The sequence below is a fragment of the Saccopteryx bilineata genome, chromosome 2, assembly GCF_036850765.1.
Source record: "Saccopteryx bilineata isolate mSacBil1 chromosome 2, mSacBil1_pri_phased_curated, whole genome shotgun sequence".
NCBI classification, from domain to species: domain Eukaryota; kingdom Metazoa; phylum Chordata; class Mammalia; order Chiroptera; family Emballonuridae; genus Saccopteryx; species Saccopteryx bilineata.
In genome coordinates, this window is record NC_089491.1 from 264,552,428 (window position 1) to 264,840,785 (window position 288,358).

At 47.3% G+C, this 288,358-nt stretch overlaps 2 protein-coding genes across 2 annotated transcripts; both read right to left on the reverse strand.

Annotated features, from left to right (window-relative positions):
- Window positions 1-14,166: 14,166 nt before the first annotated feature.
- Window positions 14,167-26,374, reverse strand: HSPB8 (heat shock protein family B (small) member 8). Its single transcript, XM_066260465.1, has 3 exons — window positions 25,511-26,374; window positions 18,971-19,034; window positions 14,167-15,213 (listed from the first exon to the last, which is right to left on the reverse strand). Exons 1-3 carry the CDS (start codon window positions 25,875-25,877, stop codon window positions 15,054-15,056), a joined length of 591 nt encoding a protein of 196 aa, XP_066116562.1. The 5' UTR covers window positions 25,878-26,374; the 3' UTR covers window positions 14,167-15,053.
- Window positions 26,375-36,396: 10,022 nt separating this feature from the next.
- SRRM4 (serine/arginine repetitive matrix 4) lies at window positions 36,397-181,256 on the reverse strand. Its single transcript, XM_066260462.1, has 13 exons — window positions 180,758-181,256; window positions 75,502-75,648; window positions 69,915-70,001; window positions 68,133-68,204; window positions 65,729-65,755; window positions 63,993-64,043; window positions 60,954-61,052; window positions 57,714-57,870; window positions 43,652-43,953; window positions 40,752-40,955; window positions 40,510-40,620; window positions 39,760-39,900; window positions 36,397-38,011 (listed from the first exon to the last, which is right to left on the reverse strand). The coding sequence occupies exons 1-13, from the start codon at window positions 180,886-180,888 to the stop codon at window positions 37,720-37,722; spliced, it is 1,821 nt and encodes a 606-aa protein (XP_066116559.1). The 5' UTR covers window positions 180,889-181,256; the 3' UTR covers window positions 36,397-37,719.
- Between the last annotated feature and the right edge of the window lie 107,102 nt (window positions 181,257-288,358).

Sequence of the window (288,358 nt, forward strand, 5' to 3'; positions counted from 1 at the left end):
GATCCCTCTCCTCAGTGGAGAGGGGAGGTGCTGGGCTGAAGCCTCTGGACGTCAGCACTCCCTGCCCCCACCCCACCCCACCCCACCCCACCCCACATCCTGGGCTTCCACCACCAAGCATGCTCTGGGCCCTGCCCAGCCAGGCCAGCTCCAAATTGGCAGCTCCACCTCTGTTTGTTGCATCACTCTGGTTGCTGGGAGATGAGTTCCAAGGTCATGAGCACAGATTAGGAACTGGGTGGGGCAAAGTGGAACAGATGAGCTCATGGACAACACTGTTGCTGTTTGCACCCTGAACCTTAGTGACCAGCAGGAGAGAGACTAGCCTACATGCAGGGTTCCCCAAACTTTTTACACAGGGGGCCAGTTCACTGTCCCTCAGACCGTTGGAGGGCCACCACATACAGTGTTCTTCTCACTGACCACCAACGAAAGAGATTCCCCTTCTGGAAGTGCGACGGGGACTGGATAAATGGCCTCAAGGGGCTGCAGTTTGGGGATGCCTGATAGAGCCTCCTGAATTCAGGCATCATGGACAGAGGGAGTCCTGGAGGATCCTGTATAGGCCAGGGGCTCAGACAGGCCTGGGTTCAAATCTCAACTCTGCCTCCTCCTTCCTGTATGACCTTGGACGGTTGGCTTCCCTTTTCTGATTTCCCCATTTCCTTCCATTGGGATGATACCATCCACCTCCTGGACTTGTTGGGAGGGTTAAGTGATAAACGGATGAAGGGATGTTGTAGAGTGACAGTTGCTAAACCAGTGATGGGCAATCTTTTGAGCTTGGTGTGTCAAAATTCACCAAAAAAACCGAGCATAACTCGGGTAGTGTGTCACTCGAGAAAAAAACCCCATAATTTCACGATATTTATAGTTTAAATAACAAAAATGTATAATTGTAATATATAACTGTATTTAATAAACCAAAAACTAATTATTTAACTTACCTGCTTAGTGACTTCTTTGTTCATCTGTCAGTCGGTTTCTTTTGTTGGTCTTGATATTATTTAACTTGTGTGGGGTGCTGTGAACTAAGATAAGTGAGGGGAAGGGGGAATTCTTTAACTAACCTGCCTATTAGTGACTTTTTTGTTGCTGAATTTCATTGGCTAAATCTTCAATTGAAGGTTGGTATTTTGTACACTTCAAGCCCAAGCAAGCACTACTAACTTCATCTGTCAATCTGTTTCTTTTGATGGTTTTGATATTATTTAATGCTGAGAATAAGGTCTCACAAAAGTACGTAGAGGGAAAAATTGTGTGTAAAGCCATTGCTATATTTTTCAGGGTGCTAAAAGTGTCTGGTAATCGGTTCCAGGCACTCCAAATTTCCTGTTCATAGTGGCACTCCTCTTGATTCTCCAAGCAGCACCTTTCCAGACTCTCAAGCTTTGACCTCAAGTTGACAAACACCTGAGCCCAGATGCTGTCTTGAAATTCTGCAAGTTGCATCTTATGTAAATTAAGATGGCTGCTACTATTTCTAATGGCAGTAAATGGCACCCGTAGCACAAGCCCTCACCTCTCCCAGCCTCCCCCTCACTTATCTCAGTAATGATGGTCAGTTAGAAATCCACAACACCACAGAACAGTAGATTGGATGATGGTTGCTGTGGTTATCTGGTTGCTGGTAATGGCAATCACAGGACCCCCAGAAATGCTTCCCCCGCGGTATTCTGTTGCTCCCTGTTCCGCCGGCCGGAAGTGAGGTCAAAGATCCCTTAAGGGCCTAACTGGAAGTCCCAGAACTAGTTGCTCTGTGCCAGAGTTCTGTTGTTTTGGCCTACACACCTCTGGCACAGAGTGTCCACACTACAGCAATTGTTTTATCCTCGGCTACTGCACCTGGCCGTGCAGGAGCCAAGGATGAAACGTCCTTCTCGGCATGCGGCCCCATACTTCTCTGGTATGTGGCTGCATGCGGCCACGTGTCATCAAAAATGGCTACGCGTATCAGTGCTGACACGCGTGTCATAGGTTCGCCATCACGGTGCTAGACAAACATATGACAGAGGACAGCAGAGAGTATGGAGGGTGGCTGGTTGCAGGTTGAGGAGGAGAGAGAGAGATCTAGGAGTCTGGGTTTTCTTGGGGATGGGTGTGTGTTGACACCATGCACTACAGTGGGGGAAGGGGATAGCTTGCAGGGGGAGAGATTGAATTCTGTTTTGCATGTGTGGAATTTAAGGAGCCCTTGACTGGAAATGTCTAGGCAGTATTCAGAGCTCAGGAGAACTGATCTGGACGGGAAAGAGGAACCCGCCGTGTTTGCTTAGAGATGGGTACTGGAGCCGTGTGGACTGTGCGTCATGGTCCTAGCGGAAGCCTGGGGGATCAGACAGGGCCCAGCACCACTGTACCTATGGGACGGGTCCGGGAGACAGGGACAAAGGGAGCGGCGAGAGGACTTGCCCAGGGTCACGGGAGGAGTCACTGGGTGAGCTAGACTAGGACTCAGGTGTCACTTGAGAGGTGGCATGGGAGTTGCTGTCAAATTCTCTCTCTCTCTCTCTCTTTCTTTCTCTCCCTCTCTCTCTCTCCCCCCCCTCCCTCCCTTTCTCCCTCTCTCCCTCTCATTCCCCTCTCTTCCCCCCCTGTTGGGCAAATAAGTTTATAAAATCTGTATTTTCTGGTTTTGCTCACTTTTATTGTTAAAAATGGCCGCTGCCCAGGTGAAAGGGCTAATTACCTTCCTGCTTGGGAAGGGCCATTGCTATGCTAATGTTTACTGGAAAGGAGATTCTCCCCCACCACTGAGAGGTGCAGAAGGATTTCTTTTTCTCCCCTCCCTGATACCTTGCCCTCCATGGGAAAATCAGGTTTTCTGCTTTTCCCTTGGCTTCTCTTGTGGCTTGCCTGTCTTGGTGAGACACCAATAAACAGAATGGCCCACCATCCTCCGAATCCACCATTTCTTTACCATCTGCCCGAATTCAATGAGAACCTGCATGTGAATGGCCACGATGGAGGCCCCTAGCCATACAACCCTCTCCCCTTTGTGTTCTTTGTGAAAGGAATAAACTCTACCTAATTTAAGCAGAGAAGAATGTGGGGTAGCTCATATCATTGGCAGGAGAGCTAAGCACTGGAGCCCAGGAAGGACAGGAGTGGAGCTGCTCTGGGGGTCTGAGGGAGAGGACAATGACAATAGACAGCTCTTCAGGGCACTGTCACTGGGATGAATCAGCCCCAGCTGTTTCCACCCTCAAGTCTCTCTACGAAAGGTTCACATTCCCATGGGAGAGGCCCTGATTGGCTTAGCACGGGACAGGTGCCCAACGTTGGTGAAGGAAGACCAAGGCCCTTTGATGGAAATTCCCAGGGAAACTGCACATTATGGCGAGGACAACCCAAGGAGATATTGACAGGCTATGACCAGAGAAAAGGGACAAGGATGCTACCAGGTAAAAGCCACCGGTGTGCACCCCCAGGCCTGCACAGGGCTCTCTGGAGAATCTGACACTGGGTTGGAAGGCATTCCCTGGAGGAGTAGGTAAGACTTGACCATGAGTGAACGCAGCTGGGCAGCCGGATTAATTCATCACTACCCGCTTATACCTAGCAGGGTCCCGAGGGATGCAACAGCAGCGGAACTGGGCAGCTTTAAGGAGAGGAGGGAGAACAAGACAGGACCTCAGCCATTCCCACTAATTAGGGAGGAGGGCAGGGTGGAGGAAGGTAGGTCTTCACTGTCAACGTGCTTTTGGTATGCCGGCAATTGCTCTAAGTATTTTACAGGTCTTAACTTGTTTATTCCTCACTACAAACCTGCAGGGCACTCTATCATTACCCCTGTGTTATTCAGGGAGACTGAGACCCAGAGAAGTTAGGAAATTTGCCCAGGAGCACCCAGCTAATAATGATGGAGGAGGATTCAAACCAGGGCAGGCCAGTTCTCTGGTGCGTGCATAGCCGTGACCTTACCCAGCCTCACAAATGCTGTGTCGTGGAGCGGGGGAGGGGCTGTGATTTGCATCAAGTAATACATTACATCTAGCATCCCTTATGAGACTCTTAAGATTTGACAACTGGGTTGATTTTTCTTGTCTTAAAGTAGCAAAAACAGTCTCTAGGCGGCATATCTGAAAAAAAACAAAAATGCACCAAGAAAAAAAAAAGGTGGCCCCTTGTAACAACTAAAACATAAATGTGAATTGATAGTCCTTTTAAATGGGTTAGGCTCCATATTAATTATTCGAGGCCAGCTTTTCCCATGTGCTCTTTCTGTGACAATAAGTCATCTTCCGGGGCACGGTAGTTAAGGGCTGCATATTTTTTCTTCCATTGTATGGATGGACCATCATTTGTCCCAGTAAGCCCCTATAACTGAGTCATTTTGTCATTTGCAATGACCAGTGAGTAGAGATGCAGCAGCCCCAGTCCCTGGGCTGCTCAGGTTCCATCTTACCAGTGCTGCGCATGCCTTCTGGGCTTCTGGGTCCTCCCATTTCCAGGGGTTTGCACCTGTGACTCTTCTTTTCAGGACTACTCAGGGAGCTCCTGGGGCCGTTTTGCTCACAGGGTGGAAGAGCTTGGCCATCTCAGGGGGGACTTGGTATCCCCCAGTTCTGTCCCTTGGGCAGACCTTAGCCCACGAGGGTTGGTGTGGGAGTACTCGAGCCCAGCGCCCTTGCCTCAGAGTAAATTCTGACCTACTCTAGGTTCCCTGATAGCAATGATGCCCGGTGGCAGATAGCAAAAGGATGTCACGCTATTTCCAAGGATGGGTCACTAAAGACATTTTGTCCGCCTTGTGCTCTGTTGGGCAGATAAAATATATTATGTTCACTTTGTTAAAGATGGCACTGCCCACATGGAAGCCTGTGGCCCAGGTGATAATGTGTGTTGGGGGCGGGCTGTGGGCAGGCAGGATCCTTGTAGCCTGGGGCTTGGTTTTAGGACTAAGCCTTTCCCACCCTTTTTGATGTGGGGTGGTACAATCCAATCATGCCTCAGATAAGTGACTTTGTATTAGAGACTTCCCTATTTTGTATATTGGATTAAAGGTTTTGACTTCTGCACTATAAAGTTGGGCAGACCGGGAGCTTGCGCTCTCGGTTCCTGAGATTAACAGCAGAGAGGAGAGCAGAGAGAGGCCACGTGGAGAAGAACAGGAGAAGCAGCCAAGATGGTGGAGTGCTAAAGGAGAAGTCAGTTTGTGCAGGGAGAAGGAAGGAGATGGGGAACAGAGGTGAATAAGTCTGGTGAGCTAGAAACCTTTGATTCTAGGAAACTCGGATAAGTCAGTAGCTTTGTGAGCACTGAATGTGAGTGGGTTTTGGAGCCCAGAGTGTGTTTGTACTTGCCCTCCGGGTGCAAGCTAGGATTAAAGATGATGGCCCACCAGTTTTTGGCTCCGTTGTTTCTTTACCAACTGTCCAAATCCAATGCGAACCAGGATGGGTCAGGCTGCTGTGATGGTGGCCGTGGCTACTGGCTTTACACGCTCTCTCTTGGATCACCGCTCTGAGGGAGGACAGCTGCCACACCATGAGGACACCCAAGCAGCCCTCTGGGGAGGCCCACATGAGGAACTGAGGCCTCCAGAGTGAGTTTAGAAGCAGATCCTCTAGTAGTCCTAGACTCTCCAGATCCTCCAGTCAAACCTTCAGATGAGTGCAGCTCTCACTGACATCTTCACTTGACTTAGACACCCAGACCAGAACCACCCAGCTAGGCCACAGCTGCGTTCCTGAACCCCAGGAACTGTGCCATAACAACTGCTCGTCGTGACATCAGATATACCAGCATCTTTGTTGGTCAAATAAGTTTGTAAATTGATATATATGTTTACTCGCTTATAGTTTGCATTGTGTGTAGGGGACAGGCTGGCTGGGTCGTTATAGCCTGAGACCTAGTTTTAAGACTAAGCTTTTCCCCACTCCCTTGACTGATTGTACAATGTGGGGTGGTGCGCTCTCACGAGGAATCCCATTATGCCTCAGATAAGTGACTTTGTATCAGAGACTTCCTTGTTTGTATATTGGATTAAAGGTTTGAATTTCTACACTATAAAGTCGGGCAGACTGGGAGCTTGCTCGCTTGGTTCCTGAAATAAGTATAGAGAGAGGAGAGCAGAGAAAGGCCACGTGGAGGAGACCAGGAGAAGCAGCCAAGATGACAGAGTGTTGAGTGAGAAGCCAGTTTGTGCAGAGTTTGTGCAGGGAGAAGGAAGGAGATGGGGAGCAGAGGTGAATAAGTCTGGTGAGCTAGAAACCTTTGATTCTAGGAAACTCGGATAAGTCAGTGGCTTTGGGAGCCCTGAATGGAAAGGGAAGTGTTTTCCCACTGTGTTGTTTTTACTTACCTGCCAGGTGCAGCTAGGATTAAAGATGATGGCCCACCAGTTCTTGGCTCTGTTGTTTCATTACTGTCTGAATCTAACGCGAACCTGCATGTGAATGGCCACGATGGCGGTTCCTGGCCTTACAGTCTCCCGTGTTGCTGTATTTATTGTTAGCCACTAGATCTCAGGCTCCTCCATTATGCAACCAGGGCCCCCAGGGGTATCTTCCTCTCAGAGGTTCGCAATGCACACCACCAGACCGAAGAAGAATTTTTCGGTTTGTCTCATCCAGCATGTCCCCAAATTATTTGGCTGCCCAGTGAACCCAGCCCACTCCATTTTTGTTTGATGGCACTCCCTTTGGGAGCAGCTGATCCGGCGTGAAATCTTGGGCACACCCAGAGATGCTCAGTCTCTGTCACTCCTGCTGAGACCTTCTTTGTCCCCTGACAACCGTGTCGGTGCTGGCTTGGATCTCAGGCTCGCTGAGGGCGGGTGTGTGGGTGCCCGTGCCGCTACCGGCAGTCAGCGCTGTCATCCTGTCTGCTGTAGATTTTAGAAGCTGTCACTCTCGGAGCCTGAACAAGCCGGTCTGTCGTGCAGCTCTGAGGGAACACAGACAGGCAGAGGAAAAACGAAATCATCCCCTGATATCAGGTCACCAGGCAACGCTTCCAAGACAGCTAGCTGGTCTTGCCTTTCCTCTGCCCTCGTGGCTGGGATGGTGACAATAACTAAACAATAGTCCCGTTGAGTTTACCAGCTCTTCTGCTCATCTTCCCAGCCACCCTCTGGGGGAGAGATATTCAGGGTGGCAGTGAATTATTCCCATTTTACAGATGAAGAAACTGAGGCTCTGGGTGAGGATTAGGATTAAGGGTTTTTGTTTGTTTGTTTGTTTTTTAAACACATACATCTACTGAACCTATGAGTTATTCAGTTTGCCAGGAACTCCTATTAACCTTTCCTACCACCCACTGCTCTCTGCTTTGCAAGCACAGTGGTCGGGGAGCAGGCTGCTTGAGTCTGTAACAGGCTCAGCTATCTGCTGCTTCCCGGCTGTGGGAACTCGGGCACCTTTTTGGATCTTTGCGGGTTGGCCACAGATTCGATGGAAAAATGAATGTAGACAGCGCCTCGTAGCTAATAAACATTTAATAATGTCACTGTTATTAACACTCATCCTCTGGGTATCCACGTTGATGTCATTTCTTCCTAGTAGCGATGGGTAACGGCTCCCGCCCCACCAGGCTGGGTCCCAGCCTCCTCTGGGCTCTTCCTGGGCAGCCCCCGTCCCAGCGCCCAATTTGGGCTTTCTTAACTCTGGCTACAGATTAGAAACCTCTGGGGAGATTTACAAAAAAAATGTCCATGCCGCGGCCTTGCCTCACCCCAGACCAATTACATCAGGGTCTCCAGAAGTATTTATTTCTAGAGCATGAGCGAGGCTGGGCATTCCCCCATATCTTTCCCGTACCTCAGTGAGAGGTGCTGGCGGCTGGGTGTCGGGCTCCAGTCAGGATGGGAGTCTCACCACCTCCATTTGGGATCTGTCAGGGGAAGGCATAAGCCCAGCCGAGCAGCAAGCTGCATTGCACAGGACGTGCCCAGTCCTCCAGGAAGACGTGCTGCCGTCTGCCGCCGGCCCCTGCTCCGGCCTTCGCCCTCTGCCCTCTGCCCTCTGCCCTCCGCCCTCTGCCCTCCGCCCTCCGTCCTGTTCTCTTTCAGAATGAACTCTTTACACGGTTCTGTGGGATAACCAACAATAACAACGGTGATGGGGGCTGCTGATACTCTGAATGCTTGCTGTGTTTTAAGACTGTGCTCACTGCTAAGAGGCGGACGGCGTTCTCTTCTCTCATTTAAAATAAAAAAGGTAACCGTTCAGATCCCAAAGTTGTATTTGCAGGTTTCTCCTGATTTACAAGAACAGCTTTATTCTTGGGGCATGGTGGTGGCGGTAGTGGGGGTTTGTCCATGAAAATGTGATGTCAGGGTCACCTCTAGACCTCTGGCAATAGAAATAAATCCCTTCAGTGCCCCCCCACACACACATGGAGACCGGATTGGGAGGCAGGTGCAGGGAGGATGTCAGCTCCAGGGGCCCTTGGCTCAATGGGAGACCTGGGGTCAGCCTTTCAGGTGGAGCCGGGCTGAGGCCACCCACTGCCACCGCCTCTGCGGACTTCCTCTGCATTGGTTCCTGTGGGCCGAGCACTTCACACACATGTGTTTAATCCTTAGCCCTGCATCACCATCACCCGTTTCTGTGGGTGAGGAGGCACATGCTTGCAGAGGTCAAGTGACAAGGTCACACACAGCAGGGAGCAGCAGAGCTGGACCGGAACCCAGATCCCTATGGGCTCTGTGCTCCCTGATCTCACAGGCCGCACTCAGGGTTGCATTGTCTCCTGCCATTTTCTTTGCTTGCTCGCTGATTGCCCAAGACCCCCGTCACACCTACGAGGGAAGAGACTACCATCTTTCTTGTTCTCCAGGGCCCAGCGCTGTACCTGAAAGGGATCAGGCCAGGGCACTGACTAGTCAGCATGGCCCCTGTCCACAGGTAGCTGCTGGTTCTTAGAAAGACTAGGGCTGGTGGCGGGGAGGTGGGGTGAGGGGTGGGTAGGTGTCTATGCGGTAAAACAGGGGTCGGGAACCTTTTTGGCTGAGAGAGCCATGTACGCCACATATTTTAAAATGTAATTCCATGAAAGCCATACAACGACCCGTGTACATTACGCATTATCCAATAAAAATTTGGTGTTGTCCCAGAGGACAGCTGTGATTGGCCCCAGCCACCCGCAACCATGAACATGAGCGGTAGGAAATGAATGGATTATAATACATGAGAATGTTTTATATTTTTAACATTATTTTTTTTTTATTAAAGATTTGTCTGTGAGCCAGATGCAGCCATCAAAAGAGCCACATCTGGCTCACGAGCCATAGGTTCCCGACCCCTGCTTTAAAATGTGGGGTTTGTTCTTTTATCCAGGTAAGGCAAGGATAAAAGATCAGGGGGTGATTGCCATTAAAAGGTAGCTTGTGACACTTAGATCCCAAGACAGGGGGCTTGCCACGCCATGGGGTCCACACAGGGAAGCACTTCAAGGAGGCACAGGGAATGGGGGCGAATATGAGTGAGAACCTTTACTGTGGCTTCTGTGGGAAGGAACAGGTGAGGCAGGGTGGGCAGGTTTAGGATTGGCTGGTTTGACAATTTGAGCAGGCGCTGGGGCGCAGGGCATGATGGGGGCCTAGAGACAGCGGCTCAGAGTGCAGCCGTGTGACGAGGAATGGGGTGGGGTGTGAGATCTGGATTGGCTGGTTTTCATATCAGAAGTATTCTCACTAGTGAGTCCTTTACTGTTGCTGGGAATTAGCCAAGGTTGAGAGGGACCCTCCCTCCAGAGTCTGCAAGGCCCCAGGTGTCAAAGCGTCAGACTAAAAAGACATGCATAATACAGGCTAGGACACTGGGGCACCTCTGAGGCTCAGGCAGGGCAGTGCATCTAGTGATCCCGAGGTACTTCCATACCTGGATACCTGGCACCATCGTTCCTGGACATACCTTTGAATCAGTGCCCAGCACAGTAATAGACTCTTGAGTTGCTGAATTGGGGGGGAGGGGCGCTGGCCTTGGAGTCTCCTCCCTACATCTCAGTCATCCGTGGAGAATGGCCACGGCAATGCTGTTCCACGGCAATGCTGTTCCACATGGCTGTCCTTCCCTTTCCCACCAGGTAGCCCGCATCTGCTCACACCCAGGGGGGCTTGGAGCTGGATTGGGTGGGTTGACCTCGCTACAGATGGGGTGGGTCAGCCAGCCCTCCGCAGCAGAGCGGAGCCCGCAGCAGGTCCCTAGCTCTGAGCCCCCAGCACGTTGGGCGGGAGGCGACCCACCAGCAGTCCCACATGCTGCCAGCCCCAGGTGTTGGCTCATTTAAAAGACAGTATTGATTTTCACATTATGATGCACAACTTGTGAGGCACCTAGAGGGGGGGGTGGAAGAGGAGAAGCCAGCCACTGATTCCCGGAATTTATTTTGAGACACATTAATTTGTTTCTTCCCTTCAAGGTCAAATCAAGTCATCTCCATATATCACCACTGGCAGTTGCTGGCTGGCAGGCAGCTGGGAGAAGGTGGAGGTGGGCTGCAAATGAGACTTCCAGGGAGCTGGTCAAGGGGCCGGGGTGGGGAGGCAGGCTCTGCTGTCCCATCTCGGCTTCACCATCAAGGTGAGAGCCCAGGAACAGCATTCCTCTGCCGTTTCACTGGGGGTCTCCCGGGAAGGGCCAAGCCATCTGTCTTGATGACACAGCTTGTGTCTTTAAGCTGGAAGCTCTCTGAACTGAGATGAGCTGGGTTTCTCGGGTTTGAGATCATGCCTTTGGCTTAATTTCCTAGGGTGACTCACACTTGCCATTCATTCATTCATTCATTCATTCATTCATTCATCTATCCATCCATTCATTCAACACGAGCTTTTATCATGTGATGCATGAAACATCGCACTTTGCATAGAAGATACAGTGGTGGGCAAGACAGAAAAAGAAAGCCCCTTCTCTTTTAGGGTTTACATTCTAGTGTGGATCTATGGATACGATGTGTGTTGAGGGCAGCTGATATGCACGTGAGTTTTCAACCAAGCAGGCACAATCCTGAGAAGTTCTTTGGAGTCAATACTACTCTGTGATATATTTGACAGTCATTGATCAGATGGAGGCTATTGTGCAGCAGCTCTGGGGAGTGGAGTTTGAGGGGTATCTTGGGGGCAGAGTATTCATGACTAAAGCAATGGAAAGTGCAAAGGCCCTGTGGTGAGTATGAGCATGGTATGGTTGAGGGACAGAAAGGAGGCCTGTGTGTCATGAGCAAGAGCAGGAGCCGCAGAGTCTCAGCATTCAGTGGCCCAAAGCTGGCAAAATAACAGCTTTGTTTTCTTCCTTCTCTCATCAGGTTCTCTGAGCTGAAAGAAACTGTCACCCGACACCCAGCACCGTACCTTGTACAGGTAAGTGCCCCAGTCAGTGTTTGTCAAACAAACATCAAATAAGGAAAGTTTCCCCTTGGCCTGAATGAGGCCTCCTCCCATCCTTAAGAGCAGAGCAGGTAGGATCAGTCTGGGTTTTTACGCCTGTTATTATTATTTATTCTGCTGCACAATTACCCAGGCTATTAGGGGGTATTCTGTGCTAGGATAGGGGCCAGGCAGAGGCTCTAGACAGTCTAGTGGGGTTCCCAACTGAGACCCATGGATGAGAATGGAGTTTTACGGAAAGTAACCTCACAGGGTGATCTTATTGTAAACAACGAACTGGGCAGATCTTGGTGGGTCATCACACCCCAGGCCTATAACTTTTATAGTAAAAGATTTATCTTGGCCTTAAGCAGGCCCCATCTGTTGTTTTCCTGAGTCTCAGTGAAAACACCTTTGAAATAAGCGTACCACCCTCCAGAAAGCACATGATCTTAATTAATTGTTACACAATCTAGTCCCCGCAAGCTTCCTCCCACTTCCACATAATCATCCTCACACTCCCTCCCTAATTGCAGATGCACAAGAAAAACTGCACACCCGTCATTCTGGGGAACATTTGAGATCTTGCTCCAAGGCCTATGTCCTCAGTTTGGGCTCAAATAACGCTTACAAAAGTGCTCTACAGGGTTGGGCGTTCTTCTGTTGACAGACCCTAGAGAAGTAGCCAATGGTGTGGGTAAGGAAGCAACACTTAGGGAAGGAGAACTGTGTATTCAGAGTTTCCATAACAAGAGAGGGCTTGTGTGGTTGCAGGAACTGAGGGAGCTCAGGTGGGGCTGCAGGGCGAGGGTGGGGTAGGGGTAGGGGAGCGTGGAGAGGGGAAACCTGAGAACCATCTGGAATGCTTTGTAAGTCTTGCAAAGAAGCATGCACTCAATCTTTTAAACAATGGGGAACCATCAAGGGTTGTAACAGGGACATACCTTTCCCTGGGCTCATGTGTTTTCTTCTGCCTCTGAGGCTCCTCCCTACCCCATCCCTGTTTGCCCAAGGCCTACAACCCTGCACAGGAGTGACTCCTTTGTAACCCATCCCTGACCCCTCAACCTCCTGCAGAGCCCCCGCTGGAAATAGGACCTCTCTCCTCTTCCCATACCTTGGATGGACTCACATAAGGAACACTTAAATTTTGCTTTGTTGGGAGAAATTCATAATTTATAGTGAAGGGCCTGAGGTCAGACTGCCTGGGCTGGTGGCTTACCAGAACTGTGATTTGGGCCACAACACTTAATCCTTCCTTGTCTGTGTTACCTTATCTGTAAAATCGAGCTAAGCATTGAACCTATCTTCTAGATTTGCAGGGCATTGAGCCCATTAAGCACATCAAGCCCTTAGTTGGTGCCTGGCGCACAGTAAGGGTTTGGTGAGGGCCCCCTATTCCTTTATCTACCTTCCTCTGGTCTGTGAGCTTCTTGTGGGCAGGGATGGTGGCTCCTTAGTCGCTATATCTTGGCCCCCATCACAGGACCTAGCAGACAGAGTAGGTGCTCAGGAAATAGTGACTTCTGTTATCTCTTGGGGGGCTTAGAGCAGCTAGCCCTGAAGCTCTTCATGAACTTTTCCAAAAGCCAATGCCTAGGTTCGAGCTCTGTTGCCACCACAGGATTTACGTAACCAAGCCACCTCTCTTCTCTAAGCCTCAGCGTCTTCACTGTCAAATTAATAGCCACTTCCTAGGGTGTTGTGGGATTAAATGGGATTGACTCCAAGGATGGAGCGTGTGACTCAGGCCTGGCCAATCAAAGCACTGATTTCATGGGTTGTAGCTCAGTGATGGTCAGGTGACTCCAGCTGGTCCAATCGGAATGACTTTGGGAATATGACCAAAGCTATGGGTAAAGACTATTCCCCCTGGAGACTGGAATGTGGAAGGATGTGGGGTTGTAGCAACTGCGTTATCTTGTGACTACATGAAAGGACATGGGGGCACGGAGGACAAGGAGCAGGGGAGGCAGGGGACAACAGGGAGACTGGGAATGGAGCCAACACCTCAGGACCAAGAGATGGAGAGAAACTGAGCTCTGTTGACTTCATCAGGAGCCTGAAAGAAATTTTATCTTGGACTTCTCAGCCATGTGTACTAATAGATACCCATCTGTGCTTGAATCAGTTTGAGTAGGGTTTCCCGGTACCTAGCATAGAGTTCTGACTGATGCACTGTGCGGGCAGGCTGCCCCCGCCACCCCATGTCCAGGGTTCTGTGCCCGTAGTAGCATCTGTTTGTGACAGTCATTGCCCTGTTTGACTCCCCTTACAGCTGCTATGCCCCTTTCCTCCTTCCTGACAGAATCTTGTTTTGTTCAGGCAGCAGTGTTCCTGGCCTCAGAGGACAAATCAAGATTGATCTAAGCCCATCATGGCCATCCCTTTCCCTTTTGCCAGGGATTGGCTTCAGGATAGACACATGACTCGGTTTTGGTCAATGAGATGAGATTAGTCTGCTGAGAGGTCCTGGAAGAAACCTTGAACTGATAAAGGAGAACGCCCAATGAGAAGACCCTTTTACCCCTGCCTTCTCTCCCTATACATTGCCACATGAGGATGAGATGCTCGGGGCTGCTGCAGCCATCTTGCAAACATGAGGATAGACTTTGTAGACTTGTCAGAGATGGCAGGGAGAAAAGAAGGAAATACTTCATGTTTTTGGTGGTATAACAGCTGAAAAAATAATTGTGAAATCATTTATATCTGGATTTCTTGTAAAGTTAGACCATAGATGTGTTATGTCATTATTTGTTGGGTGTTATCATTTGCAGCCACAAGCATTCCTGATTGATATTGAAAATCTAAGTGGTACAGCATTTAATTCCTCAATCAAAAGATGCACACAAGGGTAAGAACATCAGTTCCTTTATTATTATTATTATTTACTGTTTTTATTTTCCTCTAAAGAACAGCACAATTCAAATAACAACAATACACACTTCCCACCCATATACACAATAAACTATCCTGCCTGCCAGGCTGTCTAGCCTTTGCTTGGTTCCTGGTGGAGCTGTCTGGAGATAGCCCCCTCTATAACAATCCCAACGAGGACATAGTAGGCACAAGAAAGGGGGGAGTTTAGCCAGAAGATAAACTGAGGGGTTTCCAAAGTCCTCAGGGATTGCCGGCTTTGGAACGTGCTGTGGATGCCTGGTGGAGGGCAGAAGGCACTGTTTGTTTTCGTGTGGCTGTTGGATAAATCCCACTGGGGGATGTAAGACCGGTTGATCACCCTTTGTAGGCCAGGCTACAGAAACACAATAGGGTGAGCTCACGGGCTCCATCAACCAACCAGGGGGCAGGCACGGACATTGGGAGCCCAGAGTAGGAATCTGAGTAATGTGAGGTCCCCAGAGAAAAGCAACCAACACTTGCATTAGGTGCAAGGTAAGTTACAATGTGAAATGTTATGTCCCCTTTTATACACTTTGCAACTGTTGAATGTACTGCCCTTTTTTTTTTTTTTTTTTTTTTTTTAAATCAAGATTGGAAAAGTAAAGAAAGAAAAACTCCCAGCATTTTGGACTAACGCAACCAAGCATGACTTGCCAATTGCGTCCTCTAGTGCAAAAACCTAGTACTACGCTATCTAGGGACTGGGCAGATTACCAGGACCCCCAACATTTTAGTCACACTAAATAATCTATGAGTTCAGCTAAAGCAGTGTATATTGTACCCTGGAATCAGAGAAGCCCTGGGGGCTGGGGGGTAACAAGGATGCGCCAAGACTGGGGTCTCAAGTACAGGTGACTTCCTGGCTGTCTTGGGGAAGCTCGTTGTTGAAGCTGCTCTCTCCAAATGGTGAATAAGGGGGGACCTGGGGAGCCTCGATGATCAGCAGGCCCTCTGGGGAGAGTGAGGCAAATACTGTTGCCGGATCCACCTCTGCAGGGAGCCTAGGGGAAGCACAAGATTTTATCTATTACTCATTATTTATTTATTGTTATTCATTTATTCAGTTATTATTCTACTACAGCCCAGGCACTCTTTGATTCCCTGGAAAGAAAACATTTTTTATAAGAGTTTAGGCTTTGGGGACCTGCAGTGCTGTGTTTGAATCCTGGCCCTGCCCCTTTCTAGTTCTGTGTGTGATCTTGGACAGTCACTCAGGTACTCTGAGCTTGTTTCCTCTTCTGCAGAACGGATATCATTATGTTACACTTGTACCATATCTGAAGCTTTGGAGACTCTTCGCAAAGGACCTGAACATGCTCTGCCAATGGTAAAGCGCTGCTCTCACAGCAACTCGCAAGGGAGCCGTGGCCCCGTGTCAGACCCTAGGTGGAGGTCTCCACCTAGCGCCCACGACTCACCAGCTGTTGGCCGAAATGGCCACCCCTACCATCCCTGTATAGAGCATAAGTAAAGCGTGACTCACAGCAGGTGACACATTCCCATTTGCCATGTGGATTGGTGGCATTAATAGGGGTCAGGCTGGCTACATGGCTAGACTTCAGATACCGATGAGCCGACTTGGGGCACACATTCAGTATTTTGCAGTAGTTGATAATCGTTTTGTTTCCCCAGTTCTGAAGCTATTTTTATGATTTTTGGATTATTCTGTGTGAATGAGGCTGTCTGGGACAACAAACTATTGGAGTCATGAGAAGATGTAATGCCTTCTTTGGGACGCCATTATTAATACAAATAACAAAACCTAGGACCTCTGAGCACTTTCCGTGTGCCAGGCACTCCGCCTGAATCCTCTCAGTCAGCTGTTAACGTTAATCCCACCAGGCGAGTTCTAGTCCTATCCCTAATTTACAGATGGGGAGGCCGAGATCAGAGAGGTGAAAGGGTCTGCCCAAGGTCACGCAGTTGATGAGCGCCAGATGGGAACGGAATTGGAGTCCTGGTGTCTGAACACAGAGTGTGGACTGTGCTGCTCTACTGCCTCTTTGGCACCAGACTTTTGAAAAAAAGGGCCGTGGGTATAAGGGGGGGGGAGGGCAAGAAGCTTCAATCACCACTGAGCTTTCCTGGCTCTGCCCATTATAAAAGCAAAGTTACAATCGTGAAGAAAGAACCAAGTGAGGTAAGCGCATTCCTGGTCATGGGCAGGACCCTTCCTGGAGGGGCTGGGGGGTGTTTTGCTGTGAACAGCAAACTGAACCTGCATTCCCATGAATCTCCTCTCCCCAGGAGACGCCTGCCAGTTCAGAGCGACGGACATTAACAAGGGGCCTGCTGGGAAGGAGGGGAGAGACAGGGGGAGCTTGGGCAGCAGCCAAGTCAAGCATCTGAAGAAGAGACAAGGCCAAGGGTTTGGGCCTCCCCCTGGCTGTTGGGGGTGGGCCAACTCTTGCTAATGCCGATTCTTCCTCATTGTGTGACCTTGAGCTAGGGATCTTGCCTCCCTGAACCTATTTCCGTATAGGAAAAGGGGGTAATAAAAGTACCTGTCTCTTAGGGTGATGTGAGAATTAACGCGTCTGGCACACAGGAAGTGCTTGACAGGTGTTAGCGTCTACGTTGTCATTGTGGTCACGGGCCCTACCAGTACACACCCTGACAGCTGTGAATACTCAAGCACAGATTGCAGCCTCATTGGACCACAGACTGGCAGAGCCCCAGAGAATCTTCGTGATTGTCCCGGACAATGCTCTCACTTTACCCATGGGGGCGCTGAGGCCCCGTGGTGGGAATGGGCTTGGTCGAGGTCTCTGACCAGGTGACCTGGTTTGGAGGTTTTAATGAGGTTAGTTCCCAGGGACTGAGCCCTGAGTCTATGCCCCACACATTGTCTGGTTCCCCGTCATGACCTGTCCTGAGAAAATGTGGGAACATAAGCGGCTTTAGGAGGAGCCAGGACGCCTAACACCCGGGGGTGATGAACATTCTTAGCAACAGGCAGCTGGACGCTGACCAACCAGAATGGATGGGTTCATGCCATGGTGACGCAGGAGGGTCCTGGAGATACTGTAGTTACTGGGACATGGGGAGCTTTGGGAGGTCCCAGGACAGGGTCAGGATGGCTGGTTGGCTAAAGAGGGCACTTGGGGGGCTCAGGGCAATGGCTAGTCCAATATTGTAACAAGCAGCCCAATCCAGCTGAATAGCAGCCCTGCCCGGAGCCGCTTGAGACATTTCTATCAGGTCAAGTGACTTCCAGCAAACTGTTTTCCCTGAGGCCTCACAGATGGTGAAATCCATGAAAATGGCCATCTTTGTAAGATGATGAATCCGCGGACTTCTCCCTGGCTCTGTCCCTTTCACCACTTTGCCCTGCCTGTGACTCCATCCGGCGACCTTCTTTGAGCCTCTTGAAAGCAACATCAGCTCCCCCTCTCTCCTCTCTCCCATTCTTCCCCCTCTTAGCAATGTTTGATCTGTCAAGCTGGCCCACGCAGGGGAGGTGTGAGTCTTGGGGGTGGCAGGCGAGCCAGTGAAGGGAAACGCAAAGAAAAACACTTTGGCGTTTGCCTTATTGGGAAGTGTCCACCGCTTCCGAGAACCGGGAGGCACCAGGCGGGTCAGGAACGGGCACGTGGGGAGAGATACAGGACTGAGCCTTGGAATCCAGCTAATGCCATCTCTCCCGACATGGGTGGGCTACGAGGGCCTGGGCTGGTGTGGAATCAAGATGCAATAACAACAACGCTAACAGCAATAACAAGTCGCCGCTTAGGAGGAACTGCTGGGTGTAGATCACTGCGCCACGATCTCATTTTATATATTTTCAGTCAGTGAGTCCTTGAGGCCAGGATAGCCATTTGTCCTTCTCACTGACCAGGAAAGGGTGTTCTTTGCTCTAAGAGTGAGCACTAAACTCAGAACTCAGGGAGCTATTTGGGGCTGTCCTAACTGTAAGGACCTTGGGTGTGTCCTTTGACCTGTGCGAGACTCAGTTTCCCCATAATACAGGGAGGGTAATGTCTCTTCTTCCCCCTGCACTGCTTTGCTGCCAGCAAAGGCAGAATGCAACCATGACTGGACAAAGACTATGGGGCTGGAAGTACACATAGTGGGGTGACACTGATGAGAAGAGGCGTGTCCCTGAAGCCTTAGTACCTTACTGTCCCTTCTTCCTACAGGAATGGCCAGTAGGGCCTCAGGGTGGCTTTGCCTCATTGGGTCCGCCTGGTGGTCTTCCCCCACTCGCACGAGCCCTTTGCTGTGACATATTTTCCCCCTTCAAAGTGAGGGTTCATGTCCCTGCCCTGGGGGCATCCCACAGCAGAGACCCTCAAGAGAGTATAGACCCCAGGCCCTGACTGGTTAGCTTAGCAGTAGAGCATTGGCCTGGCGTGTGGAAGTCCCGGGTTCAATTCCCGGCCAGGGCACACGGGAGAAGCGCCCATCTGTTTCTCCACCCTTCTCCCTCTCCTTCCTCTCTGTCTCTTCCCCTCCCACAGCCAAGACTCCATTGGTGCAAAGTTGGTCCGGGCGCTGAGGACGGCTCCTTGGCCTCCACCTCAGGCACTATAATGGTTCTGGTTGCAGCCAAGCAACCAGATGGGCAGAGCATCGCCCCCTAGTGGGCATGCCCGGTGGATCCTGGTTGGGCCCATGCAGGAGTCTGTCTGCTTCTCCCTGCTTCTCACGTCAGGGGCGGGGGTTGGGAAAGAGGGTACAGATCCCAGATCTCAGGTCCCAGGCACCTTGCTCACCCTCCATTCTCACACAGAACCCCCCCACTGCCAAGCTACTTACTGGATTTTCTTTGTGAAGTTCTTGGAAACGATGCCTCCCTCTTGCTGCTTCTCTTCATGTTTGCCTGAAGGGAGGGGAAAGCCACAGGTCAGTATCTAAGTCCCTGGGGAGGACTCAGGCTTGTGTCCTAGTCCTCCACGGCTTCATTGCACCGCTCCAGGTGTCTGAGCCTCAGGTCCCTCACCTGAACCCACTTCCCAGGCTGCTGAGAAGATGAAATTAGACAATGGACAGGGCAGGAGGCCTTGACCACAGTTTGTGACAATTGTGTGTTCGTCTTAGAAAATGACAGAACTGGGCCACATGGTGCATGTTGCGTTGTGTCTTCTAAGTCTTGCACTTGACACCGATCAGTCCCCTAACCGGCGGCCAGAACCCTGAGGCTGCGTCCCAGAATGATGGTAATGAAGCAGGAGGGCTAGTTTGCCGCCCGGCTGTCTTTCACAGCTCATAGAGCCCTTATCCCACGCGAGGATGGGTGTCTTTCTCCCTTGGTTACCGATGTTAACTGAGGCCGGCAGGTGCATGGCAGCCCCAGCCTCTGAGCCAGCTTTCTCTGAGTCCGAGCCAAGTGCTGGGGTCGGAGGCCTCTCTGCCTGTCCCAGCTTCCAGCTAGTTCTCTGAGTCACAGCACCTGTACCACCTGGAAATGCTTCCAGCTGCTAACCGCCCAGACTCTCCACAGGGGGCCTACGTAAGAAATGACGTTAGGCACCATGGATGTGGAATTCCACCTGCCCCACAGGGTGCAGGGGAGAGTCTCTCCTCTTTTCTTTCCTGAGGAAGGAAAAAGATGAAATTACAGGAGGCCTGGGCCTAAACCAGCTATGACCTTGCAATTTATATAACAAATTTGGAACCTCATGGCCTTTCTGCATTCTTATTTTTATAAATGGAGAGAGTGCCTCTAATTTCTCTTTAAACAAAAATTAGTGCCCAGCGGAGCCATTCACCTCCTCATTCCTGGGTCACATTCCAGGGCTATGAACCCTTCTGAGGGGTGTGGGAATCTAGACTGTAAATAACCTGTAGGATATAGTGTTTTTTCTACAGTCTAGATTTTGAAAAACTGACAAATTTATAGGTGATTATATTATTCATTGCTTAAAAAAATATATATATATATATATATTTTTGTTTAAGTGAGAGGAGGGGAGATAGTGAGACAGACTCCCACATGTGCCCTGATCAGGATTCACCAGACAACCCCGTCTGGGGCTGATGCTTGGACCAGCTGAGCTATCCTCAGTGCCCAGAGCCAATGCTTGAACCAACCGAGCCACTGGCTAGGAGAGGGGAAGAGAGAGAGAAGGGGGAGAAGGAGGGGAGGAGAAGCAGATGGTCACTTCTCCTGTGTGCCCCGATCAGGGATCAAACCTGAGACTTCCACACGCCGGGCCAACGCCCTATTCACTGAGCCAACTGGCCGGGGCCATTAATGGCTTTTTAAAAATTATTATTCATTACCCCTTTCTTAATGTATTTTTCCTGATTATAAGATAATGCATGCATATGTTAGAAAACAGAGAAAATGAAGGGAAAAAATCATTTGAAACAACCCATAATCCCATTGCCCTGAGAAAAACCAGACATTTTTTTAATATATTTCAGACTTTTCTTTCTGCAACTTAGAAATGTCTAAATCAGGCGTCCCCAAACTACGGCCCGCGGGCCGCATGCAGCCCCCGGAGGCCATTTATCCGGCCCCCCACCGCACTTCCGGAAGGGCCACCTCTTTCATTGGTGGTCAGTGAGAGGAGCACTGTATGTGGCGGCCCTCCAACGGTCTGAGGGACAGTGAACTGGCCCTCTGTGTAAAAAGTTTGGGGACCTCTGGGTATAGATGTGTATCATAGTTTATCAAATGGGATCATAGTGTGCATTACACTTAAAACCTGCTTTTATGTCTCGCTAACACATTATAATTATTTTTTGGTATTATGGCAAATATTCTCCAACATGGCTTTTAATGGCTGCATTGTGAATACAGTCACTGCGAAGATATATAAGGTCATGCAGCCTGTTCCTAGCTTTTGGGCACTGAGACAGTTCCTGAGATTGGCAAAAATCTCACTGCACTGAACATTCTTGTAGCTAGATCTTCCCACCCAGCCTGATGACATCTTTAGGATAAGCTCCAAGTTCTAGAATGTCTAGGGTTTGATCTGTGCTGCTACATCACCCCTAGGAAAGGCTACAGCCATTTATTTCTTCCACCAGCTGGGCAGAAAGGGGTACCTTTATCGGAATTTGAAAATGGAACGTTGAGCTAACGAGAACATGCTATTCCGTGAATGTGCTGATGCTTTGAGAGTCTGTTCTGACTGCCAAGTCCGTGACCAGCAACTGCCCAGCTCCGACACGGGCCTGTGGCCAGAGGAGCTCTGTCTGTTCTCTGGTAGCACCCTCCTCAAAGCCTGTGCCTCTGGAGGCCTGTTCTCCTTGGGGACAGGCCAGAGCCTCTGACTCAGCCCTTTGCACACTTGGTATCCTGGGGATAATGAAGGAGGAGGAAGAGGTGGAAGAGGAGGAGAAGAAGAGCAAACTCATATAGCCCTCTGTTGGTGTCAGCCACAGTTCTAAGCACCTTACCTATATCACTTCTTTTAATTCTCCCAACAACCTTAGAGAAGCAGGTACTTTTCTCGCTACTGTTTCTTAGCTAGAGAACAGTTCAGAGAGGTTAAGTGATGCACCCGAGGTCACCCAGCTTGGAAGAGCCAGAGCAAAGGTTCAAAGATGGGTATGTGGGTTGGGACTTGAGTCCCTGCTGTGACATAGGCTGGCATGGTTCTGCTGCTCCCGGAGCTTCAGTTTCCTGTTCTTTAAAATGGGGATGCCAATGATGTTTTAATTATTGGGTTACTGTGAGGAGCTCATGAGGGTGAGTCACAGAATCACTTTGTTAAGTTGTAAAAATACTGTGTGATGGTGAACGCTTGCAGTTTATTTTGATGTTTGGGGACAGGGCTGCTCCTCACAGGCGCACCCTCCCGGTCTGTGCTGGAGTTAAGGAGGACAGGCCCTCTGAGCGAGGTCCACTCCATGGTTTCTACATGGCGGGGCCTGGACCAGGTTGATTTGGTTGAAAGAAGGTGTTGGAAGGAGTTGTATCTTGGAAGCATAATTTGCATATTATGTGAATGTCTATTTATTAGGGGCAGTTTAAGGATGATGAATGATTTTTAATTTCTTATTTTGCTTTCCCGTTTATATTTTCTACATGACAGTATTTGACTTTTGTAAATAGAGAAAAGTAATTATTATGATTAAAGAAAAGAAAAAAGAACTCATCTGAAGGCTGGGAAGCCACAGGCCCTGGTAGCCACCATTTTCTCCACAGGCTCAGAGAAATGCAGGCATCGGCCCCTCGGGGATGCCACCAGCCCGCTAATGAGAGAAGACCCTGTTGCCAGGGGAGACAGAGTCTCAGGGGCTTTCCAGTCCCTTCCTTGGCCAGGGCCTGGCCCAGTGGCCCATGAAGGGAACACTTCTTGGCCGTGGCTGCAGGGTGAGGTAGGCGTGTGTGTGAGGCATGATGGGAATCTTCTAGTTTAGTGCTGTCCAAACACTGGGCTGGAATTGGACGCTCATACGTGGTCAGATAACACGGGGCCATCTCTCAGAGACTCATAAGCTACGTGAGCACACGCAAGGCTCTGGTGAGCCCCACAGCAAGGAGACCTGGTTATACTCTGGTTTCCTCTGGCACCTTCTAGAATTCTGGATGCCCTCCTCCGCTAGTGACGTCTTAAAGCACACAGTGTGGACAGTACTGAGCTAGTCCACCTTCTCACAAGACCAGTAGAAAGCCGAGGGTAGGAGCTGGTAGGTAGGCTTTGCCCAGGGCCACACTGCCAGAAGCAGACCCAGCCGTCCTGACTGGGCACTAAGTAGGCCTGGTTTTGAATTTCAGACATTGCCATGGAGAAGCAGGTGATCTTAAGTGAGCTTCTTTCTCTGGGCCTCAGTTCCCTCATCTGTAAAATGGGTGTAATGAGCCTACCCATATTTCTTTAGAAGTCCCTGTGAGGAACCAGGGAGCCAGCCTATGGGGGTAATTCGCACAGTGCCCGCCCCGCAGTGCTGTGCTAGGGGAAGAATAGGCCTGTCTTTATGCGATGCAGGATTGGAGGCTGTCTTGAGCTTCTGACTTCCCTTTAAAGCTGCTATTTAAATGGAGACTGTGATATTGATCTGATTTTTTTAAACTTTTATGAGAGTCTCTGTATGTACTGTCAGGGGGTCTGGATTCGGGCAAGCTGAGGTTGCTAAGTGTACACCTGTCAGAACTTTACAGCCTAAAAAGGCTTTGTCTATCTCTGCCTTATTTAAGTTCCTCAGTGACCTCATTTTACAGATGTGCAAACTGAGGCTCCATAACTCATTCAAAGCCTCTTGGTTAGTAAGGTACTTGAGTGGGGTTCCAGCATGGAGCATTCAGAAACCACCTGTTAAGAAGCACCTTCAGGCCTGGCCAGGTGGCTCAGCTGATTAGAGCATCGTCCCAATATGTCCAGGTTGCCGGTTCGATCCCCAGTCAGGGCTCATACAGGTATCAACTAATGAATGCATAAGGGAGTGGAACAACAAATCAATGTTTCTCTGTCTCTTGCCCTTCCTTCTCTCTCTCTTAAAAAAAAGGAAAGTGCACCTAGAAACAAAGATAGAGGTGGAACAAAGCTCCCCAGGCTGGATAGATGTCTCCTGGAAGGGCCACAGGGCATGGAGACCCTCCTAGCTGGGATGGAAAACTCTGGAACACCAATTAAAACAAAGACGTAGAGTGGCAATGATCACCCTGTTTAGAGAGCGCCAGGCAGGCATCACCATTAGCTCCATTTTACAGAGACTCTGCATTTACATATTGTCCACATAGACTTCATCTTCCCCACAGCCTTACAGAATAGGTATTGCTGTGATCCCCATTCCGCAGATGAGGAAACTGAGGCTCAGAGCGGTGAAAAGACTTTCTTGTCCATACCCATCCAGAGAGTCAACACTGGAGTCAGGATTCAAATCCAGGTCTCAAAGACCATCTACCATTTATGATTTATCAGGACTTACCCTATGGCCAGCATTTTAACAACGTCAACTTCAATAACAATACTGACCCACCATGTTTCGGGCACCACACAGACACAGACACACTGCACTCATCACCTCATTAATACAATAAGCCTGATGCCATGTAGCCCTTTGAACCCTAATTTCCAGGTTGGGATACAAAGCAGAGAAAAGTTAACTAATTTGCACATCCTGCTGGTTAATGGTGGGGCCAGTTCCCCAGCCAACTCTGAGAGCCCTGGCTGACCCACCTCCATCAGCACGTGGCCCCTGCCTGTCTCCTGACCCACCACACCCGCCAGAACCTCTGATGTTTACAATTCTGATCTGCCAGGCTTTGAAACTCCCCCTGCATGCAGCCCTGCCCTGCCGGGCTTCTCACGGCCCAGCCTGTTTGCAATGGTTTTTATTGATTTTTGGCCGGCCGAGCCTGCTGGGGAACATGCTCTTTTTAATAGAGCTTTAATTGGAAGGGAAGCAACAGAAAGCTTCTCTATAGAGGAGCTGAGATTCCAGCCTCCTCTCTTCTTTAGCCCGGAGCATTCCCTCTACCCGGCTGGGACCTGGTGGTGACAAGGGCCTTGTGCCTGGAATCGTGGGCAGGCCCAGACTCTTTCTGCTGCTGACTCACACCGTGACCTTGGGCGAATCTTGCCTGGGTCTCAGCCTCAGCTGCAAAATGGCACTAGACACCTCTGCTTTACAGGGCTGAGTGAGGGTTCTTTGGGAGCAGGACTATGATGAGTTTTAGCCGGTCCTTTGCCCCTAGTAGGTGCTTAAATTACCAATTTAATGGGTGTCTGGGAATGGGTCAGCCTCCCATTCCCAGACACTCAGGGTTTGATTCTCCTGTGGCCTTTGGACAGTTAATTTAGTCTCTCTGTGCCTCAGTTTCCACCATGTCCTCTGGTTGTATTAACTGAGATGCTACAGATAAAGCACTTGATACCTAGCAGGCAGTAAGTCAAGGTCACCGATTAGTATCACTAAAATGTCCACTAAGCCTCAGTTTCCTTATCTGGGACAGGGAAGCATTTCCCTGGAAACCTGAGCTGGTTATTAACACAGTCAGCACTTGGCATCAAACGCACCCTGCTAGACTCTGTTGTGATGATGGGGTGCAAGGAACCCCATGTCTTCTGTGCCTTTTTATTCTATATCTTTCACTTCTTTCTATGACATTTTCTGTCAAACTGTCCGACGTGGTTTCGATTTTCCTGCCTGTGGGCGAGTGGATACAGCGCCTCAAGGCCCTCCGCAGCTGGGGGAGGCTAAGATTTCTCCCCGGAGCCAGGAGAGGAGAGTCTTTCCTCAAGATAACTCCTGTGGGCTGCATTCCTGAACCCTGAAGTCACCTGTGACATGCCGTCACAGCTTCCCCTTTAAGGATCAGTCCTCTATTCCCAGGGCTGAGGCCTACAAGCCACCTCACCCCCAACCCCGGCTTTCTCTCTCCCTCTGATCCCCACTCACCGGACACCTCCACATATCTGTCCTTGGTCTTCACCATCAGCTCCTCTGGCTTGAAGCTGTGCACGTTAACACACACTTTCCAGGGCTCTCCAGGGAAGGGTGGCGGGCTCCTGCCGTCAACAGGGACCCCAAACCTGGATGTGGGGATGGGCACCCGGGGCATGGTGCCAGCCCTCAGGGACCCTGGCCAGGCCGAAGAGAGTCGAGGCAGGGTCCAGTCCGGCCAAGCTGCAGTCAAGTCGTCGGGGAAGGGGTCCATGCCGAAGCCATCATCCAGCAGGCGGGAGGAGAGGGGTGAGTCTCGGAAGGGGTCTCGGCGCAGGCGGCTTGGGTAGTGGCAGGGGAAGGGCATCTGACCGTCGGCCATGGCGGATGCTGAGCTGGAGAACAAACGGAGGCTCAGAGAGAGGGAGCCACCTGCCCAAGGTCACACAGCGCGGTGATGTGGGTGGGCTAGCCTTCCACGCTTATTCTTCAGCCTCAGAAATTGCTGAACCATCCACTGCCAAGGGCGGAGGCACACACCAGGCTGGGGTCCCAGCCCCCAAAGGCGACCCCTGGCTGGTCCGGCAGAATCGCAGAGAGCCCCTCTGCACACCGCCTCACCAGAGATCCGCCAGACTCTGTCCTCCCAGGCCGCCTAGGCTCGCAGCCAGAGCCGCTATGGTCTAGAGTGGAGCCAGGAGCTTAATAAACCCTGGGACGCCGGCCTAGAAACTTCTCCGGGCTTCTGGGCTGAGAGCCTTTTATCTACTGCTGCTGGGGGCTGGAGGCGGGTTTTGCAAGCGCCTCCTGTCTGTCACAGGAGTATTCGGAGGTGATGAACTAGCCCCGGAGAATCCGTGGAGGTACCAGCGGGGCTCCCACGGGGCTGGCTGGGAGGGGCCTTCGCGTCCAGTTCAGCAAGCTCTTGGAACAGTCTCCGCCCCCAGCCGGGCAAGGCCCCGCCCTACCCTCCCGCCCCCAAAGCGGGGCACTTAGACCTGGCTATTAATAACCCTCTGCCTGGCTGAAGGCTCAGGTCACCCTCTGCAAATACTTTCCCCAGAGCTTGCTGCATCCTGCCTCCCCGCTGAGGACCTGCAAAAGGGGATGAGAGGTCAGGAAGCCCAGTGACCTTGGGTTGCAATCTGCCCCTGCAAACTGTCAGAGTTTGCCTTCAGTGTCTGCTGAAGGCAGTCCCATGGTTCCCGGGCATCTTTGAGCCCTCAGTTTTTCCATCTGTAAAATGGACCTAATAGTGTGAGGAATGCACGAGGCTATCCTCCTCACGCACTCAGCAGACTGATATTCCTGTATTGTCAGTGGTGAATTCTCATACAACTCTCACTGTACCCATTCCTGTTCTAAGTGCTCCACAAATAACTCATTTGCTTCATTCTCACTGACAGTCCCTCCTGTGACCTAAGGGTACTAACCTTATCCCCCTTTCCAGATGAGAAAACAGTTGTAGGACATGTTAATTAATGGTAACTTCTATCCTTATGATTGTGAACAGTGCTACTTGTCAACAGGTGCGGTACCCAGGCAGGGGGGCCGGGCTGAACCATGAAGCCCAGAAAGGGCCTGTTCTCTCAGCTTCCCTGCCTCTCCCACGTGGCTTGGAGAATGACTTCACAAATCATCCTTGTACAGGAAGGCTCCTTAAGCTTGGTTCCAGTCTTTGATGGGTCCTCAACAGGTGGGCAATCTGAGGCATGCCATTCTCCTCTCAGCCCTTCCTTCCCCATGGGGTGGGGTGGGGTGGGGGTGCTAAGGAATTCAATGAGTCATTGGCTGAGAAATCAGTTTGATGCTAAGCAGTGCCTGCATGAGGCAGTTTGCTAAAAATAATATGGAGAATAAAAACAATCACCATCTTTTCAAGCCTTCTGTGCACCTGCCACTGCGGTGAGCAACTGAACACCTTATCTCACGAGGCCCTCACAACAACAAGGCAGTGTACCACCACCCCCGTTCTGCAGGTGAGGAAACAGAGGCGCAGAGTTTGGCCCGTGCACGCAGCTATGGGGCGGCAGGGCCTGGGAGAGGACCCCGGTTGTTCTGTGTCTCTGATCCTGCTGAGCTGACTGACTCAGACCCCCACCTGCCTCGCCCTCCAACCAAGAGGGAGACTGAGCCCGCCCACGCCCCTCCACCACATTTGAGTGACTGAGTCTGCACTTGACTTGGGGTGAGATCATCAGGCTAGAAGCTTCAGGCTGACGTCACAGCTGGGCACAGAAGCCTGGGCTCGCTCTGTAATGACTTCTGGGGCGAGGCTGGCTGGGTTGAGAGCCAGGATGGCAAGGTTTACTGCATGAGGCAGAGGGGACCTGGGCTGGGCTGGAGGGAGGACTCTGTGTGGGCAGCCAGGGCCCACGGGGCTTGTGTGTGGAGTTGAGTGGGTGCTGAGTTTATGTTGGAACTGTGTTTGTTTAGGGGCCAGTCTGCAGGTGGGTTACTTTGGAAGGCCCTCCCTCTCCTCCCTCTGCAGGCCTCCCACCCACAGCCCCGGAGCCCACGGAGGAAGTGGGGAGCACAGCCTCAGTGGCCTCACCCACCTTCTCATTTCAGGAGGCTTGCAGCACTGAGGCCCTGGGGAGGGGAGGGGCCAGTAGAAAACAGACACGTGCAGCTTTAGCATTTACCTGGCACTGGCCACGTGCTGGGTTCTATTCTGGGCCCTTTCAGTTTATGTATGTTAACTCACCTAATCCTCCCCACAACCCTACAAGGAAGGGACAACTATTTCTTTCCATTTTACAGATGAGAAACCGAGGCACAGTGAGATAATGTGACTTGCCCATGTCTCTGTTAAGTAGCAGAGCTGGGATTTGAACCAGGGCAGATTGACTTCTTGACCTCATCGCTGTACCACCGCCTCTTACAATCATGGTCACCGCTCACATGTACTGAGCACTGACTGTGTACCAGGTGCTGTGCTCAGCACTTGGATTTATGACCTCATTGGATTCTCACAGTTCAGAGAGGTAAAGCCACTTGCCCTGGGCCACACAACTAGTTGAGGATTGGCACCTGAGCCAATAATAGGTCATGGAACCCACAGTAGAAACCAGAATGAGACTCTATTGCCCAGGACTTGTCCGATGACCCTGCCACATGCCTGCTGTCCCGTTCCCCACTCGCTGCATTTTGGGGTCAGGCCAGCCTTCTGTTTTGGGAAGCTGAGCAGGGAGGCAGCTGCTCATCCTGCTGAGCCAGCCACCTGGAGAGAAGTCAGCTAACACAGGAGAACGGTCAGTAAACTCCATGGGCTGTCACTGGGTGACAATCCCGGGAGGGGAGGGAGCCCCCAGGGAGAGTGTGGAGGAGGTGTCTCTGTTCATTCATTCACTCACTCATTCATTCATTACATATTCATTAACTCTTATATGCAAAGCAGTAGCTGAGGGGCTAGAGACAGAGCAGTGGGTGAATAGGACAAACATGTTTGCCTTCCTGTCTGTCAGTAAAAAATAATCAAACCAACGACAAAAGCAACGTTAGGTAAAGTTTTGTAAAGAAAATAAAGGCCCTGGCTGCCTTTCTGATCCGACTTCTGGCTACCATCTGCCCTTTGCTCACCCTGCTGAGTCCCCGTGTCCTTTCTGTCCCTCAAACAGAAGAAGCACACATATTCCTGGAGACCTCCCACCACCCTCTGCTGTCACCACTGCCTGTGACCTGTCCCCCAGATTTCCATGTGTTTCCCTTCATTTGTGACTCTACTTAAATGTCACCTACTCAAGAGAAACCTCCAACCACTCAATCTGGAGTCACGTTCTCTCACATCAATGGCTTCCTTTTCTTCACGGCACTTGCCCCTCATTGACAGTTACATGTTACGCCTCCCTCATTTTTTATCTGCTTCTTCTGTTTGCATGTAAGGTCCACGAGGGCTGAGGGCAGGGACTGAGGGAAAGTCCGTTGATACCTAGCATGAAACTGGGTGTATATATTGGGATTCAGTCAAGTTCTGGGCAGATGATAGGTAGCAATGCATTTCCTGTCACCACTGTAATTATGAGGAGACATGCAACCGATTTTGGACAATGAGTTGTGAGCAAAAGTGATGTGTGTCACTACCAGTTCAAAGCATTTAATACAGTAGCCCATGGAGGACCCTGGCCCCAGGAGGGCGGGACCCTGGGTGATTTCCATCTGTGCTGCAGTCACTAACATCACTAATGAGTCGGGCGCCCCTGCTGGCCCATAGTGGACATGGAGGAGAAGTGAACCTTTGTTCTGTGAAGGCTCTGAAATGTCAGACTTATTTGGAACTGTGGCGTAACCTAGACTATTCTGAGGAACTGTCCCCCTAACTCTCCTTTTGTGCTTGTTGGTATTGCTTCAAGAGAACGGCCCTCACATTGCTGTCATTCTGAGGCGCAAATCATTTGTCTCCTTCTCGACTGAGAGAGCTGGCTGGGGAAGTGGTGGCCATTCCTCACAGTCTGGGACATTTATGTGACATGATGAGATGTGTAGGCAGAGGGCGGCTCTGAGACCTCTGGGGGAGGGAGAGCTGGAATGCATGTAATCTCGATGGTCCCTTTCCCAGGTGTCTCTGAGGTCAGAGCAGAGCTGGTTCGACTCGTTAGTGGCCATGGCACCAACAACAGCTTTGGAAACAGGGTTTTGTTTGTTGTTTGTTTTTAGGTCTGAGAATGACAGCTTGCTGTTAGGCGCAGCCTGAGAGGGTTCTCGTGGTTTGCGCTGGAAGGAGGAGGAAGGGCGGAGGAGCTGGGGAGGATGGATAGAGATGGACAAGGAGAGATATAAATGAACACAACATCCCATTTTGGAGACTGCCTTAGTTTCACCCTGAATGTGAGATTAGCTTTAGCTGTGAATAGCAGACAGTCAAAACAGCAATGGCTGAAACAAGAGAGAAGTTTCTTTCTCCCTCATGGTAAAGTCTGGAGACATGCTGTCTGGTGCTGGCACGGGCTCCTGCTCTGCTAGGTCCAGAGACTGAGACCATCCCCTTGTATTGTCTCATCTCTATGGGGACCATTCCCAGAGCCACCTCATGGACGAGAGAGTCACTTGAGTTCCAGCCATCATATCCACATTCCTTCCAGCAAGAAACAGGAAGGAAAAAAGGGATGGAGGCCCTTGCCAGGTTAGTTAGGACATTATCCCAATATGCCAAGGTTGTGGGTTCGAGCCCCAGTCAGGGCACATATAGGAATCAAATGGTGAATGTGTGAATAAGTGAAACAAGTAGATATCTCTTTCTCTCTCTCAAATCAATAATATTACTTTTAATAAGAAGAAAAAATCCCACACAAAAAATATCTTCTATAAAAATTTCCATAAGCTACCACACAAAACTTCTGCCTATAGCTTATTGGCCAACATCAGTCACATGGCCACACCTAGTAGCAAGGGATGCTGGGAAATGCAGTCTTTATTCCGGGTACGAATGAACCCCGTTAAAATCTGAAGGGTTTTATTGCTATGGATGAAAAGGCAATGGAAAGGCTGTTTTCATGAGACCACTTCCGTACATCAGTCTTGGTTTAGGTGACATGTGGTCATCGTGCTCATGTTCACTGACTGTTCCAGGCACTGATTTTTTTTTTTCTTTAGCCACCATTCCAATTAGTTCCCACAGAAGCTCAGGGAGGTAACTGTTGCTGTCCCCATCTACAGATGAGCAAACCAAGTCCCAACAAGGTGTCATCCCTGCTCTGTGTCACACAAATAGTAATGGCAGTGTCCAGATTTAGATCTGGTCTTTGGACTCCCAGATCTGTGCTCTACACTGAACTCCCTCTTGACCGTGAAGGCCTTGGAGAAAAACAAATCTAGCCCTGGCCAGGCTGCTCAGTTGGTTAAAGCATTGTCCCAATACACCGAGGTTGTGGGTTCACTAGCTGGTCAGGGCACAGACAAGAATCGACCAGTGAAGGCACAATAAGTGGAACAACAAATCAGTGTTTCTCTCTTTCTCAAAGTCAATTAAAAAAAACACAACAAACACAATTCTACCAAAGAGAACTGGTTATTTGTTGCATAAGCTGAGGTGCTATGTAGCAGAGTGGTAAGCGGCCTGGGGTCTGAGTTAGTCTGCCTGGATCCTGTCCTCGAGTCCATGGCCTTGGGCAAGTGACTTTGCTTTTCTGGGCCCTAGTTTCCTTCTCTGAAGGAGGGAGACCCTAATACTTCATAGGGTTGTGGTGCCGGCTAATATAATGCATGCAAAATGCTTGGAAAGAGGCTTCCTAAGGCACTCCATGGACACTACTATAGTTTATGAAACAAATACCTAGAAGTTTGCTTTGCAGGTTAGAGAAATGAGCAAGGTTACAATGTGTGGCACACGTTAGAGCTTCTCTGGCTCCCTGTCCCCTCCCTCCCTCCCTCCCTCCCTCCCTCCCTCCCTCCCTCCCTCTGCCTCATCCTGTTATAGACAGAGGATGCTGGGCCATGTATGAGAACACCATACCATGGGACTTTTTATTAGAACAGACACGTTTTGTACAGGCTGTAAAATCGGAAACCTTGGGAAGGTTATGCTTAGCTGTGAACACCAGAAATCAAACAAGCCATGGCCACTGTGTCACTGAATAAGAGGACAGGGTCCCAAGATGCTGGAGGTCACAAGAGCCTCTCCCCTCCGATGTGGGTGTTCCAGGCAGAGGCTGGCTGTTCAGGCTGAGCTGGGCTGGTGGTGGGTCCCCTGGTTTGGGGTTTTCCAGATGAGGGTTCCAGTCCCCGAGGTGGAGAAATGCCCTGCGGTTCAGCAAGACCCCTGGGCTGATGGTGTGCTGGATTCTGCCAGGTCCTCGGCCAATGTCTGCTTGAGGGAACAGCTGAGAACTGGGGCAGAGAAGATACAGCACGAACAGAAGTCCTCATAGCACAGGCTCGGCCAGAAAAAGCTCCAGAGAGAGCGTGGGGCAGGGGGTCGACGGATTTGAGCCCACGGGGGCTTGCGCGTCAGTTCCCCCTCCCCGGGCCTCAGTGTTCTCATCTGAGAAACGGCACTATGGCCTATCTCACTGGTTTGTTTGAACAGTTGTACAAAATATGGCCGACACAATAAACAGGGGCACAGTGAGGCCATTCTGGTCTTTTCTTTGATGACTCTGGATGGCTAGGTTTGGAGAGAAGTTCAAGCTAAACGCAGAGGGCTTTAACCCAGGCCATGTGGGTTATCAAGGTGGCAGCACCTGGACGGCCCCCTTATGTAACTGCCGGGCTCTACTGTGACCTCACCCTGCAAATGAAGTCCATGCCATTTTTTTATTTCCTTCTGTGGGAGACACCCTTCAACCTACAGTCCATATATTTGACAGTCTGGAGCTCAAAGCATCAGAGTTAGAACACCCTTTCTACCACCCTGCCAAGAACATGTAGGCCAAACCCCATTCTACAGATGGTAAGGCTGAGGCCTGAGACCCACTCCAATTGGTTCAGACAGAAACACACAGGGGCAAGAGACCCACAAAGCAATGCTGTTCTAGTGTCTTTGGCTCAGCTCATTAGAAGGAGAGGCATAGCTTTTCTTGGCCAGAGAAGAGGGATAACAACCTTCTTTCTCTCATTTTTTTTCCAAGGACCTGTGACTTTTTAATAGAAGTTGGTTTGTGTGCAGGCATTTTATTCCTCAATTAATTTCCATCTAAATGAGGTTTTCCCAGAGTTAACCAGTATTTTAGTTCCATTTGAGCTTAATTTGTATGACTGAAGCCTCCGTTTCTGCCAATTCGGATTTGCTCGGTGATTGTAGCTCTCATTACCTGGACAATCACGCCCCCGCCGCAGACAGCTACACAGAGCTGGGAGAGGGACCTGTTTCCAATAGCAATGCAGGGAAGGGGGATAGTCCCTCTCCTCTCCCAATACCACTCAATAAATAGGAAATAAATTATTAAGTAAGCCATGTTCTGATGAGGGATCCCATCATGGTATTTACAATGCAAAACAACCACCACTGGGGTGGAGTGGGGGGGAAGAGACCTCAGAAAATAAAAACAAACAAAAACAACAGCCACAGACAGGGTAGAGGACAACTCCTTGGCGCGCTGGTGCAGGAGTGAGGATGAAGAGGTCGTAATGAAGCATTGCTTGGTAACACTTGATTCCACAGGGGCTCTGCGGTACTCAGGTGGCCAATGCGGGAGGGGCATGTTCTGAGGAATCCTCTAAATTTAAACAAAATTTTTTTATGAGACACACTATTATATTCTGCTGGAGAGAAAAGCCAGATACAGGCACATGAGACCACTCTGGATACTTGGGGGAAAGAGTATGGCAGAAGAAGAGATAGAAGTGGGACTTGAGAAGAAAAAACAAGGTGCTGTCACACGTTTGGGAGCACCCTGACTTTTGGCCTCTGCAAGCAAAGCCCTTGGGAAAGAAGACAGGTCTGAGACAGAGACCCCTGGTCATTAAAACATCGTAATTTTGTTTTGCTTCTGAAAGGCGGACTTTCTTCCAAGGAGAGGGAAGAGATAGAGGCATGTGCTCAAACCTGGATGAACTAGAAGGTGCCTGGGTCAGAGCTTTGAATTACTAGCTTTTTCTCACCAAATTCAAGGGAATTCACGTACCGCTTACAGGTGTAACGCTCATGATGGAACACCTCCTAAAAATGTTCGAGGGTGTTTTCCTTTGTTCTCTGAGTCTCGGCGCACTCACTCTGTCTGGGAAGAACTGCCCAGGCCTCCGGTGAACCTTTTGGATTGTATCTCAAAAACTCCTCCACTTCTCCCAGCTGGAAACTCTGGCCCAGAGAAAGGGAGCAGTTTGCCTGGATTCACTCATTTCAGTGACGACCCATAGCAGGAAGGTCAAAGGGCTGCGTGTGCTTGACCTCAAGCCGGACAACCCTCTGTTTCCACCCTGGTTTTTAAAGTAAGTTCTCGACATGAGCAGGTTTCAGGCCACTTGTCTCATTCCCTGGAAGCAGAACGGAATGAGGGAAGGCAGGAAAATAGCAATGCTAGGGTGTGGGGGTTCTGGTAGACACCAATAAGAGTTTTATTTTTGGAGGGAGAAAAAGAAAACATAAAGGAAATTAGATATAAATGCACCACGCAAAAAGGAGGGATGAAGATATCCCCCAGGAGGCATTTCAGCAGCCTTCTTGCAAACTTTCCCCAAGCAAGGCAGGGTAAAGTCACATTGCCAGGGAAACAACCAGGGCCGTTGCAAAAGACCCACCAAACCCAAAGCCGGACCAGGCAAACTGGTCATTTCAAGGCTAGGAAGGGTGGCCGTCTCCTGCCACCAACCTCTGCTAGCCTATCAGAGAGGCCAGACTGGTAAAGGCCTCTGGGTTCTGGTTCCCAAGATGGGTCCAAAATGACCTTCTTGGGGGTGGGGGACCTCTAGCTGCTCCTTTGACCTTTATTATTTCCCCTCCTAATTTCAGGAATAGCTTTGTTCTCTCTCCTGATAGAACAGCAAGAGATTACAGAGTAAGGCTGTGGTTTTGGGTTTGTGTCTCTCTCCCAGGCCGACTCATACCTCATCGCAAGGCAGTGTGGACCCACTGGAGGAACAACAGAGCAGCATCTCAGTGGATGGGAGTCAGGGGCCTGAGTAACTTCCATGAGACCAACCAGCTATGCTCAGAAAAGCAGGTGAGTGATGCTGCCTGCTGATATATGCCCCGGAGTAGGGGTGAGATCAAGCTCTGCCTCTTCCCTTTCCTCTGTCACAATCCCTGCCTTATTCTCATGATTTCAGCACCTCGTCATATTCAAGTGCGGTCCTAGGGTTCAACCACGTGTCATCCCAAACACAGGCAGCTACTTCAATAAGTTCTGACAGAAGCCCCATCAGTCCACCTTGGCTCATAAGCTTCTTGGCCATTCTCATTTTTCTAATACCTCGGGGGTCGGCAGGTGGGCAGAGCGCTGGGGCAAGGCCTGACCCTCACTCACTGATGGCGGGCTGGGCAGTGAGCCTTGCTGAAGTGCTTCCGGGTCACCGTACCGTCAGGGCAAAGGCCGACATCCTCCCCCACACGTGGCCGCTCAAATCCTCGCATCCACAGAGACACAAGGGGGGGAAAAAGAGAGATGCACAGATAATAATCTAGAAAAAACCCCTCCTTGCCAAACACATACAAACACACACCAACCTCTCCATATAAATAAATAAATAAATAGTTGAATACTGCTAATGGTGACAGAGAAATCTCCTCACATAAATAAATAAATAAATAGATCAACATAAATACATAAATAAAAGGCTTGCTAGCAGCTCTAGGTGAACTGGTCCCCTACAGTTGCTTGGATGAAGGCAGTCTGAAGGGGAGGCTCTCGAGCCTCTCACCTCTGTCCTGCAGGGGAGGTTCCGGGGCTCCAGGAAGCCACTGTCTCCGTGATGGGAGATGGGAGTCCAGCTGGGGCGCCCGGGCAGGGGAGAGGGTTATTTACATTGGCTGTACATGCCCTCTGGCCTTCTGCAGTGGCAGCATTGGCATCGGAAATCTTGGCGGGTGGGGCCCAGGTCCAGGCCAGAGGGCATCATGGGAAGGCCAGTTCCTCCACTGCTGCCTGGCCAGCATTGCTCTGCTCTCCTGGTGCAGGAAGGACTTTTGGGGTCGTTTCAGGACAGCTTCTGGCCCCAGAGGCTGATATGATGGGAAAGATTGCAGAGGGAGGGTCACTGTCTCCAGAAAGAAAAAAAGATTTTTTTCCCTGGAATGTTTTCCCTTTGGTTTGAGGGATAAAGAGTGTTTGGTCCCTGCTTCCCCAGAGCCCTAGTATCCAGAGCTGGGAACTGTCCCCTCTCGTTCTCTCTCTGTCTTGTCCTGCTGCTGTTGCCACCACAAACTGGGAACTCATCGACGAGGCTCTGGAAAGCCGGTCAGCTGGTGAGGGGGATGCCCAGGCGTTTATTTTAAGGATCTGCTCTCTCACACCCCTGTTCTCAGCGCCTTCTGCGGGTGAAGCAGCTGCCGGTATTTGTGTGTTGGAGATCAACTTACCCTTACGGCCCAGCCGGCGCACGGGAAGGTGGGCTGGGGGCAGAGGAAAGGGCAGGGCTTGCCCACGCTGACAAGGAACTTCAGAAGCCAGTGGGAGTCCAAGCCATAAAGCATTCAAGGCCCCCAGACTCTCTGGATTTGGGGCTCCCCTGCCCCCCAAACCTGAGCTGCTGTGTCCCATCCTGGCAAGATTCCTGAGAGGCAAAGGGGATGGCCTAGGCTGAGGGTGGGTGGGTGGATGCTCAGCTGCACTGGGTAGGGTGTGGCAGTCTGGGCGGTGGGAAGGGGGCAGGCAGGCGCCAACCGGAGGGTAAGGCCAGACGGGCTGGCGCTGGGGCTGGCAGCTGGCCATGGCACTGGGGAATGCTCAGCAGATGGTCCCGTGAAATTAAGTTGGTGCTAGCTAGTGGGGCCGAGACAAATTTAAGAAGTGGGGCTGTAGACCATGCTGTCCCGACTGTCCACCGTGTCCTTTCTCAGTGAGTGTGCGGGGTCCCTGTGAACAGCCAGGAGGCGTTTTGGGTAAGCCCTGCTGTGGCCTCTCCATCGCTAGAACTGCCCCTCTTCCTGCCCACACTGGAGTGCTGGGAGCAGCGGACTGACCACTTCCTCTGTGTTTCCACATTCATGATGAGGGGATCCCACTACCAACCAAAATGTCCACGTCCCTTACTCATGTGTACCCTCTTCTAGGACTCAAGAGCCTTCTAGCTTTTGCTCTGGCCTGATTGGGGAGGTGAAAGATCTGACCCCCTCTTCTGAAGCCGAACTGCCCTTGGTCTCTTTTCATCACCCCAACCCCAATATCCCCGCAAGGGATCCATAAACGTGCAGCCAGCCAGAGACGAATGAGGGGAGGGCGAGGGCAGGTGTGATGAGTTAGCACTGGCCTTCCATCTGCATCCTGGGAGCTGTGTGTTAGCAGGAACCATCTCTACATTTTCCTGGCCACGCCCAAATGTTGGAGGCATGGACCTATCCCTTCTAACAAAACCTTGAGGTTTCTTGTGCCAGCAGAAGGTGGCTTTCTCCATATGTCCTGGCCTGATTGAGCCCCAGGGTGGTGCTGGTGGAGGCTCCTAGCAGCTAGACATAGAGGCCAAAGCACCCCCTACCCTCTCTTCCTCCTCCCGGGGAGCTCAGGAAGGACAGGGTCCGGGAGTCCTCAATGTCTGTCAACAAGGAGAAGGCAGGGTGGGCCGGGAGCCAGGTAGGCTGGCCGAGTGAGAGGGCCCCGCCCCCGCAGGCAGCTGGCTCAAAGGAGGGCCCTTTCTTAGCGCCTCGTGCTGGAGTAGCTGTCCTCTGAGCTGTAGCTTCGACTCCGACTCCTGCTCCGGCTGCGGCTTGGGCTCCGGCTCCGGGAGCCCAGGCTGGGGCTACGGGAGCTGGAGCTGCTGCTTGTGCGGGTCCTGCTCCGGCTACGACTCCTGCTACGACTTCGGCTGCGGGAGTAGCTGCGGCTGGCGGAGCGGCTGCTGCTGCTGCTGTACCAGGAGGAGGTGCTGCTGAGGCCGCTGGATGAAGAGGGACTGGGCCGATAGTAGGGGATGGGGCGTTTCCGGGCGCTGCAGAGACCGGAGGGAGCACCCATGAGGGCCAGGCTCCTCCCAGCGCCCAGCGTGCGGGGAGCCTCAGCCGTGTCCCAGGGGAAGGAAGGTAGGGGCCTTTCATTTACCAGTCTTTTAGATTCTAAGGCTTAGAGGACTCTTCCCTTGAAGTTCTGGGAACAGCAGGGAGATGAATCTAGAGTTGACAAGTCTTGAAAAGTAATTATTTCACTTTTTAACACAGCGGGCCTGGGGCTGCAGCTGGCCATGGAATCTACATTAAACTTGAACCCTCGTTTTGTTATTTTTACTTTCACTAGAACCGTCTATTTATGGCAAGGGAGGCAGATTTTCCATTTACTATAGTGATCAAGTTTCCTTTTGAAATAAACGTATGGACCTCTAAAAAAGGGCACATCTATTTAAAGAAAATTAAGTACACGCTAGTGCACTAAGAAGCAGACAAGGAAAAAGTGACCGGTGGTTGAAGTTTGGGAAATGCTGAATGAGGTCAACTATTTGAGGTTGACCAAGGAAGCCAGAGAGCCTTTTGGAAGTGCCATTCTCTTTGTCTCAGCCTTCCTCCAAGTCTACCCCAGGACACCTTTGGTTAAGGCAGTAGCTTAGGAGTCACTTCCTGTGCACCAGGGAGAAGGCGATGCCATCACCCCGTCTTATTGTTTGGGGCACAAGTTCTTTTTCTTCCTCCTGGCCATCTCCAGGGAGAAGGCATCTGGCAGCCGGGAACCCTCTCCCCTCCCCTCCCTTCCTTTCCCTGTGAGTCTGTGGGCAGAGTGGAAAAGCCCATCTGATTGTCAGGAGCCAATTTTAGGGCAGCATTCAGCCGTTCTCCCAGTTTTCAAGGCCTGAGAAATTTTTGTCCACTCAGACCCCAGGCTTTTCTTCTAGGACTTGTCTAAGACCTGACCTGTTACAGAAAACCTTGTCCACCTAGTCCGGCCATTCAATCCATAACAATGGCGCACAGTGGGTTCTAATGTTCTGCGTTTAAATTTACCAAGGGCATTCATCTCTCTTTGTCTCCTGTCATTTCAACCTCGTAATACTGCTGGGAGTTATTTCCTCCAGTATTTCATGGGTGAGAACTGAGGCTCTGGGAGGTGAAAAGACTTTCCCGGTTCATCTGGAAAGTGGCATGGCCAGGATTCCACTGCAGATCCAGCACTTTCCACCTTATCCACTTCCAAGCACCTTTGGAACTTAATCCCGTCTGCCCTCTGCACACATGGTTCAGGGTATAATTACGGATGGGTCTAAGCGTAGATTCTGAGCATGTGGGTCTGAGCCTGAAGGTCTGTCTCCACTGCCCAACCCTATCCCCAGGCAAAGGCTCTGTCCCATTGCTTTGGCCCCCATTCCCAGGCCTGATCTCACTCTTTTTGCCCCAGCCTCGCCTCCAGGCCCTAGCTCCAAGTCAAAACTCTAGCTACACCCCTTGGCCACACCCAATTCCTCATGCTGGCCCCACCCCTTACTCCAGCCACCCACCTAGCCCCGCCCCACCCCGCCTCCACTGCTCCGCCCTTTGCAACCCCGGCAGGTAACGCTAGGGTGCTGACTTGGCCTCGAGGTTTGGAACAGAAACGTAATTTCAGTGGTTTGGGAAGTTTTTTTGGGGGAGGGGCATCCCTGAGCTCCCACAATTCTGAAATCCAGCCCCAGGGAGGCATGGAGAGAGCCCGAGGCCAGAATGGGTAGGGAATGGTGTGAGTGTGAAGGTGGGCACCCCGGGCCCTGCATCTCACCTGGTTATTCTCCGCGCCTCCAGATGGCTCGGGGAGTCTCTCCGGCGCTTCCGCATGGGCGAGTAGGACCTACGTCTCCGACGCGCTCGCTCGCGCTCCCGCTGCTGCGAGTCCTTCTCACTGTACTTGGGGTCCCGCTCCCTGAAGGGATGCGGGGCATTACTGGGGACCTGGGAGTGGCCTTGTTTATCGTGCAAGGGGGCGGGAGAGGGGCACTCACTTCCTGTCCCGATGCCCTCCCTCCCACTGGGGCAGGCGAGAGGGTGTGCACGGGCCCCAGATGACAGGGCTGTGGAGAGTCTGCATGGGTGAGTACAGTGGGGTGGGCCGGGCGTGTACAGGGTGCCAGCCTTGAGGGTGGGCATTACAAGACTGCAGGTGCTGCAGGGGTACGGATGTGAAGGTTACATGGACCCTGGCGTGTGAGAAATGATTGGGGGCTCAATATAGGAACGAGAAGTAGTATGGGGTGTATGAACGGTAGGGATGTGAATTCTGGAGTGCGGCCGTAGGAACATTTGGGGTGGGGGTACATTAGGCCACAAGAATATATTTGGGACCTCACTTGCTACTCCAGGTAAGTCAGTGGGAACTACAATAATGTTTAATCATCATCCTATTCCTACTCTGGCAGGGCTTGACCGAAGGGGAATGAGGGGCTGGGCTTGGGGCGGGGCCAGAGAGGTGGATCCTAGTATGGGCGAGGACTAGTCTAATGGACGGGGCCAGTGCCTGGCCGCAGGCCTGTACCTGCTGGGGCTGTAGCGAGAGTAGCTGGGGCTGCGGCGGGACCGAGAGCTCCGGCTAGGCGGGCTCCTCTTGCCAGACTTGGAGGAATAGCTGGGAGAGCGCGAGTACGACCTGGAGGAGAGAAGACAGCCCCTCAGAAGCCTGCTGTGCTCCGCCAGGGTTGCCCTCAGCGTCTAGTGCTTCCTGCAGCTCGCCTCCCTAAGGAGGAAATGCTGCAGAGCCAGGGTCAGAACCGCACTCACCTTTTCCCAGAGGAGGTGGACCGGCTCCCGGTGTACCTGGGGGAAGCCCTGGCGTGTGGGGAGCGGGAGGAGTGGCTGGAGGAGCGGGTGCTGGCGTAGGAGGAGCTGCGGGAGCACCCTCTCACTGGGGAGCTCTGGGCTGTGGATGGGACCAAGCTGGACTTCTTCACTTCGACGCACTCCAGACATGGCGACTGAAATCCTCTGTGGGAGGGAGGACAAGCTGGCCTGCCTGCTGGCCTGGCTGCGGCCAACGCTGTTGCTCACTTCCCTGCCTCGGCCTGGGTGGGCTGCTCTCTGAAGCCTGCCCACCTCTGGGAAGTCTCTCCAGGCCACAGACGTTAGAGAAGTAGAGACAGTGGGACACTCCCCTCCTGTGGGGCACTTCAGAGTATTTTGGGTGACTAGGCAGGGGCACCATAATAAATAACATCAAATCACTTTGTTTTACTCCTTTTTGAGTCTTGTCCAGCTCTTTGATTACATTAACGAGAGAGGCGGGTTTGGCTGCTACTGGCATTTTTACTACCTCTCAAATCTTTGCAGTTTCCCAAAGAGAGAAGCAGGTCAGGGCTCAGAGCCCTGGGCAGGCAACTGTAACTAACTAGAAATAAATACACTATTTAATCATATGGATTTTTATAAGTGCCTTCTATTTAGGACAAGTGATACTAATTTTCTCTTTAAGATAGTAGGGTAAATTTCCTTATTTAAAAAGTGAGCTTATTACAGTAATGGTACCAAAGGTAGGATAAAAATCATGAAGGTGATGTAGTTGGATTAAGTTTGGGAAACTGTAGTGTAGCCATTTTGCACATGGGAGAATTGAGACCCAAAGGGTAGAGGCTTGTGCAAATTCACCCAAAGTGTCCTGTCTTGTATTCTCACCCCGCCTAGAGCCACGCTGGACTCCTGATGGGTTCTCAGTCAGGACATGCTCATTGGGCCAAAGGTCAAGTTCAGATCATGTTAGTGTGGTTTCCAGGTTCATCATGACCTGGCCCCCGTTCACCCCTCAGCTCTTGGCACACTCCTCTCTTGACTCTGGTCCCTGTGGACTGTTTGTTCCTCCTGCAAGGTCCCTGTTCCCTCCCTTGTGTCCAGGCCTTAGAACATTCCCCCTACCTGGAACTCTCCTCCCCTCTTCACCTGAAAATTCCTACCCACGGTTCAAACTTCAGTTTGCCCTCACCTTTTCAGGGAAGCCTTCCTTGACAACCCCCACCCCCAATTTGGGGGGGGGGGTGGTGACCTCCAATGTATTACCCCAACCCCGAGCCCTATGCCTTCCTTAGCCCAATAAGACCTCACTTGGTCTCATAATTATTTCTTCCTCCTGCAGATGTGAGTTCCTTGGGGACAAGACTCAAGTCTCTCTAGACACTATCCCGGCACCTAGGATGAAGCCTGATGTATGTGTCCTAGGCCATCGATACATAGCCGTGGAATAAACACTGAGACTCCTGGTGTCCCAGGCACTTCACAAGCATCATCTCATTTAGTTCTCCCATGGGCCCCGGGCAGCTGCACTGTTATTACCCCCAGTTTACAGAGGACTCAGAAGGGTTAGTTACCTGCTCAAAGCCACCCAGCCTCCCAAACCGGGACCTGTCCGGCTCCGAAGCCCGCGCCCCTGCCACATCGCCAGCCCCCTACCTTCACCAACTGTGGTCCCTGATTTAGAGCTGATGCCTCTTCCTCTGCTCAGAGCTGACATGACATAAATAGCCATGGATTTAAAGATCATTTCTATTTCAAAGTGAAAGGCTGGGGCTGAATTATGTGGTTTGGCTGTCCACGTAGATCAAATTAAGCAGGTGACTGCTCAATGCTGCTCGGAGCTTAGCTGCAGTTCTGAGGACAGATCAGTGAATCTGGTGCTGGCCCTCATTAACCAAGTTTCTTAACTACTCTGAGCCTCAGTTTCTCCATTAGCTAAAATGGGGTTGTAATAGTCCCTATCCCGTAAAGATTTTAGGAGGAGATAAGATGATTGGCAGGACATACTTGGTCTGTAGTACCTAGCCTATAGTTAAGGGCTCCATTACTATTATTGCTCTTCTTGTTGTTATTGCTATTTTCAGTTTTTCTTGCGTAATAGCAATAAGTCAGTAGACACGTGTCCTCGCTCTCCCATCTGGGAATGACACTGCCTGTTCCGGGACACAGTGACATTTGCTCTGGCCCAGCCCTGGCCCCAGCCAAGCTTGGGTGTGAATGAGGCCAGGGATGTCCCGAGACAGGCACACTGGAGGCCAGGTCCATGCGTGGAGGCCAAGCTGTTTGTCCAGGACGGCAGTGGCTATGGGTTGGGGACAAACGGTGCTCTGACCTTGGAGATTAATTCACTGCCAAGGCTTTGGCTATCTTTCTGAAACCTTGGCTACTGTGAATGAAAGCAGACTCGCCCCCCGAGGAAGGAAGACCCGGCCTATGGCAGAGGGCAAGCCATCTCTTCTCACCCCTCCCGCACCTCTGCATCTGCCCTATTCATTATGCACTCCCCTGGGGGGAGCACCACCCCGTCTTTGTGCGGCCCACATAGAAACCAGTGTCCGGCATACAGGAGGCGCCGGGTAGCTAGCTCAGGGATACGGTCCTGAATGGATGGTACAGGGTACATGATCAGCGAACCGCAGCAGCTGTTATTGTGACACTGTCCTCACTGGGGAGAATTTCACTGTCGTTTACTTGAGTAAGAGTAAGGAGGTGATGACACAGAATCACAACTGTCTCGTGTGGCTGTGTGGAAGCGTTTTCTGCAGTGTTCTTCCTCTTGCGAATAAAACACTCCCTGGTCAGAGCCCGGTGGGTGGTGCAGGGCAGGCAAGACTGAGAGGGCAGAGGGCAGAGACGGAGAGGCTAAGGTGAGACCATCCCTCCTGCCCAGGTGCACTGACCTTGACTCTCTGCCCCTGCTGGTGGGGGAGAGATTCTCCAGGGTGGTCCCCTTGTTCTGGGGGGAGGAGGTGGTGAAGGAATTCCCTGAATCCGACGTGTTGCCGCTGTTGAGGTCCCGGCTCTTGCTGAGTCCCCCACTGGGGCTCCCCTTCTGCGCCCGCGACCTGGCCGAGCTGATTTGCGTGGAGGGTGGCGAGGAGGTGTCGTTGCCTGAGTCATACTCTTGGGAGCATCCTCGGCCGGTGGTGAGCAGGCCGGCTGTTTTGGTAAAGAGGTCAGCGGCAGACCCCGACCCAGTGATCTGAAAGCAAAAACACCCGTTGGACACTGCTGAGCGCTGGGCCTGCGGCTGTGTCTAAATAACCTAGAAATGTTTACCGTCATGATGCACTGTAACGAAAGGAAAGAGAGAGAGGAGAGGAAAGAAGAGACGCCAAAAAACAAAAGCACAAATTCCTGAAAGAATACCACAGAAAGGAGATTTTGTTTTTACCCCCTGCTAGGATAACTGGAAGATTTAGGTATCATGCAGAGAAAAAGCATGCGATCCAGATTAAACAAAAGAAAAAGGAAATTATACAAAAGTTAATTTCTAATGAATTAACTTAAACCAAAGAGGCAACTGAATAGAAAGGGGAGGGGTGTGAACACCCTTAACCTAAAACAATAATTCAAAAAATAAAGGGAAAGGGGAAAAGGAAATGGGGCCATGGGCCTGGAAAAAATATGTATCTTGGAACTTAAAAAAAATAAAAATAAAAGGAGATAAAGCCAAAATTGTAAACTTCAACCAAATTCTCAATGAATTGGAATTTTTTTTTTTTAAATAAAAAGTTGCCTGAATAGAACCCTAAACAAATATCACACGGGGAAAAGAAATGAAATAAAGATGAGTTTTTAAAATATAAAGTCAAGGTCACAAAATGACATTTTGGTCGTTTTCAATTAAAGGAGAAAAGAAAGGGGGTGGGGACAAAAAAAATGGAAGTCAAATAGTCTGACTGAAAACAAACAAAAAGCTGTCTATAGATATATCTGTGTGCGTCCTTTTCCCCCTGGAGAAGGTAGCTAAGGCTCTCGAGTGGCTTCTAATAAATTCTCTCATGTCTTTGCGGATTTTATCCACTTACCAAGCAAGAACTCCTCCTTTAGTAGGTAGGTAAGGTGTAAGAGAAAGGGAAGAGCGGGCAACGTGAGTCCATCATTAGAGTCGCAAATGACAAGAAAAAACACACACCTTTCCGCACATCCTCACACTTGGCCCTGAACTTTGAGTTTTGGTTTTTCAGTGTTCTGGACGGGCAGGCTTGGGGGAATGGGGGTGGGGGGAGGGGCAGGGCGGGCATCCGTTTTGTTTAGTTTTCTCAGTAAAGGGGACCTCAAGCCATCAACACTAACCTTGTGTCAGTCCCTTCATGCCCAAGTTGGATCAAGAAACCCTTGCTGAAAATGCAAACGAGGGCGAGACGTTGCATCTGTCTAGGTGTCGAGGTCAAGGTGACACAGGGAGGGTGTGCTTGCAACCAAGGGCTTTGAGGGGGGGGGCTTGGAGCTTTGGCTCTGGGATGGCTGGGAGTGTGTGTGGGGGTCCCAGAATCCTGCTGGGGTTGACCTAGGACAGATAAAGGAGGGAAGGAGGTGACGGAGAGCCTGCCTTTGGGAAGGTGGTGATATGTTTAGAAGCGCAGTGAATGGTTTTCTTTAAATGTTCAGATGAGTCTCACGGCTGGGACCACACCGGGGTTGGTTCTGGCCCCTGCCAACAATCCCATGCTTATTTAGCCGTAGCAAGAGGAGCCCCTGTCCTGGGCCTCCTCCAGCGATAACCATCTCCATTGAGCAAAAAAAAATCTGTGGGATCAAGAGGGCACTACCTGGAAACCACTACCTGAGACTACTCTCTGGGTCCCTGAGATCCCAGAATTCTGTTTAAATGGCCCCTGAGCCCCCTCAGGTCTCTGCAGGCTCATCCCTGGATCGCTTCTCCCAGGAATAGACCATGCAAAGGCACACACTCGGCCCGAGGGGGGCTCTTTGGACAGAACTTGGATGTCCAGGCTGAAGTTTATGTGCATGCATGGGAGGCCCATCACAGCGTCGGCTGGCGTAAAAGGTGGGATGAGAAAGGAAGAGGCCAGGTCCTCAGAGCAGGCCCCCCCACCCCCGCACTGCCATGTTGTGACCTGAAGGGTCGGAGAATTCTAAACTTAACTCTGACTTTACAGATAATTTTGAAGGTATGCTTGCCGAGATATGAAAATATATTTTGTTTTAGTCTGCAGCTTGACTTAAAAATATCTAGACGTATATATATAGTATATGGGCTGCCTTTAGATGCTTGCCCTGGGCCTCACAAATATTAGTGTAGGTCTCACCATCACAGGACTGCTTCCTCCCCAGGTTATCTCAGGCCGAAAAAAGGGGGACTTTTGGCTTTCTTAAGCAACAGTTGTGCCTTCTCAGCAGCTGGTCATGAAGGTGAGGCAGAAACACGGGAACAGGGAGAATGACAGAGATAACTCCAACGGCTCAGGATGGCAGCTCCTGGACCGGGAGGCAGGACTTCTGTGGGGATTCTCCCAGGAGGCTTTGCGCCCAGAGGGATGGTCCAGCTTTACCGTGTTCTCTCCCTCACAGCGGCTGCTTTCCCTGTTTGGGGTTCTGTCTAGCTTTGCTCTGGGAGAAGGGACTTCCAAATAAGGCTGCTCAGGTGGAATTTTCTAGACTGAGACTTTAAAAAAATAAAGGTCCTGTTCCATTTCAGCTCCTTCATTTTGTCTTCCTGTTTGCAATTTGGATGTCATATCTTTCCCACCTCTGGGAGTGGGAAAGGTAACGTGTATTCCACCACCGCTGTCAGGAATAAGAAAGCACCATGCCAGGCAGCTAGACCCTGCGACCTGAGCTGTCAGGCTGGGGCTTGGTCCAGGGATGAGCTCAGAGCATCTGCTTCAGTCATGATGAGTGTTTGGTGGCCAGGATATCACAAAAGAATCAGGCAAGTCCTTCTTGGAGGGAACCAGGCTCAAATGAGAGGGCCAGTGAGAACAATGGTTTCCTTTGTCTCGTGGCTTGCTACCTGGGGGCATACAGGCTGGGCCTCTCCCCAGGTACCTGTTCCCTACCTTGACTACTGATCTCAAATTATTTGCCCTGCTGTATCATGGGTGCCCACGGGCAAAGATTTTGTAAGTGTGCGGGCCCTCAGGGCTTGTGGACATAGAAGGGGACTTTTCCATTTCCATCTCCTAACCCCACATCCTGACCTCATGAGACACTTTCAGAGGGTCCCTACCTGACCATAACCGGTATCCACATGCAACTTGAGTGTTTAGAACTGAGAATTCTATACGGCATCCTGCTTTTCCATCATCACGGAAGACAGAGATAAAAGGGGCTGCTGAAATGTTCTCATTGAGCTCACCCTGATGCCTGAAAATACCGACCTCTCCTGTCTGTTTAAAAGTCCCACTTCTCAGGATGAATCTAAAATTTTTTGGCAAGGATGACACTGTCCTTTACAACCTCACCCTGTGTACTTCACAAAGCCTTATCTTTTCCTCACACTCCCTACTCCGGCCCCAACAACCTTAGGCTGACTGGTTAGAGAGTTTTCTTGGTTTTGCCTCCACAACTTGCTTTCTCAACCCCAGGACATTTGCACATGCCATTTCCTCTGCCTAGAACACCATCTCCCTCTTTCTCGCTTCACATGGTTAAATTTATTCATTCTCCAGATTACATATCATCTACTCTAGAAAGCCTTCTCTGACCCCAAGGCCAGCATAGCACAAAACTCTCTACTTCATTCATTCATTCATTCTCATTCAAAAATGACTTTTGAGTATCACAGCACTGTTAGTGGGATAAATGCTTGTTTTACTGCCTATCTCTCCATCTGGGTGGAAGCTTGTTGAAGACAGAGGCCATACACGACTGGTTCAGTGTTATACCCATGTACCCACTAGTACTTGGTATAGAGCAGGTGCTCAGTAAACAGTAAATCTTGCTAAATGAATAAGGCAGCTGCATAGTCCCTTGGGAGCCTAAGCTTCGATGCCTGGGCTCCTCCTAACTAAATTCAATGGTAAATATGGCTTGGTGATCAGGCCCTGGTGGGGTCCAACTGGGTGACTGCCAGCTTTGGGAATTAGATTTTTTTTGTGTGACAGAGACAGAGGGGACAGATAGAGACAGACAGACAGAAAGGGAGAGAAATGAGAAGCATCAATTCTTCACTGCGGCTCCTTAGTCTCTAGTTGTTCATTGATTGCCTTCTCATATATGCCTTGATCGGGGGGCTGCAGCAGAGTGAGTGACCCCTTGCTCAAGCCAGAGACCTTGGGCTCAAGCCAGTGACCTTGGGCTTCAGGCCAGCGACCATGGAGTCATATCTATGATCCAATGCTGAAGCCAGAGACCCTGCACTCAAGCTGGTAAGCCTGTGCTTAAGCCGGCAACCTCGGGGTTTCAAACCTGGGTCCTTTGTGTCCCAGTCCAATGCTCTATCCACTGTGCCATCGCCTAGGCAGGGGGGAATTAGATTTTAAAGGAAAGATTGGCTTCCATCATACTCAAAATAGTCCTTGGAAAGTAGATGGGCCCTTGGTTGAAGAATGGGGTCTTGAGCTAGAGAGAGCCTTTAAATCAGGTGTTAGGTCCAGGCCTGCGGCAGAGAGCAGGAATGGTTCCTGCTCTTCTTTCTGGCCATCCTCAGACCCAGGACCCTGAGAGAAAGCACCGAGGGGCTCGATCTCCAGATTCCCAGCAGCGTACATTCCAGGTTAAGGGGAGAAGCCTTCCAGACGAGACAAGCTGTGCGGGTCTCCTGACTGCCGTTTCTGCCCTCTGCTCCTCTGAAGGCCAGGTTAGAAGGCGAGCTGAGTCTGACCCTGTGCACACAGCAGGGTTGCTGGGCCTGCACAGTGACTGGATACAGACAGGTGCTCCCCTAGGTCAGAAATTATAAGATGGCACCCCCTCTGGCTAGACAAATTAAAAACCTCTCCCTTCCTCTGGGCTGAAGCATCATCCCCAGGTGGCTTGGAGAACAGAGGATAAGTGGGCTCTAACTGCAAAGCACGGGGCACACCAGCGTAACATAGTATCCCTGGCAGGTACTGAACATCCAGTTCTCTGTCCGACCCGCTTAGATTAGACCATGACCTAGGCGAGGGGTGGAGATTGAGGAGGGAGGAGGTGGTTCCCTGCAGGCATTCATTCCTGCTTTGTCCAGCTGAAAACTATTTGGTTTCGTCTTTACACGTTTTGATGGGTTCTATCTACATTTCCAGGGGACAGGAGCATTTTAATAAACTCATTAGAGATGTCTGGATAGTTTAATGGCCTCTTAGCCTCAGACTCCACCTTCTCTAGGGCTTCCCATTCACCCCACAGAGGAGGAAAGATACAATTACAGGGAGCTGGAGACAGAATGTGTGTGTTTGATTGGGGGTGGGTGGGAGTGTGGGGGGGTCGTGGTGGTGGTGGGGAGGTGACAGCCATGATGGTGCACAGGAGACCTTCAAGTCATGGAAGTCGTGACAGGCAGACAACAGAGGCCTCCATCTCTTGTGTCTGCCCTCCCATCCCTGAGGGAGATACCCACTCCAGCACATAACATGCAAACAGTGGCCCATTCAACACTGACATGATGGGACGCACCCTCCCCCCCACCCCCACTCCTCCCTGTCTCCTCATTTAGATAATAGGCCTCTTAGAATCCACCTTCTTCATTTTATTTCTCTTCTAGGCATGTAAATGCCCTCTGCCCCTCTATTCCCAGCTTGCCTGCAAAATGATCCTCAAGATATTTGCTAGGAGTCACCTAGACACACTGTTGCCCAGTAACAGTGCCCTCGTGATACCTGAGACCCCCATTTAAGACCAGGAACCTTCATACCAAGGCTCTCTTCTGCGGTCCACTCTGACCCCTTCCTCCATCTCAGCCTTTCCTTTCCCATCTTCACAAAGGCCTTCCTTCTGGTCTTGGCATAAAAATTCAGCTCCTGTAAGAGCCACTTAACCATCCGGTCAAATAGCATCGGTCTTACTATGAATTCTTCCAGAAACCGGGACAGAAATCTGAGTGCTAGTAGTCTATTTCAGAAAGCATGTCTCCAGAGCAGTGGGGAGATGAGATGAGGGACAGAGGACCCAATGGAAGGCCTGTTACCAGACCAGCTGCCACAGCGGGCAGCTGGAGGACACTGGAGCCAGCACAGAACCGGCCCCGGGGTTCACCTCCACCTGGGAAGGAGCTGCGGTATTTACACACCAGTTCCCACCACTCAGGGGCTGAAGCCTGCGCCCCAGGGCTGTCAGGTCTCGAGAATGTCCAGACTGCCTCACAGCCAAGCCACATGGTCTTTGGTGGCCAGAGAACATCGTCTGGAAGCCAGAAGTTTACTGTGAGCCATGAAGTGGGGAGGGGAGAGGGATGTAAACAGAATCAGCTTCAACCCCCAAATTGCCACTGGACATTTAGGCTTTGTTTTAGATATGCCTAGTTCAGCCCACTTGGTATGTTGGACAGTCAGTTTGAATGAACTGCCAACATTGTAGAACAGGGTGATTTCACATAGCAACCCCATCTCCACTGGTGTTGACAAAAATAAAATCTTGCTACATTGGGTCCACATTCCTGCCCGGCGTTAACCAACTTCAGAGTAATGGCAGCTGCCCCCTTTCGACGGGGCACGTGCTCTCCTGGCCCTGAGCCCCACAAGGTCCCTGTTGCCTATATCTATTATCTGTCTGGCCCCTGACACATCTAAGTTTGTGACCCTCTGTTTCTAAGTGTTGGCGTTACCCCAATCATTCCGAAAGCAACAGAGACACAGGCCATCCTGCATGGGTCATCTCTCCCTTCCAGAACTAGAGCGAATTGCTCCAACTTCCACATCTCAACCCCTTTAATCCCTCTAGGTTTTTGTCAATGAAAGGAACCAGCAGACCAGAGCCATTGAGTCCTATCCAGACTCCAGGACTATTAGAAGCTCTTCCTTTTGGGTCAGGATCACCAATGTCAGATTTTATTTTTAAGGACAAACTGCATTTCACACACTCATGATCGTTGGGAGAAAGCCAATAGGCATTTCCCCTTCACCCCTTTTACTCCCTCCAAGGCAAAGCTCCAATTCTGCTTCTTTTGCACTCATAAACTTGCCTCATCTCCTTGTTCCTTAATATACTCAGTGCTAACACTTGAGGTTTTCTAATAAGTAATCAACACCCCCCACCACCACCACCACGAATTCCCGCTCCTGGCGTTTCCCTGGGAGTCTCTCTTAGCCCTCTGGGGAAGCTGGCACTGTTATATATTGTTTTTGGCCTAAATCATTATTTAATCAAGAACAGGGAGAAAAAAAAAAAAAAGAACCTCTCACACTTTAAAATTTAATTTCAGCTGAATTCTGAGATCAAGAGGCAACACAGCCTAATAGGTTACAAAAATACAATCAAGAAGAGAATTCCAATTAAACTGAACAAGTCCATTTACTGAGCTTCAAATGGTCCCATGGAGAGAGAGGGCTATAAATTTTTTTTTTTTCCTTCCCTGCCATACGGGGGACCGGAAATTCTCATGTGAATATAGAACCGGTGGCAGAGCTTTTAGCTCGAGGGTTCTGGTTATTTCTTTTCTTTTCTTTTTTTTAAATCCTTTTGTTTCACAAAGACATTAAGTTTATTTTGCTTGCTGCTGTTCATCTTCCTTTGCGAACTAATTAGGAAGACAGCGAAAGAATGGGTTCGTTGACCTGTTGGGAGTTCACTGGGGAGGAGCAGGGGGTGGAGAAAGAGAGGCAGACCTGCCGGGGATTGTGGGAAAATGACAAAGTCCTTCAAGGCTGGAGCCATCCCACGGGGCCTTGTACTGCATTTGCTCTTGGGCTCAGGGAGGTCGCCGGCCTCCTCCTGTGTCTCTCCCTCCGGCAGGACGCTCAGTATCTCCCTTTCTCTGCAGCCCCCAGCCCACCTGTTCTGGAAAATCTCTACATAGATCTTGTTAGACACATTTTTCACCAGCCCACACTGAAAGGAGAGAAATCAGTTCAATGTGAGGAGTTTTTGTCCAGCGAAATGCGTTTGGTTGAAAGGCTCATCCTTCCTCCCGAGGCCTGCCAGTCCTGCCTGTTCTGGTGCTAAGGTGTCACTTTCATGAGAGAAAATAGTGGGGTTTGTTTTCTGTCCTGACTTGGCAAAAGTAAAAGTTGAGACTATCATGCCACTTTCCATTAAAAATAAATAAAAGCCCGCCTCCGCCGGCCCCACAGGCCCCCACGTCCTGCGGTGCCCTTCTGCACTGTGGCCCCTCTCTCCTCTCAGCCGCAATGGACGGCGTTGGATGTTTAGCCTTCCCGATGAGGGAGAGCTTGGAGGCTTTTGCAAAATTTCTGAAAGCCTGGGTCAGGGGTCTGCAGGCCAGGGCCACCCATATGCTGTCCCTTGGCCTCGATCTCCCTGTTTATCAATAGGAAGCACATCGCCATCTGCCTTTCTGCTCGGGTTGTTCTGAAGTCCACCAGACATCTGGGATATGATGAAACTTTTGGAAGCAGGAGATACTGCAAACACGGCATGTCTGGGTTTACGTGGCGTAAGCTGAATAAAGACACTAAAGTGACAAATAATAACCCTGGCAACTATTGTACATGGAGCATCGTGTCCTGAGCCCTGGGCTGCTTGTCACACAGGACTGAAGAGGCACGAGGGCAGGGACCTTGTCTTTCTTGTTCGCTGCTGTTCGCCCAGTGCCTGGCACACAGTAGGAGCTTAATGCATATATTTTTTACATGAATGGATACCTTCTCTCATTCCATCTACACGGCGACCCTGTGAGTCATAGGTATGATTATGAGCCCAAGGTGCAGATGAGGACACAGGCCCAGCGAAGTGAAGTGACGCAAGGAAGGTCATGTGATTCCTCACACGGTCTCTGAGGTCAGACTCCCTGGGTTTGAATCTTCACTTTCCATTTACTTAATTTTTCTAGGCTATAGTTTCCTTGTTGTAAAAAAGGAGCATTGGCAGAATCTCCCTTGAAGGACTGTTGTAAGAAATACATTGTACGGACATGTACAGAATTCAGCCTAGCACCTGGCACATAGTAGGTGCTCAGTTAGCAAAATTATTGCTGTTACCCAGGGTCTCACAGGGGGACAAGGACAAGAACTCCAGAGTACCCAGGTCTGCACCAAAGTCTCCATCACTACCCTCTACTGCCTTCTCCTGTAGATAAACGGCACGAGACCCTTTTTTCATGGTCCCAAAGGTCCACCTTTTTTTCTTTTCTTTCTTTTTATTTATTTTTTTGTGGCTTCTGTGCAAGTTTTTGTTGGCAAGGAATTTGTGGTGACTGTTGGCCCAAGGTGGAGGTGGAAGGAGAAACAGAGCCTTCTCCTTGGTCTAGCTTCAGTCTTGGTCAGCCCCGTCCAGACACCCTCTCCAGTCACATGCAACAGGGAAGGGGCTTGGCCAGACCCTGGGGCCACCAACCTCTCTGTCATTCCCTTAGTCCTCTAGCTATCAGTGTAAGCTTCTGAGACACAAGCCATTCATACCAGCTCCCCTTCCTCCAAAATGGGCTACCTGCCTAGTCACTTTACTTCTCTGAGCCTCTGTTTTTCCATCAGAAAAACAGTGATAACTGCATCTTCCTTAAAGGACTATTCTGTGGATCAAATGAGAAAATAAAAACTGTGTGAAGTATGTGACAGTGCCTGGCACATAGTGGTATTTCCCCCTCCCTCTATCCTCATCCATCTAGATTGGGTGAGCTCCTATGCATCCTTCAAAACCCAGCTCAAATGTTTGTGTGTGACAGAGACAGAGAGAGACAGAGAGAGGGATAGATAGGGACAGACAGACAGGAAGGGAGAGAGATGAGAAGTATCAATTCTTCATTGCGGCACCTTAGTTGTTCATTGATTGCTTTCTCATATGTGCCTTCACTGGGGGGCTAAAGCAGACTGAGTGACCCCTTGCTCAAGCCAGCGACCTTGGGCTCAAACTGGTGAGCCTTGTTCAAACCAGATGAGCCTGCGCTCAAGTGGGTGAGCTAGGGGTTTCGAACATGGGTCCTCCGTGTCCCAGTTTGATGCTCTATCCACTGTGCCACCGCCTGGTCAGGCTCTAATGTTTCTTTATTTGTAAAGCCCTCTGGACATGAAGACAGCATTGTCTGGTTGTTCTTCTGTGGTCCTACTACACATTGCATCTGCTTCCATCACCATCAAAGGTGACAGTCAAAATATTCAACAATTGGTTGAGCATGGGAACAGCCACTTCCAGAGGTAGCTAGCCTTGGTGCTGAAGGGATGTCAGGTATCACTCTCCAGTTGCTAGACTGTGAGAAGGTCCAGAAGGTACCGGGGAAGGAAAGAGATGGCTTTGTTGACTGGAGGATGGGGTGGTGATAAGGTCTATTAACTAATGTGCAAGTATTTGAAGTATTGTTTCCCAGAGAGAGGCAGGGAGAGAGAGAGAGAGAGACAGGAACATCGATCTGTTCCTGCATGCACCCTGACCAGGGATTGAACTGGCAACCTCTGCACTTCGAGATGATGCTCCAATCAAGCGAGCAATCTGGCCAGAGCTAAGTATTTGAATATTCTATCATCTGAGGAGGTACTGGTGCCCACCGACTCAATCTCGGCCCTAAGTACAACACTTATCTCACTGTGTTGCTGCATCCTGTTGACTACCAGACTGTGAGTTCTGGAGTTCAGGAGGAGTCTTTCATTCATCTGTCTCCTGAATGCCTTGAACAGAGATGGTCGAGTGGAGATAATGAGCATGAGGGAGGCTGTGAAAGGTCCCTAAATCGTTTCCTTGGGACCCTCCATTTGGAATTGGGCTCAGACCCAGCAAGAGGGCTTCAGGCTATCTTTAGCTCACCAAGTAGGATTTCAAGAAGACACAACCCCAGATTTACATATTCATACATGCAAATATGCTCCTTGATGTGATGGTCCTGTTCTTGATTTTTTAAAGAGCCATGCATATGAAATGCTTGTGGTGGAGTGTGGCATAGAAGACCCTTCATGCTCAGGTTCCCGTTCTCTCTCCAGACCCCCATCTCTTGTCCTGGAATTCTGTCTCCATCCCAGACTCCATTATTTCCTGCTTCCTTGGCTAACACCCTCTCACCGTTAGTTTCTCGGTTAGTGTGGCCCCCTCAGCCCTAACCTAACCCTCTCCCTGATCCTGTTTCTGCCCGCTCACCCTCAACCCCATCTCAGTGTCATTGTGTATGGTCTCACACACTTTTTACCTGTCCCTCTCCCTCTTGAGAAGCCCGACTGTTTCTCATTCACCGGATCCTGAGACCAATGTCACAGCTGACCCTTATAGAGGCTCAGTAGATAACTGGTCGATCGGAACAAATGACTGAACGGGTGATCAATGACAGTGATTTTGCTGTTCTCTTTAGCAGGGAGCTCAGGAGAATCTTGGGGCCAGGACTCTTGGAAGACCTTTGGTCCCACCTGGCACCAGAGTGGGAGATGAAAGAGTCCGTTGTAGAGGGCACTCAGAGGACCAGCATAGGGGGTCCCCAGAAGTCAGGCAGCCAGGAGTGGGGCGGTAGGGCCAGCCATATGGGCTGCAGTCACCATCCAGGATGGAAGAGAACTGAGAGCAGGGGAAGCAGGGGCCTGGGCGCTATGTCCCCACTCACCCACTGTCCAGTCTGGGCCCGGGACCACACTGCTGTTACTATTCCTGCCATTGCTGCTACTACTGTTGTACAGCTGTTTCTGTTTCCTTCGTTAATACTACTGCTGCCACTGTTGTTAGCGTCAACCGTCACAGCACTTACACTTGCCTATAGCAGTCTACAGTGTTTGCTTATACTGCAACACTGAGTCCTCGTAACACACCTCTTATGAGGTAGTCTCATTATTATCCATGTTTTGCAGATTTAGAGGAAACTGAGACACTGCAAGTTTAGGTAACCAGCTCAACGTTCCCCAGTTGGTAAGGGCAGAGCCAGAATCTGGATTGTCATTATAACACCCACTAATACTTGCTGAGTTCCGCCCCTGTGCCAAGCACCGGGATCGATGGTTTACAAGGTTGCTTTTGTCCCAACAATGAGGCTTTTGAAGAAGAGACTTATTTTTTTTTATTAATTTTTATTTATTTATTCATTTTTAGAGAGGAGAGAGAGAGAGAGAAAAACAGCGAGAGAGAAGGGGGGGAGGAGCTGGAAGCATCAACTCCCATATGTGCCTTGACCAGGCAAGCCCAGGGTTTCGAACCGGCGACCTCAGCATTTCCAGGTCGACGCTTTATCCACTGCGCCACCACAGGTCAGGCAAGAAGAGACTTATTATCTTTATTTTTTTGTTAACAGATGAGGAAACTATGTTTCAGAAAGGTTTAAGTAGCTATCCCTAGCTCAGAGACATTTTGACAGACCTGCCTGTTAGGAAACCATCCCAGGCAGGTGAGAAAACATCATAATGAGGGTCAGTTGTTGGGGCCACTGAGTGGGCTGCCACAAATCCCATGACCAGGGAGACTGGGTGGCTTTCACTGACTTAAAGGCATTTTCCCACCTCTTATTGTTTGTATTTTAAATTTATTTCTACCTTTGCAACAAATGAGCTAATCATACCCATTTTCCAGGTGGGAAAGCTGAGGCTGGTAGGAATAAAAGGAATTGTCCGACTAAGCCAAGACTTGAACCTAGTCCCCGAATCTCTCCACACTGGGAGGAGCTCCTCCAGGGTGTTTGGGGGGGGGCGAGGGTGCAGGTAGGCCACCTGCACCCCCTCGGCACCACAGGACCCTCCACAAAGGAGGGGCCCGGGAGAGCGGGGATGGTCCCAGTGAGGCAGCGGATCTGGGCGGCATTGGACCTTGGTGATTTAGGGTACGGTGACGGGTAACGAGTTTCAGCGTGCACGGCGCATCACAACTACTGTGTCAACCCGGCCCAGCCAGGGTTTATCAACACCTTCTCTTCCTTGACCTCCCCGCAAGCACCTCTGAGCATCCCCTTCCTTCCACCTTATCCTCTCCCGGGGAGCAGCTCTCTGCAGTTTTCAGGTTGGCCCGTAGCTACAGGGCAAACAGGAGACAGGTCCCATCCTCGCGGACAGCCACAGTCGCAGGCTACACCATGCTGCACCTCCTAGTTTGGCCGTCAGTTCCTTTAGTGTCGACAAAAGGCCGTCATATACTTTATCTTATTGTACATCCCAACTGGCCTAGATGGAGGTGGTATTATTTCAAGTTCACCAATGAGAAAACTGAATTTCCATGAGGTCAAGTGACTCTCCCAAAGCCACACAGTTAGGCGTGGGCAAAGCTGGGGCCTGAGTTCAGGTCCGACCCCAAGTCCCTCGCCCAGGAGACCTCACGGTGTCAACTGTCTGAAGTCATGCGCCAGTTCCTCGTAGCTGACCCGAGGGAGTGTGGCGTGAGTCCGTTTGCCTTTGCTTTGCTCTGTGGTTTTTACACAGACCTTAACCTCTCTGAGCCTTGGTGTTTCTGTCCCGCCTGTGGAAGGGACTAGTGAGACAGCCGCTGTGCCCCGGAAGCCCTGAGACCTTGGTGGACACAGGCGAGGACACAGGCCCTGTACGTTTGAGGCTGTGTTTATATGGGTGCAGTCACATCCCAGCTGGCTGCAGGCTGGTTGGCATCAAAGGTGTGGAAATCATTACAAAGCTAGAGTCCTCTGGTACCTCTCAGAACCCCTCTTTTCCTTCGTCCCCCAAGAAACCACCTACAGTGCCTCATGCATGTGCCCCTGAAGGTGTCCCCCTGGAGACCAATGTGTATTTGTCAACATCCCCGACAGAAAGCCATTTGTCTAACCATCCACCCCCAGCCCTGAACCCGCAAGCCGAGTGCTGCCAAAGGCAGGTGAATGACCGTCTGGTTAATCAATAATGAGGTCTGAAACCAGTGGGATATTTGCCCAAAACTGAATTAAAATGTGTCGTACACTGCCCTGAACTTGTGCCTGTACCAACCCCTTGGCCCCCGCCCCCACCCCTGAGGAGCCGCGGCCGAGGCTGGCCGGGGGAGGCCGTGCGAAATACTTACTACACCCCTGGACGGCAGGAGGCTGAGCATCTGGAGGGGCTGGCTGGGTGGGCAGCTGGACCGGGCCTCGGGGCTGGCCTTGCCCAGGGTCTTGGAGCAGCGGCGGGAGTTCCTTTGGCGAGACTTCCACCCTTCCTCGCGGGACCGGCCACGGTGCCTGGGGTCACAGGAGAGACACCTGAGGGTCTGCTGTAGGGGAGCCTGGCAGAGAGGTGGTTGAGGGGACCTGAGGACTGGAGAGTGTTTGGGTGTGTTTGTACGAACGACAAGTGCATCCGTCCATCTGCCCACCCACTGCCATTCATTCATTCATTCATTCATTCAATCACTCATTCATTCATTCAATCATCCAATCATTCATTCAATCATCCAATCATTCATTCATTCATTCAATCACTCATTCATCCAATCATCCATTCATTCATTCATTCAATCATCCAATCATTCATTCATTCATTCAGTCATCCATTCATTCATTCGTTCATTCATTCAATCATTCTCTCATTCTCTCATTGTTTCATTTGTTCATCTAGTGTTATGTTTATTCATACACTTGGCACTGTTTTAACAACTGGGGGCGCAGCTATGAAGACCCTGATTTGGCTTAGCGTCCTTCACACATGCGTGGTTGTGTCTCTGTCTATGTCTATATGTGACTGTGTGTATGTCTGGGTGTGTCCATCTGTGTTTTCATGTGTTTGTCTATAAATATAACTGTAAATTTCTGTGTGTATGTGACTTCACCATCTGTGAAACAGAGGCATCTTATTGACAGTCACCCAAAACTTTCAGGGAAAAAAAGAATTAGCTGACAGAGATGACAAAGATGCCTTCTGAAAGCCTGTCACATCTAGAGCTGGCTTCCTGGTCCGCAGTGGAAGCCAGAGGATGCGCTGACTCTTCAGAAGGGTAGGGCTGGGCTCTGCATAGCCCCGCAGCTCCGAGCCACAGCAGGGATAAAAACAAACCTTGCTGGTTTGCACACCCTGGTAAAACCCTCTCAAGGTGCCTTCACAGTCTTCTCTGAAACCTGAAGACCTGGGCAGGGCGGATATTACTGTCTTATTTTACAGATGAGGAAGCGGAGGCTCAGAGATGTTTAGGGACCTACCCGAGGTCACACAGCATCCAAGTGGCAGAACCAGTAGGAACTGATGTCTCTGGTTCTTGCTCTGGAGTGCCCCTCTCTGCTCTGGAGTGCCCCTCTCTGCTCTGGGTGACCTGTGCCGTGTCTGTCTCCTGTGCCGCGCGGCACTGTGAGCGTCTGCAGGCCAGGACGGCTGGCCAAGGGACAGCTCTCAGGTTGCTTCTGTGACTGCTGGACTTTCCCTCAGCTCAACAGGCACTGGGGAGGACCAGCAGAGGTGACAGCAAGGAGGGCTGAGGCTGGGGTCAGCAGTGTTAGCTATTTATTTCCCTGAGAGGTGAGCTGGGAGAAGGTCATGCCCCGGTGCCTGCCGGCACGGCTTCCCTGCTGAGAGCTCATTCAATCTGGGCAGGGTGTGGAAGGCTCGCTGAGTCACACAGACCCAGGTCCCTGTCCCAGCTCTGCCAGGCACTGCGACCTTGCACCGATCCCATTGCCTATTAAGACGCAGCCTCCTCAGCTGTAACATCATTAATGCAGGTGAGCTCTGCGCCAATGCCTTGCAGACAGAGGCCGCCTGGAGCATGCCCATGGCTGAACAAGCATGTTCCCTGCTCCTTGCAGGAGGAGACCGCACACCCCAGGGGGGCAGAGGGCATCTCTGTACGACTGCCAGAAAGAACCCACCATGGGTATGTGGTGGCTGACTTTAGGGAGCTGGGGCCTTGCTGGGGGTCAGATGCTGTCAGAAAATGGAGGGAATTCTCTGATTGGGTATGTCCGCAAATCTTATCGGGAGAAAGGGAGAGGAGACTGAGGTCAAGGCTACCGTTGCTGAAGCAGCGGCCACCGCACAGTAGTCAGGATGGAGAGGAGCACGCCCCCTGTGGGCTTCGGGCACAGTGCCTGTTTCGTCCGGGCTCGGGCCTGAATCCCAAGGGGTCTTGCTCCTGTCTTGACCACTCAGGGTCACAGAGCAGCCTCGTCTGACATCCCGCTCTGCGAGACTGTTGATGTCCAGCGGGGACACCAAGGCTTGCCGGTGACCGTGGTGGATGTCAGGAGCTGCTTTTCTCTCAAATATGTCCCCCACTGGGCTCCACGTTCGCATCACTCGGGGAGACTGGAATGTTTCTGCCCCGGCCCGCCTCATCGGAGCTACATCAGACCATCGTGGGTGGGATCCGGGCACTGGTATTTCTAAAAACTTCCAAGGTGATCACGAAGTGCAGCCAAGTGGAGAGGGCCTGGTCTGGCCTGGCCCAGAGTAGCATCTAGATAAATATTCCTCCTCCACCTCCTCGCTCTAGTCCTGATTTAACAGGGATGTCATGGGACCAGAACAGGGAGATTTTAAAATCTCCCTGAGTGATGTGAACACGTAGCCACGTGTGAGAAGCATTAAAAACAACAGCAACAACAAAAATAAAGCAGTCTCTGACATCCCGAAGCCGGCCTGGGTGTTCCCACTGGACAGGGACAATTTCAAACAGGCTCATCAACACAGCGCCACCCCTCTGAGCTTCTCTTCCACAGGACAACCCTCCGTCCCCTCCTCAGGGCGGGACAGCCAACAGTCAGCCCAGAAAGGGTCCAGGCTAGGAGAAGCCCGGCCTAGAGGGGCCCCAGAACGAGATACTTTGTGCTGTGTGGCCTTTCATGTGTTGCTTAGTATGTCTGTGCGTTGAGCAGCCCTCGGCGAGAGTGCCGCGTTCCAAGTCAGACGCCCCAGTTCGATCTTAGTTCTGTCACTTGGCAGCTACGTGACGAGCAAGCTCCTCAACCTCTCTGTGCCTCCGAGTCCTCACCTTTAAAAGGGGGGTAACAATAGCACCCACTTCCTACGCTTGTGGAGGCGATTATGAGGGTGAAGGAGGGAGAGCGCCAGGCGCCCAGGGAGGTCTTCCAGGCCCCGCGGAGGCACGCGTGTTAGCAGGCAGTCACCGCGGTCCCTGTGAGCAGAGGCAGGGAGCCCCTTCCGTCTGCGTCCTTTCTCCCCAGGGAGGTGATAACCACGCAGGGTAGGGGCCCGTCCCTCTGCTGGGAAAGTGCCTCTCCGACGACAGCAACAGCTGGAGGCAGAGCTGACCATAACTGAGCCTGGGCTCTGGGCAGTGGCTGGGGCGAGGGGGCTCTCTGGGGCGAGGGGTTACCTGCTCTTACAGCTGGAGGACCGGGACTCCGAGCTCTGGGATCGCGAGGGCTGGTGGCGGTGGCGGTGGCGGTGAGACTTGCGGGGCCGGCTGCGCGATCTTGGGGTGGGGTGGGGGTGGTGTGGAGGAGAGAGCCAGAGAGAGAGACGGAGAGATTGATTTGGATCTGTGACACACATTGTCCTCTGTCACTGGCCCTCCCAAAGTGAAGCGTCCCCCTCTCCCCCCACACAGGTGCCTGGGTCCCTCACCAGCTGTACTGAACACAGTGAGCAGAAAGGGGGGGGGCTCTGGAGGAGACGGCTTGGGTGACTCAGCCCCCCACCCTGCTGGGAACAGACTGCTGCAGACCACGCCCCGGACAGCGACGTCACCGCCACGCGTCACCTCTCCCTCACCTAATTCTGGAGTCAAGTTCAGAGAGCTTTGAGTGCCAGTTGGGTACCATGACAGGTGAATCAGTCAGGCACTAAAAAAATATCAGCTGAAGGGCATGGGCTAAAGAAAAGGATGGCTTTGCCTCCGAAGACTGGGTGGCGCTGGGCCTTTTAATTTCTCAAGTGAATGAAGAAATACAGATTTCTATGTAAGAGATTCCTACTTCAAATGGAAGCTCTTTTTTTTTTTTTAATGACACTGGGGCAAATAAAACACATTTGCAGAGTAGATTAGGTCTTTGGGCTGCCAATTTGTAACCTCAGAGCTGGAAAATTAAGTCTAGATGTTTAGCATAGAACCAAAAGCCCACATTCAGAATGAGTTACAAACAACAACAACAAAAATTACAATAATTACGACCACTACTACTGAAATTGGTATCTTTACCACTTAAATAATAATCATGACTACGCAGAAGCAGTGGTCACTGAGGATGTCCGAGGAGTGACAATGGCCTGGGCCCAGCCAGGAAGACGGGGAGCTAGAGATGACCCTATCGGGAGGCAGTCCCAACAGAGGACTCAGAGATTCTTATAGTGTGATGATCAGACCATTGCCCTCATGTCAAGTCCAAACTCTGACCTTGAACCCCAAGCACCTGCAGGAGGCACCCCTGTCTAGTGCTCCAGCCTCCTAGCATGAGATCTCCTGGCCTGGCAGGCTCAAGCAACTCCAGAATGCCTGTCTTCTGGCTCACGTGTCTCCCGGTTCGTGATGTCCTTGCAGTGATGACAGGGAGTACCGGTGACCCGTACCTAACGTGTGCTGCGTGCCGGGCATTGTGTTCTATCTAAGCATTTGCCTTAAATGGATTCATCCATTCCTGGCAACAAACTATGGGGTAGGCTCTCTATCATCCCCATTTCACGGACGAAGAAACCAAGGTACAGACAGTTTAAAGCGCTTGCCTAACCTGCAACCTAGAAGAATTCCCCTCCATCCTCACACCCAACCCAGACAGCCCCTCCTGCAGGGACCCCCCCCACCCCCACCCCCCGCCATGCCCTTCTAGCACGGGCTCCTCCTGCGCCTGGGCCTCTCTCAGCCACGCTGTGCGGTGACCTGTGCTGTGTGGCACTGTGAGCGTCTGCAGGCCAGGACGGCTGGCCAACCTCTGTCCAGGGCCCGGCCCAGGGCCTGCCATGTGCTAGGGCCTCACAAAGGGATGAGGAATGAGAGGCAGCTCACTCACTCCTGAGGTCCCTTGTGCAAAGGTAGCCGCCTGCTATTGCAGGGGCACCGTGCTCTGCCCGCTCTCGGCTTTGGCTTTTACAAACTTCCTGCGAGCGATTTCTGGGACCCATCCAGTGACTGGGGAGGGCAGCCACTACGCTGCCCCCAGGCAGTCAGTCCTGGTCTCAGCGATGATCCCTCCAGCGCTTAAGGTGAGGGCCCAGCCCCTGGCTCTGGGGGTATCTATACTGCAGCCCCACTGGACAAGTGACGCTGAGGACTCGGAGACTGTGCACTCTGTCTGGGCTTGGCGTGAAAACCACATGCAGTACCGATGACCAATAATTCCCTCTTGACTTGAACAACAAGCTCTACAATTGGGAAGTTCCACCCTGAGCTAACTCAAAGCTCTCCTGCTTCCTCTTGAGCCCCTCCACCGCCCACCGTGGTGGTGGCTGACATGCCCTCCTTTGCACTGACCTTGGGTGAAGTGACCCTTTGGAGCAGCAGAGCCGAGCGCCCTCGCTCTGTGCTCCCCCATTCCCCCCCCCCGCAGCTAACTTTCACCCCACTGCCTTTGATCCTTGCTTCAGATGCTTCTTGGCAGGAGATAAAATATTTGTTGATTGGAAAACGCACGCACTAACATTTGCAGGGTATGAAAGTAGGTGGGTTGTAACCAGATCTACTTTTCATTTGGCTGGGAACTGAACTCCGCAGGCAGCGCTGGCTGATTTGAATTTCTACTCCCAACTATAAACCCTGGACCAGCTGGGAGCCTGGGATCCTGGCAGGGAGCTTCATCCGCAGCCTTGGGCCCTACGCTCAGCAGCCAGGACTCCAACTCCTAGGCACACTCATGCATGTGCATGCACGTGATCATGCCCCCTTAATCCCTCATGCACACACAGCACACGCATGTGCACTGGTAAAAACCACCCCTTGCCCTCCAAATGCCCACAGACACACAAACAGTGCACGCTCAGAGAGCATACACGTCATGCGCGATGGCAGACAGCACACGTGCATGCACCCTGAACACATTCATGCTCACAGAAGCATGAGCATGTAATGCATTTGTGTGAGTACAAATACATACCACATGCACACTACTGGTACACACAGTTCACAGAAATGTTTGCATGATGGAAAACTGCGTAGACGTGGACAATGTACACGCTATACATGTACACACGGGACACCAGGCACACAGATGCACACCCTTCACTTTCACGCACACTCACACAGCATATACACAACCCCATGCACCCACCCTACCGGAACCCACAGAGCAAGTCCACACCCAGTCCTGTCCTGTGCCCTCCCTCTCCCTGTTCCTGTCCTTAGGCAGCTCTAACACCCTGGCTGCAGAGGGCAGGGCCCCCTGCCGCCCGGCTAGGGAGGACATTCCCGGACATCGCTACTCACTGTTTTTTGTGTCTCTTCTCTTCCTTTCTCTTGCTCTTCGGGCTGGAGGAGCTAAACGAGAAATAGCAGATTAACTGAAAGATGCAAAGTTCCAGTTAAAGGTAAACATAAATAAGTCGTTATGATGCCTAACATCTAGTGGCCACTAGATCCGGGCTGTTAGGGACAGACACCGATCGCCTCCAAGACCAGAGCAGTCGGTGCCGACTTTTTCCACCAGCACATTCAGCTCGGGACACGGGCCCACGCACACAGGCTGGGATGGGGTGCGGAAGAGGCCAGGGCCAGCTTTGGTAGCTTAATAACAACAGGAGTAATAAAGGTACTAATACCTGCCAGTTTTTGAGGCTTTATTATAGAGGGGGTATTATGCTAAAGGCTTTTGGGTAATAATCCCATTTTATCCCCCTGACAACCAATGAGTGGGGGCACAATTTAATAAGGACTCATTTCACAGATGTGTAAACTGAGCCTCACATGAGCCAAAAACACTTGCCCAGGATCACATGCCCAGGATCACTCTGGGCCATTTGTCCCCAGAGCCTATGCTCTGGACTGCTGTTCAATCAGCTTATAAGAGAAGAGAATGGGATATTCAAGGAGAAGCCTCATAAAGCTTGGCAGACTCCGAAATGTTCTGCCTGTGAATATTCAAGTATCTGGGGTTTATTTTATTTATTTATTTTTAAGTCAGAGGACTTAGAATATGAATAGAAAAGACCATGATGACTTGAGGTCCCAGCATAATGAAACTGAGGTTCCAGAGGGTGGGCGCCATTTGGCAGTTCAAGTCAGGCTGGCATGTCGGGATCGCCAAAAACGCATTAAGTGGCCTAGGTCCTGGGAACAGGCAGCTTGGTTTCATCCAACTGAAATCAAACCTTGACGTTAGCCACAGGGTCTGCCTCCATGTTTGAGGCCCAGCCTGGGCAGCGGAAGAGCCTAGGACCTCACTGAGAGATCCCGTTCTCCCCAGTGCATAGCTGCTGTGTGACATCAGGCAAGTCGCCTGTCTTCTCGGAGACTCAATGTCCCTGACAGCAAACCTGGGCCATTGCTCAGGCTGTTGGGCCGAGAGAACGGACGGTGTTGACAGTCAGGGTCTACTTGTTACTGAATGAATGGATTTGCGCTCTGCCAACCGCTCTCGATGGGGCTATTGTTTAACATGCCTGTTATATCACCTGAGTCTCAGTTTCTTTATCTGTAAAATGGGAATAATAAACATACCCACAGCCCAGGTTGTGATGAAGATTAATGGGGATTAAATCCGCACTCACGGGTAAAGGGTTTAGTGTAGGGTCTGGTGTATAGGGAGAGCCTGTATCTTTATCTGGGCTCACCCAGTGTTTTCAGTACAGTAGGACGTGGCCTCTGTCGTGTGGCTGGGATCTGGGAGGGCTCTGGTGGGGTAGCTGGGGCTGGTGTTTCTCTACACGCCCCAACCCAAGGCTTCCATCAGTGCTAAAGCAGACAGACTCCAGCAAGGGGAGGGAGACTTTCCAGAGAGGGCACCTGTAGGGGCTGGTCCAGAAGCAACCCTCCTGCCTGATGGATGCTGAAAGCTAACTTAGGACTACCAGGGAAACCAAGCCAGGCCTTCTCTTTGGAGGAAACTGACAACAGGAAGGTGACAGGGGTGTGGCCCAGAACACAGAGGTGGGGACTGTGAGCTGTGCTAGAAGCTGCCCAGTTAAGAAAGCAGAAAGCTGAGCCCATGGCCAGAGGTGACTTACCTGTGCCTTCTCTTCTTGGAGAATGACCTGATTAAAGGGAAAAAAGGGAGGGAGGGAAAGGAAAGTTGGGGGGGGGGGGGCGGGAGAGGGAAGAAAATAAATGAAAATAAATATAGGTAAATTTGAAGTTTCTTTTCCTGGGATGAAAGTATTCATGTACTTGTGATCATATGACACAGGGTTGGGACACCTAGTGAATCCTCCTCTCCTTAGATTTCGAAGACGATGAAGACCACACTGTAGATACTGGTCTGCAGTTTGAACTCCCAGGTCCAAATTACCAGGGTTTCAGTCCTCACCCAGAATGGTCAGTAAGCCCTCTGTGGTGGGGGTGGGTGGGGTAATGGAAGGGTCCTCTGCCTCCTCCCCCAGCCTCAGTCTCACTTTCACCTCTCTCTCCCTAGTTGTGGACTCATCATTGTCGTCATCATCATCGTCACTTGATCACGATGGGACAACCAGCTTCCGTATGCGGAACTCTTACTGAGCGCCAGGCCCCGTGCCAAGCATTGCTCACACTCAGTCTCATTCAGTTTTTCCCCCAATCCCCGGAAAGTACTATTAACAACCTTTTTACAAAGACATGGAAGCTCAGAGAAGTTAGTTAAGTTTCCCAAGGTCACACAGCTTTCACTGGCATAACTCCTTAGGAACTGCTATCAAATCTCATCTTCTCCTTGTTGTATTTCCCGAGGGCCCCCACCCCCGGCTGCTGGGCTGCCCCCTCTCTGCATCCACAAGCTCCGAGAGAGCATCTGAGCTTAGTCTTATACTACAGTCCCACCCTCTGCATGTTATAACCGCCCATTTCCCCGACTGCAACGTGAGTGACTTGAGGCCAGGGGCTGTGTTTTGGTCACTGTTCTGTTCCCGGGGACCCAGAATCCTCATGCATGACACATAATAGGTAGTCAATAAACAGATGTAAAACATGGAATTTCTTTTTTAAACCATGAAGCATTTTTAACTGAGAGGAGAAAAAAAAAATCTCACTGTATCCTCTATCCCTAGCTCCTCCCTCTCCAAAATTCAACGATCCTTAACCACATATTGTGAGAACTTGGAGAAGCTGGACCAGCAGTACGTGATTCTCAGGTGTCAGTAGCATTTCCTGAGCTCCCATTTCGGGGCCCGCCTTCCCACCAAGCCTCCGGTCCCTGGGCTGCCAGCAGCGGCAGCAAAAGCCTGTTTCCAACCCGGCACAGTCTCTTTCCATAAGAAGAAACCCTTGAGTGAGAAACTACTGAGTTTCCAGGACCCAGATGTGACAAAGTCCCCCGAACTGGGACAGCTTATTCACTGGCGGTGACAAGATGGGTCTATGGCCGTGGGCAGGCCGTTGTCTCCCTCTACCGAGGACTCCACGCTGGCAGAGGGTTCTTGACACCAGATTAACATCACTTCACTGGTCGGTTTGCCTGGGTCTGGTTCAGTTGGCAATGTGGTTTTGAACTTCACAGGTCCACTTGCACATGGATTTTTTTTCAATAAATGGGCACAGCCCTATAAATGTATTTTCTTTTTCTTATGGTGTTCTTAATTACATTTTATTTTCTCTAGCTTACTTTATTGTAAGAATACTACACACAACATGCAAAAGATGCTCTAATCAGTTATATTATCGATAAAGCTCTCAGCCATCAGTAGACTGTTAGCAGTTAAGTTTTGGGGGAGTTAAAACATGAATTTTGAACTCTGTGTATGCAGGGTCGGGGGTTCAGTGCCCCAACCCCATATTGTTCAAGGCACAACTGTATTAAACACAAACTCAGCATCAGCCAGAGTGTCTGGGCAGGTGGAGGACACAATCGGTGAAAGCAAACTGAGTTGAGACCATTCTGGCAACAGGGCTGAGATGTGACCAGACCCCTCGAGCGTGGGAAAGCCACTTTGGGGCAACTTTGAATCAGGAGTGAGATGCTGGGGGTGGGGAACCCAAATGAACTCTTACCTTTTGTTCTGTTGTGACTAATTGCCCAAGTAATCCACCACTGATGTAGGAAAATTGGGAGATGCAGATAAGCAAAAAGAAAATGAAACTATGTTTTTCCTACCATCCACAATCGACCACAGCCAGTAACTCATGCAGGGAGCTGCAACTCCCTGCCCCCAGGTGCCAAGCAGGCCTTGTAAATGCGTGTGAGGTGTGAAAGGGGGGGGGGGCCTGGAAGCGGGCCTGTGGCCAGGCAAGCCCCTGCCTGTGCTCCATGCACACACTACAGCAGCTCCTGGGCGCTGGCTGACGGCCGCTTGGGGAAAGCTGAGACCGAGCTTTGGACGGCTCAGAGGACAGGAGAGCCTGGCTGCTATGTTGCAGAATCTCCCAGTTATACGGTGTTGGCTTGGCCCAGGAGCCACAGTTTTGCATCCCTGATGGCGAGGAGGGGGGGGGGGACGACAATACCTGTGTCGCTTATGTTTCTTGGAACTTTTCTTCTTCTTTTTCTTGACAGGTGAGGGGCTGTATGATGGAGACCTGCGGGGGAGGGAGATGCTCTTCAGAGGGGGGTTCACGAAGAGCCTTCTGCCCCTACTGCCCCCCCCCCCGCCACAGGTCTCCGCTCTTCCAGGGACACACGCAGGACAATACCCTGACCGATCTGAGCTTGTATTTGTTTGAAACGTCAGACGATGGTTCAGGTGACCCTAGTTCCAATCTTGACTTTACTACCAATTCATGAAGTCACCTTGGGTAGGTCACTGCTCTCCCTATTTCCCTGCTGACAAAATACCAAGGTTGAAAAAGATTAGGTGTTCCAAATCCGATGCCCACAGACTGCTCTCAGCATAAATGGATGCAGCAGCCCAGGTGTAGGACAGCAGGGAGTGGTGGGGACTGTGGTCCACCAGTGAGCACCTGCCCAAAGGGATGCTTCTCAGATCAGCTGAGGGTCCCATGTGGGAACGTGGGCCCAGACTTCCAGAAAACCTCCTTTTTTCAGTAGAAGTCACCAGAAACACATCTTTTTATATGAAATCTCAGCTTTTAAATGTTGCCCACCAATTGAAAAGACAAAAATCAAACAAACAAACAAAAAACAACAAAAATACTTTGTAAGTCCAACAAAGCATGTCTGCAGGGGAAAAGCAGGGTTTAGAACAACCACACTCCTAGAGAGTCTCAGTGCCTGTTTCCAGACACATGCTCAGTGGACCATTATCGAATTAAAGACTGCATCAGTGGAGCCTGGCACCTGTGGCTTTCTTCACTGAAGTGTTCTCACACCCACTTCTAAGACCAGGAGGCGTAAGCCACTTGCCCCCGTTCCACCCCTCCCCTACAGGGGCTGAAACTCAGGGTCTTCACCCACATTCCCGTTTGGGTCCTCTGAGAACTAGGCTAAGTGGGTATCCTGGGAACAAGGTCCCAGAAAACCTGGAAGAGAGACCTGTCATTCAGACACTCCTCTCTGCTGCCCCCTGCAGGCTTCTTCAAATACTGCCTCGCAGGTTTGGTGTATTTTTCAACTCGCCCATTTAAGGTCTCTGCTCTGGCACTCTGGGTCCGGGGCACTGGATAAACTTTTAGTCTAGTGAGTGGCAGCTTAGAAGAAAACCTTGAAATCTTTTTAAAGACAAAAAAAATTTTTTTAAAGGAATTGTACATAGAAGAAACCCTTAGGGTACAAAAGGGTCAAGAGCTGGCAAAAAAATATATAAGATCCATTTTCCATGGCATTAAACTTGCTAGGTGTGTGTGGTGGAATCATTGGCAGCCTTCAGACAAGTCCCTGTAGGTTCTGTTGCCCCCTCTCTGTGCCTTTCTTTTCTCATCTCTAAAATGGGGACAGTAATGCTTGCCTGGGAGACTGTGGTCAAGGGGAAAGAGATCACAGAGAACACAGTGCTTGGCACAGAGACAGTTCTCAAAAGAAATCAATATTCAGGGTCACAACTATGCTTCCAATTCATTGGTCATTTATAACTACATGTCTAACACCGTGACAGCTCCTTCCACATCTGTGTCTTCATCTAATTGATACAAAAACCCCAAGAGGTAGGCATTATCTCCATTTTATAGAAATGGAAACAGAGACGTTAAGTGACTTGCCTGAGGTCACACAGCTAATTAAAAGGCAGAGAGAGGAAGGGAACCCAGAGGGGTCACTGTTTGACTCTGAAACCTATTTTACCCTCTTCTGTCCCTACCCCCCTTAAAGGTGTCGCCTTCCCTGGGGGCCCTCACCTCCTTCTCTTCTTCCGGGTGGACTTCTTCTTTTTCTTCTTCCCCCTGGAGGAAGGTGGTGGTGTCAAGTCTTTGTCGCGAGAGGCACTGTGGGGAGCACAAAGTCTGGCGTTAGAGGACTCTGGGTCCTCCAAGCCCCCAGCCTGGGCTATCGCAGCCAGGAAAGAGGGACCTGGTTCCTTGGAGGATGAAGGACCCACCGCGAACACCTAATTACCACCTCATGGCGGAATCGGTCACACTTCAGATTAAGTGCTTCAAATAAGGAGTTAATGCCGACCTAATGAGACACATACTGCACGTTCTCCAAACACCAATTGATTATTTAAAACAGAATTAGAGAGGTTAACTGCTCCTTAATAGATTTATTATTGAATTTGCAAATAGTTCACCTTGGTAAATAAATCACTTTTTAAATAATTAATCGGCAGTCCAGCCCCTCTCCCTCCCCCATACCTCTTGTCTGTAGTTCTTGCTGGAAATGTAATAGGAGGCAGATATGTGAAGGAGCAGCTGATTATTAAAAGTATATTTGCCGAGGTCTAATGTAATGAGATACGTATCTTACATTTCCTCACAGAACCTCAAAAACCTCCGCTCTTCAGGAATAATTATTTCCCATTCAATTAAATTCAAATGCTCAGGCTGCAGTTAAATGAAGTCAAGTTATCTCCTTTTATAATTGGGGCAGGCTCTAGGGTTTTTTTTGTTTTGTTTTGTTTTTTTAAAAAAATGCACTATCCTGTGGCATTTTTTTTAAAAAGGAGATGGTTGGGGATGAAAACTGCTTGGAAATTGAAACATGCCCACCCGTTGACCACAGTGGGAAGATATAATAGTAATAAGAATATTATTGCCATTATTAGTAATAACATGACTACCATGTATTCACTCATTTCGTGCCAAGCATTTTACAGACTTGGATACTCAGAAAACACGTTGAGGGTGGTCTGATTTTTACTGCCTCCTTTGGGAGAATTTAAGGCTCAGAAAGCTGAAAGGGCTGGCCCAGGGCTGCACCGCTGGGAAGTGTCTGAGTCCAGGCCTGTGTGATTCCCATCCTGAGGGCTTCCCCTCAAAACCAGCTGCCTTCTCGAATTGTGTGTGTGTGTGTGTGTGTGTGTGTGTGTGTGTGTGTGGCCCCGCTTTTGGAAATTACCTAACTCTTTACAGAACATTCTAACATGCTGCCACATTGAATTCCATTTCGAGAATCTGGATCCTTTTGGTTTGTAGAAAGAAATGAGAAAGAAGTTACAATATGTGCCAGGGTCTCAGCACGGCCAGTATAAAAATCATATAGCTATGTCTAGAACATTCTCCAGAGAGTCACATTTAGCAGGTGAAACACAAACACGAGAGAGTAAGGCCTCAGCTACTTCACGACACTTTTATGTTCTAAAGCACAGAGGACACTCACTCCCCATGTCCAGGAAGCGAGCAGGCTGCCTGTGGAAATGGGGTAGGCCACTTCCAGATTTTTCCTTCAACGAGGTCCTGACACAGAATAAATATTTGGTGAGTGACCAAATGAGGGATGCATGGATGAAATAATTTAGCCATTTGTTAAATCATCTTGTTTCATAGAAACATTTCCCTTCTGCAAAGAATTTGAGAGAACAAAGCCAAAAACATTTAAGGGAGAGATACTTAAGGGGGGGAACCTTTTTAATGGTGTATTGCATAAAACAGAGAAAGATCTCATTATTTCAGTCAATTACTCTCACTTGTTTCTGGGACCCAGCAGACCCAGGGGAAGCAAGGTTTGGGAACCACAATCCGAGACTCAGGTTTAAATGATGGAGTAAAATCAAGAAAACCCTTGACTTTAGATAGATCCGAGGCTCGGGAAGGGGTGAAATAATCACCCCCTTCCATAAGCCCCCATGACTTCGCCCAGATAGGTCTGCATTTTCTCTGCCCCTTTCTTTCCAGGGCACTATTTCTTCAAGGTGTGACCTCACAGGGGGTAAAGGGGCCGGAATAGGGGTTAAGTACACTGCAGGTAAGCACGCAGGGATCACCGACGCTAGTGGCTCAGTACGTGAGGGTTACATCTACAGAGATGCAGTACACAGTGGTCAGATAAGGATGAAGCACTCAAGAATGTTGGCTCTACAAGCTGTGGAAGCAGCCGAGTGCCCGTCACTAGGCGAGTAGATAAAAAAGCTGTGGTGCGTATACACAATGGAATGCTACTTGGTCATAAAAAAAGAACGAACTCATCATTTACAACAGCATGGATGGACCCTAGAGGGTGTTGTGCTACGTGAAATTAACTCAGACAGAGAAAGACAAATACCATGTGATCTCACTTACATGCAGAATCTAAAGAATATAAGCAAAAGAGAAACAGACTCATAGAGAATAGACTGATGGCTGCCTCAGGGGAGGGGGACTGGGGGGCTGGGTGGAAAGGTGAAGGGACTGAGAAGGACAGACTGGCTGTTACAGAACAGCCACGGGGATGTCAGGTCCAGCACAGGGAATATGGTCGATTGTAATAACTATGTATGGCGCCAGGTGGGCACTGGAAGTGTCAGGGGACCACTCTGTAAAGTGTGTGATTGTCTAACCACCATGCTGTACACCTGAAACTAATACAGAACAATACTGAATGTAAACTGTAATGGAAAAACAAATGTTTTTAAATCATGCTGGCTCTAGAAACGAACACACCTGGATATAAATCCCTGCTCTATTACCTCCTAGCTCAGCTGAGAATCATCTACATCATTCGTAAGATGGGAATAAAACAGGAGACCCTTTTCCAGAGTTTGCTGCATGGAGTAAAGGCGCTCTTGTGCCACGTGCCTGGCCCAGAGCAAGTTCTCAGTAAATGTACTTTCTATTAATATCATGGTTATGACTTATTATCACGATTAATATTCTTACCACCATTACTGTGGTTTCAGTCATGTTGGAGAGGGGGTCACAGATAGGAGAGGGGAGAGGGAGGCCCAGACGCTCCACAGTCAGACTGAGGACAAAATCACTTTTCAGGTTTTCAGGTCCAGAACCTGCTTTCCGGGCTCTGTAAGCCTCCAACTGCGGTTTTAAGCACCTGTGGTATCCGAGGCCACCGCCAGGTCTGCGCGTGCCTGATCTGATTTAATCCTCACCCGACCGTGAGAATTAAATCTTAATATCCCTGTTTTATATTTGCAAAAACTGAGGCCCATGGAGGAAAACTAAGTTGCCAAAGGTCACTCCATTAGTAAGTGGTAGCTAACTCCCCTTTGACCACCTGCGAGACAATGTTTTGCAACTCCGGAAATTCCCTTCCTCCCCCTTCTCTCTCCATCTCCTGTCTCTTATGGAAACAACCTTTATCCTGTTCCCGGAATGTAATTCCCCAGATCTGCTGTTGAACTTCACTTCTCCAGGCTGACAGGACTGAACTGTTTCTCTCTCAATGAAATCGCAGCCTAACAAAGCCTGTGGCCGAGATGGCGACCCGGGTGGGGAGCAGACTCCGTCTACAGATGCCTCTGGCTGCCCAGACCGCTTCTTAATAATTTAGGTTCTTAACCAGAGGTTCCTGTTCATCAGTCTCAGGGGTCTACACATTCTTTAAAATGGTACTCAGATGGCCCTGGCCTTTGGCTCAGCGGTAGAGGGTCGGCTTGGTGTGTGGATGTCCCGGGTTCAATTCCCGGGCAGGGTACACAGGAGATGTGCCCATCTGCTTCTCAATCCCTTCTCACTTCTCTCTCCCTCTCTTTCTCTCTTCTCTCCGCCTCCTGCAGCCAGGGCTCTATTGGAGTGAGTTGGCCCCAGGCAGAGGATGGTTCCATGGCCTCCGCCTTAGGAGCTAGAATGACTCCAGTTACAACGGACCAACACCCCAGATGGGCAGAGCATTGCCCCCTACTGGGCTTATCAGGTGGATCATGGTCAGGCACACGAGGGAGTTGGTCTCTGCCTCCCCTCCTCTCACTAAATTAAAAAAATCTGATGAACAATATAAACTGAAGAGTGGAATAGAGACAGAGGCGGGATCAGAGGATCCAGAAGGAAAGCAAACAGAGGGAAAGGGATGATAGGGTGATTAGGATGGGACGAGAGCAGAAAAGCAAATCCTGGAAGAAAGGGGGGGGCGTTATGGGGAGGGAGACAGGGGGGATGTACTGAACACAGGTGACATTAGAATCTATGTAAACACAATAAATTAATAATAAAAAAAAGATACCCAGATTTGGGGTGTATTCTCGGGGCACATTTTTCCTGGGGGCAGCCCTCATCACTTCCGCCTGACCAGATGGGGGCCCAATATGGCTTCAAACCTCTACCTTAGTAGCCCAAGAACTCCAGGATAGAGAATCTGGACTAGGTCAGGGGTCCTCGGGCTAATCTTGGCTGTAAAATGTAATCTGTAAAATGGCGTTGACACCCTCTGACTGAGCAGGAGGCAAAGGTCGTATCTGGAGAGCGTTGCTGACAAGGACACTAACTTCGTTTTCCATCTGCCATGGGGGGGGGGGGGGCAGATTCAGGCCCAGGCAGTGAGAGAGGGGTGAGTTAGGTAGAGGAGTAGGAACAAAGCCTGGGCCAGCTGGTGAGGCCAGACCACAGGACACTGTCAGAGGCAGACTCACTTTCCCAGAGGCTGAAGGTGGGACTTTGTAAATGTGCATGGTACAAAAACTTAAAACAGACGGCAGGAGACAGATTGGCTGTTTCATTAACATCAAAGTATAATGTGCTAGGTTTAAGTCCGGGACGTAAGATCAGAGAGGCTGAAGTTCAAAACTTCACTCGGTGTAAGTATCGCACAGAGAACAGTCAGTAATATTGCAATGACCATGTACGGTGCCAGGTGGGTACTGGAGATATCCGGGAACACTGTGTAAAGTATATGCCTGTCTAACCTCTGAGCTGTACCCCCCAAACCAACACAAAATAAAACCGAAAAGAAAAAAATAAAAAGCTATGACTGGTAATTGGTGCCCAAAGTAAAACAAACAAACAAACAAACAAACAAACAAACAAAAAACTCCACTCTGCCATTTACGGGCTGCTGTGTTTGAGGCAAGTCACTCACCTCTTTAAGCCTCAGGAAGATGCCATATCCCCGAGGGCGGCACAGTGCCTGTCCCGTGGTCGGTGCTTGTGACATATGGGTTGAACAACTGAATTAAGAAACGAATGCAAGGAGCTGGGACTCGGGAGGCAGATCTGGGCCCAAGTCACAGTTTGGGAGTCAGCGGCTCAGAGAGCCATTGGAATGGAGAGAAACTAACCCTATCACTTAAGGCAGGAACAAACAACAGTGGCTCAAGGGTCCAATCAGGCCTATCTCCTTTTTTTTGCACAAATAAAGTTTTATTGGACACAGCTGTGCCCGTTTGATTATGTGCTACTGTCTGCAGCTGTTCTATGCTACCATGCCGGGTTGAGTAGCCACGGCAGAGGCCACAAACCCCAAATATGTTCTGTCTGGATAACAGTTTGCTGATCCCTGATTGGAGGGTCTAAGAGAAGAGCTTGCAGAAGAAGGAACGGCCAGAGGGACAAACTTCCTTTCTGCATCTGGAACTTGAACTGTCTCACTGGACTGGGGTGGGGGTGGGGGTCGCAATCTCACCTGCGTGCTCTGGCGGGACTGAGCTCCCGGCAGGCCTTGTCTCTCCCCCAGCTGTTGGTGCCCAAGGCCTCAGCAGACAGATGCTGGCTCAGCTTCTCAGAGGGTCCCTCCTGAGCTGGAGCCATGGGGCTGCTCTGCAGTTCTGTTCTACAGGGGCAGAGGTAAGGAAGTAAAAGCATTAGGGTACGACAGAGACTCTCAGTGTTCACCACAGCCTCACAGATGTCCTAATGTTTCCCAACTTCCCGTGCGGGTAGGTAGGGGCCGCGAGATTCCCTCTGGCCAATGCTGTGTGGGCGGGCCAGCTTGTCACAGGAAGATCTGTGCACCTTCTCCAGCTCTTCCTCTGTCACAGAGACTTCGGAGGCCACATGTCCTGAAAGAGGAAGTGAAGACCTGGAAAGAGAAGCTCTCTGAGGGAGCAGGGATGCTGGAGCCACATCGGACTCTGCATAATAGAAGGAAACCTTTGTCAGGTTAAGCCGTTGAGATGGGGTGTATTTGTTACTGCAGTGTAGCCTACCCTACCCCGACTAAATCACAGGGAGGGGCTGGAGGCCAGTATTGCATGTCCTTCCTCAAGACATGGAGGCCAGACATGATTAGTTCCAAATTCTCTTTGCCATTTTGATTCCAATTTTTCTGCCTCACATCTGTAGGGGAAGAGAGGCCTGAATTCAAATACCACTTTCCCCATTGAGTAATAGGACCTGGCCAGCCACTCAACCTCCCTGAGTCACAGTTTTCTCAATTATAAAATAGTAAGGTGACCAATCATCCTCCTTGAGGGAGGACAGTCCTTCTTTTGTAAGTTCCGTCTTCCCTCGAAAAATGTCCTCCTACATGTCCTTCTTTCTGATATTGGAAGACTAATCTGTAAATGTCCGTATTCAATCGATGCATTCAATCCATTGCGTGTGATGTGACATACTGTATTTGTATCTAAGTTAGTACTTTTTTCTTACAATTATTAAAAATTAATAGGCATGTAAGCATAATTACAATATAAAATATTACAAATGTTTTTATAATGCATTTATCATATTATAGTGTATATCGTTGCAATGAATAAAATGTTTCTTTTATTTAAGATATTGTTTTCTTCAATTTATTTTTGTCCTCCTTTTCATTGTAAAAAAGTTGGTCACCTTATAAATAGGGAAGAGTATCATATCAGCACATATAGTATTGAGTTGTGAAGACAAACAAACAGGAAGACCTAACGTGTCAGTTCCCTTTCTCTCTACTTCCTTGTGAACCAAACCTCCCAGTCAGTGTCTGTAGCAGGCCTCCTCTTGAGCCACACTCAGTTCCTACAAAGGCCCCACGTTCCCTCTTCTGCCTCTAAGGGGAGCTCCAAACAACACGGGGAAATTACCCAAGTTCCCCCACTCCTTCTCTGAGTCCCAGGGAGAGAAAAGAAGCTGCCTCATTACCCAGTCTTCGGAGAGAGGCTCACTCAAGCCCGTGGGCGCCTAACCGGGTGGAGTCAGGAGCCCCGCCCCCTCTTCCCGCCTGCAGAGTCTGTCCAGGTCCAGCATCGATTAGAAACGTCAGCGTTTCTCACGCACCGAGCTCCTGCAGCCAGTGCATCAAGACTGGGTGTATGACCTGGGATGAATGCATCTGATAAGCCCCCTGCTCCCTGGGGCTGCTGGGAGCGCAGGCCAAGCCCAGTCAATATTGAAGGAAGGACAGCAGAACACATCCGTCTGTCAGTTGCTTACTGTGCATCTTTGGAAGCAGAGCTGAGAGATGCTGCAAGCCCGGGGTGGGGGTTGGGGGATGAACACTGGAGTTAGGGCTTCCCAGCCTTCCTCACTGCCCACGCCGTGCTCCCCTCCATCCTACCCGGTTTCAGTTCCCCCTGCACCTCCCTGCCCCCCTTCTCCTACTCCGAGGATTCTGTTTTCTCACCTTTGCCCAGGTCAGTCTGTCCGTGGGGAATGCTGTCCCGGCCCTTTTCAGACAACTCAAGGTTTGCAATTTCTGTCCAGCCCCCTGCAAGGGGCTCCTCCCACGCTTGTCCAGGCCTAGGTTAACCAGCATTCGCGAGCCCCAATGCCTCAGGTGTCTGCAATGTGCCCTTGCCAGCTCTAAGCGTGGGGCGCAGTGAACAAGACAGAAATGTCGCCTGTGATCATGGAGCTTACATTCTAGATGGAGCTTACATTCTAGATGGAGAAGCAGGTAATAAGCACATAAGCAAGTCATAATAAAGCTTATTGGATGGTAATAAATTGAGAGAATAAGTCAGAATAACAGGACCAGGAAACGGGAGAGGAGGTATGGAGTAATAGAAGGAGACCTTTGGGAGATCTAACCCCTGCTCTTCCCCCCCCCCCCACAGTGGCTCTTAATCACATGTGTTACTACTATTTACCGTCTCCTCACACTAAACTATGAGCTCCCTGAGCGTAGGGTCCTGTCTTCCTGCCCCCGAGCCTGCTGCTTAGTAAATACTCAGCAACATTCGCTCAATGAATAAATGAAATGCAAGAGCACATGCATCGGCTAAAGAGAACATTTGTTTCAAAAAGTTAGAAAGGGCTTTTGAGAAGCTTTGAGCTAATCCCTTTATGTTACAGTGGGTGGAAATAAGCTAGCCCACACTGCAGTCTACTCAAAGGGCTCCGTCGAAGCCTTTTCTTGTCTACCCCCTATGTCTCTGGGAAAAGTGAGCAGTGAGCTTATCGATGTGTGCGTGTGGCCCAGCAGAGCACTGAATTGGACACACAGGAGAACGGCATTTTGGACACTGGGGCATTAGAGGAAGCCAAGACACAAATCTGTACCAGAGGCAACCCTGCGGTGGGCAGACACTAAGAGCTGATGTGAGAAAGTTGGCAGTGAATAAATACATGGCGAGCAGCCCCTGCAATGGGCGGAAGTGCTCGGCGACTTGTGCTAACAGCAGGCGGAGAGACATGCGCTGTCTGCAGGAAGGAGAGATGGTGGATACTACTTGCCAGGCTCTGGGGCACAAGGCTCAGGTTGGAGACAATGCCTCCTCCATCGCTGCCTTCTGCAGGGTTCAGAGTCAGGGATGGAGGAAGCCCTGGCCATGCTTTGAAGAGGATCCCTCTAATGGAGTTGCTACAATTTGTAACGTGACGCAATAGGCTGTCCTTTCGCCAATAGCATTAGCTTCACCTTCCTGGTGTTGTGCCCACCCCCTCACCTGAGATTATAAACGAAACAGAAACATGATTAACTCTACCAGGCAGACAGGGAGCAGTGGGGGGAAGGAAGAAAGGACTCCTCCATAATCTAATATAACACATTTATCATCGTCTTTCAAGATGTTCCAATGCTTTGCTTTTCAGCTTTCTTAAACCTGAAAGAGACCCAGGAATCATGTAGCTGGAGGTTCCCCAAACCTGGCACAGTATCAGAGGCCCCCTAGGAGCTTTAAAAAAATACAGATTCCTAGTTCCTATCTTAGCTGTAATCAATTAGTCTCAAAGGTGTGAAACGCGGTATTTGCATCTTAAAGAAACATCCCAGGAAATTCTGCTTCCTATTGGATTGTGAATAAACTCCAGATTGATTATCAGATTAAAAGGCTCTGCATGGCTTGACCAGTGGTGGTGCAGTGGATAAAGCGTTGACCTGGAAATGCTGAGGTCGCCGGTTCGAAACCCTGGGCTTGCCTGGTCAAGGCACATATGGGAGTTGATGCTTCCTGCTTCTCCCCCCCCCCTTTCCTCTCTCTTCTCTCTCTCTCTCTCTCTCTCTCTCTCCCTCTCTCTCTCCTTTCTAAAAAATGAATAAATAAAAAATTAAAAAAAAAAAGAGAAGGCTCTGCATGATCTGGCCCCTGCCCTGCTACAACCCCATCTCCTGTATCCTCTTTGTCCCTTACTCTGCTCTAGTCACATGGCCACCTTGCTGTTCCTCAACCAAAATAGAGCGTTTACTCAGGGCCTTTGCTCCTTCTGTTCCTTCCACCAGCCATGCTGTTCCTCCCGCTCTTTGCATGGCCAGCTCCTTCCATTCATTCCAATGCCAAATGCTCAGAGAGACCCACCCTGACCCCCTTACCTAATCTTGCTCCTCTCTTACTGGCCTCATTAGAACAGTAGGCTGTGCCTTCCGTCAGAGCACCTGCTACTATTTGAAACAACTACTTTATATATTTATATTTATTTCCTACGTGTTGGTCTTCTGGGCTAGGAGATAAGCTGCAGGAGAGTGAGAACTACTTTTCTCACCACTGAATCCCCAGGAATACAGTGCCTGACCTGGTAAGCCTTTTTCCTCAAGAACCATTTGTTGAACGAATGAATGGACGATCAGATGAGTTCCAGTGACTGATCTCACATCTCAGAACCACGGATCAGATTCACCCTCTCCCTACACATAGAGAAGCAGAGGTCCGGGGACAGGGACCACCAGTCTGAGGTCATGCATCACGTTGTCAGCGGACTGGGACCTCAGCCCCAGCAGCCCCCTCAGCTGCTGCACCCAGCTTCCTCCCCAGCCTCCAGCTCTGTGTTCTGGCAGGGTTTTAAGGGAAACTCTTCATCCTGGCTGCAGCTGCCCCGTTTTTTGCCATACAGCCCTTCGATGTTGCATTTAAAAAAAAAAAAAAAAAACTACTTAAAAGCAGGCAAGATCTTCAGGGCCCGGCTGAAAGAGTGAAGTCAGGGGCCTGCATGCTCCACTTCACAGAGGCAGGGAGGGAGCCCTGAGCCGCGAGTGCTGAATTCCACAAGGCCTCCCCACTCTGGTTCTTTCCTGCTAATCAGCGACCTGGAGCTTAGTTGCTGCTCTCCGTAGTCATGGCAACCAGCAGATTTACAGCCTCTGATAAGAGCCAGGGCTGAACTTTCTGCAAAACTCTCTGAGACGCCTTACTCCCCAGCCGCTCCCCCGATGGCTCTCCCAACAAAGTGCTTGCTCAGCCCAGGCCTGGGTGCAGGTCCTGGCGCTTCAAGCACTAAACCCAGTTTAACGTCGCTTGGGGAATCAGAGATGAACAACGTTGCAGGAGACTGGGAAGGGCCACCAGTCCTAGGCCCATCTCTGATAGGGTGGGGAAACTGAGGCCTAAGAGGCTCTGTTCATGGGTGACTCATGGGAAAGCTGCGACTGGAACCGTGGCCTTCGACCCCGAGCCCAGTGCTCTATCCATGTTACTTGATCGTAGCAGCAGCTGGCACGTCCCAAGCACCTGCTCTGTGCCGGATGCCGGGGTGAGTGCTTCTCATGTGTCATCTCATTTAAGTTTCCAAAGACACCCAGGAGGAAGCATGGTCAGCCCCAACTGTACCTACGGAGAAACTGAGACCCAGAACAGTAAGTGGCAGGAACACCCTGCCCTGTGTGTTCAGAAGAGTCAACTGAGGATCATTGAGAGCCATCTAGGAAACACTGAAAATGTAAGGAAGTAGTGAACGGGGGCGTAATTACCCTGCAAGACAGGGACGGACGTGCCTTGCGCATTTGGAGGAGAGGCTACAACTCAAGGTTTGGCCTGCATCTTCTACTCTACACACAGGAATGGCACTTGCTGGTCAGATTTGGGACATCCCCGACACTTCGTGCCTCCATCCCACTGATAGCTTCTCCTGGGGGCACAGCATTTGCTGGACCAGGGTCTCACCTGATGCTGGCAAGCCTCTGTAAGGCACTCAATTTGGTGAACTCAACTCCATTATGCAGATGAAGACACCGAGGCCTGGGAGGCAAAGGGTCTTGCTTCCTGTCTGAGGCTCACGCCCTGGGTTCTTGGTCTACACTTGCTTCCAGGGCTATGAGTGACCCATCCTTGTTCCTGCACTTGGTCAAACACCTACAATCTGCCTGTTTCAGGAGGGAGTGAAGGCCCAGACCCTCAGCTCGTGAGTCCACCAGACAGCCCAAGGCTTATCATGGGGGCCAGCCCATAGACAAGATGGGTTTATAGCTTATTTGTGCCTGGGCTGCTGAAACTTCAGTATGGGCCCTGTTAGTATCCTGGCCTGAAGTTTGAGTACCAAATCCTTTTTGAGACTAGTTAAGGCTGGTTTGGGATAATCTGCGGGAGCTATGACTCTGAGCTTTGCTATAAAGGGCAGAAAGCATTGGTGCTTGGGGTGAGATGGGGGATTCCAGAGACATCACTGGAACAACACCATTTGCATGTGTGGGCAATCATGTTCATCTTGGGAGAAACTGAATGAGAAATAAAGGGAAGCTTTATGAGGCTGGCATCTCTCTCATTATTTCATTCATTTTGTCAACAGTTGTTTACTAAACACCTACTTAGTATCAGATTCCAAGGACCCAAAGTAGCTAAGACCCATCTCTGCCCTCAAGGAACTCCCAGCCTGGCAGGGGAGAAGGGTCCCTCTGCTAGGAGTTACCAGGTGATACAGTAAGTTCTCTGATGAGTAGAAGCCCTGAGGACCATAAACCAGAGAGAGCACCTAATCCAGCCTGGTGCACGTGGGCAGGTGGCCATGAAAAGCTTCTCGAACGATGTATGGAAATTGGTCAGGAGAGCAGAGTAGACTGTGCCAAGGCCCAGCACCACCAAGACACAACAGTGGACTTCTTACTGCAGAGGAGGCAGGAAGGTGGGAGACAGTCGGGGTGAAGGGTGGAAAACAAGAGCTGAGACTGGCTTGCCTCACTTAGCATAACACCCTCCAAGTCCATCCAGGTTGTCTTGTATGACAGGCTTTCCTTCTTTTTCATGACTGCATAATATTCCACTGAATATATGTACCACAACTTCTTTATTCATCTGTGGATGACCGCTTAAGTTGTTTCCATGTCTTGGCTATTGTAAATAATGTTGTAATGAACATGGGAGGTGAAAAAAAAAAAAGCAAGAAGTAGAGGCTAGGAAGGAAGACAGGGGCTGGATCCTTCAGGGCCTTGTGGGCAGGTGCTTCTCATGCCTTCATGTGCATATGACTCACCTAAGGATCTTGTTAGCACACAGATGCTGACTCAGCGGGTCTGGGTTAGGGCCCGAGCTTCCTCATTTCTAACCAATTCCCAGATGATGTTGCTGATCCCTGGACCGTACTTTTATGAGTAGCCAGACCGTAGATTTTATAAAGGATTTGGACTTGACCCTCAGGACTGGCCTCACCAGACAAGCACAGTCTTCTAGCATGCTCTCCAGACAGGCAATTGATGAGAATAGTTTAGTTCTGTTCTCCGGGCTGACAGTGTATGAGTGTGCAAACAGGTAGGTATGTGTGTGTGCTAAACACTCTTGTGTATCAAAAATTGCTTGGTTCCCAAGTTTAGGTCACAGGATAAAAGAACCATATGGAAAAAAATAAACTCAGCATTTCTTACCCGACTCAGCCAAGCGGTTCAGGTCCCCAGCCCGTCTGGGTTTTGAACTCTCATCAAGGAAACACATCCACCTGCTGCCCTCCGATCAACCCCAAATCCACCCCATCACTTTTCCTTCCACAGGCTGACCTGTCAATCACCTACTTGCCTAGTGAGGGATCAAACTGCTGTGAGGGAGACGACATTCGATTCTTGGAACTGCCTGAAATGCAGGCCGCCTCAACTTGAGAAATGGCTGAATTCCAAAATGCTGTGGTTTTTCCACCCGAATAGGTTGCAAATGATGATGCTGAAAAAGTACTCAGGTCCCAGAGTCTAGCTGACCTGAGTTCAAACCCTGATTCTGCCAGCTGGTCTCACCATGGGCAAGAATAACATCTCTCAGTCCAGCCTGGAGCACCCTCAGAAACTCTGCATCAGTTAGAATTGCAGACAGGGTTTAGATTTCTCCAGGGAGGGTGCGTGGCTGATTCTATTTTCTTAGCATGGGAAGAACTGTGCGAGGTGAGTCCCTTTTGGGCCTCGTTACAGCCACTGCTGGAGTAGGAGGCACCAGATCTGCTGGGGATGGGGCAGAAGTCTGCAGCTCGACAGGAAACCTTGAACCCACAGTAGGAGGGGCCGTGGTTCAGGAGCTGGGAGAGTGACAACTGGTCCCAGAAAGTGCCACCAGGGAGGACCCTTCACTCACTCTTCATTTATTCATTGATTCAACAAATAATTCACTGAGCACCTACTCTATGTGGACTCTGTTCTAGGTACTGGAGACACAACAGAAAGAACAAACCAAGGGGGGAAAAATATCCCTGCCTGGTAGAGCTTGCATTCTACTGGGATGGGCAGAGGGAAGGGGAGGGCAGAAAATTCACATAATTCAGTCATAAACATATAAGACGGTGAGTGCAATAGAGGAGAAATGAAGCAGAAGGGAGGCTGGGAATGCTGCTGGGAAGGGGCTGCAATTTTAAATGGGGTGATCAGAGAAGGCCTCGGTGAGATAGTAACACTTGAGCAAGACTCAAAGGTGATGAGAGAATGAGCCTCACACATGCCTGGGCGACAAGCAGAACATGCATAGGGCACAGCCAATGCAAAGGCCCTGGGGTAGGAACATACTAGAGGCATTGAGGCTAGAACAGAGGGAGCAAGGCAGAGAATAGTCAGGGGTGATGTCAGAGAGGTCATGGCAGACCAGATCACGGACCGTCTGATAGGCTACTGCAAGAACTTTGCTTTTTCTCTGAATGAGATGAGAAGCCATTGTGGGGTTCTGAGCAGGGGAGACATATAATCTGATTTAGGTTTGCAAGGGTCTCTCTGGCGGATTGCTGAGTGTAGACGGCAAGGCGGCTAGATTAAATGCAGGGAGACCAGAGAAGAGATTACTGCAACAACGCAGGCGAGAGAGGACGAGGGCTGGGATCTGTGTTATCACGGCCGTAGCGGTGAGAAGTGGTCAGGTTCTGGATAGATTATTGAAGCTGGAACCAACAGTGTTTGCTCACAGATTGGTTAGGGTGGCTGAAAGAGAGGGGCCCAGGGTGACTCCAAGGTGTTTGTTCTGAGCAGTAAGGAGAATGAAGCTGCCAATTAGTGAGCCTGGGTCAGCTGCCAGTGGGAAACAGTGTTTGGGACAGGTTCTCTGCAGCTCAGTTTCAGACGTGTTAGTTTTGAGATGCCAATTAGACATCCATTTGGAGATGGCAGGTAGGCGGTTGGGGACATGAGACAGGAATTCAGAGAAGACTTTAGCACTGGGGAAATGCATTGGCGAGGCAGATGTTAGCATTTAGACAGTATTTAAAACCAGGAGAGTGGATGTGCTGGGAAGTGCACGGCTGGAGCACCTGGCTGGAGTGAACTGGGAAATGAGAGGCGGGTAAGCCCTGATGGCATCGTACCAGTGGGATTCGAGGATAACAAGACGACTCAATAGAAGTGTCCCAGCCACGAGACTGGCTCTTAAAATATACTCATCAAGTGCCTGCCTCCTCCCATTCATTGATTTAGATGCACTGATTCATTTCTTGTTTCTGCGTTCATTCATCCATGCCTTCGTCAGCTATTCGTTTACTCACTCTTTCACTACTCAGTCATTCACTCATCTGCTGGGTGACCTCAGGCAAGTCTCTTTCCCTCTCTGGTGAAATCACAAATCCTACGCACCTTACAGGTAGGATGAACTGACATGTTGCTTGTCCAGCGCCGTCTCTGGCACATGGTCACCTTGAACTATCCACACTTTCCAGGAACAGGTGACATTGTTCTCCAGCCTTCCTGGCGGAGCCTGCCTCTGGGGACTTACACACTGCTGACTCTGATCCCCTCCGCACAAACAGCCACGGCAAGGGATTCTGGGAAGGGGAAGGGCAGGGAGGTTGGAGTGCCCTTGAGGGCTGGTCTGGGAGCTCCTCCCGACACCGGGGCCTTGGCTGCCCTCCACCCAGCTGAGTGGCTACTTCTGAACTTAGCAATGGCTCTTTCCCATTCCACGCTGTGTTCCGGCTTCTTTCTCTCTTTCTCAGTAGCCTCCCCTGTCCTGCCCGAGTCACCCATTGGACCGTTTCATCAGCTAGGGAGGGGGGCTTCTGAGAATATGGCACAGTTGGGACTTCATGTTCCTGTAGACACACACATACACACATCCTTCTCTAGGCTGAGGTTTGAAAGAAAATTCCTAACAAGCAGAGAGTAAACTGCCACTAAAATCTGTAGGGAGGATAGAACAGACAAGCCACCAATCTCCATGGCAGGCCATGAGCTCCTTAGGTCTGGGCTTGTTTAGTTTTAAAATAACATAGCAGGGAAATGAGATAAAGGGCTCCCACCGGGAAGCAGTCAGACACCTCAGCCTCACACTGTTGGAACTGCCCGAGGGGTCCTGTCTCTCCACCCAGGATACGGAAGAGACAGAGCTAGCCAGCTGGGGCAGGGGCTGCGTGGTCAGATCACAGAGTCAGAACTTGTCAGCGCTGGGCCAGCCCTCGGAGAACACGCAACCCAACCCCGGCGGAGCTGAGATCTAGAGAGGTCACGTCCTGCTCTCAAGGGCCCGGGGCGAGTGTAGGGGCTGAGCAGGCACCACCACTCAGTCCTCCTGCAGCTTTAGTAGCTGCTGATGGTCAGATCCTGGGTCGGTATGAGTGTTGGCTGCAAAATGCCTCACAGGTGCTCTCTTCCAGAAGGTTCTGTCCACCTCTGGGTGGCGGAGAGGAAAGGCAGTCAATAGCCAATGAGTAATTAACAGAAGCTTACAAAAGACCACCCGCTTGCCTCAAGGTAGCCCAGAGATCCCCACGAGAGCGGGTGAGGCTGCACTTGAGTGAAACTACGCCATCCTCAGTGTTCTGCCCCTGGTCTGGCTTACTCACCCCTCTTCTCCTGAGAGCAGGCCCTCAGGAAGTCACCTGCACCCGGACCCCTTCCTCGGGCTTTGTATCTTATGAATTCCACCAAAATCATAGACTCAGACCAAGTGTTTCTCAATCAGACTACCAGATGCAAAACAATAGTTCAGTTCTGTATTGTCTGGAGTCAGACAGAGGTGGGTTTGAATCTCTGCTTGGCTGCTTCTGGGCTGTGTGGGGCCGCAGGAAGCTCTTCAATGTCATCAGGCCTTTGTTTTCCAATCTGAGGATGTGAAATGTTAATGCACATGTTACTATTACCTGCCTTACAAGGTAATTGTAAAATGCTTAGCACATTTCCTGGACATGTAATAATAAGAGCTTGATATATGTTATTTGATGATGATGGTGGTGGTGGTGGTGGTGGTGGTGGTGGTGGAGGCAGCAGAATGAATGGAGAGGTTGGTCCATCATAATGCCACCAATCAGCAGAAAGCTCTCAGAAGACTCCGCCTCAGCAGCTCTAGCACCAATCACCAGCGAGTTGTCAAATCACACCCTTTCCATTCACTCTCCCTTCATTGTCCCAGAGGCCCCCTGTTTTGCCATTATCATTCTTCTCTGACAAAGGAGTCCCTGTGGGAGAGAGGGACCCCTGGAGAGAACAGACACCGGGCTTTACACGGAAGTGGCCATTTCTCAATGCCAGCCCCGGCATCCAGCTGTCCCATCTGTTGGAAATGGCTTCTCCACAGTAATTCTAATTAAGGAGTTGATGGGAAAGGCCAGTGTCTCCACTGGGACTCTCACCTGTGGTTTAAAAGTAAAACTCATTTCTGCAGGATTGTGGGTTTGTTAGAGAGCTTTGTGTTTATTGGGAATTCAGCTTCTTGATCATCTTCCACCAACTCTGATGGGTCCCCCTTGGCTCCAAGAGGACTGGTGGGGGGGCTGTGGCAGGGACAGACCAGGGCATCTCCGGGCAGACCCTCCTTACCACAAGGGCAGAGAGGTCTCTTTAGGATCCATGGTTTCTCTGTTGACAATGGGCATCCACTGAACAGCCAGGAACCATCAGGAGCATTGGAATCAGGCAGGCTGGTGTTCAGAGGCTGGTTCTGCCATGTTCAAGCTGTGATCTTGGACTAGTCACTTCATCTCTCTTCTGCAAGACGGGGTTAATGATAATGTCCAGCTCATAGACATGATGCTCGTCAAGCGCTTAACACCAGTCCTGGTGCAGAGTAAGCATTTCATCAATGTTAGCTGTCATTGTAATTATTCACTGGAAATAGGTTTTGGGGCAGAAGGATTGGCTGTCTTTGCTCAAGCTGATGCCTCTGTTCTTGGTGCCCCCCTTCCGGTCTCTGCCGGGAAAGGCTTCATTCATCCTCCAAGGCGCAGCTCAACTACCACACCTGCCCTTTCTAATCCCACTGACCCTCTCCCCATAGGAATAAATTCTTTGCTCCAACAGCTTTTTGTATAATAAATACCTCCAGATGTTGCAGCATGACCTCAAGCAAGGTCCCTGATCTGTGTAAGCCTCAGTTTTCTCATTTTAAAAATGGGTATAATACCTTATGCATTGACATGGTGGTGGGAAATATATACTTATTAAGCTAAGAAAAGTGTCTTACTATTGTCATTATAATTGCAATTACTATTGAAAGAAGCTTGGTCGCTCCGTCATGTGATGAAGAATTTCTGCTTGGTGGGGAGCCTTATGATTTATCCTTTCCCAGTCATCCTTGAGGAGTTCATTGCTTCCAGTCTGCCTGGAATAGCTTGGCACCCTGGAGATGGGATTGGCCCCAATGAACTCTGCAGAGCCTGTCTAATTCTGAGATTTTTGTGAGTCAATTCTTCTCTGGATCTAAGTGATTCCCATCTCTTTACCCCTTTCTGAACATTTCAGGGGTGGGATTTTTTTTTTGGTTTTTTTTTCCCTGAAGTTGGAAATGGGGAGGCAGTCAGACAGACTCCCGCATGCACCCGACCGGGATCCACCTGGCATGCCCACCAGGGGGCGATGCTCTGCCCATACGGGCGTTGCTCTGTTGCAACCAGAGCCATTCTAATGCCTGAGGCAGAGGCCATAGAGCCATCCTCAGCACCGGGGCCAACCTTGCTCCAATGGAGCCTTGGCTGCGGGAGGGGAAGAGAGAGACAGAGAGGAAGGAGAGGGGGAGGGGTGGAGAAGCAGATGGGCGCTTCTCCTGTGTGCCCTGGCCGGAAATCGAACCCAGGACTCCCACACGCCAGGCCGATGCTCTACCACTGAGCAAACCGGCCAGGGCCTCAGGGGTGGTTTTGTAGGGCCCAGAACCTAAAATGTGGCTCTTTAGCCAATTTAAGGATGAGAGTTGTCATCTCCATACACAGCTCCTGAGTTCGTAGGCTGTTGCACGGGCACACCAACTCCCCCAACTCACTGAGTTAGAGTAAAGCGGCCTCATATTTATTGAGCATCTACAATGAGCCAAACTCCTCATCAGACATTTAAAACCCATTATTTCATTGAATTCCCATAATAAGCTCTTGAAGTGGGTGTTGTAAAGGTCATATTTAGATCAGAAAACAGAAGCTCAGAGAGGTGCAGTGACTTGCTTAAGGATACCCAGTGAGCAAGTGAGGAAGCCCAGAGTTCTCAAGGGCCTGCGGCCACATGTCCCTGGCCCCAGACTGTGTCAACCCAGCTTGTGGAGTAACGATGTCCCTTTCTACTGCTGCCCACACGCCCGCCTCCTCCACCCTGCCTGGTGCTCCGTCTTCTCCCTATTCCCTCGCCTGTGCCCGGCTCCCAGGCTGCCGTCTGCACAGTCTATTGACTGAGACGATCAATCAGCCAGCTTGCTCCGACAGCTAAAAAACACCCCGTCGACCAATTTTCCCTCCAGCGCCTTTCCACAGACCATGAAACCTCACTAATTTGGAATTTGCAATGATTTCTGACACAGAACCTGCATTTCTCATTCCTGTAAAAGAAAAGTCTGAATGAAATGTCATCGCCCAGACCCCTGGGGGCTTCTGAGCAAGGTCCTGGCAGCCAGAACACCCTGTTTCTTCTCCTTTCCTCCTCGTTCCTTACCCTGGTTTCTTCCACCTGCATCCATTTTTAGATTGGTTAATAACTGACAGCACTAGTATAAATGTTAATACTACTACTAATAATAACAGTGGCTATTCACGGAGCACCAGCTCTGTGCTGGGCACTATTCCAAGTGTTTTGCATTTGTTTCTTCTAATAATCTTCAGCACAATTATTTGGGGCTGGTTCAGTGATCAACCCCACTCTCCCAATGAAGAAATTGAGGCAGGAAGAGGTCCTGCTAATAGGTGGTAGAGATGGGATTTGAACCCAGACAGTCTGCTTCCGGAATCCATGCCCTACACCACAGTGCCTCTTGGGCTGGGCTCCATGGCCACCTGTGGATCCTTTGAACCTCAATAATGCCCCCTGCTTTGGGACTCTAAAATCACTGTGCAATGGGACCTTCTATAGCTGTATAGTTGCTGTGTAAAGCCAGAGATCAGAAATCATGGAAAAGCTGCCTTGTGCATTCTGTCACCATGGACACTCCTGAGCTGGAGGCAAAGACACTGGTAGTGAGGAATTTGAGAAGTTACTTTCCTAGGTTCAGAATCCTGTTTGAGAATGTTGGTTGCCCTCAGAGACTGGAGCTCTGGTTCCTTCCTACAGTTTTTGGGGTTTTCTTTTTTTTGCTATATGCTGGTGGCAAAGATGGGAACTACACAACTGGAAAGCCAGGTGCTGCTCCACTCAACTCTTTCTTGAGTGCAAAGGCTCTGTGGCATGCTTTTGCATAAGCCCAGCAGGGATGTGCCTTTGTAGATTTTCAGTAGAGCACCTTCTTTACGTGGAAAGAAATACTGGCCACTTGGGTCGCTTTGGAATACAATTTGACTGGAAAAGAAAGGTCATAGCAGTCTCGATGCACCAAGGTTGTGGGTTTGATCCCTGGTCAGGGCACATACAGAAATCAACCTCCGAATGCAAGGGTAAGTGGAAAAACAAATCTTTCTCTCCCTTCCTCTCTTTCTCTAAAATTAATTTAAAAGGACCTGCCAGTTAGTTCAGTGGTAGAGCATCAGCCTGGTTTGTGGAAGTCTCAGGTTCGATTCCCAATCAGGGCACACAGGAGAAGCAACCATTTGCTTCTCCAATCCTCCCCCTCTCCTTCTCTCTCTCTCTTTGTCTCCTGCAGCCATGGCTCAATTAGTTCAAGCAAGTTGGCCCTGGGTGCTAAGGATGGACCCATGGCCTCGCCTCAGGTACTAAAATTGCTTAGTTGCCAAGCAATGGAGCAACGACCCCAGATGGGCAGAGCATTGCCCTGTAATGGGATTGCCAGGTGGGTCCCGATCGGGGCACATATGGTAGTCTGTCTCTCTGCCTCCCCACCTCTCAATTAAAAAACTTTAATTTAAAAAAGAAAACACCTTAAAAATGCATTGATATGTCTCAATTCCACCATTTACCCATTCTATTGGTGGGAGATGGACACAGCCCTCGTCCCCTGTACAAATATCCCTGCTGGTCGGATCTGAGGCCTAGACAAGTGTGTGTGTGGGCGGCAGGCAGGGCCGAAGCAAAGGTCTTTAGATTAGTCCAGTGCTCCCTGACCATAACAAAACGGCCCACCTAGGAACTGCATATTACCGTCATACTTTTACTGCTTCCAGCTAAGACTATCCACATGAATATACAGGATTTGTCCAGATGAGTGTGTGTATAAGATGGGAGAGAACCTGGATCCATATGTCCTCATATCAAGACATGTCACATGGCAGGGTCACTTCATCTAGAAACGTCATATAATTCATTGTTCCAATTGGAACACTGTGGGGATCAAAGGGACACTGATAATAAGCACCCAGAGTGTGTGGTCATCCTGGTTGTCTCTTGTCTCTGACCTTGAGACTCCGGTGCCCAACTGCCTCCTTTAGCTCTCTGCTCATGGAAACACCACAGGCACCTGGAAATGAACCGGTCCAAACCCCCACACATCACTGTTCCCCAGTTCCGCTGTCCACCGCCTTATCCACGTGGCACGCCAGCCACCACCCTGAAGCTTCTGCTCTGCTGACCCGCACATCCAGCCCATCAGCAAATCTTGACCATTCTCACTTCAAAGCATCTCAGCATCATCTCCCTCCCTCCATCTCCACCGTCCCCTCCCCGGTCCAAGCCACCATCCTCTCTCACCGAGACACCTGCCACAGCCTCCTGCTTTGCTCTGGCCCTGCCAGTCCCACTCTCCATGCAGAGGGCGGGGTTACTTTCCAAAAAACGGGAGGTGGATCATGCCGCGCCCTTCTGCATAGCCCCAAGAAGCAAGTGGACTTCTCAACTGGCTCTCCGGGCCTTCAAGGCCCACGACCCAGGTGACCTGTCCAGGTGTGTCATGCTCTGTCACATTCTCTGTGACACCTGGAGTTCTCGCAGGGCCCTGAACAGCTCTGCCACCTTGGCTCGGGGCATTCTCCCTGATAGATGCAGCACAGTGTGACCTTACGGGCAGGGCCTGGAGCCCGACCGCAGGGCACAGACCCTGGTCTGGCCACACTGAGACCGTGGGTGACGAACTTCGCCTCTCGGGGCCTCAGCTCTTCATCTGTAAGATGTGGGTAACAATAGTGCCTACTGCACAGTTATTTCAGGGATTAATAGTGGGTATATGTAAAGCTCTTGGAACGGTGCCCGGCACATGGTAAGTGCTCTGTTTACTAATTAAGAAATGACGTCTCTCATCTTACTTCCTGCTTTCTTTCTCTCCCTCCCGAGACATTTCGGGAGCTTCTGCTCTGCTCAGTATTCTAAGAGGGGGCAGCTAAGTGCCCCTGCTCAAACCTTTCTTCTGATACAGCTCCAAGAGGAGAGCCTACCCACTCCAAGTCACGCACCCAGCGGGTGGTGGGTGCTGAGCAGAGCGGTGGAGCCCTGACACCCCACCCTTCAGGCTACTCCGATGAGGGCTCGAAGCCCCATCCCTGCCCGTGCTGCTGGAGGGCTGGCGCAGGGCTGGCACAAGGGCGAGGAGTCCAGCTGGGCGGCTGTGTGCAGAGCTGGTGGCGAGGGACGCCCCCTCCCACCACAGCCCAGGCTAAATCGCCAGCCTGGCCGGTTTGGCCTGGCATTCCGAATGCATCCTTAGGCACTGGCACAGTCTCGGCATGAAACAGGATTTGCCTTTTGTTGCCATTTTAAAAGACAGGGGAGAAGTCACAAAACATTCTCCCTCTCGCCAGAGAGCAGCCCATTGGAGATCAGGAGTTTCCAGCCGAAGCCCACTCGGGTCCACGTTTCCCCAAACTCTGTCAGCTGGGAGAAAGATGGGGGAGATGGAAGGAGGAGAGAGAAGGCTGGGGGTGGAATTATCCACAGTGGAGGCAGGGAGGGGGCTCCACTGTCTGCACACCTAACAGGGGAGGGGCGGGGACAGAGGCTGGACAGGTTGTGGGGCTTCTTCTCTTGACGGTCTTGGCTCCTGTTCAGAGGAGCCGGGGAGCCCTCAGAGACCCCTCACTGGGAGTTCAGGCACTCTTAATAAGTCCTGTGGAATAAGGCGACTGATCTTGAGACCAACAAGCCGCCACCAGCTTGCGGGAGGGAGGTCTCCCTGCAGAGCAACGCAGCGGTTGTCAGCCACAGCGTGACACATGGATCTGTCACGATCAATGGTAAGCTCTGTCATGGGTCTGTTACTAATGATTATGAAGGAGGGCCATTTGGGAGTGGCTTCCAGTGAAAATAAACGTATAAATACACAAATCTTCCTCATCTCAGTTAATGGTGACTTGAAATGGTAACCTTGGAGTTGTCCTTGACTTCGCTCTCTCAGACTTCTCGTCTGACCTATCAGCCAATCTAGATGCTACCTTCAAAACATATCTAGCATCCAATCAGTTCTCTCCTCCCATGTGGCTACCACCCTGGTTCAAGTTCCCATCATCTCTCACCAGCACTATTGTAAGTGCCCAATAAGCCTTTCTGCCTCCACCCTCGCCTTCCTGCAATCCATTCCTCAGAAGGCAGCAGTAGGGATCCTATTAAAACTTAAGCCAAATTATAGTACTCCTTTCTTCAAAGCCCTCCAATACCTTCCCTAGAGCTAAGCAAATTACCAGGCCCATACACTCTGGCCCCTGTTCCTACTCTTTTCTCCTGCTCTGTCTACTCCTGCCCCACTGGCCTTTTGGCTGCTTCTCTGACATGCCAATTACAATCCTACCTCAGGACCTTTGCACATGCTGTTTCTACTGCCCCAAATAGTCTTCTTCCTTATATCCATTTGATTTCTTCCCTCATCTTAAAGTCTTTGCTCACATGGCACATTCTCAGTGATATTTTCCCCCTGACAACCCTATGTAAGCTCTATTTAAGGACACACCCCCTTCTGTTGTATGTGTTCTCTCTTCCTGCTTTATTGACCCCTAAAATACTTATTGCCTTGTAACATAATATAACCACTTACTTCTTTTTTGGTTGTTGGTTATTGTATGAGTTCCCTAGTCCCCACTAGAATCTAAGTTTCATGAGGGCAGGGATTTTGTGTGTGTGTGTCTCTTTTGTTCACAGCTGTTCCCTGAGATTCTTGAATAGTGCCTGGTATATAGTAAAGGCCCAATTAATATTTGTTAAGTAAATAAGTGGATGAATTCTAGATTCCTCCTACTATAGTGTCCTCTACCCTGAGCTGTGTCCTGTTATGCTTCCCTGAGCAGGAAAGAAAGGTGTGGAATTAGTCTGTGTGCTGAGAATGTTAACATTATGTGACCTTGGGTCTATGTGTGAGGTGGGGGGGTGGGGTGGTGGTGCATGTTTACGCCATCAGTTATATGCCGGACTGTTTGGGGTAAAAAAAAAGGTTGAGAACAATAGGACTCATGTGCAGACTTAGGTTTCTTCATAGCTCTTAATTGCTGTGTGGCTTTAAAGAAGTTCCCTACCCTCTCTGAGAGACAGCTGAGGGACAATGGGATCATCATTGCACCAAGAGCATTTTGGCTCAGGTCTTGATCCTGACACCTCTAGCTGTGATCGTGACTAAAGAATTTAATTTCAAAACTTCTGTTTCCTCGTGTCGTGCACGTGGAGGGAGAAGCCACTGGGTCGGAGGGATAAACACACGAGTGTGGGTGTTGTAACTGAGATCAAGGTTTAGATCTTCGCTCAGCCACTAGCTAGCTGTGAATTTCCAATTCTTTACCTTAAATGGGAATAACCTAATCCCACAGAAATGTTGTGAGGATTAGATGAGTTCCTGGGTAGATAATGATATGGTAAAAGTAATACATAAGTCATATTTTTTGTAAATACTGTATATTCCAGTCATCATTCTAAGTTTTTATCTATTTATACAACTTGTTTAACCATTATCAGAATGCTATAAGGACAACACTATAATTCCCCCTATTTTAAAGATGAGGTAACTGAGGCACAGAGTGGTTAAATAATTCACTCACGGTCACAGAGCAGAGCCAAGATTCGAAGGTCTAACACCAGCCCTTCCCCCCTCCCTCTCTAGCCCTAAATGGAACCACCTGGCTGGGCTCTTTTACACCCTGAGCCCTCTCACCCAGCTCACAGGGAACGGAGCTGAGGCCCAGCCAACACCCCACACTTTCCAGGCAAGGTCCTACATCTTGAAGCGCCAGAGTTCTTCTGCGCATCTGAGTGGAGAGGGGCCCTAGGTAGCTGCATTCGGGCCGATTAAATCAAGGAGGAAAAAAAATCAATTAGATTTAAATAAAGAAAAAAGATTGAAAATCAGGCACAATGCCTTCTTAATTATAGCACCTAATCACTGACTGAAAAAGAAATAACTGCAGCACATTTCATTTCATATACCGCCTTGTGTGTCTGAAAGGAGAGGCTCCTAATGAAATGTCCATTACCCCACTTGACTAGTAATTGACTAGGCGATCCCCACAGTTTCACAGGTGGGAACGATCAGATATAATAGCCAGAGCTTTTTAAGCATGTGACAACACAGGATGCTTTGGGGGTTTACTGAGGGGTAGCTGACCCCAGGGTCCCCCTTTCCTTGCAGTACAACTCACAATTGTCCTGACAAGGAATGTGACCGCTGGGCAGAGCTGAGCGTGCAATGCAGCTGGCGAACGTGATTAAATGGCTTTTCTCTGCACGGTCTGGAGTTGCTGTGAGTACACGGGGGCTCAGGGAAGGTCTCTGGCAATCAAGCAGGCAAATCTCTCAAAGAAATTACTCTGACAAGTATCTCTGCCATTCAGATCCTGGGTTATAGAGCCTTCTAATTGGTCCCCCTGTCTCCCATCTCTGAGGGAGGACATCCTATCTTTCTCCTCCATCGCAGCGAGGGGCCTCTCTATAAAGCACACCTCACGGAATCACTTCCTTGATGAAATCCCCTCACTGGAGTCTTGCTGAGATGAGAGCAGTCCGGACTCCCGACCATGGTTCAGGAGGCCGGACATGGTCTGGTCCCAGCCAATCATTTCTCCATGCTTTACACACCCTTGGATCCCAGCATACCAACCCAATGGAGTTCCCCCAAACCTTTTACGCATTCTTGATTTCATGCCTTTGCATATTCAGTTCCCTCTACTTGGAAACCCTTTCCTCCCCTCCCCCACCTGACTAATACCTCCCAACATCGCATCTCCTTGAACCCCTTCTCCGCCTGCCTGGGTTGGAGGCCACTCCCTGTGGCCACCTCCTATCACAGTGAGCATAACCTGAAATAACAATGGTCTGTGCACTCCGTCGGGGCAGGGTCTTTGTTCTGTTGATTTATTTTGTTCCTAGAACCTAGCGCAGTGTCCAGCCCTGCTTAAAGTCTTTGTTAAATGAATAAAAGCATCAAAAACACCATCTCTCATCTGGGATGCTTTCTTGACTAGGGGTGAGTGTGATAAGGCTCACTGTTTGCTTGTTCTCCTGGTCCTTTTCGGATGTGGGTAGCAGTGACCAGAGCTCTTGGGGACACCCCTGATTCATTTCTTCAGTCAAGTAGTCCCCACTTAACGGGCACTTGTACTTTCTCAGAACTGAGCTGGGTCCCTCAGCTTCAGAGAATTGACAAAGATGAGATCTCTCCCTACACTACCTCACAGCTCAGTGCACGACAGGTGTGCAAATGGATGCTCACGATACCAGGAAAGAAGGGATGGCCAGAGTCCCTCAACAACTCCCACAGAGGAGTAGACTGAGGCCCAGAGAAATGCTGTGGCTTTCCCAAACTCACAAACATGATACTTGGCAGGCATGTGAATAGCATGCATCCTACCTGCCTCCCCGCAAATTCCCACGTTACCTCTGGGTGGGGGAGAATCTTCAGAGCCACCAAATAAGCCAGATCTAGTGAACTGTTCTTCAGATAGATGAGCCAGAGTGCCTTTGGGAGCAGGTAAGGTTTATAGCAACATCAAGATTAGAGAGTGAGCCTGACTGGGCGGTGGTGCAGTGGATAGAGCATCGGACTGGGATGTGTAGGATCCAGGTTCGAGACCCCGAGGTCGCCAGCTTGAGTGCGGGCTCATCTGGTTTGAGCAAAACTCACCAGCTTGGACCCAAGGTCGCTGCTGGGTTGAGCAAGGGGTCACTCGGTCTGCTGTAGCCCCACGGTCAAGGCACATATGAGAATGCAATCAATGAACAACTAAAGTTCCACAGTGAAGAATTGATGCTTCTCCTCTCTCTCTCTCTGTTCCTGTCTATCTGTCCCTATCTGTCCCTCTCTCTGACTTGACTCTCTCTCTGTCTCTGTAAAAAAAAAATTAGAGAGTGAAAGCACAATGACTCCAAGAGGGTCTAGAGTCCAAGAACCAAATGCTGGGTGTCTGCGGCAGGCCTCTTCATGGTGCCCAAGAGGGGACACTCTCTGTAAGTCACTCATTGTCTGTAGTTTGTGGAAGGCAAGAGTTGACTTCAATCATTCATTCATCTGTTCATTCATTGAACAAATAATTATGTGCCAGGCTGTCTGCTAAGAGCTTTGAAGACATATTCTCATTTAAAGCTGATTTTTAAGGTATTATTACAATACCTTAAATTATTATACCTTGAATTAAAGCTAATTTTTAAGGTATTATTATAATTATTCCCACTCTGTCAATATGGGACCCGGAGTCAGAAGTCAGAACTCCCAGGTAGTTATAATGAACAATAATGATAATAATTAACATTTGTGGATTGTTGATTTACATGCCTGGCCCTGTGCTAAGCTAATATGTTGAATATACTCCTCACAACAAAATTTCAGGGTTGATGCTGCTAATATCCTTTTTTTACAGATGAAGTGATTGATATTTAAAAAAGGAAAAAAAAAGTGAAGTAACTTGCCCAGAGTCAATAACTGGCCCACAATGGAGCCAAAATCTAATCCAAGGTCTGGGATTCCCATGTCTGGTATTTCTCAGCATGGTCCACGGGCCCCCTCTACCGGCATATCTGTGTGAAATGCAGAGTCCTGGGCCCTCACCGACCTCCAGAATCTGGGGACGAGGCCCGGGAACTGGCACTGTAGACAAAGTTCCCACGTGATTCTTAAACTCGCTCAAGACTGAGAATTTAGTTGCCACTCTTTCAACAGGAAAAAAAAATAATTCCATCTGACTTTCTCCCTCACTTGATTTGGAAAACCGTAAGGAAAGGAAGAAAATCAGTGAGACCCTCCTCAGTCCCAGGAGAGCGGCGAGATCGTGTGAGATGAAGCCAGCGAAGGCAGGCGTTCTGATGCCGACACTCTGGCAGATGTGTTTACGCAGTGGTTTGATTACAAGTGCTAAAAATACCCCCTTTAAATTTAGGGGCCCAGACTCTTTCCCAAAAAGCGGTTTTGTGAAAATTTAAATTCATTCCCCCCCCACACACACACCTCCTTCAACCAGCTATTAGCACTAACTCTGGAGCCCCAGACTTTGTTATTGAGAGTTATAATAGCAAATCATGGGGACGTTCTCCCTGATTGTACAGATCCTCAGCGCTCTGGTTCCCTCCTCCCCGCTGGCCGTTCCTCTGAGTCAGCGAAGTGCCAGCTGTCCTCTTCCACTTCCTTCGGGTGGCTGAGTACCAGACCTCGACGATGTCCCAGAATAAACCTTCCATCCGCGGGACTGGCCCTCACTTCCTTCCCTCCCAACCTGTCTTACGATGTTTCTGTACTTTTCACCTCTGCATCAAATCATGGTAAGCCCTGAGAGCCTCAGAGTCTTAATTCACAGACAAGAAAACCCAGGCACGGAGAGAAATGGGGTATAACTCACCCGAGGTGACAAAGCATGTGAGTGACAGGGCTGACCCAGAGCCTGAAAACGTCCTACCCATGAGACCAGGGGTCTTCCACGACACCAGTGCCTCTCCCGGAATTTTCATCTCCATCCCTTACCAGCTTGTGACATTACTGCTCCTCTTGGAGCCTCGGTTTTCTCATCTGTAAAATGGGAACCATAATGCTCACCTTAAAGGGCTATTGTGAGCATTAAATGATCCACGCAAAATATTCAGCACAGGAGCTAATACATAATAAACCCTCAAACATGGCAGCTTACCATCATCATCATCATCATGTAGCCCACAACACATGCAGTCCAAAACTACATGAGTAGTTTCTAATATCAGAAAATTTTGATTTTATTTTTATCCTGCTCTTTTTTCTTTACTGAGAAGAAACAATGGCTGGCGAGAAACATAGTAAGTGTTCCATAAATATCTGTTGGATGTTTTATGAATGAATAAGAAAAATCCAAAATTACTAACCTTTTTTGAGGTGTTGATCAACTCAACATTTATTTTGGTCTAAAGATTAGGGACAACGATCACGGGACAACCATTTGCACAACCCATCAGCCCCCTAGAGAAGGGACCCTGTTCTCCACGGAAGAGACCTGGTTCCTCTCACTGCGGCTCCTTTAAGACTCGCTCAGATGCCAGCTGGGCCTGAAGTCTCCTCAGTCCCGCCTCCCTCTGAGTAGCTCCCACACAGCCAGGCGTTCTCTTCTGTCCCATATGGGAGATCATTCTCACTCAAGGACTGCAACGTCCCTTGTCGTTGGTGTGCCACAGTTGAAGGGGTGAATTAGCTGGCTTATTTGTAGGATTATTTAAGGGCTTTTAAAGAACCAGCCAGGCCTCTGGACCAGTGGTTTCACATAAGAATTCCCAGGGGAACTTTTCAAAAATGCTGTTGTCCTGGACCACCTCAGACCAATTAAACAGCAGGGTCTCTAGGGCAGGGGCCTGGGCACTGTTTCTTTTTTTGTTTGTTTGATTGTTTGTTTATTTTTTGTATTTTTCTGAAGTGAGAAGCAGGGAGGCAGACAGACAGACTCCCACATGTGCCCAACTGGGATCCACCGTGCATGCCCACTAGGGGGCGATGCTCTACCCATCTGGGATGTTGCTCTGTTGCAACTAGAGCCATTCTAGCACCTGAGGCAGAGGCCAAGGAGCCATCCTCAGCGCCCGGGCTATCTTTGCTCCAATGGAGCCTTGGCTGTGGGAGGGGAAGAGAGAGATAGAAAGAGAGGAGAGGGGGAAGGGTGGAGAAGCAGATGGGTGCTTCTCCTGTGTGCCCTGGTTGGGAATTGAACCTGGGACTTACATACACTGGACTGATGCTCTACCACTGAGCCAACTGGCCAGGGCTGGACATTGGTATTTTTTTTAAACACTTCCTTCCTTTCAGAAATGTATTCTAATACAGTCAGGGGCGATAACTACTGCTTTAGACTATTTAAATAATTTATATATCTGATTTGCTAGCCCACCTGGCTGGGAGCCAATAGGAGCAGCTCTTACTCATCTTTACACCCACAGTTTCAACACAGGGATTAATAGGCATGTAATAAATGTTTACTGAGGGTGAGGATAACACATTTCCCAGAACTATTTATAGTGAGTGTGGAATGAGATCAAGAGGGCAAGGGGGCCTCAATAAAGCCAGGAACATCAGAAATGCCCATGGAATATGAGATATATATATAAAATATATATATAATATATATATATATTAATTTCCCCTTACTAAATCCCAGGGCAAGCAGGAAGAGGACAGGAAGGTAAGAGGCATGCTTCCCTTAGCTGGGAGGGCACATGCAATGCACCCTGCAATGGCCCCGCCCTGCCCTGCCATCACACCATTACCGCCAGCAGCAGCGTTATTAATAATGAGCCCAGGTCCTGGCCAGCTGGCTCCGTGGATGAAGCATTAACCCAGCACACCAGAGGTTGCGGGTTTGACACCCCTGGCCAGGGCACATACAAGAAGCAATCGATGAGTGCACAACTAAATGGAATAACTAAGTGGAACAAGAAGTTGATGCTTCTCTTTCTCGCTCTCTCTTCCCCTCTCTTTCTCTTTCTCTCTCTCCTTAAAAATATATATATAATAGGCCCTGGCCGGTTGGCTTAGTGGTAGAGCGTCGGCCTGGCTTGCGGAAGTCCCGGGTTCAATTCCCGACCAGGGCACACAGGAGAAGCGCCCATCTGCTTCTCCACCCCTCCCCCTCTCCTTCCTCTCTCTCTCTTCCCCTCCCACAGCCGAGGCTCCACTGGAGCAAAGATGGCCCCGGGCGCTGGGGATGGCTCCTTGGCCTCTGCCCCAGGCGCTAGAGTGGTTCTGGTCGCAGTCGCCCCCTGGTGGGCGTGCCGGGTAGATCCTGGTCGGGCGCATGCAGGAGTCTGTCTGACTGTCTCTCCCCGTTTCCGGCTTCAGAAAAATACAGAAGAAGAAAAAAAAAAAAAAAAAAAAAAAAAAAAAAAATATATATATATATATATATATATATATATATATATAAATATAATAACAAGCCCAAACTTTGTGCTGCCTCTTTTTTTAAAAAGTATGTTACGTTATTTCCACTAGGCCAATGACAACCCTATACAATAGGTATTATGATGCCAGGGTTCGGATGACAAAACGAAGGCTCCAAGAGGTGCCATACCTTCTCCAAGTCACACAGCAATTACAACAGCAGTAACACCAGAGTCGAAGCTAGTGTTTGATTTTTTTTTTTTAAGAAGTATAACGGACAGGCAATTATATTCGTTTCAGGTGTAGAACATACAAGGATTCGATATTCACGTATATTCCAAAATGATGAAGGCAGTGAGTCCTGCCTCAGCCTGTGTTTTTCTCCACTGCCCTTGGATTCACCCCTACACATCCCTGTTTCTCAGGGACTGTCCCTGTTTCTCCTTTGGCACACTAGCTCCTGGACTCAGTTCTCCCCTTGGAGAGTCACACTCCTTCAGCTGAGAAGACGCAATGCTTCCTGTCTCACCTGGTCCTTCAGATCTGCAGACAACCGACAAGCTGGCTGTTAGCCGTTGGCCCCGTCTCGTTTCTTTATTCTCTTTCAGGGGCAATAAAATAATCGTGGGCACGTTTGCATCCACCTGAGCTAGATTCGAATCCAAATGTTGACCAGCTCTGTGACTCTTGGGCAAATGTCTTAAAGTAACGGAGTCTCAGTTATTCCTTCTGCGCAATGGGGCTAGGAATAGCGGCCAGCTCACGGGGCAAGTGTGACAACTAGAGCCTACGGGGACCCAAACCAAACCAAGTGGTAGTCACAGTAGCCGTTCCTCTTTGGAAAAGATGGCCATGCGGCCCAGAGGCCAGCCACCTGCCTATAACCAGAGCAGACTGGCTGGCTGGCCGGGACCCCGCGATGTCCGACGTCTCCATTCAATTTACCTCCATCTGTGGGTGAAACAGCCCCTGCGTAATGGACTGATTAATCTCCTTATCGCACGGAGCACACAGTGTAATTACATCAGAGAATTCAGATCCCCAAGCGCAACATCAATCAACTTGGAGAGAACAGTTTCACTCTCCCTTCCCTAACAGCCTGGAAAAAAAAACTTCTCCCCTCTCTGCCTCCTTTGCTTATCTTTCCCTTAAATGTGAGATGGGGACCAAGAACGACCAGGCGAAGTCTGCCTGGGGAGCAGGTAGGGGAGGGGGTGAAAGGAGGGGGCCTCCTTCTGAGTCAGCTGCCTCTCGGGCTCTGTGACAGCTGCTACTCCTCACCGACCTTATATGTCCCACTGCTACTTGGATTTGGAGTGACTGTGTAGTGGGGGAAGGAAGCCCACTTTTTAAAAGGATGGCTGGACAGAATAGCACTAACAACTCACAGTTGTCTGTTTTTTGTTTTGTTTTGTGTTTTTTGTGCGTGCGCTAGAGAGAGACAGGAGGAAGGGAGAGAGAGGGAGAAACATGAGAAGCATCAACTTATATAGTTGCATCACTTTAGTTGTTCATCGATTGTTTCTCATAAGTGCCTTGACCGGGAAGTGGTGGTGGTGGGGGGGCTCCAGCCGAGCCAGTGACCCCTTGCTCAAGCCAGTGACTTTGGGCTCAAGCCAGGGACCATGGGATCATGTCAGTGACCCCACACTCAAGTCAGTGACACCATGCTCAAGCTGGGGAGCCTGCGCTCAAGCTGACAACCTGTGGTTTCGAACCTGGGACCTCAGCATTCCCAGGTCAGTGCTCTATCCACTGAGCCATCTCCTGGTCAGGCCTCATAGTTGTCCTTTATTGAATTCTTACTATTGTACCTGCCAAGGTGTTACCTCCTTCTGTCTCACGACAACCTTATGTAGGAGGTCTCCCCTAATAAGCCTGGCGTGTGGAAAGACACACAGCTGTGTGAGTGTCTCCTTTTGGGAATGCTCCCTTGCTCACGACACCTGGCCCCTCGTTTTCCCCTGTGTAAACTTGGTGGCCACCTAAAATCACCCCACGTGAAACAGAGAGACCGAGAGCTCTTCTGCGTGGAGCAGGGCTGGTGAACTGGATCCCCAACCACTCAACCTTCTCCTCGTTCTTCGAGGCAAGCCTGGGGACGGAGACAGGGAACGCAACTTGGAAACCATAGACACGGGTGAACCCTAAGACGTCCTCGCTCTGAGATAGGAAGGTCTGTGCCTCAGAGAGCTGTGGCCTGTCTTGTTCACAACTGAACCCTTCACACCCGGCCCAGCGCCTGGCCCAGTTAGTAGCTGGTGAGGGGACAGGTGCTTCCCAAGCTCATCCATGTAGTGGGCAGGTAGTAAGTGTCAGGGTCCCCTCGTCCCCCCACCCCCAACTTGTGTGAAAAAGCTCCTCGAGGAAGAAGCCTGCGGACATGTTTTGCTCGGTCTGCACGTTCCTTTTCAAACACTCAAACTGATGGCCGACCTTTCAGAATCAGGCGTTTCCTGTACACGTTTCAGTTTTAAGAAAGATCAGATTGCCAACGAGGGGCCTGCCTTGCTCTCCCAGGGCAGCCATCAGCGGGACCGAGGTCGCCGTGGCCCCCGACTCAGATCGGAGTCCCTCCCTGGTTCACTCCATCCATCTATGGTCCCTACGCCCCTGCTAGGTATTCGCTTTTGTGAGTCCCTGGTTGAGAGGCCAGTTTCTCCTCTTCTCCTCAAAGGCGGAGAAGCTAGCCGCACCTGGGGCCAGCCTTACCAGGCAGCCAGAACCTCGGTGATAGCTGGGCGCCTTCTCAGAAACAAACTGGCCTCTATTAGGCTGGCCCCGAAAACTGAGGTCCGTCCTTTTCTCCTCCAGCCAGGAAGCAGGAGGGTAGGTTCACATCTCATTGGCTAGTGGGATTGCGAGAACTGCCCGCATCCGTAAGTCCCTAGTTCTCATTTCCCCTGTGGGTAAGATGCAACCGGCCACCCCTTTCTCCCTCCTCACACCGGCTCGGAAGGGCAGGCTCAGCTGCTATCATGGGTGGGGAGGGCCGTGACACCGACGCTGTGGTCTCCTGCAGAAGGGATGCTATTTTCAACTTCGAAATCCATGGTCCCCACGCATGTGTCCACAGCCTGTCCTGATCGGGCTACATTCGAATCACAGAAGGCACTTTCTGTGAATGCACATTCCTGGGCCGCAGCCTCGGGGCTTCTGATCCAATAGGTCACGGTGGAGGAGGGTGGACGCCGGTGTATTTATAGAAAGCTCTCCAGGCGGGGATTCTCCTGCTGGCCAGCGGTGGGAACCATAGATAACAGGCTAAACCACCCACTTGGTTCCACCTGCTCTGCCTTCATTGCTTTAAATGTTGACTTCACTCTTTGGGGCTCTCCCTTTCCTGTTTTCTCCTCACCTTGAACTTCCCCCGAGGATATCTTCCTAAGCCTGATGGCTTTCTCTCATTTTCTCCCTCGCCCGATTGAATGATAGCCTTCGGGCTTAGCTCATACCCCCAAGCCCCGGTTCCACAGTGCTACACGAGCAGGGAAAAAAAGACACCCCCTGCCGCAGGATCTTTGGAGAGAAGCATTGCCCTCCCCCACCCCAAGCCTTGCGTGGGGATTGCTCCCAGACTCCTTCTCCCCACCATTCCCTTCCTCTCCGTTCCTAAGTGGCGCCTTCCTTTTAGGATCAATTAACAGGAACAAGTGCCGTTTTATCTCCGGGCTTTAGAAATCCATCAGCTGTTGCCGGAGCCTCCATGACAGGTACTTGGAGGTACCTGAGCCGCAGCGGTAGGTGCCGTGTGGCGCGCCGAGTGTGGATTACCACGCCCAGGGGTCCCCCAGCCGGGAGATAAATATCTCAAACTCCCAAAGCCATGGAAACAGCCGCTCTCCAAGGTGATTTTGCACGCACACAAAAGGACCAGAAGGGGTAGTTCAGAGGAGCCCCCCCCCCGCCCCCACTGCGGCTACCCAGGCTTTCTCTGTGGTTGTTGATGGGGCCGGTTTGAAAAGGGCAGGGAAGGGCACAGAGGCAGGATGGAGGATGTGGCTATGGGGTCAGTGGTCTGCACACAGCTGGCCTTTACTCCCTTTTTGTCCTCCAGCAATCGGCCGGGCTGCAATAGTGATGGCGGCGGCTCTAAGGATGATGACAGCTAACAGGTTTTCAGCACTTGCCAGGGCCTGGCTTAGGCGGAGCACTGCTACACACTCTTATGGCATTTGATCCCTGCCATAGGTGAGGATAAGGTCTTGTGTCGCCAATGTGGGATTGCAGATGAGGAAACCGAGGCCCGGGGATGTTCAGGAACTTGCCCGAGCTCAGGCAGCCGGGAGGTGGAGGAGCTGGGCACCTTCTCATCTGAATCTATCATCTAACACACTTAAAGGCCAGGTGATGCTGTTATGTCCTGGGCTCTGTCCCCACTTGGACATCCCCCGTGGACCTGTGGTTTGTGAACCTTTGCTAGACAGGTGGTTGCCGCCAGCAGTTTGAAGAACTTCCAATACAGCTGGGGAAGTCAGATTTAAGAAAAACAGATCATTAGCTCTAATATGCCCAGCACTGGGCTGACAGCTTTATGAGTATTATCTCATTTAATCCCCCCAACCACTCTACTACCCCTACCTTACATGTAACAGAACTGAGGCTCAGAGAGATTAAATCACATGCGCCAGGTCAGACAGGGTGTGGGTGGAGAGCTGTTGGCTTCTAGAGCGCCGGGCTCTGATCTGATAGATTCACAAACAGGTAACAGACCTTATTGAGGTGGTTACAATCAGATACATCAAGATAAAAAAGCACAGGGTGCACCGGACTTATTTTTACAAAGGTTTATCAGGCACCTACCGTGTGCCAGGCACTGTTCTAAGCACTGGGGATAGGACGTTGAGAAAAACACATACGGTTTCCTTCCTCATGGAAATTACAGTTCCGTGGAAAAGGCAAAGGGTATGTAATTAGACAGGACTTGGGGGAGAGAGGAGTATTAGGTGGATAGGCAGCTGGGGCGGGGGCCGCTAGGCAGAAAGGGGTTGGTGACAGAAGGCGAGATGAGACTGGAAAGCCAGGCAGGAGCCAACTTTGCAGAGTTACGTGTGTGTGTGTGTGTGTGTGTGTGTGTGTGTGTGTGTGTGTGTTCTGACAACAGTGGGGAGCTCTTGATGGTAGTATGCAGGAGAGTGACATGGTGAGGCCCACCCTTTGGAAATAGCCTTCTGGCCCCAGGACATGGGTGACTGGGTGAATGTGCGTGTGTGTGTGCACATGAGAACAGTGCGAAGAGGGGGCCAGAGCCAGTGGTCAGAAGGCAGGCAGGAGGCCCTGTGGAGACTGACAAGAGATCCTGGTGGGGTGAGGAAGAAGGGAGGGGCCGTGTACCTGGTCCTCTAAACCCAGTCAATGCCACTGGTCACAATAATGCCCCACAGAGGGGTGTGGGTGATTTCATACAGACAAGTCCCTGAGACCTCAGGAAGCAACATTTCTAGATTAGAGCCATGGTGCTCATAGTAGAGCGTGCACCAGAAACATCTGGGGACTTGTCAGTGCTTCTGATTTGGTGAAGTCTGGGCTGCAGCCCAAGAATCTGCACTTCTGAAAAGCTCCCAGGTGATGCTGCTTCTCCCAATGCTTTGAGAACCAGGAGTGTAGCGCCGTAAAGGGCACCCAATTTGCAGCTCCATTCTCGAGAGTTGAGTCCAGTATCTGCCCCTATTTAACCCCGGGGAGAACTGGATTACCTCTCCAACATTCAGTGTTGTTCATCTGTAAAATGAAACCAGTAATATCAACATTGTGAGTTAGCTGGGTGTTTGTAGTAAATCAGATAAAAGGCTTATTATAGTACTTGGCACATGAGAGGCTCAATAAATAATAATCATTGTTATTGTTATTACCCGGAGAAAAAGCTTAAACCAGCACTTAGCCAATAACGCATTAGGACAAAGACTAAAAAATGGTATCTCCGATGAGCACCCAAAGCCAGGGGCCACTAAAGTTACAAGTGGCTAATATCGGAACAGGGGCAAAAATTTGGCAACACACATTGAGGGGTTACTCTTTGTCAGGCAAGACGTCAAAGGCAGGCAGGGGCCTGAGGCTCTTTCTTCATGGCCGCTAAATCAGAGTGTCTATTATCTACTCATTAGGTGGGATAGCCATTCATTCACTTATACGCCGTTTTCCCATCCATCCATCCATCCATCCATCCATCCATCCATCCATCATCCATTTATCCAACCACCTTTCCATAGATTTTTCTAAACCCCCACTTTGGGTGAAAAACTGTCCTAGGAACTATCAGTCAACTGGAAATAGCACGTGTGTCTTTCTGGAAATCCATTTGGCTCTTATTTCCATGTTGCATCTGGGAGATCTGATGGGCGGGGGCAACAAAGAGCCGCATGTCCTCAACCAAGAAATCCAGAGGAGAGAGGGGTTAAGAACTGGAACCCTGCAGAGAGAGCGAGCTGGGGTGGATGCCTGAGAGCCGGCCCAGACACTTATCATCTGAGTGGCCCCAATGAGTAACTTACTTTGTGAACCTCAATTTTCTTCTCTAGGAAAATGGGAGTCTTAATAGTACCCAACTCAGGGCGGTGTTTGTGAGATAATGCATAATGTATAAAAAGAGGTTAGCGTGATTCCTGGTACATATTAATTAAATGCTGAACAAATCTAAACTATTGCTGTTAGTGGCAGATCGGGGTTCATGAAGGTCGATGGGGTAATTCATTCAGATCAATGTCTTCATTATCAGCGGAAGCCAAACGTTTTTAGGGTTTCCCCTGAGAATGTAGACTCCCCCTCTCTCCAAGATGAGAGAGTGGCCTTTTGCCTCTCTATTCCACAAATCTCTCCCAGACAAATCAGTGTCTGGTTTGAGAAGCAAAGAAGAGAAACACTTATCAGTACCCATATTTATAAAGTGCTTTCTGCATTTCTAAAGCAGGTTCATCTTTCTTCTTCTTTTATCCTGATAAGATCCTATGCTTTAAATAAACAAAGTTTGCTTAGCCTCATTTTCCAAAACAGGACACAAGCTAGGGAGGTTCAGTAGCTTGCCTCAAGTCACGCAGGAAGTTAATAGCAGGGGTGTGGCTAGTTTTCTGAAATGTTCTTTTCCTATACCACACGACAACCTAAGCTCAGTTTCTTGGTTCCCCCACCCCTTCTAATAAATAGGAAACCAGAGAACTTTGGCTGACTCCGCTGGTATTTTATACTCTAATGTCATCGCGGAAAAAAGAAATGTATATGCCTGCAGTTTTGGCTATTTGTGAATTATTAATGACAATCTCTTTCATGTGCCAATTTTATTCCTTTGTTCAAAACATTCTGTTTGGCATTGGCAACAGCACTGAAATAAATAGTTTATTTGCCAATAACGTAGCTTGTTAAATTTTAATCACACAGAGTATTGCAAGCACGTAGTTACTTGGGATATACCCTGTGGGAGTAAGAGAGATCACTTTAAAAATAAATTAATAACGGAGCCTTTGGAAGCCAAAATGAAATGGCCAAGGAAGCCTTGATGTGGATTATCCCTATTTGAGCTGTAAATCAATAGAGTTGGTCTCTCCTCACTCCCATGAACATTTCCTTGTTAATTATGTTCAGAAGATAATAAGAACAGCCAGATGTACGGGTATTGTTTTGCTTCTTGTTTTCTTTTGAGAAGCATGACCTCTTCTGATGATGATTTAAGCAAGGTAGCCCAGTGTCATCACATTAAATTCTGGGGATCTGACCCTGAGGAACAGAAGTTCTTCCCCCGGGCACATAGTAGGATGGCACCTGCCCTTCCCCTTAAATTTAGGTATGGTACCATGACTTGCCATGACTGCTGAAGTGGGGAAGAATTGATATGTGTCACTTCTGGGTGGAAGCCTTTAAAGGCAAGCATGCAGTTCAGCATTTTCCTTTTCTCTCAGCCCTAGTAACTACAGACATGCCAGATGGCAGTGGGTCATTCAGTCTAGGCTCTTGAGAGAGAAAACAAGGAGCAGAGATTCCCATTAACCCATGATGAACATGTCGTGTGAGCATGGAAAGAAACCTTTGTTGTTTGAAGCCTCTGACATTTGGGGGTTGGTTCCTACGATGGCACTCAGTTGCTACTAAGCCTAATCTTACTGATAGATACAGGGTAAAGTATCATGCAGATGTTACTGTGGGAGTCACCTGCCTTTATGACCATGATGTCAAATCCAGGACTTCTAGTTCTTTGGGAAAAGAGACGAATGGCTGGTTCATCTATTGCCTAGCAATGTGCCAACTATTTAGTGGACACCAGTAATGTTTTCTGAATGATTTATAAATATGACATCATAATCTTGGAGTTAAATTGCCAAGATGTTGATGATGATGACAGCAACTACCTTACTAATGATATAGCATCTTTTGAAGGCTTATGTGTTTAGCACCATACTAACTTGGCAAGGAATATCTTATTCAGTCCTTACAGAAACCCCACAAGGTAAATATTAAAATTTTTTTCATTTTGCATATGAGAAAGCAGAGAGAGCCATGAAGCATGTAAGTGAACTGACCAAAGCCATTAACAGTGGCAGAACCAGGATTCAAATTCAGATACATCTATTCCAGAGATTCTCAATGATGGTGGGAGGTTTTGCCCTTGAGTGGAACTTGACAATGTCTGCAGACATTTTTGATTGTCACAACCAGGAATGTGCAACAGTGCATAGAGGCCAAGGGTGTGGCAAACGTTGTACAATGTACAAGGCAGTTTCCAAACAAAGAATCATCCAGCCCCAAAGGCCTATACTGCCAAAAAACCTTGTCATAGTCCTATGGTGCTCTTAACCAATAAGCTCCACTGCCTCTGGACACATCTATCTTTTCGGAGATCATGGAGACTAAAGCTTCCAGATTTCCACTCCATCCTCCCGGAAGATTTATTGGAAATGAATAAATGGGTTTCTGAATTGATCACATTTTAAAATATAGGTTTACGTACAACTTGTCAGGAGCACACATTTCCGGTAAAGTGAGGGACACCAGAAAGGTGATGTAACTAGTAGGTTCTACAGGTAAGGATGTCTGGCACTGCAGCCAGGTGCGTTTCATGGTCAGATTCACCACAGCCTTAAGTTGTTGGACCGGCGGGCGCTGCCCGTGGTGCTGAACCACTGTCAGGATCTCAGGAATATGTATGGGCAAAGACCCAGGGTTTGAACGCAAGTTCTGCCCACACGCCCAAGTGCACACGCAGGGCTGCACCTTGTCTTTCTTTCCCAGCCTCCACATCTCAAGGACACGCTGAACCCACCTTTGGAACAAGTTAATTAACATGCGGGAAACGTTGCTATTTTTGAGTCCATCCTGAAGAATTTTCATTCTGGGGGCTTGACAAGGTGGCCATTGTTTCCCTTTCATTATTCATTCCTTCAACCTTCAAGGACTTTTCTGCCACTGAGTACACATCCCTGCCATACACGCTGCTGCACACACATGCGCGTGCGCGCGCGCGCGCGCACACACACACACACACACAAGCACACACTCCACATTAAGAGGTGCAGGAAGGGAACAGGCATGCTCAGATGAGTCCGAGAAGTAGGGTGTCCTAAGGAGGAGGTGAGGGTATGTGAAATGATGAAACATAGAGCTTCATTCTTAAAGAAAATCAGCCAGTGGCCAGAATTTGGTTGAAAAGTGAGAATTATGTCCTTTTTTCCTACCTCAGACTATGAGCTAAGGTTGATAAAATGTTTGATAAAGGCAGGAATGAGCTGATCTCATCTCAAGCACGCATCTTTGGAGGTCATTATGTCCTTCAGGAAATGGTAAGACCTGCAGTGTGCAATGTGGAGGGCTGGGCATGTGGAACGAATTCTCCAAGGCTTAGGATGGGAGGGGAAGTGGGGTGTTATGGAGCTGAAGTTCCTGTCCTTGTTCTTATGTTCCTCAGGACCATACCTGGGATGGGTTCTTGCCTAAGAAGTTAACAGAGAATTCATTTAAAAGTTCCACTGCTAGACCAGGTGGTGGCATAGAGCCACAATGGATAGAGCATCAGACTGGAATGCAGAGGACCCAGGTTCAAAACCCTGAGGTCGAAGGCTTGAGCACGGACCTCATCCAGCTTGAGCGTTGGTTACCAGCTTGAGCATAGGGTTGCTGGCTTGAGTATGGGATCATAGACATGACCCCATGGTTGCTGGCTTCAGCCCAAGGTCGCTGGCTTGAGCAAGGGGTCACTTGCTGTGCTGTAGCTCCCTGGTCAAGGCACATATGAGAAAGCAATCAATGAACAACTAAGGTGCCACAATGAAGAATTGATGCTTCTCATCCTTCCCCCTTCCTGTCTGTCTGTCCCTATCTGTCCCTCTCTCTGTCTCTGTCACACACACAAAAAAAGTCCACCAGTGCCCAATCAGCTCACTCACCTCACCTTCATAGTCACCACTGCAACTTGGTTGAGTACCTTAGGGTCTGTCATATTCTTCCTCGTGTAGGCTTCAGAAAATACAAGGACTAAGTCTGCTCTGCATGTGCGTGGGCAAAACCCAGATATCGTTGCAGATCATTCAGAGAGCTCTTACCCCTGGGAAGAACACTGCTCCTCGGGGATGTGGGCTGTATGAATGAGGGTATGTGAATGCATGTGTACATACTCATCTGTATGGTGAGTTATGTGGGAATGCTTGCATGGGTATGTGTGAAAATGGCCAGGAGTGCTCAACGGTGTGGGGCAGGAGTGTCATCCATAGCCATTTCTCCTTTGGTTCCATCTTTCTCCTGGGTAGTTTTTAAAATTTTTTGTTTTTGTTTGTTTTTTGCTGTTTTGTCTATCTGTCCACTGAAGTGGATAAGTCCAGGGAAAAGCAATTTTGCCTCATGAACAGACATGTGAGAGGTTTTCAGGTCCCAGTCATCTCAGATTCCATTTTATTCTTCCTTGACATCCATTAGGGAATGTCAAAGCAGAAAGGGCCTCCAGGCATGTCACTTCATTAATGGAGAAACTGAGGCCAAGAAAAGTGAGTAAAGTCCACACAAAGTCATGCAACAGCCAGGGGACAGTGCCTGGGTTCAGCCCTCCTGGGGCTACTTCCCCTCTATGAGTCCTGTTTCCTCAGCACCAGGGGGTGGGATCGGCATCAAGCAGAGAACTGGTGACTCAAATCTCCATCTGACTCCCAACATGAAGGAACCTCACACCTTTTCTCCTTTCCCTAGAGATGCCGGACACTTTAGTCTTAGATGTAGCCCCTCTGGGCTACCTGGATCTGACCTGGTAGAAGACAGAGATTTCCTGAAAGAAAGAGAAGTCAGAGCGAGGCTTCCATGGACATTAGACACACCAGTGATGCACCTGCCTACAACCTTCTGTGGCTCTCCGTTGCCTTTGAGATGAGCTCATACCCCTTATGATGCTCAGGAGGATCCAGTCCCTTTCTCTATCTTTCTCAGCTCCCTCTCAACTCCCACCCTCACCCCACACTCACCTGGCCCTTGGAGAGCCCAGCCCCTTCTTACCTTTACATATATTGGGGACACCTTATGTTGCTTCTCTACTCTTTCTTGGCCAACTCCTGCTTATACCTCAAGTTTTGTCCTAATCATTACTTTCCTTGGGTCCCCAAGTCCTTGATAAGTATCCCTCTTCTGTTGCCGCATCACTCAGGGAGAGAGAAACAGGTAAGTTCTTATCTGGTATCCGTCTCTGGCTGACTCAGTGTTGTAGCCCCAGAGTCTAGCTCAGTGCAGACAGCAATGAATGAATGAATGAATGGACATAACTCTGACTTTTCAACAGAGCCAGGGACTGAGTGTGAAGTAGAGAAGCCCTGGGGAGTGGGTCAGTAAGGGGACACTTACTTGGTAGAATCAATGTTTCTTAAGTCAAGAGCCAACAGAAGGGATTTGAGGGCTGAGGACTGCCCTGGAGGCTCTGCCCCCTGCTCTGGTGTCAGTAGGCGCTGTCACTGCTGGGCACAGAGGAGGGCTGGGCGGAGGTGTCTCCAGATAACAGCTGCAATCTAAATCTAGGGAGTGGTGCCTGTGGCGTTTGAAGGCAACTCTTGCCACGCCTGGCTCTGCGGGAAAAGTGATCACAACGGCTCTCAACTAAAGAGGCTGCTGAGTATCAAAGACAGCTGCAGGTGGGGTGCCCGGTGCTGGATCTGGCTTCCATGGGCAGGAACAATCCTAGAGGGAAGATGAAGGGTGTGAAGGGGATGGAGTCCCTGGCAGAAGAAGGGAGGCGGGAGGGAGGGAGAGGCAGAGGAGTGGGGCTGGAAGGCGTGCCCCAGGGAGGAGAGGCTGGCTGGCTTCCAACCCCTGGGAGCATCAGAAGGGGTGGGGGGAGGGAGAGAGACTTCTGACAGTGGCTCCTACTGCTGAGAATGTGCATGTGTTATTTGTGGAAAGCTTCTATATTATGATGGGCCCTCTTACACAGAACAGCTATGGGAGGGGCGAGATGACCAATGGATTATAAACTTGGTTTTCTGACTCAAGCTGCCTAGACTCCAGTGCCAGCTTTTCCACCTATGGGCTGAGTGACATGAGAAAGTTATTTAATCTTGTTAAGCCTCCACCTATCCTTCTGTAAAATGGGAACAACTCCTGTACTAGTTGTAGGGTGTACCTATCCTGTGGCTATGAGGGTTAAAAGCATTTAATACATTGCTTTAGACATAATATGGGCTCAATAAGGATTTACTAGTATTATTAGTGTCCTGTATTATTTTTCACCTGTGTTTTTCTAGTGTCCCCCTTCTCAAAATATCTGACAGGTAGATCTCAAATAAATGTAGCAGATGAATGCATTAAGGAAACATTTGTTATCTGCTCAGTGCTCACTATGAGATAGTTACTTTGTGTCTGCTGTTCCTTCTGCTTGGAACACCCTTCCCCATCCTCTTTCCTGGGGATTGCCTATCCATAAGTCAGCTCCAAAAGTCTATCTTTCCAGAAGGAATTCTTCCTGGTATCACCTACGGAAAAGTTGTGGTCATGTCTCTGTTCCTAACCTTGAGAGTGACCTTGGAAGAAAGTAGAGATACTTTGCCTCTCTATCTGGTCATCCATTGAGTAGAGTTAATGACACTTGTCGTATAACGTTGTCGTCAACAAGTCTCTCCTTCAGAAATATCTACTGAACTCTTCTTAAGGATCAGGCACTCTCCTAGGCTCTGGATAAATCTCTAATAAACAAGATAGGCAAAGTCTCTCCTATAATGGACCTCACAATTTAGCATAGGAGATAGACATGAAAGAAATAAGTATTCTGGCCTGACCTGTGGTGGCGCAGTGGATAAAGCATCCACCTGGAAATGCTGAGGTTGCCAGTTCGAAACCCTGGGCTTGCCTGGTCAAGGCACATATGGGAGTTGATGCTTCCAGCTCCTCCCCTTGTCTCTGTCTCTCTCTGTCTCTCTCTCTCTGTCTCTCCCTCTCCTCTCTAAAATGAATAAATAAAAAATTAAAAAAAGAAATAAGTATTCTGTGAAATATATGTAATTATAACAATTATAACTTGTGATATATGCAAAAAAAAAAAAAGGGAAAGAAAGTGTGGAGAGAGTAATAGATATATACTAGAAACCTGAATGGCAAGAAAGAAATAACCATTCAAAAGAGGCTGAGTAAGAATATCCCAGGCAGCAAGAATAGCAGGTGCAAAGGTCCTGAGGTGGGAGAGATAAAACTTAGTGAGTTTCTAGAACTGAAAGGAGGTGAGGAGGGCATGAGCAAAATGGGAAAGGGGTGGAGAGGAGTAGGATAAGGTCAGAAAGGTGAGCAGAAACCAGGTTGGGCAAACCTTGCAGGCCACGGCAAGGAGATTATAAGTGAGATAAGAGATGTCAGTTCTCTGAATAAAAAGTAAAGCTTCAAGGAAATGTCGCGTAAGACCACGACTATAGAGCTGTACCTAGCCTTCTGGTTCTTCCATTGGTCAAGTGAGATAGCATCATCTATCCTGCCACCCCTGCCCCCAAATAATGATGAGTGTGATATCTCCTTGCAAGTGAAATCACGTGACATCTATCCATGACAGGATAGCCTACCTAAGCTTTATTGTGGCTGCATCAGACACAATGGTCCTGGCTGTGCCGGCTCTCAGAGAGAAGTCTGAGCTGTTATCAAAGGGGAGAAAGCATCCTGCAGACTGTTTTGGAGCCGTGATGTATGTGGCTATTCTTGGCTTGGTAGGAGGGCAGCCAGGAGGGGGGCTGGCTGGAAAAGCAAAGTTATTTCAGGACATCGCCATAGGCAATTTGTGGCCTGGGTATACAGAGAAAATCTGGATAGACAGGAGTGGCCAGGAACCCCGAATTACTGGAAGCTGAAAGACATCCTTAGATGGCCCCAGAAGAAATGTGCTTATGTTATAAGGCAGCATGGATGGCATAGGTCCTGGAGGGACACAGACTGGATTGATGCCTGCTGTGTGACCTTGGAGAGGTCCCCATTAGGTGCCAGGCATGTTGTCAAGCCCTTATGTGCATTAACTCATGTGTCCTTCCAACAACCTTATCACATGATCTCTGTTTCCCATTTTATAGATGAGGAAACTGAAGCTCAGAGGTCAAGTGACTTGCACTGGTCACGCCACTGGAGCCAGAATTGGGATTTGTGTTCAGCTCTCCAAATCTCAAACTGTCTGTCCTGGGTTCTTCTTCTTCTTTTTTTTTTTTTTTTTCTTTTTTTTTTTTTCTTTTTCATTTTTCTGAAGCTGGAAACAGGGAGAGACAGTCAGACAGACTCCCGCATGCGCCCGACCGGGATCCACCCGGCACGCCCACCAGGGGCGATGCTCTGCCCACCAGGGGGCGATGCTCTGCCCATCCTGGGCGTTGCCATGTTGCGACCAGAGCCACTCTAGCGCCTGGGGCAGAGGCCACAGAGCCATCCCCAGCGCCCGGGCCATCTTTGCTCCAATGGAGCCTTGGCTGCGGGAGGGGAAGAGAGAGACAGAGAGGAAAGCGCAGCGGAGGGGTGGAGAAGCAAATGGGCGCTTCTCCTGTGTGCCCTGGCCGGGAATCGAACCCGGGTCCTCCGCACGCTAGGCCGACGCTCTACCGCTGAGCCAACCGGCCAGGGCCTGGGTTCTTCTTCTTAACCCTGATTACCAACAACAAAACAGGTTGTCAGGACAACTCAGTGAGATGGCATGTACGAAATACTCAGCACATTTTTGTGTGTGTGTGTGTGTGTGTGACAGAGACAGAGAGAGAGATAGACAGGAAAGGAGAGAGATGAGAAGCATTAATTCTTTGTTGCAGCACCTTAGTTGTTCATTGATTGTTTTCTCGTATGTACCTTGACCGGGGGCTACAACAGACCGAGTAACCCCTTGCTCAAGCTAGCAACCTTGGGCTCAAGCTGGTGAGCTTTGCTCAAATCAGATGAGCCCGCGCTCAAGCTGGCGACCTTGGGGTTTTGAACCTGGGTCTTCCACATCCCAGTTTTACTCTATCCACTGCACCACTGCCTGGTCAGGCTCAGCACAACTTTTGCCAGGAAGTATTTTGGCACGTAGACACCTTGGTAAGATAGCAATTGATTTCACAAGCACTCTTTGAAACCGCTTACTTGAAAGGACATAGGAAATGTGTGGCACTTTATTCTTGCGGGGAGATAAAGGCAAGTCTTAAAAATCCAGCAGGGACAGGTTAAATTGGGATTTTGAGAGGGGTATTAACTATTTGAGAAAAAAAAACTTGCACTAACACATGTTTTTTTATAGAAACCACGGAAAATAAAAAGCCGCAATGTTAATTACATTTATAAATAACACTATTGCATGTGCTCTGCTCTTTAAAATAGTCTTGCAAAGTGTGATGGCAAGAAGTCACTGTCCTTCGTAACAGCTGAAGACACGAAGATACATTAAGGTTTATGAGGTTGTCCAAGGTCACAGAGCCAACCAGGGGGACAGAAGTGATGAAACCCCAGTCCGCTCCTCCCAGAGAAAGGCCCCTAACCCATGAATCTTCTCAATGAAGATTGAAAGTGAGATTTCACAGGGGGCATAATTTTCCCTATGGAACGTCTGTTCTCTGCTTTTTGGATATGAACGCAGATTCTCCTCTGAGAGTCCATTTCCTTCTGTACTCTCACTCCAACTGTTTCAGGCAATGGTGCCTTCACCTCAGCTCCAGGCATGAGCACATGATCCAGTCCTGGCCAATCAAAGCATTGCATGCCCCTAGCCATGGCGATTGGCCCCTAAACAGGCACCTATCTAAATCTGGCCAATTGAGCCAGGAAGACTCAATTCTGGGACTTTAATTAAAACTATTTGGAGGTGACCTTTCCTAGAGGTAGCTCAAAAGGATAAGATGAAAGCTTGGAGCTCCTGGCAACTTCTTGTCACCCTAGGAGGAGAGACTGCCTAAGAAATGAATAGAAGAACATCATTGCTTTAGCTCCTGGATCCAGCTTGACCTGAAACGATCAAACTTTTCAGTTATGAGAACTAATGCATTCTCTTTATCATTGGAACTACCTTGGTGTGGTTTATATCCCTTGTGATCAAGGGACTACTAACTGATGCATTCAGCCACATTATCAAGAACAACAACAAAAAGCTTTACTTTTTGATATGAGATATAGGAGCTTCACGTGCCAATAAAAGTAATGAAGAGCATGCAGGCAAGCCGCCTGGGTTTGAGGACTGCCTCTGCTGCTTTCTGGTCATGTGACTTCCCCAAGTATGTCACCTCCCTGAGCCTCCTCTGTAAAGTAGGATAATATCCCCAACCTCGCTGAATCACTGGGCATCTTGAGTAAGATCATGTGTGGCTACTTCTTAGCACAGTACCTGGCGTGGAGTGAGTACACACGACCCTTGAAGAACAATGTGGGGGGTCGGGGCACTGCCTGCCCGCACAGTTGAAAAGCCACATATAACCACAGTCAGTGGCACATGTGAATTCCCAGCCGCCAGGTTTGCACTGTGATTTGAATGCAGGTTTGAACTATGCGGGCCAATTATAAAATAAGCCCGGTGTCAGTGGACCCGTGCTGTTCAACCTCATGTTGTTGAAGAGTCAGCTGCACTCAGTGCATGTGACTGTTGGAATGTTGATGAGAAAGAAATTGTTTTACCGCAAACCTGGGACCCTAAGAGGCATGTGTTAAAACCTGATGTTAGTCACAAAATAAGCACAGTGAGTTTCCCATTTCTGAGCCCCTGCTATCTGCCTTATATGGTTATTTCACACCAACCAAAATAAGATAGACGATTTGCTATCCCATTTAATTGACTACAAAATGGACACTGGGAGAGTCAGAAAGCCTCACTCAAGACAGCACGGCTGGAGCGAGACGGAGGTGGCACTTAACGTAGGCTTGCTTCCCCAAAGCCGTGTTGCCCTCAAAGTGGGTTCCTGAACCTCAGCTGCTCACACGAGACCTATCGTGGTTTTTGTCCATTTACGTTTGCGCTTCTTGTAAGAGCACTGGCTTATATTATCCTTGAAATGGACTTGCTTTCTGACTTAATATATTTAGCTAAAAACAGAAACCTCACATCACCACTGGAAGTGGCGTCCTGGTCAGAAACAGAAGGTAGTCTTAAAAACAGACACGAGGAAAACACAGCCATGTGATGAAATCCCAGCTCTGCCCTGCTACCTGCCCCAGGCTCCGGGCCTGACACCTGCTCCTTCTGCTGTTAAGAAAGGAAGATTAGTGTGTGTTGAGAGGTGTTAAAAACATAGGTGTCCCCAACGGAGCCTACGCTGACAACTGGGGTTATAGAAAGTGAGGAAAAGGGGCAATTGCTCTCTCACTGTGCTATTTCACGCTGTGCCCATGCGGCCACCGAAAGTGTCCAAATGATAATGTAGATCCAAAACTTTGGGACATGCAGCACCCAGAACTCCCATTTATTCTCTAAGGACGCTCCTTTCTGGACTCTGCCATGTCCTCTCTCTTTGTCTCTCAATCGTTGGACAGTCTTATCCCTTTGTTCATTCTTGATTGGAAGTACAGTAAGCTAAACTTAAAAAAAAAAAAAAGTTTTCGGTTCACAAGGGTCTTTCCCTGGGTGAGTCTGACGCATGCCTGACAGACACACAGGGTCCCTGTCGGCTGGATCTCCCTGCCCTGCCCCTCCCCTGTGGGTGAGCCAGCACCCACCCACCACTCCCGGGAGTCAGCTGTGTCTGAAGCACAAGCACAGCCATGGTTGCCATGGTGACATAGTCTAAATAAGGATGGTGATGTAATTCTCCTTGGGACGGTGGTACCTAACAGGTGACTGGGGCACCCTGTGTCTGTTTTGGGCTCTTGGGGAGAAAGACTTCATGTTGGCTCTAATAGACTCCTGAGAATCACTGAGAGGAAAATGATGTGCAAATGAAATAAATGTCTGTCAACCTCTGAACTGTACACTCTAGCTGGGTGGCCTTGTATAAGTCATTTAGCCCAGATCCAGACACACCAAATGACTCTCCCTCAAACACCAGGACTTGCCCATGGTCACATAAGGATTAAGTGACAGACCCAAGGGATACTTCATGCCATGCCTGACTACACTGTAAAGCAATACTTACCAAACTGTGTTCTACCGGACATTGGTTCTGCAGTATATTAATAGTTGCTTGCTCCTTTATCATGGCATGCGGATGGAACCATGTCCTCAGATGGGACTGAGAAACATGAGGTTGAACAAAGGTTTTGCTGCCGCAGGACTTATCAGAGCCTTTAATGTGTTAAATGCAATGTGAAGGCCCAGGAAGGAAATGTGTTCTACAGGCTTTCTCAAAAACTTGTGGCCATGTGATGACCTTGTTTGTGGTTGAGAGGGCTGATGCTCCATGTAGGAACCTCAGTCAGAATACCTTCAATGAGGGGAAACTCACTCCTTCCACTTTCAGAAAACTGGTGGTTAGAAAAATCTTTCTTAGGCCCTGGCCGGTTGGCTCAGTGGTAGAGCGTTGTCCTGGCATGCAGGAGTCCTGGGTTCGATTCCCAGCCAGGGCACACAGGAGAAGCGCCCATCTGCTTCTCCACCTCTCCCCCTTTCCTTCCTCTCTGTCTCTCTCTTCCTCTCCTGCAGCCGAGGCTCCATTGGAGCAAAGATGGCCCGGGCGCTGGGGATGGCTCTGTGGCCTCTGCCTCAGGCACTAGAATGGCTCTGGATGCAACAGAGCGATGCCCCAGAAGGGCAGAACATCGCCCCCTGGTGGGCATGCCGGGTGGATCCTGGTCGGGCGCATGCGGGAGTCTGTCTGACTGCCTCCCTGTTTCCAGCTTTGGAAAAATGAAAAAAAAGAAAGAAAGAAAGAAAGAAAAATCTTTCTTAACTGAGAAAACATAGCTTCTCTATAACTTGCAGCCTTGTGTTCCATTTCTGCCCCTTTCTGAGAAACATAATATCTCTGAGATCTGCTCTCCGCCCCCACCCCGCCTGCAATAAAGTGACAGTGATGCTAGTCTTCATTACCTCCCAAAGTTGGGGGAATTACATAGCATGACTCAACTTTGAAAACTGTCAAATGTTGGAGGTATGTGAGCTGTCATCCTCAAAATAGCATCACAAGCGCATGTAAGGACAAAGTGCTGCAGGTAGTAACCCTCAGGAGTAAGTAGCCTTACGGGAGACAGATAACCCAGAACAGGGTTTCTCAGCCTCCATGCTATTGTTTGGGGGAGGCTGTCCTGTGCATTGTAGGATGTTGAGCAGCATCCTTGGTCCCTACCCACTAGAGACCGGTAGCAATACCTCAGTTGTGACAACCAAACACATTTCCAAACATTCCCCAATGTCCTTTGGAAATAAAATTGCTCCTAGTTGAGAACCCTTGTTCTAGATCAGCATGCTTTCTGTGGTGACGGAGACATCCTGTATCTTGTATCTGTGCTTTCCTGTATGGTGGCATGAACGCGCGGAATACTGGCTGCTTGCAGTGTGGCTAGGATAACAGGGAATGAATATTTAAGTTTAATAATAAACAAATAATAGCCTTACTCATACCATTTCATTTCGTTTTTAACTTAAATCTACATAGCCAGAGGTAGTGAGTGGCTTCCATACTGGACAGTGCTGTTTGAGGTCCATCTATGTATTCCACAAATATTTGTTGAGCACCTACTATGTGCCCACCACGATGCCACATACTGGGTATACTGTGAAAAATGATAGACGTGATTCCTGTTCTGACCTAGTAGCCAGTACATAAGACAATCTGTGTTTAGGCTCCCATGCCAAAAGATACCTCCCTTACAGGCTTGTCACTCTGCCTAAAATCCCACCATCGCACTCCACTAAACTACAAGGCTCCAAAAGACATGTATGTTCTCTTAAGAGGGACATTATTAATGCCTACTGATGTGCCAGAATGGGTTTGTTTATGTGTTAGCTACACCGAACACACCTTCAAGAGCTCTTGGACAGGAGAGCCCTGTCTTGCCATCATTACCATCACCAAAGCCTGGCACAGTGCCTGGCATATGTGAGTGATCGGCAAAACCTTCTCAAAAAGAGATCTGGAATAGATCCAGAATGCACTGTAAGAGATGGGGAAGGTTCTGAAAACCATGTCACATCAAGATCAACTGAGCAACCTGACTGTGCTTGCTCAGGGTTGGATCCAAGACCCTGGCACAGAATATGTGCTGAATAACTATCTGTTGATTAAAGAGTAGGGAGAGGGGGAGGGGGAGGGGAGAAGCTCAAAGCCCATGTCAGACCCTGGGAGGTGCTGCTTGGACATGAAGAGTACTTGACTGGCCAAGACAAGAAAGACCCTAAATGGTCCATAAGGATCATAATAATAATTTATTATGGGCACATAACTAAGTTAAAATGAGGTCATATGGGTGGGCACTAACCCAACATTACTGGTGTCCTTATAAGAAGAGGAGATTAGAACACAGACCGTGCAGAGACCAAAGAATGACTATTTGAAGACACAGCAAGAAGGTGGCCATGCCTAAGCACAGGAGAGAGACCTCAGAAGACACCACACCTGCTGATACCTTGATCTTGGACATCCAGGCTTTAGAACAATGAGGAAATAAACATGTGTTTAAGCCACCTGGCCTGTGGTATCTTGTTATGGCAGCCCAAGCAGACTAGCACACTCCTGACCATTTAAAACACACTGGGCTCTGTATTAAGTGTTCTATGTGCGTTGTCTTATTAAATCCTTGTCCTGATGCCCAGTAAGTCTATTCTCCACCCCAAAGCCGGTGAGATCCTTCTCAATGGGAGACAGACTGTGTCACTCTGCTTCTCAAATCGGGCTTTCCATCTCACTCAAAGCATAAGTCAAAGTCCTCATAATCACCAAAAATCATTACATCAGCTTGGCCCATGCCGATGCTCTAATCTCATCATTCTCTTCTCCCAGATTGCTCCAACCATGCTGGCCAAGTATGCTCTCTCACCGGGAAGCTTCTGCACATGCAAATCCCTGCCCACGACACTGAACCCCCTTGATGTCACCTGGACTGTTCCCACACTTCCTTCAAATCTTTGCCCAAATGTCGCTCATCAGCGAGGCTTTCCTTAAGCACCAGATGTAAACATGCTGTGTGTGCTGAGCAGGGACGCTGCCCAGCCCCTGGCTTCCCTTGACTCACTTTTCTCCTTAGAACTTACCACCATCTGTGACAGTGTGCATACCTGTCTACAGCCTCTCTCTTTCCACTAACATTCAGGCTTCCTGAGGGCCAAGACTTTCTCATATTGACTGTTACACCGCTAACATCTAGAATAATGCCTGGCACATAGTAAGTTTCTTGAATACTTGAATGAATGAATGAATGAATGAACGGGTCCTCACAACCTCTTTGTGCAACAGGTATTGTTACTATCTTCATTTTACAAGTAAGGAAGCAGGCTTGAAGAAAGTAATTCATGCATCTGAGACCACATAACAAATAGGAGTGGAGGTGGGCCCTGAGCCCAGCTCGCTCCGCCTGAAGGTCCCATACTCTCAAACTTAGCAGGCATTTGGCGGGCTCGACTGAGGGAAGTTTGTGAGAGTAACTCCCACAGCTTACAGTTCATGCTTTTTCTTGCCATTCTACCCAGTTTCTTAACTCTCACCGTATGGGCTGGCTGAGTACATCTTGTTGATCTGATTTTAGGAAGAAGAAGAGAAAGGAAGAAGAAGAAGGAGATTGTGTGTCCTTGGTCAAATTCCCTCTCTTCTCTGAGCCTTAACTGCACAACGATGAAGCCGAACTCTGAGTCATCTAGGAAAATGACGGAAGAGGTGTCCATTAAGCTCTAGGATGTTTTTAAGGTTCTCATTTCATCCATACAGTGAGCTCTCCAGGCCTTGCTAATGACCTGAGACTGGGAGAAGTTAACTAGCCCAAGGCCACACAGCAGGAATCCCAACCGAGACTCCAGACATACCCCAGGGCCCCAGGGTCCCTTCCAACTTCAGGCTTCCCTGGGCGAGCCTCAGGGTGGGCAGGAGCTGAGAAATTTCCTTTTGCTGGCTAAGGGGTCACCCTAGTGCTTTCTTTCCCCTCCCACCCCTGGGGCCGTGACAATGGCTCTGTGATGAGGGTAACTAGGATCACGGCTTCCCGTTCACTCTGTCCCGGCCGGCTGAGAAGAACTAAGGGGGTCCTGAAAACCAGCCACGGATCGTTCATGGAGCCCAGAGCAAGCCTATTTTCCCCATCGGTGGGTCACCGGGACTGTTAATTATTTTCCCTATAAAAAGAATTAGTCCCAATCAAGACAGGAGCTCTCCAGAATTACAGTTCATTAGCTGTACATGCATTTTTCGGTTCCATAAAAAGTCAGGTGGCGCTGATGAAAATTACAGGTCCCTGGAATCAGCACAAGTAATGTATCCAGTCTGTGTCTCCAGCCGATGGCTCTCAGCCTCATGACTCAGATTCTGTAACTCAGACAGAGATTGAGGATGTGTCCGTGTGCATGCCTGGGTGTGTAAATCTAAGTGTGGATGGGGTCGGAGGCAGTGACAAAAGGCCCAGGAGTTCCCAAGTCTGGGTCTTAATACTACACTCTGTCCCCTTTCCCTCTCAAAATGAGGCCTTTGCATCGAAGACGTGGCTGAAGCTCAATACAGGAGGAACAAGCCAAAGGTGCTGGCAACGCTGGGGTGGGGACCTTCTCTGGAAAGTGCAGCAATGTGGGGAGAGTCCTAACAGGATTCTGTAGTCCCGGAAAGTTCCGAGCCGTAAGGCGGGTTGGGGTTCAAATCCCAGTTCCGCACCAACTGCGTGTTCACCTTTCCGTCTTCGGACACACTGATAACGCGAGCTAACATCCAACACCTACGTTGGACTAGACCTTGCTTTCAGCATTTCCTCTGTGTTATCTCATTTAATCATCATGAACAATCCAATGAAGTAGAAACAAGTTTCATCCTCATTTCACAAATGAAGAAACTAAGGCACAGCAAGGCAAATAATTTGCCCAAGGTCATTCACTGGCAGAGGTGAGATCTAAGCCCAGACACTCTGGCTGATAGGATTCACATCCATGACCACAATGCCATACCACTACCCTTCTCCTGTCCTAGCTAAGGAGACCCTCCACCCAACTCAACTGGGCGTCTGAGGTGCCCTCTTATTAACAATAAAGATCATAATACTCCAGGCACTTTTTATGTGCCAGGCTTTTTCTAGATACTTCTCATACATTTTTACCTACCTGGGTCTACACAGCAACCCAGATTCACGGGAACTGCCTGAACTACACTTTTGAAGACAGTGAGGCTCAGAGAGGGGAAAGGTCTTGGCCAAAGCTGCAGAGCGGAGACAGTTTGGATCCAAAGCCTGTGGTCACAACCGCGGCCTGACACTACCCCAGCAGCCTGCCCTGCGGGCTCCGACCTTGCTGTCTGAGGCAGGACACACAGCTTTGGAAGCTCTGCCTCTGATTCTCAGCTCCTCCCCAGGCGCCCGGTTACCACCTGCTGAAGACTCCGGGTGTGCGCAGGTCTGAGATGCTACCTGTCTGTGCTCCCCCATCCCTGCTCTCCTCATTTCCCAAGGTCCCCAGGAGAAGCCGCCCATCTATGCACTGACCAGTCACCTAGGTGGGGACAATGCCAGTGACACAGAAGGGCTTCCTTTTCAGAGGACTGGGAATAGCCTGAAAGGTGGTAAGTCCCTGATGTCACCCTAGTGTCAAGAGTCCAGAAAACGTCCAGCCAATGGGTTTTTAGGGGACTGGAAGGTGCCCAAGACATAGCCGTGTGTGTGTGTGTGAGTGTGTGTGTGTGTGTGTGTGTGTGACTCTTTGTCTGCCATACTTTCTTCTCTCCCTGTGTCCCATGTCTCATATGTCCCCTCTGTGTTGGCCTCTCCTTATCTCCAAGCACCTGTCCTCCGTCACCTCTGACATCCTCGGTCTCCCAGGCGTTCCTGACGTCCCCTGGCTGTACTGCTCTCCCCATCCCTCTCTCCTGTGTCCTCAGTCTTTCCTCCTGTCCCTCTTACAGTCACATCATCACACCTCCGCAGCCCAGATTGCTTTCTTGTTCTTCGCCTCTTTTCTCTCCATCTCTTCTTACCTTAGCTTCTATCTGTCTCCCCGCTCTCCCTCCCTGTCCTCTTTTTCTCCCTCCATCCCCCCCCCATCAGCCCCCCTCCTCTCCTGCGCCGTTTGCTGCTGTGCGTAAAGGCTGGCGGTGTCCTTGGTGGGCGCCGGATCACACACATTGGAGATCTGAATCAAATCAAACTGCAACTGAATTACACTAATAAACCGATTAAATGCCATTCAAAAAGTCATTTCCATAGCATCCCTCATGTTCATGGCAAATCTTGTTTCTCTACCATGCTGCCTTCTCTTGCTCTTTCCCCATCTCTCTTCTTTTATCTGGCTCTCTCTTCCCTCTCTCTCTCTCCTCCATGCTCAGACCCTCTCCCCTCCCCTCCCCACCGGGCCGCCTGCAGCTGTCTTTCACCCACGAAGGCATCCCACAAAAGCCCAGGAAAACAGAGATCGTGGTCTGGGAACAGACCTCCCCCCTCGCACCTCATTTGTCTAACAGCACAACTTAGAAACGTCCGCGGGCTCTGTATCCCAGGGCTGTCTTTTGAAGCTTTATGCTTTGTTCTTTTATTCTTGAATTGAAATGTCATTGATAGTATAGAAATAACATGAAAATTGACCAGAGTGAGATTACTACAGTACATTCACACCTACCATTCCACCGGATCTTCATAAAGTCTCTCTAAGATTAGCCAGGGGATACCACCCTCTCCTGACAGTTGAGGAAACTGAGGCAGAGACAAGTAAAGGGGCTTAACCAACGCCAGGCAGATTTAGATTTGTGACAACCCACATTAGCTAACTAGACCCAGACAGCTGGATTTGAACCCCAGCCCTGCACATATTAGCTGAGTGCCTTAGGCAATTGGTGTCACCTCTCTGTGCCCCAGTGTCCACTTTTGGACAATGGAGGTACTATGAATATGTCTCAAAGCATGACGACTATTATGAAGATCAAAGAAGCTGACCTATGGAAGAAACTGAATATAACGCCCGGGTCACGAGGAGCGGTCGACGAGCGGCAGGCACCATGATTGTTGCTCTTAGTGCTGTCTGTGTTGGGGCAGGTGCCTTTTCTTCCCTTCTCCACACTGACGCCTTGCTCCTGGGGGGGGGGGGGACTTCCACCCACTCTCTTTTCTGGTCTCTTCTCCTCCCCTATATTTACTCCTCTTCATGTGAAAGCTGTTTGTCTGATTAGTCAGAGTACGGAGGTTGTGTCGCACTGGTGCGCTGTGTGTGTGTGTATGTGTGTATGTGTGTCACTGCACACAAAGGCAGTGATCATGCTGCACACGCTGTCAAACCCCCCAAGTCTGAGCGGTAAGGAAAGCTCTCTGGCTCTAAAAACGTGCGTGTCAAGTGCCAAGATTCAGTTCCGGTATCAAAGGCTGGTGTCCTCCTGGCCTCAGACTCAGGTCACATTTCCTATCGCGGCTTCCCCAAGTTCACGCCAGGACTTTGTTGTTCATTTGGTCACTCACCTGCCACACTGTTTGCATAGCACAGCGGTAAGATGTCCACCCACCTCGGTTGTCTTGGCCTGAGGGTGGAACTTCCGCTGCTAAAGGAAGAACTTCTCAGGCAGAAGTCCTGAGCAAGCCGGGACCAGCGGGTCACCCTGCACTTGGAAGTGGTGAGTGATATACTAGACTACTTAAATAAGTAATAATAATACCAGTCATTCTACTGGTAAAACATGATAGTATGGGACTTTTGAAACATGAAAATCAAAATTTAAAATCCAGAGACAATTGAAGTCACCCATAACTCCATCACTTAAGGACTGCCTACCCCAGCCAGGCCTGCCAGGAGACACTGGTGTGTGCTCTGGGGCACGCCCTGTACACAGACTGCAACATACACCCTTCCTTCTTGGCACTGTGCCCATGTCAGTACTGATCACAGCATCACGGGTCTCTGGCGGCCTTTTCTCCTGTGCTCGGAAGGGGCCAGGGGAAGCTCTGCGCAAGAACACAGGCTAATGGGCCCTGAGAACTGACTTCATTCAGCTGTTGGAGCGTTCCCAACAGTAAAGGCCGAGACGATACCTGCTGTATTTTGAGCCCAGTCCCATCTGACCTCCTTAACCTCTCCGGCTTCCCGTTCGGTACCTGCGCAGTTAGAGGGTGTTGGGGTGAAAGACTGAGGTGGATGAGACCGGCCTTCTGTCAGGGATACAAGTTATCAAGAGAGAACATGACGTCAAGAGGCAGATTCAGCATCTCTCTGCCCCCTTGTGGAAGGCAGGGACGGGGAATCGCAGTAGCTTTCCAGAGCGAGACGGTCCTCAACTGGGTCTCACTGGGCAGTGGGAAGACCCATTAGCAAATTCCTGGGGACGCCACACCCTTGTAGCAGTCCGTGAAGATGTAAAAAAAGAAGACAAAAGCAGGGACATGGAGCCCGAATCCCGTGCACCGCGATATTGTCTAATGAAGAATAACAGCACACAGAAATAATAAAGAAAACTTTGCTGAGCTGAAGAATGACTTCTGTTGGCAAAATCAAATAGACTTAGCAAGTGAGAAGAGACAAACACCTACAAATCCGGGTAGACGTTTGAAATTTCTAGGATCAAGAAGGAAGTCTGGAAGCAAGGTAGGGAGAAGGGCTAATTATCAGTTCAGACACTTGGCTCGAGCACAGCAAAGACAGGGATGCTGCCCACCTTGGTCACGCCTATCACAGCGCACGCCCCGCAGTAGTTGCTCAATAAGTGTTTGTGGAACGAGTAAGGAAACGCACGTATTAACTCCTGCCCATGTTAGTCGCTCCTGTAGTATTTCAGCCACAATCATAGCTCGTGACCTGCTGGGCCAGCAGGGATTGTGACTGCCCCCATTTTACAGGAGAGCAGCCGGACGATGCTATTGCCACATTCATGTGTCCTGCAATTGATGGAGGTGGAATGAGAACCCAGGATCTCAACTGCCGGCCGGACTTGGGCCCTGAGTGCTCAGAACCAGCATGGACACATTTCCATGCCTTCCTTCTCCTTCTTTTAAGCCAGGGGTAGTCAACCTTTTCATACCTACTGCCCACTTTTGTATCTCTGTTAGTAGTAAAATTTCCTAACTGCCCACCGGTTCCATAGTAATGCTGATTTATAAAGTAGGGAAGTAACTTTACTTTATAAAATTTATAAAGCAGAGTTACAGCAAGTTAAAGCATATAATAATAATTACTTACCAAGTACTTTATGTTGGATTTTCGCTAAGTTTGGCAGAATAAATCTTTATAAACCAACTTACTGTAGTTAAATCTATCTTTTTATTTATACTTTGGTTGCTCCGTTACCGCCCACCATGAAAGCTGGAACGCCCACTAGTGGGTAGTACAGACCAGGTTGACTACCACTGTTTTAAGCAGCTTTGCCCTGTGCCCACGCCATGCATACTCATATGAGCCAGCTGTCCCCATGGTGATCACAGTCTGGGAGGCCTAACAGACACCCACAGGGTACACATACAAATAAATCAGCCACGTTGACCCAAAAAGAAATCCTGTATGATAACGTGGCCCTTGGCAATGAAATCTTGGTTCACACAGATCTATTTTCCTTGGTGGGCCTGGGATAATTTTTCACCCAGACTGTAATGTGATGGGAAGGCACACAGACATCTATAAAAAATTCAACAGAAATCCAATCCTCATTCCGAAGGGTTAGCGGTGCCCTGTCTCTCTCCTTGTCTCCCAGTCTCCCCTCCAGCCCCACGCACGTGGCCCCGCTATCTGTTTTGCAGACTGGACAGGAAAATCTATTTTCTGATAATGGTCCTTAACTCCCGGAGTATTTTTCCTCCTCACATGGGATGGTGTTTTTGCTGTCTGGGTGACGTTCAACTCTGAGAGCTCTCTCTCTCTCTCCCCCTCTCTGTCTCCCTCCCTCTTTTCGCACCTCCCTCTCTTTCCCCTTCTGCCACTCTTCTCCCAACCCCACTTCTTGCCACTCTCTTGAGCAAGAGAGGCCAAACCAGTGACCTACCCGAGAGCTGGGGAGAAAGAGGTGAATGAAGCTGCTTGTTCTCACCAGCAGGGGCGTGGATATCTGCCTCGCTTTCCATAACTCCTGTTGCTCCCATCACAACCCATTTCTAAGACCTTTTAGAAATGACACACACACAAAAAAACCCCTTGGGGTGCCTCTTCCCCCAGAGGAGTGGGTGTCAGAGGTAAAGGGGACTAGCGAGGAGCTCACAAAGAACAGCACCCACGGCCTCACCGTGCTGCTCACATGGGGAGGACTGAGAGCACTCTCAGTCCCCTGCACGTGGTACAGCAAGGCACGAGTGGGCACACCGGCTGCTGCATGAGATGCTTCTCCTTCCTGCTCATGGTTTCTTTCTATTCCCCCTCTCTCCTTGCCTTGCTGCCCTTAACTGCGTCGTCCCCTTTTCCTTCACCCTCGCCCTTGAACAAGTATTCCCCTAGGCACTGCTCAAAATCAAACCCGCCATCAAGAACTCCTCAGGGCTGTTGCCCACCTCACTCCCTCACCCCGTATCGTCCCCAAACTGCCGTTGAGCCGACCCACAGCCTGTAAACATAGAAAACCGTGCTGTTCCTTTATTCAAACCCGAGGCACTCTGTTTATGCTAGAAGCTGAGGGCGGGCAACTCTCCCAAGTCAGAGGGACACGGAAGAATATTGGCAAGGTAGGGGATGGACCGGGCGCGCGTGGAAGCAGGCCCAAGCCCAAGCTCAGCGGCCAGCCTCCATGTGTCAGAACAACGGGCCCGGGCACAAGCGGAAGGGACTCTGGCTGCAGCTTACAAACACCTGGCTGGGAGCCAGGGTGGGCCATGAAGTCATCAAGGGACAATTCTGGAAGCTAGCAGTATCTTTGGAAATTGAAGCGGAGCCAATGGCCACAGCAAGTGGAACCCGCTGGGCACTGATTCATACTCGGAGCGTGAAAAACGTCAGCACACAGCTGGGGTCTTGTTGACCAAAGACTGAGGACGCTTCTGGCTTCCCCGCCAACGAAAAGAAAACCTCTCCCACGGGCACATCTCCTTGCCAAAGGTGTCTTTGGCCCTGGCTACCTCTCTTATCTCTCCAAGCAGCTGAATCTATGAAAAGGAAAATTACAATAAATGTAACGTTTCCCTTTTCCCTTCATCTGGCCCGAAATATCCAATCAAAGATCTACTAAATCCCTCTTAGAACCCACACAGGCCTTCCAATTTATGACAATCATGGACCTCACTCTGTGCGCGTGAGCCAACAGAGAACAAAGTTTGGCCCAGTGGGGGGAAAAACAGAACCCTATGTTAAGAAGAAAGGGATAAAGTCTCAACTCTAACGTGAAGTTGCTCCAGAAGAAAGTTCAGAAATCTTCTTGATAAGATGAAAGAAGGCATCGCATCCGTGTAACCAGAAGACGTCGTCAGAGAGGGGGCTCTGCGACGGGGAAGATGCCATGGAAATTTTAAGAAGGTGGCTGAGTTAGAAATAGCATTGCATGCCTGACCAGGCGGTGGCGCAGTGGATAGAGCAACGGACTGGGATGCGGAAGGACCCAGGTCGCGAGCTTGAGCGTGGGCTTATCTGGTGTGAGAAAAAGCTCACCAGCTTGGACCCAAGGTTGCTGACTCGAGCAAGGGTTTACTCGGTCTGCTGAAGACCCATGGTCAAGGCACATATGAGAAAGCAATCAACGAACAACTAAGGTATTGCAACGAAAAACTGATGATTGATGCTTCTCATCTCTTTCCGTTCCTTTCTGTCTGTCCCTATCTATCCCTCTTTCTGACTCTCACCCTGTCTCTGAAATAAAAAAAATAAATAATTTAAAAAAAAAGAAATAGAATTGCAATAGGAGCATTAAACAGTCAATTGCGTATTCTAGAGGGTCAAATAAAAAAAAAATGTAAGGATAAGCTCGAGAAAATCTCCCCAAATTCAGAAACAGGAAAATGAAGAAGGAAAAATAAAAAGACAGAGAGAACAGACCCACAACATCCAACACTGTAGAATGAGAAGAGTCAAGCACATCAGAAACAACGAAGAAAATGTCGGACAGAACCCTTACTTCTCCCTGCCAATCAAACAACTGTAGCAAGTTCCGGGGTGGGGGCGGGGCATGAAAAGAGACCAATACATAGATAGCTTGATGAAATATTTTTCAATTTCAATGGTAAAGAAGCAATTCTTCAAACGAAGCAGGGAAGATAGGTCAATACTCCAAAACCAAAACACCAAGGCTCCACCACATGAAATATAATCAACAATGAAGTTTCGAAGTGTAAAAGTCATGATCCAAGAATCACATGCTCAACGGAGCTACTGTTCCAATGGAAGGGCAAAAAAGTCCATAGTCTAAAAGTGCAAGGGTCCAATTTTATAATTTATATACTCTGAAAAAATTATTCAAAAATACATCACAGCCAAGTTAAGAAATTAAGAAAAATTATTACTTAGATGGTTCATACAGCAGACAAACAAAATTAGATGCTACGTTGGTTATGACTATAATTATAAAGGGGATAAATTCCACTATTAAAATACCAATATTCTCAGTTGTGAGTCAAAACTTAAGATCCAAATTTGCTAAATGCTTTTTACAAGGGCCACACCTTGAAAATGACACAGAATAATTGAAAATAAAGGTATGGCCAAAGAAAGGTCAGACAAATTGAAAGAAACCAGGGGCAAAAATATCAATGAACATGGAATTCAAGGCAATAGGAAACAATATTCACGGGAGGGGTTTTGCATGGGCAGAAGACTCAAGCCATCATGAAAACGCAATATTATGGATATTTATGTATTGAATGGTGCAGTTTTAAAGCTGTAAAGCAAAACTTAAAAAAAAATACGAGAGGAAATGGCCAAAGCATAATTTTATTACAATATTTTTTTTTTTCTACAGGGACAGAGAGAGTCAGAGAGAGGGATAGACAGACAGGAATGGAGAGAGATAAGAAGCATCAATTATCAGTTTTTTGTTGCGACACCTTAGTTGTTCATTGATTGCTTTCTCATATGTGCCTTGACCATGGGCCTGCAGCAGACCGAGTGACCCCTTGCTCGAGCCAGCGACCTTGGGCCCAAGCTGGTGAACTTTTTGCTCAAACCAGATGAGCCCGCGCTCAAGCTGGCGACCTCGGGGTCTCGACCCTGGGTCCTCCACATCCCAGTTCGATGCTCTATCCACTGCGCCACCGCCTGGTTAGGCTTATTACAATACTTGAACGCTTATCAACAAACCAAGTACTGGGTAAAAATTAGTAATCTTGAGTAATACATAGGTATGAGATGTTTAGCTTCCTAAAGACTAAATATGATTCTTGAGCATTGGTGGAATATTTACAAAAAATAAATCCTCAAACTTAGAAGTTCTCCACAGGATTCTCTCTAAGGTGAGCACCTGGGCAGCTGCCCAACGTGAAAATCACAAATTTACATTCCTTACTTTTTTTTAACGTTTGTTCATCTGCGCAACAGCGTATTGTGTAGCTCCTTCTATTGTTCTTGTTTACATAGTAAATGCATGAAATAATACACTACCTTTCTGAACATACTTAAAACTGTTATTAGGGCAGAGAACTAGTGGCTAACTTATTTGAATCCCACCACTGGTCATGAGGTTGCTGTCATACCAGGTGAGACAGGTGAGGGAAGATGAACACATGAATGAAAGAGTTAAAGATAAACAATGAAACCATGAAATAATTATTAAAAATACCCTGTAGAAGAGGATCAATCTGACTTGGGGGCAAGTGACTGTTTAATAAGAGCAGCAGAAGAAATAGCAAGGCAAATTATTGTTGGATTTGACCATGTAAAATATAAAGTATTTTTGCAAATTGTGTTACCCAGATTTTAAAACAGAGGACAAAAACTGAGAACAAGTATCTATTGCTGATTTTTTTTTTTTTTCATTTTTCTGAAGCTGGAAACAGGGAGAGACAGTCAGACAGACTCCCGCATGTGCCCGACCGGGATCCACCCAGCACGCCCACCAGGGGCCACGCTCTGCCCACCAGGGGGCGATGCTCTGCCCATCCTGGGCGTCGCCATGTTGCGACCAGGGCCACTCTAGCGCCTGGGACAGAGGCCAAGGAGCCAACCCCAGTCCCCGGGCCATATTTGCTCCAATGGAGCCTTGGCTGCGGGAGGGGAAGAGAGAGACAGAGAGGAAAGTGCAGCGGAGGGGTGGAGAAGAAAATGGGCGCTTCTCCTGTGTGCCCTGGCCGGGAATCGAACCCGGGTCCTCCGCACGCTAGGCCGATGCTCTACCACTGAGCCAACCGGCCAGGGCTGAGAACCAGTATCTAAAATGTGCATGACAACCAGTTAATACAACCCTATTAAAATAGTGAGCAGCCTTTTATTTTAAAAACGGGCCAAAAATATGAACTGGCTATTTACAATAGGAGAAATACAATGACTTGTTAATAAATGAAAAAAAAATTCTTGAAAAATAATAAAGACAGAATACCATCTTTTCTCTATCAAACTGAAAAGATTTTTTTGTTTTTAAATGGTGAGACTGCAGACAACTGGTGGGAAGACAAACACATACAACTATTTCAGGGGACAATTCTTCAGTAAATCTCAAAACGCTAAAAATGGTTCATATCATTTTACCTAGCATTTCCACTTCTAGAATGTGATGGACAGATTCTAAGGTGATCCCTATTGATCCCTGCTTAGTGTAATAATCCTCTCCCTTGGAAGGTAGGTGGGACTTGTGACTGGCTTCTGACCAACAGAATATGGCAAAATGGACAGGCTGTCAAGTCTGTAATGAAGTCACATATAATTGTAACTTCCACCTTGCTAAGACTCCCTTGCTGGCTTTAATGAAGATACCTGCTGTGGTGTAAACCATTCTATGGAGAAACCCAGCTGGCAAGGATAGAACGAAGTTTCAAATCAACTGCTAACAAGGAACTGAATCCTGCCCACAACCACCTAAAGGCACTAGAAAGCAGATCTGGCTCCCAGTCGACACTTCAGATGAAACTTCAGCCCTGGTCTATGACTAGATTGCAGACTTCTGAGGGATTATGAAACAGAAGACCCAGCTAAACCTGATCCATGGAACTGTGAGCTAAAAGTGTGTGTAGTGTAAGCAGCTAAGTTTGTGTTGTGTTATTTTGTTACACAGCAGTACATAACTAGTGCATAAGGATTTACCAAAAGGAAATAGTCATGGGTGTGTGAGAAGATCTGAACACAAAGGTCACCACAAAATTTTTATAACTGAGAACATTTGGGAACAGTCTAAATGTCAATGAATAGCAGGCTAGAGAAATTAATGACAATACTAGTGAACCATATGAAATGATCATTTTTGTAGGTTAAAGAAGGGCAAATATCACTAATTTTCCATAGTTCAACCTGATGTAGTCATACAATAGAGACAATAAAATAGCATTCATGGAAAATAGTTTTCCATATGGCGGAAAAACTCATAAAAATTACATGATATATTGTTAAGTGAGAAAAAAACTGTTTCTAAAACTATAAAAATATGACTTTCATTTTGCAACAGAAGAGATGTACACATACGCACAGAGAAAAGCCTGCAGGTGTAGCAATAAAAATTTTATAGCATTTATCCTTAAATTATGGGATTTGGGGTGATTTTGATTTTCTTTTTTTTTCTGTACGTTCCACAATGGACTTATATTATTGTTTACAGCCGGAAAGCAAGGCTAATTAATACAAGTCAACAATGGAATAAACTCCTAAGCCAGAACTAAACTTTCTGCTTAGAGCAGGGTCCCTTGTTTCTCACACATCATTCCGCCTGATTTCCTGGGCTTGCAGAATCACTGAGGGCGCATTTATACGTGCCCTGTGATATCATTAACAGCTCTTCTGGATTTGCTTGCTGTCTTCCGGAAATCTGTCACCCCTCCCTAGTGGGTAGGTTCTTTCTCATCCTGTGGCCTTCCCTAGATTCTTTGAAATCCTCTTTACAAATCCCTTGGTTTCTGGCATTTCATGATGCCAAGCAGTAGAGGGAATTTTGAGTAAAACGTGCGTTCTGCAAGGACATGGAAACTCACTGTGTATTTTTCTCTCGTGTTTGTTACCCCTTCTGTTGCTGCTAAGTTTCATCTGTTAGCCAGCTAATGACCCCATTAGAGAGCTGAACTGCTCCCCAGCTTAGTCGTGAATGGTTGATGGATTTTTCTCTCTCAGACCCAAACAGGAGGCCGTGGGATGGCTGTGTGGGTCCCCAAGGGACGGGCCACTAGCCCCTCAGTCAGAATGCACCCCTACCATGTTCACCTGGTGCAGCCTGCTTACTGTGTCCCTGACCGTGTCATGTCTGCATTTAACTCGAGGCTCCCACTCCCTGAGTGATGTGATTCTAGCCTGTTTGGCAAGCTTTGTTACAATCAAAGTCTGTGTTATCACTGCAGGAAGAAACAGAGGGTATAGGAGGGTCAGCTGCTGACTATCCACGTTTTCTCTCACAGACAAAGGACTTAAAATTCTTCAACTTCAAAATGAAGACTGAGCATACAGAGATGAATTTCAGCCAACTATAAAGACAAGAACCATTTCTGTTCAGCTCGCTTAGCTCCTAGGAACACGCCTGGCATGTGGTGGACTTCCTAAGGGATGGCTGTCCAATGACTCAAAGACTGGATAAATGGAGTACATCAAGGATTACTAGCACTTGGCTCTGGCCAGTTGGCTCAGGGGTAGAGCGTTGGCCTGGTGTGTTGAAGTCCTGGGCTTGATTCCTGGCCAGGGCACACAGGAGAAGCACCCATCTGCTTCTCCACCCCAACCCTCTTGCTTCTCTCTCTCTCTTTCTCTCTCTCTCTGTCTTCCCCTCCTGCAGCTATGGCTTGATTGGAGTGAATTGGCCCTGGGCACTGAGAATGGCTCCATAGCTTCCGCCTCAGGTGCTAAGAAGAGCTCAGGTGCTGAGCAACACACCAGATAGGTAGAGCATTGCCCCCTGTGGGCTTGCTAGGTGGATCCTGATCAGGGTGCATGAGAGAATCTGTCTCTGCCTCTGCTACTCTCACTGAAAAAATTTTTTTAAAAATTAAAAAAAAAAAAAAAGAATTACTAGCATGTTCTTTCTTAGTTTGGAATTTCCACCTATTAGTCCAACTTGTAGTCCTGGCAACCACACAGAATAAACCTTTCCTCTTTTTGCATACAGTTTTTGAAATGTTTGCTCATGACACGAGCTTTCGTGTCTTCATTGATTGTTTCCTCGAGGCTTAACAATCTCAGTGCCTTCAATCACAGAATATCACTTTTCACTCGAGGACAAAGGAAAAATCACTGTCCATGCTGTTTGCTTTGATTAAGGAAATTAGAATGGGAATAAGGGAGCAGGTTCTGATGGGAGAATATTCAAACCCTATTCTTCATTCTTACAAGACGGAGTGAATGGGAATGATATAGTGCCCACCCATCTCCTCTCAGAAGAAAAGATATTGCAAACTGTCCACCTCTGTGGGGTGGAGCATTGGTCTTCCCACCTGTAGTTACCTTATCCAGTGGTGGTCTCCTTAATCAGTCTCTTCTCGCCTTTGAGCTCCCTGAAATTTTCCTAACCCAGGACAAGTATCCTGCCCAGGCCTTCCTTTTCTGGAGCAACCCGGCCTGTATCCTCACCACAATCCCTCCCACTATGTAGAAATGCAAGGCAAGAGTGTTTGTACAGCTACAATGTGGCAAGCCCCGTTGTCTTTTGGTCATGTCTATAACCCCGGGTGGACAATTTAAGTTCATTTTACTTCCAAGTCTCCTCCTCCTCCTCCATGAAGCCTCCCCTAAGCATCCTCGCAGTCTTCTTTCCTCCTGAATTTGTGATGCATTTCTATCTCAAGATAGCACGATGTGATAGATAGAACGTGGCCTTAGAAGTGAGGCTGAGCCAGGTTCAAATCCTGCCTCTGGTGCTAACCTACCGTAAGGTGTGAGCAGAAGAACTGCCCCTTTCCCTGCCTGCAAAATGGGGGTAGTGACCCCTCCTTGACAGAGTTATTAGAAGGCAGTGGCTCTCACAGTGTGGTTCTCAATATTCAGCATCACCTGAGGGCTTGTTAGAAATGCAAATACTAAAGACATCTCTCCTGTATCTGTGGTGGAGGCAGAAACTGGGGCTGGGACCCAGCAATTGGTGCTTTAGCAAGCCTTCCAGATGATTCCAATGCATGCTCAAGTGTGAGAACCACTGAGGAGGAACAACACCTGCATGTACCTGTGTAAGAATCTTAGCTATTACTGTCCTTTGCATACACCACTTGGCTTGATGCTGTCTTGCATTCATCAATATCTGTTAGGGGGTGCAGCATAACCCAGTGGTTAAAATACAGGCTCTGGAATCAGACTGCCCTAAATCCCGTTTATACCAGCTTTGTGATCTTTTGTGAGTTAAGAGCCTGTTTTTGCCTCCATATATGGAGACGTAGTTTGGAGACAATGATGTAATAGTAAATACTCTGTTGCTTGTTGTGAGGAATAGACTTTGAAAAGACACATAGGTTACTTATCCAACTGCCTAGCATGGAATTAGTGCCCTCTAAAAGTGATCAATTAATCCAGTCTCCAATTATGATCATTCCTCCTCAGTTACATCATAAACTGTTCAGTAGCAGGGCTGATATCCGGGTCCTTTATGTCCTGCACCGTGATCTGCCATTGTGCAGAGTGTATAGCAGGGCACAACTGATGCTTGTAGATTTGACTCTCATTGCTCCCTATATTATTAATATCATGCAGGGTAAGAGATCTGGCTTTATCATTATCTAGTGATATGAATCAACATCAGAGAAAAATTGTCATTGACAAAGGGAAGTGATCTTATAGGAAGACCTGGTATTGTGTCCTTACTGTGCTCTGTGATTTTACGATGCCATTTCTCTCTCTCTCTAACACAAGATTATGCCTTGTGTGTTTAGAAACAGAAAAGCCTGACTAGAATTAGTGCAAATCATAAGGAAATACATAATCTTAACTCCAGGAAGCCCTGTGATCGGGGGAATTCCAGGGTCAGTTTATTCAGTGACTCAGTGATGTCATTCAGAGCCCAGGTTCTTTCTATCTTTTTGCTCTCCCATCTGTGATGTGAGGGCTGTGCTCTCAGGCTGTCATGATTTCAAGCAGGCTGGCAGTCCCAGATGTCATACCCAAGCACCAGAATGTCCAGAGAAAGAACAAGAAAAACTGTCTCTAAATGTGACTCCCTCTTAAGAAGGAGAAATCTCTCCCCAAAGTCTCCCAGTGGACTTCTCTTTACATCTTATTGGCAGAGATTGGGTCATATGCCCATTCCTAAAACAACCGCAGATGAGAGAATGAGATTACTATGGCTAGCTTGTGGATGGATTGGGGCTTCGCCAAGGCCACCACCTAGAACCAAAGGTACAGGGCTTTGTGGCAATTCAATGACATCATCGTACTGCACACTATAGCCCCCAAAGGACACTTACTAGATGTTCCCTCATCCTGTCTCTTCTTCTTTGAGTCCCTTTATTCACCTCCCACATATAACCACCAAGTTCTAAACATTCTGTTTCTTAATATAACTCTGCTTCCATTTCTCCATAGGTCCCGTCAACCCCCAAATCCAGGTCAACACCACATCTTTCTGGAACCTCTGTAACAGCTCCGCCCCACAATAAAAAATATATTATTATCGATCTCTTCCTACCCATCTTCTCCACAGTCACTACAGGATTTTTTTTTTAATAACACAAATTGCTTAAAACCTTCCATGGCTTCCTGTTCTCCCTAGAATAAAACCAAACCCAGATGTGGTGGTCATGAGAATGTATCTCCCAGGTCTTCAGCCACAGGGAGTGTCATTGACCCAAGGCCTCCAATGCTGAGCTCCGACCTTTGCGGAAGGTCATACTTCCCACGGCTGCTTCCTGTCAACAGCCGGTGGCCAGAATACTAAGGCAGGGACACACAGCCTCCTCTGATGGTTGACTTAGGCTTCAGGGTTCCCCAAGAACCTTGCCAATATTTCCCTGGACAGCATGGCGAGCTAGGATGCTTCTATTCAACCTTTCCTCCTTTCCTTCCTTCCCTTTCCCCTTTGTTCCAGTTCTGCTGCTCTCCCAGCATTTATATACCCCTCATTCACCTCTCAGGCCATTCCCCTAGTAACATCCTCAGGTATATAATCCTGTCTTGCCATCTGCTTTTAGGAGGACCTGGACTCAGGGAATTAACAAGTCTATGACTAGAAGCTGTCCACCTGTCCAGCCTCCTCTCTCAGGCTTGCACGCGGACACACACACACACATACACACACATACACGTCACATGCCTTTGCTCTAGATGCCCGGAATACTCTTCCCAGACCCCCATCAAAACACTTCTCAGTTTATGTTGCAATTTTGGACTCAGGTGCCTACCCATGTAGAATGTCAACTCTGTAAGGCATGACACGTTCTCCCTTCTCCTATTTGTCCAGTCCCCGGACAGGACCTGACTCACAATAAATGCTTATTGATAGAGGGTTCCCTTCACATCTTATGGCCGCACTGTGTGGCTGGGGAGACACAGACAGTCCTGGAGAGAGCCCTGAAAGGTGGGCATGGTACACCCTCCAGCATTGGCCTGGTCTGGATGTAGAGGGATCAGAAAAGATCCTAAGGCCCCAAGATCCAGTTTAGAGACCTGGCCAGCTTGTCTGTCCCTGCTTGCTTCAATGCTTCAACGGGAGCAGGTCTCAGCCCCAGGGAGGCTCAGTTTAAATGCCCGTCAATCATGCTCCAGCCAATCCTGGATTAAAAGATCAAAGCTGACAAGCTGCCTGTTGGAGGAGGGGCCAGCCAGGACACAAGGAAATGTGTGGAGTAGAATACACACAAAGCAGGGACTTGAGAGGAGCAGGGTTCTGTGCGTGTGCAAACGGCGAACTGCACAAGGGCACCCCACCTGGGGGTAGGGGGTGGCTGAAACCCAGCCCACCACGCCCTCCCCCGGCTTGTGTGCTCTGTGGGCAGGCTGCCTCAGCCCAAACTCCACCGCCCAGAGAGGGCTCTGCACAGAGAAGCAGCACTGCAGCAGCCCCGGGCGAGGGGGGCCCAGCTCCAGCAAAGGACTCGGGGCTGGAAGCCAGCACAGTTGGCTTCTGGCCCTCGTCAGCCCCCCATGCTGGATGACAACAGGCAGACCGCCCTCTTCTCGGGGTTTCCAGTACTATATGTGAGTCCCCGATAGACCAGGCACTGGAAATACAGCCGAGGACAGACAGAGAGACAAGCAGTCCCCTTGAAATGCACAGCTAGATGGAGAAAAACAGACATGGAGCAAATAATCACACAAATACAGCAAAACAACCGTAATAAGTAAGTAGCAGCAGACAAGTCTAGAGTCCTATGAAAGAGAATTACAGGGAGGGTTTCATTTGCAAGCAGAGACGGAGCTGTTAAGGATGAAGCATACGTAGGAATCAGCTAGAATGTGGAGGGCAAAGAGGCAAAGAGTTTTGGCTGAGGAACTGCTTTGATCCAGGCAACAAATATTTATTGCAGCACCTCTGATGTGTTGGGTCTGGAGCAATGAAGAAACGGAAGTCAGGGAGGTAGGAGCAAAGAGATGAGAGGGGAAATGGAACAAGTTTATGTGGAAGGTGGAGGTGAGGCCAGGTCATTCAGGACCTTGGGTGGCGAGGTAAGGAGTCGGGGCATAATGCAAACATGTTGGGAGGTCTTAAGCAGCTACGTGACAGGATCTGGTTTGCATGCTGAGATCACGCTGGCTGCTTTCAGGGACCAGAGTCTGGTGTGCACTGCAGGTTCAGTGCCCATGGGCTACAGTTGGGATGATGCTAAGGACTTCTCTAGCTCCATTCCCCTAGGACACAACAAGTGGCCCTTGGCCATGCAACCTGTGACCTCTTCTTTTATCATTTGGCTCTCAATGGGGCCCATTGCAAAGGCATCCAGTTGCTCTCTACTTTGTGATCCAAGGATGTGTCCTTGTTAGTCAGAATCTGGTTCTGTTCAGGCATTTGGGTCAAGGAAAGAATATGCCTTATGAGGGGAGCCTGGGCCCTCCTGCAGTGTCACAGAACGAGTCTCGATTGTTCAAAGCCAATCATGGGAGTCCACTCTCACCTGTGACTGGCCTGGGTACAAGCATGTGACCTAATTCTGGGAGGCCAGAGGAAAGGCTTTCTTTGTTCCTAAAACAGGACACGAGAAAGGATACTGTGTCTCACTGTGTTGGGATGCAATGGCTGGAGAGGCTGCAGCCCTCTTGCAGTAGTGAGGGGAAATGCCTTTAACACCACGAGAATGGCAGCATCAAACCTGAAGTCTAGTAGAGCTGCTGAAATAACCATGCTTCCCTCAGGACTTCTGTTAAGTGGAGGAACACGTTCCCGTTATTATTTAAGCCGTTTTCCCTTGTGCTTTCTGGAACTTGCAGCTGAAAACACCCTAACTGGCACAGGTTCTCTGGGCCTCAGTTTGAGATGTATATAAAAATGCTTAAAAAAAATTTTTTTTTCTTTATTGATCTTAGAGAGAGAGGAAGCGAGAAAGAGAGAAACACTAAAATGTTGTTCCACCTATCCATGCATTCATTTTTTTGATTCCTGTATGTGCCTGACTAGAGATTGAACTGCAACCTTGGCATATCAGGGTAAAGCTTTAACCAACTGGGCTACCCAGCCAGGGTATTATAATGCTTTATAAATTTCACAATCCCTCTGTCAAAATTAGGTAGGCTATGGCTAGCAACTCAGCTCCATAATTTCTGAAATCTATGTCTAGTAAAGCTTCCCTCCTTCATATCAAGTAGACATTCAACTAATTTTGCAGTTAGGAAGTTCTGTTTGGCACCTGGCTGAAATTGCTGCTGCTGCTTTAGGGACACTCTCCCTATGAAGAAAGTCCTATGATCTTTTTTTTTGCCTTAAGCAACCACCTGGATACTTGGACTCAAGGGGTGATAACCTCAGTTGTAGTTGGATCCCTAGCATCTAGACCAGTCCCCAGCACAAAGTAGGTCTTATAAAGGGTTTTTATTAAATGAACAAATAAACATGAAGTCTTCATCTGGGGGTTAAGTAGGGGCTTCTCTATAAGAGAAAGAAAACAAGCATTCTCTTTCGATCATGTTACAAACATCCCTTTCCCACAACTTCAGTTCAAGTGTGGAGACCTTACTGGGATAAAACAAAAGCCGGGATTTAAGACTGATATGGGAGGGATTCTGGCATCACTAGCCACTAGGGGGCAGCGGTGCACACCCTTCCACACATGTCTCATGTCCTTGCAATGCAAAGTTCTAGTATCCTGTCTGCATAGCGACTCAAGATATCCCAGGAGTCCTTATCCTCTGAGCTCACAAGCAGATGAAAGCACACCCCTTCTCCTAGCTATAAATCAGCTGATTTCTCCTGATTGTCACTCTACCTCTCTCCCATAATTCTTCTATTTTCTGCCTTGAATTATTGGTAGTCACTTGCCTACCGGTTCCACCTTCTCTAAGAAACTATGAGCACAGCAGTAATCCCATTTTTTAAAAGTAAACTTTTAAGTAAAAGTTAACACACTTACAGAAGAGTCTGCAAATCATCAAGGCAGAGCTCAATGAATTTCCGCCAAATTAAGAAACATAATATTCCAAACACCCAGAAGCATCCAACCCCAATCCTATGCTCACTCTCTCATCTCTATTTCTTGACTTTTCTGACTTCCAGATAAGTCTTGCCTGCTTCTGTGCTACAAGTGGAATCACATGGTAGGTGTTCTTTTCTCCCCGGTTTCTTTGGGTCAACATTAAGTGTGTAAGCTCCATCACTGCTGTTGCTTATAGGAATGGTTCGCTCATTCCCATTATACAGATGAGAAAACCAAGGCTGGGAAAGAAGAATCACAAGCCAAGGTCACTCTGACAACTAAGGGAGCTCACGGTTCCTTCTCCACTGTCTCTATGCATCGTTTTCTGCTGCCAGAATAGCACCCCCTGTGAGGGGGGATCAGCATCTCTTTTTCCTGGTCACCAGATGGCAGGATTTTCTCTTTGGAAAAGACCACCTTCTCTCCCCACCCCAGCCCCCGCCATTTTTTCTTTAAAAGAAAAAGCACTTCTTCATTTGTGGCTCCCAAATAAAATCCTCATTATTTCCCAAGCTCTTTCCTCCCTGTGCTCTCCATATAAGACCTTCCACCAACTCCACTTGCAATTACCACCAAGAGGGCTCTCATCTATTTTGGGCAATTCCTGTGTGCTTTTACCAGGGGCCTGTCTGGAACACCCCGGAATGATGCTCTTCAGGACAGCCTCCCCCCCCCCCCCCACCTCCAGCCGCGTCTCTTCAATGCCACCAGCTACAACTCACACCTCCTCTGCATGACTCTTTTTGTCATGATTTCATTCCTTGCCCTGGTGGAAATGGATCTTTCAAACCAGACACTACTGATAAGATGAAGAGCTCTTTCCTGCCCCAGGCAACCAGGTTTACCAACACTTCCATGTAAGCATCTCCTACAAGGATTTAATTTAGATATTTAGACAACAGATTTTTATCTGCCACGCCTGTTGCTTTGCCTCTGCAGTGAATCAATTGGCTATTTAATCAGGAGATAGGTGAGAGAGCCTGTGGATGTGGGTGCATCTCATCCCAGGTAACTGACTTACTGTGTGACCTTGAGAATGTCAACGCCCCACTCTGAGCCTCCAGGTCCCACCACTGAAATAAAGGGGTGTGCCCTAAATCAGAGAGGGGGTGACTTAACACAGAGTCTATGCTGAGCGCCACCACACTCAATTAATTGTGTGAGTTGCTACTTGAAGCCTGCACAGAGAAAGGGTTCCCCTTCCCTAATTCAAGGTGTTTTGAGGTTAAACAGCAACCCTGGTGTTGTCATATATACATGCTTTTTCTGGGAAAAGTGCCCATGGCTTTTCAGCTTCTCAAAGTGTCCCAGTCCACACAAAGGATTCAAAACCATTCATTTACGAGGTCTCTCTGGCTCCTTGCTTCCCTGCATTCTGTGAGTTTGTTGGTATTTCCCTTCTTCCAATACACCGCTTCTGGTGCTGAAGTAATCAATCACCAAGCCTTAAATGAAATAGCAAGAGATGGGATGTCTGCTGGGGGCAACAGTGGCATTTCTGGGGAAGCAATTTGACCCCAGGGAGACAGGGGCAGAATGTTCATGGGCAGAGGAAGGAGCTGTTTGAGGGTGGAGTAAGAAAATAAAAATGAATGCGATGTTAATAGGGTGAAAACCAGCTGTGGCCAGAGGAGACAAGAATCTGCTCTTGTCTGGGGTTTCTGGCTGACAGCAAAAAACAACAACAACCAAGAACAAAGCTGAAATAGGTGGGTGGCAGAAAAATGCTTGGAGGAAGTGAAATCCTGGGAAACTTTGGGAATGGCTCAAGTCCACTTTTGTCCCAGCTGATCAGAGGGAAGGGGACAGCAGGCTTGGATCAGCAGGCAGCCGCCACAGGCGGAACAGCTGTCATTTCAGCTCAGGGATGGTCAACATGTCTCCGATTAGGGCTTGCTTGCTCACGTTGCAGAAGGGATGCTGTGCTCAACTTTTCTTTAAAAGCCGCCATTAAATATTTAAGAAGCCGGCCTCTGGAGCATTTCAATTAGGATGTGATTTATGTCAAATAGATTTACCCGTCACCTTTGTCAATCAGGTCCTCTCTTCAAGGGAGGTAGGATTTGGGGCAGGAGACTTGCTTCCTCAGTTGTGGGGAGTAGACCTGGAAGACTATGAAGAGCTGGGGGGGGTGCATCTGGTAATTCGAGCAGTGGGTTCTGGGAGATTTCCCCAGGGTAAACCCTTTCTGTTGAGCTTCATTGAGTCAGGTTTGGATTCTTGCAACCAAACCATCCTCAAGGTGACACACACACCCCCAGCCACCACTGGGGGTAAGGGATAGCAGGACAGATGGTCTAACATCTTCAGTGGCGGCCTCATGACCCCTAGGGGGCTTGCGAGCAGGTATGCCCTGTTTTAAATTAGTCCAGGATATGCAAATTCCGATTTGCCTCAAAGCAAATTAGATAGAGTAATCCTTCCCCTTACTCTGGAGTATCTGTTCCAATATTAGTGGCCTCTCAGTATTTTAAATTAAACCCAATCATTTCAGTTTTCATTCAAATGCATTGAAACAAATGCATTTCTCTCTCCCTCCCTGACTCTCTGCTTCCCTTTTTCTCATGATGATTACAATGGATGTCACGTTTTGAGCTCATACTAAGTTCTGACGCTGTGCTAAGCCTTTTATTGACATTATTTGGTTTACTAGTCATAACAATAGCATGTTAGTGATGAGGAAATCAGGGTTCAGATGGATTAAGTGATTTGCCCAAGGTCACACAGTTGTGAGTGGCAGAGCCAGGATTTGAACCTAGGTTAGTCGGAAGGTAGAGGATAAGACTGTTCTGGAGGCCAGAAGTCCAAACTCAGTGTTGTCAGTGATAGATACATGAATTTACCAGGAATTCCAACTGCCCTTTTGTTGTTCCGCCTGACTGCCTAACCTCACCCTTACTTACTGGATAATCGCCCCTGAGGCAGAAGGGTTCCAAGAAGCTGGTCAACCGCCCCAAGGAGGAGCGTTCCAAAAAGCTGAAACCATAAATCCGCAGGAGGGGACATACCAGAATTTCTGACACAGTACCTCCTCTGGCTCTCCCAAACCCTATAAATATTCGCCCCCTAGTCTGTATCGGTGCCCTTCTCCCGGAGAAGTGCCCCAGCAGGTCTTTCTCCTCTAATAAAGCCTGCACATCTGGTGTTTGAATGCCGTCTCATTCTTACATCTGGTGCTGAAACCCGGGACAGGGTACTAACTGCCTGGATGATCCCTCTTTGCTGTCCAAACGAAGCCTGGACAAGCAATTGTAGGTTGATTGGCCGGCAGTCTAACCCTGTCTTGAAGTCCTGCCGGACCAGAAGGTAGGAGTTTCTCCCTTCCCCTTCCCCTGTCAGCTTCTCTTATCCACAGAATTTTCTCTGGTCGGACGGTTTTCTCTGACACTCCTCAGCTTTTGAGGGGTTTGACTTTCAGACTCAGTAGACTGCATGGAAAGACTAGGCGCCTAGCCAAACCTCTCCACTCTCTCTCTCAGAGCTCCCTGACAGGTGGTGACGACCTCTATCAGGGACGACTCCCCTACACGGAGATTTTCTCCTCTTGGGACAGTGACAAAAGGCAGGGACGCCCCCTCTTGCTCACCTGTCTCCACTATGGGGTCTTCAGAGTCTAAGCCTTCTGACCAGAACCCTCTACAACAGTGGTCCCCAACCTTTTTTGGGCCATGGACCGGTTTAATGTCAGAAAATATTTTCATATACCGGCCTTTAAGGTGGGACAGATAAATGCACAAAATAAAATTATATGACCAGTGTAAAAACTGTGGTATTTTTAAATATAATTGTCGAACTTACGAGACAAGCATCAAGAGTGAGTCTTAGACGGATGTAACAGAGGGAATCTGGTCATTTTTTAAAAATAAAACATCATTCATACTTAAATATAAATAAAACAGAAATAATGTAAGTTATTTAGTCTTTCTCTGCGGACTGGTACCAAATGGCCCATGGACCGGTACTGGTCCGTGGCCCGGGGGTTGGAGACCACTGCTCTAGGATGTCTCATAAAAAAACCTCACTAAGCTGGGCCTCTCTGACCTTAAGCCAAAAAAACTCATTTTCTTCTGTAACACGGTGTGGCCCCAATACAAATTAGACAATGACTCCCACTGCCTGAAAATGGGACATTCGATTACAATACCCTAAGAGATCTTGACAATTTCTGCCACCGGATGGGAAGGGCATCAGGAATTCCTTACGTGCAGGCTTTCTTCTCCCTTCTCTCCTGTCCTTAATTTCTGTGCTGCCTGTTCTACATGCAGGCCATTTTTGGCCAAAGAAACCTCACCTAAACCCTCCACTCCTAATCTTTCCTCCTTTACCCGACCCCCAACTCTCTCCCCCTCCTGCCTGACCCCTGGGCGCACCCCTCTCTTGGGACCCCTCTCTGGTCCCTATGCGGACCTCTTTCGCTCGGGTCTCTTCCCTCCAAAAGCCCCCTCCACTCCCTTCACAGAATGAATCCTGTTTCTCATTCATCTGTAAATACCATTCTCTCTTTCTCCTCCCCTGCTGGCCAGGGGCCCCTTCCTTCTCCACTGTGTTCTTAAACCCCTCCTCCCTCCTTACAGACAGGTGGCTCTGTCTCTTTTTCTTCTTTGACCCATTCCTCCCAGCCCACCGGCTTCAGCTGTATCTTACCCATTCCCCCTCCCCACCGGCTTTGGCTACAACTATGCTTCCCCCCCCATCCCCCCATCCTCTCCTCTCTCCTCAGAGCTCTAAATCTTTTTGACTCCTCTGACCACATGGTGCCACCACCAGCACTTTAATCTCCTCCTTCTCCTGAAGATTCTGACCCTCCTTCTTTCCATCCAGCTGTTCATGCTGTCCATCCATCTGCTTTCTCTCTTTGTCCCCTCTATGCTGACAACTCCCTGCCATCTTGAAAGGCTTAAAAAGGCAGAGTTGTCTATTAAGCTGTGTAAGTAATTTGTTGGTCTCTTTGTTTGTCAGAAAATATCTCTAATATAATTTTAATTGAAACAAGTAAAGTGTGCTCATTTAAATTTCTTAATTTATAATTTATATGTGAAGTCTTTGTTTAATGTGTAACTGTGTCTGTTTCTTAGGCCTTAACCAATAATTACCCACCTCTTAAATCAAGGCTTACTCATTCCCATGGACTTTCCCTGCAATACCCCCATCCTTCCTGTTCAAAAACCTTCAGTGGCTTATCACCTCATACAAGACTTATGCCTAATCAATGAGGCAGTAGTTCCCCTCCATCCAGTAGTCCCTAATCTCTATAGGCTACTGTCATACATTCCCTCAAACACCACTCACTTCAAGAGTGCCTTCTTTACCATTCCTCTACACCCTGACTCTTACTTTCTGTTTGCATTCATTTGGACTGACCCAGACACTAATGCAGCCCAGTAATTTACGTGGACTGTCTTATCCCAGGGGTTCAGAAACAGCCCATACCTGTTTGGGCAGGCACTAACTCAGAATTTATCAGCATGCAATCTCAAAACTAGTACTCTCCTACAATATGTAGATGACCTACTCCTCTGCAGCCCCTTCCTGCCTGCCTCAAGGAGACATACCACCACCCTTCTTAACTTCCTCACTATGAAGGGATATCCCGTCTTCTCTGCTAAGACTCAACTTCACTCTTAGTCCATAGTCTATCTAGGCATCGCCTTAACCCCCACCACCTGAAGTCTCACCCTAGATCGAACTCAGGCCCTTCACAGTCTCCAACCACCTACCACCACTGATCAAATCCTTTCTTTCCTTGGTCTAATAGGCTTCTTTAGACACTGGATTCCCAATTTTGCTCTCTTAGTCAAGCCCCTCAGTGAGATCTTCTGAGCATGGCTTTTAAGGTCTATAATTGCCAAGTAAGTAACAGAAAAGACAAGTAAAGTCCAAAAGAAGTCAGAAAATACCAGCTTTTGGCATATGCTCTTAAAGACTCCAACATTCTAGAAGGCTTCATAAGATTCCATCAGGGCCCTGCTCCAGAGTAGCAAAAAAGGTCATTAAACTGAAGCCTGCCAGGCTTCTCAACTCCACCAAGAGACACATCTTTACTGTGGAAAGAGGGACACGAGAAGGTAAGCTGCCCCCGTGCTCTATGGAGGGAGGGTTCAGTCTCTTCTAGCCCTGTTCCAGCTACTTGTGACCTGACCTTGCCCAGCATGCTGGGAATTGCCACTGAAGGCCCAAGGACATCATTCATGAGCCTAAGGTATTTCTTCCAAGTAGCAGATAAACTGATCCCATTTCTTGTAAACACAAGGGCCATCTACTATGCCTTGTGTGAATATTTGAGTTTTATTTATCCCTCAAAGATCTCTACTATGGGTATTGACAGTCTGATTTTGTTGCTTTATTTAATGTATAGTGTCACCTTTATTCCTCTTGTCTCAATGCCCCATGCCTATTGTAGGCTGGGATCTGCTGCTAATTCCAGCTAGAAGCAGGGGTCACTAGGATTTAAACTCTATCTGTAAAGTGTAGAAATGTAACCACCCTTTCCCTAAGTATTTGCAGAATTTACAGATTACTCAACAAACTGTTCAAAGACTGGCCAAGAGGTGCTTCCAGCATTACATCACCCAAGGACTGACTTTCATGTGGACAGGTCCACACACTGTAATCCTGATAACTCCCACTGCTGCTAAAGTAGAAAAATGGTATGTCTTACTCCTACCACAAACTGGAAGTTGGTTGGTCTACATATGGCGAATATATGAAAAAACTAAAAACTTTTAAAATCAGACTTTGGGAAAAGGGAAACTAGGGTATAAAGAAAGTCAACTTGTCACTAAAGGTTAAAGATTTTTAAATCAAGAGTTCTGACTAGAAAGCAATTGTATGGTTTTGATAATAGAAGGTATAAGGTATAGAAATACTTTTATTTTTTATTTTTTATTTTTTTGGAAATACTTTTAAAAGAAAAGGAATAAGCAAGTTGTTATGAAGGCCAGTTATTTATGGATAAGAAAGTGCATGAAAGCTGAGGGTTTATGTAAATTGTAGAAGGTTTGTGCAGGTTGTAGGAAGTTTGTACAGAGGAAAAAGAATTTGAACAGTTAGAAAACTGGTTTTTGAAGAATGTTTAATCAGTCACCCTAGCTAACAATCCTCTACTCTCCCCACTTATTAGGGAAGCTCTTTCCTCCACCCTGACCATCTGGAGCTCAGGAACAGAGAAACAAAACCGACTCCTTGTCCTTCTATTTTCTATTCACCTCTCAACCCACCTCACCCAATCAAAGGCTTTCTACTTGTGTGGAACCAACACCTATATGTGTCTCCCTACTAATTGGACAGAAACCTGTACCCTAATCTATCTCATCCGAAATATCAACCTAATTACCCCATGAGCCTCTTCCAGTTCCTAGTACACTACCCATCAATCTAAGGACCAAATGAGTTATACAGGTAATTCCTCTCCTTGTTGCTTTAAAAATTTCTATAAAAATAGGTTTAGGGGCAGGAGGACTGGCCACTGCCCTGTCTTATTCCCACTCTCTCTCTCCCTCTGAAGCCCAGCGAATTCATTAAAAACAAACCAAGTCATGGAATCAGTGGTTTCGCAGAAGCTGGGTGTCTTGACTATTGCCTTTCATTGGTCCACTCACTCTCCTATTTATTTTTCTATCTTTTGGACTCTGCCTCTTATGTTGGTTCACTAGTTTCTTATAGAACCACATGCAGACCTTCGCCAATCAGAAAATTGGAAAAATCTACCTAATCCTACACACCAACCCTGAAACCTGCCCTCATGAAACAGAAAAATCTGGAACCCTATAAATACACCCCTACTCTGAACAATGGTGGGAAGACCCCTTGTTCCCGATGCTAGCACCAATTATAGGACCAATCCTAATTTTGTGCCTAACATTAATGCTTGCCCCTTTCTTTATCAAGTTCCTGCAGGCTCGAATGAGAGAAATCTCCAGATTACCTACAATCAAATGCTTTTACAACCCCTACTCCAACTACCCCAGGAAGGGGTTCACGAAGGAGGCCCCAATAGGGATAACAGCAGGAAGTAGCTCCAGAAGATGGCTGGTCCGAGACAAACCTCCTTCCTGAACCCATACCCTTTCCTTCCCCTCACCTCTTTCCTTTTCATCATACCACAGAGTTGAGAAATGATAGATACATGAATTTACCAGGAATTCCAACTGCCCTTTGGTTGTTCCGCCTGACTGCCTGACCTCACCCTTACTTACTGGATAATCGCCCCTGAGGCAGAAGAGTTCCAAGAAGCTGGTCAACCGCCCCAAGGAGGAGCGTTCCAGGAAGCCCAAACTGTAAATCCTCAGGAGGGGACATACCAGAACTTCTGACTCAGTACCTCCTCTGGCTCTCCCAAACCCTGTATAAATTCGCCCCCTAGTCTATACCGGTGCCTTTCTCCTGGAGAAGTGCCCTGGCAGGTCTTTCTCCTCTAATAAAGCCTGCACATCTGGTGTTCGAGTGCCGTCTCATTCTTACAGTCAGGACCATGCTTCCTCCTTTGCCTCTTCCAGCTACTGGTGACGCTGGCATCCCTTGGCTTCTGGCAGCATCATTCCAATTTCTGCCTCCATCCTCACATGGCCTTTCCCTCTGTGTCTGGGTCTCTCCCCGCTCCTCTGATAAGGACACCGGTCATATTGGATTAAGGACACACCCTACACTAGCCTGACCTCATCTTAAATTACATTTTCAATGACCCTATTTCCAAGTAATGTGACATTCAGAAGTGGACATGAATTTGGGGGAGTGGCGGACACTATTCAACCCCCTACAGGTGGCAGAAAGGGGCCTCCCCGAGGAAGTGATATCTTAGCTGAGGTCGGAAGATTCTGAGGAGCTGGCCACACACATGTCTGGGGGAGGAACAGCCCGGGATGAAGTGTGGAGGCTCTGAACCTGGGCTGTGCATGCACGGTGTGAGGAAGGCCAGCAGCGAGACCCTGCGGCTGGAACAGCAGGAGGAGGGGAGTGTGAGGGGCTGTCGGGGGAGAGATGGGCAGAAAGAGGCCGGGCCATTGCCAGGTGTCTGAGTATGGCAGGCAGTGCAGGTTTTGAGCAGAGGAGGAACATGAACCAGTCCAGTGCTAAATGATCACCGGTGGTCTGATGCAGCACAGCTCAGCAGGGGTGGGGGGTGGGCAATGTAAACAGCCGGGGGGGGGGATTTGGGAGCCGTCCTGTGCGCCCAGGTGAGAAGGTGTCACTCTGCCTAGCTCAGTAGCCGTGGGGCTGCCCAGGAAGAGACTCGGGCTGTAGTCATAACTGAGAGGTTTGCTGATGGATCGATTATATGCTGAGGAAGCAAAGAGCCATCTTGCAGTCCTGAGGATTAGTCTACACACACATCCACCTGCAGCTGGCGTTTGTCACTCCACCGATACCGCAGGGCTCTCTCCATGCCCTAACCCAGACTTCAGCCTCATTCCTTTCAACGGCTTCACTGCATTCATGCATTGGATGACTCGCCATGTATTACTATGTATTTCTAAATTCCCCATTGCCGGACACCTGGCTTGTTTCTAATTTGTGTTACATCAGTGCTTCAAGAAACATGAAGCCAATGGCTTATGTATTCAAGAAATTTCTTGAGCAGAATTTGGGCACACGTCTGAGGGGTTCTCCAGGTAAGAAAGGGTGTAGGTGGGTGGTAGGGTATTCTCACTCTAAAGGGGCTGCAGGTTTTTGCCAAAATATATTCCCGTGGGTTCAGTAGCCGTAGATGAGATGGAAATTAGAGAAAGCCCCTCCTTTCCTCATCTATAGAAGTTGAAGAGTGTTCCGGGGGGGGGGGGGCACCTCCTCGCTTCCTGTGCCTTCCTAAATTTAAAAACTGTGGGGTTCCTGGAGGCCCTATGCTACCTTGTGTCTGGTCTTTAAAGACATGGAGTGGCATTTTGGGAACAGACACCAGGCTGCCAACAGTCGCTTGGATTTGGGAAGTAGCTGGATGCTCTTTGCAGATGGTTTTTCTTCCCTCCAAATACGTGCCCTCGTTTGAACCCAGGTCCAGCAGGGGAGATTAGCTCCTCATACCTGTCTGACTCACAGCCTCCGTCTGTTTCTGCGCATCCTTCTCTGTAGAGAGAAAACTGGGGAAGGAGACAGAATTTTGCTTCGCTTCCCATCCCTTCTCCGAAAGCTACCTACAGTCTGTTTCTGTTGTCTCTGAATCTCCATCCTCGTCAGAAATGAACAACAACAAATTTTAAGAGGCCACACACGTGACAGATGGAAGAAGCATTTCCTTAATATGCAAAAAGCTCTTACAAATTGAAAAAGAAAAAAGAAATGGTCTAATTCCAGTAGTTGGATGAAGGACGTGAGAGGTAAAGCAATCCAGAAATATCCAAAGGGCCAACCAACATGCAAATGCAGGCCCTCACTCGTAAGTGAGGAGGGGGATCAGCAAGAACACACTACTTTCTGACTCTCAGAATGACCGAGATCAAAGAGCTTGGTCGGCCCCTGTCTGGTAAAGGTCCAGGGAAAGTCACGCCTGAGGGAGGGGAGGGTGCAAACTTTGGGGAGGGCAATTGGGCAATGTCTTCTTTTGGGAATTTCTAACAATTCAGTTTCTAGGAATTTCACAGAGTGGGGCAAAAGTAGCTTTACAGTTGTGAGGACACAAAAGAGTTTATTCTTGTATTATTATTAATTCATTATTGTATTATTTATTTGTATGACAACTGTAAAGCTACTTCAAAGTGGGCAAAGACATATGAGAATGCTTATTGTAGCACTGTTTGTTATAGCAAAAACTCTGAAAACAACCTGATTGTGAATCAACAGAACATCAATTAAATAAAGGATGCTACCCCTATGCCATGGAATACAATGCAGCTATTTAAAAAAGAACAGGGCAGCTCTAAGAGCAGTAATATATTTAAAAACCTAAGGTAGGCCCTGGCCGGTTGGCTCAGTGGTAGAGCGTTGGCCTGGCGTGCGGGAGTCCCGGGTTCAATTCCCGGCCAGGGCACACAGGAGAAGCACCCATCTGCTTCTCCACCCCTCCCCCTCTCCTTCCTCTCTGTCTCTCTCTTCCCCTCCCGCAGCCAAGGCTCCATTGGAGCAAAGTTGGCCTGGGCGCTGAGGATAGCTCTGTGGCCTCTGCCTCAGGCGCTAGAATGGCTCTGGTTGCAATAGAGCGACGCCCTAGATGGGCAGAGCATCGCCCCGTGGTGGGCGTGCCGGGTGGATCCCGGTCAGGCGCATGCGGGAGTCTGTCTAACTGCCTCCCCGTTTCCAACTTCAGAAAAATATAAAAAAAAAAGAAAAAAAAACCCCAAGGTACATATTGAAGAAAAAAAGGCAAGCTTCCAGACACAATGTACTGGATTTCCATAAGACCCATTTCCAGGAGAATTGTAGAAGGAAACACAACAGCAGGTCTTCTCTATCAGGTAGGAGTAGAGAATCAAGATGAAGGAACTTGCACTTTTGTGAAACAATTACCTGTGCTTTTGATAAACGATTACCATGTGTTGCTTTTGCGATTAACACCTGTTTAAAACAATATTTACCAGAAAGCAGATGATTCGGTACTGGACGTCAGTTCTGGAAATTGGAACACTGGCGTCCTAACCCCAGTGCGTGTTCTGTTCATGCCTGTGCTACTCTGGGTTAATTCCGCCCTGGGCCTGCTTTTCTCATCACTGAACTGGAGATGCTCTGGGTTTATTAGTGGTGGTGTTGTTGTTGATGTTCTTCACACTGCTTGGGGGGCAACCAGGAAATTAAGCAGCTCACCTGCTTGGCTCCAAAAATGTGTTTTGTTTGTAAGTCATGTGTAAACATCCACCTGACATTCTTCAGGATCATGTCACTTAGTTAAAGAAATAATAATGTTGCTTCTCCACCAAGAAGGCGTATCTGGAGATGTTAGAGGGCGATCCAATTTGCACCCAGCCTTCTGTTCATTCCACCTCCGGCCCACTGAACACTGACAGTAAATAACATCACCTCCCGGGTTGATGCAAAATAACTGTTTCCCTAAAGTTGAAAAGGGTCAAGCTCTAGCTTGGGAAGGAGTAAATAGAGACATGGTAAATGTCAATGGAAGAAATCACTAGGCAGGGGAGGTGTTATCAACACGGACAAAAAAACTAGAAATGTCTAAACACCTAAGGTAGAAGCAGCTGCCGAAAACAATAAAGGAAATTTGTGGGGTCTTTGCAAAGAAATTGCAAAGAACCTGGGGCTTCAATAGCAAAGATGGAGGCCACAGTGGTTGAAGGAAGAGGCTGGAGGAGTAAGCAGGCGGGCAGATGGAAAAAGCAGAGGGCTGAACTGGCAGACAAAGATCATTGTGCAGGAGTCGCTGGTTGATAAAAAAAGGGGGGGGGGTCGAACAAGTCAAAAACAACAAGAATAAGAGAAAACTGTTCTTAGGATAGTTACCAATTTGCCCTTCCTTTCCAAAGTGGAACAAGGCTGGGGATGCTGGCAGGGGATGTGGGAGCAGAGGACGGTGCACGCTTTGTCTCCGAGGAATGTTGTTTAGCCACGATGTCCTCCTGGGAATTATGTCATGGGAACCCTGGTTAGAAGACATCCTGGCGAGTCCCCAGCTCCGATGCCAGGTGATGGAGAATTGGAGCTCCCCATGGGTGGACTCTGCATTGGATTTATCTCTATCCAAAGGAAGCGGCCGCGGAGAGCGCACGGGGAAGGCTTGCTGCACCAATGAATGGCGCCCATTCACTTCAGCGCAGACAGCTGGCCTCCCAGGGAAGTGAGAAAGAAAAACTCTGACCCTCTTCCTCATGCAAATACTACTGGCTTATATCAGGACATTGGCTGATGTACAATTTACAAACATTGCCACGAAGAGCCATCCCAACTACCATTTACTGAGCACGTAACCAGGGCTAAGTGCTTTGTTATTTATCTAATCCTCAAATCTTACCTCAGAGGGGGTTTTCATCAGCAGCCCTCTTTTTCAGATGAGGGAGGAGCCTAGGAAGGTGAGGCGGTCTGCCCAAGAACGCCCAGGTTGGGATTTGAAAACGAATCTGTCAATTTTGCTATTTGCATCAAGATGCGCAAGAACGACAAACTCCTGCCTGGAGAGGTCGCTAGTCTCACTATTTTACAGACCGGAAAACTGAAGCTGCAACTCTGCTCCTTCCTAATCTCGTGGGAAGGCAGGAGTTGCTATTTCTGAGACCTCCACCTAATTTAAAAAAAAATTTTTAAGTTAATGTTTACATACATAACTCATACAGGGGAAACTCTTGTAATTTACGTCAACATTCTCATTAAATACATAAGCCACAGATAAAGCCTAATAGCCACCAACTCTTTGCCTTCTTTTTCAGCAACAACTCTGTCATAAGCAGTATTTGTACAGCCCACAGCCCACAGGACGATCCCACAATGAAGACTTCATATATATATATATATATATATATATATATATATATATATATATCCCCCCCCCCCAAGCTGGGAAGGGGGAGGCAGTCAGACAGACTCCCACATAAGCCAGACCAGGATCCACCCAGCATGCCCACCAGGGGGCGTTGCTCTGTTGTGGCCAGAGCCATTCTAGCGCCTGAGGCAGAGGCCATGGAGCCATCCTCAGTGCCCGGGCCAACTTTGCTCCAATGGAGCCTCAGCTGTGGGAGAGGAAGAGAGAGACAGAGAGGAAGGAGGGGGGAAAGGTGGAGCAGCAAATGGGCGCTTCTCCTGTGTGCCCTGGCTTGGAATCGAACCCGGGACTCCTGCACGCCAGGTCGATACTCTACCACTGAGCCACCGGCCAGGGCCAATTCATATATTTTTAAAAATTTTTTCCATTGATTTGAGGAGGAGAGGGAGAGGGAGAGAGAGAGAAAGAAGTATCAACTCATTGATCTACCTAGTTCCATTTAGTTGTGCACTCATTGATTGCTTCTCATATGTGCCCTGACCAGGGATCGAACCCATAAGCACAGCACACCGAGATGGCACTTTGACCACTGAGCCACCCAGCCAAGGCCAAAAATTCAGAATTCTTATTAAGGTCCATAAGCCCCTCTCTGGCCTCCCATGGACAGGCTGGTCCTTTTCAACCCCAACCATTTATTCTATGTAAGGTGTCTGAGTGAACCATCTCTGAAAACATTTCCTGAGCACCTACTAGGAGCCAGGTGCTGGGTTTGAAGCTGTTCTGATACAGAGAAAAGACACTTCCACTGCTAAACAGTCCTGAAACACCAGAACACGGAGTTATGGCTGGGACACACACCAGCTTAGGAACTAAGAAAGAAAGGGGGAAAAGCGTTCTAACTGATAGGTACGGAAGGGGAAGCATCTGGAAGAGCTGCTTGAAGCAATTAGTATATGGGTCCTATCTGTAATTTTTTTAAAATTTTTCGGTTAAACTGTTTATTGTCTATACCTCCCCCCACCACCCCAATCTGTCACAGTGCCTGGCAGATAGCAAGCACTCAGTAAATATTTGCTCTTTGCATGAATGATCTTATCTGACTCAATCCTGTGTGGAGGGATTACTCTAATTTCCATTCTACACAGAAGAACCTCAAGGCTCAGAGAGGTTAAGTAGTTCGCTCCAGGTCACACAGCTAGCAAGGTGCAGAGGAGAATTAATTAGACCCCAGTGGCACAGAGTCCAAAGTCCTGCCCTCGACACCAGGCATTAGAAGGCAGCCCCAATGGCTGAGCAGAAGGAAGTCACGCAGAGCAAGGAAATTCAGGATAGGAGAAGAAAACTGTAACTTTTCCATATCTTTTCTTCAACCCCTGGATTGGAGGTCTGGCTCTTTGAGGCTGGAAATGGTATGACTTTCCTGTCATCCCTCCCATTGGCTAGTGTGGTCCATCCCTTCCTTGCCCCTGACTCTCTTATTTAATTGTCCTTCTCTCCCAGCCTGCCTCCCCCTTCCCCACCGAGTCCAGTCCCCTGGGGCTGCCAAAGATGCCATTCGGCCTGATAATTAAAGTTCCCCTCCTGTTAGCATCTCGCTCCTGAGCCCTCCCAGCAGCTGTTCGGCAGAATGGGCCTGGGAGGGCTAGCTGCACAAAAGCTTTGCAAGTAATTGTGTCTACAACCTACGTGTGTGTGTGTGTGTGTGTGTGTGTGTGTGTGTGTGTGTGTGTGTGTACATGCCCAGCATGCGCCTGGTCTCACCCCCACCCCCTGGGACAGGGCGGGGGGGGGGGGCAGGCACGGATTCATTACAGATTTTTCTTGGTGGCGCTGGGAGGAGGGAAGGGAAGGGGACCAGATGGCAGACAGGCGGGTGGCGGAGGGCCCTGCTCTTCCTCCTCTCACGGAGCAGATGCCCTAGGAACAAGGGCCCAGGAGGCAGAGGCAGGATTAGAGGGGGAAACTCCGTATCAATTAGTGTCAAAGGCCAGAGAGCTGGTGGGGGAGGGACAGCCAGTTGGCTCTGGCTGGTGGGGGAGGGGAGAGAGCTCCGATGGAGGAGGGGGCCAAGCCTAGCCCACAGCCCCCAAGGGGTTAACATGCACCCTCCCGGGGAGCTGGGAGGGAGGAAAAGACTCACCCTCAGAAATCATCAAAGGGCAGCATCCTGCTTTCAGACAGGTAAACTAAGGCCCCTTCAGGGAGAAAAAAGGATTTGCAGGAAGCTTCATACTCCCCGGACTGTGGCCAATACTACTAATAGAGCTCTAATATTATTAGATATTAAATAACATTAGATAATATCAGATACTGGATAATGCTAATAGCTGATAGATAATATTAGTAATAATATTAGTAATCTTATAAGTAATAACACCCAACATTTGAACAGCGATGGAATAGTTTTAGCTTCATTGCCCAACTCCCACTATGTGCTACATATTAGGCAGACAATTTCTTATCTAATTTAATTCCTCCAACAGCCTGATAAACAGGTCTTAAGAACCTTGGTTTTACAGATGAAGAAACCGAGGCTCAAGAGGGCAGTGAGGCTGCCTATAGTCACACTGCCAACAAGGACAGGCCTGAGGGTCTAACGCAGAACGGAGCCAACCATGCAGGAGCATGGCTTGTCGTGATGCCCCGCTGGACTGAGGCTGGGTCTGTATTGGTTTAGAGCAGTAGCACTCTTAACCCCTCTCTTCTTTTACCCTAAAAAAGAGACCTGAATTTCAAGCCCCAAGACCAAAATTTAAATTCAAGCTCTTATATACAAGCTGTGCAACCCTGGGAAAATCACTGAACTTCTCTGAATTTGTTTACTCCTCTATCCTGTGATGTTGTCCAACAGGGGAGTGTGTATAAATTTCTTTTGATAAATGCCTATAATGGTACACCATGCAGGCCTTAAAAATGATGAGATGAGCAGAGATTTGCTGACATGGGAAGGTACTCAGAATGTTAAATTGGGAGAGGTGTCTGAAATAAAAATACTTTGCCCCAAATATTCACCGTGGTGGTTATCCTGTGCAATGATATTCTTTTTGTATGTCAATAGATACAAAAGTTAGTATTAGTACCAGTGACAAATATTTACAGGGTACTCCATTGTCAGTCTTGCCCAGCACTGAGTGTTGTGAGGATTTAAAGCAGGGGTCCCCAAACTTTTTACACAGGGGCCAGTTCACTGTCCCTCAGACCGTTGGAGGGCCAGACTATAAAAAAAACTATGAACAAATCCCTATGCACACTGTACATATCTTATTTTAAAGTAAAAAAACAAAACGGGAACAAATACAATATTTAAAATAAAGAACAAGTAAATTTAAATCAACAAACTGACCAGTATTTCAATGGGAACTATGCTCCTCTCACTGACTACCAATGAAAGAGGTGCCTCTTCTGGAAGTGCGGTGGGGGCCGGATAAATGGCCTCAGGGGGCCGCATGCGGCCTGTGGGCCGTAGTTTGGGGACCCCTGACTTAAAGGGTCAGGCTCCGGTACTTCAGAGTGCTGTGCACACAAAGGGGCTGCTTTGTCACTTGGGGTGTCGAGGGGAATGGTAAGGTGTGAGCTGGGGTCTAGCCACTAGCTCAGTTAGAGACCCAGCACTTCTGCGGTCCTGGTCAAAGTCCTAGAGAACCAGTCTGAGGTCTGCTGGGGAGGGAAGGGTTAATGTACAAATCCATAAAGCTGACCCTGGGGTGGCCCACTTAGGAGGCCATCTGCCAGCAGGCCCACAGCTGCCAATCCCAGGCAGGCCCCACCTTCTCCCGGGCTCCTCCCAGGCCACACAGCACTGGGAGTGGCCCAGAGGCCTCTGCCTGATGGGCCTCGGTCTCCAGCCAGGGGACCCAGCTGGGCGGAGTCACCACAGCAGTGTGCCCTCCCCAACCCTGGTGGCAGCATTTGCATCGAGGCAACAGAGGACAAACCCCCTCACTTATGGTCTCATTTGACCAATCAATGAGGTGGTGATTTCCCCATTGGATAGCTGAGGAAAACGGGGACTTAGAGGAGCCAAATGACTTGGGCAAGGACACGAATGCTCCCTGGGTGACAGCCCAGGCTCCTGGGGGGGGAGGCAGCAGGAACCCCACATGCCCTGATATTCACCCATAGGTCCGAACTCCTCCAGAAGAGGGTGAGGGCTGGATGAGGCCCATGTTCCCGAGCCCGTCACCAAGAGCACAGGGGCGGGGCAGGGGGCACTCGGTGGGCATCCAGGAAGCCAAGACCTACCTAGAAGGCCTCAGGGCCCTCCCACCTCTTCCACTGTGAGGAATCCAAGATCTCTAATTCCTGATCCCAGGGCAAGAATAAAGGAACCTCTCTTCACCGTACCCCGTCAGCACACACTTGGGACAATACTGGTCCATGTAGACTGAAAGATGGGAGAGAAAAGAGTTAACTGGTTGAACTGGAGGAGAGAAAGGATCCTTCCTGGAACCTGCCCAAATGTGAGACTGAGCAGCTCAGGACTGCTGGCCAAAGGAGGCGGAGAGAGACCCGAAAGCTCCCAGAACAGATGGGCCAGCCAGGGCACTAGGGGGATGAAATGGCCGTCATAATCATAATATCTCAAATTCCTCTGGTGCATTCCCTGCTTCCAAAGCTTGTTCAAATCCATTATCTTATTGGAATCTCACAACTCCTCTGCACAGTAGATGGGCAGGGGCTGTGAGACCCATCTGGCAAGATGAGGCCACGAAACTCAGAGAGGTTAAGAGGTTTGCCCAAGGTCACACAGCTCGTTTGCCTTGAGAACAGCCAAAAAGAGAATCATTTCTCCTGAATACTAATTCATCCATCAATGGACTTGAGATTCGATCCTCCATTTCCCAAGCTGGGGGCTTGGGATAAAGATATATATTAGTAATAAAATAGCAAAACCAATAATAAAACCAACACGTATTGGTCACTTATAACATGTTAGGCACTGCTTTAAGCACTTACTGTATATTACTTCACTTAATTCCCACTTTGACTCTACATGAGGTAGATACTACTATTAGCACCAGTTTAACAGATGAGACAGGCACACAAGAACAAAATCACTTGCCTAAGGACACAGTTATAAAACAGCGAAGCTAAGACTCATATATAAATCTCCCTGCCCCTTCCCCACCACGTGAGTGGTTCCCGGCTATCACTGCACATTAGAATCACCTAAGGAGTGTCTAAAAAAGCTGTGGTCCATTTACACAATGGAATACTATATGGCCGTAGAAAAGAAGGCAGTCTTACCTTTTGCAACAGCACGGATGAACCTGGAGATCCATAAATGAGGTAAGATAGTCAGAGAAAGACAAATACCATCTGATCTCACTTACAGTGTGGAATCTAATGAATGCAATAAACTGACGAACAAAATAGAAACAGACTCAGAGATTCAGAGAACAGACTGACAGCTGTCAGAGGGGCGAGGGGTTGGGGGGCTGGGGGAAAAATAAGGTGAAAGGATTAAGCAAAAAATAACAACAACCCCTAAACTGATAGACACAGGCAACAGTGTGGTGACAGCCAAAGAGACAGGGAAGTGGGGGGAGGGGCGGGGGCAGAGGGGGACATGGGGAGGGAAAGAGACTTCGCTTGGCACAGAGGGCGCACGATGAAGGATGCAGATGATGTTTTATTCAGTTGCACACTTGACACCTGTATGGTTTTGCGAACCAATGTCACCCCAATAAATTCAATAAAAAAAAAAAACCATGATGGCCAGATATCACCTTCGATGAATTAAATCAGAATGTCTGGACGTGGGGCCCAGGCACCAGTGTTTTTTAAAGGCCCCCAGTGATTCCGCTATGCAGCCAAGTTGGGGACTGACCGCACTACCTTCTCCCCAGGGACTCCTCCGTTCATCATCTCAGAAGAACTGCAACAACCGATTTCTCTCAGTTTCCCCATCTGTAAAATGAAGCCTCCTCGGCTTTAACAGACGAGGGGCTAGGCTCTCCAGGCTCAGGACAGGGATGTGTTAATGCCCCAGAGCTCTGAGCTGAGAACCACAGGAGGCAGTTCCCTCTCCTCTACCTGAGAATCAGGTGGAGTTTGGGGAGCCTGCACCCGGCGAGGCTGCTGGGAAACTTTTATTATGTTTGTTTTCTTTTTCTTTTTCTTTTTTCCCAAAGTTAGAATCGGGGAGACAGTCAGACAGACTCCCGCATGCACCTGACTGGATCCACCTGGCATGCCCACCAGGGGGCGATGCTCTGCCCATCTGGGGCGTCGCTCTGTTGCGGCCAGAGCCATTCTAGCGCCTGAGGCAGAGGCCATGGAGCCATCCTCAGAGCCCCAGTCAACTTTGCTCCAATGGAGCCTTGACTGCGGGAGGGGAAGAGAGAGACAGAGAAGAAGGAGAGGGGGAGGGGTGGAGAAGCAGATGGGCGCTTCTCCTGTGTGCCTTGGCTGGGAATCGAACCCGGGACTTCCACACGCCAGGCCGACGCTTTTATTATGTTTATTTTAAATCAGGCTTCATGCAAGTGTAAACACTGAACTCCGTTGCCACAGGGCCTGTGAGGCTTCCAGCAGTGGTTCCCGTCTTCTCTGGGTAAACCAACCAGTCGGACCATAATGGAGGGGAGCCTGGGTCACTGCCAAGGGAACAGAAAACAGGTCCTGGAAGAAGAGGCTGTGGCAATGGTCGGGACTGGGGCATTTGCCTTTTTTTGGCTTTGGAAATGATTTCCACATCTGCCTTTGAAATCATCCCCACTTCCTCCTCCGCGGGAGGAAGGGGATTGCTCATCGGGGTGAGCCCTTGCTGTTGGCTGACTTGTTGAGTGGGCTTGGACTGGAGGCTGCCACACTCTGGTCAATTTCCTTGCCTGTCAATAGGAGGTGGGAGCCCCTGCCGCCCCTGACCTACCTAGTCCTCTCATTAGAGCTGTTCGCCGCAGGATGGGAAAAATAGAGAAACCCCAATGCAGGCAGAAACCAAGCAAGAACAGGCCTCCTTCAAGCCCCCTGTCACATTCCGGAGACCCCTCGGGGAGCAGGTGTCACCAGAAACTGCAGGGCTTTGCTGAACCGCTTGCAGTTCACAATCCTGGTCTTCCACAAATGTCGTGGGCACAAAGGGGGTACTTTTAGTACGGTGAAGTCTAGGAATCAAATGTCCTAACAGACAGTGGCCCAGAGGAGATGAGAGTGATCACAAAGGGCTCAGCATGATAAAAATCCATAGGCTTTAATGAGCTCAGAATCTTAGACCAGGGGTGTAACCAAGTGTGTGTGTGTGGAGGGGGGGGGGTGAGGGTGCTGACACACTGCTGGGGGAAGGGCGTTCTTCAAGAAAAAAATTATATAAACTTTCAAAAATGAAGTTAGGTACCAAAGTGAATACAGGAACAAAAGTAGATTTACAGTTGTTGTTAGTATGAAAAATAATACAAGAACAAATAAATAAGAATACAAGAATAAACTCTGTGTTTTATGTACTCACAACTCTAAACCCTTTTTTTAAAAAAACTGTCCTCACCCTGTATTTACTTAGAAAGAGAGGATAAACAACACAGGATAAAATTGTAAAGGTTAAGAAAACCCCACAAACAACCCAAAATGCAGAATCTAACATATATGTACTATTTTGAAATTAACAGCCTGAAACACTACTACCATACTTTATTCCCTAGATGTTTCTTCAGCTGCATCATCTGACTGCTTCCTCATACGACAGTTTTGTACTATCGTCATCTATGGAGAGCCTCAAAAGACAACGCGGTCCTTTCTCTGTGACGGTTTACTTAGGAGGACTCGGGGGCCACATGGTTGAGAGGTTCGAAGGCCCCACTGAGATAGGAAAGGGGAGAGCACCCATGAAAGTGACGGACTTCAGGTCATGGCAGCAAGCCCACAAGGCACTTGGGAGGAGGGACGTTCCAGTGTCCCTCTGATCTTTCCACTGCCCATCAAGAGGGCCTCCCTCCGCGGCTCTGCTGGGTGTGCTGTCAGCCACGTCCCCATACCTATGCATAGCAGATACCTCATTTTTAGCTGGTGACCTCCCTTCATAACCTCTATCAGCCTGCCTACTTAACAATCCCAAACCCTTGAGAGAAAGCAAGCAGGGGAGATAGAAACCGAAAATATATATAAAGTTGCCCTTGTTTTTTTTTATAGTCAGCGATTTACGCAATTGCTGACTTCAATCTTTCCAGCATGTCCCTGAGAGAATCAAGAATCAAGGATGTCACAGAGCCCTGGGGACAGGGACTCAGGACAGGCTGGAGACTATGGGGTGGAGGGGGCCAGAGCCATGCAGGTGTGGGCTTTGACTGAATGACACTGTTGTTGAGGGCTAAGGAGAGACAGGAACGCAGCCCAAGTGGATGGACAGGTTCAATCCACTTACCCCCCCCCCCCCATCCTTGACCACAGGCTCTACCTCCAGCCTAACAAAGCTTTCCTACGTTTCCTTCCTCCCTGGGGCCCAGAGATAGCTATAGAGATCTGGGTTGCAGTGTGGTACAGTGGTTAGGGGCCTGGAATTCAAATCCCTGCTTCATTGTTCACTAGCTGTATGACCTTGAATGACCTGTTACTTCTCTGAGCTCCAGGTTTCTCAATTGCAAAATGAGGCTGATAGAAATGTATCCACTTTGGGGTGGTTGTGAGGATTAAGCAATATAACTTCAGCACAGTGCCTGGCACTGGATAGACACTCAGTAAGTGCTGAGTGTTACTATTATTATTCCTATTCTTGTCCAGCATGGCCTTTCTCATCACCAGAGCCCAATGAGAATCCCCTCCCTCGCACCTCATCCCAGGGATGGGCCGAGATCAGCTCTCTGAGTATCATATGCTAGCCCTGCACCAATGAGAGTGTCTTGGGTAATTGAGAACCATAACTGTGTCTGTGGCGGCCCTACCTGGTAGGGAGGTAAGGCTCTGTCACTAGAAGGGTAAGGAAAAACTTTCTTGAAAGACCTAAATAAAGCCCCTTCTACCTGCCTACTGACATGCTGTGTCCCATGAACAGGAAACAACAGATCCTTCCAATCAACTGGTTTGCAACTGCTAATCAGACGCCCAGTTTCTGACACCACAGCTGTCCTTTCTCAGACTCTCTGATGATTTTGGGAGGCTGGATCCATCCCATACCTCACCTCCGCTTCATGAGAGCAGAGGCTGTATCTGGTACGGCCACGCCCTACGTCGGGCATGGGCTCCGGCACATCACGTGCACTCGATAAATGTGTTACTGAGGATGCAAGTGAATGGATGGGGTTACCAACCTGCAAAGGAGAAAACAATCAGGGACGATCACTTCCCAAAGATCAAAGAGAAACTCTGACAGTTGAGTTTTTTTTCTTGTTTTATTTTTTGTAGCCAGTTCAATAAGCATTAGTGGTGGGAAAGGCCCTGCACTGGGCTCATCGCTTTGTCTATCCCACATTCAACCTCCCAAGGACACTTGGGAAGTTGCACTCCGCCTAGGCAGTGTGGTCTAGTGGTTAAGAGCACTGCCTCTAGAATTAGACGTAGGTTCAAATATTGGCTCCAGCAGTTCCTAGTTCTGTGATCTTGATCCGTTACTTCTACTCTCTGATGCTTTTCTTGACTACAAAAGTATATATTGTTATCATAGTTGACAGAGCTAATTTATTAAAAGTGCTAAGGCATGTGAAGAGTAGTACAATGCCTGGACCAAAATCACTGCTCAATCAATAGTAGCTGCTCTTTCGCCGCCCTCTTCCCCTCATATGGAGAAAGAACTTAGCAGAGAGGCCCCGGACGCTCACTCTCATATGTGGGACCAAAAATGAAAGGCAATGTCTACATATGAGAGAAGCTGCCTTTCCTTTCCACCCAGACATGCTACTAGATCACCCTTTCCAGTTCTCTCAGCTCCCAGGTGGGACCTAGTGACCAGCTGTCACCAGTCGCATGTAGACAGAAGTGCTGGGTCACTTCCAGGCTGAGGTAGTTAAGAGCAAGCGGGATCTCTCCGTCTTCCAGCTGACTCCAAGGGACGGGCTGGATGCTTTTTGTTATGCGAGGCATGTTCAGTTCTTTTCCAAGTTATCACCTCCGATGCTCACAGTAACCTTGGAAGAAAATCATCTCCTCTGTTTTGGAGATGATAAAATTGAGGCTCGGGGAAGTGAAATACCGTACAAGCGCAGGGGTTACTTTGCTGCACGGTTCAAAGCATCCACTATGTCACAGATACTGTACAAAGGACCGTGCAGAGCAGAGCAGAAGGAAGGCACTTCCCAACTCCAGGCACCACATTTTATATGTCAAAGAGTGTGAAGAAGAAAGGATGTTCGCTCTACCTACCTTATAGCATTACAACACGGCTCCAAGCCACAAGTATACATCAAGTATTTGGAAAATGGAAAACACTCTACAAATGCAAATTATTACTTAATAACTCAGTGAGTTGATTGACAAGGAAGTGGGTGCATGGAGGTTAAACACATAGGCTCTGGAATCAGGGCTGGATTTGATGAAGTTCTGACCTCTCTGAACCTCAGTTTTCCCATCTGCAAAATAGAGTTCAGCCTACCCCGTCTTACAGGCCACTGTGAAGCTTTAAAGAGTGCGTAAGAAGTGCTTAGTAATAACCTCTAACCCACGTTGTTGCCGCTCTAGTTATTGTTGCTGTTCTTATAATAAGTAACTCTATTAGTCTTAGTGTTCTCATCTGTGAAATGGAAAAAACAAGTCTACCCAGCTCACAGTGATTTTATCCTTTGGAATTTTTTAAAAATGCAATATGCCAACTCTGCAGATAAGATGAATCAGCCCCCAGACTTAACAGGCCGGACACAGCTGGAAAAGAATGTAATGAGAGGAGATGGAGTTCCCCGAGGCCACGCCTCCCCGCCGCCTCCCCCGCCCACGCAGCGTTCAGGTGCTCCAGGCAGGAGGAAGCCAGCACTGTCTTGGCTCCGAGTTCCAGAGCCCCTGCAGCCAATCCGCTCCGCAGCTGCCCAGCATCCTACTGGCAGAGCAGGAGCTAGAAATAGCTCGCTGGGTGCAAGGCACCCGCTTCCCCCTCCTTGTCCGGCTTCAGCTGCCTGAGTCGCCCGAGGAGATCATCAAATGTGTCCACTTAGCTTGGCATCTTGTGACTCGGCAGGGGGCAGGCTGGTCCTTGAGCTCTGCCCTGACCAGGATTGTCTCTGTCTTGTCTTCCGAATCCCACCTGGGAGCCAAGTCCTCCCGCACTGGTTGATTCAACAAATATTTATTATGTACTTAGTTTGTGCCAGGCACTGAACTCAATTGCTTCCCTATTATATATGCATAGCCAAATCTCTTTACTCGCCAAACCACTCTCCCAGGATATCTAGCACAGTGCTTGTTCACAGTTCTAAGTAAATAAGGTGTTGGGCATCGCTTGTGTTCTGGGTCTTGTGCTAGTTGCTGGATGTAGGGAGATAAGACAAAGCCCTCCGGCCAAATATATACATTCACACACTAATTAAAAGTTTCCGGGGATTGCTCTTCTATTGACATTTCTATCCATCAACCTAATGGTTTAGATATTTAACAGTAGTTATCAGAGCTGATGAGCTACTGTTGAGCTTCCTTTGTCTTGGGCAACTGACTTTGTCTTTCTGGTTTTTTGCCTGTAAAATGAAAGGGTGTCCTGTGATGAACATGAACCAAAAACAATGGATGTCAAGAGCATGGTACCAACAGTGAAGCAAGTGTTCAATGGTTACTTGATTGGACTCTTTCAAAAGCTGTAGGATTCCCTTCTGGGGAAAGAGAAATAGATCGTGCCCATACCGCCATCTCCCTTTCCTGTGCCAATGACAGACATCACTAATTGATCAACGAGCTCTTGGCTACTGATCTCAGATATAGCCCTAGGAGCCATCTCAACACAGTACTCAGGAAACTAGACTAATTGATTGATGCTGTTGACACTCTTTATGGAAGTTTTTTTTCTTGCTTCCCTGACCTTATACACTCTATTTGCATACATCTGTAGTTTGGTTGATGCTGTAAAGAATAACTTTCCTTCTGAACTTGGGAGTTGAGTGTAACTTCCTTAGAGACTGGACTGCATGGGCCCATGCCCAGATGCATGCAGGTGGTGTCCATTTAATGCAGGTACTGACGGACATGCCTCTGATTGGCAACCTTGGCCTCCATTCTGCTGAACTGCTGAATGATCATGATCATGGGCAAGTTGCTCGTTCTCTTTGGACAACTTCGATTTTTTTCTCCCTCATATGCGTTAGTAAGATACGATGACTGAAGTCTTGACTGCAGGAACCTTACAAGCTTGGGTTTGAGTCCTGGGTCCCCTTCCTAGCTGTGTTACCTTGGAGAAGGCACATAACCCCCCTGAGCTCCAGCTTCCTAGTCTGTTAACTGGAGATAGTAATAGTGTCCACCTCAAAAGCTTAAGGGGCTTAAAGGAGATGTTACAGATGCAATGGGATAGTTTTGCGATGTTGATTCCTGTGATGTTTTCCCTCCCTGTACTTCCCCCTCTGCCTCTTCCCATTGAAGCAGATTGTGGGCTCTACCCTCATTGCCTTGGGAGGGGCATGTGTCAGAACTGAAAACGGGAAGAATATGAGAGCGTTTTTAGCTTTTGCATTTGGGAAAAATTGAAGGCTCTAGGGGAAGGGGATTTATGGACTAGAGAGAGTCTTGGAGAAACACAAAGAAAACAAACTTCTCTAGAGTAGAAAAAGATTGTGTCAGGACTTGGGAGGGGAGAGGGGGAGAGAGTGAGAGAGAGAGAGAGTGAAAGGGAAGGAGGGAGGAAGGGAGAGACTCCAAAAGACCAGAAAGGTGCCCCTGAGCAGGAATGATGGATGTTACCTCGGTAACATGTGAACTAATGACCAAGAGCCAGAGCTCTGCCATGTGGGGCAATCTTGGGCAAGTAAAATAACCTCTCTGGTTATTTTTAATGTAAGGTTGTTTTTAAATCACCCTATAAGTTTGTGCAAGAAAGTGGGACATCTTGGTGCTTAACAAATATCGACCCTCCTAGCCCCCTCCTCAATGCTAATGACTCAGCCCATGGTCCTCTGCATTGCCATCTTTGAGATTAGCTCTGCTCAAGAAAACTCATGATTAACTACCAACATCTCTTACGTCCTGTCTTGAAGGGTTATTCCCCTTCATAGGCGGTTCCATCACCTTCTTGCTAGGAGGAGCACTCACAGCGTGAAAGGCATTTCCTGCTGGCTGATTCTTCTGAGTGACTGCCCAGTGTAGGAGCGCAGCCCTCACCCAGCCCCTGAATCAGCCTCACTGCCAGACCGGCCCTCCCCCTGCTAACTGAGCCCAGCCTTGCGGTAAACTTCCATGGAGGTGATCATCTAAACACTTGAAAGCAGGAGGACAGTTAGGCCTCACCTGTAACACCTCGTGCTCCATATCTTGCCTGTGGGGAAAAAAGTGTTGGGTAAGAGAGGAGGCTGTGGTCACCAGCACATCAGGGCTGTGATCCTAACTCTGACCCTCACAAGATGATAACCTTGGCCAAGTTGCTTAGACCCTCTGAACCTCACTTCTACCATCCACAACCTGGGGACCAGGGTGCCTACTGCCTAGGGTTGCAGTGAAGATACAATAAAATGATATCCACAAACTGCCAGAGAGCTTACTTTATGAATAGGAGATTATCTAAAATGGCGTGGCATTACAACTAACTTGTATGACCTTGGCCATTTTACCTGTTCAGACTTTAATTCTCTTTCTGACAGTCCTGACTCCTGCCCTGCCTGCTAATTGCCAGTTATTTGTAGACAGGTCTCCCCTACTAGAATGTAAGCAACTTGAGAGCAGAGGAAATTTTATTCATTATTATGCTTTGTATATGGTAGGAGCTTGGTGCGGAATGAAGATGGGAATGAACAATCGGAAGGGAGATGTACCACTTCCCAGCCTTTTGGCTAAGATCAAGCATACAAGGGAGACATAATCCCTCTGCACAAGTTAAACAATAAAGGATCATGGCAATTGTGAGTCTTTGTTTCCGACACATATGAAGATGTAGAATCATTTAAATCTCCGTAGCAAAAGGCCTCAGGGGAGAAAAGCAAGCCTAACATGCCTAGATTCTTTGGGACCACAATGTTGTAGGTGTCTTGGAAAGAACTAAGATTGGGAGGCCACATCCAACCAGGTTTTCTACCTGTAAGGTCTTGGAAAATAAATTATCTGAGCTTCCGTGTCTTATCTGTTAAATGAAATAAATAATCCTTACTTTACCATAAATAGGGATATAGTGAAGGCACAAAGCAGGTGCTCAGTAAATGTCAGTTGGTTGGGAGGGTGGGTGGATAAATGGCAGAAGAAAATAGAGAATGAATGAATAAACAAGTATATGGAGAGTAGATGAATTATGATTGGAATAAGAAATGAATGAATGAACAAATGAATAAAATGTTCCTTGATCCATGGATGGATACAGGGTGGACGGATGGATGGATGGATGACGAGGTAGTGAGTTGACAAACAAATGGACAGAGGAGTAGATAATGAGCATGATGACTAGTTGGATGGGTGGATGTGTGAACAAGTTCTCAGCAAGCAAGAAGCATTGTGCCTGTGAGGAATGACCTTGGCTGCACAGTGGCTGCACTGAATGGGCCAGCCTGGTGTAGGTACTGCAATTAGAAGGTCAAATGTCTCCCTCAAGAAAGGCTTTGTCTCCTTATTTCTCTCTCTTCCCAGGGGACTTGCTTCCTGGAAGGTTGCTGCATGAATGTGGCATCAGACTTCCTCGCTGAGTTTGTTCACTCCAAAATAAAACAGCTGGGCAGTACCAGTGGACCTATGTCCTAAGCCGTGCTCTCTCTTATGCATCACTGTGGCACCTGAGACCATCTTGCACCACTGCCCGGGGACCTACTCCCTGTGTGAGTGGGCTGGGCCCCAGAGTCACCTGCCACCTGGCTGTGGAAGGGACGCTGGCCAAACAAAAGCTTCCTTATCAGCTGGATGCTCTGAAACACGATCCCAGAAACAGCCAGAGCTGCTCACCTGCTCTGCTAGGCACAGGCTGGTACAGATGGACATCTCATCAAGGCCCCCAGACCAGGCTTCAGGCAGCATATGCCACAGGAGGTCTTTATGGGGAAAGATACCACATCTCACAGTGGGGGCAGGGGGAGTGAGAGAGAATGTGGCTGGTCCCCTGATCACAGCAGGGAAGTGCAAACATGAACCTTGACGCTGGGCAAACACCACTTCCCTGAACACAGAGCTCACCCAGGCTGACTGGGCTACAGAGCTTGAGCAAATCCTTCCCTCTTTGTGGGGTTCAGTTTCCCCATCAGCAAAATGAGGAGCTGAGTTTGATCAGTAGGCCCTAAAGATCTTTTGATGTTGTACTCCAAGATTTTGAGAATAAAACCTCCACATATGTATACTCACTTATATATACACACTGTTGTTTTAAAACATTACGCATATTATAAAACATACCCCCATCCCTCCGCATATAAATGAGGTAGTTGGATGATCTCTAAACTGTTTAGCTCTAAAATTCTGAAGCAGCACCTCTGTACATCTCTGAATTTCCTCATCTGGACCATGTGCTCATATACTCTCATGCACCACAGAATGGTGCACTAACCACTAATTTTTCATTCAACAAATATTTGAAGATCCCCAACTGGGGGCCACCGCCCTAGGTGCTGAGATGGCAAGGAAGGAGACCAACACTTCTCAAAGGAAGTAACATTGCTGTTTTCAAGTATGGACAATTTCATATGGTTCAGACTCTCGGGCATGAAAGTGATTTGATGAAGGGAAAGTGTTAAAACAGAGGTATCCAACCAGCATTTGTTTGGTCTTCTGCTATGTATTAGGTGAGAGAGATACTCTAACGAGCACACAGACAGTCCCTCTCCTCACGAAGCTTACAGTCTACTAGGAGAGGTACACTTTAATCAATGATCCCACAATCAGTATAAAATTACAAATGTGTCAAGAACCAAGAGGTGTTCTGCAGTGGGAAGAAAGTCTGCAATGTGGGGCATGACCTCGTCTGGAGCATTATGGAAGGATTCTCTAAGAAAACAGCATTTGAGCTGAGATCTGAAAGTGGAGTAGGTGTAAATCAGGAACCAGGAAGAGGGAGCTTTCCTGGCAGCATGTGCAAAGGCCCTGAGGCAGGAAGGTCATGGAAAGTTGGAGTAACTAAAAGAAGTAGGGTGCAGCAGGAGGAGAAGGAGTGAGGGGCACTGTTTTCAAAATGATCCAGGGGAGGTGGGCAGGAAATGGACCATGAAGAAACTGTAGGCCTTGGCAGGGTGTTGACTCTGTGATCTATAAACCAAGGTAGAGTGATGGAGGTGTGCAGATGGGCAGAGGGTGTTTATCTGACTTGCTTTCCAAAGAGGGTATTCTGGCTCAGTGTGGAGAACGGGCAAGGGTATCAGGATAGAGTGTTGTGAGATGGTATTATAACAATGGTAATTGCCTAGATTGGACATAAAACGAGTTGAGCAAAACAAAACAAAAACACCCACAACCTTAAAATCCAAATCACAGTGACAGGAAGAGAAGAATGTAATCAGTTGCAATTGGGCAGACCTGTGTTTTCCGATCCCACTCGCATCACTTACAAACTGTGTGACCTTGGACAAGACACACTCCCTTCCATGGTCTCAGTTTTTCCTTCTCTGCAAAGTATACTAAACTATAAACATGTCAGTTAACTCTGGGCTCTTTATCCCAATTCTGACTCTGACCAGCCAGCCATGTGCCTTGAGTAGAAGTGAGAGGTCACTTCCACTTTCCATGCCTCAGTTTCTTCATCTGTACCACAGGGTCTTAGAAATACCTGTCTCCCAGAGTTACTGTTAGGACGGGACTAGACTACGGACGAAACAGGTTTAGCACAGGGCTGTGTGCACAATAATGTTAGGAGCTCAGCACACACATTCCCACTGCGAGTGAGTGCGCACACACGCCATGAATGCACACACTTCAGGCCCAGATGGGCATCTCTCCTCCCAGAGAAGTGGTGACTGTCTTGTAAAATTCCAGTTCCCTTGCGTCAGCTTAACTTTTAATGAAACCAGAGAGCGGTGATCTGCTGGTGTCTCTGCTCAGCGAAGCTGTCAGCAAGATGTAAGCCCTGGGAATCTGGTGATGAGGGGATTCTCCTGATGAGAAATGTTTGTGTTCAGAGGATCTTAATATTTGTTTGGAACAGACACACGTAGAGGTGAATTACTTAATGACTGTTTCAGGGTTCAGCATTGTTCCTGTATTTGGTTTGGCTTTGTCTCGATGACATCTTAATTCTGTGTTTTATTTCATGGAGTTCAGCACATGGGCTATGGCAGATGGGAGCTCCCTTAGCAAAATCTCAAATAAAGATGGGGGGACTTAAAAATGGGGGGCAAACAGACTGTAGCTTCAAGGGTATTGCGGGTGTGCAGCGAAGGAGGCTTCTGGGGCAGAGGGAGAGTCTAGATTTGCACGCCTGAATATGAGAGATACATCAAACCCTCACCGTCAGGGGAACAAGATTTGCACTGCTATTTGGAAGTCTAAACAGTGTCTTTTTCAATTTCCTAATCTGATTGATCACAATCAGAGATTGTAAATTTCATGCTTGTCCATAACACACGGAGGGCCCAGCTAAGCTTCTGAAGCTGCTATTCAAAGCCATCCCTGGCTGCATTAGAATCAGGAGACAGGAGCCAAGAGAAGCAGAGCAGATCCAGGATGCTGGCTGAGAGGGCAGGAACCCCACTGGGAACACCCTCTCTGTTTTCAGTCTTGGAGCTGAGGACCAGGAAGTCCTTAAATGGCTTATAAGACACTGCTGCATCTGTTTCCTGCCTACATCTATGGTGTCCTCTCACTCACTCTGCTCCAGCCACATGGACTTTCTTGCTGTTCCTCAAGTATACCCAGCATGCCTCTACCTCCGGGCCTTTGCACTTGCTATTCTCCTTGTCTCAAACACTTTCCCCCAGTTATCCTCACGGCTTGCAACCCTCCCTTCCTCCAGGTCCCTGACTACTCTATCCAGCACAGCAGCCTCTCCCTGTCCCTCCATCCCTTTCTCCTGTTGGATTCTTCTCTCAGGCCCTTGTTGCCACCTGATCTTATATTATTTATTTATTCCTTCATGTATTACCCTTCTCCCCGCACAAGAGCAGGAACTTCATGTTGCTCACTGCTATATTGAGTAGGAGCTCAGTAACACTGTTGAGTGAATGAAGGTTCAACTATAATTTTTCCTTTAGCCGTATAAAACGTCTCTCACATTATGCATTCAATCCCCTGCAGTTTGCTTTCGGCACCTGTGGGCTCACTCTGATCTGCCTGACCATTGGTGGTTGCTCAAGGAATGCAGACTGAATTTTGTTTTAGCCAGAGCTAGACCATGAAGGACAAGAAACCCAATGTCCCACACTGGACTCTGCAACCTTGAGCCAGTGACGGAGAAGTTGGAGATTTTATATTATATGGGCGGTTCCCCTCCGCGGCCCTTCTTCATTAGCACTGACAGTGGTCCCCAGAGGATAAGGTCTTCCCCGCTGAGAGTTTAATCTGCTTTCCTTCCTTCTGGGAAAAGAAAAGCTCTTCGTTGAGACTCTACTGGGGATAAGAGCCTTATTCGTTCTGATCATTCCTTGCACTTGTAGGTAAAATTGATGAAATAAATCATTGCCATTTTACAGATCAGATAACTGAGGACAACTCTGTGGCCATAAGCAAGGAACTCCTTGCTTCAGAAAGAGTTTTTCCCCCTCTGGCTTTCCACACCCCCTGTCCGTGTTTCCACCTGTATTGTATAGCACTGCAGACCGTCTGCCTCATGTCATATATACCTGTGTTTCTGCATACTTCTCTGAGGCCCTATAAAGGAAAACACTACATTTCATTCATCATTTCCGCCCTGATGGGCCTGGCACGTTGTACTAATAAAAACTATAATTTATTATTAATGGCAAGAACTAACACGAATGAAGTGTGCCAAACAGGACTTTCCAGAAATCAGCCCATTCAGTCCTCCCAACGGCTCTTGGAGGTGGCTACTATTATTAGCCCCATTTTGTGGATAAAGAAACCGAGACCGAGAAGTCAAGTTGCTTGCCAGTAAGCATCTGCAAACAGGGAAAGGAAACGTTTCTTTTCATTAGTTTGCCATCAGGGTCTACCAATTTGTTTTTCTCAACAGCTCCGCACATCTCTGGGGGCTCTCTGGGGAGTGTGAAAATCATACTCTCAAATGAATCCAGAGCAGTGCAGTGGTCAAACAGCGAGGCCAAGAAGCCTGGACCATCCCTGCCCAGCAGCCCCAGCCCGGGGGATGAGGGGCGTGGCCTTCTCCCTGCATCTCATCACACAGCTCCTGTCACAGTAACAGGGAGTGCCATTTTGGGAGGTTTCGGTCTGTGCGGGGCACTGGGCCTTGTCCTCTATGTGAATAATCTCATTCATGCCTCACTGTACCCCCATCTGCTGAGTATTTCACAGATGGGGAAACTGAGGCCCAGAGTGGTGACCGACCAGCAGATTCCAAAGCAGGGAGAGAGCAGAGCAGCATTTCAGCTCGCGGAGCTCTGACTTCAGAGCCCCGGGCCTTCGGCATGCTGCCATCTCTGCCTTCTCTGCCTCAGAAACATGTTCTCGCACGTCTGAGAAAGTCTTAGTAACAAGCAATTAAAGAACTCCAGCTTGTGTGAAGCCCCTGCCAATTCTTCCACCTCACAGGAAAGTAACTCTGGAAGAAAGACTATTTTAAAAAACTTATTGTGCCCCTGCAGAAAGCCCAAGGTAGTCACAGAGCAGAGGCACATGACCCAGGATTCTTTCCTCATTAAGGGGGTTAGGCTTTTAGGGACGTCTCCCCTTCCTGGTGGCTTGGAGCGGGGAGTATGGTTCACAGAGACTCACATAAGCCTAGACGGCACTTCCAGGGGGCATTTAGTCCAATCCCCTCTCCCGATGCCAGCCAACATGGCCAGTCTCCCAGCCAGCCAGACGGCTGTGTCCTGGGAGCTTTGTTCTGGTACCAGTGAGAGTCTGGTCCGTCTGCGGCGTGTGTGTTTCTGGATGGCATCGATCGGAGTCCCCAGTGTGCTGGGCCTGCAGAAGGCACTAGGAGAGAGCTAATCTGTTGCTGGGTTTGGACCATGTGTACTCACTCAACTAATGCATCCAACTTTCGCTGAACATCTATGCAGCCCGGTCTCTCAAACAGGATGTCGCCAAATGAACCCAGCCATGTCAAACATGATCCCCGACCGACCCCTGTACACCAGTCAACAAATTTCACCTTTCAGAAGGGCAGAGGTTGGACCAAAACAATAACACGTCCTTCCCAGAAAAAAGCCTTCACTCATCGTGGCAGCAAGCATCCTCGTGACCTCAGTACCTTGGCTCTTAACCACTGGCACTCAGGAAATCACCCCGACAGCCTCTCGCTCTGCTCCGACCACACGGTCAGCACAAACGCGCTAACTGCTCTCTTGGTACGAAGGGCAGTCTTGAATTAAATGGTTCAAAGGCATTTTTCCTGACTTACAATTTGGCCATCTTTCCCTTTTATGCAGTAAAATCTCCGATGGTTTGGAATTTATGATCCTTTAGACAGGGACTGGGCTGATGCCTGCTTCTGGACTGTTCTGCATAGAAAGGCTTTTCGAAGAAAATTAATAGCTTGCCAACAGACTTGTAAAGGGAATGCTTGTTCTGTTTTAAAGGGACCACCTCTCTAGCCTTGGACTAGTGCATGTGCACCTACAAACAACTGAGTGCACTGATTACAAACGATTTTTCCATGTTCATTAACTCCTCACCTACTATCGGTCTACATGATGGTTACAGTTTGGGCTGGCCTCAGACACTAGGTTTTCCACTTTGAGCCTAAACTTCTTTGGTACAAACGTTTCCAGACTAAGCAATTAACAAAGATAATTAATGTATGCCAGGAAAAAAAAGACCATATTTCATTGGTGAGGACAAAAATGGGGGTCTCTTACACTCGAAGCATCTTACTGACTCTCGCTGCTCTCCTCCAGCTGGTTTGGGGTGAGGTCCGACTATGGTACCCTTTCATCCTGGTTTGTTCGAGAGAGTCTCTGCTAGATTGCCTGCCCATCCTGGAAGAACTGCTCGCAGCAGCCCCTTCTCACTCTCGATGGGAACCACACATCATACAGTCACTCTAGATGTGATGGAACCGGGGACGAAAATTGTGATTTTCAAGGAGTTTAAGCCACCTCTAGACTGGCATCGCCTGGCCATCTCTGTACAAACCAAGAGATGACTCCATAAACATGTTGTCCCAACCTGAATCAGGATCGCTCTTCGGCAGCCCCTGCCCCATGGCTGAATCAGATCAGAACGTGGCTTACCGTCCCTCTGGGAAGGGAATAATGGGAACGCCCCTACTTGATGCGTGTTTATTTCATCTCAGTGTAGTTGCCTGTCAGGAGTTGAAATCCCACAATTTTTAAGCATTCATGGGGGTTAGGGGGGGGAGAAATGGGTGGGCATGAAGAAATCACCACTGGAAGGAATACGTTGGCCGTCATAGCCCTGAGCTGTTTGTTCCAGAGGTAATGTCCATTAAACGATCACCGGGCCTGCACACCGTGGGAAGTGCTTTACCTGACTCAGTCCCCCTAACTCACCACCTGACATGACGACTCTTGTTATTTCTATGTTCAAGCTGACAACACAGGCTCAGCAAGGTGGAGCCACTTGCCTAGGACACTCCACTAAATGGTGGAACCAAATTGGAATCCAGGTTTATCTGCAGCTGAAGTCTGAACTCGTAACCACTATGATAAACAGCCTCCCACTCTGCTATACTGTTCTGACATTTGAGTCAGACATCTGCTTGCAATTTGATATATTATAAAGCTATTGCCTCATCAAGTATGCCTCACAGAAGGGGAGAGGAGAGGGAGGAGGAATACGGGTTGCTTTGCCCCGAGTGCTTGTAGGATGTATGCCTATTGCAATGAAACCAACCAACTGAACGTAAGCTTCCATCCTGGTACTAAATTATCTTCAGAGCTAGACTTAAAATATCCTGGGGAAGTTCATTCAGGGGGTAGCCCTCATCTGTAAACAAGTATTAGGTGTGTAACCAACAAAACTGACTGGTGGTTCATCCGCCGCCTCCTCCGTCTCCCTGCAGACAGCTACAAGAGCAGATCTGATGACTGTGAACTGGGCTTGACTCGGGGAACTAAACCTTTCTGATGACACCAAGTCCCCAGGTTGCCTCTAGGGGAAGCCACTCTTACCCAGCTGATGCTGTGCCCCTGCCCCTGTCCCTTTCCCTCCTAAGAATGCTGCTTTAGAAACATGGTACTTCCACCCTTAAGTAAGCATGGAACATTAAAAAGGAGGTGGAAACTGACCATCGCTGGATGTGGCTGGCTGGGGTGAGAATGGGATGATTCAGGTTTTATAAACAGTCTGCGAAAAGACCACTCAAACCCAGCCTTTCCTGAAGATTCGGATACAAATGTTCCCTGCTCACTTTCCACCCCAAGCCAGGAGTAACAGCTCTAAAATGGAAATCTGTTCCACAAGGAGGCCACACCTGTTACAGAAGTATTGAAGAGGACCCTTCCAGCATCACATAAGTGAGGGGCTTACGGCTCAGACTTTCCCTTTGGGGGTGGAGACCCAGAATGGTAAGAGATGACAAGGGTGAAATAATACTGGTGTGGGGAGGGTAGGGTATTCTGAGATTCTCAGGTGGGTAAAATTGGGATTTATACAATGATATAAGAAGCATGAGAGCTGGAAGACCTTGTGGGCAATTTCTGTGATTGGGAAATATGAACAAGAGCATGCCAGTGACAGACTGACAGGCTATAGGTGAAGGTATCAAGCCGGGTGGCCATGAGGCATGCTTTTCAGAATTTCAAATACCTCCGGGAATCTGCTCACATCTCCTTGCACCCCTAAAATCTGTGGGTGACTCTGGACCAAATGCCACACTTCTGGTTTCCAGTGAAATTCCCTCTAGTCCCTTCTCCAAGGGCATATTTTTTGGCCAACGCAGCACCTGATTTGCCAACAGTAGGTGCACTCCAAAGGTGGAATGGATGGCAGACACCCAAGGAGAGAAAACCGCTGACGTCAAAACTCTCTACAAAGAACCTCCTTCCAAGCAGGGACACTTTAGCATTTGATGGCACTGGGTGTTATTGTCCCCCTTCTCCAGCCTGTGTCAGAGGGGTCCCCTCTCTCCCAGCTGCAAATACTGGCGACTGCTGCTTGCAGCCTGATACATCCAGCTGTCCCCAATGTGGGGCACCCATGTTTCTAAAGACCCGAATGTGCCAGGTCCCTACCAGACCTTGAAAAGTTCTCCAGGCCGGAGTCTGATTTTAGGTATCATTCCCTGTTTGTCCTCCACTCCACGGCCCCTGGGAAGTTCAGATATAGTTGTACCAGAACAGGCATTCTGTCTGAAGCACTTTCCCAGACACATTCTCAATCTACTCCCTTAATGTAGCCTGCCAGGGTTAATAAATCCTCCAGGCGGTCTCCTCTGGTCCTCTTCTTTCTTTATCTCCCACCAAACTTCTCATCCAACACCAGCAAATTAGGAGTTTTCATACTGCCTTGATTTTCCCTGACAGAGGGCACAGCCTTGTTCCTTTCTCTCTCAAACTCCTCCAAATGAAACGATTCACGCATAGAACTGGCTTTTCACTATCCTGGAACACTTCTGTTTTGCCCAGCCCTCTCTTCATTCACCCCACAACCTCCTCTTCCTCTTTCTGCATCCCGTTCATTTCTTCCCTTATCTCCCCCACGCACCCATCACACTATGTGTGTACCACCATCTAAGGATCTCTTCTCATGCCTGAGTTCAATGCAATCAGATTCTTTTTGCAAACCAGATAAAACTCTTCCAAGACCATCTTTGAGCTCAGAGTCCTGGCTTTGGACGCTGGAGAGGAGAAGATTCAGCAGCAGCAGCAGCAGCAGCAGCCAGAAAGGCATGGAGGAGGCTGCTGTTTGGGGTGTATTTGAGGGAACAGCATATGGGCTTCTGTCAAAACCTTCAGAGCTCGCTAATTTCTGAGCTGAGTGCAGAAATGTGTGACTATCTCCAAACACTGCTTGAGCTGGTTCAACCCTCATCTTCTCTTTTTGTGCAACACATCCAGCCACCTTGAATCCACCATTCCTCCCCCACCTGGTGCTGTGAGCTCTGAGACACCAAGAAAAGTTTCTCAGTCAAGTCATATCCCACCTACACTGCCCACCCTAAGCAAGCAAAACGTCTCGACTAGAAGCTGCTAGGTCAGCAGACAGTTGTGTTGCTCCTTGCTAAAGACTCCCTGTCCCTTCTCGCCAGCTTCCACTTCATACAAGCAATTAGTTCCCATGCTCCAGCGAGAGAGAGCGAGTAGTGACAGAAAAGACAGGCACTCCGGCCCAGCTGTCTGCATCCAGCCCGCAGGGCTCTGGGGGCACAGACCGGAAAGGGGGAGCATCAGGGTTTTCCCTCTTAAGAAGGAGGTCATTACCTTGGCAGCGGCTTGCGGGCTGTAATACTGGCGACAATGATGCTCTCGGGACGTGGGGTGGCCACAGCTTTAAAGGTTCCTCGCCAGAACTTCTCAAAGAGCTGCTTCTCGCCTTGCTGAACGCTCGCCATAGCCAACCCAAAGGGGCCGGGGCGCCCGGGGCGCTGTCCGAAGTGCTGAAACGGTGATTTCAAACCGGGGCACACCCGGCTCCGGGCTCTGTCTGCGCGAAACCCAGAGGGATGGGGTGGGAAAGATCGGGGATCAGGGCGGGGGATGGGGCGTCTCTGCCCGGCAGACAGGGGAGAAAGAAGGCTAGTCCACCGGCTTTCTTAGGCTTCTGGCTTGGCTCTGGGCTGCGCTCTGAGCTGGCTGAGCCTCCGCGCCCCAGTTAGGGAAGGGAGGGCTGGCTTTCTCGGCGGCGCCAGGAGAGAAGAGGCGACAGGGTCGTCTGTGTGAGCCTGCGTGCGCGTGTGAGCTCAGGCGCGCCCGGGTTTTGTCTCTCGCACAATGTGACGTTGGAAGAGGAGGCTGGTCGCGCGAGCTGCACTTTCCTCCCCCCTCTCCGTCTCTCCTCCTCCTCACCGACTCCCTCCTCCTCCGGCTCCGGCTCCGCCGCCATCTGCATAACAAAAGCCCGCAGGTCCTGGGAGGAGAAAGGGCGGGGCGTGCGCCTGTTACTAGGGCCCGGGGCGACCGAGTTGCAGCGCTGACCCCACCGAGAAACCATCCCGGCACCCCGAACTAAACCGGACAGTAGATCCTGCCTCCCAGCCATCTCTCCTCCCCCCACCACCACAGACCTCCCCCGCCCCGTCCCTTCCAGGGTGTGATTGGGACCCGGCTACATCCCTTCCCAGCCCCTTTGCAAATCTTGTAGCGGATCTTTTATTGAAGAGGGGAGTAAAACACTGAACCTCTCCGCCCAAGCCAACCTGTTCCCCAACACTTCTGGGAGGGACTGCTTGGGCTGGAAAAAGGGGTCCCCTGTGTTCCTCTTTGAGCCTGAGAGCCTCGAGATCCCAGAAAGTGCCATTTGATGGACAATCCGTCACCAATTCGGCTTCTCGCCATCTGCCGAGCCAAGCCCCGCCCGCAGAGGGGAGCAGCGTTGCATCTGTGTATACGCGCTTTTGTGCCTCTCAGCCGGCCAGTCCAACGTCCCCGCGGCCAAACCCCTCCACAGGGAAGAGTAACCCCCACGCACCCATTCCTGGAGAATTCCGCTGTAGCCACTTTTATTATTTTTTTTAACACAGCTTGTCTCGGTAGAGGAATCTTTTTTGGGGGAGAGGTTTGAGGGGGAAAACTGAGCATTACAGGGGGGTAGTTAACTTTTGAGGCTTCTCGCCATCATCTCCCCCTCCCAATTCAATCCCAGTCCAGAACGTGAAAGCTTAGAACGACAAATAAACCCTAGACAAGAGGGTCTTGGCAGAAGAATTTCTCTAATTTCACCCGCCAGGATTTTCACACACACAAAAAGAGGTCATTGTAGGACCCTCCCCCCCCTTCAGCTCATCTCTCGCTTGGAGCCCTTTAATCTCGGCAGAGCTGCTATTTCCACTCCCCAGGATGCAGACTCCTGGAAGGAAACCTTGCCAACTCAAAGGCCTCCAAGCGCCTGGCACTGTGTCTCAGCCACAGCGCGAATAAACCAACGTTCCTGCTGATTCTGACAGCCACAGGGACCAAGGGACCCCAGCAGCAAAGTGAACTTCAGGAGTTCTTTGAAAGGGTACAGAAGGGGAATGGGGCAGAAAGGGGAGGAGGAACGCAGAGAGAATAAGATGAGGGAAGAGAAGGAAAAGAACCCTGGAGTAACCGGATATTGGCCCAGACGCACAAATACGTTGGATATATGTCTGTGCATTTGGATAATTGTGTATCTGCTTATGTGAGTGCCTGGGAGCGCTGCTCGCTCTGCAGTGACCCCTTCTGGTCGACAACTAGAGATGCATTTGCTGCCTTAGAGTGGGTTGCTGCTGCCAGGTGGTGGGGTTAAGGCTAGGGAGCTTGGAGGTAAAGGAAAGTACTAGAGGCTGGGGTCCAACTCTCCCCCCATCCCGCCTTTCAAAAATCCCCCTCTTCCCCTTCATGCTCAGGCACTATTTCCCACCCTGACGTCATTTTAAGTGCCTTTAAGAGGGGGCTCCTTAAGTAGCCTGGGATATTTAAAGTCATCTTTAGTCATGACATTTGGGGTGGGCACTGAGTCACCTGCATAGAAGAGGTAACTGGGACCCAACTCCCACAAGATCAGCTAACACTTCCCAGCCTGTTACCATTCTAAGTTCCTGCAATTTTAATAGTTTCTATTTGCATAACATTGCCTCATTGGATACCTAAACAGTAGCCCAAGCCAGGGGAAGAGGTGAAAAAGTTGGGGTGTAAGATGGTCAAGTAACTTGTCTCTGGAGCAAAGGGGGTCTGTGAAAAATGCAGTTTCTGCTTTTGTTTGGGAGATGGGGGTCCTTAGGATTGCAGGCATTCCTGTGTGGGACTATGTAAAAACTATCAGATAGCCATGGCACATGGTGGTAAGACTTTCAAATTGGAATTCTTGAGAAATAAATTCAAGGCCTCAAAGCCAGACTTCCTGGGTTCAAATCCCAGCTCTGCCATTTCTTAACTGGGACCTTGGAGGCGTAACTTCACTTGTCTGTGTCTCTGTTTCTTCATAAGTCATATAAAGATTCCATAAACATTAAAAATATTGTGTTTAAGTGGACTAGCTATAAGGATTAAAAGAATACTGCATGTACAGGTCATAGAACAGCATTTAGAATACAGTTTACTAAAAACTAATAGTTATTATTTGCTTGGTTAAGAGCACAGCCTCTGGGATCAGATAGAACTAGGGTATAAAGCCCAGCACTTCCCTTTTTTAGCTGGATGACTTCTGCAAAATGGAGATGTTAATGCACGTTTCATATTCTTGTGAAGATTAAATGAAATATTGCCTTTAAAAGACTTAGCACAGTGTCTGGTTCATAGCAAACATCCCTTAAATGTTAGCTATTATTGCTGATGCTGTTGGGAGTTGTCACCTGGTAGTATGTTAAGGCCATATTTGGTTCAGTAATCATTAATTGATGCCTAAACTTGATCAGGTACAGTCCTGGGCATGAAGGGTCTGATGATAAACAAGACACAGTTCCTTTCCTGAAGGAGTTCATAGTCTAATTCACTTTCCAGCTCTCCATTGCCTAACCTTTGTCTGTCCCTTTTCCACCCTATCAAATCTGAAATGTAGACTCAAACCAACTAGTAGTGGCTATCTTGATATGGGTTAAGAAAAATTCTGAGGCCATGTCCCGGAAAGAATGCTGTGATGGATTAGTGATGTCTGCCACTGGCATAGGACACAGAGAGACAGCAATTGTGCCACATATAATTTACAGCTGACTCAAGCTCCAGTTCCTCCATCAGTTCATCAAAATATAACCATCTTGTTCTCATTCCTTCAGGTACTGCTCTCTGTTCTCCCAGATGTAAGCTGCCCACCCCATGAACTGAGACCCATCAATATGCTGGTTAGTGAATATAAATAAATGTCACAGTTGCTGCCAACCTTACTTGAAATGTCTCTAACACATCTATTAGCACCTTACCTTTCAATACCAAGAAAGCAATTTCAGATTCAGAGGTGCGTGGGCAACTAGACTTTAATAACATTGCTTTGCTTTTATTGAATTCATTTTCATAGTTTCCTCCCAATTATTGGCATATGATACTGGATTTTTCATTTCAAAAATGTTCTTTTTGAAAATATTTGCAAACAACACCTCTGATTAGGGGTTAATATCCAAAATATATAAAGAACTCATACTACTTAATGCCAAAAAAACCAAAAAATCAAACTTAAAAAAAATGGTCAAAGGACCTGAACAAACACTTCTCCCAAGAAGACATACCAATAGTCAACAGATATATGAAAAGACACTCAACTTCACTAGCTATTAGGGAGATGCAAATCAAAACTACAGTGAGATACCACCTCACACCTGTTAGAATGGCTGTTATCAGCAAGACAAGTAGTGGTTAGCGTTGAAGAGGTTGTGGAGAGAAAGGAATTCTCATTCACTGCTGGTGGGAATGTACATCTGTGCAGCTACTCTGGGAAGAGTATGGAGATTCCTCAAAAAATTAAAAACAGACCCAGCAACCCCTCTTCTCAATATTTATAAAAAAGAAAAAGAAAAAGAAAACATTTATTTGTAAAGCTCAAGGTATCCCGATGTTCATTGCAACATTATTCACAGTGGCCCAGACAATGACACAATTGAAGTGTCCTTCAATAGATGACTGGATAAAGATGTGTCCCATATATACAATGGAATGAATACTACTCAGCCCTGAGAAAAGATGAAATTCTGCCATTTGGGACAAAATGGATGGATCTTGAGAATACTCTGCTAAGCAAAATAAGTCAGACAGAAAAAGTCAAGAACCGTATGACTTCACTCATAGATGGGATATAAGACCGAAAGCAACAAATGAACAATCAAGACAAACAAAAACTCAGACACAGACAACAGTATGGTGGTTAAGCAGAGGAAAAGGGGGTGGAGGGGAAGTAGTAGTGGGTACAGGGGTCAAATATATGGTGACCAAAGGAGATTTGACTTTGGATGGTGAACACACAATGCGGTATACAGATGATGCATTATATAGTTGTACACTAATATCTACATAATGTTATCAACCAATGTCAACCTAATAAACTTAACTAAAAATTTTTAAATAAAATAAAATGTTCTCTTTAATATGTTAGGTAGTGATGAGTTGCTTTTTAAACAACTTTTTATTCCAGAAAGTTTCAAACCTATACAATATGAAATTAAAGAGACTACCATAATGAGCCCTTGTGTATCCATTTCCAATATCAACAATTATCAATACGTGGTTGATTTTTTTCATCTACTTTTATCTTACTGGCTCACTTTCCTCAATCCAAAACTATTTTGAAGCAAATCCAAATACTGTATTAGTCCAGTTGTAAATAACACTGGATGTATCTCTAAAAGATAAAAACTGCTCTTTTTTTAGCGTAACTTCAATATCATTACACTAGACAAAATTAACAATTCCTTAATATCATCAGTTATCCAATGTTTTCTCTTTTAAGTTTTGTGTGTGTGTGTGTGTGTGTGTTGGTTTGTTTGTTTGAATTAGGATTTAAATAAGGTTCCTTCACTGCGGTTCGTAGACAGGCCTCTTTAAGTATCCTTTAACCTAACTTCTTACACCACACACACACAGCCCACTTCTCTTTCTTCCTCATTTTTTATTAGAAACTTGGTTATTTGTCTAGCGGGTTTCCCAGAACCCATATTTTCCTGACTGCATACCTTTGGCATAAATAACGTGTTTCCCTGCACCCTCAATTTCCCGTTAAGCGATGGTAAGATGTAGAAGTTTAATCAGATTTAAGTTCCAAAGAAATTCCATCAGGAGGTTAATAATGTATGACTTTCTTTTCTTGTGAGGCTGGCTGACACTGAAGAGCTTTGCCTAATTTATTAATTTATTAGAGGTCGCAAAATGGTGGTGCTTCTAATCTATCATTTATTTTTCAGGTATCAGCTGGGATACTTCTGTAGGGAAATATCTCCTCATCGACTATTTAAGCAACTCAGGGTCTGGTTAGCTTAGGTAAAGCGAAATAAAAACTTGATCCTTTTCCTTTATTTACTAGTTTAAAAAACAATGAAATGGAGTCCTAACTTCCTTATAAAGTATTACTGAGTGCTTTTTTTTAATCCTCCAGATAACTGCAGATCTAAATATATTTCATGTGTTTCAATTCATGGCTGTTAGTATTCTTATTAATGCTAAAACTGTCCCACTTTAGGCCAGCACAGTCTGTTCCATTGGTTCCTGAGTCCTTTGACACAACAATAGTAGCCGTTGATGACTTTCTTATTTTCTGATGTGTCAGGATGTTCCAAGCTCAGCTTACAAATATCCCGCCCCAGACCTGGAATCAGCCACTTCTCCAAACAACTCTCATTCCCTTTTTTGGGTGCCCGACTGTTCATCTCTCCTGGGTCAGTTACTGTCTCTGGACACCTAGGAAATTTTATTTGAAGACAAAAAAATAGATCATGAGTTTCTACTGATATTTCTAGGTCAAATAAGGACCACAGGTTTTTCCCATAAATCATAAATTACATTTGTGTCTCCTTTATAACATCCCCCAAATCCAAGTTTAGTGACACCAACATAATTGCTTACTTCCTCTATCCCATAACATGCATGCCCCTTTTAGGACAACCAGACTTATACTATTACCTAGAATATGACTGCTAGAATTAGTTTAAGGTTTTTTTTAAGCACCCGCTTGGGTGTACATTTAAATTCCTGTGCATTAAAGTAAACTGGAATAGAATCACATTGAGGTTTATTTACTTACTTTGACTTTCAATTCTTAGGGATTGCTTTTTATTTGTTTGTTTTTTCTTGTTTTTTTTGTTTGTTTGTTTTGTATTTTTCCAAAGTGAGAAGTGGGAGGCGGCAGACAGACTCCCGTATGTGTCCAACCGAGATCCACCCGGCATGCCCACCAGGGGGCGATGCTTTGCCCATCTGGGCCATTGCTTCATTGCAACAGGAGCCATTCTAGTGCCTGAGGTGGAGGCCATGAAGCTGTCCTCAGTGCCTGGGCCAACTTTGCTCCAACGGAGCCTTGGCTGTGGGAGGGGAAGAGAGAGACAGAGAGGAAGGAGAGGGGGAGGGGTGAAGAAGCAGATGGGTACTTCTCCTGTGTGCCTTGGCCAGGAATTGAACCTGGGACTTCCACATGCCAAGCCGACACTCTATGGCTGAGCCAACAGGCCAGGGCCTGCTTTTTAAACATAACTTTGTTTTTTACTTATGTAAAATATTGACAGGGTTCTAAAATCAAAAGTTCCAAAAAAGCATATTCAGCAAAATCTAGATATCCTATCCTATTCAGCCTCTTTCCCTCAGGCTCCATATATAATTTTAAATTTTTTTATAGTTCATCCTTCCATTTAAAAAAATATTTCTCATTCAAAATTATTCCCCTTTTTTAAATAGTAAGAGCACAGGTGAGACAAAGATGCTACACAAATTCTAAAGTAGAAGTCAAATCACTAATGTGCAGGGACATTGTATCATCTGCCTGTGTGCATGCCGACACTGCCTTTGCCAGGGCTGGAAAGGGGCCTTGCCAGCCTTTGCCTCAACAGCCTTTTTATGCAGAGGTGGGTAGCATAGCTCCTCTACGTATAAGCAACACGCATTAGCGTATACACTATGGGCATCTCATCTACTGTGCTAAGCTCCTATAGTATTTAAAGGTGGATGCATAATCCATGTTCTTCTAAACAAGAAGACAGAAAGGGAACTTGCCTGAGAGAATCCAGTTTTGCATCCAAAAGCGTCCCTTCCCCATCTGTCATGGTTTACCTTATTGTGTGTGTGTGTGTGTGTGTGTGTGCACGCGCGCACGCATGCGTACGTGCGGTGTGTATTTGTGTGTGTGTTATATGTATATATTGCCCTAGTGCCTTCTGCTTTTAAAGATAGGCAGCAACTTCCGAATGTGGCTACTTTGCCTTGTCTGTTACTTCTTTTCTACTGGAAGGAATACAAAATTCTCTCCTGGAAAGCTTTGAAGCAGAAGACAGAGGCAACTGACCTTTAGTTTGAAAGAAAAAAAAAAGAGAACAGAAAAGAGAAAAACCAGGGCTGTTCCCAGGTCTGTGGACACAGCAGATCTGGATGCAGAACTGAAGCAGAGCACCTTCTGCAGCCAGGGGCTTTGGGGACAGCTCTCTGCAGCAGCACCTTCCCTTATTCCTCGCTCCGGGATTGGATGTGGCCGAGATAATTACCAAAAGAATCGATCGATCGTCGGTGTTGCAATGTGACCATGGTTGTTAATGTATTATTTTCCTCCTGGAAACGGGGTTTTCTACAGGTAGGCCAGATTCCACACAGGCTCCTGACAGCCCTGATGCGCAGAATAGCTTACTGTTTTCCCACTGACTTCTCACAGTGGCTCTTTAAAGTGGGCTCAGCAGGAAGTACAGGAACTTGTTTGAGATGATACAGCCGGACCGCCCAGGGTGCATTTCACTGTCACTTTTCTTTCAGATTAAAATAAATGTGCCATAGAATTTTGTCTTTAGAAAAGTGATAAAAGCTATTTAAAAAAAAAAAGATCCCTCCAACTGGACTTCATGCAGAATTCCCATGGTCTATTATTCAGGCCTTTGAGGAACAAGCTCCTGACTCCCAGCCCCACCTCCTGCAGGAGTCTTCAGATGCACCTGGGCAATCGGTGGGAGGGGCCAGCATCCCTGTGCTCACTGAACTCGGGCAACTTTCCTTCTTGACTCGGGCCTCGGTTTCCCCGTCTGTGTGATGAAGGGATCGGGCTTCCAAGGTCTCAAACTGGCAGTCCACAGGATGAATCAGGCCTATAGACATGTTCTGTCTGATGTTCACAAAGTCTTAAAAATAGAGAAGTTGAATGACTACAGGTCAAAGGCCAGTGCTCTCCTTTTTGCCATAGACCCCACCACTCCTAATTGCATCTCATCCAGCCTTCCCTTAGGCTGGATGTGTGTCCCTTCCCCGTTCCTGGATGCTCCCAGGGGTGACACTATGCAGTTTCTTTATGTTTTTCTTTATTTAGAATGGTAGTAATAATAGAAACTAGTATTCATCAAGCTCTTGCTATCTACCTTGCATGGGATTAAGCACGCCACCTGGATTGTGGTCCCTCCTCACAGTCACCCAAGGATGAAGCTATTATGACCCCTTCTTTTGCATATGAGATAACTGAGGCTCAAAACAGAGCAAGAACCTTACCCAAGGTCACACAGGTGGTAGTAATTGGAAGGGATCCTTATATACTCATGAACCTGGAGACCACAGATGAGGGTCCTTAGCCATTACTCAAATCGTCATTGAGCTATATCGACATCTGTCCCTCTGACCAGCCATCCCACTCAGACTTTTAACCCCTTCTAAGTATTAATGCTTATTTCAATATTGTACAACCCTCACCACTATCCATTTCCAGAACATTTTCTTCACCCCAAACAGAAACTCTGTTCCCCTTAAACAATAATGCCACCCCCCAATTTCCTGCCCATGATCTCCTAACCTGTAGTCTACTTTCTGTCTCTATGAATCTGCCCACTCTGCATACCTCATACAAGTGGCATCATACAGTACTTTTCCTTTTGTGTCTGGCTTAGTTCACTTAGCATATCTTTCTAGGATTCATCCGTGTTGTAGCATGTATCAGAATTTCATTTCTTTTTTGAGACTGAACAATATTCCATTTTATGTATATATCATCTTTTGTCTACCCACTCATTCGCTGGTGGCCGCTTGGGTTATTTCTGCCTTTTGGGTATTGTAAGCAACGTTACTATGAACATTGGTGTACACATATCTGCTTGAATCTAGGCTTTATTTTGGGTATGTAGCTAGGAGTGGAATTGCTGGGTCATCTGGTAACTCTAATTTTTTAAAGGACCCTACCCCTCATTTTATATGGCAAGGAACTGAAGGCTGGAGTAGCTTCGAGATCTGCCCAAGGTCATCATACAGCATTGAGGAGGTGACGGGGCTGTAACTAGACTCCCAGACCATCTCCTCATCCCAGAGAGTGGACGGCGACAAAGGAAGGAGAGAAGGCAGAGGGCCACACTCAAGGAGAGAGACAGCATTGGGTCTCCTCCAGGCAGAACAGCCCACCTTTTGGCAGTCAATTTTTCTAACACCTCGCCAGGAGCGTAATCAAGTCTCTGTGACGGTCAACCTAAGGGGCTGGGTAAGCAGTATACTGTCAAAGGAGGAAAGCCAGGAATTAAAACAGTTTTGCTCAAGCCCTGGCCGGTTGGCTCAGCGGTAGAACGTCGGCCTAGCGTGCGGAGGACCCGGGTTCGATTCCCGGCCAGGGCACACAGGAGAAGCGCCCATTTGCTTCTCCACCCCTCCGCCGCACTTTCCTCTCTGTCTCTCTCTTCCCCTCCCGCAGCCAAGGCTCCATTGGAGCAAAGATGGCCCGGGCGCTGGGCATGGCTCTGTGGCCTCTGCCTCAGGCGCTAGAGTGGCTCTGGTTGCAACATGGCGACGCCCAGGATGGGCAGAGCATCGCCCCCTGGTGGGCAGAGCGTCGCCCCATGGTGGGCGTGCCAGGTGAATCCCTGTCGGGCGCATGCGGGAGTCTGTCTGACTGTCTCTCCCTGTTTCCAGCTTCAGAAAAATGGAAAAGAAAAAAAAAAAAACAGTTTTGCTCAAGTGCTTCAGGGAAGGCATCTCATCTTGGGGGAAGTTAGGAAACAGAAAATTGATGGGATCTATCCTGGCTCCAGGGCTCTGGGTTAATTCTGGGAAAGAAAGGCTTGCTCCTAAATAAATTAAGAGCAACATTTGGAGGAACAAGATCCCCACACATGAGACAAACTTGAGCATGATGAATACAGCAAGAAGTAGAAAAGCTTCCTTGTTATTAAGAATGTGGGTTAGGGATACAGCCCACAACCTGCATATAAATTCATGGCTCTTCTACTTACTGACTTCTGATAAGACAATTGCTCCCTGAGCCTTGATTTATACATCTGTAAACTGGGGCAGTAACAGTACCTATATACTTCAGAGGGAACTGACATGACAATGGTGATGGCGATGCTGATGAATCATATAGGCCCAATGATTCGGGTCCCCAGCTGCACAGAAGAACTACCTGGACACTTCTGAAAATTCCTGATGTCTGGGACCTACTACCAAAGATTCTGGTTCACCTGGTCTCAGACGGTGCCCTGGCCTTTGTTAGGTTTTATTTTTAAGGCTCCCTGTGTGAGACTAAGGTACAACCAAAGTTGAAAAACATTGAGTTCCAGTGCGTTTGAAGACTCGCCTAGGGCTTTTGTTAAAATTCAGAATCTGATTCAGGAGGTCTAATGTACGGCTGGAGAGTCTGCATTTCTAACCGGTCCCCAGGTGCCATGGGTGCTGGTCCCTGGGTCACTGGTCCCCAGTAGCATGGTTTTAAAAAGCCGAATCTAGGCCTGTTCTGACCCAGATTAAGAGCTTGGTAACTGTTGGCTCAGAAGTAATAGAGCTATTCAGTGGGTTCTGGAGGAAGGGGGCATGGTCCAGTGGGAGGGGGAAACCCACAGTCTCCTAGAAGAAGCCAGCAGAGGGCCCGTTGCTTCAGTGGGGGGTTATTTGAAGTGAATGACTCTGTGGGTTAACTCCTGTTGCTCAGAGAGATATTAATTGGAAGGCCTGAGTGTAATGAGAATTGCGAACCAGAGCTCCTTGCCTGCAAGTCAGCAGGGGTCTGGATTCACATATGGAGGTTCGGGTCACACAGGAGTCAAACCTACAGGTCTAGGAAGTGAAATTTCAGGGACATGACCACTCTGCCAGTTTGTACAGGAATTATTCACTGAACATCTCCCGGAGCACAGTGCTGGAGCAGGCACTGGGGTTTAACTATAACCACAGCCTCTGCCCTCACAAGCCAGTAGCAGGGGGACAAGCTATTACACAGCCAAAATCCAGAATTCAGAGGGACTGACCCTCTAATGGTTCTTCTCCCATCCTGCTTGAACGTTTGCACATCAGTCCTCTCCGCCTGGGACAGTGTTCTCACCCCCACTGCCACCCACATCTCACCTAGTTAATTCTCATTCATGCTTCAGTTCTTGACTCAAAATCTTCCCCCTTGGGTGCAGCCCCTCCCATTGCACACCTCTATAGCTCCTTGGAAACAATTGCCATGCATTATAACTACATAATGAATAATGTGTCTGCACCCCCCAGACAGAACCTACCAGAATAAAGACTCTAGGTTGGGAAATATCATCTGCCGAGTTCATAGATATAATGTCAACACTCTGAACAGGGCCTGGCCCACAGTGAGAACTCATGGAGAAGCATGAATATTTGGTTGATTGAGTGGGTTCACCAGCTGATTACCACCTGAATCCTTTCCCCTCTCATCCCTAATCTGTACCCCTCTCCAACTCTTTGTTTTGTGTTTTAATTTCTGACCCTTGCAGACATTGGTATGGTGGAAAATAATTGCATCTGTCTTATCAGGCAGGTTTCCGAAGCTTGCCTCTGTGGCTTTCTATCGATGGTTTTAATCACTTAGTGAGCTGATGCAGTCTATGGTTGAGAATCCAGGGGACCTTCCCAAAGTGGCCAGCAAGCCCCGCCACTGACCAGCATCAGCCTGTCATGCACACCTGTGTTTCAAATATGCTGGTATCTATGTTCTAACGTGCAAGTTGCTTGATTTGGCTTATTCCTTCTGAGCTGTCAGAAAGATTTTATAATAATTTGTTCTATAGGATCCTTCATGAAGAGAAGAGAAGAAAAATACCCACCTTACAAACGCAGCTTTGAGTTTCATGTTATTAGAGTGCCAATGAGTCATTTCGAAGGCAGAGAGCACAACTAGGGTGAGTCAACAAGTCTTTCGGTGGGTGTCAGGTCAGCAGCCTCAGCCTTCCTGTGCTAACTCCCACCCAATGGCCACAACCCTTTCTTCATCTAGCCTGAACCTCCATGAGCCTCGGTGTCCTTTTCTGTAAAGTGGAGGGAGCAGTACTGATCTGATAGGATTGTTGGGGGGAATTGCATAAAATAATGTATGCAAAGTGTCTGTCTCTCTATTTTTCTCTCCACATATGAGCAATCTTACCCAACTATCAGACTCCAGTTCTCGGTGGCCCCAACGATACAAAAAGCAAATGTGTGTAGCTCTGGGCCAGAGGGTTTGCAGAAAAATGGCAGAACAAAAAAGAAAGGAACCACATAGAACAGCCTGAGGTTTCATTCGCCCAAAATGTTTGATTATGCATCTTTAACCACCAGGGGATTTTCTATGTCTTTTCCACGCTGTAAGCATTTTCCCTTCAAACTGTTATTTTCTTTTTAAAGCTGATAAAACAGAAAAAAAGAAGGAAAAGAAGCCACTCTTCCATTTCTTCAAAGGCAACCCAAATTTGATCCCTTTAGTGAATGGCTTAAGATAAAAACCCCACTTCAGTCTGCTTTCTGTGATTAAACAGCCCTCTTGTTTGTCAAATATTGTAGCAGAGAGAAAGGGAAGCTCTTGTCGCTGTTAAGTGCTCTGAAAGTGGATTCCCTCCCAGTTCCCGCCAGTGGGGGGCGCCAACCCCTATCAAGGAATTTCCCATCCCAAGATGGGAGGCAAAGTGGAGGTTTGGCTGCTTGGAATAAAAGAGAAAATGGGGGTGGGGTGGGAGGCCCTAAAAAGCCCCAATGCGATTGTGGAATCATCAAGTTATTAAGAATGTCTATGACTCCTGTGTCCCGTCCTCTGTCTTTTCAGGGACATTGCCCCATTTAGACTCAGTCTGTACCATGGCATTGTCTGTATAAGAAATCATGTCCTTGAGCAAAACAAATAGACCGCTCTCTCTTTTGAGAGGTGGCTTGGAGGGGGCTAGCCTAAATCCATCTTGCATCACCCAGAATCCAACTGCAGCTTGACTATAATGAGAACTTGAGCTTTTTGTGGGAAGCAAGAAATTTTACAGAAATCTCTCTTCAGTTTTGGAGGTTCTGGTTAGAATGTAAACATGCTGGTTGGTGGGTGTCTTGTATTTTATTTGGCAACCTTATCTATTGGCAATCTAACCTCGGCCGGTGTTTCCTGACCCATGAGGAGTGTGGATAAGAGCAGACAGCCACCAAGGCTTCCTGAGGATGTCAGTGGGGTGGTGAAATCCGTGGGCTTTGATGTCAGGCAGTGCTGGATTCAAATCCTGTGCCCACCTCTTACTCTGTGATCCCCAGCAAGTGACTCCCTAGTGAGCCTCTTTTTTTTTTTTTTCTTTTTTAATGGAAAGGATGAGAACGATAATCTACACTTTACATAATGGTTGTTGGAATTGAAACAAGGTGATATGAAAGCACCCAGCACACTGGAGACCCAAGATGAAGGGCAGCTCTTTGCTGCCACCTCCCTCTACCTTCCCACCACGGGCAGCTCCCCCTGCCTGGTGCGTCCGTCCTCCACCTCCTTCTCCCCTGTGAGCCTTCCTTCACTGTTCTTGTCGGCCCACCCATAGCACCTGGTCTAGAGACTGTTACAAACGCCCGTATCCCTTTGAGAGATTATACTGGAAGCAGCACCAGTATATTATCACAAGTGTTTCCCTGTCAAGACTGAATTTGTTGGCATTAGACACCAAGTTTCCTTCATCACCACAGGTCCAGCATTTAGCATGGGGATTAACACACAGGAGGGGCTTGATACTTCTTACAAGAGCATGTTATCGTACCATTAACACCTTAGCATCAATGACCCGTGGCTGCAGTTTCCAAGTGGTAGTCTATGCACAAAACACTTCAGTCTGTGTAGGGGAGTTTTTCAGAAAGCTAAACTTATTCCATTTGAAGGCATGCCTTTTATTTGAGACTATCTCCTTTGTTTGGAGTAAAAAAAAAACCACACACACAAAACAAACAAACAGAAAAAAACTTGTCATTTATGGGATAATTTTTTACAAGGTATTGATTTGACAAAACAGAGGGTTTGCAAACTCTGCATTGAGATGTATCCGTATCTCTGTAGCTCTGTATCTTTCTTTCTATCTCTATTCCAACAAGGAAGTTTCGAGTGCATTCACTGAAATGCACTAGCACTTGAAATTCAAACGTATGAGAGCCACCACTTTATGAGATAATACAGTAAACATCAGAATTGGAGAGCACGCCATCCATAGCTGGTGAGGTTTGATGAGAAGTGGAGAGGAAAAGAACTGCAGCGCGAGACGGGGTCCGGGAGGCACATTTGATCTGAATAAAAATGTCTAAGGAAAAAATGATAGATGAAAAAAGCAAGCAAATTTCCCCTACTTCTTAATTTACCTTGGATTACCCATCATCCCAGAGCTCAGTATCTTGATATACTCAAGTCTAAGGCCCTCCCAATTGCCCCGCCCCCAACTGCTCAGATCAGCAACCTTCTTCAAAGAATAACAATGCAGTACAAGGAAGGCCATGCACCCCATTGACCTCCCAGGACCCTCTGTCTCTGGAATTGAAGTCTGGCTCCTCCCTCTGATTGAGAATGGCTGCGCCCGGGCCCCAGGCACATTCTGGGACCTTGCCCTCGCCTTGGCCTCAGAGTTACGTTTCTGTAGAGCCAGTTCCTTAAACCTCTGTGGCTACGTTGACCATGATTCCAGGCATTGTTAGGTCATTCCTCAGTCCTGCCTCCCTTTGTCCCCTCCCTTTTTGTCCTATGCTAGATGGACACATCTGTCACTTTAAAGTCCCCATTGCTCATCTGTCATGGTCCACAACCAGGAAGAGACACAGGGGATGAGCCAAATAAATGTTTTGCCACTGAAAGGAAGACTGACATTCCTAAATTCTTCATCTCTCAGGGTATCGTGTGCCCTACTCCCTACTCAACAGTAACGATGATGATAATGATAATAGTAATAGCGGCAGCAACTATGCCATATAGCAGTGTAATGCCATACGACACGCATTATGTTAGCACTATACAGTGTTCTTTCATCTTTACAACAAACCCATGGGGGAGCGGCCATCACATTCCAGATGAAGGCAGAACTGAAATCACTCGCCCAGGCTGCTTCTCACAGCGGGTGGGGCTGAGGGACGGAGAGCCAGTGTCTCTGGTCTCAAACTTCTGGGCTTAGCCTTACTCAGTACTGCCTCTGCTCACCGACCTTCACAGGCTCCTAGCAGCCCAGCCAACAGGACTCAAAATTCCCCTGTGGTCTCTCAGGACCCTTCAAGGGCTGGTCGCCATCTGCTTCCACATCCTGTTTCCTACTCATGCCCTTCTAGAACCCTCCATGGAGGCTTAAGCCGCCTCTCACCTCTGAGCCGTTTCCCCCGCCGTTTCTCACTCCTCACATGCTGTTACCCTATCCCAGACGGACCCAGGCTGCAAGCCTCAGTGCAAGCCCCACCTTGCTCTGCCTACCAGACTCAGTGAGTTCACCTTCCTCTCCATCTCATAACACTGGGGGTCCGACGGACCCTGTAGCCCATCCCACAGAAGACCATGAGTTACTCTTCGGTCACTCCTCAGGTGGGTGCTTCATCCTCCCATCTTGACAGACACCCACGGGGAGGAGGCACGTCAGAGCACGTGGGTCTCTTATATCACCCTCCTAAGAACACAGTGGATGTCTAATCAGTGTTGATGACAGACCCCCTTCTGTCCTTTTCCCTTCTTTCTTCCTTTTCTTCTTCCCCATCCCCTCCTCTCCCTTTGGCATTTCCTTCTTTTCTTTTTTTTCTCCGCTGTTTTCTTCTGCATTTTTTAAGTGAATGAAGCAACTGCTGACATGTCTCCTGACGATCCCTGCATCTTGATATTCACAGCCTCGTGTCACCCCTCTCTTTGGGGTGGACTGTATCTAGGGACGTGCTTCTAGTGACCAGAATATATAGCAAAGCTATGCCACACCCATGATTAGATTACAAAAGACCGTCCCTTGTTAGCACGCTTGCTGGCACTCTCTCCTGTCCTCTCGCTTGCTTATTCGAGGAAGGGAGTTCCATGCTGTGAGAGGCTCTGTGGAGAGGCCCATGTGGCAAAGAATCAAAGAAGGCTTCTGGCCAACAGCTCGTGAAGAAGCGAGGTCTCAGTCCAACAACCCACAAGGAACTGAATCCTGCCCAGAACTACATGAGCAAACCTGGGTGGGGACCCTTCCCAGCTGAGTCTTGTGGTGACTGATGGCTCAAGTCCTGGGCCATGCTTTGATCACAGCCTTGTGAGACACCCAGGACCAGAAGACCCAGCTAAACCACACCTACACTCCCCGATATGAAGAAACTGTAAGATAACAAGGATGTTGTTGTTTTCAGAGAGTGAATTGTTAAGCAGCAATAGATAATTATTCTGGTAAGTATTCATTTACTCAAACATTTGGTGAATGTTTAACAAGGAGTCCTTGTTGAATGAGGGAACATTTTGATGACTCAGGTATGGTTTTCTCTAGTTTTGCAAAGCTCTGGCCCTACCTGGAAGTTGAGAAGAGAGTCAAGTCATCAGATCACTGTACAATCTTATCACTTAAGAGTTCTAATAGAGAAAGGAAGAGGGACTTAGTAGGGATTTATGAAAGCAGCAACTCATTCTGCTTGGGAGAATCTGAGAAGGCTCCAAAAAGTGAATGTTGAGCTAGGTCTTGGGGTGCAAGTTGAGGGTCATCAAATTGAGGGATTTGGACAGAGGAGCTGGAAAAGCTTTCCAGGCAAAAGGAACACAGTGGACAAAGACACATTAGCACGAAGGGGATTGTCATAAGTGGGTAAAACATGGAAAGGTTAGCATTCCCTATTCCTACTCCTCTGTTACAAAAAGAACAATATGCATTTATTTAGTGTTCATTCTGTTACATTTTAACACTCAGTCTCTCCTGGAATTCTTATAACATTCCTACGAAATGGACAATCTCCATTTATAGGTGAGGAAACTGAGGTTCAGAAAGTAGAAGTGACCTGTTCAAGATCACAGAGGAAGTCACTGGCTGAGCTAAGATTTGAATGTTGATCTCTCCGACCCTAGTGCTCCTCCTTCAACCACCCCTTGCCTGTGTCGTATCTGTGACGGCCAATTCAAAAGGGAGAGTGTTCCAGTTTCTAATGAATAGGACAAGTCTTCAGTTGACTTGTGGCCCCGCATGCTCCTCTCTCAGCCTGGGATGGAAAAAGGCTGGCTCAGTCAGGTTCTCTGTCTGTCCTGGGGCAGTGGGCAAGGGCACAGACCTAGGTTCAAATTCTGGCTCCTCCACTGACTAGCTGTGTGGCCTTAGGCAAGGTATTTAACATCTCTGAGCTTCTATTTTCACATTAGTGGAACCGAGAGATGATAATAACACCTCAATCATAGAGTCCATATGCTAATCACAAAGTATAGAAGGAATGAGGATGAAAGAACACCTTGAAGTTGAAGGGCCTCACTAAGTCTTTCCATGTTAAAATCTAATGATGAGGAACCTAAGAGAGAGAGAGAGAGAGAGAGAGAGAGAGAGAAGGTGGCTCCTGACATTTCCCTCACTTTCTGATAACGTTGTCATTCTGATTCTCTCATATCTTTAAAACCAACATTCCATTTTCTTCAGACAACCTGATATTATTGGGAGGAGAAGGGAGTGTAGGAGAAGGAACATTTATTCCCTACTCCTCATGTTTCCCTATAGGGGGACCTCCAGTAGAGTGACACTCCTGGCTCTTGCCCCCACCTGACTGGTGCATTAGGACAAGGACTGAACATGCTCAGCTCAGTATTCTCTCTTCGGGTGGTTGCCTGCCCACAGAAAAAAGTACATTCTGAGCTTTGCAGAGCAGCCTTTTGTCTCATCCATTTGCCTGAAGTTGGGGTCGGAAGTGAGTTCAATTTAGAAGAGCATTAGCAAGCTTTGTCCTCCAAAAGAGTTTTTATTTTGTTTTGTTTTATTTTTTATTTTAATCAGTCATAGACTTGGCACTTCGTGCTCTATCTGGCTGACTTTTGTGTTTTCTGCAATTAGTTCTGTGCCACCTTGAAGAAGTTCATTCTTCTCTTTTTATGATACGGATTCCGATTGGTCATTAAGAGTCCTTGTCGCTGTTCCAGATGGCTATCCTAAGCAAACTTTCTGCAAAGGTAGCTCTTCCTTTGGCTCTCTGCTCCCCTGATATTCTGGCTCCCCTCCCACCCTGGTCCTGAATCATGGAGCAGTTTGGCAGATCCGCTTTATACCCATGCCTTACCCTCTGCCAGCCCTGCAGACACCTCGACTCATCCAAGTCTTTCTGAATTACTGCTTGGCTGATAACTGTTCTAGCAATTTCTTTAGGTCTGGTGTACATTCTAATGTCTCCACTTTGTCGCTGAATCCTTAAAATAAAAATCTTGGGAACGCTGGCATTTTTGAATCATTAATTTCAAGCGTGTCTTCTTTTATTAGCCATTCCCCATTCCCCACTGAAAACTTTTTTCTCCTCTATGTGTTTGAGGATGTCCATTTAATTTTCTTTTCCATTACTGAGCTAGGACTAACTTGGACTAACTCCAATAATGTCCTTGCAGAAGTACCAGTACACGTGCATCAGGGTGGAGGTTCCTGGGTGTGTATTTTTGGCACGGATGCGCTCAGAACATCTCTTCCAAGGGCTGTGCCACGCCTTTGTCTATTCTGAAATACTCTCCAGTAATTACTTTTTCTGAACTAATCAGAGGTAGACAGACATAAGTCACCAGAAGGGCACTAATGATGGACGTGTTTACTGAGAGAGGAAGGCGAGCTGATCAAGAAGCCATCTACCATCGCCACATATGAGGAGGTTTTCTTTTCTCCCTTCAGATAAGCTCTCTTGTCACCAACAGAGATCTCCCTACAGGATTAGGGGACAGAAGGTGGGGGTGGGGAGGGCAGGTCCAGAGTTGGATTCTCAGTGGTATTGTCCAGTAGAATGTTCTGTGATGACGGAAATGTTCTACAATCTGTACAGTCAATAGAGTAACTACAAACTACATAAAATGTGGCTAGTGGGACTAAGAAACTGAAAATTTAATTTTATTTAATGTAAATTAATTTAAATATAAATAGCCGCATTGACTAGTGTTATTTTGGGGTTATCAGGACTTCTCTTTTACAGTAACCATAGTTTTTGGTGAGTCACAGGACAACACACAAGAAGACAAGGACCCATGTGACTCACAGAATCGGGGGTCAGTGGATAAATGTCATGACACTCCATGCCCAGAGGAGTCCCACTCTAGCGCATGCTTCAAGAAGAGGTCACAGATTGGCGGTCTAAGGCTAAACTCAGCATGTAGGCATGCTTGACTTACACAATTAAAAAAAATTAATTAGTTGCTGACATTTAAAAGTCAGGAGATTCTGCATAAAGTGTTGGATTTTTAGCTTCTCTTAAAAAAATCGGAAGACCCAGTCCAGGAACATCCAGGTGGAAATGCGTAGCAGCCGCCTCCTTTACACAGGGCAAGAGTTCTCCAGTTTGCCATAGTCCCCACCACTCCCTGTGGTCTAAACTTCCCACGCAGGCATTGGGTTTGTCGTTGAGTCACAGTTCTAAGCATGGGCTTTGTATGGCATCGGACAACCTAACTTTGAATCCCATTTCTGCCTGTAACAAGTTGTGTGACCTTGCGCAAGTGACCTCACCTCTCAGAGCCTCCTTTCCTCATCAGTGGGGAAGGCCATAACATGGACTTGGGGTTTTGTTATAAGAATTCAGTGGAACAATACTTACAAATCTCTTCTTGTTATAGAGCCAGGCTTATGGTAAGTGCTCAATACAGACATGGTGAGAAGGAGAAGAGGGAGGAAGAGGAGAGGAAGAAGGAGGAGACAGAAAAGAATGGGACAGAGTAAGAGAAGAAAAATGGGAAGGAAGAGGAGGCAGAAGAAAATAAGAGCTGCTAGTCAGTTTGCAAACACATCTAAGACCAACAGAAGAGAAAAATATACTCTTTCCCCAGCAAAAGATTTCCTGACCCCCTATAGCTCCATTTCCCTTCCAGTGCGGTACCACACCACCCACATCATGAGCCCATGGATACAGGATGGGAGTGGGGGGTGCAGGGATGCATTTACTGAGGGTGAATGAGAGAGAAGTGTGAACAAAAGCAAGGCAATCAATCAGTTGGCCCCTGGGACCTTTGCCCTTGGATCGGCAACCTTTGCCCTGAGAACCCATTCTCCTGTCCACTTCTTGGGAACATTTGGGGCCTTGTGACAGAAATATCAATGGGTCTGGGCTTCATAAGATCTACTGGGGATGAAGACCCTCTCACCACGTGAGCATCTGCCATCAGAAAGGACCTCCATGTGGCATAGCTCGTGCATGTCTGTCAGAGGAGAGGCAAGCCCTTCTAAGACAAACAGAGGGAAAGTTACCAGTAGCTGTTTGCCGGAAGATACCTGGGAGACCTGACTAAATTCTAAAGCAGTTCTGACCTCAGGTTCTCAGTGTTTAGTTCTGCACAGTTTCTCAAAGTGAGTTCAAGGACCACGTGACTCAGATCGTGCCGGGAGAAGGGTGTGGAGATGCCAATTCCAGGGCCTCGCACCCGGACACTTGGATTCTCAGTCCATTTGGCGGTGGGGTGAACGAGTCTGCTTTTGTAGATACATAAGTTGTGTTACTTGTATGACTCATTTGATCAAGTCATATCCATGCCGGGAAAGCAAGGTTAGCAGCTGGAGAGGACCGCCTGGCACGCCCCACCTCTGGGGAAGCCTGAAGATGGCTGTAAGTTAGAGTGGTCAGGGAAGGCTTCTCAGAGGAAGAGAGCCAGTCTACTGCTGGATTTTGAGGTAGCTAGATAGAGGCCATAGAGGGAGATTCATTCATTCATGTGCCAGACACTCATTGAACACCTACTATGTTCTAGCTTTGTTCTAGGTGCCCAGAATAGAAGAGTAAACAAACTGCATCCCCATAGATCTAGTTGGGGAAGGCAGGCAATCAACAAAAATATGTAAGCAAAATACTTAGTTCCCAAGAGGTCGATAAGCACTAAAGAGAAAAACAAAGCAGAAAGACCTGATTCAGCACGACTGCTGTCCTTACAGGAATAGGAAGTTAAGACACAGGCAGAGAGAGATGCCAGACACATCACACACACACACACAGATGACTGTGTGAACACACAGGGGAAGGTGGCCCTCTGCAAGCCAGGGAAAGAGGTCTCAGAAGGAACCGAACCTGCTGACCTCGGTTTTGAACTTCTAGCCCTCCCCTCAAAAGAACTGTGAGAAAATAAATTTCTGTTGCAAAAGCCACCCAGTCTGTGGCATTTTATTAGGGCAGCTCTAGCAAACAAACACGGGCATCGTCACAGAAACAGGTGTTCACACTTCAGAGACAGAGAGGAAAATTAAACAGGCAATTATAATACAAACATATCTCCACCGACTGAGATACACCCATCTGAATTAATCATTGCTCTCCCATTAGTCCAACAAATATCTGTTGAGTACCTACTATATTTCTGGTGCTGCACTTGACACTGGGGAGGAAATGCTAGCCATAAGTAGATATTTCCATCGCCTTTACACGTTCACAAGGTCCTCTGTCCCTCCCTGGAGACTTCATGCTGGTCCCTGCCCAGACTCAGATAAGGAGCTGCAGGATTGTGTGGTGGAATGTGATCGTGGACGGTGGAATCGGGAAGGCATGGGTTTGGGCCCACGATCTCCCACCAGTGGGCTGTGTGGCCCGGGGCAAGATCTTTAACCGCTGTGGGCCTCAGTTTCTCACTCCAAGGCAATGACAATACCCAGGTAGGGTAATGTCAGAATTAAATAAGACTGTGGCCATAAATCAGAATAAATCCTTCATAAATGTTTGCTTACGATGATCAGTGCCGCCTCTGAAGCAGAACCAATCAGATGATAATAAATATTATCACTAATATGGAGTGCCTTCTCGAAACCGGAAAACTTGAAGTAATTTGCATATATTATCATTTTATATCTATGAAGCCTCTTCCCTACCATTCCAGCCTTTCCTAGTTTAATTTTCTGGTTTCTCCTTAGTCTACTTGGTGTTTTAGCATGCCCATGAAAGCATTTTAGACCTGAGATGGTCTGAGAGAGAGGCTAGGACCCTGTTGAGAAAAAAAACTGCCTTTCTCCCCACCCCCCAGCTACCTCTCTCTCTAGTTCACATGCTGGTCCAAGCCAGCTGGGAAAGGTGTCTGCAGGGAACGGTGCCACAGGGCTCCCGCTATAGCTGAGTCATTGACAACACGTTTGATTGCAGGCCCCTGTCAAGGGGGTGCAGTTGTCTCTGTATGTGTCATTCCTGGCAGGTTTTTGTAGTTAAATTTCCTCCAGTGCCACTGGGAGGTAAGATCCGCTTCCCTTCAGAGGGACCGGGAGATGGGAGACAGCAAGGAGTTGTTATCATGGAAACCACGTCTCCCCCTGGGCCCCAAGGGGCACTTCTGGAAATGGTTTGGAATTTGATCACAGTCTTCGAGCATAAGAACCGTGGTTAAAAGCTGTTATTTCCTCGCGTCTGATAAACGGTTGTCGAGAGGCTGCCAGTTCTGGTTTCACTGGGGGAGACATGACCGGGGGAGGGCGTGGGTCAGAAGGGGAAGCAGGGATGGGACAGGGGTTCCAGAGTCTAAGACCTGCAGAGCAAGCTGAGCGGGCGATCTGAAGACGGTCCTGCCTGACTGTGTCCACACTGCGACCGTCAACTGACACTGCGGTTTGATGGGGTGAGTCATAAGTGACCTACCCTCTCTATCGGTCGGAGGGTGGCTCAATTCTAATTAAGAAACAGAAGCACCTGCATGCAAATCATCAGTTCAGAGGGTCTTGAAAAAGAATTCCAGTTGCAAATTCAGATACCTGGAGACACCATTAAGTCAAGTTGAAACGAGCCTGGTAAGGCTTCAGGGAACAGAGAGCACACGTCCCATCTAAAGGAGATGGCAGCCACCAGCTCTGGCCACCTGCTGCCTGGTGGGTCTACAGCTTTAGCACAGGTCAATTACCCACTTTAAAAAAAAAAATTCCCCCATATCTGGAACTTGAAGCGAGCTTCCCTGATATTTCCATGTCAGCTATGGGGTTGAACATTCTAAAGTCACATTGCAGTCCAAACAAAACAAATCTGAAGGTCAAATCCAGTCTGTTCATTTCGGTTTGCAAATTGCACTGTGAGTGTTAAACAGAAGCTCAACATTCCAGAGGCAGAAGGGGATTTTAATATATTATCAATTACTGCAATGAAAAAAAAACCACAGTAAAGAGAATAGTTATGATTTATTCAGTGCTTACTGTGTATACAGCAATTTGTTTATATTACTCCGTCGAGCCCTCAGTACAACCCCAGGGGTGTGAGAATTTTTGCCCCAATTTAGGAGGAAACTGAGGCTCGCAGAGTTTAAGCTGCTGGCCCAAGGTCACACTTTAATACACAGGGGTCTCTGCAGAGAGAGCAGTCATTTCCGTTGTCGCTCCTGCTGCACAGAACACAACACCCCAGACACCTCTGAAGGTTTTTTTCCCGCCTCCAAATTTCTGCCTCACTGTATGTGGTAGGCTTGTTCTAATGCAGTGATTTTTAACCAGGGGGCAATTTTGCCTTCCAGGGGACATTTGACAATGTCTCTTGACATTGTTAGTTGTCACAGCTGGTGGGGAAGGCAGGGTGCTACTGGCATCTTGTGGGTAGGGACCAGGGGTGCTGTTAAACATGCTACAGTGCACAGGACAGCCCCCTGAGACAGAGACTGACCTGGCCCAAATGTCAGGAGAGCCAAGGTTGATCAACCCTTATTTAAAAAGATTAGGGGAGGAAGAGATGAGGGCTGGACAATACTGAGGAGATAGCAAGGAAGAGAATACTAAAGACGAGGTTTGCCAAAGCAGCTCCATATGAGAGAACCAAGTGTTGTCAACCTCACTGTCCCGCTAGAATTCCATGACAACCAGCAACACCTCTTCCTATTGATGTTTTATAGATGAGGAAACCGAGGCCCTGACAAAGAGATCTTCCCTCAGGCATCGAGCCTTCCAAAAACTCAATGCAATGGACACACTGTGGGTCTCCTTTTTTTACAGTTGGGAAGCTGAGCTACAGAAAAGTAGAAACACAGGACCAAAGACACTGGAATTTGAACCCAGGCAGTGGTGACTCTGAACCCTGGGCTCTTAACCAGTCCACTGGCCTGCATCCCACGATGCTTATCTTGTGAGCTCCCCATTTTGAGGACAGTGGGGACACATACAAGCAATTCCAGAACACGTCCTGACTTCAAGGAGCTCACATTCAAGCGGGAAGATCAGGCACATTTGCCAGTAGCTGTACTGCAACACAGGATGAAAAATGTCAGGTGACGCAGAAGGTAAGAAGGAAGACAGGGAGGGGCTGGAGGGGGGGAGGAACGCAAGGCTTACAGGCAAGCCGTGGCCTCAAGCAGAATCCAGCTGGCTGCCCCTCTCTGTGAAGTTTTACCTGCACGCAGCTGTGCTCGTTTAGTCCACATGGTGCTTATGGCTGCTTCCGGGAGGGACAGTCACTGCAGACAGCACCTGGCCTGTAAAGCTGAAGTTACTTACTGTCCGGCTCTGTACAGAAAGCGTTTACCGACCCTACTGTAGGAGAGAAGAGAGGCGACCAACACTGAGACTACCCACCCTCCGGCTTCTCTCTACGTTCTTCGGCGATGGAGTGTTTCTCACGGCACTGGGATGACGACCCCGGAGAAGTAACCAACTCCACGCCCTGGGTGCTGACTGTGGACCAAGCCTGGGGCGAATCCTCTCTAGTTTCCCGGACTGACCAGTCAGGCAGGCATTATTAAACCCTTCTCTGCATCATGAACACAGGGCTCAGAGAGGTCACGTGGCGACCCCAAGTTCCATCAGTTGGCAAAGGGCAGAAGCAGGATCCAGAGGTGGACGTGTACGACTCCAAGGCTCTCAGCCGCCCACTGGGGAAAACGCTCGGCACGAGCCCCCGCTCTGCTGAGTCAGGAACTCGGATAAGTTCTCCGCAATATATATAACGATGCTTCTTCTCTTCCTCGACCAGGGTCCCAGCCCCTGTAAAGCAGTTGATGTCGTGATGTATAATAAGAAATATATAATTCGTCTTCGTCCCCATTCCTGGCATAGAGCTCTTAAACTCTTGGAATTTTCTAAGGGATGAGTGGGAAATGGTGTCATTTTATGTCAGTCAGGTGACTTTTTGGAAAGCCCTAGGTGACGCAAGGATGGGAGCTGACTGCCAGGGGAATCTACCATGTGAGTAGAGGGTAGGAAATTTCGGTCCCACTCACCCAACCCCTAATCACCAATGGCCAATGATTAAATCAATCACAACTATGCAATGAAGCCTCCATAAAAACCCAAAAGCATGGGTGCCCAGAACTTCCAGGTTGGTGAAGTGAACACGTGGAGGAGCTGGGAGGGCGGCCCCTGGGGAGGGCGTGGAAGCTCGGCCCCTCCCCCTCCCCTGCCCTGTGCGTCTCTCCCGTCTGGCTGTGCCTATGTTCTTTTATACACTGCTCACAAAAACTAGGGGATATTTTATTGCTTCATATTCATTTTGAAATATCTTCTAATTTTTGTGAGCAGTATAATAAACCAGTAATCTAGTAAGTAACATTCGTAAGTTCAGTGAGCTGCTCTACCAAATTAACTGAGCCCAAAGAGAGGGTCATTGAAACCTCTGATCAATAGCCAGCCATTCGGAACCACAGGTGACAACCCGGACTTGTGACTGGCATCTGAAGTGGAGGCAGTCTTGTGAGACTGAACCCTGAACCCATGGGATCAATTCTAGAAAGTCAGAATTGAGCTGACTTGTAGGACACCCAGCTGGTGTCAGAGAATTGCTTGGTGGTGGTGGTGTGTGTGTTTCTGTGAGTGAGAAACACACACATTGGAATTGGTGTCAGAATTGTAACCAGTAAGGAGCGCCCGTCAGACCCAGAAAGGCCCAGAAACTCTTTTCAGAACCAGTTTGTCTGTCTCAGACAGCCCCCACCAAACCCCAAATTTCAGTGGGCTGCGAAGCAGCTAACTCACGCCGCTGCTTCCAGACAGGCTGAAATGTCTCCCGGCCCGCGGTCTGGCGGCTGACATTTACCCAGCACTTTACAATCTCTCTGGGTTAATCCAGCATGTTCCCTGGTCGCTTCTCATTAAGCCGAGTGCAGCCTCCTTTTCACTCTTTCTGAATTAAAGTGTCACTTTTCCCAGCGTGGGGCTGCAGGTGGGAAGCACAAGCACAAAGCTTGGAAGGCAAGGAGGAGAAAGGGGACAGCCCCCAGGCACCTCCTGTCCCCCTTCCTGGAACCACAGTGACACTGCCACGGACCACTCCCTCCCGCCTGCAAGGTAAACAAATCTTAAATCCCAGTATGGCAGGCGTTTTTAAAAGCGGAGGGTATTTGGCTCAGCTGGTGCAGGAAAATAGTCGACAGCAGTAGTTGGACCTGTAAATGTCTTTCTTGGTGTTCCTGAGCCAGCCAATTATCCTGGCTGTGCAGCCGGAGCCCACCCGGGAGGTTTTTGAGAGCACTCGCTTGCAGCAGACATGCTGCTCTGATTTCAGCCGTCCCCAGTGGAGGACCCCAGAGCCCCATCTCTTCCTCCCCCCTGCAGCCTGAGCACAGGCCGTAAAAGCCAACTGCCTCCCCGAGGCGTTCAGTGACTGAGAAATTGCTACCTCAGCAATGGTGAAACGGTTACCAGGCCTCCCTTTGGCTACAAATCGAGGAGCGAGAGAAAAAGAGGCTGCGTGTTCTCCGGGAAAGGACTTGGGTTTAAATCACCCAGCTCTGTCTCTTCTTGGCTTGGGGATTTTGAGCATCGGGACTCGGCATCGCAGAGCCTGTTTCTTATCCCGGAAGATGGCTGTCACTGAGGATGTCTTCATGACGTAGTTAAACGACACAGTGTATTTTTTAATTGTGGTATAAACAGACACAACAGAAAAATTTGCCATCATAACCATTTCTAAGCTCACAGTTTAGTGGTATTAAATATGCTGCTTACAAAAATTAGGGGATATTTCAAAATAAATATGAAGCTATAAAATATCCCCTAATTTTTGTGAGCAGGTACCTTCACCAGGTTGTACAACCATCATGACCAGAATGCTTCATCTTGCAAAACTGAAAGTCTGTATTCATTAAACAACTCCCCATTGTCCCTCCTCACCACCTCCATTCTGCTTTCTGTGTCTATGCACTTGACTACTCTAGGCAGCTCGTATAAGTGGCACCTACACTATCCTTTTGTGACAGGCTTATTTCATTTAGAATAACGCCCTCAAGGCTCATCAGTGCTGTCGCATGTGTCAGAAATTTCTTCCTTGTTAAGGCTGAATAATATTCCATTGCATGCAACACAAAAAAACAACACAATTCTTTATCCATCCATCCACGGATGGACACGTTTCTTCTCCATTCAGCTATTGTGAATGATGCTGTTATATATATGGTTGTAAAAATAGCTTCTGAGTCCCTGCTTTCAACTCTTTTTGGAATGGAATTGCTGAGCCATATGGTAATTCTATTCTTAATTATTTGAGGGACTGTTACACTGTTTTCCTTAGCGGCTGCACCATTTTATATTCCCACCAACAGTGCATGAGGGCTCCCATTCTTCATTTCTCCACATCCTCTCCAACACTTGTTATTTTGTTTCTTTGATAGTAGCCATTCTAACCAAAGTGAGGTGGTATCTCACTGTGGTTTGACTTCACTTTTCTAATGATTAGTGATGGGTAAGTATCTTGTCAATGTGCTTGTTGGCCATGTGCAACACATTTTTTTATTAGAGCCTGAAACATGTTGAGAACTGAGACCTGATGCCCATAATTACAAATTTGGTAAGGTGTGAATCATGACTCTGGCACTTCTAAATGGTTACGAGGCTCAGAGTCACTTAGAGGGAGGAAGCTGGTGCTTTCTCCAGCCGGTTCTTTTAGACTGTGGGAAGTCACTTCATTTCTCTGGAACTCATCAAAATGCTCTGAAGACATAAAATAAATTCAAAACAATCTTGATGGTGAAAAGATCACTACACTAGGAGCTCTAGAGACCTGAGGTTGTGTCCTGCTGTGTCATTTACTAGCAATGTGATTTTAGCCAAGTCATTTAACTCAGATTCTAGCATAAATAAAGCATTCCATGGATATTTGTTAAGAAGATGAATGAATGAATGAAGTAAAGTTCTCTTTCTCATCAGCCAAATTACACCTATTCCTGAAATAGTCTATCAACTAATGGAATGTGTTTGCAGATTTGAAAAGTACCTGACTGTAGTATGGTTAAATGGTTAGAGCAGTGGTCCCCAACCCCGGGCCATGGACTGGTACCAGTCTGTGGGCCATTTGGTACTGGTCCGCAGAGAAAGAATAAATAACTTACATTATTTCCATTTTATTTATATTTAAGTCTGAATGATGTTTTATTTTTAAAAAATGACCAGATTCCCTCTGATACATCCGTCTAAGACTCACTCTTGACACTTGCCTTGGTCACGTGATACATTTATCCCACCCTAAAGGCCGGTCCGTGAAAATATTTTCTTTTCTTTTTTTTTTTTTTTTCTTGAAAATATTTTCTGACATTAAACCGGTCCATGGCCCAAAAAAGGTTGAGGACCACTGGGTTAGAGTATATATTTGCATATTTACAAATAGACAAATCTCAGTTTAAATTCCAGTTCTGCCAATACCATCCATGTGATATTAGACAAATTATGCAATCCTTCCAAGCCTTGGTTGCTCTGTTTTTAACATGGAGATGACAGGAATTCTCACTGTGCTAGCCAGATCCCAAGATAGCTCCCAATGATCCTCTTTCTAACATTCAAATTCTTTCACAGCCCCTGTTGAAAATGAATAAGACTGACTTATACAACCAATAGCGTATTGCTGAAACAATGAAGTGTAATTTCTGAGTCTGCCATAAAGGACATTTCAGCCTCTGCATTGAAGGCTTGGTCTCTCTTGATCAGTCAGTGTTAAAGAAGCCAGCATTGTGTCGTGTCATGAGGACACTTGAGCAGTCTTATGGAGACAGGTCTGCATGGCAAAGTACTGAGGCTTCCTGCCAGCAGCCAGTACCAATTTGCTAGCGAGGTGAGTGAAACATCTTGGAAGAGGATCTCTCAGCCCCAGTCAAACCTTCAGATGAGACTGTACCCTAATGACACGTCCTGAACTAGAACCACTCAGCTAAATCACTTGCTAAATTCCTAACCCTCAGAAACTACATGTGAGGCAATAAATGTTTATTGCCATTTTGAGATGCTAAGTTCCAGGGTAATTTGTTACATAGCAATAGATATGTGGCACAATCACCTCACCAGGGTCACTGCGAACTTAAAATGCGTGTGAGAGATTTGCCTTGCACAGTGCTTGGCCCATAATAACAACTGAGGAAATATCACTCGTTATTTTTTGGCCATTAAAAGAAATTATTTGCCCTTTGCTCTGATTCAGGACTCAGGGGAATGTGTCTATGAAAATATGCCCTGGAAGAGGCATCAATGAATTACTTAAAGCACAGACGATGCAGGGCCAATAATATAACCTTTCTGTTATTCAAGCTAAACCGAGGGGAGGCGAGACAAATAAAAGTCTAAAAGGCTAAAGATTCTTTCCAGCATTGTAAAGATTTAGGTAAGCCAATGGCCGGCGCTGTGAGGCTCAAATTATATAAATACAAACTATGGAGACTAGCACATTCAGAGCACTGCATAAACAGACATGTTACTATGATTCCCTCCACTTTATAAAGTCTATAAAGTACTTATGGGATTATCTCTTTTAATCCTCACAATAATTCCTGTGGGCTATTCTTGTGTCCATTTTATGGATGGACCAAATGTGGCTCAGAGGACAGAGGCAATTATATAGTCATCAGGTGTTAGTGATGGGTTTCAGACCAAGGCCTCCAGTCTGCTTCACTTGGACTGAACCCAGAGATCATTTTATGATTCCAGACTTCAGTCTCTTCCCCTCTCTCTGAGCCTGAATTTCATTAAACATAGAGTTGGGAAGAAACTGGGGGTCACATGCTCAGAAGCTTAATGCACAAGGAGGTTTATTTCAGTGAAAAAGCAGGTCAATAGAGAGTAATTTCTCTACTCTAAGGAAAACAAAAGCACACGTGCAACAATAGGTAGGAAATGGCACTGGTGACAGAGTAGGGGAGGCAATAGGGACTGGTGAGGACTGTGGCAAATTGAAGAACATGTGTCCTTTTTTGAGAGGATCTTCTTAGCACTAGCCAGGTGCTGCCATGTAGGAATATAAGCCCAGGGCTGCCAGATCATCTACTACAGAAGCCCAAATCTGTATTTTATATGAGTTCTCCTAAATTTAAAAGTCAGTTCAAAGAAAATAAAAATAAAACAAAACACTATATGAGTCAACACATGCATCTACAAAGCCAATCCAGGTCATTCAGTGACCCCTGCCCTAGGTAATTTGCAAGGTCCCTTCCTGTACCAAGATAGGCTATCTCCATCAGGCCTCAGCATGCACTGTTTGTTTACATGGGGCCCTGGCAGACTCATAAATATTCATAACAGGTTTTCATGCATGGATGTGAGCTGTGTCCTCCAATAAATTTCAGACTGTCTGAGGGCAGGGACCAGGTCTTCGTTTTCCTGGGGATCCCTGTCTCTGCCTCTCCCAGGATGTGGTGCATCCCCTCAAGGTGAGCACTCATCCGTAGCTAGGGCAGAGGGTCGGGCTGAAGGATCTCCCCAGGCAGTGGAGCCCGGAGAGCTGACGGTCTCACTGCATTCTGGGGCCTGGCTCTGTAACTCTGGGAGGGCAGCTTCCATCACTCGCGGTGTTCTAAGGAAGTGAGGCGAGGGAATCAAGGTTAATGACTTCCACTCACATCATGTCTGCCAGATTTACGAACCAGGCTCCTCTTTCCTTTGGGAGCCCTGTCTGCTGCTGGGTGGATGTGGCTGCTTTTGCAGAAGGAGGTGACTTCCTCTAAATCACCCCCTATCAACAGGCAGGTTCCTCTGGGGGGGGGGGTTCCTCCTTGGAGTCTCAATCCATCACTTCTGTGGCTTGGGATGACGTAGTGCCTAATAGCATGGGTTCTGGAGCCACCCTTCCCGGGTTCAGATCCTAGCTCCTCCACTTTCAAATTTACAGAACCGCCATTGCTTCTTGATCACTGCTGTGCCCAGAATGGTGAAGAGCTTGCGTTTAAAAATATAACTTATGTCCTCTGCCTTCTAAGAGCTTAGAATTTAATCAAGGAGACAGAAAAAAAGGAGTTACAAATGTTTAATATAGACATGAGAAATTATGGTCCATGGCAGTCAACGATCATTAGCAAATGAGTTGTGCAAAAAGAACTGTGAGAATACAAAGGAGGATGGAAAAAGCACAGTGAGATCCACACAGGAGAGGGAGGCTTTAACAATTGTTGGAGCTTATAGAGGAGCAGGTGTTTTCTGTGGGGAGCAGAGGGACAGTGATGGAAAGTGCTGTGTTTTCCCCCAGTGAAGAAGACAAGATTGAACAGGCTTCGGAGCCAGTCCGAAGGGTTGAACCCTGAATTTAACTCAGCTGAAAGTGACAGAAATCCAACTCCAGTTGGCTCAAGAGAAAAGGGGCTTTACTGGTTCACAGAAGAGGGGGTCATTCACAGACTAGTCAGCAATAGCTAGAGCAGCTGTTGGGACCTGAGAAACTGACGGGCACTGGAGTTATCAGGCACTTCCCAGGTCGTTTTGGCTTCTTTCCGCCCAGCATCACCGTCTCCTGCAGCAGACAGGTCTTCTCCATGCAGCAGAGAGCACAGCACCTGGAAACTCTGGGTAGAGGCCTCTGAGTTACAAGACCTTAGAGAATAGGCTATTTCACCCCCATTTCTAAGTAAAATGTCCCAGGGAAGAGCTGTGATTAGCTTGGCTTGGTCACATGACTTTCACAGGTCCTTCTCAGTGACTAGGGGAGTGTAGTCCTATGATTGAATAGGCTTGAGTCTTGGATAAAGCCCTGTGATTGACAGCTCCACCAGAACAGTAGTAGGGAGGGTGTGGATGGAGACTTCCCCAGGAAGGATAGGATATTTATCAATGCTTTGTTTGGGGAAAAGGTCTTAGAAATAATCTGGCCCAGTGTTTCTCGTACCTGAATGAGCTTGTTAAAATTCAGATTCCCAGGCATCACCCAAAGTTCAAAATCCATTTCCAAGGACTGGAGCAGTTTTCCCTGTGACTCCAATGATGAGCTAGGTACAGGAATCCCTGGTTGGTTATTCCAATTCTGTCATTTTATTGAGGAAGAAACTGAGGCACAGAAAGGAAAGTGATTCTCCCAAAGTTGCGGATCCAGGAAGTGGCAAAGAAGAATAAGCCGTGAGTCCCGCTTCTCTGCAGCCCCTGCTCCCTCTCCTCACAGCTCGCAGCTTTCCCATCTGTTTCTTGTCTCCCCAGACTACTGAGGGAGGCGGGTCCTGTGAGTCATCCTCTCTGAGACCTTTCTAGAATTCTCTGCTATTGAGTCCAAAACACTGACACTCCCAACACACACACACACACACGCACCCCCCCCCCCAAGATGCTCTTCCTCTCTCCCCAACATCCATGTCCGCCAAACACAACTATGACCTGCCAACAAGACCCAGGACTGTACACAAAGTGATGCGATATAATGGGCTGCAGAGAAGCGCACTTCAGGCAACGGGAGCCGTTAGAACCAAGGCTTGGAAACAAGATCAGCCATAGAAATTGCAAAAATAATGAAGGTACCAGTGGGCTGGGATGGGAAGGAGGACTAAGGGAAGATGGGAAGTTAATAAAGCTGGGGTGTGCTTGTGAAAGGACTTAATATCACATTCCTGGTTAAAAAATTTGGTAGGGAAAGAAGATTTGTGACCTTCTGAGGTTATGTTTATGTCCACATATACCCAATGAAATTCCTTTTAAAATAGAGAAGCTGTTTAATAGCCACACCTATGTTCAATGGTCTGCCTCATAAAAAATATGAATCAATTTCATTTTTTGACAGCACTAAGTAACAAATTTTGTCACTAGAATTTTGGAAACGGTTTGAAAGATGGTATTGGAGCACTGATCCCAAATGTTTTCTCTGTCACGTGAGCCCTGCGATAGGCACCTCCCCAAAGGGTTCAGTGTTGGAAAAGCCAGAAAATTCTGCCATCTCTATTTCCCCTCAGAGAGAAATCTCAGTGATCATTAGCATATTAAAGCCTCTGAGAAGTCTTGCAGGGAAGATCCCCGTTGAACTTAGTTGAATTCAGTGTTGCCAAATGTTGATCATAGAAAGCCGCTCTTGATTAATCTACAAACGTCATTTTGTGATGAAGTCATTTAGTCTGTATCCACCTGGGGTGATGCGGGCTTTGCATGTCTCCCGTTTAGCCCTATTAGGTAAGCCAAACAGAAAAGAGAGACAGGTGCAGTCAAGAACTCCCTTCTCGGTTTTTAAAGGAATTTCATTTAATACGTTACCTACTCTCCCATGGCATATGCACACATGGCTTTGTGTACAGATGTGCATTTGATAATTGGAGGCAAAGACTGAAATGTAATAGAGCAGTACACAAAAGGAAGACCCACTCTACAAAGTGAAAAGTCGCTCTTGTTTATCTGACTTGTAGGCTCTGCTATTTGCCTACAGCAGTTTCCTCGGTGAGTTATAACTCCCTTTTCTTCGCTAGCATCCCCAATATAGAGTCCTAACATGCACCATGGACATCTTCTGCTTGGCTTGACCTGCGTCATTCTCAGTTTTCTGGAGCAAAGAGTGCCCATTAGAAGCATCTACCCTGTTCAATTCTCTGATTCTATGAGTTTGGCTACTTCAGGTATCTCATTTAAGTGGAATTAGTCCTTCTGTTCCTGCCTTATTTCACTTAGCATAATGTACCACGTGCTGGAGGGAGGGGGGATATGAGGAGTTGTTGTTCAAATGGGCTGAAGTTTTAGTTATGAAATATGAATATATTCTAGAGATCATCTATGCTATCAGCACATAACATAGTGCCTCTAGTCAATGATTCCATATTGTGCACTTAAAATTTGGTTAAGACAGTAGATCTCAGGGTAGATGTTCCTACCACCAAAATTCCCTAAGACCAAAAGTATAAGAAAAGGGAACTTTTGGTGGTAATTGATACGCCTATTACCTTGATTAAGGTGATGGTTTCAAGGGTGGATGTATATGTCTAAACTCATTAAATCGATGCAGTTTTCTGTATATTGATAATACCTCAATAGAGCATTGTTTGTTTGTTTGTTTGCTTGTTTGTTCATTTGTTTTTTAAAGAAGAAAAGGCTACTCCAGGTAGAAATGGCCGGGCTTTTATCCCTCTCATGTTGAACTGTTGGCTGGGGTCACCCTCGAAATGGGTGACCGTGGGAGCTGGGCAGTGAGCCCCTTCTGGAAGGGGATCTGAGCCAGGTACCTCCATGTCGGCCACAACTCACAAATGAGAAGAGCTATTTTCTTTTTCCTTTTTAGTACTGTAATAACACATGTCTATTGTTAAATGTGAACATAGGGAAGTAAATGGAAAAAGGTAAAAGCCATCTAAAATTGCTAGTATTTTGAAAGCATCCTCTTGTATATTTTCTATGCATATACACATATATATGTATATTTTATGTAAATGGGTCACATAACACATGCAGTTTTTATTGTTGACTTTTAAAAAATTTTTAAAAATTTAAAAAAAAAATTTTTTTTAACATCTCTTCACTCTTCCCTGACCTTCCACAAATAATCAATATCAATAATCTAGTGCATGACCACCTTTTAGGCAACGTTCATGGACACATACAGTTTAAAAAGTGCTTTCACATAAAATTTTTACACCCTCACAACAAGCACCCTGTGAGATGGCAAATGCAAGTTCCACTTCCTCGTTTCCAGACCAAAGCCTAAACGTAACTGATTATCCAAGGAAGTCACTCAACTCGCTGATGACAGAGCCAAGGTTCAAAGTTCTGGACTTCTCATCTAGTGCCCTTCTCTTTAAATGCCTTGTCCTTAACACCTACCAGGCAGGTCTCCCTTCTGTTTGACTAGATGCAGCAGGCTCTTTGCTGTGACTGATAACATTATCAGGTAGTGACCTTCCCGTCCAAGGAAGTAATCAAGCTAACTTTGAACTGATGATGGCCACTAGCTAGAGTCAGGGCTGAGCAGAGTTTTTTTTAAAAAATTTTTCTTTTATTAATTTTTAGAGAGGAGAGAGAGTGAAAGAGAGAGAGAGAGAAGGGGGAGGGAGGAGCAGGAAGCATCAACTCCAATATGTGCCCTGACCAGGCAAGCCCAGGATTTCGAACTGGCGACCTCAGCATTCCAGGTTGAGGCTTTATCCACTGCGCCACCACAGGTCAGGGCTGAGCAGAGTTTTATGCAATGCCATCAAAAGCAGAGCAGTGCTGTTGTTGAGTCAACATCTACTGATGGACAAGACACCCAGCTATGTCAGTTCAATCACAATCTCACCCTCCAAATAGCAGTGTTCAGATGGTAGCTGGATGGGTTTTTTTTATCCTTCAAAATTTCTATTTTACACTCTGTACTTCTATGAAACTGCAAACACTTGGCCTATTAAACAAGCACCGAGACAAATGACAGAATGATGGTAATAGCCCATATTAATAATCTGCGTGAACCACTTCAGACTGGGGGTAGTGGAAAATGTGCTCATTAAAGACGTGAGGAGTTTCTTTGACTGGATTCCTTGCTGGGAGTGTAGATGTGCCAATTAAGCAAGAGTTATCAGAGATATCCAATGGATCTAGTCAGATGATTTATTCCCAAACTTTCAAGGGTGAACATTTAATGACAAAGGGCCTGTGTCTCAATGTCAGCCAGATGTAGGTTCAAATATTGATCCCTTCACTTCCTGGCTTTATGACACTGGGCAAGTCATTCAACTTCTCTGAGCTTCTGCACTGCGCCTGGCACATAGTAAGTGTTTGACAGATAATATTAGTTGTTTTTAATTACTAGTAGCAGCATTATAAACTCAAGTGCTGTAAAGGCTCCTGGGAATTCCAGAGAATTGCCCTAACTCAGTACATTAGCTTTCTCCCCATTAAGCTGACCTGAATCATAAACCAAATCCCTGCGCTCATCACTTAACTTCACTTTACTCTATTAAACAGATGCTCCCGTTGCCTAATTAGTAAATGTTTCAGTCCCATCTTTCACAAAATATGGAAATAGTATTTACAGGTATTTAATACTTGTTACTGGCAAAAACAGAATTAGTGATCAACTACGTTGGGGAGACATTTGGCTAAACAAAGTGAAACAGATTTCTTTCCTGCAGGACTTATCAGAGCCTTTAAAATTCCAATAGGATTTCTAATTGTGCCTCTCTGAGAGGCAGATGTAATGTTGTATGAATCTCAATATTTTCAGCTGCAAATGGCAGAAGCCCAGTTGAATTGAGCTGAAGCAAAAAAGATAATTTACTGGTTCATGTAACTCTAAATCCTAGGATTGTATATACTTTAGGTTAACTGGATCCAGGAGTTTAAATTATGCCATCTAATTAATAGCTATCCCCCCCTCCCTCTGACCTCCCTCCATGAGTCCCTCTCTCCCTTCTTCTTCCTCCTTATTCTCCCCTCATCCATTTGGACGTCTCTGTTTGGCTTCATTAGTAGTCTCTGCATTTGGCAGCAATATGGCTCCATAGAAGTCTCAAGCTTACAATCAAGGAGACAGAAAAAGAAAATATTTCCCCCAATTTACCTGTCTTGGGTCATGAACCTGTGTCTGATTCGATCTCTGTGGTGAGGGGTATGAAGCCATCTGATAGGACAGGTGAAAATAAACCAAGCATGGAAGAGGGGGAAAGGTGTTTCCCAAGAGGAGAGTTGCGATGGTGACAACAAGCAAAATGTGTCCACTCTGAATAGTCAGCACTTCATCACTGGGATAGCGTTCGTTAAGAAATGCTGATTTTGTACAAACTTGGTCTCGATGGAGGAAAAGGAAATCATCATTTTGAGCCACTATTTTTGAGTATCTGTTATGTGCCTGTGACTGTTCACGGAACTTGGGTACAAAAATGAATGAACTATAGTTGCTGTCTTCCAGAAAGTCACAGTCTGGGAAGCAAAGATCCGAGGCAGACAATAAACAGCGAAGGACAAATATTCCAGGTATTATTGCAGAGGTATAAATGAACTGTCATAGGAACACAGAGGAGAAACTGGATCAGTCTGCCGTGGGGAATGACAGAAACCTACCATGGAGGAGGAGATGTTTGTGTTGAGTTTGGGAAGAGGCCAAGTTGAAAAGGGGCAAGTTATCCTGGCATAGAGAACTACCCATTAAAGCCTCTGCAGTTTGCGAGCTTGTGGCTTAATTTGGAAGTAAGTTATAAGCTGTGTGATCCTAACGTAGGTTATATGGTCAGGTAAAGAGAGAGAGGACACTGGAGATAACTTGGACTCCTGACTCAGAAGTCTTTTCTCTCTCCCAGGTCTTTCCCGAGAGCTTACTTCATTTAGAAATATGAACTATGGCCTGACTAGGCAGTGGCGCAGTGGATAGAGTGTCGAACTGGGACGCAGAGGACTGAGGTCACCGGCCTGAGCGCGGGCTTAACCAGTTTGAGCATGCCCTCACCACCTTGAGCGCAGAGTCACTGGCTTGAGCATGGGATCATAGATATGACCCCCTGTTCTCTGGCTGGAGCCCAAAGGTTTCTGGCTTGAAGCCCAAGGTCGCTGGCTTGAGCAAGGGGTCACTAGCTCTGCTGTAGCTCCCCGGTCAAGGCACATATGAGAAAACAATCAGTGAACAATTAAAGAGCCGCAGTGAAGAATTGATGTTTCTCATCTCTCTCCCTTCCTGTCTGCCTGTCCCTGTCTGTCCCTCTCTCTGTCTCTCTCTCTGTCTCTGTCACACACACACACACACACACACACACACACACACACACACACACACAGGATTATGGATACTGCTGATTTGTTTCTACCTAGTAAGTTTCTTCTAACCCATTTCTCCAGGTCCACAGCCCTTATTATATAACCCAGGCAGAGCTGATCCTGTTCCATATTTTCCCAATCACTATGATTAACCTAAGGGTGGTCATATGACCAGGGCACAGCTAATCAGTGTCTTACCTTGCTTTTTATGGTGACATATTTGGGAAACCTTGATTTTTTTTCCTGCTGTGGGCCAGCAACTGAAGATACGAATCTGGGACTGTCCAGTCTCCTTCCATGCTACAGGCTTTTGTAGTTTAAATTGGCCCTTGTCCTCCAAAATGGTCACTTTCACCAAATTTTCACCAGAATGCTGCAAAACTTCATTGCACATTCTGCAAAAGGGTTGGCAGCTTATATTATATGGAAGGAAGTGTACAGCCAGTAAGCACAGTTTTGAAGCATTGCTTCATAATTCTATCCTGCTCCTTCTCAGGGCTGTGACCCCTTTGAGGATCAGATGTCAAAGTCTATCAACCCAGTTCTGTCCCCTGAGCCTCATCCCCTCTCCTTTCAAGACCCATTTAACTTGGACACCTGCCTCCATTTTTGCCTCTACCTTCAATCCACTCTTCACACTGCACCGAGGATGCTCTGGGAGCCCAAATCTGACCATGTCACTTCTTGTTAAAAGCAAGTTGTATCACCTGGAAAGGGGGGGCTTTTAGTTCTTCAAGTTAGCCTACATAAGACCCTCCAAGGTTTGGTTTCTATCCATGTTCCAGCCTCATCATTCACCATGCCTCACAATTTGACCTCTACCAATGTTGGATGGCTTCCATTTCTCTGCATATACTGTTTTTAGAGGCTCAATTTCTCTTGGGAAAATCCTGCCCATCCTTTAAAACTCACCTAATGTATCTTCATTACTTCTACACTAGGTACCTTCATCACCACATTTCATTCTGCTTTATTATAAGCTAAGATGTCTATTACTCTAGGAGAGCAAGGGACAAATCCTATTCTTTTTTTCCTTCACATCTCATATCCAATTCACGGGCAAATTGTGTCAGCTCTACCTTTAAAATACATGAATATATTCCAAATCCAAGCACCTATTATCACCACCACATACGACCTTGGTCCGAGTCATGCCATTTCCCATGTACACCATCACATTAGCCTTCTACTGGGTCTCCCTTGGTTCTTTCCTGCCACCTTTCAGTACATTCAAGACAGCAGCCAGAATGAACCTTTAAAAGCTGTAATTCAGGTCTTGTTGGTCCTCTGCTCAAAACCTTAAATTGGGTTTCTCGTTCACTTAGAAAAAAAATTTAACTCCCTCCAATGGGCTGCAAGGCTGTACATGATTTGGTCCCTGTTCCTGACATCATCTTCTACTATTCTCCTCCCTATTCATGTCAGACCAGCCCAAGTATCCTCCCGGTGGTCCCTCAAGACACCAGACATGCCCCCACCTCACGGAAGGCACCTTATCATTCCCTCTAATGGACTGTTCTTCCACAAGGCTTGCTCTCTCCTTCAGGCCTTTTCTCAAGTGGCACTCTCTCCATCGGACCTGTCCAGATGCTCTATTTTAAATGACAGCCCCTGCCCCAGCCAGATAGCTCAGCTGGTTAGAGCATCATCCTAATATGCTAAGGTTGTAGGTTCAATCCCTGGTCAGTGCACATACAAGAATCAACCAGTAAATACATAAATAAGTGGAGCTACAAACTGATGTTCTTTCTCTCTTTCTCCCTCTCCCTTCCTTTCTCTCTCTCAAAAAAATCAATCAATCAATAAATTAAATAACAGCCCCATCTTCAACACACTCTACCCTCCTTTCTTATTTTCTTAATTTTGCGCCATGATACCATACATTTTACTTGCTTATTTATTTTATTTATTGTATGTCTCTTCAGTAGGCTTCAATCCCCAAAAGATAAGTCCCCTAATGACAAGGAATTTTGAGTATTCTGTTCACTGATACATTTCCAGTGCCTAAAACAGTATGTGATGCACACAGTAAATGTCCAATAAATATTTGTCAAGTGAATAAACAAATGAATGAGTAAATTATTTGAATATCAACTGCCTAACATAGAGTAGGCACTCAGTATAATTTATTGAGTAAATTATTTAACTAATGAAGGCTAAAAATGAGTTTTTCTCCTGGCATTTTTATGTTTTTCCATCCCCTTCTCCAGCTTCCTAATCAATTGTTAATGGAGTTTCTGTTTTGTTTTGTTGTTTTTTTCCGCCAGTCCTGATGTGGTTCTGTAAATGTCTTCTCCAGAAGTAAGAACAGAATCAATCAATGAGCAGTTGACAATGAGGAATCCTATCCCAGCTGACAAAGCCCCGCTCCATTCAAAAGAGTCTGTCATTCTTAGTGACAAAAAGCCAGGCAGTGACACAATTCTTTACCACAAGTTTCCAAAATATTGGTCTGAACATTCATCTGCATGCAAAACTAACTAATGCCTTTGGATTCTGGGACTCTATGAAAAGGGAGAGATGGAGTGAAATTGATATTGAAAGCATCATGATAGCCCTCAAAGCACATGGGAAATATATTTGAAGGCAAAGAGATTTCCATACAAATAGAAAAATGCACAGAATATGTCTCCATTCAACCTCTGCAAGACTCACAGAGAACTTGGCATTGAAGAGTAATAATTAGCATGAACACAGAACTCAATAGTTTGTAATAAACTTTCATGTGTACAATTTCATCTGGGTTCCATAACTATGCTGCAAAGACGGGAGTGTTATTATCTCATTGTGGTCGGCTATATTATGGCTCTGAATTATCTGCGGCCCTGCCTGCAAGAGGATTATATGACCCTGCTCACTGCCATCGGATCTGCACTGCCTGTCTGTTGGAGATGGACGGTACCCCAGCCCCAGCGGCAAATGGAATGGGAACACAAGTGAATATAGGGGACCTTTGGGCAAGAGCTTAAGAGACGTTGCATATTGCATGATCACCACCGCTGCTTATCCCCTAAGTGCAGAACCAAGGTAGTAAGTGGATGCTCCTTCTTCGTCGTGGATTTCAGAATGGAGACTCTGCATGGGGAAGAGCCACAGGACCATGGCTGATTGCCGACCACAACAAAAACACAAAGAGTGATAAATAAACTTCTGTTGCTGTAAGCCACCAAGATTAGGGGGAAGGAGAGGGCAGCTAACTGAAGCAACTAACTGAAGCTAACACACCCATTTTATAGACGAAGAATCTAAGGCTCAAAGAGATCACAGTGACTTCCTCAAAGGTGCTCACTCAGTAAGTAGGAGAGCCAGGACTCCCTCTCAGGATGTCTTTTCCCCAAAGCCGCGGGCATCCTGCTAGATTGCTCTAATTAAAGACAGCGATTCCTTTCGCACATCTCCTGGTGTCATCTGGCAGCTGAGTGGTATCAGCCTCCAAGCTGGTGTGTCTTTCACCCATAAGGGTCTCTGCCTCTTCCCATCTGAGCCCCTGCCAAGTCAGAAAAGGGTTCTGCCTCTCACAGTTATTTAGGAAAACAGAGTTGGCTCAGTATAGCTGTTTTCATAAACTGGTCTCTGGAAACCATCCCAGCCCAGAGTAAAATATGAAGTTTAATCACAGCGGGAACCCGGCCAGCACCACTGAGCCCCGTTGACTGCTCCTCTTGTTTACTTCCAGGACTCAATTGATTTTCAGAAGCCCTTCGATGGGCCTGGAAGTGCTCTGGGGAGAGGGTCAGAATGTTAGCTTTATTAGGTGGCTTACTTCTTCCAGATCTTCCCCAATGTTCTTAAGAAAAAGAGGGAGGCTTGCCCTCAGGCGAATGTTCCCGAACATATGCACTCTACACATGTGGGCATTACAGTGGTTTATACGGAAAATCATGCAATAAATAATAATACAAGAATGAACTCTGTGTTTCATGAACTCACAACTGTAAACCTGCTTTTGCCCCTCACCTGGTACAATTTGTTCCTAGGGCCGCAGTTCAGAGCATAAACATTTAATTCCTGGGAGCTGAAATCTGGACCATATAAGGAAATGGTCCATGTCACCCAGGCAACCTGACTGTCCAGCAACATTTCCAAGAATTCAATAAAACAAATGTCTTTGGGCACTCCTGAGGCATTGTGAAGGCTGGCTGTAAAGAGGTGGGAGAGAAAGGCTGGATCGGGGACCATGGGCAAAGAATGCAGGACAAATCAGCTACATCTGGGCATGGTTTCTAATCCTTAAGATATATAGGGATGTGCAAAGGCAATTCTATCTACTTAACACATGTGTACTACATGCCAGACACTTTTCTAATCACTCTAAATCAGGGGTCCCCAAACTTTTTACACAGGGGGCCAGTTCACTGTCCCTCAGACCATTGGAGGGCCGAACTATAAAAAAAACTATGAACAAATCCCTATGCACACTGCACATATCTTATTTTAAAGTAAAAAAAAAAACACAAACAAACAAAAAAGGGAACAAATACAATATTTAAAATAAAGAACAAGTAAATTTAAATCAACAAACTGACCTGTATTTCAATAAGAATTATGCTCCTCTCACTGACCACCAATGAAAGAGGTGCCCCTTCCAGAAGTGCGGCGGGGGCCGGATAAATGGCCTCAGGGGGCCGCATGCGGCCAGCGGGCCATAGTTTGGGGAACCCTGCTCTAAATACTTACTGCCTTATATAAGCTGGTGACAATTCTTTGAGATAGAAACTCTCATTCCTACTTTACAGGTGAAGAAACTGAGGCACAGAGAGGTTAAATAACTGGTCCTACATCTAAGAGCTAGAATTTGGACCCAGGAGGTCTGCCTCCAGAGACAGTACTCTATGTCTGTGCCGGGATGCTTCTAAGGTGTCGTGAAAGAACCAGCTCTTAGCAAAACTAAAAATGGTATGCTTGAGAAACTATACCAGTTGGGACTTCACTCAGAATGAGAGGGCAAAGACCTCTCCTCCCAAGGTGGAAGTCGTACACACAAGGCTTTGTTCGTATTTAATGTCCCTGTGAAACTTCTTGAGAGTGAGCTTCCAATGTGCAGAGAGCTGCTCTTTGAAGAACTGTCTCCACAGCACCTAAGGCAGTGCCTGAATCAGAAAATGCCCAGTAAGTATTTGTTAGAGGGAAGGACGGGAGGGGTGGAGAGAGTGAAGGGAAAAAGGAGGAAGAGAGGGAGGGGAAAGGGAAGAAGCAAGGAGCTCTGTAATTCTCAGCTATCTACCATCTAATCCCCAGTTAGGGATTAGCTCCTGAGAGCTTGAAGCTAAGGATGTGTAGAGATCTCTCAAAAGAAATAGTTTGGGAAATTGCTGTGGCTTTTTTCCCTTCTGGCTCTTTCTTCTGCAATATTTTTCCCCTGGCTTCCTAGATCCCTTACTTACTGCTGAACAACCTCAACATACACTCAAACACATGCATGTACACACACATGCGTGTGCACAATCACACACACATACACCTACAGAACACTATCGCCCAAATAGCTAAGCCACTAGACCTCAATTTCTGCCATTGTTTTTGTTGTTGTTCTACAAAAGGCCAGAGAAACGACCCAAGAAGAGGACTCACAGCAGCCTCTCTATTTGTCAACAGGAATCCCACAGCTGCAAGCTCTTCTCTGGCCGTGAGAACCTCAGCCACTAATAGCTCTTAGCTGCAGGTGAAATGTCACAGAATCTGAGAATACAACAGCCCAAAGGGACCTGTTAGATCACCTTATCTAGGACTTCTTACTCTTAATTTCTGGGGACTTCATTGACGTCTCTCAAGGCCTGGCCCTTGTCATTATACAACACTGTCTTCCCACTCTCCTGTCTGTTCCCAGAGCCCCATCTTCAGATAAGGCAGTGGGGCATTTTCGTTCAGAATGCTCAAATGACAGAGAGATTTTGGTTCGGTTCCTGGCTCAGCCAGTTACAGACTCTCATCTTAAACTCATATCTTCCCCTCTCTGGGCTTCTATTCTCTCATAAGTAAAATAGTGATGAGAAGAGAAGCTACATTGTAACATTTTGAAGGGACCGATAAAACAATGCATTTAAAGCACTTAGAGCCTAGCACATGGTGAGTACTCAAAAAATATTTGTGGTTATCCAAATTCTTCATGTTTAGAGATAGTCTCAAGAGAAAAAGTTTCAGAAACTGCTGTGGTTTTTGTCCCCTTTTAATCGACCCTCCACCCAGGTCCCCATGAACAGCAGCACTAAGCTATGATTCCACATGATTTCTTGTGTTTCCAGAGTCATGATTAGCCCTCTCCTGTTAACCTTCATTTGGAAAGTAATTTAACTCCCTGACATTAAAAATTGAAATATAAACAGCTCAGCGCCTGATTTAATGGACAATTAAAAATTAAATTAACAGCTAGTAAGTGATGAGAGAATTTTGTTATTGTAACCACATTAACGTCATACTTGGAGGAATATAAAAAGGGAAAACAAAACCCCTTTAAATGAAAAAAAAAAAGAAAATAAGCAAGAAAAGATTTAAACTCATACATCATAGCCTTGACAGACTCACTCTTTGCAACCACTTGCCCCAAAACTCAGTTGCCTGATATTCATGCAGAAATGTTTAGATGCCAAAGTGATGAGAATTAATGATCGGATAGAGGAAAAAAAAGAATACTAATGCAGTATTTTATTTCAAGATGCAGAGCAAACAGCTGGGTAAAGCAGCCTGGGTCACTTCGTGCCACACTGGTTGGCAGCCTCTGGAATGACCAAGGGATTTCTTTCTCATCTTCAAACACTCGGATCTGCCCGAGTGCTAATTGCAAGTCTCAGATCTGACACCTCGCTCGGGATCCACACACTGGGCTTCCACGGAACGGGAAAGTGAAAACGAGCCGCAGGGGCGGTGTTTCAGGACCCTGGAGAGCGTCCAGCAGCCGCACCCACCAAGGGCCAGAGTCCACCTTTTCTCCCCCTACCCACTTTGTTCTGTGCCTACAGCCGCCCTACTTCCACCAGGGGCCTATTGCTCTCACTTGATTATCACTGCATTTTAATGCATCTGTCCTTCCTGCTGGTCTGTAACATTCGAGAGTAAGCAACTGCTTCTGTCTTGTTCACCAGTATATGCTAGCACACCGCATAGTGCCTGGCAAACAATAGGCTCTCAGCGTTTGTTGCCTTGAACTGATTTAATGTAAATGAGCGAAAAACTTCTTCAAGTTCACATGTTAAGGACTCGACGATGCTCTTTATAGAGGCATCTGCCATTTGAATAGGGGGGCTGGAGAGAGCAATACAGTCATGCATAGCTTAATGAAGGGGAAACATAACAGAGTGCACTTACACAAACTTGGATGGTCTCTAGCCTATTACACACTTAAGCAATATGGTACAGCCTATTGCTCCTAGGCTACAAGCCAGTATAGCATGCCACTGTGCTCAATACTGTAGGCAACTGTAACACAATGGTATCTAACATAGCTAAATATAGGAAAGGTACAATAAGAATATAGAGAAAAAACAAAACTGGTGCTGCAGTCTAGAATGGAGCTTGCAGGGCTGCCAGTAGCTCGGGGTAGTCGGGAGCGACTGGTGGGCGGACATGAAGGCCTACATCATTTCTGTCCACGGCTGTAGGCTTTGTACACTGTACAGGTAGGCTACAAAAAATTCATCAAAAATTATTTTTTCAATAACAAATTAAACTTAGCTTACTATAACTATTTTACTCCATATTTTTTTTAATTTTTAAAAACTTTTTGACTTGTAATAACAATTAGCTTAAAACACAAACATATTGTATTATATAAGCTTTTTCTATTTTTAAATTTTTTGTTTTTCTTTTTACTGTTTACAACTTTTATTTTGTTAAAAACTAAGACACACACATGTGCTTGGCCTGTGGTGGCGCAGTGGATAAAGTGTCGACCTGGAATGCTGAGGTCGCTGGTTCAAAACCCTGGGCTTGCCCGGTCAAGGCACATATGGGAGTTGATGCTTCCTGCTCCTCTCTCCTTCTCTCTCTCTCTTTCACTCTCTCTCCTCTCTGTCTCCTCTCTAAAATGAATAAATAAAGACTTAAAAAAATAAAGGAAAAAAAATAAAAAAAAGACACACACACGTTAGCCTAGGCCGACACAGGGTCAGCTCGTCAATATGACTGTCTTCCACTCCACATCTTGTCCACGGAAGGTCTACAGGGGCAGTAACACGCATGGAGCTGTCATCTCCTATGACAACAATGTTCTCTTCTGGGGCACGTCCTGCGGGACCTGCCTGGGGCTCTTCTTGAAGAGGTGTCATTCTTCCCACAAAATGTTTGGGGTGGTGGTTTCCTTGTTTTTTGTTTTTGTTTTTGTTTTTCATCATTGATTTGCTTGTAAGCAAATAATGCTCCATGAACATTCCTCTCTATTAATTAAAACCTTTCAGTGTTGATGGTTGCCAGATAAGAGAGGGATTGCGGAGCTGGGTGAAAATAGTGAAAGGATGATGTGCAAATTGGTGGTTACAGTACAGTCACAGGCATGTAGAACAGGGAACATAGGGAACATAGCACAGGGAACATAGTCAGTGACATTGCAATAACCATGCATGATGCCAGGGGGTACTGGAATTATTGGGGGATTGCTTCATAAATTATGTAAATATTGGCCCTGGCCAGTTACCTCAGTTGGTTAGAGTGTTGTCCCGATACATCAACATTGCAGGTTCAATCCCTGGTCAGGTCACATACAAGAACCAACCAATGAACGCATAGATAAGTGAAACAACAATCAATCTCTCTCTCCCTTTACCTCTCTCTAAACTAATGATTATACATACATTCTTGCCACATTTGCTTTCTTATATTTTTACATGCTCTTCCATATCCATATGTATGTATATATGTATATAAATTATATATATGTGTGTATATATTTTTATATATACAGATATAGATTGATAAGACATTCTAAAGGAATACAGACATCACATCATTTCACCTCTAAATACTTTAGGCCTTTATATTCCAAAATATCTGGGACAGCGAGGGGACCACTCCGCAGAGTGCATGGTTTTCTGGCCGCTGTGCTGTTCATCTGAAACGGGCATGGAATGGTACTGAATGTAAACTAAAATTGAAAATTTAAAAGCAAAGAGATAGGGAGACAAACCATGAATAAACCAAACTCCTGCCTGAGCAGGAAAGATGAAGAGCATGAGGAAACTAGCCAACAGAGAGAAGAAACAAATAATTAGAGGGAACAAGAGAAGGGATGAGAGAGAGCGAGAATAAAAGAGAGACGAGTTCTTCAAGTAGCCGCAGGTCCTGACAGCTTTCTAGTTCTAATTATAGTGTATGGTTGTCCTAATAATACACCTCTACTTTTGAGGTACCTTGAAGAAGTCTCTTTCTTGCAATAAAAAAGAACCAAACTGAAACAAAGGGAACCCAGTTCACAAAGACGGGGGTGAAGAACATGTGAACCAGTTCCAATCTTCTCTGGCCCTAGCTTTCGAGCTAGAAGTGGATCTGTCTAAAATAGCCTCTCATTCCTGAAGCCTGTTATATTTCTCAAACTGTGTGCACTATTGTCCATTTGAACCTTGTGACAACTTTGCGAGATAATAATGTTAGACATATGTTCACCCAACAAGCGTTTGTTCAGCTCCTGCTAGGAGTGAATGGAGGAAGAAAGAAAAGCCAAAGAATCATGGCCCTGCTCTGCTTGTGGACAGAGGTACCCGTGTTGTACAAATGAGGAGAGCTACCAAGATAGGGCATAAGTGTCATTTAAGTTCACCCAGCTAGTGAATCAAGGAGATGAGATACTGGCTCCCATCTCCTGAATGCATCATCTCTCTAGACTTCTATTGCAACAGGATTCTGCATCGGCCATAGCCATAACCCTGCCTGGGACTGGCAAATTTTTACTTAAAAAACCAGAGAGTAAATATTTTAGGTTTTGAAGGCCATATTCAGTCTCTGTCATGACTACCCCACTCTGCTATTAGAACTCAAAAGCAGCCATAGACAGTGTGCAGACAAACAGGCATGGCTGCATTCCGATAAAACTTTATTTACAAAACAGTGGCTGGGTTTGGCCTGTGGGTCATCATTTTCCAGCCCATAATGAATCCCCGTGTGCTTGAAGGACCCTTCCCTTCCCACAACAAGACCTATTTAGAGTCCTGAAAGCTCTAAAGAAGACAAAGCTGTGTGCATCAAGAAACATCGGCCCTGGCCGGTTGGCTCAGCGGTAGAGCGTCGGCCTGGTGTGCGGGGGACCCGGGTTCGATTCCCGGCCAGGGCACATAGGAGAAGCGCCCATTTGCTTCTCCACCCCCCCTCCTTCCTCTCTGTCTCTCTCTTCCCCTCCCACAGCCAAGGCTCCATTGGAGCAAAGATGGCCCGGGCGCTAGGGATGGCTCCTTGGCCCCGGTCGGGCGCATGCGGGAGTCTGTCTGACTGTCTCTCCCCGTTTCCAGCTTCAGAAAAATACAAAAAAAAAAAAAGAAGATTTTTTATCAACCTTATGATGGTTAACTGATTGGACCATAGGAGGAGACTATTCACCATCCCCATCCTGACGTAGGAAAGGATCATTTCACATAGATAACATCTTTCCCCCAAGAGCCTCTTAATATCCCAGCTGCCCATCACTATAACAACCCATACTCTGTAATGAAAAAGTTGAAGCATTAACAAATAAGAAATCAATTCAGGCATTGACTTCTTTGGGGATAAGTTTTGACATTTCAAGGTATGCTACTAACAGACCAGCCATTGGTATCATCAAACATTCTGAATTTCTTTGATCCTCATAAAATTGTAAATGTATGTATTTGTGTTTTCCTAAAGGCCAGCAGTCATATATCAAGACTTTTAAATTACTTACAGTATATATACATACTAAGAAATAACTCTTAAAAAGGTAGAATCAAAGATGATAGATACACTAAAAAATTAACTGAGGAAAGCTAATAAAGACCATTGTGCAAACACAGGCAAGTCAGCTTCATGAAAATTCCTGGTGGGGCAGGTAAAGAGGGAGTCAGAATATATTTCACATTTTTCTGCCCTTGGGAAGGACGCATTCCAATTGTGTTTGAACATTAGTCCTTCCTGTTAATAATGTTATAACTTTTCTACCTTCAGAGTCCACTACGATTAGCGGGATAAAAGACAGACTCCAGAGTCAGGCATAGGTCCTCCCCACTTTTTCCTGGTCCAGTGGGATAACAGAAAATATACATTGGTGTCTACCCCCCAGTTCCTGGCACAGAGCTCCCAAATCCCCTGTAAATTCCTAAGTGATAAGAGTACTAGATGCATCCTTTGTCTAAATATCATATTTGGTCTTTGACCCTTATTCCTGCCATAGGCTCCTGAAACTCTTTTAACTTCCTGGGTGATAAGAGTCTCTTTTCTGTTCATGAGGTGACTCTGGGAGGGCTCCTGGATGCCTCCTGGATAAGGGCTGGTCACTGGGGAGACCAAGCCAGTATTAGAAGCTTTCCAATTGTATGAGTCATCTACTGCTGTGTAACAAATAAGCCCAATATTTCATGGCTTAACACAACACACATTGGATCTCACAGTTTGGGTAATGGCCTAGCTGGGTCCTCTTATTCAGGGCCTTTTTGAAAGCTATAATCAAGGTGTAAGCCAAGGCTTTAGTCATTGCAGGGCTTGACTGCGGGAGTATCTGCTTCCAAGCTCATTTAAGCCTGGCAGGATTCACTGCCTCAAGGGTGGTTGGATTGTTGGCCTCAATTCCTCTAGGACAGTTTGCGTCATCAAAGCGTTCAAGCCGAGAAGGCAATCGAAACAGTCTGCTAGCAAAATGGAAGTCACAGTGTTTTGTAATATAATCAGGGACAAGACATCACACCATCTTTTCCATATTCTGCTGGTTGGAAGTGAGTCACTGGTCTATTCCACTCTCAAGAAGACAAAGATAATACCAAGGCGTGGATTCTAAGAGATGGGGATCACTGGATGCTGTCTTAGAAGTCTGCCCTCCCTGCTGGGTCTCAGTATTCTCCTCTATAAAATGGGGATACTGGTGCCTATTCATAAGGTTGCCATGTACGTTAGATGAGTTATTATATGCAAAAGTGCTTAGATTGGAGACTGGTATATAGAAGTATGCCAGTAGATGTGTTCGCTATTAAATTCACCCAGACTTCCAATTTCTCATGAGCCGTCAAATTCTTCAACTGACTCACCCACACTGAATCCCCCAGTCACTGACTCAACCTGGCCCCCCAACCCAGGTGGGTTTTGTCACAGGTCTCTCCTTCAGAGGGGGGTTGCTATGCAATGACGCAGCAGTACATAGTGGTTAAAGACACAGGTTCTGAAAACCAGGCATCTTGATGTCAAATCACAGCCATGCTACTTCCTAGCTCTGTGACCTTGGCCAAGCATTTTCACCTCTCTGGATCTTCAAATACCAACTGTACAATAACAACAACAACAGATAGCTAGTCTGTACTGGGTACTTACCATGTGCCACGTGCTGACAGTGCACTTCACACATATTCACACCTACTTCATGTGGTTGTTATGCAAACTAGGTAAGTGCTCAGCATGGAGACTTGCATGCAGTAAGTGTTCAATAAATGCTACTTCTCACTGTTGCTATTCACCTGCTGGGGCATGAAGGTTTGATGAACTTCTCTGTCCTGGTTCAGTACCAGCCTGATACCTGAGACAACTTCTATCCACCCAAGTACACAGGACGATCTTCCCAGTAGAGAACAAAAGCCCAGCTACGAATCACAGACACAGACACTCTGTGTTTTTGTTAACACTGACGCCCACACTTTTAGCAACAGGTGTCATTACAGTTATCCTAAACACATTTGTGAAAATTCTTCCTGGTTTAACGTGAGATAAACACCAGACGTCATGCCTTTTGACAGTGTCTGCTGCCCCCAGGGATTCACGTGTCAAAACACTCTCAGAAGTCATAATCATCCTCTGGAGGAACTTTTGCCATCATAGCTGCCTTTGACAGCATGGATGAATAGCATTTTCCTCTGCTTATAAAAATGCCTGCTGCTGACACGTGCCAAGGGAGAAAAGCCCCTCTCTGTACTGTGCAGCCTCTGCCCATCACGCACCCCATGCCCTGCCCTGCCCTGCCGATGAGCCCCACACTCACTAAATTGCTCCTAACCCTTCTCATCTCCTATGGTGTATTACCACCTCTGCCACATTGCAGTATTAATTTGATTTATGCCCCAGCCACCCCACCTGAGGCCCGAGGAGATGGCTCCCCTCCGATCGCTTCCATCAGCAGCATAAGTGGAAGGTAATAAAAGCCCATACGTAGCTCAGACTTTCAATTTCAATTGGAAATTGAAACTGTGCAATATGATTAAAGTTTAATCTGCATCATCAATAAACATGTGTGCTAAAGCATCGAGGGCTGCTTCACCGCCCGGTCGCAGGCATGGGTTTGATGAGAGCGTGTCCGCACCTTCTTGTCTAAACGATGTGTTTACTGAGGTGGGGGCCGCGCACGCCGCCCCATGTGCATGGGCAAGCAGAGAGTTGATATATTTGTACAAAAGAGGAACATCATCATGTTTGGCAGTAAAAGGTTGTACATGCTCAGATGAAGTTGGATTGGATCAACGACTCTACAAAGATTTGCTAAGGGTGCAATGGTTTTTCAAGGAGTGCTAATATTTATGTATGCATTCATTCATTCGTAAAGTATTTATTGAGTTCCTCCCATGTATTAGGTCCTGTGCTGGGTCCTGGGGCCGTTATGGTGAAGGGGGAAAAAACAGACCCTGTTTCTTCTGTTTTGGAGCTTAAAGCAATGCTTTAGAGAGATGTCAGACAAATAACCAGGCAATTAAATGTAAAACTGGTCCCAAATGAGGAGCACACACCAAATAGGTTTCTAAGGCTCTGAGTGCTGTGAAGAGGGAGATGTGATCTATTCTATGAGGCCAGGGAGAGCTTCCTGGAGGTGGTGATAATTGAGCCAAGGTGTAAAGAGTGAGTCATGTGCGGTTAACTTGGGTGGGGTTGGGGAGAGGGTTTGGGAGTTGGTACAGACACAAGAGTGACCCAGCCACAGCAGGCCACAGGTGCTAAGTCTGGGGAGTGCGAGAAAACAGTAGGTCAGAGGAAAGGCTGAAAGCAGGCAGAGGGGCTGGAGCAGAGAGAGGAGGAGGCCCAAAACAAGCTTGGAAAGTTGTGCAGAAAAATCCCACAGAGCTCAGCAGGATGCAGCAAAGTGGCTAGCTTTTTTTCTCCTTAAGTGCAATGGGAAGCTATCAGAGTAGGCTTTAAGCAGGGTGGTGATATGATCTATTTACAAGGCTGATGCATAGAAAAGAAAATGGATAGTCAGACACAGATGAGGAGGCTATTTCCGTGATCCAGAGGAAAGGTGTGGATAGCTCGGCCTTGTAGATGATGAGGTGAAAGTGGACACACTTTCTCTAGGATGGAAGTCAATGCCTGTCATACAAACATATAATAAAGTGGTCCATCTCATTTCCATTCTCATAGCCCTTACTCAATATCTCTGCCATCTCTAAGAAAACAGGTCATTCAGTACACAGCGTACCTGTGTCTGTTTCCCCTGAGGGTAAAGGTAGACCATGTTGGCTTTGGCTGCCAGACATTTGCACCCACTGTTCCCTCTGCTAAGAACACCGTTTCCCCATCCCTTTCACCAGCTAATTTATACATAGCTTTCCAGTCTCATCTTAGAGTTGTTCTTTCGGGAATTCTTCTCTGACCCTCTCCAAATAACTGGTTCAGACACCGTGTCACACGGCCCCCATAAGTGCTTGCTCCGTTGGCTCTTAACAACCAAAACTGTGATAACCCTGAAGAGAAAAACAGGCCTTGTCTCTCATTATACCCCCGCCCCAGGACCCAGTGAATATGACTCAGATGACTGAATTGCTCCTCCTTTAATACGCCAACTCTTCACCTCATTCTATTGATACCAACTCTTCCTACTTCAGCAAGACCTCATCCCAACAACTGTCCCTTCTCTCTTATATATTCAAGCTCTCTGTCTTAAGTAGATCATCCCTAACAATAAGAAATTCATGCTTCCCCATTGTAAGAGCACCAGAACTTCAATCCTGGCTTCTACCAACAATAGAAGCATCTCCCAAGCTTTTACTGTTCAGTCAAACTTCTAGAAAATATGGTTTAGACACTATTTCTACTTCTTCACCCCTGGGTTTCATTATCCAGTTCTACTGAAATAGCTCTGAATAGCCTTGGGGACCTCCCAGTGCCACATTCAATGGTGACTGTTCAGACTTCACCCGACATGACCTCTCAGTAACATTTGATATTGTTGGCTACCTGCCTTCTGTTTGAAGCTCTCCTGTTCCTTGATTTTCACAGTAATATTGCCTGACTCTTTACTTTCATCTTTTTTTGTGAGTTCTTATTTATATCTCTTTAACAAACTTTCTGGGTTTTTCATGCTATTTTACAATGGAATAAACTAAGGCTACAATAAGCTATATGATTGTGAACATGTTTATTTTTTTCCAAAAGTCTTCATCTGTTGGAGGTAGTCATTAAAGTACTTTTGAGTGAAATGATATCATATCTTGTAATTGTTTTAAAATACTCCAGATGTCGTTGAGTATTGTTTGTATAACTAAAAAGATAAGTATAATTGGGAATAGTATTTGCCACCTGATTCCATCTTAGAAAGCTGGATCTCCTTTAGAGTCCTAAAGCCAGTGGACTTTCGACCACAAAGACCAGCATGCTGCAGGTGACCAGGGAGAGGTCTTCAACAAAGCAAGGGCTCATCGTGTCCGCCTCATATGGGGAGCTGAGGGTGTGTGTGTGTGTGTGTGTGTGTGTGTGTGTGTGTGTGTGTGTGAGATAATAGAGGAGACCTGGACACGCTGTCAGGCTTGGTTCTGGTGGGATCCACACAGGGGACCAGCAACGGCATGGTTATCCGTGCTGAAGAGAGTCTCTCCATCTTTGTAAGTATACTTTAGAAACATAGCCTTGAGCTGGGGAAATTAATTTTGAATCTTTCCAATCTTAGAAATTGTAACTATCAAGAAATCTGAAGGTTTGTGATTTGTAAAGAGCAGGAGCATGGCGCCGTGGTGAAGAACACAGCCTCCCGAGTAAGACAGACCTGGATGTGAATTCCTGCTCCGTGACACAGCAGAGCGAGATGGGTGCTGGCAAGTCACTGGGGGCTTCAGAGTGTCAGCTTCCACGTATACCAGGAGGGAAGAGCATGTCCCTTACCCTACAGGGTTATGGAGAGCATTAACGTGTGGAAAGGCCTGGAATAGAGGTCTCCAATCTCCCATGAGGGGGGTGGACAAATGGGAGGTGGGGAGCCATCCTGGCCCTCCAGGAGAACTTCAGATGGCTCCCTCTTTCCCTTTCCTGTGCATCTAACTCAGGATGATTTGCTTTTGGTGGCAAATTCAGCCCTGGGGCCAGAGATCTGAGACTGGTGATAAAACCGTCAGCCAAGATTTGCTACATCTTTTTTTTCCACCCCCTAGTCTCCCATTAAAAATGATTTATCATTAGCACGAAACATGGGAAAACAAACGTGATTAAAATTTCCCTCTATTAAGTAGCTGTGTGATGGCAGGCCCAAGCCGAGCCCTCTGAAAAGGCTCGGATCCATCCATCCGGAGGGGGGCTGAGTGGCAGGCAGAGTCAGGAAGCAGAGAAAGAGTCTGGGTTTGTCCCTCTGCTGCTTCATATGCATCCCAGCATCTTCCTTCCTTTGGTTGACTTCAACCCGTAGACTCCGTCAAACACAGGTATAGCTGACCAAGGATTAAAGGTATCTGGGGCAGGGGGTGGACAGGGGGTAGGCGGGGTGAGGTAAGAGAGGATGGGGAGGGAGAATGTGCCCTGCCCTCCTGCTCTGCCTTCCCAAAGGTAAAAAAAAAAAAAAAAAAAAATTTTTTTTTTTTTGATATTTTTCTGAAGCTGGAAATGGGGAGGCAGTCAGACAGACTCCCGCATGTGCCTGACCGGGATCCACCCAGCATGCCCACCAGGGGGCAATGCTCTGCCCATCTGGGGTGTCCCTCTGTTGCAACCAGAGCCATTCTAGTGCCTGAGGCAGAGGCCACAGAACCATCCTCAGCACCCGGGCCAACTTTGCTCCAGTGGAGCCTTGGCTGCGGGAGGGGAAGAGAGAAACAGAGGAAGGAGAGGGGGAGGGGTGGAGAAGCAGATGTGCACTTCTCCTGTGTGCCCTGGCCGGTAATCAAACCTGGGACCCCTGCACGCCAGGCTGACGCTCTACCATTGAGCCAACCGGCCAGGGCCAAAAAAAATCTTATAAATTACAGAAATATGATTGATCTGTCAAAAATCCATGAGGTCAGTCACACAGGTTGGGAAACACACTGTACAGCTTTATACGTCTCTTGGAAACCTCTGGCTCCCTTAAGGTCTGTGGTAGATCAGTTGCGAAAGCAACCACAATTCTCCACCCGGCCCTGTATCCACACCCCTTGCAGTATGACTGTAGCTCCTCTCATCAAGAGACAGAGACTTTTCCCAGTCTTGATATGGGCTAGTGTTGGGACTTGGTTTGGCGAAGTGAATGCAGCAGAAGTTAGTGAATGCAAATTCCAAGGTTAAAGGTCAAAGGACCTTGCATATTTCCATTCTCTTTCTTGTCACAAGCATAAATTCCTCTACGGGGTGATGAAAGACAGACACATGGCCCAGTCACCACCCATCAGCCCATCTTGCTCTAGATTAGTAGACCTGCCCAGCTGACCTGTAGACTAGTAAGCAACAATAAATGCTTATTGCTTGTAGTCACTGAGCTTTGAAATGGCTTGTTATGCAGTGAAACTGACTGATACAAAGTTCACAGGGGGTAACTTACCATGATCACATCTTCATAGCATGTGTCTCCAGTCACCCGCCTCCCCAGAAATAACTTTAACCAATCATTCCCCCAAATTGGAAGAAGTGTTGGTTTACTTCAACTCTGTAGAATTTGGTGAAATCTGTAGTTAATGTGAAAAACCATTGTGAAGGTCTCAGGCAATCACAATTTCCTCTTGAAGAGGCCAAAGTGTTCAGTCACTCAAAACCCAATGGAGAGATAAGACCTTGCCCTACCAACGCCTCCTGGGTGTGATGCATGGGGCTTCCATTAGTCCCATCCAGACACAAGTCACTGTACTCTTTCTTCTCCACAAGGGGACTGTAATATGCTTGGTTGGTAAGAAATTTGGGATAACGGAAATAACTAAGTAGAAGTATTTGTTTAGTCACACTCAGAGAGCTCTCCCTGCCCTTATTTGGTCTCCCTGAGGACAAGCATGAATGGGACTCCACGGAGGAGGAAATTCTTGGAGCAAAAGGAAACACCAGGACCAGGGTTACTCTGCATGCTGATGCTGACAACAGGGAAAATGGGCATGGCATCAGCTTTGTAGGAGACTTGGAGTGGAAGGTAAAACCGCATCTGGGAGCATTTCTGTGGAAATATGAAGATGTAACTACAGGGTCTGAGATCAGACTCGCTTTGGCGTGTAGGTATCAATCACAAGCTGATCACAAAATGGGAATTGGACCACATAAGAAGAAATGCTTGAAGTGTTTCCCTAAACAGAAATCGGTCCCTAAAGCAGAAATCTTTCCTCCTCGAATCCATCACCATTTCGGAACTCTTAACAGTGTCAGAATTATTATTACATGGCCATTCCTTCATTTTCTGGCTCCTGCTCACCTTCAGCAATCCCATTTCCTTACACTCCCCTTCTTGAACTTGACCTTGCAGCCACTGTTACACCTGGGGAAACACCAGGTGAACTCCTCCTGCAAGTTGTTTGCGGATCCGTCATCTACATCTGGGACATTCATGTCCCTTCTCTCTTTCTAGCTAACTCCTACTTGTCCTCCAGGTCTCGGCTTAGCTGTCCCCTCCTCCTAGAATTAGTGTCAAGGGACACGTGGACAGTGCTGTTTCAGCAGGTAAAACACTCCTGGGCATTTTCTATGTGTCATTGTTTTCTTCTCTTGAAGACTCAGAGCTGAATAAATTGTCACTTGGGGATCATAACACCATAAGGCTTGGGCCATTCCATGCCCATGGGATAATTTCTATGAATTACAACAAGGGAAGAAACAAAATCAGGACCCTTTAAATTCCTTTTGCTTTAGGCCATAAAATAATTTGGCATACTTGCTAGTTATTTTTATCACATATACAGGAGGCCTGCCCCTTAGTGTCCAAATAGAAATAAAAAACTGTAATTGGATGTCATCACTGTCAATCATCCAGCTTACAAAGTAGAGGGCAAGTCACCTCTCCTAAGGAAGGGGCATGGAGTAGTGACCAGGTTGTGGTCAAGGAGCCTGACCTGGATGACTCTTGTTCTGACCCATTTTCCTCACCCCAAGGCAGGAGAGGAGAGATGGAGGTGCTTCCATTTCAGTGAGACACTTGATGTCATTTAAGAAGACAGCTTCATGAGCGGAGATTAGATAAACCAGTGGGGTGATATCTGGTGATTTCTTAATGATATCTTGAGTAGAAAATAAAGGGGTTTGTTGAGGGAAATGGAAAAGCTATATTGATTGATTTCTGAACCTTTCAGTGACTGCTTTATAAAAAGAAGCAAATAATGAGTGTGCAACTGGCAAGAAGACAGGTGTCCAACCTGTTCTTTGAGTAAGGTTACTCCTAAAATAGAAGTTTTGCTAATTCTACCAAGAATAGGCTTGGGGCTCCTCCTCTGAGCCCCACAGACATTGTGGGGCTAAGGCAGACCCCCCCAAGTCTGTTTCCGTGCCCCTTCTCTACGGCCAGAGTATGAGCTTCTTGAGGATCTGAACTATGTCTTGTTCACATGCGTGTTGGCTGGTTCTCAGAATTTATGAGAATGTTAACATGGGAGTCACACTCACAGGTCAGTTTAGTATTCCTTCACCCGCCATGCAGGTCAGCATCCAGAGAGGATCTGACCACCAGCTTGGCTCAGACCAAGATCAACCAATTACCAAGTTGGGTCTCACCAACTCAGCTGACTGCAGCAAATGGGCCTCAAATCCAGCCGCTTGTGATTTCTTAATGAGCAAATGATCCACTTGGCAGTTTGGGTGCTTTAGGTATCCAAGAACAGAACTGGGCTCAAATCCCAGCCCTGTCTCTTTCTTGGGAAAGCTAGACTCCTTGTGTCTCAGTTTCTTCATCTATAACATGGGGATAGTAATAGTACCTCCTCTATAGAGCAGTGCAAGAAATTAAAGATATGTCTATGGTGTTTGCTGCACATGGTGGACCGAGATGAGTCTGCTATGATGACAATGATAATGGTCGCACTAATGATGATATCATCAGTGACACAATGATCCTACACTTGTTCCTTTCTTGGAGAGTGTTGATTGGCTGGGAAACATTCCAAACAGAATGAAGAATAGATATGAATCCGATACATATCTGGTACCCAATACAGGCTTGAACGTGATTAGCACACTTTGGGCAGGTTGACAGGATGTTTCTGTATCCTTGTTTATGTTCCTTCTCTCAGGCCTTTTAGTGTTTGCATCAGCTGCTGGGTTGCTATGCACAAACATTTCCTAGTGACAGGAAAGGCAGAGAAAGCGCAGTCTTACAGCTCAGGTATTAGTTCAGTTGCTCTGAGTCTTGCTGGTGTGATGGATGGGAGTTTTATTGCGAATGTAAAAAGCTGCTTCCCTTTCTTCTTGTTTTGGCACCAGTGTTTTGGTACTGCACATTACGTCCCGGCGCACAGAAGACAACAAAGCTCTAAAGTGCTGGATGGCTCTGCATAAATGCTGGCCAATGCACCATCGCCATCAACTTGGATGACAGAAATAACTGGACTAGCGACACACACACTCCCATTACTTAGTAAATACAGAGAAAACTCTCAGAGCCAGAGACAGAGTGTATTTGCCGGCGTAACACCAATTCCACCATTTATTGAGTACCTGTTCGGGCGAAGCTTGAGCCAGGATAGTGCCCCTAGTACGTGGGTAGGGGTGAAATAAATTCTTGTTAAAGGAATAAATCGATAAATGGGAAGTCTGTATATTGTGAAATCACTGACGAATCCATAATGCTACCACTTTTGAAAATGGAACTTTCAAAAAGTAATCAAATCCAGGGGGAAAAAATTGGCTAGAAGAGATGACTATATCTTTTTTGGGCAAAACCCCAAAGACATTAGTCTGCTGCTGCAAATGCAAATGTGACAAATGCATAATAAACTCAGGGGCAGGGATGATGGCTTGGCTGTGAAAAGATGAAAATCCACAAAGAGACTTAAGTTCGAGGAGAGTGTTTGACCATCAGCCACAGGCAGCAGGTGGATCATGCAGACGTGTTGGAAATGGCCTTTGCGTTAGCCAGTGTGCTTCAAAAACCTGACATTATTCTATATTCTATATTCAGTGGTGACTGTATCAGCAGAGGAGTTAGGAGCCCAGGATTTCTGAGTCAAAGGAAGGAGAAACAAATAGATTCCAGGTTCTGTGCTGAGTGTTCCTGTCAGTCTTCCTCGCCCCTTCATCCCCAGGAGCTAGCACGTACCTGGTACACAGTAGATGCTCAAAATATAGTGGAATGGATGGATGCAGACATCTGTCAAGTACACTGCCTACCTCTATTATGTTATAACATGTTACCTGCATTACGGCAACGTAATATATAATGTATAATATATCTAGGGTACCTGCCTTACTTTCACAGTTCTAGAAGATAGCAGTTAGTCTATAATATTCAATCTGTAAACTAGAATAGTAGGTATAATAATACAGGAGGGATTAAATGGCATGGGCAGTCAGAAGAAAAGGGAAATGCCTTCAAAATGGGAAACTGGAAGAGACATCATGGAAGAGGAGACATCTAATGTGGGTCTTAACGCAAAGGCAGAATCCAGGAAGTCTGGGCATTCAGGCTAAGGAAGCAATAGGAGAAACACTTCAGCCAAACACAAATACAGAACAATGTCTCTCCAAGTGTATCCTAAGGATGCATTTTCAGGAAACAAGCACCCCTAGTCTGCTGGGTCCAAATCTCTGTTGATGAGGCTCATAAATCTGAACACTAACAGACTCTCTAAAACATAAGAATGAGCTATATTCTGGGAACTGTTTTCAGAAAGCACGAGCTCCCCCTTTTATTGTGAATCCTCTCAACTATCCGAAGACATCGGCGTAACTACCTTCAATTTACAGCTCAGAATACTGAGGTCCTGGGAGGTGTAGGGACTTGCCCAAGGTCACCCCACCTGTATGTGAAAGATCTGTGACTCCAACACAGCACCTCAGGCATCAAACCTTCAGTCTCACCCCCACCTGTCACTGGGTCCCTGAACGTGAGGCTACAGGACAGGGTGTGTGTTCTGATAACAATAGGAGCAGAGATTGATAAAGACCATGGCACTGTTTCATATCTTTTGAAAGAAAGAAAGAACATACGTGCGCTCTGGCTGCAGCCGACTTTATCAGGAGGCTCTAATTAACGAGCAAAGCCCCCGGATTCTGCTTCCGAACAGATACCCGTTCTAGCTCCAGAGTTCCTTCTCAGCAACCCCTCGCCAGACCGTGCTCTGGCAGAAGGGTTGCTTCTACTCTGCATTTGATCAGGCTTGTCTCTGTTTTAAATAAAAAGGTCAATAAATACATGCATCCAGTAGAGTGATCAGTGATCAGGAGATGAAGTTTAAAGGTACTGTTAAATAATTACTGGGGTTCACAGTGGACGTGAACTGTGCGGTTGGACATTTCATTTGTAGTCAGCTAGACACGGAAGGTTCAACAGCCAAGGTCAAAGTCCAAAAGGGCTAACCTTCCTTGCTATTCAAAAGCTTCACTTGTCTCCCAGCCCTACCTATCTGCCCATTAAGTCCATGGAGGGGAGATCACATCACAAGGTTTGGTGAGTCAGAGGACTGGCTTGCTCCCTCCCTCCTTCCAGTCTCCTGCTCAAGGGTCAAATTCTGAAGAACTTCTCTGACCACCTACTGGGAAGAGCATAGATAGCTTCATCCCACCTCCCTGGCCTTCTACACCCCTTATTTTTCTTTGCTTTTCTCCATGGCTTTCAGTGGTACCCAATATTATATTATCTGCTAATTAGTTTCCTTGTAAATTACCTTTCTCTTTCCCCTAGACCAGTGGTAGTCAACCTGGTCCCTACCGCCCACTAGTGGGCATTCCAGCTTTCATGGTGGGCAGTAGCAGAGCAACCAAAGTATAAATAAAAAGATAGATTTAACTATAGTAAGTTGTTTTCTAAAGATTTATTCTGCCAAACTTAGCAAAAATCCAACATAACTACTTGGTAAGTAATTATTATTATATGCTTTAACTTGCTGTAACTCGGCTTTATAAATTTTATAAAGTAAAGTTACTTCCCTACTTTATAAATCACCATTACTATGGAACCGGTGGGCAGTTAGAAAATTTTACTACTAACAGAGATACAAAAGGGGGCGGTAGGTATAAAAAGGTTGACTATCCCTGCCCTAGACTGTAAACTCCATAAGGTTAGAGACCTTTTCCCACACCCACACCCCACCCAGCCCCATTTCCTGCAAATCTAGGGCTGTGCCTGTTACATTGTAGACACTACAGAAATATTTATGAATGAAAGAATAACATATTGTCACAAAAGCATCCTTTACTCCAAGAAGCAATTTCATTCGCAGTTCTGAGTGCCTTTACTTGGTGATGTCATTTAAAATAACACTCTTTTTTACCCTAGTAAAATCTTGCAACAGCTTTCTTATCATCCCTGGGATAATGCAAGCTTTATGATATGGTTTATTGGACCCTCTGGTTCTGGCTGAGGTTTCTCCACAGTTCATGCCATGCCCCTTTCTATCTTGCGTCTGCATGTTATAAATTCTTTTTTTTTCAATTTTTTTATTATTAATTTTAATGGGGTGACTGATAAATCAGGGTACATATGTTCAGAGAAAACATCTCTAGGTTATTTTGACATTTGATTATGCTGCATTCCCATCACCAAAGTCCAATTGTTTTCCATCACCTTCTAACTGGTTTTCTTAGTGCCCCTCCCCTCCCCCAACCCCCTCCCTCTCCTCCCCCCCACCCTGTAACCCCCACACTCTTGTCCATGTCTCTGAGTCTCATTTTTATGTCCACCTATGTATGGAATCATATAGTTCTTAATTTTTTCTAATTTACTTATTTCGCTCAGTATAATGTTATCAAGGTCCATTCATGTTGTAAAGGATCTGATGTCATCATTTCTTATGGCTGAATAGTATTCCATAGTATATATGTACCAAAGCTTTTTAATCCACTCATCCACTGACTGACACTTGAGCTGTGTCCAGATCTTCACTATTGTGAACAATGCTGCCATAAACATGGGGGTGCATTTCTCCTTTTGAAACAATGCTATGGTGTTTTTGGGGTATATTCCTAAAAGTGGGATAGCTGGGTCAAAAAGCAGTTCGATTTTTAATTTTTTGAGGAATCTCCATACTGTTTTCCACAGTGACTGCACCAGTCTGCATTCCCACCAGCAGTGCAGAGATTCCCTTTTCTCCACATCCTCGCCAGCACTTATTCTGTGTTGTTTTGTTGATGAGCACCATTCTGACTGGTGTGAGATGATATCTCATTGTGGTTTTAATTTGCATTTCTCTAATGATTCGTGATGTTGAGCATTTTTTCATATGCCTATTGGCCATCTGTATGTCCTCTTTGGAGAAGTGTCTATTCATTTCTTTTGCCCATTTTTGGATTGGATTGTTTGTCTTCCTGGTGTTGAGTTTTACAAGTTCTTTATAAATTTTGGTTATTAACCCCTTATCAGATGTATTGTCAAATATGTTTTCCTATTGTGTAGTTACTCTTTTTATTCTGTTCTTGTTGTCTTTAGCTGTGCAGAAGCTTTTTAGTTTGATATAATCCCATTTGTTTATCCTGTCTTTTATTTCACTTGCCCATGGAGATAAATCAACAAATACATTGCTGCGAGAGATGTCAATGAGCTTACTGCCTATGTTTTCTTCTAAGATGCTTATGGTTTTACAGCTTACATTTAAGTCTTTTATCCATTTTGAGTTTATTTTTGTGAATGGTGTAAGTTTGTGGTCTAGTTTCATTTTTTTGCAGGTAGCTGTCCAATTTTCCCAACACCATTTGTTGAAGAGGCTGTCTTTACTCCATTATATGCTCTTACCTTCTTTGTCAAATATCAGTTGTTCATAAAGGTGTGGATTTATTTCTGGGTTCTCTGTTCTGTTCCATTGATCTACGTGCCTGTTCTTATGCCAGTACCAGGCTGTTTTGAGTACAATGGCCTTGTAGTATAACTTGATATCCAGAAGTGTAATACCTCCCACTTTATTCTTCCTTTTCAAGATTGCTGAGGCTATTCGTGTTCTCTTTTGGTTCCATATAAATTTTTGGAATATGTGTTCTATATCTTTGAAGTATGTCATTGGTATTTTAATTGGTATTGTATTGAATTTATATATTGCTTTGGGTAATATAGACATTTTAATGATGTTTATTCTTCCTAACCATGAGCATAGTATATGCTTCCACTTGTTTGTATCTTCCTTGATTTCTTTTAGCAATGTTTTATAATTTTCCGAGTACAAGTCTTTAATCTCCCTGGTTAAATTTATTCCTAGGTATTTTATTTTTTTGGTTGCAATGGTGAAGGGAATTGCTTCCTTAATTTCTCTTTCTGACAGTTCATTGTTAGTGTATAAAAATACCTCTGATTTCTGAGTATTAATTTTATATCCTGCCACCTTGCTGAATTCATTTATCAGGTCCAGTAGTTTTTTGACTGAGACTTTAGGGTTTTCTATATACAATATCATATCATCTGCAAATAATGATAGTTTTACTTCTTCTTTTCCAATTTGGATGCCTTTTATTTCTTTTTCTTGTCTGATTGCTGTGGCTAGGACTTCCAGAACTATGTTGAATAAGAGTGGTGAAAGGGGGCACCCGTGCCTTGTTCCTGATCTTAAGGGGATAGCTTTTAATTTTTGCCCATTGAGTATTATGTTGGCTGTGGGTTTTTCATAGATGGCCTTTATTATGTTGAGGTATGTTCCCTGTATTCCCACTTTGCTGAGAGTTTTGATCATGAATGGGTGCTGGATTTTATCAAATGCTCTTTCTGCATCTCTTGAAATTATTATGTGGTTTTTCTCCTTCCTTTTGTTTATGTGATGAATCACATTGATTGATTTGCAAATATTGTACCAGCCTTGTCTCCCAAGAATAAATCCCACTTGATCATGGTGTATGATTTTTTTCATATATTGCTGGATCTGGTTTGCTAATATTTTGTTGAGGATTTTAGCATCTAAACTCATCAGGGATATTGACCTATAATTTTCTTTTTTTGTGTTGTCGTTGCCTGGTTTTGGAATCAGAATTATGCTTGCCTCATAAAAGGAGTTTGGAAGTCTTCCTTCCTCTTGAATTTTTTGAAATAGCTTGAGAAGGATAGGAGTTAGTTCTTCTTTGAATATTTGGTAGAATTCACTTGTGAAGCCATCAGGCCCAGGACTTTTCTTTTTTGGGAGTTTTTTGATAACTGTTTTGACCTCATTTGTTGTAATCGGTCTGTTTAGGTTTTCTGATTCTTCCAGATTAACTTTTGGAAGATTATATGTTTCAAGGAATTTGTCCATTTCATCTAGGTTGTCTAGTTTTTTGGAATTTTCTTTCAATATTTTGTATTTCTGTTGTGTCAGTTATTTTTCCACTTCATTTCTAATTTTATTTATTTGAGTCCTCTCTCTTTTTTTCTTGGTGAGTCTGGTTAAAGGTTCATCGATCTTGTTTACCTTTTCAAATAACCAGCTCCTGGTTTCATTGATCCTCTATATTGTTACTTTAGCCTCTATGTCATTTATTTCCACTCTGATCTTTATTATTTCCTTCCTTCTACTACCTCTGGGCTTTACTTGCTGTTCTTTTTCTAGTTCTTTTAGATGTAGGGTCAATTTGTTTATTTGAGCTTTTTCTAGCTTCTTAAGGTATGCCTGTAATGCTATGAACTTCCTTCTCAGGACTGCTTTTGCTGTGTCCCATAAATTTTGAGTTGATGCATGCTCATTATTGTTCATTTCTAGGAATGTTTTAATTTCTTCTTTGATCTCATTGTTAACCCATTTGTTATTTAATAACATGCTATTTAGTTTCCAAGTGTTTGAGTATTTTTTAGTTTTTCTGTTGTGGTTGATTTCTAGTTTCATGCCATTGTGATTAGAGAAAGTCCTCTATATGATTTCAATCTTCTTAAATTTGTTGAGACCGCTTTTGTGCCCTAACATGTGGTCTATCCTAGAGAATGTACCATGAGCACTTGAAAAGAATGTATATTCTGCTGCTTTGGAGTGAAAGCTTCTGAAGATATCTATTAAATCAAGTTAATCTAGTGTGTCCTTTAGGTATGCTGTTTCTTTGTTAATTCTTTTTCTTGAGGATCTATCTAGTGATGTTAGTGGGGTATTGAAATCTCCTACTATTATAGTATTGCTTTTGATCTTGCCCTTTAAATCCATCAAAGTCTATTTTATATATTTAGGTGCTCCTATATTAGGTGCGTAGATATTTATAACGGTTATATGCTGTTTCTTTGTTAATTTTTTTTCTTGAGGATCTATCTAGTGATGTTAGTGGGGTATTGAAATCCCCTACTATTATAGTATTGCTGTTGATCTTGCCCTTTAAATCCATCAAAGTCTGTTTTATATATTTAGGTGCTCCTATATTAGGTGCGTAGATATTTATAACGGTTATATCTTCCTGTTGGATTTCTCCCTTTATCATTATGTAATGACTTTCTTTATCTCTTACTATAGCCTTTGTTTTAAAGTCCATTTTGTCTGATATAAATATTGCTACCCCAGTGTTTTTTTTTTCATTTCCATTTGCGTGAAATATTTTTTTCCATCCTTTTATCTTCAGTCTATGTGCATCTTTTGTTTTAAGGTGTGTCTCTTGTAGACAGCATATGTATGGGTCCTGTTTTCTTATCCATGCAGCTACCCTATGTCTTTTGATTGGATCATTTAATCCATTTACATTTAAGGTTATTATTGATATGTAGTTGTTTATTGCCATTTTATTCTTTAAAACTGTATTCTTCTTTTGCTATATTCTTTTTCTCCTTTGATCTGTTTACAATAGGCCCCTTATCATTTCTTGCAGCATTGGTTTGGTTGTAGTGAATTCCTTGAGGGTTTTTTTTTGTCTGGAAAGCTTTTTATTTCTCCTTCAATTTTAAATGATAGCCTTGCTGGATAAAGTAGTCTTGGTTGTAGGCTCTTGTTCTGCATTACTTTGAATATTTCTTGCCATTCCCTTCTGTCTTCGAGTGTTTCTGTTGAGAAGTCAGAAGTCATCCTTATGGGGACTCCTTTATAGGTGATAGCCTTTTTTTCTCTAGCAGCTTTTAATATTTTCTCTTTATCACTTAGCTTTGGTATTTTATTTATGATGTGTCTTGGTGTAGATTTCCTTGGGTTTCTCCTTAATAGAGTTCTCTGTGCTTCTTGAACTTGTGAGATGTTTTCCTGCCTTGATTTAGGGAAGTTTTCAGCTATGATATGTTTGAACAAAGTCCCTATCCCTTATTCTTTCTCTTCTTCTTCAGGAACCCCTATGGTGCGGATGTTATTTCTCTTCATGTTGTCACAGAGCTCTCTTAGAGTTTCCTCAGACTTTTTGAATCTTTTTTTTTTTCTGCTCTGCTTCCATGCCTTCATTTATCTTGCCCTCTAGCTCGCTGATTCGATTCTCAGCTTCATCCGTCCTGCTTTTAATTCCTTCCATTGTGTTTTTTATTTCTGATATTGTATTTGTCATTTCTGACTGATTCTTTTTATTATTTCAATGTCCTTTTTTATATTTGCTATCTCTTTATTTAGGTGTTCGTAATGACCATCTATTGTTGTTCTAAGATCTTTGAGCATCCTAACAATCGTTATTTTAAACTCTGCATCTGGTAATTTGGTTATATCTGAGTCATTCAGGTCCTTTTCTGGGTATTTCTCTTGATTCATTTGTGTTGCATTTCTCTGCCTTCCCATTTTGTCTGTGTAAAAGAATGTTTTGGCCACTGGAGTCCACAGGGTGTGGCCTCTGTGTTCCCTAGGTGTGGTCTGTCTGCAGGCCCACCACCCCCTCTGCTGCTGCTGCCTAGGGCGTTTGGGTATGAGGGTTGCTGGTGCCAGCCCACTGGGGCTGTTGCTGTGGTTTCCGCCTCTCCTTCACGGGAGGAGCTGTGATCACGTGCTTGGGTGTACAAGCCTCGGTGGCCTTGGCCTTTGCCCTGCCCCCACAGGTGAGGTTATGCACTGCGCCCTGCTGCAAGCCTTGGCCTTGAGGGCAGGGGTGAGCACCTTTGCTCAGCTGCAGGTCTCTGACTGATTCCAGGCTTTCGCCCGGCCCCCATGGGAGGAGCCCACTCACAGGATGGCTGCAGGCCTTGGTTCCATGGGCTGGGCAGGGCTGCGTGCCCTTGCTCAGTCGCGGGACTCCATCTGTTCTGGGCTTTCGTTCCACCCCCACGGGAGGAGCTGGCTCGTGTGTCAGGCCGCAAGCCTTGGTTCCCATGGGCCGGGCGAGGCTGTGCTCCTGCGCCCTTGCTAAGAGCGGGTCTCCACCTCTTCTGGGGCTCCTGCCCTTCCCCTGCAGGCTGGATTGCAGGCGGCCCGCAGCTGGGCTTAACTACTTTCACGCGTCCCCTCCGCCCCAGCTCGGCAAGACCAAGCTCACACCTGGGCTTCAGTTGTGGCCAGCCAGCTTCCGCCCTTGCTGAGGGAACCACGCTTCTGTGTCCCGCTGCTGCCCGCCCTCGGGGAGCCCTCAGCCATATGGGTAGGGGTGCTACAGTTCAGACCCCAACACTCAATACTGTAGTCCCAAAAGCTCCCTCCTCCTAAATGACTCTGCTCTAAGTACCGTGGGAGAGCTTCTTTGGCTGGTGTCATGCTTCCCTTTGCTGGTATTGCTGTTTCCAAGGGAAATATTCACTTCAGATTTGGGGAGTGACTCAGCTCAGGGGTTAGGGTGGCTGTCCCTCAAAGTGTTTCTCCCTGTGCCTCCTAGATTACACTCTCTTCCCACTGCTCTGGTCCTCTCCTCTCTCCCTGTCCCCGGAGCCCTGGGTAAGTGGTTGTGAGAGAGGTTTTCTGCATGGTCCCTTTAAGAAGAATCCTGAGTCTGAGAAATCAGTCTCTTTCTCACAAATAGTATCCTAACTTGTTTCCAGCTAAATACTGTCCATACGCCTCTTCTAGGCTCTGGGGCTGCAGACTGGGGCTTAGTTCCTGGGTCTGAGGACCCTCCACTCTCTGCTAAACTCACTTCCCACCACGCGAGTCTCTCCGGGCTGCCATTTGCTCCAGGGAGCTGGGCAGCCCTCTCCGCGTTTCCGCTTTTCCTACCAGTCTCAGTGTGGCTTCTTCAGTATTCCTTGGTTGAAGAGTCCTCTTAGTTTAGTCCAAAGTTGGTTTTTCCAGATGATGGTTCTTAAAATTAAGTTGTAATCCACTTTGGTTCTGGGTGGTGGAAGTTGGTACATCTGCCTACTCCATTGCCATCTTGTCACTTCTGTTATAAATTCTTTCAACTGGTCACTAGCACCCTGCTTTGGCCCTCTTTCCATAGGTTCCCTCTCACCCTGCACCTTCCTTCTTCCTCTCCTTGAACCTGGCTAATGCCTAGGCATCCTTCATCCTCAGCGTAAACACCACTTCCTGGAGCTGTCTTTCCGGTATTTTCCAGCTCAGCTGGCTCCTCTTTTGCGTGTCTCCTCGGCATCCTGCATTTCCACTGCTTGTTACATTTAAACATTGCAATATTTATTGGGTGTTTGAGTTCTCTGTAGATCCTACTTCCTGAACTCCACCAAGGAAGGGATGGGGTTTTCTTCTGACTGGTTCCCAACATCTAGCCCAGTGCTGGACAGAGTCTGTACCCAATAAATATTGTCTTTATGAATGAATGCACGGATGCAGGAATGGCAGAGCCCGCAAGTTACCTCCCACAAAAATTACCTCCAAACACAGGACAAACACAGAGTTCTACTCCCTGAGATGGGGTTCAAGGGCACATGGGTGATTTCGGGTCTCAGCAATGGCAAGCAGTCTCAGGTCTAGCTCCTCACTGAGCAAATTAAGTGCTCTTCTTATCACCAAAGACAGCCCCCATTCCATCCTTGCTCTAGGAGCTGAGACCATGACCAAGTCCACACCCAAAGTGGCAAAAGCCTTAGAGACCTGGACCTTTTGCAAATGTCATTTGCAAGAAGAAGCCTCTAGCTAAGAAACATCACTTTTGCTTTCGGAGGTGAAAAAATTTGCAACTAACTCAGTATGGAGAATGCTAGCAGTTGAAGCAATCTAGAGAATTGTGCTGAAATTGCAAAGCCAGGAGGCCAAGGGGAAGGAGTCATGTGAGCTTTATAGTCATGGAGAACCCCCAGAGCCAGTCTGAAGACCAAAGGAAAACAGAGGGGAGAAAAACATGTGGAGACCCTTTATTGCTTTTGTTTAACTACAAAAATTATAAATGCATGCAAAAATGTCCCATAATTAACCACCCAGAGATAACAACTTTTACTTTACAAAGCGGTGTGCCCCTTTGGCACTGAAAGAGATGGGCTGGAGGCTGCACTCATTATTCAATAGCCAGCCTTCCTCACTGAGCAATGCAACACAATTCTATTCCAATGGGAGGCAGATGGCATCCATAAAAGACAACGACGTTGTAACCAGGTGGACCTGCATTTTACTCTTGCTGAACCATATACTATTTAATTCTTCTGGCAGGCTGCAGAAGCCTTAATTTCCTCATCTATAAACTGGGGGCAAGTGTGGAATCGATCTCTCTGTGTCAAGAAGATTAAATGAAGTAAAATAGGTAAGTTATTAACATTGAGTTTGTTGCTTAATGGATGTTCCAGTAGCTATTATTATTATTATTGACACAACATTAGCAATTACTTCTCCCCAACGTCGTTTTTGGTGGCCCAAAAGTGTTATACTAAATGGATTTTTCTTAGCCAATCCCCTATTGTTGGATATACACATTATGATTTTTATTTTCCGTTGGGTAGGGCTTTGGGATGAATAGCTGTGCCAAGGGTCCCTAGGAGAAAAGAGAACACAGAAGAATGGATGGCTTCCAGCAAATATCCTGGTGCCAACAGTGGCAGTGCCAATGACAAAGGAGTTCCCAAGGAGAAAGGAAGAAAAGAGGAGGGAGATAATGGCTAGAATCATTCAAAGGAGGGCAAACAACTATTTGTCATTCTTCCACTAGCTAGACTGGAGACAAGAGTGATGGACCAACCCAGAACAGCCAAAGCAAAGTTTTAAAATGTAATTCAACATACTTTCTCTCTTAAAATAATTCCATTCTCTGCATCCTCATCTACAAAATTCAGGATAAAGATCTGGCACCTGCTTCTCCCTCTGACTGCATCTCATATCACTGTCCCCTTTGCTCACACCAGTCTGACCATGCTGGCTTCATTGCTGATATTCAGACTTGCAATGCTCATTCCTGCCTCAGGGCCTTTGTACTTGCTGTTCTTTTCACCTGATACTCTTCCCAGCTCTTTGCATAACACATAGATGCAAGTCTTTGTACTGCCTCTGAAAAATATTCTCTGACCACCCTATCTAATATAGCTCCCTTCTGTACCACCACCACCCCATCACTCTGTGACCCCTTACATGTTTTGTTTTTCTTTATAATATTTACTTCTATATTAACATATACATGCATTTGTTTGTTGTCAGTCTTCCCTACTAAAGCATGATCTATGTATGTTTGAACAGTGGCTGTCTGTTCATTAATGCATCCCTGGTGCCTAAAACACAGAGCCTGAAACATAGTGGATGGTCATTATACATATATCTTTAGAATGAATAAATCTCTAAACTGGCTTGAGGTGCTGGGACCAACACCTGTCTATAGAGTAAAACAAGTTCACACATTTCAGGTTCATGGTACACCATAGTGGTTAAAGGCAGAGATTAAAGCCCTGGCTGGGTGGTTCAATGGATAGAGTGTCAGGTACCAACTCGCAGTTAGATTATTTTTCTAGGTAATCTAATGCATGACATGGTGAGTCTAGTTAATGACACTGTTTTGTATACTCGAAAGTTGCTGAGAGCATAGGTCTTTTATGCTGTCACCACCACAACAATAACCAAAACAGTGATAATTATTTCAGGTGAAGAACGAATGTATTAACTAACCTTACAGTGGTAATCATTTTGTAATTTATAGGCAGAGTGTGTGATGACCTTATCCAGAGTTGGAGGTGAAGGGGAGGAGGTTCAGAGGAGGCTCCCTGGAAGAAGTGACAAGTAAGCTAAAACTTGGAGGAAAATAAGGAGTTAGGACCCAAGTTTTCCCTTAAAGGGCTACACAGAAAAGCCTTTACCTTCCAGACATTTGAAATCCGCTTTGCCTATTATACACTCCCTATTCTCTCACTATGCTCTGACCACACTGGTGCACACTGGGGACTTCTCTTTCTCAGATGACATGATTCGAAGCCCTTGAACCACCCTAACTGAACCCACTACCAACAGGCTCCATTTAGCCAAATTTTCTTAAAAGGATGGTGCCTCATTAATTTCTCTCCTTGGCCACCATGCTGTGTGGATCAATGATGAAAAATTACACCTGACGGCAACACTAGAACGGGAATCTTCTGCATGCCCAAAGCTCCACAGCAAGAGTGTCTTCTCTCTGTTTGGAGATGTTTCTAGAACTCCAACAATGTGCCAATTCATGTGCCAAGTGCTGGGAGTTTCTGCAAGTTGGATTCCCCAGGAATCAGACATGATGGCAGAGTTGGGAATGAAGAAATATTACTGGAGATTTATGCCTACGACAAAGGAAGCAGGGAGGCTGGATTGGGCAGGAAAGGGAGTAGTTCCCAATGCACACCCGATAAAGTCTCTACTAGCCCAACAAGGGGCTCTGGAACAAACATGAGATAAAACAACCCTGAAAAAGAACAAGGTTGGTGGACTTTCACCTCCCCACTTCAAAACTTACTACAAAGTTACAGTAATCAAAATAACTTGGTACTTGCATAGGAGAGACACAGAGATCAATGGAATAAAATTGAAAGTCCAGAGATCAACCCATGTTTATTTAATAGGTTATAAAGTCTGCAGATTATTCTTGATTTTGAGAGGTTATCTTCTTGCTTTTTCTTTTCTCTCCCTCTTCCTGGTCGGTGACTCTGTACCCCAGGTTCTGCCCCTTTGGCACGCTCAGGTAGAGGTTTGCAGTTGATAAGTCTCTATGGCAATGTCATGTATTGTGCTTTAGTCTCGTTGGCAGTCAAGGCTCATTAGCATTTATAGGCTCCGACAGTGAGAGAGTCCGTGTTCCTGGAGCCTTTCTCCTAGTCTTTCCTTCTTCAATTAGTAGCCTGATAATCCAGCTATGGGGTTGCTGCTGCCTCTGCCTGGATAGTAAGAGGCTTAAAGAGCTGGCAGCTCCCCACTCTATTTCCACTCAGCACAGGGCTCTGGGTAAGGCTCAGTCAGTCAGAGCTGCTAGCATAATCAGGCGGGCTTTCTGCCCACTCAAAGACCTCTGGCTCTGCCACTCTGTCCGGTAACACAGGCGGGCGCCCACTTCCGGGGCGCTTGGAGGAAACTCTCGCTCACTATCTGTGCGCGCAGACCAGGATATCCAGCCAGCAGTCTCACGCTCTGAGTGAAACCCCCAACCGCTTGGAAAAGTTGCAGTGTTGGAATTGGCTCTCACTCCGTCCCCGTGCGCGGCTTTTGCAAGGTGCTGGGGCGGCCCGAGATTCCGCTTTGGCCCACACAAAGGCCCCTGACTCTGCCCCTCTGTGCGATAACACGGGCGCACACTGCCGAGGCACTCGGAGGAATCTCTCGCTCACTATCTGCGCACGCAGACCAGGATATGAGGCCGGCCACGTTTCCCTCTGAGTGCAACCCCCACCAGCACGGAAAATTTCCACCGTTGGAATTAGTTCTCGCTCCCTCCCGTGCGCGGCTTTCCCAGGGCGCTGGGGCTGCCCAGAGTTTCTGCTTTCGGCCCACAGAAAGGCCTCTGACTCTGCCTCTCTGTGGGGTAACACGGGCACCCACTCCCGGGGCTTAGGAAGAAATCTCTCACCCACTAACTGCGCATGCGCCAACCAGGAGATCGGGAAAAATGGCTTCCCCGCTTGTCTTTCTTTGTTTGGGTTTGGCACGAGTGTTAGCTTGTATTGCCCGGGTTGCCACAGGATCAGTTTTTCCTCGGCCTGGATCTCCGTGCCACAGCCTGGTTCGGCTGTTTGTGCTGCGGCCTGGATCTATTCACCCCCTTTGCCCGCCTCAGTTTCTATATTCACGGATCCCAGAGAAACCCGCCCTGTTTAGGTTAGTGAGGAAGGCGGAGCGTTTCTTACTCCCTTTTTCCTCGGGGTTTGGTTATATATTTAGCCAATTTTTCACTCAACCATACCTTCGGGTGTATTGCGAAGCATCTGGAGGCTCCAAGTATAGGTTTTTCTGTTTCTGATTGAAGATCTTGTTGAGTTTTGGGGGAGATTTATCGGTATCGCTTCCTACCCCGCCATTACTCTGACATCATCTGTCAATGTTTATTTAATAAAACCATGATCAGTGGATTCTTATCAAGGACCCTAAGGCCATTCAATGGAGGAAAAGAACAGTTTTATCAATAAAATTGGGGCCAAAACAACTGGAGAGCCACATGCAAAAGAATAAAGTTGGAACCCTGCCTACCACATATAAAAATTATTCAAAATGGATCGAAGACCTAACATGTAAGAGTACCTAGAATGAACCACAGGTATAAATCTTCATGACCTTGGATTAGAAAAAAGGTTCTTAAATATGAAAACTAAAACACAAGTAAAAAAGAAAAAGTAGAAAAACTGGACTTCATAAAATACCTTTTTAAATTGGTGCATCAAAAGTCACTATCGCCTGACCAGGCAGTGACGCAGTGAATAGAGCATCAGACTGGGATGTGGAGGACCCAGGTTCAAGACCCCGAGGTTGCCAGGTTGAGTACGGGCTCATCTGGTTTGAGCAAAGCTAACCAGCTTGGACCCAAGATCGCTGGCTTGGGCAAGGGGTTACTCGGTCTGCTGAAGGCCCATGGTTGGGGTGCATATGGGAAGGTAGTCAGTGAACAACTAAGGTGTTGCAACGAAAAACTGATGGTTGATGCTTCTCATCTCTCCGTTCCTGTCTATCTGTCCCTATCTATCCCTCTCTCTGACTCTCTCTCTGTCTCTGTAAAATAGAGAAAGAAAAAGAGAAAAAAGTCACTATCAAGAAAGTAAAAAGACAACCCATAGAATGACAGAAGATATTTGCAAGTCATATATACGGTTAGGGTCTAGCACCTAAGTATATAAAGAGCTCTTACAACTCAACAACACCAGAAGGAGGAAGAAACCATTTAAATGTGATCAAAGGAACTGAATAGACACTCCTCCAAAAAAGACATACAAATGGCCAATAAGCACATGAAATGATGCTCAGCACCATTATTTATCAGGGAAATTCAAATGAAAACCAGAAGATATACTTCACACCCACTAGGATGGCTATCATTTTTTTTTTTAGTGGAAATAACCAAAGGCTGAAGAGGATGTGAAAACACTGGGACTTGTACATTCCTGATGAGAATGTAAAATGGTGCACTCGGTGTGGAAAACAGCTTGGCCGTTCCCCAAAATGTTATAAACAAAACTAGCATGTGACCTAACAATTCAATCTTACCCAAGAAAATTAAGAATATACATTCAACAAAAGATTTTTATACAAATGTTCATAGTACCATTATTCATAATAGTCTAAAAATTAAAAACAACCCAAATGCCCATAAATAGATAAACAGATGTGGTATTTCCATTCAATGGAATATTATTCAGTCATGAAAAAGAATTAAGTACGGATACATGCGACAACATGGTTTAACCTCAAAAACATTACGTGAAATGAAAGCAGCCAGTCACAAAAGGCCGCATATTGGATTATTCCAGTCATATGAAATGTCCAGAATAGGCAAATCCATAGAGACATTAGTGGTTGCCAGAGGCTGGGAGTTACTGCTTCATGGGTGTGGAGTTTCCTTTTGAGGTGAGGAGAATGTTCTGCAATTGGATAGTGGTGATAGTTGCACAAGATTATGAATGTCCTAAACACCAGTGAATTGTATGCTTTAAAATGGTTAAAAGGATGGATTTTTTGGCTATGTGAATTTATCTCAGTTAAAAAGGGATGAGGAGAGGAGATACAGAAGTGGCAAGAGCAATCCAATAGAGTGTCTTGCCTGGTCTGGGGTGGTCACACAGGCTGAGGAAGGCTGGCCTGCTTCTTCTTCTCAACGCCCATCAGCGGACTTTCCGCTGGTATTTTACCCTCACCTTTGATGATCTAGGTGTCCAGGGCTGGATGACCTAGGTGAGAATTCCTGCTAGGCTATTTCATCTTCCCCAGCTGACCACCAGGACTCAAGAAAGAGGGAAGGCAAGAGAGGAAATAACACATAGGCATAATCCAGGAGGAGACCAGAGACGAAGGGGGAAGGGTGAGACCAGAAAAAAATCCTTTTCTTGCTTTTGTCTCTAAAGCCAGGTGACAGAGAATGGAAATGGGAAATGTAGATCAAAAAGTAATTTTCCCTTACAAGCTGCCGTGAGACCAGGGGCTAGGGGGGCAGCCCGCCCCAGGGAGCCACACGCGGCGATAACTCATTGGCGGGTAGGCACAAAAGTGGAGCTTATTAAAGGTCATGAGGAGCCAGCAGGGGAAGGGTTGATGGAAGCAATAACGGGGCACAGGAGGGAGGGAGGAGGCCATCGTGCCGGCTTCTTCTGATTAAGAAGTTGTCCCAAGCAGGGCAGAGGTCAGTCATTCAAGCCAGCAGGTGATACCTCTGACACCCACCCGGGACCCGTTGGGCTGGAAAATGCTGCCTTTGTCTCCATGGCCCAAGAGGTTCCCTGGCCCCATGCGAAGATCAATGGTAAATCGATGAAACACTGGCTTGTATAAGAAACAATTATCAGCAAGCCAGAAAAACGGTATTGGGAGACCTTGGCTGCTGCCTACCTGACAGAGGGTGGGAAGGTTGCCAAAGTCTCAGAGGTCAGGTAGCTGGAGAATGTCCTAAACTCCTGGGTGCCCAGGTCAAGCTAACTCATCATCATCATCATCATCATCATCATTGTCATCATCATCATCATCATCATTGTGTTGCTTCTATTATCTATCAAACATTATACACAGCCCATGACATTCTTACATCCTCTCAATAACCTGTATACAAATGCTATTATTATTCCCACTTTACAGTCAGGAACACTGAGGCTCAGAGGGGTTAAGTCACTGTTCTCAGGGGTTAAGTCCACAGCACTTCTTGTGATAAGCAGAGTCAGGTCATAATCCCAGCCTGTCTGTCCAAAACCCCTGCTCTTAACCATGATACTTGACCAATATAACCCCATGATTATTGAGAGCCTACTATGTGCCGTTAACTCATTTCTGTACTGGGGGGCCTCAACTTTCTCAGCCCTTGCACGGGGAGTTATCACTGATGTTCTCACCTAGGAGGGAGCTTCTGGATATCAAGGGATAGCATTGGTATCCATTTGGATGCCCAAGTCAACACCCATGGGAAAATGAAAAGAAACTGCTTGTCTAAGAAGCTGTGCCTCTCCATGTCTTCCCCACTGAGAATGCTCTTTCTTCTGCCTGCCATGGAGCACAGCCCTGGCACAATCAGAGCCCCAAGCTGAGATGAGGACAGGTTATTTGAGCTGTCCCTGAGCCTGGAGTAGAAAACAAAACGTGAAAAGGCCACAGGGTGGGAAAATGGGGCTGAGAAATTACAGCTGACCCGGTGATAACCAAACACGGGCACTAAATAACAAGTATGGCCCCAACCACCAGGCCTCTGACCCCTGCCTGTGAATCGGTCATCAGTAACCCTTTGTGGGTCACAGGCTTGTCCCCAAGATGTTGAGCTACCGTGATTTTACATGTGTATACCAGTTTTTAATTTTTTTTTTTTAACATGAAGGGTTATTTTTATTTTAAAAGAGTCATGAATGGGCTCTTTTAGAGCCCTCACTGGGTTGCTAGTAAGACACTTGGAAAGGCTGAGAAGCATTTCCAGGAGAGCACAAGCAAAAATTGTTTTCTGAACAATGGAAGAAAGTACTTTAGGAGGTAAAGAGGTGGTGGAATGAGAGTTGGGAAAGTGTGTGTGTGTCACGCACGCGTTCATAACAGACCTTTAACATTAGGAAGCACTAGAGCTTTTATTCACTTTGGCTTTTAAATATACCTTTAACGCCATTTTAATCGTTTCTTCCTGACCCAGTAACATCTGTGAGACTTGATCTTGGCTTTGCCAAGGGAACAGATGCTTCTGGTGCCTGAGTCACACCCCCTTGGCTCAGCCTCGGTGGTGACCTCAGCAGCCTGGGTGCACGGACACCGTCCAACCCCAAGCTCCTGCCCAAACCCAGAGCCTCTGTGCTTCTCTGCCTCCATGCTCTTTGGAAAGCTCAGAAAGCGGCCCGGCCTCGGGCATGCGCAGCCCACAGTGTAAGGCAGTAAGCAACCTCAGGTCAACCTTCCAATGGGCTACAGAGCCAGGGAACAAATGTCTCCACCTTGCTGCCCCCGCCTCAGCCAGAGGCTCCAGGCAGGCGGTCAGTACACTTGTCTGATGCCCTAGCGGAGCTGAGCCCCACTGCCTGCAGCAGCTGCAGCCTGTGGAAGATGGAGTCTTGACTTCTCCTCGTTTCCTCATTTCAGCTTCCCTGCTCCTTTCCTTCTGCTTCTCAGAATCAGCTCCTAGGTGAACGACTTGTCAGGGTTCTACTTTGGAAGAATCCAAATAAGACTGCCAAGCATGTATCTCTTAGTAATATCACTCCCTTGGCAGGTGAGTCAGTCAGTGTTCAATCAAAGAAGCAGACCCACTGGGAGGTGTGCGTGTGTTCATATATATATATATATATATATATATATATATATATATATATATATTAAAGAATTTGTCCCAAGCATGTGACCTCACTCGATTGTGATTGATTAAACAGCCTCTGCAAGGCTCTTGTTGTCTTTGCAACTGAAGCTAGAATTTGAAGGCTGCACGGCAGGCAGTCCCAAAGGGCAGGTAGACGTGAAGAGGGGGACAGTGAGGACAAGCTGGAGTCCATGGGCACAGACTGGAACCCACAAGGACATGGACTCAAACCCATGTCACTGCCTCTGACCTTGATGATGCAGGCACCCTTCACCAAGCACACACCCAGCCCGGGGGTCACAGAACATGAAGGGGACCCATGGGAAGTACCCCCACACCAATGAGCTCAAGACAAGATGTGGGAGCTACAGAAGTGCTTTACCTTGACCTACAGAATGGAAAAAAAAAAAAAAAAAAGGCTGCTGCTTTACTCCTGCCTTTCAGGTCTCTCCCAGAAACCTTGCTTGTGGCGCTAGAAACAAACCAGGGAGGACATTCTGAGAAACATAGTTCAGCCTTACTGAGTGGACACTTCATAAGTCACCACAGTAGGTGAAGGATTCTTGCATTACAAAACATCACAGTTGGGCCAGACTTGACTTCAGGACCAACTGCATTTGGAATGTCTCGCAAAGACTTGCAAATATAGTAAAAAGCACCTCCTTCTTTCCCAGCCGCTGAAGGCAGAGCCGCCTCACGCCCCACACTGCACACCGCACACCGCACACTGGCAGTGCAGTTGTGCACTGCCCAATTCCCGAGCCAGCGCTCCATTCACGTGCATCACGATGTGGATGGTGCCCCCGTGGCTGCGCCCACCCTCCATGAAAGGCAACCATGCCCACCCACAAGGAAGCATATCTTAGAATAGACTCCCAGCCCATGTGAAGCCTTCGTGATGATTTTGGGGGTAGCATACCTTGACCAACAATTAGAGGATCGTTATGGATAAGACTGAGCTAACCGGAAGGAGGTGTCAGGACTAAGAGGGGACAGTCAGGTGGCTCTGGGGAGTGGCAGTATAAGCAGGTAAGAGGTGAAGTCCAACAAGGTTGCCTAAGGCAGTAGAGAGAAGAACCCAGGTGGGCAGCAGAGCCCAGAGGAGCATAGAGGAAGGTGAATACTGCCGAGGGGAAGCTCCAGTTGGTTCCTGTGCTTGTTTGGACTCGATCGGGCCACCTGGCTCTGGGTATACTTACATTCACTTTCACCACCGAGAACCTCAGTGGGGACACGTTTAACGATTCTGGAAATGCTAAAGCCAAGACAGAAACATAGAGCTGGACTTGTAACTGGTGCCCACTTGGGGTTTGTTCTTGCCCGACATCCATTCTCTGCTGTTCTGACATTGTAGCAATTTCCCTTGTGGGATGACTACCCGCCAGGCTCAGTCAACAGGCAGCCCAAACCCAGGTGAGGAAACTGAGGCTGACAGACAGGTGCAGGGACTGGCCACAGTCACACAGCACGGTGAAGCCTGACGAAAACACAGGACGCTGTGCAGGTCCACACCGAACAGCGGGGGCTGGTCTGAGACTGCGGGGCTGCCTCGGCTTGGGAGTGCAATTCAAACTCACACTGAAACTGGTTTTCCCACCTTGGTTCCCCTTCCTGTTCAGAAAGTCAACACGTGTGCAGCATAAGCAGGAGAGGGCTCCGTTCAGCTCATTAGATTGCTAATTCCCACCCTCCTGGGCCATCCCCAACATGGCTAGAAGTCAGCAAACCTGTTATCTACTTAATCTGACTTTATGCCATGCCACAATTTATTTTTGAAAATTTTTTTTCCTCATTGGATGACGGCAACTCTGAGAAAGCCCTATTGATTTCTTGACAGCAGGTTTATCGGGGCTGGATCAGCTCAGCCCTCTGCCAGCCGGAATCTCCATTCTGATCTTTATCTGCTCGATTTTTAGCTTGAAAGACTACATTTTGTTAGGGCTGTAGGTATGGGTCCTAAGGGTTGCATTCATACTCACAATGAACCAAAATTAGAGACTGCTTTAGGTTTTAACAACCACTGCATTCACTGTGCTGAATTATACACAGAGGAGACAGTATAAAAACGGAGGTTGTACTGTTGGTACTTCACATAACGCCTGTAGTCTAACTGCGGCCATATGACGTGAGGTGGAGAAAGCAGACAGGAAATCTAAACTTTGACCTGATGTTGACCTTGTGCATCTATACTAAAGTGCTTAGCATCCCCAAATGGGGGAGATATTCCACACTTTCTTTAGGACATCACAGACTCATCAATAAAATTGATGGTCCTTGGTAGAAAAACACTTGAGAACAGATGATCATGGTCCACATGCCTCCGGACTTAGCTTTCGGACACTGAAGGGGGCTTTCAAATCTTGCTTCCTCCAAGAACCTTTCCATCATTTTTTCATTGCTTTAGTCATTCAGAAAACATTCATTAAGCAGATACAAGAGACATGAACTAATTCTGCCCACACTTACTTACACTTTCTTCCTAGACAACCTGCCCATACCTCCTATGCTAGGCAGTTCGTTTACTCCACCGGACATCCTCCTGGTCTACCTTTTTATTGCTCTACCCATTGCTGCAGCAGATCACCTGCTCACAGGTATACACCTTGTTTTAGCTGCACCATGTATATCTTGCTTTCTGCTCCAGGGTTTGATCTAAGAGGCATTCTGGCATATGTCCAAAACTGAAAATGAGATGGAGGTAACACCCTTTGGGCAATCATTTGAATAATAAAGATCGGGGGCTGATGGGTAAATTCTTCCCTCTCCCATTTTCAGGAGGGCATTTCTACTAAGAGGACCTCTGCTAACTAGGAGCCTCAGTTGCCCACACCTGGTTAATAACACACCTTTGGACTGGCTTTCCCTCCTTTACCATTTCATTTTTCCAAGTCCCCCCTCTCCTGTTCCCTGGCATCTCTCCCCAACCAAAGTCCCTGCATGCAAGCCATTCTCTCAAGCTCCACTTTCAGGAAAGAATCTGGGCTAAGACCTCCATATTGCAAAGAGATATTCCCCATCTCTATAGCAACAGACCGCACGATCTTGTCCCCCTGCCCTTGACTCCAGTTGATTGGCCCAGGAGTGAATGCCCAATGGGAGTTAAAAGCCAATCAAATCTTCTCTTCCTGGGGATTCAGAATCAAGATGCTATTCAATTGCAGCGTAACATTTGAAGTAGAAAGCATTGTAAAGTCTGGGCTGGGTTTGTCCATATGCCCAAGATGCAAAGAAAGCCAGTTTGCAAAGAGGAAAGAGACATCGTGCAGCCTTGGAAAGATGCAGAGCAACTCCTGGGCATTTCTGTTTGGGGTTTGAGTTCCTTGCTAGCCCAACTCCCCCTCCCATCCTTGAGTTCTCTGAGACCCTTTTGTCCTTCCAATAAGTTCATTTTTCCGCTTACACTAGTTTGACTGGGATTCTGTTATTTGTAACCAAACGGTCTCTAAATCAGAACATCTTCTTTTTTTTTTTTTTTTTAATAAATTTTTATTAATGGTAATGGGATGACATTAATAAATCAGGGTACATATATTCAAAGAAAACATGTCTAGGTTATTTTGTCATTAAATTATGTTGCATACCCCTCACCCAAAGTCAGATTGTCCTCCGCCACCCTCTATCTAGTTCTCTGTGCCCCTCCCCGTCCCCCTAAATCTCTCCCTCCCTCCCTCCCATGTCCTCCCTCCCCCCACCCCTGGTAACCACCACACTCTTGTCCATGTCTCTTAGTCTCGTTTTTATGTTCCACCAATGTATGGAGTCATATAGTTCTTGTTTTTTTCTGATTTACTTATTTCACTCCGTATAATGTTATCAAGTTCCCACCATTTTGCTGTAAATGATCTGATGTCATCATTTCTTATGGCTGAGTAGTATTCCATAGTGTATATGTGCCACATCTTCTTTATCCAGTCTTCTATTGAAGGGCTTTTTGGTTGTTTCCATGTCTTGGCCACTGTGAACAGTGCTACAATGAACATGGGGCTACATGTGTCTTCACGTATCAATGTTTCTGAGGTTTTGAGGTATATATCCAGTAGAGGGATTGCTGGGTCATAAGGTAGTTCTATTTGCAGTTTTTTGAGGAACCACCATACTTTCCTCCATAATGGTTGTACTACTTTACAGTCCCACCAACAGTGAATGAGGGTTCCTTTTTCTCCACAGCCTCTCCAACATTTGCTATTACCCGTCTTGTTGATAATAGCTAATCTAACAGGGGTGAGGTGGTATCTCATTGTAGTTTTGATTTGCATTTCTCTAATAACTAATGAAGATGAGCATCTTTTCATATATCTGTTGGCCATTTGTATCTCTTCCTGGGAGAAGTGTCTGTTCATGTCCTCTTCCCATTTTTTTATTGGATTGTTTGTTTGTTTGTTGTTGAGTTTTATGAGTTCTTTGTAAATTTTGGATATTAGGCCTTTATCTGAGCTGTTGTTTGAAAATATCATTTCCCATTTAGTTGGCTGTCTGTTTATTTTTATATCAGTTTCTCTTGCTGAGCAAAAACTTTTTATTCTGATGTAGTCCCATTCATTTATCTTTGCCTTCACTTCTCTTGCCATTGGAGTCAAGTTCATAAAATGTTCTTTAAAACCCAGGTCCATGATTTTAGTACCTATGTCTTCTTCTATGTACTTTATTGTTTCAGGTCTTATATTTAAGTCTTTGATCCATTTTGAATTAATTTTAGTACACGGGGACAGGCTGTAGTCGAGTTTCATTCTTTTGCATGTGGCTTTCCAGTTTTCCCAACACCATTTGTTGAAGAGGCTTTCTTTTCTCCATTGTGTGTTGTTGGCCCCTTTATCAAAGATTATTTGACCATATATATGTGGTTTTATTTCTGGGCTTTCTATTCTGCAGAACATCTTCTTAACACAGCCGTACGTTGTGTTTGGCCCTGGATATACAACAACCAACAAGACACAGCCCCTGCTTTCATAGAGCTGGACACCTAACTGATTAATAAAAAATGAGGTAGTATCACACAACATTTCCTTATGCTTCCAGAGAGTTCATCTTTTTATAAAATCTTAGGCCTTGTATATTACCCCAAATAATTAATGAAGCCATTCATAATAACTGCAAGAAGACGTGTAAGAAACCAAAGGAGGAACATTTCAGGCAAAGGAAAGGGAACTTGCAAAGGACCTGAGGCAGGAATGAATGAAGGAATAAACGAATGACAGGACTCTGAGTAACACAACGCTCCCTGACCCCTGAATCACGCCTGTCCTTCTCGAGTCTCTCGCTGCACAGCGAGATTTTAAAAATACCCACATTTAGGCTACACTTCCAGAGATGTGCATTTAATCACTTTGGAGGAGAACCCAAACATCTTTTTTTTAAGCTCCCCAGCAATTCTGATGCACAAGGAAGGTAGAGAATGACTAGGCCAGATGGGCATTGGTGCAGTAGCATTTACATAAAAAAAGGAATCAAGTGTGATTGGGGGAATGTGATGACTGGGCACCTCCCACATCCCCTGAATCAATTCCTTGGTTCCTTTGGCCACAGTCTATCTCCAGGCCAGAGCCTCCCAAATGCAGGTTTCCGGAGCCTGGGTGAAAGGATATGGATACATCCCAACCAGGAAGTGCTTCAAAATAAGAAACTTTTTCAGCCCTGGTTGATTTGCTCAGTGGTAGAGCATCACCCTGGCATGTGGATGTCCTAGGTTCAATTCCCGATCAGGGTACATGGGAGAAGCGACCATCTGCTTCTCCATCCTTCCCCCTCTACTCTCTCTCTCTCTCTCTCTCTCTCTCTCTCCTCTTCCCTCAGTCATGGCTCAATTGGTTCGAGTGCATCGGCCCTGAGTGCTGAGAATGGCTTCATGGAGCTTCAGCCTCAGGTGCTAAAAATAGCTCAGTTGTGAGCATGGCCCAAGATGGGCAGAGCATTTGTCCCCAGATAAGGGTTGCAGGATGGATCCTGGTCGAGACACATGTCTCTCTATCCCCTTTCCTCTCACTTGGAAAAGAAGAAGAAAGAAAAAGAAAGTAAGAAAGAAGAAAGGGGCCCTGGCCAGTTGGCTCAGCGGTAGAGCGTCGGCCTGGTGTGTGGGGGATCCGGTTCGATTCCCGGCCAGGGCACATAGGAGAAGCACCCATTTGCTTCTCCACACCCCCTTCCTCTCTGTCTCTCTCTTCCCCTCCCGCAGCCAAGGCTCCATTGGAGCAAAGATGGCCTGGGCGCTGGGGATGGCTCCTTGGCCTCTTCCCCAGGCACTAGAGTGGCTCTGGTCACAGCAGAGTGACGCCCCGGAGGGGCAGAGCATCACCCCCTGGTGGGAGTGCCGGGTGGATCCCGGTCAGGAGCATGCGGGAGTCTGTCTGACTGTCTCTCCCCGTTTCCAGCTTCAGAGAAAAAAAAGAAAAAAAAGAAAGATTAGTAAAAGCAGAAAGCTAGCCCCAATTAAAAAAAGGAAGGAAGGAAGGAAGGAAGGAAGGAAAGGAAAAGAAAGGAAAGGAAAGGAAAGGAAAGGAGAAAGAAAGAAAGAAAGAAAGAAAGAAAGAGAAAGAAAGAAAGAAAGAAAGAAAGAAAGAAAGAAAGAAAGAAAGAAAGAAGGAAAGAAAGAAAGAGAAAGAAAGAAAGAAAGAAAGAAAGAAAGAAAGAAAGAAAGAAAGAAAGAAAGAAAGAAAGAAAGAACGAGCCTGACCAGGAAGTGGTGCGGTGGATAGAGTGTTGGACTGGGATGTGGAGGACCCAGGTTCAAGACCCCGAGGTTGCCAGCTTGAGTGCGGGCTCATCTGGTTTGAGCAAGGCTCACCAGCTTGAGCCCAAGGTCGCTGGCTCGAGCAAGGGGTCACTCGGTCTGCTGTAGCCCCCGGTCAATGTACATATGAGAAAGCAATCAATGAACAACTAAAGAGCCACAACAAAAAATTGATGCTTCTCATCTCTCTCCCTTCCTGTCTGTCTGTCCCTATCTGTCCCTCTCTCTGACACTCTCTGTCTCTGCCATAAATAAATAAATAAATAAATAAATAAAAGAGAGAGAGAGAGGGAGGGAGGAAGGGAGAGAGAAAGAAAGGAAGGGGCAGGGGAAGGGGAGGAGAGGGGAGGGGAGGGGAGGAGAGGAGAGGAGAACAGGAAAGGAAAGGAGCTTTGTCAATGTAGCCAGATCATGGCTGTGCTAGCTCTCAAGCTGTGTTAACTGCCCACCTGTTTGCCCTTCAGTGCCTGTGCTCACCCCCACAAAGCACTTATCACATGGCGTGATATCTATCTATATATCTGCTCATACGGCAGAATTCCATGAAGTCAGAAATGGTGCCCTCTTCCCATGGCGTCTTGGTACGCTTCAGGTCTCAGTTTAGGTGCCACTTCTAGGAAGTCATCCTTGACTTTACCCCAAGATGGTTGAGATGACTCCATTCTTTATCATAGAATTTATTGCCCTATATTTTATCTGTATTTACATATGTCTCCCTCAAGTAGTCTGGGAACTCTTGAGTCTGTGCCATATTCATTGTTTCATTCAACAAATAGCTATTGATCTACGTGACACATACTGCTGTAAGCACTGTGGGTATAGCAATAAAGAAAGATGGACCTGCTTTCTTTTTTATTGAATTTATTGGGGTGACATTGGTTAACAAAATTATATAGGTTTCTATAACACACCATCTGTATATTGCATTGTGTGTTCACCACCCCATGTCAAGTCTCCTTCCGTCATCCTGTATCCCCCAAATGGACCCGCTTTCCTGGAGCTTATGTCACCGCGGTGAGAGCAGAGGCAATAAACTTGTGAAGTACACAGTCTGTCAGATGGCGGTAAGTGCCCTCGGTGTGATGGGAAGACACGGGGAGCCATTGTGTGGTTTTAAATAGAGGGATGAAATGACCTCACTTTTCTTTCCAAAGCCTCCTCGCAGACTCTGGGTTAAGAAGAGAGCGTGAGGGAGCAAGGGCATGTCACAGGTTTATTCCAGTTACAGCTGAGAGAGGATGGAGGTGTGGATGAGTCGTGGCAGAGAGATAAGTGTGAAGTGGTTAGATCTTGGGTATTTTTTAAATAACTTTATGGAGCTAGAACTGACATTCAGTGAAACTGCAAATAAACTTGAAAATATAGTTTTATAAGCTTTGACATCTGTATACACCTGTGAAATCATCACCACAATCAGGGTAATAAGCACACATACCCCCTCAAAAGTCTCCCTGTGCCCCTCAGAAATCCCTCCTGCCCCTCCAATCCCAGGAAACCATTCCTGTGCTACCTGTCACTATATAAATTTCTGAAATTTTACATAAATGGCATTACATACAGTATTCTTTTATGTCTGGCTTCTTTGACTCAGCATAATTATTTTGAGATTCACTCACACTGTTGCATGTACCAACAGTGTATGGCTTTTTATTTTTGAATAGGGTTCCGTTGTCTGGAGGTACCCAGGTTCGTTCATCCAGTTGCATGTTAGTGGATATTTAGGTTATTTTCACAATCCCGGAGATATTTTAAAGGTGGGGCTGAAAATTTTGCTGGTAGATAGTCTGCAGCATATAACAGAAAGAGCGAAGTCACGGATGACTCTCGGCTTCTCCACCTGAACCAGGAAGATGGTGTCACCCGCGGCTGAGATGGGAAACACTGCAGGGTTAGGGCGCTGGGAAACCTCTAACACCCCGGACACTGCCCGTCACACAGCAGGAGCTCAATAAACATTTGCTGAAGCCAGGACAAAGACAGGGAGAAGTGTCAGAGTGTCAGTTCAGTTTGGGATGCTGGTCATTCAAATCCTAAGCATCAAGTCAAGCTACACATCTTCTCCCTTTTTACACATTCCCTGTCTGGCTCCTGAAGCCCAAGCAGTCATAATCACAAAGAGAGTCCTTGGGAACAAAGGAAGTGGAAGGCAGATTCAATTAGAGCAGGACTGCTAGTTCTCAAATGGCTTCAGGTCCAGGAAGCATTGTTTTCTCCCCAGCATGGGGCTGAATGCACAACTGTCCTCTTTGGTTTCTGAACAATAAGCTTCCAAATTACTCTCTGCCTAGCAGATCCACTTGGGACCTACCAGCCGCTCACAAGTCGCCTCCCTCCCTCCCACTTGCCCTGTGCTTCCCAAATGCTCCAACTTGAAATGTGTCTCATTGACACATCACCAGGGCTGAGCCCTAAAGTGAACCGTTATTAAAATCAACAATTTTTTAATGGCCAAAGGATATAAAAAAAATCCATAAAAGAATAAATACAAATAGCCAATTAACATAAAGAGAAAGGGTGCCCAGCCTTACGATACTCAAAGAAATGGAAATTCCTACGATCTTGAGAGAACATCTTTAGCCTATCAAATTGGCATGATTAAAGAAAATGCAAGTAAGGTAACATTAGTAAGCATGTGAGAACGCCGACAGGAATGTACTTTGCTGATGGAAATACAAATTGGTGCCATCATTCAGGATGAAGCTTAAAAAGTGGTCATAGTCTCTGATCCCCAAATTATGCATCTAGGAATTTGCCCTGGACAAAGTGTTATGGATGTCTGTAAAGCTATGCATCATGCCGTTATCTCTAATGGAAACAGCGCTAACAACCTTAACACGTGTGAAGAAATTATGATGCTGCCCATAACAGAAGAACAGATAAATGCCTTGTATATATTCATACAATGAATTATGCAGCAATGAAAATGAACAGACTAGTAACACATTGCAACAACATGGATGAATATTTCAAATGTAACATTAAATGAAATGAGCAAAAAGAAAAAACACAGAGTATGATTCCATTAAAGTTAAAAACCAGGCAAACTTAAACTATATTGTTTAGGAATGTAAACATAAATCATAAGACTCAAAGAAAAAAACAATAAAGTGGTTTCAATAAAAGGCAATATAGTCACTAACTCCAGGGAGGAGCAGGGAGGTCCGTACCAGGAGCTGCTGCAGTTTGGCAATGTTTTCCTTCTTGCCCTGAGTGGTCGTTATGTGGGTGTTCAAATTGACATCATCCTTTAGCTGTGTTTTCCCAACCTTGGTCATTTTACCATTAACCAAGATCAGGAAATGAAATTCTTTCCTTCTAAATTGTTGACAGAACCACACATAGAGCAGTGTGACCATCTATCTGTACCTAAAAATTCTAATGAGATTAGCATGAATAATCTGTCCTTAAGATCTCTTCTCTTAGACCATCAGAAGATCTAAATGCTAAGTGAGCCCTACTTGGATAGAATTATCTGGAAGATAACAAGGCCACCCTGTCAGTAAATGTGCTGAAATTCAGCATCACTGAGAGAGAGATTAGCTAATATACCTTGCTAAAGTTCTTCTCCTTACATTAATTAGTTAAATAAAAAAGGTGGCTGAGTTTGGGACAGTGGTGGAGGAGAAAGTACATGCCAGACAAGCAGGGGTCACAGGTTCAGCCACAAGACATTGAGGTGGGATTAAGAAGTGCCGCTGTCTGGCCTTAAGAACTCACAAGACAGCCTGACCTGTGGTGGCGCAGTGGATAAAGCGTCGACCTGGAAATGCTGAGGTCACGGGTTTGAAACCCTGGGCTTGCCTGGTCAAGGCACATACGGGAGTTGATGCTTCCTGTTTCTCCCCCCTTCTCTCTCTCTCTCTCTCTCTCTCTCTCTCTCTCTCTGTCATTCTCTCTCTCCTAAAATGAATAAAGTTAAATAAAAAAAAGAACTCACAAGACAAGCTTAGGTGTCAGGACAGCAATGAAATCAGCCCATTTGAGGGGAAGAGAGAAAAGTTTAAAGCCACAGGGAAAGATAGGAAATGAGGATGTGTTTCTTCTCTGAGCCATTACTTCCATTCTAGCCCATTCAACAGGAGTTAGAAACCACCTGGTACCCAGAATGAAAGAATTGCTTTCGTCTTCCTTGTAGGCCAACGTTCAAGCACATGTCAATGCACCTAGAGCCTTCTGCTAGGAGGCAGCAACAGCACCAGTCCCGGGGAGCCACGGGGCTTCCTCTTGTCCAGAGGCCGTGACACCCTGAGCACTCTTCCCCTTAGGGATATTCCACACCTAATTCAGAAGCTAACATGTTCACCTGTCATTACCATTAATTAAAACAAGAGCAGTGGCAACAACAACGAGGATGATCTTTATGAAATTCATTGAGGACTTAAGTGTCAGATGCTCAACCTGCATTATTTCATTTTATCACAGAAGAAAATAGGTAGTATTTAAAAATATTACTTATATTCCCATTCTACTAATGAGGAAACAGAGGAAGGGAGACATAAAGCTACTTGACCCAGGTCACAGAGCTGGCTGGTGGCAAAGTCTGTGTTAGAACAAGGCCCATGCAACTCAAACACCATGCTAAGAGGTACCACACAAATGCCACCATGGAGAAGGTCCGTCCTCCATGGGGGAGCCTTGCTGTTCTGCCCTGTGCTGCTCATTCCAGGAGCGTTGGTTTCCAAGTGATGGAATCTCCACACTAGCGGAGCAGTATGGCAAGGCATAAGTGGAGTGATGCTAAATTACTTTGGTGACCTCTTCTCTGACAATGACTGTGGGGCGTAAGGAGTTGGCTAAGCATCTTGAGGTCACTGAGACAGGTAACTGACTGCATTCCTGGTGCAACTGTGGTTTATATAGCACCTCTCTCTCATGTTGGCCAGGGTCCTATGCACTGAAATTACTTGGGGAAGCAGGAGTGGAAGGGAAGATCTTGGGCCCCATTGAATCATAGGATGAGGAATTACATTAGGTGTAGTAATTAAGATCTTTGAAAAACTCCCACTAACATAAAGAGGCATAATGGAGATGGCAGAGACCATACCCACTTGTGTCAAAATCCTGAGACTGCTACTGTCTTTTATCAAATCACCTTCTTGGGAGGCTCTGGAGTCAGCCTACAACAATGGGAATTCATGACTCATTCTGATGCTTCTGAGAGTAGGGAGATCATTGTCAAAGAGGAAGACCTTGAAGAGGTAAATAAGACTGAGAAGAAGATTAAGAAAATACGGAGACTTGGAAAGGTTGGGAAGGAAAAGGGTCAAGTCATACAAGAATTCCAAGGGTGTTTCTGATAATGACCCCCGTTTGCTAAGCGTTTATTAAGTGCCACACCCTGTGTTTAACACTGTACCTATATGATCTAATTAAAACCTCACAGAAAAACCTAAGAAGTGGATGAAAGTATTAACTCCATTTTACAGATAAAGAAATTGAGGCTTAGCGAGGTAAGGTGATATTCCCAGGGTACACAGCCATTAAGTTGTAGATTTGGAATCCAAACCCTCATACACGTTTCCAAAGGTTCATGCTCTTAGTATTACAAGACACTGCTTCTCAACCCAGAGCAATTCGTTATAGAATTAGCTTCACAGGTCACAGACAAAATTTTAAACAGTAAATAGATGGAGCAGAGAAAGAAGAGACATCATGAGAGTGCGAGAGTGCATCATATTTCATGGAATATGAAGCAAATATCAAACAAATATAAACACTAGTTGCCCCCTCTGTGCGTGCATACACATCACTGGGTTGCAGTGTAACATGCATTTGTTAATGTTGATTATGGTAAGAAATAAAAATCCCAACTGCAAGCAATGTGCTGTCCAAGGTGCTGAACTCAAAGAACACTGGAGCCCTGTCCCGAGGAATCTAGGTCCAAGAGAGGAGCAGACTCAATGTTATGTGCAAAGGGTCGTGGACGGAGAAAGCCCATGAGGCAGAGGAAGAAGCATGAGGAAGACCAGTCTCAGAAAAAGCTTTGCAGAAGAGGATCCCCACGAGCTGAATCCTGAAGCTGTCAAGCTGCCTAGGTAATGAGGGTCCGGGGAGAGAAAATTGTTTACCATCCACATGAAAAAGGGGAATGTTGGGAAGGACTAGGAATCCATCCTCATGTTTATTCAGGTTCATAATAGTGAATATTTATTGAGCACTTACTATGTGCCAACATACTTGATCCCACTTTAGGATCACAGCAAACATACCTGGCAGGTCCAAGATGATCACCTCCAATTTACAAGTGAGGAAGCTGGGCCTGGGGAGTGATTTGCTCAAAGTGGCAGAGCAGAAAATGCAGGGACAAGATTGATACCTACGCAGGGAACTTCAGTGTATATGCTCCTACTCACGACTGTATTGTCCTCACACCAAATCATTGAAGAGCTTGGAGAAGGTAAAGAGCAAGAGAGAGGAATGAGATGCAGGCCAGTCGATCCTGAGATCATCATTCTATATCCATAATCCCCACAAGCCTTGAGGTAGGGACAATTATTATTCCATTTTATGGATAAAGACACTGAGGCTCAGAGTGGCGAGGTGATGACCTTCTCAACATCTGCATCCACGGAAGCTCCAGTTCTGAGTCACACTGCCCTGGCTCCAGACTCCCTGCTCCAGAAGCCAGAAGCCCTTTCCTCCCAGGTCTTTGTAGGGAAGTTTCCACGGCCGGCCTCACTGATGAGGCATCGCTTCTGCCAGGGGAATGAGGCAGCCATGCACCAGCAGCCCTGAGCCCCAGAGGAGGCGAGGCCACTAATTATACAAGTCTGCTCTGGTGTCTGCCCAGACTCCGGCAGACAGATGGGGATGAGACGGGAATCCCAAATCACTCTGCTCTAGGGCCTCCCTCTGAGTGTGATACCCAAATGCTGACATTTCTGAACAGCGGTGTGGGCCTGGCTCCGGGAAGAGAGAGCAGGAGGGAAGGAGGGCCGGCAATGGGACAGAAGGGAGCATTCACTGACCTAGTTTTAAGTCTGAAGGGGGGTTGGCATAAAGAGTTAGCTTTGTAGAGTAGGAAGAGCCCAGAGTTTAGGCAAAATACTAGGTTTGACGTCTTATTTCCCCTTCCTCCTAGTGCCAGGTCTTATTCTAATGTGACACTTTTCACAATTAACTGGTTTAATCCTCAAAACAGTCCCATGAGATAGTGTCTCCATTATCCCCATTTTACAGACGAGGTCATGGAGACTCGGTGGCAACTCAGGTTATAAGTGCAAGAGACAGTTCTTGAACCCCAGTATATGCCCTCAGCTATGGTTTTATGCTGACAGTTGGAAAAATAAATCATTGTAGCTGCTGCTGCCTGCGCACATATCATACCCATGTGCTCTCATTGAATCCTCATGATACTGGTCTCATCGGCTCCAGCACCATCAGATGGGGCAACTCTGGAGATGTTCAGTGCCATGCAGCTGGTCCCACGGCTGGCAGAGTTCCATCCCAGGTCAGGCTGACTTCCAAGCCCACGTACACAGCCACCACACATGTGGCTCCCTGTCTAGATCATCCTAACAATCACCTGAGAGAGTGCTAAACACTTGGGCTTCCAGATTCCCTTCTTAGAGCTGGTCAGCAGTAGGTTCTGGGAATGTCTATGCTTGAAATACAACCACAGTGATTCTAATTATCAGTCACCTGCCAAAAGAGACATGCTAGAATTGCATGAAATAACAAAGGGACGCTAATTAGTAAACTTTGGAGTGCTAGCAAAATGCTATAAAGTAGGCTTATCATTGTAACACACTTCATTATTATTATTAATGACAAACCACTGTACTTGTTGAAGCATTGGTGAATGTATGCTAAGTTCTAAGGAATGTAAATAGCTGAGAAACAGGAGTCAGTGACTGACCTCAAGAAGCTAGGAGTCCAAAAACTGAGATGAAGGGTGAGTTGTTTTCTGTGTTTTTGTTTTTGAGGAGTGTGTTGCTAGGAGAACGTGTCAAGAAAGAACAAGAGAATTCATGCTACTGTCAGTATATAAAGGCAGAAGGCAGAGCAGAAAGATGTTAGCAAGTGTGAATTCTGAATCCACACCATCAGAGGGTGAGAAACGGGTTGGGAATATTCTAACCAGCGGGGAGGAGTGGCTCTATTAGACTCTGAGCTTAGCATCTAGGTACATAGGTGCGGGATCCCATCAGGAATATAATAGAACTGGTAAAAGAACATTAATGGATTTACTAGCTTCTGCCAATGTGTAGAAATCACCCAATTGTCATCAAGACAGAAAGGAAAAACAAATACTACAAGCAGTTTAGTATTAGCTCAAATCGAACTGTATATGAGTAATGAGGTTCCCATGTACTAGAATTAGAGTTAGGGTTAGGGTTGTGCTTGGCTAGTGTTCTAACAGGAGGATCAGAATTCCCATGAATGGGGAAAGAAACAAGGCTATAGTGCAATGCGCAGCAGGCGTGAGCGAGTTAAGCTAAACTCCTGGAAAGACTTATTCAACTAGAAGGTTCTGTTTAAAGAGAGTGCTGTTCCCATTAATAGCAATTCCATGAACCTTCTCTAAATTGGAGCAGGCAGCTCTTTCTCAATTCAGTTATCTGCTCTGGATTCCAATTAATATCTCAATAACAAAAAACAAACAAACAAAAAATTAAAGGACAGAGGGCTCTGGATATACCCAGAAGGCCCACTTGGATACATTCTCATGATGAGTTTTTACTAGTGAGATTTCATTTAACCCTAAACAATGCTGTAAAGTGAGATTCTATTTCAATTATTCTCCCTTTTCAGCTGAGGCGACCAAGCTTCAGAGTGCAACTTGAAACTCTGGCAGCTGAATACCCAAACCCGGCTGTGCCTCCAAATCGCCTGGGGACCTCTGCAAGGACATCCGCCCTGGAAGACTGCTGCTCTGAGGTGGGTGCAGGGATATGCATTTTTAATAGGTCCTCAAGCAATTCCAATGCAACTAGTCTGTGATTTGACTTGCTTTGGAATAACAGATTAAGTTGTTGCTGTCAGTCTAGAGCAGATCAGAGCAAGTCGTGTGCTTCCTACTTCCTTTAGAGAGTAACTGCTATTTGGTTTTTTTTACGTCCTTGACACTTAGCCCAATACCTGCCAAAAAGCAATGGCTTAATAAGAGTTATTGACTTACTAAATGAATTGAAAAATGGATAGTGGATGGATAAATGCGTGCATGCAGACAAGGAGAAAGGAAGAAGGGAGGTAGGGAGGGACGGAAGGAAAGGAAAGGGAGGGAGAAATCAAGCCAGGGGTTCCTTGGCACTTACCCACAAACTTGCATCGAGTCCTTAGAAGCATTTTTTAATGTCACAGATATAAAATAAAGGGTACTGTCTTAGCCAGTGAGCAATCCAATATGAAATGTCTATATTTATAGGATACACTGAAACCTTTACCAACCAGTGGACAATGTAGGCAGGGACTGAGGAGGAAGACGGGAACCTGTGTGACCAGCTCTCTAGGTCAGAGGCATTGGCCTGTAGCCTGGCCTATTTGCAGAGAACAGGGCATCCTGGGCTCATTTGACCCAACTGAATATAACTGCCCTATCTCTCATCTTCTTTCGCTCTTCTTTCTGATAGCCTCCTTTTTTATCTTATTTTCTGCCTTCCTTTGTCTTGTTACAGGGGTCTTAGAACCTTCTTTTGAAGGCTCTATGCTCCCCACCTCTCCCTTTCTCCAGAGGAAAAGCTGGCACCACTTTCTCATCAAGACCCATCCTGCCACCATCAGGAGTATAGATCTAGCCTTCATCACATCCATAAGTTAAGTAGTCTTCATATTACCACATCCTCTACCTCCACTGGGGCTCAAGCTGCCGTCCTCCCCACCCCTCACCAAAGAGACATTTTCCCTCCCACCCTTTCATAGCATCTCTGCACTGATGATGCTGAAGTGTGTATCTATCGTAGCTCATCCCCTGACCTCCAGGCTTGTATATCCCACTGCATGGTTAGGATCTCCGCTTGGGACTCTAACAGGGATCTTGAACTTTTATCAAAAACCAGACCTCTAACTCTCATCCATTCTCCTCCCAGCATCCTTCCCGCCTCAGCTGTGGCACCACCATTTGCCCAGTTGCTCAGCCATTCTTGACCACTTCCCTCTCTCACTCCCAGAGATAATCCTTAGCAAGTCCTGAGAGCTCAGCCTCCAAGATTTCTCAAATCCGACCCCTTCTTACAGCTCCCTCTGCTACTACTGTGGCCCACGCCACCATCACCTCTCTCCCGGATCATTACAAAATCCTCCTGCCTGGTCTTCGGGCTTTTTTTCTTACCCCCCCCCCCCATGGAAGGAGAATAGAGTCAATTACATTTTTACAAATTTTCATGGTGACAGGTGATTACTAGAATTACTGGGCGATCACATTTTAAGTATAAAAGATATGAAGTATATATATGTATATATAAAGAAAATACTAAAGCATTATACTATACACCTGAAATTAATACAACCAATATAAGATTGTATGCCAATTATACTTAGATAAAAAAAATTTTTTAAAGACATTTGCATATCCATGCTTCATGCCAAAGGGGTGACAGTTGGTGGAACTGTTAGGTACTGTAGGGAGACAAGTGCAGAAACCAGTTCTTCACCAGTCAGCCCGCTGGGTCCCCTAGATGACCATCACCATCACCCACTTTAACAATGAGACCTAAGTTTCAGGGCGTTCTCCTGGCAGCAGAGATACTGCTGCAGTTAAAAGCAGGAGATGGAACCAAGTGACATCCCCCTTCTTTCCCTTTCCTTCATGTCAGATCCAGATTCCCAACGCTACCCCATAATCTGCCCAAACACCCAGACACACACATGCGTATGAGTAAACAGCCTCCCCTTAAGTTCTGATCATTTTCCTTTGAAAAACAAAAGTGCGTCTGAGCGTCTGTGATATTTTGCCCAAACCGAGCTGGTGCTGCCGCCCAAGGATGGCGACAGACGCAAAGCACCGGCTCATTACTCTTGCCTAATGTCTTCTACCACAGTCTCAGAGAAGAAGGCTCATTGGGCAGCCGCCGAATGAGACCTCCATTAGTTCCTTCCTCCTGCGGGCGCCTCAGTTTCCCTGTCTATAAAATTAGGAGGATCTCACATACCTCAATTTATACCATCCCATTCTTTGAAATCCCAAAATAATCAGTCCATACACTCATCGTCTGTGCAGTGACAGACCCAGTCCCCCCCCGCCCCCCCCCGCCCAGTTGGCCTGGGGGTGTTTGAGGGTGGGGTGGAGCTTGTATTTCTCCACCTCTGGGTTCTCTAGTTTGTTGAGCTTGTCCAGTTTGTGGATCATCAGTTTAGCATCCCCTGTGGTCTCTTTTTCCCTGATATTATGTCATCTCATGCCAGACACTGACCCTATGCCCTCACTGTCCCAACTGCTACCAACATCGGTCACAGTGTGTGAAACTGACTTTTATTGGCAGTTCGGGTCAACAAATGATATACCGCACTGAGGCAAATATAGGAATAAGGCACGCTGATTGGAGATCATCTTCAGCCACTCTAGCAGCACGAAGTTCCCCTGTTGTCTTGTCTTGTCTTCTCTTCTCTTTGAGGTTCAGGTGCCTATTATATGGTTCAGCCTCTTCTCTCCTACAAGTTCCACCTGCCTCCTGCTTCATCCACAATCTTGAATTCCTATAACTTATGCAGAACAATTTAGTTCCCCCTGTATTGCTGTTTTCTTACACTTATGTTCTCTGGGCCCCCTCTTTAATACCTAAAACAGCCTATAGAAACAGATTCTAAGACAAAATCAGCTTCTCTCTGAGAGGAGTTCTGATGCCAACTGTATATAGCTTTTTGGACCCCTACTCAAAAACCTGCCATAAATCTCTAATTTCATGCTGGCAACAGACATCATTAATCAATCTCACCACTATTTGCCACTAATAGTGTCTCTTCCCAACAGAGAACTACCTGTAAGCAAACACTACCAGTCAATACCAGCTGCCACCCTGAGTGTGATCTATTTGTAATCTCTGAGCCCCAGATGACCTCAAAGTTTTCTTCCAGCTTTTACTTTCTAGGTTCTGGTAAGAGTACAACACATCGAATAAAATCAGCTGAGGATATCATCAGTCCTCATGGAAATATCCCAGGCAATCTGAATAGGGCTTACCTCTGCCTCTAACTACCCCCGACCCTCAGCTCAACAGTCTGCCACAGATCTGGCAGTAGCTCCCATTTGACCACTCCTTTGGACTGAAATACAAAAGAGCCTGGTTAAATAAGAGTAGCACGACCCAATGCCTTATTCATAATGTTCTCCCCTCATCCTTTTCCTTGACTCCCCTAGTCAACCTTCCAGGCTTAGTTAAAAGGTCACTTTCTCCCAAAAAAGACATCTCTGGAACCCATCCTCTGAAAATAGATCAGGTCCTCTCCCCCTCACTCTGTCTTCTTACAGAACCACGCACTTTCTTCCAGAACTCATCACCATTTCATTACATGATTATTGCTTGTTGTCTACCTTCCCAACGGGCTGCAGCCCTAGCACCAAGACATGGCTGCATGTAGCAGACGCTCAGTAAATATTTGCTAACTGATGGATTGAGTGTTGATTAATTGATGCCTATTTTATGGGATGGTTTCGAGACTTAGAGAGGCACACTGTATATAACAAACATGTTTAGCAATACCTGGCACATAGTGGGTATTCCATAAAAATAGTAAGAATATGACTGATATAGGGCTCTGTTTCTCTCTCACTTAAACAAACACACACATTTTTTTTATATACATATCTGTATATCCTTCAGTGTTTAGAACATCATGTTTATGTTGGTAATGAGGCTACACTACTCAATGGTATGTTTCGGGGAGATCTGGAATTTTTCTCCAAATCGCCGAAAACAAGAGAGATTATTGGGTACAATTGATTGTTCAGACTGCCAGAGATTTGAAAGTAGAGGGAGTAAACAGATGCTCTGTGCTCATTAACTCAGAGAAAGGATTCATTTCCTATGCATGATTAACTCCCCATCGTCAGTGATTTACACAGCAGATGATCAAATGAGAATTCATTATTCTACAGAGGGTCTGGGTACTAGGCATTCAGCCTCCTTGGGACAGCTCTATTGCCTCAGTTCCTGTGCTGTCTGTGGGTATTGCCTTGACCCAGGAAGATGCTGTTTTTCTTTGGCCCAGTTCTCCCAAGGGCTCTGAAAAGAGCCGTGATCAAGAGCAGCACAGAGTCAGCCACAAGACCTCCTTCTCTTCTGTGATGGAAGGAACCCAGAATCCAGCCACCTTTGGTCTCTATTATGTCTTGCCATTGTTTAAAGGGACACCTGTACTTTGGAATATAAAGCCAAGCATGACGGGGCTCATGTTCAACAGAGAAGCTCCCAGGACCAAAACAAAGAGTCAACCTTATAGAGTTCAAGATCAACATTGTCAAGTTCAAGTATTCATTAAGCACCTACTATGACATTGAAAATTAAAAATATCGGCCTGGCCGGTTGGCTCAGTGGTAGATCATCGGCCTGGCGTGCAGAGGTCCCGGGTTCAATTCCCGGCCAGGGCACACAGGAGAAGTGCCCATCTGCTTCTCCACCCCTCCCCCTCTCCTTCCTCTCTGTCTCTCTCTTCCCCTCCCGCAGCCAAGGCTCCAGTGGAGCAAAGATGGCCCAGGCGCTGAAGATGGCTCCTTGGCCTCTGCCCCAGGCACTAGAGTGGCTCTGGTCGCAACAGAGCGACACCCCAGAGGGGCAGAGCATTGCCCCCTGGTGGACAGAGCGTCGCCCCCTGGTGGGCGTGCCGGGTGGATCCCGGTCGGGCGCATGCAGGAGTCTGACTGTCTCTCCCCGTTTCTAGCTTCAGAAAAATACAAAAAAAAAAATTGAAAATATTATACCACTTCTCCCTATATTGGGTGGATGATGTCTTCCTGGAAAGCCAAATGAATTCCTTCAGCTGAGCTGGTAGGCAAAACTCCATGGACTCTAGGTTGCTCTTGCCTTTCAGAAAAGGTTAATTCTACTGCAACGGCTTTTCTTTAACCATCACTGGTACAGAGACAAAAGGATCAGGAACCAAAACTATTCCAGAGAAAGAAAAGAGTTTATGCCCTTTATGATGTTCAATCAACCAGCCTTAGATCAGTCAACCAAGAGCCAGGTTTTGTCAGGGAGCTGGTGCTGAATCAAACACATTGCTTGCCCAAGAGAAGGTCAGGCTAGGACTGGTGATGAGGTAGGAATATGAAGAATTAGAATACAAAATTTCCAAATACCCCTCTCTAAACCAGAGCTCATCAGCAATGAATTCTTTACCAGGACTCAGAATCAAGGGAAAATTAAAACCATCTCTGTATGAATTTATTTTATAGAACTAAATTGATTTCATTGTTAAAATAGTTCCTCATTTTGAAATAATGCTTTTCCTCCCCAATTTCTCTTTATACGTTTAAATAAGTTTCTTTTATGAAATTATGGTATTGATAAAACTTGTTTGTGTCAAGGTATTTTTAGCAAAATCAAAAGTTGCCAAATCTATGTCAGAATACTATGTCAGAATACCCCCCCACACACACCATTTTTAAATGTTATTGACTCATGAAATTTCTAAATCAGGCACCCACAGGTATAAATAATGGTAAAGATAAAGCTCTCTGGGAGCTCAGCAAAGAGGGTGAGATGTCTTCTCATTTAGGCAAAATCAGGAAAGGCTTCAAAGAGTTGACATTTGGACTGAGACTTTAAAGATGGATGGACTTTGTAGACCTAGCGTTTTGAGGTAGATTCAAAAGGACATTCCAACTGGAGGACACAACCAGAACAAAGGCGCACAGCGGAGAACAGAAACTCAGGATGAGCCACGCTTGGAAAAAGAGCAAAGACCTAGTTTAACCAGAGTTGTATCAATAGATTCCACTCATTAATCACTGCCTCCCAGAGGGCTGCAGAGGTATTGCAAGGTATTGCTCACAACATAATTCATTTGCCAATGTCTCATCTCTAATGCCTCTAATTTTCACATATCTGAAGATCTACTTATTCAGAATCATTGCTAAATTCATAGATGGATCTGTCAACAAATGGTTTCTCAAGCAAAGCATACTAAAATATAGACTTTTTTTGGAAATCCACAAATATTTCCTTAATGTCAAAAAGGTAACCTCATTCAATTCATTCAACAGGTATTTACTGAGAGCCCATTATGTGCCTGGCACAGTGTGAGACACAAGTTGCTGTGGCAAGCAAGATTCAGAGCAGAGAGACCAGTGAGGAGGCTGCTGACACCCAGGTGAGGGGTGAGGAAGACACTTGGACTGGGAAGACAGCAAAGCAAAGGATGAAAAATGGCCAGATGGGGGCATATTTTGAAAGTAGAATAAACTTGAATTGCTGGTAGATTTGATAGTTAGAGGCCAAGTAAGGAGAGGAATCCAAAATTACTCCTAGGATTTTAGCCCACACAACTGGATGTATGATGTCTCTACTTTGTGAGAAAATGAGAAACGGTTGGAAACCATTGGACAACAATGTGAGGCTTGTGAAGGTGGGGGGGGGTCATTGGAAATCATCCCGGAGGCCAGATCAAGAGGGTGGGGTTAGGGGTGCTGACCAGGCGCTGGTGCAGTGGATAGAGCATCAAACTGGGATGCTGAGGACCCAGGTTCAAAACCCCAAGGTCGCTGGCTTGAGCATGGGCTCACCAGCTTGAGCAAGGGGGTCACTGGCTTGAGCATGGGATCATAGACATGACCCCATAGTCACTGGCTTGAGCCCAAAAGTCACTGGCTTGAAGCCCAAGGTAGCTGGCTTAAGTCCAAGGTTGCTGGCTTGAGCAAGTGGTCACTCACTTTGCTGGAGCCCCCCAAATCAAGGCACATTTGAGAAAGTAATCAATGAACAACTAAGATGTTGCAATGAAGAATTGATGCTTCTCATCTCTCTCCCTTCCAGCCTGTCTGTCCCTGTCTGTTCTCTCTTGCTTACTTAAAAATAAATAAATAAATAAATAAATAAATAAATAAATAAATAAGTAGAGGAGGCCTTAAATACCAGAGCAAGGAGTCTAGATATTCATAACCAAAGGTACTTTCTTGAATCACCCCCCAAATCCAATAGCTTGGGATCCAAACCCAGCTTAGGATAGCAACTTTGTACTTCACCCTCAAGCACAATACTATTATTAATAATAACTAACATTGTAGAACTCGTACTGTATTCCAGACAACATGGGAAGTGCTTCCAGAACTCCATCGTATGTGATCGCAAAGGTTGGGTGCCATCACCCCCATTACCCAATGAGACACTGCTGCTCTGAGGGTCATTACGGGCGACATCCCCACCAGGTTTTCTCGGGCCTCTCAGGAGGAACCCAGATCTTGTGGGGGCTGCACATCTCATTCAGCAAAATGAGCTTTTCTTCCATTTTAATTTTTTAAAATGAACAATATGCTGTATTTGAAACAAGATGGTACTCTTGAATTTTAGACTGAATCTATTAGAATTGCATAATTCTTTCATAAATTCTTCTTTCACTTAACACGCTGACATGACCAGCTGTCCCCAGGTGGGAGGGTGAGTGGGTGGGTGGGGTGTGGTATTGTTTTGGTGTTGAACTTTGAGGAAGAAAAATCATGGTTCTTTTGTTTAGCATATATATTTTCCACCATAATTAACTAGATTTTTAAAAATGAAAATGAAAACCCTCTCTGACAGCGGTATTTATCTCACTGAAGGATAAATAATTCTTCTGTGAAGTGTTGCTCATCTATTAGAAAATGTCCTCACACGTGGCTCCTCCCACTGGCCCGCCTTCTGCCACTTTCTCCATTCCACAAGGTCCTTTCTGGAGCACCAGAAACTCAGTAGAAACAGCGGTTCAAATCCCCCCCTACCCCAGGAGCTACCTTCTGCTCAGTCCACTTCCCCACTGACTCATCAGGGGTCAGGCAGACCCGAAGTATCCACTACAACTTTAATAAAAATGGTATCACCTTTAACATGCATCCTGTCTTCTAGCCCAGTTTGGGCCATTTGGAATGCACCTGAGTTCCTCTTCCTCTTACTTCTCACAACCCCTTCTGAAGACCAGTGGTCAATGGCATGGGATCCACTGCTCAAGATCACCTCGGGCAGCAAACTCAGTTTATTTCCATCTGTTTTTGTTTTCTCTCAGAATTGCCTTTTTTTAATTGGCAAGAAGCACTTTAGACCTCCCAAGGACTGTTCAGGTGACATGCCCCCAACATTTTTAACAGGGATGTGTGTTGAGGGGAGAGAGGGTATCCCATCACCTTGTCTTCTAAATGCTCAAAATAATTGATGAGATCTAGTCTGCTGTAGGATCATGGAGGCTTCTGCATCCCAAAGAATACAGCCCCAGGGCCAGCAGAGTCAAAGGGTAAAGATCTTGAAACTGCAAACCCTCCCCTGAAGGATGGGGTATAAGAGAGTGAGGATGACTTACATTGCCATCTACAAGAAGAGGAGGTGTGGCGGGCATAGCTAGAGGCAGAGGGGATAAAATGAGGAACAAACCTACATGCTTGCATAGGCTGTTCCTTCTTCTTGGAATGTCTCTCTCTTTCCCCAGCTACTGAACTCTTATTCATGCTTCAAAACCCAGTCAATTTAAATGTCCTCAACTCTAAGATATACATGAGCTTCCCCAGGCCCCTAACACAGTCACTGCTTCCTAAGGAAGTACAGAGTACAATCCACTCTCAGAATATAAAATGACAAGTAATGAAGAGCTAATTCCTTTATGAGATGACCCAGGGTAAATTCTCACTCCATCAATCACTGGCTCTGTGAATTTGTGCAAGTCATTCAACTTCTTTAAGCCTCAGTTGCCTCATCTGTAAAATGCCACTGCACATCAACACTTAGGACTATTCCGGGACCACAATAAATGCTCAAAAAATGGTAGCAAATTTCTTCATTACTATAATCATTACCACCCCTTCCTCTGAATTCCCAGAAGCACCATTTTCCTATTGTCCGTTCCATTAATTTGTTCTTTACCCTAAATGGCTTTGCTTGGTTAATTAACACTGCATAAATGCATATTTTCTTAACTACACTGCAAGGTCCCTGGGGAAAGGAAATGCATTGTATACTTTTGTATCCTATGCATGAGAACAGTGCCAAACACGTGATACATGCTCAAATATTTGCTGAATAAATTCTTAAAGCTTTGGCGTCAAGTATAGGTGTTTATTTTGCTTGGCAAGAGAACAGACAGCATTTTGTATTTACATTCTTGTTTCCGGGCTAATTGATGTGGGCTTTATCATCATAAAAATCCCTCTAAACTATCCCCTAATAATGGCAGAAGCCATCAATTAAACAAACCATTAGATGTATCAAAAATCTATTAATCCGCTCTTCACGGAGGACACTGGTTGATTCTCAGCTGTCTGGCTGCACAGGGGAATTGGATTTAACTGAAATATTAAGTTCGGTTTCTGGCTCTTCATCAGCCCTGCTTACTCTATAAAAGGAGGATTGGATGATAATGTAGCTAATATAAATATGGAGCCAGAGAACAATATGCAGATAACTTCTAACCCAGTTCCTGGCATAATGTAAATCTGTAATGTATGTGGCTATAAAAACATAGGAGCAGGAAGTTGAATTGAAGAGTAGAAAGGAGGCCCCAGCCCAGGCTCCACCACTTAGTCCTTTGATCTCCGGTTGTTTTCATAAGCAAATGGGGATACGAATATCTTCCTTGCGAGGTTATTATGAGGATTAACTGAGATGATATGTATAATTGTCTGGATCAGTACAGATGATACAATTGAGAAAACAGGACTGAGCGCCTATCCTCATGAAGGGTACAGTCTAGGGCAGGGGTCCCCAAACTTTTTACACAGGGGGCCAGTTCACTGTCCCTCAGACCGTTGGAGGGCTAGACTATAAAAAAAAAAAACTATGAACAAATCCCTATGCACACTGCACATATCTTATTTTAAAGTAAAAAAACAAAACAGGAACAAATACAATATTTAAAGTAAAGAACAAATAAGTTTAAATTAAAAAACTGACCAGTATTTCAATGGAAACTATGCCCCTCTCACTGACCACCAATGAAAGAGATGCCCCTTCCAGAAGTGTGGCGGGGGCCAGATAAATGGCCTCAGGGGGCCGCATGCGGCCCGCGGGCCCGTAGTTTGGGGACCCCTGGTCTAGGGGAAGGTGCAGACTAGTAATGTCAGTAAGTGCTCTGAATGGTAGAAGGTGGCACAGAGGACCCAGGGACACATACGCGCAGTGTTAATTAGCCAATCAGGGCCATTTAAGGCAGGGTCTGTGGGTGGGGTCCCTGAGGCTTCCCTTGAAGGTACCTGCTGCCAAGTATAGGCTCATGCCAGCTTCACGCCCCCAATTCCATCGCCTGTGTGGGGATGCAGTGTTGCGACTCCACCTGCTTTGCCGGACACTCCCCTGTCAGTTCTGTAAGACAGGTGGTGCCAGAAGAGGCTACAAAGCTGGAGGAGGCTCTGCATCCATTCCCAAGCCCTGCTCTTGCAAAGTACCATGCTGGGGGCGCTTACACAACTGAAAGCTATTCTCTCACAGTTCTGGGGGCTAGAAGTCCAAGATCAAGGTGTCTACGGGGTTGGTTCCTTTTGAGGAGGGGGGGGTAATTTGTTACAGAGATGAAGAACTAACCCACTGCAGTTACTATCTCTGCGGCTCAGTGTTCCTTTTCCATCTTCTAATGAGCGCTTCACCAGCTCCTTATTAAATTCTCTCAGTTAAATTAACCGATATGAATTCTATCTTCCCCATTATACACTGACCGACACAGGATGACATCTAAGCTATGGCCTTGAGGACAAGTGGGACTTAACTAGACAAAGAAGCTGGGAAACGTGTTTCAGGAAGAGGAAACAACAGATGCAAAGGCCCAGGCACCATCCCTTCATTCTTGATGAAGCACCTACCATGTGCCAGGCCTGCTGGCTATGAATGAAATTATGAATGGGAGAGTACAGTCCTATCCTCGTGAACACTGTCTTGGCATATTCAGAATAAGGCAGTGATGAGACAAAAGCCAGGAGCTCATAGACAGCCCATGCCCTAGGCTTCCTCACAAGGAGCCCATGCTTCTGTTAAGACAGGAGCAGCCGCCTCGGCATTCTGAATCTAGACACAAGAGGAGCAGCCACCTCCCAGCATCAGCATCTCATCTGTAAGGCAAGGGTGACAGTCTTTCCCCTCATGGGAACCATAGCATTGGTCAAGCGAGGTTTTGTAGCATCGGTCAGATGAGGTTTGGAGGCTTGAAGCAGCTTTGCAGGGAAGAAGACAGAGCTCTGTAACTGTTGGGTCATGGTGGTCCTACTTTAACGACTGAAACTCTCAACTCAGACTGATCCAAGTCCTTCATCCGCCCAGTGGCTGGCGGCCCTCTGCTGGCCTGGAGCTGGCGGCAGCCCAGGCCTAGGCAAACAGGATTAAACACGGAGCCTGTTGCTTTTGGCTCCAGCCAGCGGGTTGCTGGTCATTGGTAAAAAACAAGCTGTAATACAAAGAGCAACCTCCCCATGCCTACCAGCTCCATAAATCATCAGCTACCAAGGGCTATTGAATTACCTTTAGAAGATGGATGACACCAAACTGGAAGGCTGCTTGATAAGGTTTCCCTTTGAATAATTCCGTGTAGAAAGCTGGGTTTGAGAAATGGGGTCTTTCCACCAGTTCAGCCCCTTCTATGCTGTCTCTGCCGGTGCTTTCAAGATAAACACGTTTCTTTATGGGCTGCCGCAGCATCTGTGATGAAGGAAGAGAACTTACTGCCAGGCCCCAGGGAAGCAGCTACTTCTGTCCGAGGCCCAGAAGAAGGTTTTGTTTTATCATTCCAATTTATTATTTATATACTAACTTATTAATGATAGCTGTCATTTATTAGGCATAGTCTATGTGCCAAGCAATGTGCAAAGCCCTTAAACAACCACATGAGGCAGGTCCCATTACTCTCTCCATTTGGTTAATAAGAAAATGAAAGCTCCTAGAGATGATATGACTTTCTCAAGGTCATGCAGCTAAAGAAGTGTTGCAGCTGGGACCCAAATTCATACTTTTAACAGGACTTAGCAAACTTTTTCCGTAAAAGGACAAATGGGAAATAATTTCAGGCTTTGTAGTTCATACTTCCTCTGTAGCAACACTCACCTCAGTCTTTGTAGTGCAAAAGCAACCAGAGACAATGCATAAACAAATGGCTGTGTTCTAATAAAACTTTATTTACACAAACAGGCAGAGGGTCAGATTTATTCAATGGATCATATCATGACCACCTCTACTCTTAACACTTACATGGAACTGACTCTCTACATTTGGACTTTGCAGAAAATGTGCTAGCTCCTCATGGAGTTAATTTATTCAATTCACTGATAATTCCTTTATTGCCTACTTGAAGGTTCTTAGTTTTAAGGAAAATGCAGAGATCCTGCTAATGAAAGAAGCAGGATGTGTAATAGGTGTCAGTAGTTGACTGTATTAGCGAGGAAAGGATGTGCTATGCTGCAGTAACAATAAAACCCAAGATCTCAGTGACTTAGAAAGGGTTCCTCAACCTCATCACTGTTGACACTTTGGACTGGATAATTTTGAAGGGGGGCAGGTAGAGCTGTCCTGTGCATTATAGGATGTTTTTTGCCACATCTCAGGCCTCTGCCCACTAGATGCCAGTAACACCTCCCTAAGTCATGACAAGCAAAAATAAAATGTCTCTAGAGGCTCTGGCCGGTTGGCTCAGCGGTAGAGCATCGGCCTAGCGTGCGGAGGACCCGGGTTCGATTCCCGGCCAGGGCACACGGGAGAAGCACCCATTTGCTTCTCCACCCCTCCGCCGCGCCTTCCTCTCTCTCTCTTCCCCTCCCGCAGCCAAGGCTCCATTGGAGCAAAGATGGCCCGGGAGTGGGGATGGCTCTGTGGCCTCTGCCTCAGGCGCTAGAGTGGCTCTGGTCGCAACATGGCGACGCCCAGGATGAGCAGAGCATTGCCCCCTGGTGGGCAGAGCGTTGCCCCATGGTGGGCGTGCCGGGTGGATTCCGGTCGGGTGCATGCAGGAGTCTGTCTGGCTGTCTCTCCCTGTTTCCAGCTTCAGAAAAATGCAAAAAAAAAAAAAAAAAAGTCTCTAGACATTGCCAAATGTACCCAGGCACAGCAGATATACACAGTAAATCATAGAATTTGGGCTTCAAACTTCTTGAAGCAGCCAGGTGAACATATCAAGAAGGAAGCTGGATAGCTGTGTTTGCAATTCAGAGGACAGACGAGACTGAAGTTATTAATACAAGAGTCATCAGAATACAGATGATCAACCCTTACATGCAGCCATTGGCTTGGACCCTGATTTCTGGCCTCATCACTTTCTGCTCATCCTTTTCTACATGCCAGGAACCATAACAAA

Excerpts from the sequence above, each read along its gene's own strand:
- SRRM4 (XM_066260462.1), bottom strand. The coding sequence starts at position 180,888 with ATGGCGAGCGTTCAGCAAGGCGAGAAGCAGCTCTTTGAGAAGTTCTGG. Across the intron at positions 75,649-180,757 it reads GCCCGCAAGCCGCTGCCAAG|AACAGAACTGCAGAGCAGCC; the intron begins GTAATGACCTCC and ends CTGCCCCTGTAG. Across the intron at positions 40,621-40,751 it reads TCCACCTCCTCTGGGAAAAG|GTCGTACTCGCGCTCTCCCA; the intron begins GTGAGTGCGGTT and ends TCTCTCCTCCAG.
- HSPB8 (XM_066260465.1), bottom strand. The coding sequence starts at position 25,877 with ATGGCCGACGGTCAGATGCCCTTCCCCTGCCACTACCCAAGCCGCCTG. Across the intron at positions 19,035-25,510 it reads CAGATATGTGGAGGTGTCCG|GCAAACATGAAGAGAAGCAG; the intron begins GTGAGTGGGGAT and ends CCCTCCCTTCAG. Across the intron at positions 15,214-18,970 it reads AACTTCACAAAGAAAATCCA|GCTCCCTGCAGAGGTGGATC; the intron begins GTAAGTAGCTTG and ends TGCTTCCCCTAG.